Source organism: Aptenodytes patagonicus, chromosome 15 (genome assembly GCF_965638725.1).
Source record: "Aptenodytes patagonicus chromosome 15, bAptPat1.pri.cur, whole genome shotgun sequence".
NCBI classification, from domain to species: Eukaryota; Metazoa; Chordata; class Aves; order Sphenisciformes; family Spheniscidae; genus Aptenodytes; species Aptenodytes patagonicus.
In genome coordinates, this window is record NC_134963.1 from 11,796,299 (window position 1) to 12,053,369 (window position 257,071).

At 41.2% G+C, this 257,071-nt stretch overlaps 5 protein-coding genes across 10 annotated transcripts; 1 reads left to right on the forward strand and 4 right to left on the reverse strand.

The window, feature by feature from the left end:
• Positions 1 to 2,706: 2,706 nt before the first annotated feature.
• ADORA2A (adenosine A2a receptor) lies at positions 2,707 to 33,353 on the reverse strand. The gene is made up of 3 exons (XM_076352907.1): positions 33,306 to 33,353; positions 16,441 to 17,333; positions 2,707 to 8,821 (listed from the first exon to the last, which is right to left on the reverse strand). The coding sequence occupies exons 2-3, from the start codon at positions 16,788 to 16,790 to the stop codon at positions 7,861 to 7,863; spliced, it is 1,311 nt and encodes a 436-aa protein (XP_076209022.1). The 5' UTR covers positions 16,791 to 17,333; positions 33,306 to 33,353; the 3' UTR covers positions 2,707 to 7,860.
• Positions 33,354 to 41,756: 8,403 nt separating this feature from the next.
• SPECC1L (sperm antigen with calponin homology and coiled-coil domains 1 like) lies at positions 41,757 to 115,717 on the reverse strand. Of its 3 annotated transcripts, none has more exons than XM_076353312.1 (16): positions 115,650 to 115,717; positions 100,037 to 100,226; positions 94,383 to 94,542; positions 91,719 to 93,352; positions 89,653 to 89,860; positions 82,699 to 82,772; positions 81,996 to 82,171; positions 80,017 to 80,180; positions 78,245 to 78,336; positions 72,488 to 72,578; positions 70,523 to 70,606; positions 68,631 to 68,787; positions 64,984 to 65,086; positions 52,469 to 52,585; positions 51,552 to 51,611; positions 41,757 to 49,388 (listed from the first exon to the last, which is right to left on the reverse strand). In XM_076353312.1, the coding sequence occupies exons 2-16, from the start codon at positions 100,187 to 100,189 to the stop codon at positions 49,299 to 49,301; spliced, it is 3,363 nt and encodes a 1,120-aa protein (XP_076209427.1). In that variant the 5' UTR covers positions 100,190 to 100,226; positions 115,650 to 115,717; the 3' UTR covers positions 41,757 to 49,298. The 3 variants fall into 3 exon arrangements, with proteins under 3 accessions (XP_076209427.1, XP_076209426.1, XP_076209428.1); XM_076353311.1 differs by lacking the exon at positions 115,650 to 115,717 and adding an exon at positions 115,151 to 115,192; XM_076353313.1 differs by lacking the exons at positions 89,653 to 89,860; positions 91,719 to 93,352; positions 94,383 to 94,542; positions 100,037 to 100,226; positions 115,650 to 115,717 and adding an exon at positions 85,906 to 85,958.
• Positions 115,718 to 120,126: 4,409 nt separating this feature from the next.
• Positions 120,127 to 227,223, reverse strand: BCR (BCR activator of RhoGEF and GTPase). 3 transcript variants are annotated; one of them, XR_012996561.1, is made up of 24 exons: positions 225,374 to 227,223; positions 176,084 to 176,268; positions 165,792 to 165,896; positions 165,087 to 165,272; positions 161,310 to 161,417; positions 159,501 to 159,561; positions 158,526 to 158,578; positions 158,037 to 158,177; positions 148,535 to 148,656; positions 147,137 to 147,305; positions 145,617 to 145,736; positions 144,603 to 144,678; positions 143,895 to 143,999; positions 143,002 to 143,076; positions 141,704 to 141,801; positions 140,900 to 141,031; positions 133,090 to 133,149; positions 132,850 to 132,959; positions 131,871 to 132,010; positions 130,232 to 130,366; positions 129,513 to 129,618; positions 128,284 to 128,446; positions 127,142 to 127,547; positions 120,127 to 120,938 (listed from the first exon to the last, which is right to left on the reverse strand). XR_012996561.1 is itself a non-coding variant. In XM_076353111.1 (23 exons), the coding sequence occupies exons 1-23, from the start codon at positions 226,884 to 226,886 to the stop codon at positions 127,458 to 127,460; spliced, it is 4,053 nt and encodes a 1,350-aa protein (XP_076209226.1). In that variant the 5' UTR covers positions 226,887 to 227,223; the 3' UTR covers positions 120,127 to 127,457. The 3 variants fall into 3 exon arrangements, 1 of the variants encoding a protein (XP_076209226.1); XR_012996560.1 differs by having other exon boundaries at positions 121,791 to 127,547; XM_076353111.1 differs by having other exon boundaries at positions 120,127 to 127,547.
• A 4,420-nt stretch (positions 227,224 to 231,643) lies between these two features.
• On the reverse strand, positions 231,644 to 248,448 carry RAB36 (RAB36, member RAS oncogene family). Of its 2 annotated transcripts, none has more exons than XM_076353041.1 (11): positions 248,430 to 248,448; positions 245,970 to 246,058; positions 244,729 to 244,817; positions 242,075 to 242,140; positions 240,941 to 241,042; positions 239,182 to 239,246; positions 238,527 to 238,578; positions 237,024 to 237,105; positions 235,298 to 235,388; positions 234,637 to 234,756; positions 231,644 to 234,406 (listed from the first exon to the last, which is right to left on the reverse strand). In XM_076353041.1, the coding sequence occupies exons 2-11, from the start codon at positions 246,036 to 246,038 to the stop codon at positions 234,342 to 234,344; spliced, it is 801 nt and encodes a 266-aa protein (XP_076209156.1). In that variant the 5' UTR covers positions 246,039 to 246,058; positions 248,430 to 248,448; the 3' UTR covers positions 231,644 to 234,341. The 2 variants fall into 2 exon arrangements, with proteins under 2 accessions (XP_076209156.1, XP_076209155.1); XM_076353040.1 differs by lacking the exon at positions 248,430 to 248,448 and adding an exon at positions 246,784 to 246,860.
• A 1,923-nt stretch (positions 248,449 to 250,371) lies between these two features.
• LOC143167584 (radial spoke head 14 homolog) lies at positions 250,372 to 253,938 on the forward strand. Its single transcript, XM_076353161.1, has 4 exons — positions 250,372 to 250,783; positions 252,551 to 252,653; positions 252,851 to 252,969; positions 253,913 to 253,938. Exons 1-4 carry the CDS (start codon positions 250,585 to 250,587, stop codon positions 253,936 to 253,938), a joined length of 447 nt encoding a protein of 148 aa, XP_076209276.1. The 5' UTR covers positions 250,372 to 250,584.
• Positions 253,939 to 257,071: the final 3,133 nt, after the last annotated feature.

The following is a 257,071-nucleotide window of genomic DNA, read 5'->3' on the forward strand; positions in this document are numbered from 1 at the left end:
TTCATAGAACTGATCCAGGCTGCTCAATTCTCTCTTTATTTGGACTTTTTTTTTTTTTCCTGGATGCAAACACCGCTCTGCACAAGAGCCTTACATCCCTGGGAACCCCAAAGCACAGGCACAAGCTTTCACAGCCCAGATGATGCCAAATGCCCAAATGATGCAGCTGCAAGTTCTCCAGCAACATGAAGTATCCAACTGAGATATGCTTAACTCCCATTGAGAAGTAATATCCTGGACTAATACCAGCCCAAAAGACATCCCCATGACCTCATCAACAGCTGAGGCAGCAAGATACCCCGTGCATATGGATTTTCTTCACTGTCATTATGAGCTGTTATCTAATCTCCTTGCCTTAGGTAAGGCAAAAAATCAGAGCTGCCTAGGGCTCTGGGTAAATCCTTGGCAAACAAAGCCTGAGCGATTGCAGCTCCAGTGCTGTCAGTGTCCAAGCTAGCAGGTTTAAAGACTGCCCTGGGCTCTGTAGAAGTTGCAGTCACCTCTCTGGATTGCAGCTGGACACTCCCAAAAACCACAGTCCCAGGTTTGGAGTTCAGTGCAACAGGCTCAGACCACACAGTATGGATCTGCACTCCAAATAACCTCATCTTCACACAGTTTATTCTGAACCTGCAGATTGAAAGCTCTTTTCCCAGTCCTTGCCTTTCACTTGCTGAAAAATCACCGTGCTACTCTCAGACCCAAACTTGGCTTAGATCATTTTCTTTGACGCGTTGCAAGAACTCCAATTCTCGAAATGAATTTCTGATTTTCTGAGATCTGGGTATTACTTTCCTATCACACTGCAGGATCTCAGCAGTGACTACTTCAGTCACACAGCAGAGAAATTATACTGTTTGTAAGAGTGGCACATCTTACAGCCAAAAACCCTCCAATAGTCCCATCCACTGGGTCATTTCTGAGGAAACATCTCCAATATTCGGAAGTGCCCCCTTTCTTCTCAGAACAGCACTGAAGAGGAGATTGGGAAGTCAGGGAGGAATACAGCTCCACTTACTATTCAGCGAGACTCCAACCTGCAGTGAGTCGCATCATCTAACTTCAGGTGCTTATTTGTGGGATCAGAGAGGTGGATTCCTCCCAGGATCACTCGAGCTGGCGGAAGTCTCTCTCCCTTCCCTGAATGAACACATGGGGAATCTCACTCCTCACTTGGTAACTTCAGTCAAATGCAGGACAGTGGGAATCTTTCCTGTGAAAGTAAATTGCAAGGTCCACAGCACCTCAGAAAAGGTGCTCAGAGCTTTTAACTCCCTGAAACTTCTCCTTGAAACACATGATGGCCAAAAGCACAGCAGGCACTTGTATGCACTATTCTTAGCAGTAAAGGCTTCCTGTTTCACGGCAGAAGTAACAAGGAAGATCCTGCTGCTTTAAATACTGTGAAAAGCTTTTTAGCCAAAAACATTATCCACCCATTAGTAGGTATAACACCATCCTCCATGGCCCCATCCTACTTCACCATTCAGAAATGTCATCAGTTCCCCAGTGCTGCAGCAAATATTACATTATTGAGCTATATTATCCTCAGACAGCTCTTAGTCTACAGCAAAAGCCCTGCAAAGTCTAGTTTCTCTGGGTGACTAAGCCAAGGTGCTGATCTCTGAGCAGAGATTTCCAGATCAGGCCAATTGTGTTGTTAAACTGGGAGCTCTCTCTGTTCTTTCAAGTACTCGCTTTCTTCCCGGGGCCAGGTATGGCCATTGTTCCCCCTGGGCTCCTGCAGACGCCCATTGTTCCTCCGAGCTCCTGGCCTTTGATGCTGCAGAACAAAACGCACAGTGTTTGTGAAAGGAGGGAAAAATCAAAAAGCTTTTCAATTGCACAGTTGGTTGAACAGCTCGGGCACAGCTGGCCACCAAGCACCAGGGTGCCGGCACCTCTCCACAAACTGGGGCCTCCAGCGAGGTCTCTAGCCCAGCTGCAAAGTGAATCACAAGAGGGAATGACCAGTGGCTGATGGTTATCTGGTGAACTTTCATTTCATCACTTCCCAATTTCAAATGCTTCTGGATTGTACGGACTTTCACTAAACTCCTCACACACACATTTAGTAACTGCCGGCTGGAAAAAGCTGGAAATTATTCCTGCTTCATTCCTGTCAGCATTGCTCAGAATTGGCTTGAGAGACACCACAGTATCATCCAGATTTACTGCCTCGATCTCCAGACTAATTTGGCTGACATCAGGCTGGGGCTAGCTCAGCCTGAGTGGCATTGGCAGAACAGGACAGAGGTCTGAAATTGTGATGGTCTTACAAGGAGGTCTGAGGTGCACCGGCACGGCCGTGTGGAAGGAGAGCCAGCAGGCTGGGATGCTCCAGTCACAGCTGGCAAAGTTGTTTCATGGTCCAGATATGGTATAACACACTGTTCCTGACACTGCAGTGGTTTGGGCAAATATAATGCTCTACCTTGTGTTCAGTCTGCAGCTATAAACATTTTCTCTTATTGCCAAGATGACAGATCCCAGGATGTCAGAGATGTGATGGGTCTTCTAGTCCATCTGGGTCTGTCACCTTAGTCTGTGCTAGTATCTCCTGCAAAAGAATAGGCAGTGCCAGGGAGGGGGCTCTCCGGAAGGATCAATCTGTGGAAAAAAGCTAATAAAATAATAAGAAAACACTTGCACAAAAAAGGGTCAGCCAGCCGGATCTTCCTGGGACAAAGGCACTCACACTCTCTTTTACAAATATATTTTATTATCTTAATGCTTATTAAGAAATGTAACCAAGACAGACTCAGCAGCACCAGCGGCTCCTCACTGCCCAGCAGTCTGATGACTTCACAGATATGAAAACTTCACAGATTCAAAAAAAACTTTGGTCAACGCACTTTAAATACATTTGCATGCACAGATTCTCCCACCCCCTTCCCTCCCCTCTCACTGGTAACTGACAAACAGAGGGAAAACAACAACTATATTCATAAAACATTTAAATTAAAAGAGTAATTGTTTTATAGTGACAGCGTGTGCAGCAGGGTGTTCATAGTGTCTTGGCTTGCAGACCACAGAGACAACCGCTCCACAGGACAAGGGGCAGGAACACCAGCTCCTGAGACAGAGTGGGGGAAGCAAAGGATGTTCTCAGATCAACAGGTTCCAGTCTTGATTTCAACACATCCTTCTGTGAACAGTCCCAGCAGACAAATAAGACAGGGAATTACACACAACACTGCCCCAGTTTGGGGATTCTCAGTCTGTCAGGGTTAGTCACCTCTCATGCAAATGAGGAACTGGTGTGATTTTAATTACTCTTGATGTGTTTTACTGTAAAGAAGGCCAAAAGCTCAGGGCTAGAAAGAAAAAACTCTCTGGTATGATTCAGTGCAGTTTGATGCCCAAAACAAATTGGGAGAGAACTGACTATTAGGCAGCTAAACTTAGCAAACACCACTAGAGAGTATTCTACAGTTTAAATGCATCGCAGCACTGTTACAGCATGCTCGTCCTTCACACAGAACATAGCTGGATTGATTTGTTTTTAGGTAGGGCTCACATTCATGAAGCAGAAGGACTTTTGTTACACCTGGACACGCTCATGAAATGAGACGATGCATCTGAAAAGGAGATAATCCGTAAGAACTGTCTCTACCTCAGTCACATATAGACCATATGAAGTCAACCCTCTGCACACATCAAGGCAAGGTTGACCCTCTGCAGTGACCCCAGAAGAGCTGTAAAATGTACATCCTTTCCAGAGTCCTTCCTCAGCAAGTCACACCTCGGTCTCATGCCAGCACTGCTCCCCTGAGACCATCTGTGCAATCCCCAGCACCTCCCAGCACATTCCTGCTCCCCTGAAATCCTCCCAAACACCTACCGTACAAATCTTCCTTCACCACCAAGATTTCCCATCTAACACTAACCCTCCAGTCTGCTCCCAGACTTTACAGACTTTTCTGTATCTACCAGCATCCCCTGGAGCCTCTTTTCAAAGAATGATCAAAGATTCAGACTACTCCATGTAACTCCCAAGTCCATCTGCACAATAAGCTTCCTAGCACCAACTGGGATCCGTGGCAAACCCTTTCTGTCGACAGTGACCCCAGCTGTTCCACCATGCCAAATTGCTTCTCTGTTCAAGAGCTGCAGTCCAAGCTTGCACAGAGCTTTGAAATATTACTGATCCAAAAGAAACTCTGCAGTACAAAGCTGTAAGTGCATTTATTTGCACACACAAAAAGCAGTGCCCTATTGAGGAGAGGGCCCCAAGAAGAACTCTTGATAAAATTACTCCTGGCAACTGATCAAACTTAACTTTCTCCAAAACCTATAAAGCAAATAAACCCTGGAGCCTAAGAGTCTCCAGGGAATGGTGAAATTCATGGAATGCCCTCATGCCAAATGAGGCACCACATCTTTCTGTGGGTCTAGAGCCATTTTTAGTAAGATGTTCCAGTTCAATGAAATTAGTCTCTTCTTACCCCAGCCTTTACTCTCTGGACCCACTGCACCTTGGATTCCCAAGGAGGGTCTTCCCCAGCCTCTCCTGATGATCACCTCATTCTTCCCTTTGTCTTGGTACCATCTTTGTTTATCCAGAACAGCTATATCTCAACAGCTAAACATTCTCCAGCTGGAATGAAAATGGGGATATGAGTGGAGGGGTTAGGAAAAAATTATTTAACTTTCACTTTTCTAATGATCCCTGCCCTATGCAGTTCGGAAAAGAGGTACTTTTCTCAAGAGTGGAGAGTGCTGCCAGGAGAAGGAAAGAGCACACTTCATTGACGGGACCCTAAAGCTTCTTTTTTTCTTTTAAAAAAAGAAAGCCTTGAAATCACTATCCCTAGGAAACAAGAAATAAAAAGTCCAAAATTCTGTTCAAGAGGCTCATGCTCCCCCCAACAACTGCTTCAGAAACATCTTCTGAAGGTCCATCTCAGACATATGTTTGCCAGAAGGCACACAGCATGTGGTGCAATTGCCATCCCTTCCTTCCTGTGACTACAGACTTCCAATTCTACATAAAACACGCTGCCTCCTTACCCCCACTGCACTTCCTCCTGCACGCATTCCCCGGCCCCTTCACACACCCTCTTCATTTCAAATCTGGATCACTAACATTGAAAGGGACTGGACACACTTGGGGGGCATCTCAAACAGCAACAGAAAAGCTAATTTCAAGACATCTGGAAACTCAGTAAGCTCTCATGGCAATCTGTTTGGGCAGGAAAGTTTTCCAGAGGGACAATCCTAGGTTTGTCGCATCAACATAGATCAACTTGATTCTTGTCGCAACCAAGCAAGAAGCTGCCATAATTGAATGTGAAGAAGCTCAGGAAACAATAGAAAGCAACCAACCCACATCAGCTGTTGAAAGGCTGATGCAATGTGGCATAAAACATCCCCTTACAATGGCAACTAAAGCTCCATAGGGGACAATTCTGCACTCGCGTGTATTCCAGCACATGAGCGATGCTGGTATTTTCCCACACTTCCTTCCCTGCTCTGCTTCTTTGTGGACCTAATTGTTATTGACATGAATACCGGATGTAATCTTGTGTTATTCTTAGAAACATTTCAGCTCCCAACTGAGGCCTGAAGAGATCAGACCCCCATTTTCCTGAGTGAGTTCCTCTGCCACTGTTACAGGCGGTCAGAGGCGCCATCCCACAAACAACCTACAGAGTTATTCCATCCAGAAAGATCAAGAGTAACAAGATCCCAAGTCACCCTACAGAGGAACTACCTACGACGTCAGTCACAGGGAAAGGCTTAGTGTTTGTTAATGGTGCTGGAGTGATAATCCACTCCTCTGACGTGAGACTACGTGGAAGAGCCATGCCAACAAAGCAGCAATTCAATTAAACTGTGAAGTCTATTGTTCTACAAACTTGCCTGTCTTTCTGCTAAGGATTGTGGTGGCAACCACATCTTTTTATCCATCTCACAGTAAGCTTTGTGCTAGCCTGGAGCAGTTACATACTTGAACACATTCAGCATTATAAACTACTCCCCACCTTCATGTAGGGAGACTGGCAAAAAGAAAATTCTCCTCAAATAAAACTGACTTTTCATTTTAATAGTTCACAGTATTTAAAATAAACATGGAATAAGAACACACAAACCTAACAGGCTCTTCCTCAAATATCAAAATCCAGTTCCCCTTTCCTTTCTAAAAATGAGATTATTTGGCTTCTGAAATGTTAGTGGACAGACATGAGGAGGAGCTAGGGTTGGGGGATGATACTTCTGATGTTTTCAGCTAGGGAATAAGCTTCAGATCTCTGGAATTACCAGACTTTTAGTTTTCCAGTAGGACCATTACTGCCTGTCTCTCCAGAAGGCTGGTGGTATTGGACATGGATTATTTGTCTGGAAAACAAAGACCAGACAATCTTTAGGTAGAATTCAAGCTGATGTGGCATTCTGCTGTCCTTGAGCTACCAGGCTTCATAAGTGATACAGAAAATTATCAAACTGCTGTGAAACATCTCTGCAACAAGCCACATCAGTGCATAGCCTTGCTGCAGCACAAATTTGCCTGTTCTCTTATACAGCCAGACTACTTGCAGTTTCTAAGCTGATTTCCACTACTACTGACGCCTTTTAGCTTCTCAGAGTAGAAGCATCTTCTAACCAGACAGTCCCAGCTCTGTTGGCCTCTGTACCGCAGGGACACATCGGGCTTCACGGTAAAGCTCATCAGGAAAAAACTGAAATCACAGGATAAAAGGTGTTTAAATAGAGCTCACTGGAACTTCAAAAATAAGTGTTTGGTATGTGTGTGTGTTCCTCCCTACACTGAGAAAGAAGAAAAAATCCCACAGCCTTTTGAGTGAGGATGAAAACAACCAAAAAATGGAAAACTTGCTCCCCTCACACACATTTAGGGCCATGGAAAGAACTTGCATTTTAGGAGCCCAGGAGGACAAGCACAGAGATAGAGGGAAAAAGCAGACAGTGCCCACCAGCCTACAGACAGCTCACACACCCGACAGCTCTTCACAACACCTCGGGGCACGACTGCCCTGGTGACACAGACCACAACCTGGCCTGCTTGTCTGCTATCTGCAGCATCAAGTCCTGCTAACAGCCCTTTTGCTAAGGGAAATCCATATTACAGTCTCAGTTTTCATTATTTGTTAGACAAAGTGGAGAGCTATGAGGTTATATTTGCCTCGTGCATCTGGAACATCGAGCGCTCAAGGAATGGATATGAGTTCTTGCCCAACTTTTATAACTTAACATAAAGTAATCTTATCAAGACAAGAAAAAAACCATTCAAGCAACCTGTTGCAGTATAAGCTTTAAAAACATGAACTGAAAGACAAAATGCCATGGTTGAAGGTATCCAGAGTTCCCATCAGGTAAATTCCTTCCCTTTCCAAGCAGCTGCTGGCATCCTTCCTGACCAACAGATGTTGCTATCCCCCTTCCATTTGTTGCAGGGCCAAAGTACGGAAAGGCCCCTCCCTGTCACTCTTCGCAATTCAGTGAATACTTCCAGCCATGCTTTTATTTCTGTTAGTAAAGACAGCAAAACCGACATACAACCACAGATACACAGTACAGCATAATGTCATGATGTGCCCTGCATCAGCAGAGTCTCCCAGTGCTGAACTTGGAATGCCATCTTTGACCTTGGCACTGCTCTTAGTGACAGGTCATTGATGGGTAACGTGCCCCTCCTTCCTCAGTCCGTTTCAGTGGTCTCCTGGCTTTTCTCCAGTCTAGTATTTAGGATCTTCCCAACAGTCCTGGGTAGGGACCCCTTTCTCCACAGCAATCTGAATGCACGCCTCTCCCCCCACCCCCCCAACCTCCCTTTCTGCCACGGCAGAGGTCACCAATGGAAAAAATAATTCTACCAGGAAGACTCTGAAAGTCTCATCAGGAAACATCAGCTGCTGCAAAGGCTGCTCTTTCTAGATCTGAGTAAGACACCTGGGCATCAATTAGCTCTTCACTGTGAAGCTCCCTGTTCATGCATGCATCTGAGAGAATCCCATTTTTGCGGGAATGTGGGAGATGCCCATTTGTCTCCACATCCAGAGCATTTCCATTCTGGTGCCATTCCAAGCCGGCTTTGCGTTTGTTTAAGTCCTGCTTTTCAGGATCCCCGTGGATCTCTCCATTGGTGTATACCTCTAATGCATACTCACTGATTCGTATGCTGGCATTCTCTGCATCCCCACCATGAGTGGAAGTCCTAGAGCTGGCTGTTCCTGCCTTGAACGGCTCCTTCCGGCCCAGGATATGCTGGCTGATGATTTTACGGAAGGTGTACCGGAACTCCCTGATTCGGTAGGCATAAATTAGAGGATTTACAACTGAGTTGGCATGAGACAGGATAATAGCCAGGTACATCAGCCAGAGGGGAGCATGGGCACAATTTGGGCAAAAAAGGGTAAAGCAGTTAATAATATGTAGTGGAAGCCAGCAGACTGCAAACAACCCAACAATGATGGCTAAAGACTTAGCTGCATGGACTTCCTTCTGCAAAGTGGAGCGAGAACGTTCCCCATGTACCATCTTGTTCTCCATCTGCTTGAGCTGTCGCCGGGCTGCCATGAAGATTTTCAAGTAGATACCAAACATGAGGAGGAGGGGCAAGAGCACACAGGCAAAGAAGTTGTAGTAGACCATGTACTCCATGGTGACCACAGCCTCAAAGAGACATGCCACCATACTGTTGCTGCAGTTGATGAGAGAGGACTTATTGGAACCCAGCTCTTCAATCTGGGAGCGATTGTGCCACCCTAGCATTGGTGTCAAGCCGATGATGAAAGATAATACCCAGCAGATGGCAATGATACCTTTAGCTCGAGAGCCAGTCACCAGGCCATTGTACCTATAAAGCAGAGGAAATGGGAATTACATCAGTAGTATTCAACAAGCCCCTGACACCCAAACAACTTCCCAATGTCCCAATATCCCAGAAGACAGCAAGAAAGGCACCTGCTTCTTCAGATGGGCCTTTGAACTGCCATACAGAACCCATGCGGCACAGCTCAGCAAGGACTCCATGGTGACATTGCATGCCACCTATTTCCCTCCCCTTTCCTTTAGGCAGTGAATAGGTGACAGAAAAGCAGGGAAATTAATACATTTTTCATCTGTGTTCCTTCACTCCACCAGCCCACTTGGTCATGCACACAGATCTTGCAGCCTGGATAATCAACAGCACTGCTCTGACCCTTTGTGATGAAGACCGCCATGGCTCTCTTGCCGAAGGCTGAGGTAGTTCCTCCTTTCTGGCAAAAGAGCAGCCTTGTAGCATGGAATTGCTAGGTCTGTCTTGCAGTAGATCTGTAAGACAAATAGCACAAAAGAACTCGGAGGCACAGTGCCATTGGCCCTGTGTCCATGTTCAGGTGTGCTCCAGCAAAATTCTGCTGACTGAGTTGCAGAAGCCAGGCTGGCATTTCCTTGCGCAGCACCTCACTCTGCTCCACCATGGCACTTTCAAGAAGGCCAGCACCACCAACCTTCCTTAAATAACTGAGACAAGTCAGCAGTTTTTCTCACCAGCCCGGCTAAGCTGACCCCATGTCTTTCTCAGAAAGGAGGAATTAAGCTGAGGACAGTGTGCTGACTACAGATGTGCTGTGGGCTGCAGTGCACGCACCAAAGGGGACTTCAGTGGTAGAGATATTGATATGCCTGGCTGAAGCCAGTGCTCTTAGCAGTAAATTCTCTGAGATCTGTTGAAAGAGCCAATAAGCAACATGGTAAGAACCTGACAGTGCAGCTAGGGACCTTTGTTTGTTTGAAATATCAGCCAGTTCCCAAGGCCTCACAGGTTACTGCGAGTCCTGAGCTGACTCCACCAGTTCTTCTCTCTGAAAATGTAAATCAGGGCAACAGTTTAACATTTCAATGCAATTTCCCTCCCTTGGTAATGCTTAGCATGGAAAGTAAATGGCCGGATTCCCACATTGTCCAGCGTGGGTCCCACACTGTACTTGACCCCATGTGTCTGCAATCGGACAACGGTAGCGCTGGGCTCCCAGTGTTTACCCAATGCTCCTTCTCCCTCTGTCCCCAGAATTCTCTCAGCAAACAAACATTAGAAACAAAAAAATCTAACAAGCCATAGAAATCTTTCCATCTCTCAATGAAATAGTTACTCCCACAGGTTCATGCTCCTATCCCAATACAAGTTCAAGACAGGGGAGGAGAGAGGCTGCTTTTGCCGGGCACAGTACAGAATGGAGATCCTGCACGTGCTTTAAATCCCTGCTAATGGGCCTTGGCAAAAACCAGGCTACACGCAAGACCCGGGCAGGCTTGAATCTCCCTTCCTTAGTTGCGTTTTCTGCAAATCAGAAAAGAGGGAGTGGGTGAGGGAGCTAACCACACAATTCCCAGTATCCAAAATACACTGCAATCTTCCTTCCAGAAATGAGGGAGGGATTCAGCTGATTCTGAGAGATAAAAAGGTTTCCCCAGCAAGTAGTGGATACTGCTCAATGCTTAGAGGATGCTAAGGGCACAGCATGGATGGTGGCAGGGAACTGCTCACATTCAGACCTCATCAACACAGCAAAACCGTACTTTGAAAAGTACACTCAGGGAGCAAGAGATTGGCTGAAGGCACTTGAAGCTTGGAAAAACAAAAAACAAAACAAACCCCTCAAAACCCTGCAGCCCTGGAATTGGCTACATCTTGTCAGAGGAATTTTGACATTGTGCAGCTGTTATCCCACGGACTAGAGATGTCCCTTCCCTTCCACTAAAAATATATTCATTACTGCTCCAGGCAAACACCCCCCCGCTTCTCCCTCCCTTTTACCCTCTGGGGATTCCCATGCAACAAACTTTACAAGGCTTAGGAACAGCACTTAACCCAAGCAGCCTCCTGCTTTCCAGCTGCAGTATATTGTGCTGGCAGTGGCAATTACCAACCTACCAGTGACTGCACTTCCATAACTCAGTATCTCCAAGGGTTAAGGGAGAAAGCTCACAGCATCTCATCACATAGTGTGTGGCACTATGTTGGCCAGGTACCCATTGAGAAGTGTCCATTCACTTGGGAGTGCTTGATTTCTAGGACCCACATGAGACACCACAGGCTGACTTGGCTGAGGTAGGGTTATTGTCCAGACGGACTTTCCTGGACTCATTCCTTTTTTCCACTTAGAGATGTCACCAGGCCGGCATAGAAGAGTTTGTGCACCTGTCTAGGCATCTTTCTAGGCTCACAGCAGCCAGGCCAAAGCTACTCTCTGTATCCCCAGTGCTATACAGCTCTACATGGTAAGTTCAGGACTTCCAGAAAGCAGCACATATACTGTGAGTTGCTGGCACCTATGCAGGAGACACAGCCTGCTGAAAGGAGCTGGTCACACCTACAGCCCCTGTTCTGCATACCTGGCGGGTGACTTTGTAGCATGTCTGATGTGTCCAGACAGCACTGGATTGTCTGTGCACAAACAGTTCTTGTGCTTCCTGGAAATACTGGACTTGCTACACAAACGACGACTTCTGCTCGTGAAATTCCAGACACAAAGAACATTAGTGCAGAGCACAGGGACACCCACGGTAGAGTTGGGTGTGGGGATAGGGGCACCAGACTCCTCCAGAAAACAAAACCCACTTTTGCAAACACAGGAAATTGTGGATGTTTTCCCCAAAATAATTTTAATTTCACCTGCCCTGCTGCTCTCCCAACCATCAGGCTGGCAAACTGACTCCAGGAGAACATTGGTGAATGCACAACTCACCTGTGCTGCCTAAAGTAGCTTGGCTGAGGATGTGATGCTTCTGGGTCCTTGGCCTAAGCTCTGTGTCATGGAGACAATGATTCCTGCAGAAGGTGTAGCACCTCACCAGTCTGGTTCATAAACTATGAAGCTGGGTGGAAGCCAGAGCTGGTATAAGAACCACAGGGTCCTCACGTAGAAGTTAAAATCTTTCCATACATTGCATGATATGTAGCTGGCCTAACTCATTGTCACAGCATCCAGCCAGCCTGCTGCTTGTCTTCCAAACCCACCTCTGGTTGACAGCACTGCACATCTTGGCCAGATGGCTCTGGCATGCACGGAGCACGTTTCAGCCACCTTTACTGCATCACACCAGAAAGCCTGTGCTCAGTGTTGAGGACACTGGGCTTTGATCTGAATTCCAGCTGTGCTCAATGGTTTTTAACAAATCACTACAAAACACTGTTCACTGAACACATCCCTCAATAGCCCACACCTCAGGCAGCTGCAGTCATAGGGGGCAAGACAAAAGGAGGATATTCTATCCCTATTACATATATCTGGAAATGCAAGACACTAACAGTCCCAGATCATCCAGCAAATCTTGTGGCAGAGCAAGAAAACAAACCCAGACCTTCTCATGCACCACTGAAACAACCCTTTCCCAGAACTCTCAGTCAAGAATCTTTGTCCCCTATTACCAGGTGCTAACTGATACTAGTGCTTGTCTATGCGATGGAGATGGGTAGGGTGGGATCCCACAGGTGGGCACAGGGCTCTAAACAGCAGAAGCAGTAATGGTGGGCAGGCACCATTCTTTTGCTCGTGGCACGATCAGCTTCCAGACTAAAACCTTGGTAACAGCAAGTTCCACTGCCCATGAAGCCATAGACAGCTGGCACTGCTTTCAAAGCCATGCCCATGGTTGTTCAAAGGAGGAAGTGAATTATTCTTCTTTCATATTAGGTTGAATCTGCCCATAATCTATTTGACACAAACATGAGTACATGTACTTGTACATACTTGTCATAAAGTCAAAAGGTTTATGGTGAGCAGGGAAAGAAGTAAGTCCGGATATGGCTCAAAGTGACGATAAAACATTAAATCCCTGATCCACTGATTCAGATGCTCATATACGAGCATTTGAGAAGGCAGCCCTAGAGAATTAAAGCAACTGCTGAAACAGACTGCTCTCAGCACAAAGGTCCCTTCCATGTCCTACACTTTATTCAGGGTTGGTGTTCATCTCCCCTATTCTTCCTACCCCAGACTTTGAGAAGCCAGTTCTTCACATCTAGCTCCCCTAGCCTCTGGCAGAAAAGCGTCCCAGTGCCACCTCTGAGCTGCAGTTTCAATCACCGCTACATGGGATAAACCTGTCCCAGTGTTCCAAGCGACAGGGAGCTGCACCTTAGTAATGCATTCCCAGAGAAGCATCCCAGTAGCTTAGGCAGCCAATCATCTCCAAAGCAACTTTCATCAGAGGAAAAGGTCTGCACTTCAGCCAGTTACTGTAGTTGGCACTGTATGACCTGCATAAGTATTTATGCCACAGGTGAATACCAGAATCCAGCACACAGAGCAAGCAGTAATCTGAGAAAAGTTTTCCGTTTGGCTGCAGGAAGAAAAGATTTCTCTTCTCTCTCCAGTGCATCGGAGCTACCTGTCCTTCACCATGGGAGTATCTTTACCACAAATGCCTGCACTAGAACACGTGGCTGGGCACTGTGCCCACGGAGCATTTGCTGGCACCAAAGAGCCTGGAAAGTGGCAATTGTTCTTGGCCCATGACTTCATCCTGGAGCTCAGACTTGCAGCCAGTTTTGTTTAGAACACCCAGGGTTTTATATCAGCGAGTGCAGGTTTTCAGGTACCGGCCGTGTTAGAGAGACAGTTCGGATTTTATGCTAGACCAAACAATGTCTCAGACTCACTTCCTTGGGATTTCTTTATTGCCGCTTGCAGAGTGTTACATTTGTATAAAATCTGGCAGAAGTAAGCAAACTGTTTGAGAACTTTTGGAAAGTTTATCAAATTCTACACAATGTTTTAATCATTTGAAAGGTAGAACCCGTAAGATGTTCACAAATTGGTTTTTATGTATTTTTAAATTTTACCTATAGATGTCTTTCCTCACCACAATTTTTTTGGGGAGGGTCTTTTATCCACAGAAAAATCATTCCAAAGTTAACTCTAATTATGTACTGAGGTGTCCAAAAACAAGCAGTATCAGAAATCTCACCCTTCTGCCTCCTTAATACTGACAGTTTATTTGTGTGGGAATACACATGCACATATGTATCCACTGAGACATGTGGTTACCTTCCTTAGGACAAATCAGACATGATACAGTTAAAAAGAAAAAGAAGAAGAAAAAACAAGTTTGGCCCTTTTCAGTTTCACTAGAGTGAAGGAAGTCTGATTTTTTTTTTTTTTTTTAAGAGTGTTCATCTAATGAATATTAGGAATGCCTGGTGTTACCTTTCTTGTCCTCTGAGGAGGAGAGGAGAGGCTTTCCCAGGCATTAAAGGTTGGGGTGAAAACGTTGCATCTTTAGTGGCAGAACTTTCCTTCCAATGGTTTGACACATTTTTGAGACAACCAGGTATTAGAAAAAGAAAAAAAATGAGGGTGTGAGAAGTCTGAATCATATCACATTTTCCTCTTCAGCTAATCAGCTTTCACTTTCTCAGCATGTCTGAGGCTATAAATCTAATGCTTATTCATCCATAAATTCTTAAGGGGAAACACAATTGACAAGTCCTTCGCTCCTCCTGTAAAAGGACAAACCAGGAGAGGACAAGGAGGGGGATGAATCCATGGATCTACCTGTGGGTTTCTGCATCCAATCAACTCCCCTGTTTTTGGGGCAGAAGAGGGTGTGCTCTGTTTTTTCAAAAACAAAATAGTGAAACCGGTACAGTGCCCAGCACTGACGAAGTCTGATTTTTCTAAAAGACTCTTTACCTTGGCTATTCCAGGAAATTAAATTTTCAAGACAATATAGTTACAATGATACCCCCCAAAATGGGCAGAAATCCAGATTTTAAAAATCCTTTTCCTGGCAAGTCATCCTCTAGCAATAAGAGCGCTTAAACTGTCAGCAAAAGTCTTCAGAGTTAGCTCATGAGAGGTGAATTAAAGACATTAGCCCTTCTCAAAACGATTTCAGAGGCAAGCTCCCGAGGGCTATTCTACATGAGTTTCTTTGTACCATTTACCATTATTTTGGTTTATAAACTGAAACCATCCATGTGTAGAACTGTCGAAAAGTGGAGACAGTCCAATTGATAGGTAACTAATATTGATAAAGTTTTCTCTGCAATGGAATGGAATAGTTATTCTTTACAACTACATCAAAAGTAGAGGTACGACTACAGGTTTGGAAACCAACAATTAACGGTAATGTTATAGCAGCACAAGCTTGCTGAGGCAAGGCTTCAGGAAAGACTATGCTGCACTAGTCCACATGGAAAGGTAATCTCCGCAGCTCTAGGGAAAAGAATGCTTTCTATTTTTGAATGGGAGGTTTGTGTTAATCGACATAAGTGCTGGATGACCAAAGTATTCACAAGAGACAAAACTAAATTGCACAGGTCAACACAAGTGATTTAAGCTCAACAAGAGTGAGGATGTCCAAAACCTCAAACTTGAGAGCACAACAATCAGAAATTTGTTCCATTTTTGCAGCTACGTTTCTTGTTCAGCAGGATAGGAAGCAAGTCTCTCCATTCCTGAGAGCATGCTGCATCCTCCTAAGGACAAGACGGGAAGGAAAGAGACTCCTACACTGCCTGCACCGGCCTCTCCCAGGGCTTCCTCTACATCTTTCGAGCTTACTGAATGACTCGGAAGCATTGTCACAAAGCATTGAAACCCAGCCCACAAAACGCAATGCTGCTCCGCGCCCACAGTCAGATATGTCTCGTCACAACAATGTGCTTCTGGAAGACTGAACTGAGTAGCAGCCCCTGTGCCTGTGGCAAAACTTTCCCTTGTCCCACGTCAGCCTTCGTGGTTGCACACAAAGTAGCAGCTAGTCATATTCAGCTTTCAAGCTCTAATATTTAAATGTCCTTTTCTTCCTTTAAACTCCAGAGTAGAGACCACAGAGTAACCATCTCCAGGTCTGGATTGGGACAAACCTCTGCCTTGACCTAATACATGCTTTGCTTCCAGAGGCAGTGCCTAAGCTAGTCCAAATCTTCCTAAGGCCTATTTCTTCATAGCCTGCTGCTTCTTCTCCCTTCACATTTAATGGACCCCCAAGAGAAAACCCCCATCCGCACTCTCCACAACCCTGCTGCTACAGCTGCAGGCAGAGTCCCCCATTCTCCCCATGGGGAAGGAGACAAGTTGACCTCACCCCCTTTCTGCCCTCCAGCATGTATTGCTTTAGCTCCACTTCCCCACAGTAATCCTTCTGGTGCTGTTGGCTCCGGCTCAGAGTGCAGGTTATTGAGGTTACCGCACGATCCTGTCTAAATATGGAACGGCAGCTCCTAGGCAGCGCCATTGCGATGCCATGGGCACACACCACATGAGGACAGAGAAGAACTGGAAAAAGAAGCGACTAGAAAACCCAGCATCCAAGGCAGCCTTCAAGACCTAGAAAAGTTTTTTTCAAATTACAAGGGAAAAAGTGCTGCTCCTCATTTAACTTTCCCTTCCTCGATTCATCTCCAGATCCGTTGTTTTCACTAATGTTCATCCCTCACCACCCTAGCTCCCCCCCCGTCTCCCCAGCCCAACGGGTGCTTACCTGAGGGGTATGCGGATCGCAATGATTCTGTCAATGGCAATAGCAAGGAGGCTGAAGATCGAACTCTGAGTCAAGACCAGTACGAAGCAGGCAATGAAAAGGCAGCCATAGAAGAAGGCACAGAAGCCAGTGCTGATGGTGATGGCAAAGGGGATTGCCAGCACGCCCACAGCAATGTCAGCAGCAGCCAGGGACACCACAAAATAGTTGGTGACGTTCTGCAAGTTGCTATTCAAATAGACTGCCCAGCAGACCAGGATGTTCCCCAGGATGGCCAGCACCGCAATGACCAGTTCCAGGATGATGTAAGCTACATCTGAGAGGAAGTCTTCTTTCCCATGTACTAGCATGGTGAGAGCGACCAGGCCAACGTGAGAACGTGCCAGAAAAGCTCAGCGTTCATATCTGCAGAGCACTGAACAGCCAAGATACCTCAAAGCTGCCTGGGGTCTGAAGAGCAGTCAGCTGCCAGTCGGTGAAGGTTGCTCACACACCCCCTTTTCTCCCCATAGCTGTTAAAGGTCTTTACAGTAGCAGGTATCAAGAAAAAAAGCCAGGGTTTGCCAACTCCAGCAAAGTGGATTAACCAGATGCAGAACAATTCAAACTCCAGCAGACGAATGGACAGGAGAGTATCTCACGTAGACGTACACTGCTCCCCAGGCCACGAAGTCCAGCAGGCAACACGACACAGAAAGTGTACTGTATGGCAGCGTCACATCAGCTGTGACTTTTTGTTTCCTGTTGACAATCGCACTGCTAGTCATGGCTTCCTGTCATGTACATACCTACTAGCAACATCCTCCAGTTCTCTTTTTCACCTTTTTCCCCTAGGACTTGGGAAATACTCTCTTCAGCCGAAGCAAACATTCAACTTCTTCACTTGTAGTTTCCTTTAAAAAAAAAAAACAAAAACCACCAACTACATACACTAAGTAATCAGCTCTATGGAGGACATGGAAAAAGCAAAATCTCATTAAAGTGGCACAATAAATTGATAACAGATATTAAACAGACCTAGAAGAATACATCATTGGCAAAAATCTCACATTTTGTCTATCCTGAAAGCTGCAGGGCCAAACCCAAGGTTCAGGAAGGCAGCATTTCACAGTGGTGATGAGAAACAAGGGACGTTTTGTTTTCGAGGCTACCAACTGAGCTGGTACTTCAGCAGCTGCTCAATAGTCTGCCCTGAAACACGAGAGCCCCACTAATTACGCCTTGGCAAGTGCTGTGGCTGCACAGAGGAAAGGTGGAGGAGCCCTTTTACGTACACCTGTCTCCCTCTGATCACAAACACAAGACTTGAGCCATCACCCTCACGTACTTTGCACAAAAGTGTGCTGCACCAATACGCTGCTCTGTGATGACATGAACCTTCATTCCTAAGGGGGTTATGTTGCTGGCATGTGTGGTCACCACTCTGTTGCCATACCCAGTCTTTCCTTCAAGTGCACAGATACTGGGATGTGATCAGCAGCAGGGAGAATAGTTCGAGGTACGTCAGACAGTGACATCTTTGAGGACTTTCCTGCTGAGCGTGCACACTCTCTGCAAGGGTCTCTGCAGGTTCCTCTCCTGCAACACCACCGTTTTTGTTCACATAAATCTTTATCCTATAAGCAAACCATTTATTCATTATACCTGCGTTGTCCATAGTGTTTGTTGCATCCACGGATTCAGGTCAGCATCATTCTTCGACTACAACCAGCCAGAAACACATCCACCAAGATACACCTCTCCCAGAAACACACACGTAGGCACAATGCCAACGTCATCTCTCAAGTATACGTTCATATTCCTGCAGTATCATGCACACAAATCTGGGACTAAAGTTGGTGCCACTTGCAAGGAAACATAGTCCCTACAGCTGCCATTTCATGTGAACAGATACACATCATCTGCATGCTTACATGCCTCACTCACACCCTAATCTTGCAGGTCACCTTGTACCTCTGCTTTCAGACACGGGTGCATTTCACCACAGTTTCAGCTAATATATAGCAATGGAGAATACAGTTCCCTGAGCTTCATGCCACAGTCAAGAGATAATTGTTTGCTGTCCTACCCTGTCACTTCCAGAGTGGGTTTTAAACCTTATTTAGCAAGCTTCAGAAGTAGTATTTTCTCATTAATTTAAGAAAACAGCTACTTGAAACATCAGAGGGCCGAGGGAGAGAGAGACACAGCGCTAACTGATAAATCACTCGAGCTTAGTTTCGGATGCAACATGAACCTCCAAAAGAAAAGGTTTTTGGGACCCCATCCGCAGGTGATCTGGTGTGGTCTAACCCAGCAGGGTTTCATGCCTTCACAGTTCACTCTGTTTTCAATTCAGAAACCTAATTTCTCAGGATAAAATAAAAGGGTAAAGACAGTGATAATAAAAGAAAATATGATTAACTTGTGATTCACATCTGATCTCAGGAATATAATCTAATTTTAGACCTTTCATTGATTTAGAGCTCTATTGCTAATGCTGCATTTGGAAAGAAAGTGAATGATTCTTGGTGGTTTTTCTCCATCTTCAGCAATCTTGTTTATGTGTTTTGTTTGGTTTGTGTGGAAGAAATCAACAGAAGAGATTAGTTTGTGAACTAGCTACTGAGAGGAAGATAAAGATCATCCATTTAATCTTTTCTGAAGAACAAAAAACCCCAAGACGTCTCTATATTGTCTGTCTTCCTTTAGCAAAAGCTGCTGTTTTCCACTGACCTCCTAAAGATTGCTTCTACTTTTTTGAATTTCAGGGATGTCAGTGATATGCTCCTACATCACTCTGCTAGCATCTGATTGTCCATTACAAATCCCAACAGGTTTGTTTCAAAGTAGATACTGAAAACTAACCCCCCTGCCCCCAGCCTGACATCCAAGGAAGGGGATTAGAATTAATGTAAGATAGAAATAAAGAAAATCTGGAGAGAGAGAAAACAGAAAGGGCAAGATGAAAAATAAACAATGCTTTGTGCGTGTGTGTGAGCAAGAAGCGGGGGAAAAAGACAGGAAAAAGGTGGCAGGAGGAAAAATAAAACCAACAAAACAAGGGAAGCAGTGGGCAAAACAGGTCCGTAAGAGAAAGACAGCGTGTGTGCCCGTCAGATGTACCACACACGGCTGTGCCTGAAGGCTCTGAAGTGGGGGCAAGCTCCCTGTCCCTTAGCATCACGGCAGCAGAGACGGCAACAGGGTAATACTCTGGCAATGGAGGGGGGAGCATACGTGTCCCCACTTCCTAACATGCTCACATATTTCCATGCAGGTCAAGCTCATGACCAAACTCCAGTGTCAGGACAAGTTTACAAAAATTTAACAAATTACGGTGACACACTTGGGCCAAAACTACTGCTATGTAAAATAAAACCGCCATAAACACCCCCACAAGCTACTCTGAGATGAAGTCAAAAGAACTGAAGATACTGCTTTTTGAAAGGAGCCAGCCTGAGAACTGGTCACGTTAATCCTGATGCCGAGAGGATTTACTTAAAGTCCTGCTATGTTGCTCTTGCACCTCATGTTCATACCACATACACCTCAGTGAAGAGGATCAAAGTGAAATTACTGGGGTATTCTTCCCCATTTCAGAGCTTCCTTTAGTAGGATTATGAATCCATATTAATCCCAGATGCATTTTGTTTAACCTGACTCTTTCAATGGCTCATCTCAAACGCATTTTCCAACAGGACATGGAGGAAAGTAACAAACCTACGCTGCGGGCGTCCCCCCCACTAATCGTTAAACACAAGACAAAGCTGGAATTACCTACAGCTCTGCACATATCCTGAAAAAGCACAATGCTGGAATCTGAAGTTTAATGACCACATCACATACTGTTTTCTGACACAACAGAGCTTTTAACCTTCTACTTCAACTGTTTGTTTCATGGTCTGATGTTAACTTCAAATTTTTTATCTTTGAATTTGTTTGGTCCCTTGTTTCCCATCCCCCTTCACAAACAGTGGCCTCAATCGTCAACCCAATCACTAGCCATTTATTCCAAAGCAATCTGTGAGATGTTATGTCCAGAAGAGGACAACATGTCCTTCCACCCCTCTCTGCTCCCAGATGGGCTGGAAAACACTTAGAGAGTTCTGCAAAGCCAGCACATCTCAGAAGAGAAATGACGGGAGCTGAGCAGGTGTCCCAGCCATGACAAAACAACATTTTGTGTCTGCTTCAGCGCTGGTGCTTCTGCGGTAGCCACAGACATTAGAAAAATCAATTATTAGCCACACAACCCCAGCACATCAGAGGCCTCACCTGCTGCTTACACAAGGTGCCACAACCTGGGAGGTTCCCCTGTTCGACCCGAACTCACCCATCTCACCTCATTCATCTCTCGCAGTGTCAGCCTGCTACAGCTTTCACCCAACATGATAACAAGACTTTAATTGTAGCAGTATTTGCAACTTGCTTTAAAACAAGAACAGACCCAGTCTTTCTGCTTATATGGCTAGAAATTTACTGCACAGGGACAAAATGAAAGACAGACCACCTACAGAAGAAGACATATATCCAGAGGCAAAGCAAAATTTATTATAGAATCATTTACTTCATGCAAGACCCAAAGGTTCACCAACCAGGTCTGACAAGACAAAATTAATTAACAACCTGCTTTACTCACTGGGGAAGTGTATATTTAACATTGCAGGCCCTTGAGGGATCAATATTGCAAGCTTCTTGAAGCTTAAGAAAAATAACCTGTATGACACAACCTGCTGGACAGCTACAATTAGTATTTCTTCTTAAGCCCGTGTTTTATTTTGTTAATTGGATTAATTCTTTCTTGATACCCTGGGCTATGTTCCGGCCTTTTCCCATTATTAAATAAACCTTTCTTGCCACTCACAAATCTATAAAGCTGTTGCTCTGTTCGTTTTTAGTGACTTGGAACACTCTGTTCTCTCTCATATTTCAGCCCCAATGAAAAACTGCTCCTTGAAAATTCAATGAAGCATCTGAACAGCACGTTCCCATGAAGCAATTCACCACCGGAGCCTAAGCAAGCTTTTGTTTGGCATCTCCAGTTGGCTTTGGACTAAGGTGTTGCCCCTTCTCTCTCCTGGGTGCCAAAAGCATCGAGGTGAGTCCTTGGCCACTATTTGGTTCAAATCACCCACCTCAAACAAGCTCATTTCCTGCTCTCAGCCTCTTCAGGACGAGTTCAGGCATCCCAGTTTTGGATGCCCATGCTCTGTCACACTGGCACAGAGAAGACGCGCTCTCTCCTCCACGTGCCAGGCTGACATATATGACAATGTCTGTGACACTTCAATTTGACAGCTTCTCTCAGACGTTAGCAAAATCTCCAGGGGATCAGCAGCCCTCAGGGCACCCAAGACAGTCTATGGGCACGTAAGTGACAGGCTGCAGCTTCCCCGAGCTCCAGAGAGGATTGGTTTTTCCTTGTCTGCTTCAGGATAGGATAAGCAAGGCAGCAGGCAGCTCATGAAGCCATAGGGGAGTCTTCATCAAGGCTCATTCCTCAGATCACAATCTAGCATCTCCTTTTGACAACATGACCTTTCCCAGGTACCAGCCACGTACAGACTACCTAACTCCCTTAGGAAAAACCCTTGAATTCACACATGGCTGTAAGCAGAAAATTGGTGCTGCTAAATCATTTGTTTCCTACTTTCCAAAGCCTGGAGGGGGAGATGCTTGTCAGTTTTTATCCTCTCTTTGAAATCCCTTCAGCTCAAAGAGAATGTCCCTATCTTTTAAATCAAAATCTCTAAGAAATCTTGTCTCTCCCCATTTCTTTAGAGTATCAAGTCACAATAAACAAGGCAATGTGCTCACAGGCAGTACACAAATTCGCAAAACAACTCAGGCTGTAAAACATAATGAAAACAGCTGTCCTTTCGAGGAGAATGATAGGGAAGGCAGCAGTAGCACTTTTCCGCATTGCTCAGTGGTTTCCTTTCTGAAGTTTGATATTTTATGAATACCTCATGTAGAGCGGCTTCCCCATGCCCCTGACTGCTCACACGAAGCCGGTGTGCTTGGAGCTGCCAGAGAGCAGCCTCACTCCTGCCTCCTACCGAAGGATGAAGAGATGTGGCTGGGTGGGGCAGGAAGGAGAGGAGGAAGGAGGCATCACCCATCTAACTAGGACATACTTTTTCTGGTTCCCCTATTTGCTTTATTATTGGCTGCTGGCTAAATGATCTTTTAGGTCATCTGCTTACAGTAATAGGAGGAAATTAAATATTAATAATAGACTATTTCCCTCTAGACTGCTCTTTGTTAACAAAGGATACAAGTGAAACAAAGCAGGCAAAACTATCAGCACACCATGCTCTTGATTTTCAGGTACCTGGAGCACCTGCAGTTTCCCTCAGCCTTCCCTGGGGTTACAGATGCCCGGTGTCCTGCACACCTGCCTCTGTGGACACCCATACAAGTGCAGAACATGGTGATGTCTGGAAATCCTTGTTCTATCAAGGGGCTCCACATGGCAGTTTGACCCTTCCAGAGGATTGTTTCAGTCTTTATCCAAAACATCATCTGAGCCACTGATGTTCTGACTGCAAAAAATGCAGGGCCAAGGATCTTTTGAAGCACAGAGCTTGTCTCTATTTGGGGAGTGAAGACTTCCTCCAGCGTAAACCCTACAGTGGGGTAACAAGGTTTCTGGATTGGCTTTGCAAATTCTCCAGAAATACTGAGTAAAATGACAGCTTTAGCTTTGCTAAACTCGGTCTAATCCCTTCTTACAGGAAAGCAGTAGCCCTCCAGGACTTAAAACCTTCACTCCATGTACTTGTGAAAGGCAAAAGAAATGGCTTTTCAGAGATCTGTACTGCCCCTGATCTTTGCCTGTCAGTTCAGAAATGAGGAAGAGGGACAACATTTCTGCTTTACATTTCCATCTCTGCTGCAATCCGGGCCAAAAAAGGAGGCTATACTCACAGCAAGAACAAGTATGGTGAATCTGGGTATAAAGTCTTTATCGACTAGGGCATTACTAGAGACACCGATACTGCTGCAGCAGTGACAGCAACAAACAACATCATAAAATCATACCCTTCAAGCCTGTCCCGTGTCTCTCTTCTCCTCCTGTTTACACCCCATCTAAAAATCACAAAAACACCCAAAAAGTGAAACCCCACTGGACAACAAGCAAAGGTCGTAACACAGATGGGCTGGCTAATAGGAACGGCTAATGCAAAACCAATATTTCAGCCTTGCCTCCTGCCCTCCAAGGGCTAGAAGTGGATTAATTTTTATTGCAGTAGCGGAAGAGAAGACTAGAACAGAAGACATTTGACCATTTTTTTTTTTCCTAAGTGGATGTTATAAATGTTTAAAAGCAAGAAAAAAAACCTCACAGTAATTATTCCCATTCTAATGGTCACAAAAAGCCAGGGAGGGCAAAACTAAGTAAGGCTGAATGACCAGCAGTTAAATAAGCCAGATCAAACAAACAAACAAAAAGGAAAAGGTTCCCCTGTGCTCACTAGGGTAAAGTCTCACAGGGCAGCAGGCAACATGATATAGTGCCAAAAGGCAAAGATACAGGTTTTATTTTCAAGCAAACAATTTGTATCCAGGATTGATGATGTTGATTTACCTACAGTGGCATTTCCAAAAATAAAAAATAGAGCATTTGGATAAACTTTCATAAGACAGACATTTAGAAAAGCATAATTAAAACCATGTACCACAGCCAGAAACAAGTTACTACTGCCAATATCATCCACAATGTCTCTGAGGATCCAGTTTTCCTTTCCTGTGTGAGGGAAGAACTCAAACGCAAACTTTGCCTCCCCACAGCCCTACTAAAGCCAGCTGTGTTCATACACAAGGAGCATTTCCTTCAAGAACAAAACAAGAGAAATGAGGAAACAGGATATCAAGAAGAGGTGACCCACTGAGGAATACAGGCAAGGAAGGAATTTGCTCTGAAAATATTTATCATATTGTTAATGCATCCATTCTGGTATATTTTAAAATAATGGAGTAGACTTCTCTCCAGATGTGACTTCACCTCTCTTTTCTATATGAAGTTTCCAGACAGGCAGTTGAGAATTGGGTACATCTGTTCATTTTCCCGTGTTTTTGTCCAGTTGTTCCCAGACCCTATTCACCTTCTCTAACTACAGGTCTGCTCTCCACCAGGCCTTGCAAGCCCTGCTCCCTCTCCTCCGAGCACCATCCTTCTGCCAGTTGTAAGAAGTGTTTGACTAAGCTCTGCCAGTGAAACAAAAACTCACTCAACTCCAGTGCAGGGAGTGCTGTGGCACCAGATCAACCAACATCCTATCATCTCCTGTGTTAGAAGGAATAGAACTCTTTCCATCTCTCTCCGTGTAACTTAAAATGATTCCCCAGCTGTCCTTCTCTATGCTGATGAAGGCACTGTACAATTTGAACAGAGATGAGCAAATTCTACCTGCCTCTGAGCCAAAGCAAAGCTGTCTCACTGCATTAGCTCATCTGTGGCTCATACACTGACCCCTCTGAGCAAAGGTTATTATTGAGAACTCACCATGAAGCTCCCATTACCACCCAAGTGGTTTGACTCATATCCACCCACAGTATGAAAAGCAGTCAAGCCTCCATTGGGTTGTTAACACTGCTCATCACATCCTTCCTCCCCAACTTGCTCCCTTCTCTTATCAATTTAAGCAGTGACACAGCAGCAGCACTGAGCCCAAGCTCCACAGAGCCTTCCCTCTGACATGGCAGCAGAGCCCGTCCGAACACCCTCAGAGCTCCCCCATCCTCTGCCCCTGCACGGCCCACCTCACTGACTGCCGTTTGCTCTATATGGGCTGTTCACTGCTGGCTCAATCTCGGGGATCGAGCACGTGCTCCCTGTGCCTTGCAATACCGGCTGATTTTCGGCCAACACAAGAAACCCTATTTCCTCCCATGCCCCAGGGTGTGTCCTGGCCCCTTGCACCCCCAGGCTGTACACCAGTATGTTTTACCCAACTCATTTCACCTCAGGTTGTCAATCAGCTACCAGTGAAAAAGCATTTAGACAGAGTGACAATGCTGGTGGGGTGTGCTCATCCCCAAAGTGGGCAAAAGCCACAACAATTTTTCTGCCTCCTTGGTTTGTTTCCAGCAACTTTCCCTCTTCCATTTTTGAAGGTGCTTACTCTGACTCACTAATGCTTATTTGCTCTGTCACACCTCACCATCCCGTTAGTGCTTCTGTCTCAGTCTCAAAGCTATTTAAGACATTTTTAGGACTCTGCCACCCTCTGTGGATAAGGAAGAGTTGATGCTCTGATGATCTCTCAAGGCCACGTGCCCTTACTTTGTCCCTCCCTCTTCTCTTTGCTGTGACTTGCACCATACTTTTGTCACTCTTGCAAAGTGACTTGCATTTTCACTATCACAGCCAGCCAGGCCAATACAAGCCTTTCTAGAGGTACTCAAGGCAACTTCCCCCCCCCCCCAAGTCCTTGATTATAATCTGATTTATTAAGAACTCTCCAGTGTCACTGTCCTTACTGGTCCCAAAGTCTTAGTGTTTAGCTGGTGCTCTGAGGACTCTAACGAAGTCCTTCCTTCATTTCCTAAGTCCTCGTGCTGTGGTAAAAGCACATCCGCTTACAAGTAACAGCCTGATACCGCTGCCCGCTTCCTCCTCTGACTGCTCGGGCCAGAGACGCTGATGTTCTGGGGTAGAGAGAGCATGAAACTGCTGGCGAAAATAACATTTCTTGTCATCGGTTTCTCTCCTTCTACATCAAACCATTGCAGCGGAGAACCAGTAGCCATTCATAAATGACTTTAGAAAACATTTTACCAGACTCGCTAGCTGTTTATGAGTTAGTGTGCTTGTCTAGAGGAAGCAGAAAGGCAAGGAGAGCAGCAGCAAGTACCCCGCTACAATAGAGACACCTCTACCACGCTTGGGAAGCGGCCCTTTTCTCCTGTGAAAACTTAAGATATTTTACAGTTTCTGCAAAATAAGAGATCATAAAAAGCTCCAGCTGTAAAGAAACCTGCAATCATTTCTCAAATGCATGACAACCACGATCCTCACACCTTGCTGAACAAGGATAAACCAAAAAAGACTCCGAAGGCAAATTCCTTAGGGACTGTGGCATTTGACTGCAAATACAAAAGATGTTAGTCAAGCAGAGATAGATCCCAGGGAGGCGCCCAGAACAGACACCCCCAAGACTTTAGGAAGGTTTCTCCCAAGTGGACTGTGTCCATCTCTTGCTGGCTGTAATCACACAGCTAGGCTGTACTGTGGCTACATGGAGGAAAAGGAAGATTTCCCTTTAGGAATGGGGTAGGAAAGACAACAAAAACTGTCAGTGAATCATCCTTCCACTCTTCAGCCCATGAATACAGCTTCTTACCTTTCTATATCCTGCAAGAGCGGACACCATACTGTTGTACCAGAGAAAAAGAAACACGTAACTACATCGAATCCGCCAGAATCCTCTATGTCTACGCATGTTATAACCCTAAATGAATCTTAGTGGTCAAGCACAGTCTGGATCAACATTTAGCAAAACACAGGATGACATAAAGCAAAAGATTAACGTGTTTTAGGTTTGACAAAGTTAGGTGCCTCAGTTTTAACACGTCCAGCTAAAGGTGTCTGATTTCTGGGAGGGAAGCACTTTTTGGAATCAGGGTATTTTAAGGAATCCCTGACTAGGTAGTCATTAGCACAGGTCATTTTTTGCCAAAAATCCAGGCTGCAGAACATTTAAGAAACTTTTAAAAAGTCAGCGTGCTTCCCCTCACATGCTCCAGGAACTGTAATGGTGCTGGTGCCAGCCCAAGTCAGTCTGATGTTATTTTCCATCATCCCATTGAACCTGGGCACTGATCTGTGGATCAGACGTATGTGGAAACTGCAATTATTCAAATAAATTTCAATCACGTGCCTCTCTTCTGAAGATTATATTAAAAAGCCACATACCTCTTAGCTGTCTTTTATCCCGGGAAATGTTTCCTATGGAAAATCCCAGTCTGTGCCCAAGTATATGGATCTCATACTGATACCAAAGTTGTTATCACTACAGAATATGATATTTAACAGCCTACTTCCCTTAACTCCTTAACCTCAACAACTGATTCATAGCAGGATCTGATGATCTTATTCTGGGGAAACCTCAATAACCAAAATGATAGGTCAGTTTGCAGAGGACTTTCCCAGTACAAGAAGGGGGATGTGGGTAACAGGCCAACATTACAGAACAGGCAAAGACAGCAGAAACACTTATGCTCCTCTAGTAAGAAAAAAAAAGGGGAGGGAAAAAGGGGAGATAAGAAGCGAGAGGAGAACACAATAGTCTAAACCCAAAACAAAATAGCTCCAAAGAAGCAAAACCAGGAGAAAAATGGCAGAGACTCTGAGGTCTGAATGCTAATTGAGGAAAGAAACTTCTAACAGGGAAAATAGTGCAAACCTCACCACTCCCAAAGGGACACATTAAAAGAGCAGAATGAGACCAAATTACACTTGTCTCTGTCGAACAGCATTACTCACTCAAACGCATGAGGGACTCTGTCCAGGGAGACAGGCAGACATGACCCCCAGCTGACGCTGGCTTGGGTTCAGCCGAGCTTCGAATGGCTCCACCAGTGAACAATCCCTCTCCTGCCCTCCTTGAAGAGCTGCTGAACAAGGAGCCACAACTGTCCCAGTGAGCGTCGCCTGGGATAAACACAGGGGACAGGGAGACAGAGAACGCTGTATCTCAGCTAGCCGGCAGATAAAACGGCCCCAATCTGCAAGTACCAGAGGCCTCCTGAGAATGCCTGAGTGCCTTCCACCCTGGATTTGAGTGCAATCACAAATGCTAATCAACATACAGACAGGAGCCCAGCATGTCATTCGTCACGTCTCCAAAGGTTCAGGAAAACCCCCCTTTCCTCTCCTTGTATCAGAGGGACAGGAAGATTCCCTCATCCTCTGTATGCCTTTCCCTCCCCCTGTCCCTGGCTCAAACCATCCCTGCAAGAAGTTTCGCTCCCCGCTAACTTCTCCATTGTCTCAGATGCATTGTTTGCAAATATTCCCTAAAAATGCTATGTAAAGTGTTCTTTATTCCTGTTTCAGATCTTTCCACATCCTTATGTAACACCTGGACTTTATCTTGTTACCTGTCAAATAGTGATAAACCTACTGCATGCAACTCCTGACTTATCCTCTAAGATAAATACGATCTGTCTTGTAGCTGTCATTTCTTTTCAAAGTGCCTGCCTTCAACTGCTGCATTTGTAGTTGTAACAAATTACTTATTTTATTTGGGCTTGAAATGTGTAACTTTTACAAAAAATAAAAATCAAAAAACCATCAGCAAGAGCCCTGAAACACACATAAAATTTCAAGTGTGGCCTTCCTGACACTAGATTTACTGCTGCTTTGTGGGCAAGGAGACTCCAGTACTCCTGCTTTAGCGTGTCTTCTACAATGGCATTTGCATATACTTTACACAAGATACCTGGTAGCATAAAATTCCATGTAATTTTTGTTTTTAACAATCAACCAACAGGCCCAATGATGAAAAGCATCCTTTCTCCAGAACACGTCATAAACTAAACTGATAAGGTTGGAGTTAGTTGCTTAAATATAAGTGAATAGTGAGGTCTAAAGTGCTCTAAGCTATCACCTGAGCCTCTGCTGTCACTTTAGAAATGCACGCGCCTCCCTTAGGTCCTACCCTATTCTCTGCCAGCCCCATCGGGATGTCTCACACAGCACTAGATGTCTGTTTATAGCACCCATATCAAGCCCCAGGCGTCCTGAACAGGAAGGGACAAAGCCTGCACTCAAACACATACCGCAGCACTGTTAACAATTTGCCTAACAGCAGTGATCACCCTGAACACGTAATTTTTACAGAAGCCATCTTGTTGCATTTGACTTTTCTCTGAACTCTCCTGAGCACTTAGTGGCTCAACAGCTCTTTTCATATCCTCATTGCTGTGTGTTTATGCAAACAACTTGATCCTAACTTTGCAATTACATCACCATACGGAGCTGTATCGCAGCCTACCTACCCCATCCCTCCCATGCTACTGCAGATCTCCAGCACAAGGTAGCCAGGTTTTGTATGGTTTGCTCCTTACAGAACTCAGGTTGAGGAGTAAAAAACATCACATCTTTATTCCCTCACATTTACCAAATACCTGCATTTGCTGAAGAACTTCTAAATACTCTTTGCTGATCCTCTGTGGGTTGCCCACTGTGATCAGGATGAGGAATGAGTTACAGAAAAGGAGGTTTAAGCTGGACATCAGGGTGTTTCCTGCACGCCAGGAAAGTAAGGAGTCTCCACTGCAGGTCTTTAGGAGCAGGATGGAGAAATAGCTGTCAGGAATGGCAAAAGAATAGCTGATCCTGCCTTTGGGCAGAGGCATGGATTAGATGACCTCGAAGTACCTCCTGAGGCTATTTTTCATAATTCAGAGCTCTATGTGCCATCTGTCCATTCTGATCTAGAAAGATTTACTTCAGGAAAAAAAAAGTGCAATACAACCAATAATTATTCCTGACATAGATGCAACCTTTGTGAGGGGAGAGGCATCTTCTGGTTCTATAGAGGAAACTGAAGCCTTCAGAGGTTAAACCACCTTCTGTGGATCTGCCCAGATCCTCTTGCCTTCCCAAGGCAGAATGCTGCCAGTTCTTTACTCCTAACAGACCAACCCTCAATGTTCAGCTACACGAGCATCTCATTAAGTAGACAACTTTCTCTGCCTTTTTAAAATGAGCAGAGAGGCAAGGAACTGGTGCCGTCATGTTCAAGTAGCTTTGCCAAGGCTGTTCAGGTGCACTGATGCAAAACCTGAAGGCGATCCATGAGGCAACCAAGCCTTCTGGTCCTAAATACCAGACCCCGATGAAAGGGAGTAACTCTCCATTGACTTGTGAGAATCCTCCCTGATTCCTTGACACACAGCTCAAGATGTCTTGGTTTTTAGATTAGAGTCCAACAAAAAAGAAGGCTTTAATAGCCCGTCTCCATTTTCAGGTGGAAAGCACGCAATGAAGAAGGACCTAGAGAGTTATTCACCATCCAGGTCAGATGGAGAGAATGAACAAGAAGAGCTGAAATCTGTTCAAGCCGAAGACAAGGACAAACTTTGCAGGACACCAAGAGAGATGCTGAATACAGCCTTTGGATGGAAAACACCTCACAGCTGTGCAGAACTCTTAGCGAGAGCTCAGCCACACTATGCCTTGTCCCATCTCACATGTAAAAACGTGTGCGGAAATGTCAAGCCAAAGCAAAGAGCTGAAGCATAGTGAAAAGAAGTGTTTTGGTGGAAAATGTGTGAAACCTTAAACATCCTGTATAGACGAGAAATCATACAGCCATCAGTCACCCAGGCAGAAAGGAAGTGGTAAAGGGGGAGGTTTTCCCTCCACACCAGATGGAAAAGCTGCCAGGCTCAAGACTGAAGGGGATGTACTCGGCCAGCCAGCCCAGACCCTTCAGAGAAACACAACTGAAAGGAAGAGTGAAGATTCAAAACAGCCCCTCCAAACCTCCTGCTGGACTGAGCTTTTCCCAGTAGTTCTTAAGAGGGCTTAACCACATGGCTCTACATCAAATCCATTCTTGAAGATTAAACAAAAAAGATGAATAGCTTTCAAAAGTTGATTACATCCAAACGCAATAGTGCCAGCAGCCCTTATGGAAACATCCTATTAAAATATCAGCAAAAATAGAAATGCAAACACAGGAGACCTGGCAGGAGGCTTTTCAGCTCAGATCTTTAGTGCCTTTTGCACCCACTGACAGAAGGACAGAGGCTAAAAACATCATTACTGGGCTGACATCTCCTGACCTGGCACAGGGTGATGCTGATTCTATTTTTTATGTATAAAAATACATATGGAAAGAGAGACAGATTATGTACATGTGCAAATTACAAACTTATCACCCGAACAGCATTAAAAAGGAGACCTGCTTGCCTTTTGTTTTTTTTCCGCACCCTGGAATAGGCCATTTTTATTTTATATACACACATACATGTTTGCAGTTTGTACCCACGTGTTTTTTCTACAAATTCAGAGGCTCATAGCCTTCCTGGTTAATTCAGAATTTAATCCATTTGCCACATTAGACAGGATTTCATTTTCATAGTATTTTTGTGATATGTGATTACATTTATATTGACTTTTTTATTGAGATTTGAAATAAGGTATTTCTTCCACAGATCTAATTCAATTGAATAATTTCTCACATCCCCATTGGTCACTTTATCTAATCTTTTTGTACTTCACTTGGGCAGTATGCTCTGGGGGGGGTCTCTCTAACAGCAGGAGCTGGCCATGCTTTCTCTCTGTTAGAGTTTCGCTCGTGCAGAAGAATGAATTTATCAATTACTACAACTCTTGAGTTACACAGGTCTGAGACTTATGAGCCTGATAAGAAATGTGAAAACAAATATATCCAAAGATCAAGTTATCTAATAGCTGACCATCTGCTTTGGAAAATAATTTTAAGTAGTTACGGCAATTCTATTAACTGCTATTTACTATGTGAGTCATGTTGTTCTCTTTAAGTTAACCCCTCCTGTCTCCTCTGTGGGCCCTCTGCCCAAGGCAGTTTTAAAGAGGGTGCTCAACCAACTTTAATACTTTCAAGCCGTAGCAAAGCCTGCAATACCTTTGCACTCGAAACTTGCCCTAAGCTCATACTGCACCAGGACATAAAAGAGCATTAAAGCAACTGCGGTGCTCTTGGGTGACTCTTGGACCACGCAAACAACCATGCAGAAAAATCTCCTCCCAGGAGCATCCCCTTTGAGGGCACCACACACCAGCACATACACATCAGGAACGCATCTGCTGCTCAATGTGCTCTTCCAGGATGGGCTGCCTGCACTTCCATGAGGGCAGGTCACGCCGGCAGGGCCACGGCGCCCTGTCTGCCAGGGCAGAAAGCCTTCTCACGCATCCTCCCAACAGCTCTGGCGACAACCGGCACCTTGCAGCCTCTTCCCCTTTCCTTCATCTGCCCTCTCCCCTCAGCACAGAGATACCAGGCCCCTCCGTAACTGGCAGCTCCACTAACATACTCGCTGGGTACCAAGGCTTAGAGAGCTCCCAGGCACAGCAGAAGGGACACCGCAGAAAAACTGTTTCAGTCGCTTGACACAGATGAGGCAGGGTCGGGGCTTTCGGGGGCAAGGAATGGGATAAGATTGCACACAGGTTTAATGCCATCTATTCAGTCCCTGCCCTTTTTCCCTTAGCGTGATTGCAAAGTGCATGGAAATCTCCTTTGTAAAACACTACGGAGAAGTTTACAGGATGCAGGGTGCTCCTGTGGAATCACTATTTTATGATTAAGCACAAGCACAAATATCAGCTGAAGGCCTAGAAGGAGGGCTGGGTGCAGGGGACAAAGTCCAGCACTTGATGTTTGAAGGAAGATCCATAGAGCAAACATCTCGGAGTGTGGGGGTGTGTCAGGGGACTGACAGTTGGGAATCAGAACGGTGTGAAGAGCACCGGCTCTGCGGTGGAAAAACCATCCGAGCCGGGGCAGGGGAAAGCGGTAGCAAAGAAAAATCGCACCCGTCTTGGGGCAGGGGGTTAGGCAGCACCGAGAGAGCAGCGGGCGGCCACGTTCAAAACTCGCGGGAGAGGCAGGAGAGGGACCGGGGCCGTCGCGAACACCGCGAAGGACGCGAGGGAAGTTGAGCTGCCCACAGCGGTTCCCAGAACCGGCGACCGCCGGGCTCGGGATGCACCAGCGGGGCGCTGGGGCCGCCCGCACCGCCCGGGCGGGAGGAGGCAGCAGGGCGAGAGCCGCAGCCCGCCCCGGCCGGGAGGTCCCGCTCCGCCCCGAGAGCTGCACACCGGGCACCCGCCGCCCCTCACCGTAGAGCCCAGCCGCGGCGACGTCGGCATCACCCACCTGCCCTCGGGGCGCCGCTCCGCTCCGCACCGCTCCGCTCCGGCCGCGCCTCCGCCGCCGCGCCCGGGAGGCGTGTGGCGGTGGCGGTGCCGGCCCGCCGGGCGCTGCCCCGCTCCCGCCCCGCGGCGCCCTCCGCCGCAGGACGCGGGCGGCCCGGCGGCGCGGAGCCGGCGGTAGCGGCTCCCCCTGGAGGGCGGCGCGGGCGGCGCGGGGCGGGAGCGGCGGCGGGGACGGCCCCGGCCCCTGCCCCTGCCCCCGCGGGAAGGAGGCGGCGAGCCCCGCCGGGTCCCGCGGCCGCGGGAGCAGCTCCCCGAGGTCGCGCGAGTGGCGGCGGAGCCGGTGCCCGGAGCCGGGCGCCCGGCAGCCCCGCGGCTTTACCTGCCGGCCGGCACACGGGCTGCGGGCGGGCGCCGGGGGGCTCCGCACCGACAAGGACAGCCCGGAGCAGCATCTCGCAAGGCGGCTGAAGGAGAGACTGCCGCTTACTTCAAGAAGGCCAGCTCTGGTCTTGAGGGACCTGCGAGTGACAGGAGCGGGCTTTTACTGTGCTTGATCTGCATGCAATGAAAGTAGGAAAGGGAAAGAGGGCTTTCTCCATACGTTGTTTTAAGCATCTACTTCTTTCCAGGCTTCTTACCAGTGAGTTTAAGCTGGTAAGTAGATGCTCACCAGTGGGAACCCACCCAGTGAGTTTACGCCTACAGCTATACCAAGTGGCACAGTACAGTGCTGTGCGGAGATACCCTGAAAGACTGCAGAAGCAGAGAGAAGCTTACAGTTTCTTCTCTTCTCTGCTTAGCTGTCGTTACTACCACCAGAAAGGAAACCCTGTGCATTACTACTCCTGAACACTCCCAGAGTAAAGATATTAAATATTTTACAGAAGTTTCACGTGTCCCCACTGAGTCGGTCGTTGTGGATCCCACCAGTGCACACACATGCATTTCCTGCCCAAGTCAGGCCCGCGGTGGCGTGCCCCTTGGGGCTGTGCATGTCCCCAGCCATCTCCTGTTCCTCTGCAGGAACAGTCTTGGGGAACAGCCATGACTCATCTCACAGCAATTTTGAAGCGGGGAGAGAGCCTCTCAAGAATTTGAACCCGCTGCTCTTTGTGGATATCGTCTAAGTTTTTTTATTTCTATTTTTCAACTTTACATCTTAGCAAGTAATTCATCTACACGTTCCTATTGGTTGGACATTACAAACAGGAAAAACCACCAGCGTGACTCTACACTTCCCACCAACCCCATGGCAGACCCCAGCCCGTGAAAAACCGATTCATTTCGACGACAGCCAGCCCAGGCCCCTCTCCGCAGAGGATGGACGCTTGTGCCATGCAACAAGTTTTTATTTCAGGATTCCCAAACCCAGAGATGCTTTGCTCACGTCGCATCTGCCAGAAGCGTATGCACATTACTTTGACCGACAGGCAACTGGCTTACCCAGCCTTCTCTGGCAGCAAGTGCTTGAACGATGCTTTAAGTTCTTTTGGTGTATCAAGACAGTAGGAAAAAAGTAGCAGAACTGGCACCAGCCACTTCAACACCAACCTCAACACCTACAAGCATCTAAGCATTAAAAATTTACCACTGGCAGCAGCATCTGGCACCTGTGCTGTCCTCCCCTCCACTCTTACCCCAGATGGGAAGGCAGGCTGGTACACGGGCTGCCTCAGCCACGCAGCTATGGATTACAGAGCGGAGTGGAGACCAGAGCGCTGCTCCAAACTCAATGGGAATCCTGCAGGGAGAAAAAAAAGAAGTCATTTTTCCCAGGAAGTTACAGAAAAGGCTGGAGTAATCTACCACACAGTAACACGTAATGATTTTAAGGACCACATATATTGACTAGCCAAGTCAAGAGAAAAAGCAAAAATGGGAGACTAAGAAATTTAGAAGCCTCATCAAAACATGCTGCAATATTGATAAATTTAGAAACGCCGCCTGCCTACATGAAGTTTGCCAGAGCTTTTAGAAAAATGCTGACACTAGAATTGGGCACTGTTCATGTAATGGTCTCACTTTTGCCCTGTACAAGAGGTAGTGTTTTCCCACTCCTAGTTGATACTCCATGATATTTTATGCTATGCAATTGTAATTGAACTAGAGGGGCAAGTGTCATGCTGTAGCAATTAGCTGTCTGCCAGGATCTGCTGCGTCTGTTCAGCGTTGCTTCTTTCCAGGGTAGCGTTTCCTGTATTGTAGAGGTTGCCTCTCATCTTTGGCCCAGATCCTCAAAGACATCCAAATGACTCTCTCACACTGAAATAAATGAAAGCTGGGAATCAAAATACTTTCAAGGAGCACGGATGCAGTTTCTAAATATGATTTTGTTCCTGAATACATTAAAACCAAAGTTGTTGCAGTCAGCTCCCTTTATTAAGCTCCCTTTATTCAGCTGTCAGGCTGGCTTCTTCCAACAGTCCCATCCTCAACACACCACCTTACAAGTTTCCTGAGCCACAGATGTTAATCAACATATCTTTGAAGGACCCCAGAAATGCTTCATTGGATGTTTCTTTTCTCAGTTATAACTCTTCCTTGATTTTTGCAGCTAATCAGTTTTAAGATTATTTGATGTGGACTATGTTGATTTTCTTTTAAATCAGCAAGTCATAGAAGATCCAAAGCAAATGTCCAAGTGCTCTCACAGGGCTGGCTGATAATGGCACCCTGACAAACTTCTAATGTTTCTTAGAAATTACTTTTTTTCCACAAAAGCATTCTGATACCACTACCAAAAACACCAAAACACTGGTTCCTTCCCTCACCGGCCATTCCAGTTTGCATGGCGTATCAGGTCCCCATTGTCACCTACTGATTTTCTCTGTGCAGTTGGGAATTCTGCAGTGTTTCAAGATGTTAAAAATCAGTATTAACACCTCCCAGAGCAACTGAGACAATTCCTCTATTACTTTTGCATGTTCATTTCACACTTCTGTGCAAGTAAATGTGTTTATAATGAGCAGCTGCTGGTTTTTGTCCTGTCTAGCAGTTGGATAGGATAGCTCTCATTACTACAGTAAGATCTGAATAGATCTGTTGCCTTACTTTTGAATTGAGAAATTGTTTTTCTATTATTTTTATGCTATTGTCCCTGTCAAGTATCAGAACTGCACTGTTCTTCAGATCATATTTCTTCTTGTGCACATTCAATGATGTGCATTGTCCTTACCTGTAGATATTTCTACTTATGCCCTGCTGGCTCAGGCTGTAAGCTGAAAGAAGTCCAGTACTGCAAGGAAAGAAATGAAGTTATCTCATTCTCCTGTGTAGAGCCCAGAAGGGCTTTTTCATTCCTGAAAAGCAGAGTTGCAGTAACATACTGTACACTATCTCCTAACTGAACAAGCCAAACTCCTGAATTTTGGGCAGCCGAAAGGCAGTGACAGGAGACTATTTGTACTTCTCAGACTCAGCAACTGAGCTGAAGTAGTAAATTCTAGAAAGACTGTGTAGAATAAGCCTTGAAATGCTTCATTCAAAAAGATGAGAACAAAATAAAGAAAAACTTCACACTTGAGACCTATCATGAAAATCACCCTTCTCTTTCCTGATACTGCATGAGCGACAGACTGCTTGGGCACATCAGTGATGCCACTGTAAACACAAAACAGACTCACTTATAAGACTATAATCAAAACCAGCCTGCCACCCTGGTAAGTAGCGAGTTAGCAGGAAAATCATACCTATATATTGAGGCTTCCGTGTGAACGACTGAAAATGATCATCAGTTTGTCTAGAACAGAATCTGGAAGAATTAGTGGGTTTTTTAAATAGAAAAAATATTTCTGTCTTTAAGAAAGAAATTACTCTTTACCAGTTTTGGAACTCTTCCCTGTCATGAAATTTTTCTTTCTAACCAGACTGAATCATAGACTCATAGAATCATTGAGGTTGGAAAAGACCTCTAAGATCATCGAGTCCAACCGTCGACCCAACACCACCAGGCCCACTAAACCATGTCCCTCAGTGCCTCATCTACTCGTCTTTTAAATACCTCCAGGGATGGGGACTCCACCACTTCCCTGGGCAGCCTGGTCCAATGTTTAACCATTCTTTCAGTAAAGAAATTTTTCCTTACATCCAATCTAAACCTCCCCTGGCGCAACTTGAGGCCATTATCATCTGATATATGCAAAGTTACGTTTAAGGGATGCATATTTTGCAAAGAAGCATCAAACAGAATATTGCATTAGCACACGTATGCAATGTTGTTAAACAAGATATTTACTTAAAAGGATGTGTTCTCACTTGTACGTAATCCCATTCCCACAAATACTGCCTGAATCTCCTCAAAGCAGTGAAAGGCACTTGTGTTAGTTTAAGAGAAGGGATGGAGGCAGGGTTACTTGAGGTCCTTTGAAAACACTAGCAAATCCTTCAACATTAAAGATAGATATATATAAAAATAAAAATCCGTGTGTGTGTGTGTATATGCAATTATTTCTCTCACATTGTTCAACATTAAATATTTGTTAGCAATTTTAAAATCAACACTGAAAAAAAAAAGCAGCTAGATTTTCTGAAGACAGAGTCCTTTAACAAAGTTACACATGCAAAATTTTTGCTGGAAATGCCCCATCGCTAACAACTTAACGAAGGACACTCCTCTGTGTCAAAGACCGAAGCCTTCTCACAAAACTGTTCAATCCCAGCATAGGAGTTCAACTTTTACCTAGGCTTGAGGAAAACAAGCTAAAGTCAAGGTAAGATTTGTGCTCACAGAGAAATGCAAACCCATATCCACAACTCTCTTTAAATCCTGCCATTTGCGCTTAGGCCAGGAACAAAGGATTTTCAGTAGTTTCATGTCAAGATTTGGACTAGTCTCTGTAAAAGGCACTGCCCAAACAGACTGTGGCTTCATTTCTCTAAATGCTATTCAGCATGACAGACTATGAGATGGAGTTCAATCTAAATTTAAGCACTCTTTGTAGACTATTAATAGAAGAAAAACTGGTAGCATGAATCATCATGTGGGAGCTGCAGAGCAACAGCTATTTATTTTCTATAAGAGTAATATATGGAAGTTACCTTTATACAATAAATGAACTGTTGGAGTTGCAAGGCCCAGAAGAAGTCAGATGATTGTTCTTCACTTACACTATTCTCATTTTATTCTAAGGAGCAATGAGAGGGCAACCCTTATTTAACTTGACAAAATCCACATTGTGTGTAACCACGTTCTGTCACAACATAAATTGGAGACAAAAAGTAGCAACTGACCCTGCTCCCCACCACTCCCTGCTAGCGAATAGCGTGTGCTGGAAATGTTGATGCAAACTGATGGAACTTCATAGGTTTATAAAGATAAGTTAGTGTTTTAGCATCCTGTTCCAATGCCTGTGTAACGTTTGTACCTCTGGCCAAGAGGAAGACTACGGCATGCCTTCCCTTTACGTTTCTTCTCTGCTGGGACAATAGTCCAGCTGTATTATTGTCAGACCAGCCATTTTGGGGAAAGATTTTTCGGAAGGACTGAACACCTAACAGCTCCTGAACTGCAAAACTGCTGATGCTCAGCACCCCTCAGGATCATACCCTCCAATGTTGTGATTTTCTTTTTCAAGAGAGAGCACTGGTTATGCGCACCGCAGGCTTTACCCTAGGCTTTTCTCCATTGCAGTTGACGGTCTCTGAATATGGCCCCACAGAGACACACAGTGTTAACTCAACACGCTGGCATTTCAGTGCTCTGTGGGATATTTATTTTTGAAAAATATGATATTGTCAACAGCTCAGTAAAGTTGTCTCCAGACTGTTATGTCTCCTTCTCAAGTTTCCTTCATTTTTAAGAGCTTAACTTTTAGGCTTCTGGCGTGAGGAAAGAGCCTAAAATGGTTTAAGAAGAGGAAGCATAAACAAGGGAGCGAGCTATGCACAGCACTGGAGAGAAGCACAAATATTTCCTCACACTATATAATCAATGCAAATGTCTAGCAGTAAAAAGACCATGATAAGACAATACTGTGTTCAACTCTATTTCTGTAACGAGATTAAGGAGGTTCCAAAGAACTGGAAATCCTGAAGGGCAAAGAACATCTAAAGAAAAGTCAACATCATATTTTTCAAACAGGGCATTTCATATACAGAAATTCAGTTCTACAAACAGAGTTCAGTTAAACCATGGTGACGCAGAGGGAAGTGGCAGACATAGACTAGTAAAAACTTTAACTTGGATTAGGATTGATGGCATCAGTCCCTTACCTACTTTTCTTTTTAGAATTCATAGACAAATTTTTTTCTAAACAAAGACGCATGGGAGACGTTTCAAAGCAACTTTTCTAACAGAAGCAAAGCTAATAAAAAACATATAATTAGACATAAATGATCTTCTAATCTTGAGCTGCCAGGAACAGGGACACTACTTAGCTAACTTCTCCATTCAAGGTGTTGGGTTGCAGCATCAAGCAGTAATTCATACGGAACGTATTGGAGCTTTCCACAATACCATCACTACTTTTAGGGCAATTAAAAGAATTCTGTACCTCACTCAACCTTTAGTATTGAGGACAAAAAATAAAACATACCAGTTTAAGAATCGAGGAGAACACAAATGCTGGGCCCAAGGAAAGAGAGTGCTGAAAAAAAAGGTAGACAAAACACTAGGTGAGGGAGCTAAGAGAGGGTGAACAATGTGAAAGGCACAGAATTCAGCGCTTTTTTTTTTTTTTTTTTTTAAGTCTTAACAGTAGCTGCTGGCTATTAATAACTTCCCATCTGCAGAAGGGAGGTAACTTTTTATGATAAGTTAGTATCTCTGTTTTAAAAGAATTTTGTGTGGGAAGAACTCACATCTTCATCGCCCCCTCTTGTCTATGCACTTTGTGGAACTACACACAGCTCTTCGCAACATACATGATATAATGCAAGTCTCTTCCGTTGATCAAAGCAATTGTGAAACCCTTTATGATAAGAATTTTAGCTGAAAGTTCTGTAATGCTAACCTAGTTCCTATACAGAATTTAACTGCAGAACAACCATGACTCCAATATAAGCTTTCGTGATTTAATACAATGGAATATTATATTGCTGTTGCTTCTGAGGTTTTTATTTTACTATTCCATATAGCTGCAGTTTTTAGTTACAGTAAGACCTTCAAAATTATTTAACTGATTTTGTTATATTCAGCTTAAACACGCTTACGGAGCTAGTTTCACATTTTTAATAAAATTCTATAGTGACAGCTTGGAAGACAATCCATGAAAAAAAACTTTGGTTGGGGAACATTATTCCGTGGATATGGGAAAGAGAAGCTGCAGCTCTACAGCTTGTGCAGACACTCCTGTTTTAGCATACCTCAGGCCTGACCTGCGTCTGGCTCGCTGCTTCTGTCTTGACCTTCAGATTGCCAATTGCAGGCGTACAAGTCACTTCTACAATGCTGTCATGCACTTGCTACAGAAAGGAAAAACATCTGTTTTCTGACATGAGTTTACGACACTACACTTTTAAAACATTTATTTTAAAAAGAAGTACGAAACCTGAAGATCCATGCTTAAAAACAGGATATGAATCCATTTTGAGAACTAAGAAGAGTTTTCTTAAACAACTCAAATTCAGGGAGAATATTTCACCTGAAGAAAGGAGAAGCGAGACATTTTCTTGCAGAATAACATTCCTGAGACAAAGACTCTTCTGGATTGCTGAACAGTCAGAAAACACCACACAAAAATCTCAAAAAAACTATGTAATAAATGGGTAGAATTAAAATACCTATACTAGTCAGTGCCTTTAAGAACAACATTTGAAATACATAGGAGCTCAATCCAAACCTCTGGATCCAATTTATTCCAGAGCACTTGAAATTAAAGCTCTAAAACAGCATTTGAAAACAGTTACCATCCAGGATGATTGAAACCAAATCAGATTTAAGGTGTTCTAGTCTTTATTTTCACCTCGAAATTTTATTTTTAGGTATCTGCTTTAAATACTCTGAACTGTTACGGAAATTAAGTCCCCAAACCCTCCCCAGCCCAATTCCTTTAGAGAGAGAGAGGGAGCGAGCACACACGCATGCACTGCCTTACTTGGGTTGGGTTAAGTAACATGTAAATAATTCTAATCCTGCAGTGTGTTTCAGAAGTTGCCTAAACTGAACATATTCTCTGCAATTCCCTTCTCTGTTACTTATATTCAAGACTAGGACAATACGGGCTAAGCAGATGCCTTAAATACACACCTCTTATCTAGGGTATTCACCATCTTATCATTTAAACCCCTTTGGGTGTAGATACCGTAAAGTATGCTGGTATACCAAGACAGACATGACTTCCAACAAATCATGAGGTTATGTGCATGCAAATCATTCGCATGCGCTTCTCATCCATAGCGTCTAAACCTCCACAAACTACTTCCTGTAACATTTACTCCTGAAAAAACACGGTGCCACAAACAGCGTTAAAATATTCCTTTTTGTAGCGGCTTCACTCAAGAAAACAAACACACATTGTGCTATTTGCAATCTTTATTTCATGAATAATTAAGAAGAAAACATGGCAACATTGGCAAATTGAAGGCATACATACTAAATACTCGTACAGAATACATTATGGAGAAAGTAAATGCCCAGATCTTTAGTGGTCCTTGCAAACTAAAAGCATACTGGTCCTCCAAAAGGTTTAGCTTAAAATATGCTTGCTGACCTTTTAAGTTCCAACGATTAACAGCTTGTGCCTTTCAAACCAGAAACAGGGTGAAATACAATTTGAACATACTTCCAAATTTTCCTCAAACCTGTATTTCTCAGCTTAACCAGAAGCAAACAAAATGTTTTTTTCCTCGTTACCTTTTGAATGTATACGCTAATACACCACCCTAAGTATTCAAGACACAAGCACTTCTTGAAACATGTTCAGTTTTATTAAGAACCTGCATATGTACATATATGTATACACACATATAGATGTGTGTATATATATGCACATATATACATTTATGTAAAATCTCTCTATATATGTAAAATGTGAAAGTGTGTGTGTGTAAACCATTTGAAAAGGTTCTGGACAAGAGAAAAGTGCTTGTTGTCTAGAACAAGAATTACTAAACCCATACATGTACTGTTAGGTCAGTCTAACAGTTGTGTTTCAAGGGAGTATAAAACCAATACAAATCAGAAAAGCTGGATGGATGAGAAGAGCTTTTAGGAATCACTGTTTTTTACATCATCTTTAAAGGCCATGGAAAATAAGCTTTAAATTAGCTATTTAGGAGATATTAGTACTGGCTGCAGTGTCATCTCAAACAAGATTAGTCCTTATCCAATATCCAGTACAGTGCTGTGAAGTTAGACTGAGACATCAATAACATTCTGTTCTTTCATGAAGTCCAAAATTCACCACACTGTTCTGTCAATTCTGCCTCACACCTGAACTGAAAGTACCCTCATCCAAGAGTTGGAGGGTACCAATTAATGCCCTTCTGATTTTGATATGGAGAGTTGTCCAATATTAAATGGGATCACCGATTTATTTCATACACATTGAACAACTCTTGATCATTACTGACCTAAAGTGAACTTACAGTCTGGAGGCTAACTAGTCTATGCTTTGTTTAGTAGTGTTATACTTTCTTTCCATTAGATAACATACAGAAAAAACATTTCTGTTCAAAAAAACCCTTCAGATATGTATAAAAGTGCTACTTAAAAATAGTAAAATTGATGTTACAATATATGCAAAAACGGAAGTTTCTAACAAACTGAAATGTTGTAAGTTACAAGGATTAATTACTTGAGTATGTTACGTGTACTTGTGCCCTCTTTACTCAACTGATTCCCAAGTAATTATCCTAATTGAACATATGCAATAATTGGAAACCAGTAAAAGCCTCCAGAGAAACTTCAACAACGTCCTCTTTCTCTCCATTTGTTGAAATAGAGTTCAGAAACAAAACTTGACTATTCCATTATTGCAAATGCAGTCTACTGTCAAAACAGGTCAGTTCATGAACTGTGGAACCAGGACTGCCAATGGCTCCTCCGCAGCAGGAAATGTCCACTGGGCTTCCTAACTACCATATAAATACACGAGTTACATGCCATTAAAATAATACATATATCACTAGAAGGAAAATGTACGTACTAAGTTGCTATACTGGGGCACAGTAAGTTTTCAGCCTTGACTTCCCCAAACAACTTGTTCATATTCTAGAACTCTATGCAAAATACAAAAGCCTTAGAAAAGTGCAACAAAACTAGCTTCATGACATTTTTCTTTCAGTTTCCATAAATACAATCTCATAAAAATATTATTAAACAGAAACATACTTCCCAGTGGAGAACAAACATGCCACATTTCAGCTTTGAGTAAGTGATTTTGGCTAAACTGAAACCCCCTGAAAATAGGGGATTAAAATGAAACCAGCTTAATCACATCAGGCTGCCGTAATATTCTGCCAGAAGTTTACCCTACCGTTTTGCATCCACAAGTCCTGCTGGAACCGATGGGAACTTTATGTGCAACTCTGTGGCAGACAGTGGCCTAAGGGTAAGGAATATTCCAAGTAAAAGATAAATGTCAGTTGGAAGGAAGTCATCTGGTATTCATAGGTTTTATTGAAGTTTCAGTGTGAAGAAATAATCCTATTATCGCAGAATGAATTAATTTATGGAGGCTAGGATAGTGGCCTTGTCAAACTGAGTTCAAGGGTGTTGCATCCCAAAAACTGGCAAGCGCAAATACATAAGGAAAAGACAACACTCGCATCAACACTCTTAACAGAAATCAGAACTGTACAAAACTTGATCTTTTAAGTTATTTAGCATTAATTATCAAAAGCATACTTGCTACATATTCCAGATGCTTAACATCTTGGCTTTGACAATTACAAAGTGTACTACAACACTGATACTGAAATCATAGGGAATACAACAGAAAAAATTTAGATGAATGAAGGACTGGGAATGCTCAACAAGCCAGACAGTCATTTAAAACCCATCCAGCCGCTCTCCTTTGAAAGCAGACAGACTACTGGAGATACCTTTCTAAATAGGGACAAATAAATATATTGAGATGCCTACGAACCCTTAATTCACTTAAGGGGTTGATAATTTGGGGCCAAGAACACCTGATGGACACCCTGGGGTGATGTAGGCGATATGGGAGATAAGGAAGTCATGGGAGAGTTAAGCAGCTTGAACACGTTTTGCCAGTCAACACACACTAACTTGGGAAAGCACAGTGGCATGTTCAGAACTCGTGGATGATGACTACACTTTAATACCACTTTTCACCAAATCATTTCTCAAACTGGTTAATATTACTGAGTATTCATACACTAATGCTAGCTCAAAGAAAGGAATTGCAGAAATAGAGCTTGGCAGAACATAAAAATAAAAGAGAAGTAAATATTTACCACGTCAAGGGAAGGACCACAAACAAACTATATAGTTAAATCAGTCTGTACATGAACACTATTTTAAAATCCTCTTTCTTAGGCCACCTCAGCAAGGGTATTACCTACAATAAGCAAAAAATAGTGTAAAGGTGTACAACTGGATTCCTTCCCAGAAGAATTCTGCCCCTTAATAGCTCCTGCTCAATGCAGCCTGCAGTTAAGCTGTGACTGCATTAGCTGCAAGAGCCAAATAAGAAGTAAAGTCACCACGTGTCACATGAACACAGTTTTAAAGGCTTAACTTTAGCCTATGCATAGCTTCACGCCAGCCATCCAGAGAGGGCAGCTTTGGAAGATATTGTCACATATCATCTGAAAACCAGACAGCGTTCCCAAAGCAGCCACAAGCAGAACGCAGAAAGTAAGAAAAACACCCAGAAGTTCTCTGTATCTCCAAATTCCCAAATAATCGTTTAAAACTAGGCTATAATAAAATTTGTACCCTGAGCCAAAAATGTACAGAAATGGAGAGAATTGAGTAAACATAATTTTTTTTGTGATGCAAAAGTTGCAACAGAATCCAAGTGTCTGAAGTGTTGAATCAGGGAACTGAAAAAACAGGTAAGAACTTAACATTGGGATCATTAGCAGAAATGAGATGCCAATGAGAATTTTTCGTCACAGCTACAAGATTCTTAAGGCAGATCCTCAGCAGTTTAAACCACTGTACTGCATCATTAGAGCAAGGGACAAATTTATTTCTCCTTATGCATGTAAAACCAGAGTATGACTGCTGCCAGTAGTATTAATATGAGTTTAAGCCAATACATCAAAGCTGAGTTCATTTAGCTCTGGCAAATTAAGGGGCCCCTAAAGCATGATGATGGACGTTACAGAAAGACACACAGTGGAAATATTTTACAAAACTGGAGACAAAAAAAATATCAGAAATGCTACATGTAACTTGAGGAATATATTTTATGCAAAAGAGACAAAAATTTACTTTTACATCAGAATATGCTGTAATTAAATACTATATTCTGGATAACCTATCCACAAACACAAATTTAAAAGGGAAAATTTCACTCACAATTTTTCAGAGGCATGAGAATGAGAGATCTTTGTGAAGGCCACTGAGATTCACACCAGAGATACTCAATTAGTGTATCTATTTAAATATACAAGACAACCAAATCAAACTGGCTCAAACAAAACCAACTGAAAACCCAATCAAGCGTAATCCATTCTGAAGTCACCTCAGTTCTGTTATTGTTAGATACTCCACATCAAAACTTCTCTGACAAAATTTTCCTGAATAACCAAAACTAAATTTTTCCTCCCATCCCTTCTTTTTTGGTAAAGAAAACCCCGCAATGTCCATTCAGTTCATTGCTGATGGTCTTGCATCAGGATGACAACTAGCCAAACCGAATACATATCTGGCCCTAAACTGACCTCTCTAATTTATGGAAGTGTTTCAGTAAACAGGATCCAGAAGATGATATAGCTGTTGCCCACCCCACCCCTACAGCTGGCAATGAGTAACCCTGATATGCTACAGCACAGGCATCTGCAAGGCACATATTAAAATGCAATAATATAAGTCGATGATAAAATATTTGTCCTTTTTTTAGTACATTCAGAAATATTTTCTGTATTAAAAAGAAACGAAAGTAAATCAGCATAAACTTGCACTTCATATGTACAAAAAACCAGGCTGTTTCAGGATTAACTATGAGTAGGAACCAAACAGAACAGTATCGTCCACGTCCAGAAAGGCTACAGCTATTCTTCCTCTTGAAAAATTTAACGCTGTTTGAACCTTCAGAAAAAACTTGTTGTAGAGTGCAGCAGGGCATTATGTTTGTTTTAGATATTCCATTGCTTCATTACTTCCACTTGGACAGCTGTACAGCATTTTAAATATAAAGGCTCAGATACATCATTATAAAAAAAAACCCCACCTCTTCATGGAGCCTGATATTCCTTTACAGATATGAATTCAGCAGAGGTTTATCAGACAGATCACACCAAGAAGTTTACAGAGCTCTGAAGTTGAAAACAAGATCATTTTTATAATTACTAGTAACTTTTCTCTCTCTCTCTCTGAAGACTAGCAGCTCATCTTTTTAACAGAAAGTATCTGGAAAATGTGATTTCCTCTTTTACAAATGGTTATTCTATTAGTGTTATTTCACTTAAGGACTAATACAACATTCCAGGTAAATGAACTTGACCATTGGACAGAAAAAAATCAGCTTAAAGCTCAAATTACCTTAACAAAACAGGTCATGAGTGAATTTAGACCAAGAAATGCTATCTTTTTCATTAGAAAAATATTTTCTTAAAATCTAAGGCAATGAATAAGACAATCATAGATAAGGATGTCTGTTCAGAGGATGAATAGAAGGTTTTTTAAACACAAATTGGCAAAACCTGGAATTTAGTAGTAAGAGATGGAATGTGAGACAGCAATAATGTGTATTTCTAACAGGACTATTCTTATTGAAACTTGTCTGAAGAAATGAAGTAAACAAAAAATTTTGAAGAAATATACGGGAGAGGAAATTGTATTTCAGACTTTTATTAAAATCTGTTAATGAAGATTTTTCACTTGAAGCCTCTCTTGCAGCAATGGTCTTTAGATTATGTTGGCTCTTCAAATGCACCAATTAATAATCTGAGGGTATCTAGCTACTTTTAGAGTTCTAAAGAACTGTAAGAATGTATGAGACACTGCTGCTCTGAAAACTTCTCCAAAGGCCCTCATCATGGATTAAGTAGTTATTTTGCAAATTTTCATAACTGCCACAGGCACGTATCAGTGTAAGCAGATATTTTTATAAAATGCTAGCTGCTAGAGACATGCTGAATTATTACTCTTCACATGGGCTATATTCTTCAGATGATAGGTTTTTGGATTTGGCAATAATTTTGAGTTAAATCTGTGCTTTTATACCATGATGAAGTTTCACAGATGCCAAGCACAGTTGCATTCACTGGGTTAACATCTATGACATTCAAACTGTCCTTAACAGTCGTAAGAGCACCATAGGAATGGCAGATTCATTTTCTTTATAACAGGGTTACTGTGTTGAAAGAACATGTGCTTATAAATAGCAGTTGTTACAGAACTCACTTCTAAAGTAGGCTTCTGCTTAATATTAATGAGAGATGTTCAACTGTGGCTTAACTGCTGATAAGTATTCAGAAAAATAAGAGGCAGAAGCAATGGTAGAGTGAAGTCTTCCCTTGATTTGACAAACAAGATTACAACAAACAGCTTATGGCAAATGGATGTATGAAATCGTTCTGAGCCATTAACATTCTGCACAAGGCCCTGCAGTGCCAGGATGTATCAATTCAATGATCGCTAAGGCACTTACTTGAACTCTTTTGCCCGAGAGCTGTTACATGAATTCAGGTACATTTTAGGAAAACAGAAGTTCAGCAGACTAAAGTTTTCAATTCCTTCCTTGTGACAGTGAGTCATTTCCACGCAATATTTGAGACTACTGGGTGTATACACATTACATCAGTTCCTCCATAGTTCTTGTCAGAGAACATCTCACCTTCTGTCAGTCGGATGAGGATGTGCAAGATCAATGAAAAACACACAGAAAACATGGCAAAGCTGGATTTTGAGACAAACTACTTCATTATTACGTCTTCTTGAAAATATCTTCTCTGCAGAGGAAATGCTATCCCAGTTCCAAAATTCTACCACAGAATTCCATGATGTATGCTTGTATTGCTGTAGAGTAAAGCCTGGAGTAGCTGTGCGTGCTATACAGGCAAAGGAGGAAGAGGGGAAAGAACAAGCTGTACACAAGGGTGGATTATTGATTCATTTCTGTTATAATGGAAGCACAGGGAGTTTGGACAGATTCCTTGAAATACAGCGTACCCTGAAAACCAGGAGCTGTATGTGCTAGTCTTTACAATCTGTAAGATAAAGTTGGAAGCCACATCACTGTGACAGAGGTAGGCTTATAATGAAGCTTTAGAATGAAGAGTTCTTCTGTGCCAAATTTTTCGAGGTATTGAGAGCACTTTTCCACTCAATTTGTCGTTATGGAATAAAAGCTTGTTTTCCTAGAATATTGTGCACATTTTAAAGGAGGGAAAATAGCTGTAAAGGCAGTAACTAAATTACCATTAAGAACTCTACTGTATTGGGGTGCCATATGCTGTGGGTAGAATATTCAGACTCTGTGGTATCAGGACGCTACAGAAAGTTCAGTAATACGATGCCATGTTATCCTTTTCCTTCTCAAAGCTTTAGCTGTACATTCTGTCTCCTATATGCTAGAGGATCCATTCATCTCACTCTCCTAGGAAAGAAAGCTTCAGGAAGTCTGGCTGGAAAGGCAGCACATAAGTAGTCCAGGCTCTTTAGGCTTCATAATTAATCTGAATAGCTTAATAACTTGGGTTATTCCAAGCACTGTGGCAACAAGTTCTTGCTTTTAAACAGTTGTTTCCAGGCTTAGTAGCTGAAGCAATCTGAGGCAATCCAGGATAGTGTCACTGAAGTTTGAGGGGACTCAAATGTTGCCAGTTTTCAGTGAAATGGGGATTAGCATTTCAGTAAGATTTCCATCTTGTAGCTCATGTTGGTTCTATCCCATGGATCTGTTGAATTATTAGGGTTTCAGGTTTCAAAGTATTTGTAAATTGCTGTAACATACAGCATGACATTCTGCCAGTCTGGACGCTCAGTTCGCACCATTTCATTGATGTCCTGTCACAGAAAATAGATTGGTCAAAATCAGGAATGATAACCTCGTGAGTAATGTGGTAGTGTTTTTACAAATTCCTAGGAATGGTAAATCTGTAAAGTTTCCACAATTTAAAGTAGTGATGAACAAAGCTCTGGTTTTTTCCATACATCTTTGTATTACTTACAAAATGTAAACAGCTATGAATAGCATATGTGTAGATAGTTATTTTGTTGACTTAAGATCAAAATGTCTAATGCTGTGCATAACTGAGTTGTCCCCCACTTAGTACAATTAGTATGGTAGTCAGGACTTTAGTGTTCACATAACCCTACACCAGCCTCGCAAGTCAATGCAATCTATCTAGGAACTGTGAGTCACAGAACCAAGGCCCAGATATTAACTGAAACTAAAGTTCAAAATTCATAGTAGGGTGAGAGTCAAGCATCAATAAATAATTGAATCTCATTTTACAGTAGACTACTGAACTTTAGATTACTTTATACTTATTTTTGAGTAAAGAGGCAAGGAAGAAGTTAACTTTACTACCAATTTGGGTATATCCAAGAGACAAAGTGTTCAGTGTCTAACTGATAGGCCAGTTCACACATATTTCATAGTAATAGTATACCAGATTGTCAGTGAATAAGCAGGGTAAACAAAGCCTGATCTACCCTTTTCAGCCCATGTACAAAGGAAAATAGAGTGATGTAGTCTCTAATAATTTTTGTTTACTGTAAGGGTCTATTTTGTAAGCTTTAGGTCCAGGAACCTCCAGAACTCAAAAAAGAGAAAGTAATTTTTTTTAATTCTTCACATGAAAGTAGCTGAACACTTTCTTATTCAGGGAACAAATAACTTCCCCTTACATTACCACTACTATTTACATACAGTAGTTTTCACACCCTTTTTCACCCTCCACCCATGCAATATGGACAAGGAAGAAAATCCACAAACATACACATCATACACACTGCCTATGTAGGTATGTAAATAGACACTAAATCCTTAAGATGGATACAATTTGCACTTAGAAGATTTAATTCTTTTTAGAATATCTGTAGTTAAGTACATTACAAAAAGAAAGGACAGACAGCAACCGTTTAGACTAAAGCCGAATTATGTAAGAATTACTGCAGTTATTTTCCACAATCTAGTTCTTACATCAGCACTTGGTAAGAAACTTCCAGGTTTCAAATCACTGACAAAGTCTAAGCACTAAAGCCCAACAGTTGCACTGCTATTGTCAGCAAATACAATGCTGGGGGGTAAAGGCTCTGATAAGGATCAGGGAAAGTGTTATTTTTAAAATGTCTGACTTTGTTGTATTATTAGTTGCTAACTCTGGCAGCTTTGTTAGAATTCAGGTTACAAAAGTATCACTTCAGTATCATTTCTGATACTGCCAATTTTAGCTGAATTTTTGTGATTATTCACAAGGGCTTGGGACAGTCCCAATTCCATACCTTCAGAAATCTTCCTTTTCTAGTAAATACTATACTACTGAAAACTAATTCTTTTAAGCTAAAATTTGTATAAGAAAGCTTATTATAAACAATAATTGAAAAAAACTTTCAATTATTTACAATGATGACAAACTAAAAGTCTAAACTTAAGATTTAAAATCTTGACTCTTGTATTACACTGAGCAAAAGAACAAATTACATAGCTTGATTTGTACCTCCAGAATTCCAAAAAACCCAAATAATTTGAAAGCAGGTCAGAAACAGGAGAGAATTAATGAATTCTTGAAGATTGTATCACATAACTATTTTTCAGATTACTCTCAAACAAATCCATTGCCTTTATTTTATTTCTTATGATACTGAGAGATGAGTTTTGGTGAATCTTCCTTTTACAGTTTAAGAGTTTATCTGCTATAGGCTATCATGCTGTTGCCTTTGCTGCAGCTGCTGGAGTACAGGTCTGTATCTCCGTCAGTATTTAATGCAAAAAACAGGTAAGCTTAAGTTGTTGACGACAGTGGGTTTATTAAACAAAGCCACTGAGGTAGGGAGTATCTTTTACATTTTTCAGTCAAGTATGATACAGGGGCAATAACCTCTAGCTGAACTCATCTGCTGCTATTTTTAAGTATAAAGCATCAAAATCTTTCAAAGTACAAAATAATTTGATTTTTTTTTATAAATGGGACATAATTCATTCAGTATGCATTTAAAACTTACCAGAGTAGATTTGATGCCAACACTTTCAGCTGCCTGAAAAGCCAAAGTGAAATTTCTTCTCTGCATGAGACATAAAACCATGTTAGAATCCAAGGAAACACTACTTCAAACATAATAAAGTGGTGTTAAGAATGTTCATAGTAATGCTGCTACTTTCAATTCAAATGGAGTCTATAATTTGACCATAGTAATTTAAAAAGAGCCATAGGAATGAACATGTCCTAATGTAATCCAAAAATTTATGTAAAATTTTTATTAATTCCTCATTCAGCAGATAGTGCTGAAAAATCATTGTCAGTGAAGAGTGACTGAATTATAAAATGCTAAAGAATAAATTGTTTATTCTTTAAAAAGCATAAATAAAAAATCTCTTCATGTCTTATATTTTTTTAGGAATTATCATTAATAATACATCTCCAGATAACATACCAGTAGGTATTACCTATAGCACACTAGAATACACACATATCACTTGAGAAGAGTATCACAGTCACTTATGAGTATGAGAAAGTAGGATGAAACAAAATCCTTGTGATATTGAAAGAGATGAACAAAACATGTCAAGATACAAAGTTGACGGATTTAAAATCTTTAAGCTTAAACACTTCTTGCTTCCAAAACACGAACTGAAAACACTTCCCAACTGTTTGTGTTAAATAAAATGCCTCAGACTTAAATTTATGACCACCTGTGGGTTTTTTTCCTCCTTATATCTGTTCCAAAGTTCTGTTTAACTCAATAATCTCATAATATTAAAAGGTTATAATAAGAATAGCAGCAAGGTAGTTTGAAGTGTTTCAATTATGATTCCTAGTAATACTGGGTTTTTTAGAACTGAAATTTGTTCATTCTTCTTTATTAACCCATATTAATTATATAGTCTCGCAGTCCCAGGAATGGGATTTTTAATGTCGTACCTTGTCCTGGCTGTTTAGTTCTTGATAGGGAATATGGGCTGGGAGGTAGGTATGGAGGACTGCACAGAAAGCCAAGCCATCATTCCAGCTACTGCTGAAGTTTGTTATGTCGATATTCTTGAAGGAAAAAAAATACAAACAATATTAAAATCATAATCTAACAAGTATTAGTTCTACCAATCCACTAATACTTGTAGGGGTTTTTTTGTTGTTTTTTTGGTGGTGCTTTTTTTTTTTTTTTTTTTACTATCTTTGAAGAAATCAGCAGAGAAAACGAACAGCCTAATACTAAAGTTCTGTGGTAAGAAACCAAAATCCACTACTACAGAGAACAACAACAAAAAATTCAGTGATAAGAAAGTCAGTTATCTTGTATATTAATTCAAGGTAATATTAAGCTCCCCCTCCCCACCCCCCCCAAATAAAACCCTGCAAAATGTGTGTGTTAAAAGGTGTAAGATGTTGTGCTAGAGAGGGTAAGAGTATAGATTTGGTACAACTGTACACACCAAGACAGAAAAGCAAACGAGTTAGAGGTGTATGCCTAAAATCCCTGAAACAGACCATGTGGTAGTATCTCTGTTAAAGTAAGATTTTACTTTTCTGCTTCTATTGCATTAATATCCAGACAAAATTTCTAACTGAGGACAAGTATTTTGTTTAGATTCCAAAGAAACCATTTCTATACAGAAACTTATGTGAACAAGATCACAAACAAAAATTAAGTTTCAGTTGGAAATAAAGATGTTCCAACAGATTTAACACTGACAGTGGCAGGGAATCATTATCTTTGGGATTGGAATTGAAATTGAAAAATGCAGTCTTGCACTCTTGATCTTTTAGTTCCAGTAGGAAACTCAGTGGCACTGGTAAATGCATCTCCTGAGACTGTATGTATTACTGTAAAAACAGTCAGCCCAGTCCAAAAGAGTTATGAACAAAATGCCTCAGTGACCTTTTAAATTACTGTATACTTGGCTGTTGGCAGTCAAACAATGGTAAAGAGGCTAAGTGGATAGCAATCAGTTTAAACTTTAATTAAGAAACAACCAGTAACAACAACTCACAGTTTATCTTTTAGACCTTTATGGAGAAATATAAATATGCTTTAATATCTAACTCACTTAACTGGGCTTAAGCAGAAGCTAACCAGCTCCCCTACTTAGCTTTTAAAATTTTAATGCAGCAGGTACTATAACCTCCAGTCACAGAATTGCAGAAACAATCACACAAGTCAACCCTTCATCTGACAGCAGTTTAATAGTCATCACCTGTCTTTGACAAGACACTAAAACTTGTCATTCCTAATGCAGAAAAATCCACCTGGAATCAGTGTTACTGTGCCACGCAGGCTGGGAACGAAAGCAGCTGTATTTCTTGTCAAACGAATTATTTGAATTACAAATGGAAAACAACTGCAATCCCCTCCAACAGAGGAAAAAAACAAAACTAAAGGCAATTTCTAGAAGAATGTGAGGGAAATCTCCATTTCCTGCTCAGCTTTAGCACTTTTTATACAAAGTCCACCAAATGCAGGTTCAGACTCTGGTGACGTAAGCGTACGTGCTCGGGCTCACAATGCCCAAGGCAGTGGTCTGAGCCTCGCCTGCCGTCCTGCTGCCTGCTTGCAAACGGAAATGTCATTGTTGGAGACCCCCAGTCTGTGGGAACATGTTCTTCACACAGCTTCCTCAAGCCACAGGGGTGGGAAAATTTAAAAGCAAAAGCAAAAAAAAAAAATGAAGCTCTCCCTCCTTTCTCCTCAAGAGAGACAGGAAATTGGATTTAAATTAATGCTTGGTTAAAACTTTTTCAATGTTGCTTAAATTAGGCAAACAAATGCAACACACAGTACAAGGCTTTTTTGTATCAGAAATAGTGTGGCCAGCAGGAGTAGGGAAGTGATTGTCCCCCTGCACTCGGCACTGGTGAGGCCGCACCTCGAATACTGTGTTCCGTTTTGGGCCCCTCACTACAAGAAAGACACTGAGGTGCTGGAGCGTGTCCAGAGAAGAGCAACGAGGCTGGTGAAGGGTCTGGAGCACAAGTCTGATGAGGAGCGGCTGAGGGAACTGGGGTTGTTTAGCCTGGAGAAAAGGAGGCTCAGGGGAGACCTTATCGCTCTCTACAACCACCTGGAAGGAGGTTGTAGCGAGGTGGGTGTTGGTCTCTTCTCCCAAGTAACTAGCAATAGGACAAGAGGAAACGGCCTCAAGTTGTGCCAGGGGAGGTTTAGATTGGATATTGGGAATAATTTCTTCACCAAAAGGGTTGTCAAGTATTGGAACAGCTGCCCAGGGAAGTAATTGAGTCACCATCCCTGGAAGCATTTAAAAGACATGTAGGTGTGGTGCTTAGGGACATGGTTTAGTGGTGGACTTGGCAGTGCTAGGTTAACAGTTGGACTTGATGATCTTAAAGGTCTTTTCCAACCTAAACAATTCTATGATTCTATGAAAAAAAGGGAAAAAGTTTCAGATTGTTAAAGCCAATAAATTCCTACTTGTGTCTGTTTACAAAGTTACTTTTTGAAAAGTTATTTCACCCTACCCTGTAAGCAGTAATGCCTCAGATCACATCTGTATCAATCACATGGATAAAGGTAGGGAGAGGGGCTTTTTCTTGTCACAGTGTTGTGGTTTAATCCAGCAGGCAGCTAAACGCCACACAGCCGTTCACTCACTCCCCCCCCCCAGTGGGATGGCGGAGAGAATCGAGAAAAAAAAAAGTTAAATTCGTGGGTTGAAATAAAGACAGTTTAATAGGACAGAAGAGGAAGGGAAAATAATGATAAAAGAATATACAAAATAAGTGATGCACAGTGCAATTGCTCACCACCCGCTGACCGATGCCCAGCCAGTTCCCAAGCAGTGGTCACCTCCGCTGGCGAACTCCCCCCAGTTTATATACTGAGCGTGACGTCCCATGGTATGGAATATCCCTTTGGGCAGTTTGGGTCAGCTGTCCTGGCTGTGCCCCCTCCCAGCTTCTTGTGCACCTCCAGCCTTCTCGGTCAGTAGAACAGTCCTTGACTAGTGTAAGCACTGCTTAGCCACAACTAAAACACCGGTGTGTTATCAACATTATTCTCATCCTAAATCCAAAACACAGCACTGTACCCGCTACTAGGAAGAAAATTAACTCTATCCCAGCCGAAACCAGGACACACAGTCATCTGTGGCAAGCTAGTTATAAAAATCAAATATGAACAACCACGTTTCCTTTGCTACACAATCTACTGAGGGAGAAAACCCGGTCCTGGTTTTCACCCCTTGGCTGAAATATTCTCCATCCTTCCCCAGGATGGCCAAGTGATGTGGGAAGGGGAGGAGAAAGATGTACATTGGCACCGTCACAAGTTAAACACAGATCTTCTCAGACACACATGCATGCATTGAGCCAAACTATAAAGAAAAAAAAAAATCGTACTAGTTAAAGCTACTGAAGAGCATTAGCAAATTTTTAAGTCTCAGGACTACAAGGATAGATATGACATTCCTTATTAAAGTAAGGAGGAATGCTGAAGCATTGCTGAATCTGATTAACAGTTTCTAACACACGTGTTTCCAATCTAGTGACTTAATGCTGGATATAGTTTCAGTAAGTACCTGTTGAATTGGTATTATTGCAGAATATACTCTATTTACCATAGACCAAGAGTCCATTAAAGTCAGTCACCAGTCACTCTACAAATAAAATAAAGTTTGATAGTACCTTGCCTCACAGAGCTTACAATGTCTTTTTTTCTCTCCCAGGTTGCTCCATGCATTTCAGAGGAAGAACAGCAATATTTATTTGAAAATTTAAGAGTTTGAGCCTGAACACCACCATCACTGAAGCACAGATGAGATCTCAGTACTGAAAGAGGGATGGAAGGGTACACAGCCTTCAAAGTGAGAACAATAGCTTATATCGGAAATGAGAGAGCACAGAGAAAGGAAAAGCAAACAGTGCAATACTGTTAAAGCAATGCGTTTGAATAGTGATCTTTGCAACAGTCAGGATGGACATCAACAGGCCAGAATGCATTCATCAAAATTAGAAAATAGGATGCTGCGGTGATGTGTATGAGATCATCAGAACCTACATCTGAGGTTTGACCCTGTGGATGAAGAAGGAAGACTTGTGCTCAGAATATATGAAGAAAGAAATTGCAAGGTATCGAAACAGTCTGGATGAGCTAGAAAATAGACCTATAGAAAAACTGGGGTTGAAGACAGAACTCTTCACTTACTTTAAAAACCAGGAGGAGTGCTCACCTCCAAAATCTAGAGACATTTTTCATAGTTCTGTAAGTATATTCCCTCACCCCAACATGTGAGCAAGAAAAACAGGATAAAGTTGTGCTGAAAATGGTAAATGAAACTATAACAAGAGAAAGTCATCTTCCCTTAAACATTATAGTTGTATAAACTAAAAATTTCACTTTAAATATTAGTAGCATCCATAGAATGTTGAATTTGGAATATAAACATTGGAAAAAAGGGCCAGTTAAAAAAGTTCACCTACAAGTTTGGTTGGTTCTCAAAAATAACTTGGAATACCCTATTTTTCTACATCTTCCTGTAGGGCCCAGCTTTTATTATTAAGACAACAAGCAGAAAACAAACCCATCATCCAAGAATCTTAATGTATCCAGAGAAGCTGAATTAAATACAACGGAAGGAAACAATTAAAAGGGACTGGTTTCTGTTTCCAATTGCTCTGAGCATTATGAAGTATTATTACCTCTCAGACTAAAAAAGTATAATATTGGTCAGACACTAAAAAACAAATCTAGAAACTGGACAGACTGTCATTTAAACTGAAAATTTGATTTTTTATGTAGGGCTTTGAGCACATAACTGGCACATTTAAATACAGCACAATTCCATTTCCCAAATGCTTTTAACTACTTGTGGTTTTTTGAAAAAGCTTGGTCAGTATAATGAAATCAATCTTGCATTAAGCTCTTATTTCTCAAAGAATTGACGGTAAACAGAACATCAGCCTAAAATCTCTGACATAATTTCTTCTTTGTTACTGCTTTTATTAAGTAATTGGCTGTATTAAGAGTTTCTGCTGGAATCTAATCCGGAATTTTTCTTCAAGCCATTTCAGACCACAAAGTATTAAAGCAATTGAAGGACATACTTTCAGATAAACCGTCAAATGAGGAAAAAGCCTTTCTAGAGATAGGTGAACTAGAAGGAGATTTATCAGTCCTTGTCTATTAATGTTTAATACTTAGGATGGGAGTGAAGTCACCTCTAGCATTTGGAAGAGATTTTTTTAAAAAAAGGCAATTCTAACAAAAGGAGTTAAGCAACAGGCTGTTGTCATAAAAAGATCTGTGGAAGACACTTTCCAACCAGGAATAAAAAACGAAGTTAAAAATTTGTAAGACGCTTCTAGAGACAGAGCATAAGAATATAACATTTTACATAATCAAACATGCCAAATTCTATAGTCCATTCTACAGCCATGACAAAGAGGAGAAAAAAAGATGGTAGGGGAACATCCTGGTGGATCCACAACAAAAAACATTTCAAGCATGACTCATTTCAAGGTCCTATTAAACTGCGAAGTGGAGGGTAGGAGCAGTCACCACAGAATGAGTATTCCCTTGCACTCACATGGGGGGTGGGGTGGGGGGAGGGGAAGAGTAAGAAGATTCTTCCTGAAACAAGGTTGAAATGTAATAATAACAAAACAATCCATCAGCTTAGGCTAAAATACAATAGTGGTTAAACAGTAAATTTGAACTGGATGCACAATCAGAGGAGCATCCTTGCAGTAAAGAAGGCAAACTATCCTGAGCTGCATCACTAAGAGTACAGCCAGCAGATCAAGGGATGGGATTCTTACACTCTACTGGGCCCTTGTCAGTCTACACCTGGAATACTGTATAGAGATTTGGTCCCTCCAGTTCAAAATAGTCATTGAAGAATAAAAAAGGGTCCACAGCAGAGAGTTATCAAGATGATTAGATGGTTGGAGAACTTGACAGATGAAGAAAGGTTGAAGGAACTTGGTTTATTCAGCCTAAAGAAAATTCAGGAGAGATGTAATCAGTCTTCCAATGTCTAAAAGGCAGTTAGAGAGAAGATGGAGGTACTCTCTTCACAAGGACACATGGTGACAGGACAAGATGCAACAGGCACAATTTCTTTTCAGGGAAATTTTGTCTGGATATAAGAAAAAAAGTCTTCACCATGAAACAATTAAGCATTGGAATAGGTTGCCCAGAGAAGTGGAGGAATCTCCCTCACTAGAAACATTCTAGACTGCTTAACGGGGCTCTGCATAACATCAATTTAAGGTCTGTCCCAACCTATGACTTAATCACAATTTTAAAGTGTTTTTAACCAGTGTAGTGCTAATTTTGAAATTGTCTCCTATTGCTTTTTGCAATCATCCTAAATTAACCGAGGGTCTTCCATAATGAGTGAAAATACCTTTTTTTTAAAAAGCAAGAAACAGATATTGACTATTATAACCCAGTGATTCAACTTTCTTCTTCCCCGCCCCCCCCGAAAACCCCACAGATAACAAAACCTGCAAACACCAACCCCCCCCAACTATAGAAACCATGGTTTCTAACTTATAGTTACAAACTAAGAACAAAGTTATTTTAACTATCTCTACAGCAGACACATCCACAGCTGTCTTCAATCTCCCTGAACTATGTATATTACAATTTGAGCAGACGAGCATACTCCATAGCAGCTATTTCTCCATCCCTTGCTCTGCACAAGGAGGAGAGGTTCCCACATCCCAACTCAGTTTGGCTCACAAATGAGTTAGGACATGGAGAAAATAAAAACATGTGTCTATGTCTCTGTTGTATTAGTTAATGAAATAAGTGGGCTAAGAAAGCAAAAGCATTAATATGATTCTGTACTATAATATATTAAACCATTAAAACAAGATTTGAGGTTTAAGTGTACAGACCTTGGCAGGCTTCTTCCCATGGCAGAAAATTACGATTAAAAAGCTTTTAAAAGCTTTTAAAGACACATACACACAAAAGAAAAGAGTATCCATTTAAAAAATTAGACAGGTAAACTACAAAATAACTGCTATCCATGCTCCATTGAATCAGGATTCACTGATTCTCAAATCGTGGATTAAAGCTGAGGCTATCAGTACTTCTGGCAGTAGGTGAGAACATAAAAGTATTTCTGGAATAGACCTAACAGCAGTCCCAACTACTGCCTCTTCAATCCCAGCTTCTGAAAAGGCAGTAAATGGCAAATATAAACCATCAAACCCCTTAAATATTGACTGTTAATGTTTCTTTCCATACAAAAGACATTATTTTTTGGTTTTGGCACAAAAAAGAACCATAAAAGGAGCAGTCATTCTCAAAAAAAACAATAATAGCTTCAGACATTAACATTTGAAGCACTTACAGAGATACAGACAGCTTCATAATTTATTCTAAATTTTGTTGTAATTAAGTGTAACAAGTTGACATCTCTCTTGTATCAGAATCCAATCCAAACAGAAAAAGGAAGTATGTCCTTCCTTAACTCAACAATTTTTGGCTAAAGCATCGCAGCTTAAACCAAGGAGAGAAGTGTTTTGGCAGCCTGACTGCTTGGATGAATCAACCAGACAGCACCAGGGAAAGCATGCACACCCTGGAATCATTATTTGAACACAGGCTTACATAAGCACATAGTCTTGTCCTCTTTTTGTGCTTTTTTTAAAATCAATATAATACTTTGAGTAGAATATGATCTAGCTTAGTTTTGATAAAGATGTGTATATAAGAACAGGTTTAAAAAAAGGCAACCCGAACCATCTTTTACCCTTAGCTTTGTTCCTCTACACTTATTACTTGAGTACAAATGAAAACATTGCTTGATTTCAGGGTACATTCAGCATAGCATTAGGTACACATACATTCATATTCAATCACACTGCTCAATCACTAAACAATTTTACTGTTTATTGCTGCCATGTAGATAATAAGTTTTAAATTTTTTTGTAAGACATAAGCTTTGATCTGTATAGGAGGTAGAAATTAGGTGGTCTTTCCAGAAAAAGCAGCATTGCATGAATTAGAGGACAGGTACAACAAGGCTACATTAAGGAGGTCTTCCAGTATATCTGTAATTAGGAAGCGTGGAAAGCTTAAAGAAAGGTTAAAAAAAAATTTAGTCTATTCTTGCTGCTATCTTGTGACAATTGCTTTTTTGGTGTCAGACTTCTGGAAGTGAATTAGCTCTCAGTATGCTGACAAAAAATGGAAAATAAATTGAAATATTGCTGTAGATAAGAATGGGTAAGGATGTGTGTATCCTGTTTGTTGGTCCCCTTCTTAACATGAAACATGCATGCTCACATCCTTTTTTTGACTTTTATTAGTTGTGTACTCAAAATGAAAGTAGCTGTGTTCCAGCTAGGGTAAATGCTCCGTAACAGCTGGATGGGATTACTTTATGCTTTGAAGATATCTGGAATTTATGACAGTTTTATGACACTGCACATATTTTAGAGGAGCCAAGAGGATTCTCTTCCCTCTGGAAAATGCAGCACTTGGCGCTGTACTCTGAATCAGTATGTCAGATCCTGAGTAAGCTAACACATGATCAAATTTCAAGTATTTTGTGTCTGTTCATCTGAAAACTAAAGGTGATTCGTTCCTCCTTTATCTAAATGCTTAAAAAAACCCCCTTATCTTAAGAGAGCAACTCTCCTCTTTCATGGCTTAGGGATCTGTTCAGCCCTGAATATAATTAAACTCAGTAACTTAGTGAGTGCAATACTGTCTAGACTGAACAGGCTCTAGATGAAAGTTAATACAGAACCTGCCTGCTGTTAGTTCTGCAATGACTTTCTGCAGATGGCCACCCTCCAAACCTAAGCTTCAAGGAGAAATTCTGCTTGCAAACAACATTCAGACAGCATGTATATTAAAAACAACAACATAGTAAGAGAAAAAGCCATACAGTTTTTTACATCAGTAAGAATTTCTCTTATTTTCATTGGCTATTTGAACCTTAATTTTTTTATTGAGGTACTCTTAAAAAAATACCAGATTTGGAACACAGTTAAATATTGTTTCACCACTACATTTCAAGAAATCTGTTCATTTATTCCCCTCCAAATTTGCTTGAATAAATCAAGAAAACTGTACAATGAAGTAATTTATCATAGTTTCGTAACAGGATTAGATATTAGCTTGTTTATCATAATGCATTCACAAAAAAGAAAGTCTTAAGATTCCTTTAAAAATTCTGCTATATGGAACTACATATTTGTCAGAGGTGGAAAGCGCAGTTTGGCGTAAATGTCTGTGAATGTGTGTGAAGGGCTTTAAATAAAATCCTTCCGCTATAATGGTCTGAAATTAGAGCTTCACCGCACTATCATCTTTGAATTATTTAGCATTCACAAAATTTCAAGCTTCTAAAAACAGAGATACTTAAGAGTTTTAATCAAAAGCTTGAAAGTAATTTCCTAGAGGGGATAGGAGAGCAGAAGTTATTCTTCCATTTTATTTGAGCAGACAAAAAAACCCAACTAGTTGTACCAAGCAATTAAGTAGTACTGTATTCTCAAGTACCATGTGAATAAAGGAAACCTTCTCTCTGTGAAACAGTACAGACCTTGGTGTGTTGTTTGTTTTTTTTCCGTCTTTAGTATTTTCAACACATGGAATAAAAAGCAGCTCAAGAGCTACAGCTGGCCTCCAAGCAGAATAATGTTCAATCCTATGCTGCTGCTCATTTACAAGGGTATACCAGCTACATCATACCTTGTTTTTAACATTTTAAGCCACTGGTAACTCACCTATAACTCTGTACACTTTAAACAAAATTTTTGAAATTAAGATTTGTATCTGGCTATTTGTGTGATTACTACTTATTAACCCATGTATAAACCAGAAATTAATCTATTCTCCAATATCCAGTGAAAAAATATAATCCCAGAAATGAAAGGTAAAGTAATGCCAGGAGCAAACATGGCTCTGTTAGAAATCGGGCTTTAACTCAATGTGCATGCTTCCATCTTCTCTATGAAACACCAACAGCTGAAATAATTTTCTATAAATATTTTACGTATAATTTTCTACAAATATTTATGTATGCATAAAAACCTACAGCTGTGAGACAGCACCTCCAGGTGAGAGGGAGAAAAACAAGACAAAAAAAGTGATTGTGGTTGGCAACTGATGAAGAAGTAACCACATCTTTCCATGTTGGCAAAGACATACTTGAAAAATACTGGCTTACAGGGCTGAGTTTTACTTAAATATTGGTAGTTTAATTAGATCTGCATTAGAAACAAATAGGATAAAATTAACAAAAGAATTATTCTGAAACAAAAGCCTTCTAAGACTCTTTTCCTTGTTTCCAAATCATGGTTAAAATCTTCAAGGTCATTTTAGAACTTGTCACAGACTCAATTTGCCAGTATTTTTCCTTTAACCTGTTATATTTGTAACTAAATAAATAATAGCTAGCATTGATTTAAATTGGTAACAGGATACAAATTGGTGACTAGAAAGAAAGTGGACCTACTGCTATTCCTACAGAGGAAAAGGCTGGGATATTTAGGACTCCTCTGTTCTGTGTGGCTCACACAGCAGCTCAGAGACTGAAGACAGATCGTCAGTCAGCATGCAGGTAGCTCTAAAAAGCATGTGCTGGCTCTTGCCCAGATGCTCAGCCAAACAAAAGCAAACAGTGGTATAGAAGAAAAGTAGACGTTATAATGATGGGAAATGCTGGGGATAAAAGGGAATTGTGGCAGCGTATAAGACACTAGGAGGAGCTGGAGGTAACAAAAGGTACCCTGTCAATATTTGGGTGACAGGGAAGAAGGAAGAGAGCTAGAGTACCTTAAGTAGGACTGAATGAGGAAGGGAGATGTTAATTATTCTGATGCTTGTTTACTGTTTGTCAGTTTTGAATCCACATAGTTTTAAAATTAAATTAAAACTAAGCAGAGCTTCAATTTTTTTAAAAAAAGATCCTTTTCTGGCATTGATAACGTTGTTGAAATGCCAGAAAGCTGGATAAGCACTATTCACAATGAATACAATGCTAGATATGTTTAAAACAGTAGAACACCACTAACATGGTGTTCAACCAGAACTGAATTTCAGGGGATACTGAAAATAATCAAATTCTGTACAACAAAGAAATGAAAAATGAGTGTGTGTAAAGCAAAAGTTAGTTTTTGGAGAAGAATGTCTTAATATAACCTCCTGATATGATCCAACTCTTTCAAAAGAAGGCATGCATTGGTTCTACAGATGCTATATGCTATGGTTTCTCAGTAGCAACACAAGCAGAGAACCGTATTACAGTTGTTGAAGCAAGTACAGTAAGTCTCAAAACCTATTCTTCTACTAGTGTTTATAAAACTCAAGTAATTATAAGCAGCAATCTAGATAAACAAAAGCATGCTCTTGCATGTGTACACAACTACAGAATGAAAAGTTTAGAATATTTTCTATTACTTTTCCTAACCAGATAAGGAAGCTGTCAAATTCATCTTTCATTTCAAGACAATATGGGAAAATATTTTTGCATTCAGTTTTAGAGGATTTATAAAGAAATATAACATCCTGCCTTTTTTAAAATGTGGGGAAGGAGAAAGGCTCTTTCCACAAAGAAGCTTATCCTCAGAAATAGCACAGTTTAGTACTAGACGTGCCACAGGAAGAGGGGGGAGGGCTTATATCACAAGACTGTCCATTGTACTGAAAGATGACTTTTCCTATGGATGGGTGATCATCCTGTTATGCGGCTCTTAACTTCCTCCTGCATTGTGAGTCTCAAGTCATGGAAAGAGTAAAGTTCTTAAACTGAAGATTGTGTTGGGAACTCCAAACACTTTCAATACAAGTTAATCAAACAAATACATCATGGTCAGACTATTAACATCCTGGTTTAGTTTGCTGAAGCCACTATTCTTTTGAAAAAATAATGTAATCAGGAGAACTCTGGATAGTTATCTTGTTAGTTCTTTTGGCTTCTGATAACATTTGGACTAACTGAAAAAAAAAGTCTGGAACCGCAGTAAAAAGCCAAGTTCAAAATGCAAGACAATGCAACCTTCACAAAACAAACTGTCCCTAAATAGAGACTAAATGGGAGCACATTGAAAGATCCAAAAAACCCCTACACTAATTACCTGTCAAAACCCCCCTCTCTGAAATTCAAGAAATGGTATTCTAACTGCATTGGGAAACATTAATTTAAACCTTAAGTTACTAAAGTTTCAGTAACAGTTTCAAAAGTGTAATCTGTAAAAGGCTGTTTTAAAGTGCCTCAATAGGAGGTCAGCTGCCCCCTTAAGAAAAAAGCTATTATCAACATGGAGCAAAGCGACTAAAGAGCTATTAATGTTAGTTAGGTTAGGACTTGTAGCATGTGTTCCAAGAAGAGAGTACAGTACATACCAGTGCCATTGCAATCTATGCAGTCAACTGTGGAGCAGCCTGGTTTATGCCATTGGCAGATTCTAATGTGTTGCAGCTAGAAGTATGCTACGTTAAACAGCTCTACAGTTACCTGATATCCTTCTGTTTTTTTCTGGCACCACTTCAGCAAGGCATTTCTCTTGGATCCTCCATATTCTCTTGCTAGGGCAGACAAGGGATCTTTCCTCTCTTCCCTAGGAACAAGGCAGAAGTGCAACTCAGAGCTTGTAACATATCTTTTGCAACAGAAATACATATTGTAAAAACTTCAAAAAAAGGACAAATTAATGTCACAGTGAAAGTAGTAAGGCACAGCACTACTGACTGAAAAATAGAACACACAGAAATACCTGCAGAGACTTAAGAGTTATTTTGGAGTAATTCTTTCACTAGCAAATTATCCTTCTTTTTCCTTTAAACTTTTTTTTCTAGGTCTTTCAACCTCAATGATTTTTTTTTCTAAGAGTTCAGAAAATTAAACTCACAACATGGTAAGTTTCAGCTTGAACCATTAAGCTAACTCAAGTGACTTTATTTTGTATTTAGAAAGAGAATAAACTGATGCTATCTCTTTTGCATCTCATGGCTGATTACAAATGTCACCTTGAAACAACACGTTTGCATATTAGCATTTGCCTGAGATCTGGAGTTCTTAAAAAAGAGGGGGATGATTTAACTAGGTTGATCTGCCATTTGATATATTGGCACAATAATGATTCACTTTTTTTGAAATAAGAATGTTCAATTACCAATAAAATCTATCAATTAATTTCACTTCCAGTCTGTCAAGCTTACCTTACGTCATTTTTTCTTTAAGGAAGGATTGGGGAAGAAAGGAATGGTCATATCTGGGTTGGCCAGTTTTTCACGAGTCTTACATTACAGACATCCCTTTACCAGGCTTCAGAAACCAGTACTTAGATTAAAAAAATATATATTATAGAGGTTAATACTTTTGTAGTGGCCTAGTTACATGATTCAGTATTTCTACAGACACTATAGTGAACAGTCTCTGACAAAAAGACTAGGTATTACACCATTATGGAGCTTAGTTACTGGACGTAAAGTGTGCCAGCAGTTGTTCTTATTTTTAATAATTTCCATTTGGAAAATTAAGATCACTATCAGTGAATCCATGCTGCAAAGATTTCCTCATCTGCCATTTTTTAAAGACTTCTATGCAGATGTAAGCAAAATTCCCACAACATCCACAAAGATGATACCTTAAATTACTCCTTTCGGATATTTCCAAAAAGGGATACAGGTTGTATACATTCACTCTCAAATCTTTAACTCTTTGTTCTTTACAACCCATTTGGTGACTGGAAAGAGGGGTGGAGGGTGGAAATACGTAGTATTTTCAGCAGATTCTCTGCTGCAGATTTACAGGTAGCAATTCTCCAGGTCCTGCTAGGGGAAAAGAAAGCATCCAGGGGATGTGGATTTCTTCATGCATGTGTGCTACCAACGGAACACCAGAGACTGTTCCACATATCAGCATCTGTCACTCAACGCATAAAAGAAGAGAACATGTGCCAACATACAGTGAAATGTTCTAAGGCACTAATCTTAAGTACATGTATTGCAATTTGCTTGGCCAGTCTTCACTGAAATACAGTTGGCAAGATCTCAAAGTTGCTTAGAAAGAGATATCAGTGGTGGCATTTGAAACATCCATGAAAATATATGCACAGCAGAACAGTAAACAGGAAACAGTAAGTGCCTTTCAGCATGGAAGATAGCAGTATGAGCCTTCAAACCTAACTGCTAATCTCAGAGAGATTTAACATGACAAGGAAGTTGCTAATTGTGTTATTTTAAATATGAAATAAATGATCTGAATAAGTTACTGTATCTAAACTTCATAGGTACCACACAGCCAGAATGATGCTTCAAGAAATGCTGTACTTCAGTTCTTAAATCAGTACATATTTCAACAACCCAAACTGGTGTATTTTTTTCATTGGTGATTGAAACAAATAACAATGGGATTGCATATTCAATCTACAACGAAGATTATGCAACACTACAAGAACTTTAAAACAGAGATTTGGGACAACATATGAGAACTCAAATGAAAAGCTCCCTCTCTTTACGCTAAACATACTGTTTAGCCATGAGGGAGCTGTACAGCCTGTTCTCAAATTCCAGTAAGAGCACATGGTTTATATCAGGTTCTCACAGTTATGAAAACACTGCTGAAGAAAATAAATTAGCATAAGTTGTACAGAGACAATGAAAAATTGTTTGATATATAAATCTTACAAGTTAGTATATTAGGTCAACTGTATTCCAAATCAAGGAGCCAACGAAGTTTCAACTAGAACAGGGAACCGTAAACTGCAAGTATTTGTTTTAGTGAACTATAGCAATAACTATTTATTTTACAACAACTTTCAGAAAAAGGTAGGGGAAAAAAGAGAAACCTGACCACATAATAAACTGAAGTCCAGCAGAGACATTCTGAGGACAGTTCCAAAGAGCGTGCTCATCACCGCGCACCCACTGCTGCAGATTCCACTACTGAGTCTTCTTGTAGGGCTTAGCATTGCAGTCAATGGTTGGGCAGCATAGTAAAGATATTGTAATTATAACTGTATGATTTTACCATGAAATGCCACACTATTTGCTACAGTCTGCAGGCTGCCATCAATGCAATTTTATACATTACCAGTTCAAAGTTCATATACAGGTGTTTTAGTCTTTTTTTTTTTTATTTCTGGATGTACTCAGTCTAAATTTAGGTGCTAACACACACAATATTATTTGCTGCTGGTAAAGTACCCACAGATCCAAACTCAATTTAATTTCTGCACAGTGAACGGAGAGCATCACTAAGGCATGCCTCAGCTGATTTCAGGGAAATAATTTTCAATAGCACCCACAGCTGTAAATAACTTCACAATTTTATAATGTAGTTATTACATATTGCCAATGTCTCAGAACATTAAGGGTTTAATATTTCTGCTGTACAAAAGCTTTGTCAGAAAGCTCTGTGTTAAATGGTCTTGAGAAAGTCCTTTAAGCTTCATCTGCCAGTTTCCCAATCTATGAAGGAGGGCTAAGTACATACTTCACTTGCATAACACGAGGCTTAAATACTTTGAAGTCCTTTGACTGATAACACTACAGATAGGAAAAGTTTTAAATTTACCACAGACTTATCTTTTTATTTTACTAATGAAAGGGGGTTGCCTGGCCATTTGTTACTTAGACTTGCATTATGATTTCATCTGTGGGACAAATAACCCAGGCCCATTCACTCGTGGCTATTTAGAAGACTTGGCAGTGTCTGGAATTAAGACCTAGTCATGCTGCTTTTTGTCTTCGGCTGTGATTACAAAAGTTAAGGTTTATCATGTGGTCTCCCTGGGTCCAAGCCACTCTGAAAGATTTGTTCAACATGCCATAAGCTCATTTCTTGAATTTGGCTTCATAGTATTTTGAACTGATATGATCCTATTATTTAGTGACATGACTTAGCTTCGTTTTCTAGTGGAGCATAAAGTTTTGGTATTAACCTCATAAGCTCTAAAAAGCCTAACTTCTGGTCTAACTTTCAAAACATATACTGAGCTGCAGAAAACACTTTCTGAAGCTCTCAAAGATTATTGAAGATTGTTATTGTATGGGTGGCAGTAGATTCTGCAGTCTTAGTGCCAATATTATATACTAGATATATGCAGACAGAGCTATGAAATTAACACATTTCAGTGTACCACAAAAAAGGGTTTTTACCTTATTCGACTTCTGGTTGTAGGCGTGACTGATGCCGTAGGGGAAGATGAGAGTGACAGCTGTGGTGAGGTGGTACCCATTGCCATGAGAGATGCTGGAGATGCTCCATCAGGTGCACTGATATCCCGTTTGATTTCTTCACTACTTCTTCGAGAGACTAAGTGGGAAAATGCCCATATATTTATTGTTTGCAAACATAAAACCTTTCAAACTCATTCTTGCTCTCTGACAAGCATTAGTTCAGAAACCATGCATGGAAACCCATATACAATACTAGGCTTCAACATTTTTCTTTGTACTTTCCACTTAGGAAATATCAAGGATTTAGACTGCACTGCCAACATTTATGATCAAGCCTGTATCTTGAAGCAAAGAAAATTTGATGAATGTATCTCAATGGAACATCGCTACTTCCATTTGCAAGATTTTATGAATGAGAAGGAATTTTAACAACAAACCATTTAATTTTTCTCTGGTCCATGTAGTTATGTGGCTAAGCTTCAAGTAGTTAAGAAAAAAGAAAACCAAAACAGTTTAGAGATGACAGCTGCTTTATTTCCACTTAATTTTAATCAAGAATTGGCATGTATGTGATGCTCTGGACATTAATTAAATATCCTCAGCAAGCAAATCAAAGATTGACCTGAGACCATTCATCCATGTTCCACAGAGAAAAGGACAAACAATTTTTCTTTCGAACGAAAGCACAAGCATTACACGCTGTAAAACCAAATTTGGAATGGTAAAGTTTTCTCTGCATTGAAGAGTTTACAGTTAAAAGTATGAGGTTTGCCTTTTATACCTAAATAGTCACCATTGTTTATGTTTGTGCAAATCCACATATATCAGAGGCTTATCTTCTAATGACTTGGGGCAAGTACATTAATTTATAAATACTAGACAAAAGAAGTTGAGGAAAAAACACTTCTTTTTTTTCCCGGAGAAATCAAATGATCTAAACCACATTTTCTTCTTGAAACCATTTACTCAAATATAGGTGTTTTTAAAAAATATTTCTCTCAAATTAGTTCTGCCTAGTTTATAGAAAGTACCATTTTCACAGTATCACACTATTTGTACTATAGATCTTAAAGATTTGTTTTTAGAAGCCCCTGCTGATACTAAGACGTCAGCTTGATAGTAAACTAACACTCTACATAAACTTCTCTTCAGCAACTCTATTTTTTAAAAATCCAAAGTTAACATCAAATGTGCAGCAAACACTATGATTAATACTGAAAAATATTTGTAGGTTATGCCAGTCACAAAATGGACTATTTAAAAATGATTCACTGCAAACATTCTTTTGTCCTACAGAATGGGTAGAAGTTTTGCTAGGTAATATGGGAAAACATTCATATGCATTAGATAATGTATAATGATGCATTTGTTACCTAAAAAGAACAATCGTCCTATTTTAAACCATTGAAAATAATTCTTTCCACAAACAAAAATGGAATTGCTTAATTAGAGAACAATAATATGCTTCTCTGTCTCATTCACTTAAAAAAAAATAATCCTACATCCAAGCAGTAAAAGGTAGCAGCCAGGAACGGTTTGTTTCCTCATATATACCTTGCACACCAAAATTATTTGTGATACAAGGAAAGATGACATGGAAGTTAACTGTTAGATGCATGATTCATACTCGTCCATCTGGTATGTTGGTGCAAGTCATATATGCAACTTTAGTTTCTTTCCCCAAATATTTCAACAGAAAACTTGAACACTGAAAAATATGCTATTCCAAATATCCAAATAGAGGTTTTTTGACAAGAGCTTGATGGTCTGAAGACCAAAGTTTTCTCTTGAAAAAGTAAAGTATATCTGTAAGTACAGTGTTGGAATCAGAGTTCCTGATTTTACTAATCATCCAAAAAACGTGGTATTACCAGAAATAGATTTGGCACTTTCCATAGCAGGTACTCTTGGCAAAGATGCTGGCCTGCTGGTAGAAGATGTTCTCAACAAATGTTCTGGACAAAGAAAAAGAAGAAAGAACACGATTAACAAAGATTCCAGTTAAATGTAAGACATTTAAGTATGAGTCATGAACATTGTCTACCAGTGGCTGAGTTTGGCGGTTTTAGTGAGAGCAACTGATTTTATCTGTATGAAAAAGGCGGCCTAAATTTGCTCATTACCAATGAAGATCACCATGAATACATCATGATCTTCTTAATCCTTTTTCCCTAAGGCCTCTTACTAACCCACTTGCCCTGGTCTATAAAAAATGAATTGTTAAACCAAAAGGCTGAGCAAGCAATCCCCATTTAGCACATGGCCAAAAATATTCAATATGCCATTCACAACGTGGATTGGTAAAGCAGATTGCTTTGTCCCTTATGTGACTTTTTTCTTCCTTTGGTTTGTTGGGTTGGTTTTTTTTATTTTTTAAATAAAAACATGGGGTTTTTTCCCTCCCCCATGCAGTTGAGTCAAAAAGGTGCCTTTACGTACTGTAGGGAAAGATTAGCTCTGCCTACTGCCGATGAGTAAAATCAAACTACAACAAAATTCATTTTCTGTAGCATCAAATCAAAACTATTTCCTATTATTGAAGCAATATTCCTTCAAATAAAACCTTTAGACTGTAAACAAAAGGTTTACATACTCCTGTGTAGAAACACTTAGAAGGCAGTAATTTGAGTACAAAAAACCCCATGAAAATGAAGAATGGGGATTAAAAAAAGCGAGACCCCATTCATTAGTTGAAAACATAAGAAACATACATTGCTACAGCGATACCTTAAAAATATATATGGTTGTAAACGGGAATTCTGTCTGACACATTCTCTATTTGAATGCAGTCCTGCTCCTGCATTAACTGACTATAATGAAAACACAAAAACTATACAAAGCATACCATTCATTTTGTGTTTACGCTTATGTCTACCCATGAATTCTGTAACAATTAAAGAATCCTAAACTATCTTCTTGGAAAGGCATTTCAATATTCCTAAAAATATCAAAGTTTCTAAAATTAAAACTCCAGCTGCATTGTACAAATAACCTCAATATGCATTCAACAAAAGCAAGAAGGAAATCTGGCACGTACAGACTATTATGAAGTGCTACACAAAAAAACCAACAACCCTTTAGAAAGCATCAGACCTCAGGAATACCAAATTGAGAGGAAATATTCAGCCTGGAGTCATATGGGGATTATCTTGAGAAACATCTACAAAAAAAAAACCCTAAAGCAGGCATAAATCAGAGCGCTACACCCAACACATGATAGCCATTCATTCTCACAGGAAGAGCACATTGTGAACAGTGTTTTGAGAGACAAAACAAAGTTCACAGAACAGGGAAATATTGGGAAACAGATAAATCAACACTCAATTTAATTCCATTCCATTTTTTCATCTGGCTCCTGAAGATTCAATACTTAATAAGTTTGTATTTTGTTATTCACATGCAATGCAATGCCAACCATCGTCCTTGTTTCATTTTTGGTGAAAAAAAACCCCAACCACACAATACATAATGTAATCCCTGAGATATGTATTTTTAATATCTGGAAGACAGTTGCAAGACATGACCCTGAAATCATCTTGTCTCAATTTTGCAAGTGATCTCCGTTTATACACACATTAAAAACTGTCAGAATAATGCCAAGTTATCAGGATACAACAATGGTTTTGTTAAAAATTCAAAAAAGTATCTTTATAATATGCCACCATGTGTGATGAAACACAAGTAATAAAAACTTGAACTCAAAATATTCTATGAAAATATTATGGTAATAAAAAGTATATAATATGATAATACTTTGGATACTAAATGATATAAAATACAAAAAAAGTATTAATAGCATTGCTAAAAACAAAGCTTAAGTGAACTTGAATCAATACCTTGAACAGGGATTTCAGCATAGCTTGGTCTTTTGTCTGTCAGCGTAGCAAGGGGTTTTGAAGCTGAGATTGGTCCACTTATAGAATGCCTCTGAAATGGAAAAATACTTGTGTCAAACATAATCTGAAGATAAAAAACAAATATGGAATTGCAGAATCAGTTTTAGAAACTCAGATATGACATTATTACTGATTTAAAAGAACTAAAAAAAAGACCCTTTAAAAATACTTAGTGAAAAAGGGCGTGTCCTCTTTACCTGTTCCTTTTGCCAATCTGAATGTATATACACACACTGTGCATTGATATCGTAACATTTCCTTGTTTAAACTTAAACCTGTTCCTCAAACCAATGTTGCAAATGAAGGTTGTCAATTCTCTTGCAGTTTTTGTATTAATTTTCACATTCATTTACATTTTGTTTGTACAAACCTGTTCTGGTTAAACTTGATGTGTTTAAACTAATACAACCTCCTATATGTAGCCAAGATTTTAGTGCTTGATTTGTGTTATTAACATATGCCTTACAGCTTTGTGGCTTTTCCTGGAAAATTAGGATAATGGTGTATTGGGTGTAGTGACATGAACTACCGTTTGCTAAGAAAAACCCTACTGAAGAAACTATTTTTTATTCAGACTGTCAAGAGCTTTTGTTACCACATATTTAACTGCGATGCTCAACTGAAGAGAGACATTTCATTAAGTATTTGTCAAACGTAACAAAACACAAATAAAATTATTTTTTCTTTCTAAGGTCACCTTAATTTCTGTTCTGCTCTAAACTAGCTACGAAACAGATTTTTTCAAGTTTTATGTAAAATATTTAGCAGTGCATGGGTTCTAGCAGCTTGAAGTGTAAGTACACCATCAGAGATGCGTTAGGTCTTGCACACAATACTTAACCACAGGACAACACTGAAATTAGCATTTTAGTATCACACAAATGAACTCTACAATGCAATAATTACTCTTACACTTACTGAAACTCATATTCAGTAGCTGAAGACTCAGGGAAGACCATCCACAATCATTCTTTTTTAAATTAAACATTTCAAAGAGCCTATTGCAAATTATAGTACATTCTTTATTCACCCTGTCCTTTCTATTAAATTCCTATATTTAATCACAATCAGTCCAGTAATGTGTTTATCCTGAAAACTCTTTCAGCTCTCCATCTGGCCCAAGATTAGATGAGAAGGTTAAATGAGCCTTATCTTTGTAAGATGATAAAGGTTAGATGTTTCTCATGCCAAATCATGTAGGCAAGACAGACAAATCCAAAACTGTGATTAAAAAAAAGTTAACAGCATATACTTTGCAGCATCCCATAGCACAGGCAGGATTACAGGGCTACTTATTCATCATTTAGAGTCAAACTAGAGTTACGCTTTTGTGCTAGAAATCAAATGGGAAAAACAACTGCCAACCATCTAAGAATCTAATTCCAAAATATAGCATGAAGAATTTCATCACTTCGTATATCAAAAGTCCTGCATGTGCACTACAAAGATTATTCCTTTAAATGTGCAGATGAAAGTGACTGCAATTGTGAGCCATGCACAGAAGTGCCTACAACAGCTTGCCGTAAGAGCTGGTATTTCAAACCTGCATTAACTTTAAAGTTCACGTCACCTACTTAGGAATTTTTTTTTTTTTAAATAAAGGACAAGGACCCTATCAAAGTGAGACACCACCCCCCCCCCCCACTCCCCCCCCCAAAAAGGAAACCACTATAATAGAGTTGGATAATGAGGTTAAAAGAGAAACATTTCGTCATTTTGTCTAGCTTTGGGATTGTCATTACAAAGACAGCATAGTACAGAACTTCAGCCAGGAAACAAACGTATGTACAGAGCAGGCACAGTACTGGATAACCATATACCTTTATCACTTTCTCAGCTTCTGGATATCACTTAAAAACAAACATCCTTTACGGATATTGTCAGAATATGGTCGTATTACTCAACTGATAACTTGCTGCGTACTGGTCTTGTCTCCTTGCTATAAAATGAACTATTTGTCTTTTTGCTCCTGTTGACACTGCAGACAGGGCTTACCTTCACTGTTGCTAGTTCTTTATTACATATCTTACTATTACAACTACCGGTAGTAACGTAGTGACTAACACACAGCAAATTAGAGGAAAATGAACCAACTAATGTTTATCTAGTTCCACTTGGCAACATCTATATAGTAGTAATAGTGCACAAGTCTCTTGGAGAATAATTTTTCCTGAAACATTTTACAAGTGTTAGAAAGTTTTCTGCTTGACTGAGCTTTTGTTGAATTTGCAGATCAGCCATTCCTCATTTCACTTACAAAACAAAACACATCTGATGTGCAATCAAACACGTACGGATCCTACCAATCCCTTTATAAATACCTTTTTTTCTTCAACTAGAAATACATTCTAAAACCCACTTAACTGCTAAACACCATTTGTCCTTTACACTAGTGTTCAAACTCCTCAACACTAAATGAAAGGATCAAAAGTTTGGAGGAATCACATGCTTTTGAGGCAATTCATGGAGACTACTAACGGGACAGAAATTACTAAAGATGCTTTGCAATCTGTGATCATCTTCTTATTCATCCTACATTGAGGTCTAGCAGAAGAAAATGCTAGAAACTTTAAGGACTACTTTTGATGTGGTGTATAAAGAAAATTGTTCACAGTGTTAAATAACATTTTTATGTAGTAGTCTCTGTATAACAGAATTACAGTAACAGATAAAGTTAAAGATGCTAAGATCAACAGGTACTTTCTCACAGCCATTCCTGATTTGAAGATAAAGTTTCTGCTTGCCACCTATGACTCTCCTCAGATTTTTTCCTTTTTTTTTGGGGGGTGGTGGTGGTGTTTGTTGTTGTTGTGGTTTTTTTTTTTTTGTAAGATCAGTAACAACTCCAGAGAGGAACCAGCACACAGGTAAAAAAGTAAAAGAGGACAAACACCTGACACTTCAAATTTGAGGCAGAACTATGGCAGGATGAACTAATCCCTTAAACTCCAAATATTTTGCTTCTAACTCTTCATCCCTGCGTCTGTTATTGGCTATGGAAGGAAACATGACCTTCAACCACTACCAGGTACCTATTCCTGATCACTTTGCACTTCAGCACATACTTCAATGAAGTACTTCATGCCAATGCACCTACACATGGCAATTTCAAAACACACACAGTTCTTCACATATTAAGTAGTTAAGATATGGAAGTCTTTGACACTGAATTGCTTGGAGCCTGAAAGTTTATATGCTCAAAGCAAAGCAGTACATTCAATGGTGACTAGTGAATCTGAAACCACATCTACTTCAGAGTCCTCCAGCTATGAAACAGAAAAAGAAAGTACTTGGGTAAAGCAGCAGATATGCTTCCTTGTCCTTATATACCTCCCTAGGCATCTGCTTTGGTCACTCTCAGTGGCATACCAGACTAGCTAAGCTTTGGGCTAACTCAGCAGAGTTGTTTTTACATTCTGAAGAGCATTCTCTTCATACCTCTCTTCCTAAATTGTTTTGCAGTATTGCTAAGCGCTATGGTAAATAACAGCTATGTTCCACTGCAGGCTTGGACCTGAAGCCAGAAAGGGGTTTGTTTGCTTGTTTTCAGTTGCAAAAATGTATCCAAGAATGTATCTCCTCATACATACACATATTACTGTAAAGAAAAATAAACAAAGCAAACAAAAACTCCCCAAGACTGAGGAAATTCATGACACAGTCCAACACAAAAATGAAGCGATACGCATAATTCAGAGAGGGCACATGTTGATGCATCTGTACTTGGGAGAATCTTTTTGCAACCAATTCATCTTATCATAATATCAAAATTGTGCCAGTTTCTCAGTAGGTGCCCATGTAAATATTTCCCCTGTGACAGCATTTAAAAGCAACTGAGATTAATGATAATAAACCTTGCAACACTCATACAGAGATCAACCCTTCCACTACTCAAGATCTTAAACTATGGATGACTTCTATAAGGTGGGAGCCGATAGGTCAACTCACATAGTGACTACTTATTAAAATCTTGCTTTTCAATTCAAGAGAGAAAAAAACACAGACAAAAAATACAAAAAAAATTGCATACAACACAACAGTAGAAAACAAGGCAGTAATATGAAAATAAAGAAAAGGAAAAGATTATGAAAATTGATTTTGAACCCGAACCTCTTCTCTCTCGAGCAGAAAATATTCTTTAAATACAATTTACATAACTGAGGTCACAAAACCCAGTTGCCTTCTGGATAATTACAAATACTTTCAAGGAAACCACCTATCTTCAAAAAGACAATAGAAGCTGTTCTCATTTACACACCCTCCCCTTTGTTTTTCAGGCAATGTTTCCCACTAATGAGTATCCAGCTGTTAATGACTTGGTTCTATACCAGAAGTTCAATTCAAAATTCAAGTAATTCTGGCAGATCGAGAACATCAAATAAGAGCTGTAAACCTGAGCAGGTTTGCAGTATTCTAAGAGATTACTTTGGTTCATGGTTAATTTACAGGTAAATAAAGTGAAGTAAGCCTTAGGCTTCATCAAAAACTCTTCTGCCTGCCAAAGCTCTGGCCTGGCCTTTTAGGACATGAGATTGCCTCTTCCTAGAAGAGCACAGAAATAAACAGAAATATAAAGACAGATCAATAGCAACAAAGCATCTGTCAGAGAACTTGTCACATTTAACTACTTTAGAAAACTGCTGTCAAGAGTGAGCCCCAGGAAATAGCAGAAGCTCTCACAAAAAACCATTTAATTCTTTCTCTTTGCTTTGAGGCTATCTGTTTGTTTCATGAAATTCACTCTTAAATGAATAAAAGCTACACTAGTATGAGCACAGGAGAACAGTCAGACTGTTCCAGGTACTGTTCCTTGAGCACTAAAAGCCAATGGATTTATTACCAAAACATTATGCTGACCTATAGTAAAAATGAAGTTTTGGTAGTTCTGGTTAGTAATATCTTGAAGGCAACAGGCGGAATACTGACATTAAAGGAGTAAAACATATAGTACATTCTTTGATTTTTCTTTGTGAAGCTGGTCCCATCTGCTTTGTCCTTAAACTTGTTGGCTTTTGCCAAAATCTCACTTCACGCAGCTAGTGAGATAATAAAACCAGCAGTGATCTGTAAAGCTGAGCATTAGAGTACTGATGAAGCAATCTTAGTCTACCTACGCTCCTGCAGCTGACCAGATGGACAAAGCTTCAGAGGGGACAGGACAAAATACACAGTACAATCACCAACCGGCCAAACTCTCAGTCAGTACAAAATGAACAAACATAATCAATTCACAATGATTTTATTCCTCTCTGGTCAGGTCTGCTATCAAAAGCCCATGCAACATGGGATACATTTCTACTGATGATTGCTGACAGATTCTGCACAGATCTCAGTCCATTGCCTGGAGGGGACTACTGCTGTTTCCATGCCAGGCACAGGACTAAGAACTGACAAACAGCAACTCTAAAACTAAGGAATGCAGATAAAGTTTTCCTCCCATGCTTCTCAGTAGCAGAGGAATAGCAAGGGTTGGGAACATTTAACAACAATTTCCAAATTATGCCAAATCTTGTATTTACAACATGGTTGTCAGTGAAAGACTCTTTTGTTAGACTGAACATTTTAGTAATTACTTACTTGAGGCAACATTTTATCATTATGTCCCCACAAAGTCAGCCAATTTTTGTGTATTACCACCTGTAGTTCCACATGCTCTTCTTTACAAAGAAGGATTAAGTGCAGTCATAAAACGCCTACCTGCATAGGGGATACAGCAGCAGCCGGGGGAGTTTTCATGGGACTTGGGCTCAGGGGAGTGCGAGGAATTGTGGCAGCAGCAGGGCTTGGAACTAGCAGAAACAGAAAGGAAGCCACCGTGAGCATTGCACTGTTTTGCAGTGAAACAGAAGACTGGCTGTTATAGCGAACTCTTGCCTTATACTTTACATTACTAGTTTTACCAGATCACATCTTTCAGAATTTCAATTAGTAACTGACTGCAAAATCATTTAAAAGTATGCCTACACATTTACTCCTCTGTAATTACATTCATTTTCTGTCTTGAATATATCATCCATGGTAAAAACATAAGTTTACTGGGGGTGGACAAGGCTAAGGTGCAGGATACTATTACCCTGGCAGATGTAAATGATGGCATTACTAGTTCTCTGATCTCCAGATAATTAAAGAGATGGTAGCAGGCTCCTGGGTCTGCCAGTAAGACAAGATAGATAACATATATTACCTCCTTCTCCTTTCTCATTTCTAATCAAAGTCCACAGGTACTACATATTATATGACAGTCCCTGAAATTTTGGGATTAAACAAATAACATGTTTAGAAATGTATGAAAACAGAGAAATACTGAGTTGGTGAATCAGTCATCTGATTATTTAACAGCATGATTAGACATGAATGCTGAGGAAGAAGGAAGATAGAAGCTTGAAATAAAAGATTAAAAAGAAGGGAGAGGTGATTTATCATTTTACCAAACTAACTCTGGCAAGAAAGCACCTTTATCCAATAACAGATTAAAAAAACCTTCAAAATTAACACTAGGAAATTAAAAATTTGTAAATACCTATGAACAAAGAGAACAAGTGTGGAAATGGAGCCATTTACAGCATCGCCATGTAATACAGAGATGCTTCTATACCTTAACAAATTTTCAGGTTATAAGCAATGAAAAATAATTTGCCATGCACAGTACAGTACTTTAAGTCTCTCTGGTAATATAGTCTACTTCTAGCTAAGCCTTTTTACATCGAAGACTTACAGTGACATTATTGTAAACGAAGTTCAAAGCCAAAAGGCCTGGCGAGGGAAGTATTTTGATCCATACAAAGTCTCATATGCAGTCAAAGTTAGAACTCGAGTGTTTCTCATTTCAGGATAATTACTTGGATTTCTTATTCTGCTCATCTATAGAGAAGGACAACAGCACCTGTTCCACTATCAGAGAATTATAGTAAAATCCATTGTCTCAACAGTGAGATCCTTTTCATTTTAGAAAATATTCCCTATATTTTTTAACAGGTGATACTGGCTGGACTTTATTTTTAACTTTCATCAGCACTTTGACTATAAGAATCTAAGTTATTAAAAGAAACAAACTCAGCTCCAGTTATTACATGGTTTTTAGAATGCTTAATTTGGCACATTAAGTTTATGTTTTAATAGTCAGGCTGAAATCAGCTGTGCTTCCAGCTACAATTATGTGTGTAATATGTGTTTATGTATTTATAATATACGGGAGCATTGAATCAAAGCGTCCAACATATGAGTCATTGGCAATGCAACAGTGAAGAAAAAAGAAAGACAAGACAAAAAAAGGATGCTTGCACTTAACCACAGTGAATTATCTGTTGTGCAATCTAATTTAGGTTGGTTTGTTTCAGCCATCACTTATAGGTCATGACAGTACAATAAAACGACTTACCTTTGAATTAGCTAAGTCATTGGAAGTGTCCATGTCAACATACGCAAAATCAAAACTTGGTACAGCTACTACACTGGTTGAAAATTATTACCTTGGGAGGCACTGTCAAATGACTTGATGAGCGTTTTTACAGTAGGAGTTGGCTCTGAGGAGGTGGATGATCTGCGACTCAGGCCCATTCCTTGTCTCAGAGCTGCCAAATCTCTCTCTACAGCATTCATGTAATTGTACACTCGACCACGTTCCTCTTCCTGCCTGAAATCAATATACAACCCATTTAAGGCATTTAAAAAACATTTTAACATGCAAAGTCTTAAAAAAATCAACACAAATTTGAAGCCAAATTAAAATCGATGGTCCAAATCGGTCATTACAGTAACCTAGTTTTCTTTCCACTGTAATTTAGAAATAGATTATCAACCTAAATTATCACTAAGTTCTTACTATTTGTCAGCAAGAGAGCTTAAGCACCAGGTGAAAATTCTATCAAATCAATACTTGATTTAAGGCTTAATTTCTGCTCCTATCTCTCAAACACACACATGTACACATGGATGGAAAAAATTAAGCCTTAAGCATTTCACCATTTCACATGAAAATAATCAGCTCACAGGGGAGAATTTTTTTTCCACCTGCATAAACAGAAAACAATTTAAATGAGTACCAGGACGGCAAGAATACATTTCTGGCATACGCCTTTACGCAGCATATGAATCAGTTTCGAAAAAAAAATTTAGATTTTTAGTACAGAATATTTATGGTGGTTAGTGTATTCAGTGTCACTCACAAGACAAGAATTGTTTAAAGCAACCTATTTTCTACAGTCGGCAATAATTAAACATTGACTGATTTTTGCTTCACACACTGTAATAGACTTTCCTACCACCTTCCCTCCAATACAGTAGCTATACCACTTCCACTGAATCTGATTCGGTTGCCTCTTTGTTCTTTGTCTGCAGTGTACCAAATGTCAGAAGATGCTTGTGTATAGATAATAATGAATATACTGACCAGAATCAGCAAGCCAATTCTACCTTCAAAAGTGCAACTGTAACCTCAAAGGTTTACTTGCAAGCAGTAATTGAACAATTACAATTCTGGCTGAAATGTATTAGTAAGAATCGTTCATATTACTTAATTTGGTGATCTTACTTCAGATAAGATGCCTTACACCCACCCACTCATTCATCCAGATAATTTTCCATTTCCAGTGTAACCAGTCTGCTCTTCCTACCATCAGCTTTTCCCCAAGTTCCATAGCCTGCATTACCTCATATCCAGCTGGGTTAAGTGTCATGTATCCTACAAAATGCCCATCCACGTGGAAAAAAATTGTTTAATATTTACACATCACAAACAACCATTACTGTAATTGTAAGCTATACATGTATTCAATCCCTAGAGACAATGTAGTCAGGATTCAAATGGTGCTGTCCAAGATGTTCCTATTCTATGGATTTGAGGACATTAATACTTCTGAAAGACATATAACTCAGTTTCTAAATAACTGTACCACCTAATTCAAGCCACAATACACCACAGTTTGAATTGTTTTTATTTAAAATGTACACAAAGCATCTCTAATTATTTCCAGAAACAATTATCAGTGGAAAGAAAACAATACAAGATATATGCAGAGTTAGACAAGGGTTTCTTCTTGGGTAAAAATCCAGCTGTATTTTTCACCATACCAAAAGCCTTGGCTGCTAATAAGAAGTATTAATGATGGTACAGAAAAGCCAGCACTGCTTGTTTTTTGCACTGAGGGAAGTTAAATCATGTCCAGCTGTTAAACAGGAAAAATCCTCCACTTCAACCTGGTTTTGCAAAAGCGCCAAACTGAATATTCTTGGTTGGATTAAGTATACAGTATAAAGAAACAAATATTGTTCTTGTAAGTTTACCTATTTTGACCCCTGAAAGCCTTCGTAAAGCAGCTTGTTGAAATACAGATCCTCACAGTAAGAGCATTTATGAACTTCCAGAGTCTCAATAATAGTCAAGATACTGGATTTCCAAAATTGTACCCCCCCTACAAAAGAGACAATACCCCTGTTGTCTTTTGCATACTTGCGTGACTTTATTTCCTCCAACTCTTTAGTGAGCTTCTCATTTTTCTCCTGAGCTTCATGTAATCTACGCTTCAGGTCTCCTATCTCTTCCTGGGCCTCAGACTTTATATCATTTGCTATAACCACTGCAGTCTGTAGATCAGCTTGGAACTGACGCCATTCTGCTGACTCCTCCTGTAAGTAAATAAAACTTTAAATTTAAAGCAGCAGCAAGAATTTTGAAGTTAAAAATAAAAGTTATCCTTATTAGTCATAGTTTCCCTATGCTGTTACAGGAAACAATTTACAGGAACGATAAAGGCCCTCATCTCTGGCATTAGGCACAACCTAACTTACAAGTTAAATTGAAGAAATTTTGCTGGAAATAACTAGACTTCCAAAGTCATGAATTCCTTTTCTAGAAACAAAGAAAATGTTCAAAGTGGAGAGGGGAAAAAAAATAATATTAAACTACGCATCAGAAGACACAGGAACATTTTCTCCCAAGCCCAACGCCATATCTTTGTGACACTGAGAATTTTTCAGAAGTTAATTCTTTAGTCTCTGTAGGTTAGTAAATATATTCCCATATGATGCCTGTGTCTCAGAAATAATTATTTTAATGGTATTACATCACATCATACTACCTTTTCACAATTTCACATTCAGGTCTTATGATATTCCAAGTTAATAATTTATTGAGTTTTTAGGTTTTAACGTACCCGGAGTCTCCTGTGAAGATTCTTTATCTCTCTTTCCATGTCATGCTTTTGGTCCTGAAGCTTTTTAACTGTATCTGGAAAGAAAGTCAAATTATCTGTAAGATCTTAGTCAGGGATCTATTTACTTAAAAAAGAGTAACTGAAACAACCTGCAAATCTTTTTAAAAACTTACTCAGAGAATACATTTTTATAACCAAAGACATCTGGAGAAAAATAGTATGAGCAGAAACAATTTGACAGAAAGTGTCAATAGGTACATACTTCTCTATGACTGGTGAGGGGAACAGCATAAGCAAACTCAATTCTTATATAAATCCCAGTCTCTTCTCCACCCTTCACAATATTAAAATGACAAAGCAATAACAAAGAGCAAATAAACAAGGTAGGTAATTTAACATGGAAGGATCCTAAAAACATGGATGTCTGGGGGTTTTCGCTTTTCAAACGTAAGCTGCAGCTACACAAAGCCTTTTGATTCACAATTTACTCCCTGCCACAAAGCAGCTGGCATAACACTCACAGCCATGCCTTCAACAGGGATAAAATTCTACTCACGTCCTCAAGAATCTTACATTCTTGTCTATCAAGCTACTATTTGAAGTTGAAACAAGCTATATTTACAGCAAAGGGATAAACAGTCTATGAGATCATGTTATGAAAGAGGTGGTCCCTTAAATCTGTCAGCAGCTATACAAAAGGGTATGCAGCTTGATCACCACCAACTCCTCATGCGGCGTCTGACAGACTGGCTACTGCAATTATTATTCATTTGTTACTTCATTCAATACACAAGGACAATGTGATTGATTACTCCATTCTTATAACTAAGCAACTAATGAAGAAGAACACAGCATAAATTTCTAATTAGTGTGTCACTTCACTGATCTTTGGATTCTAGGATGATTTTATTTCTGTAGCATCGTGTAGCTATTTCCAAACTGTAAAAATGATGGGCCAACTGACTGAATGCATTTTTTTGTTCAGGTTCATTATTCCAAGACCTGCTGGAAACAAATATTTTTCCTGTATATTAGCAATGCTCTTTCCACAAAAAGGTTGAAGGTGCCTAATAAACTTAGGCTGTTCAAAATACAAAACCTTGGCAAAAATCTATGGAACTGCATAATAAACGTTTGAATAGTCAGAAGATAGGTATATACATTCATACAAACAGATGGATACAGTAAAGTTTTGTGACTCTCATTTTCTAACATGAAAAACTTTCCAGTGCTTTTGTTTCAGTATCAGGTCTCAGGAAAACCAGTAAACCAGGGTTTATTCAAAGTTACTTGTTCTGCCAATACCTACCAGCGTCTTCCCAAGTAAGCCTGTACCTTCAGTACTCCTGGTCTTTTGTCAAAGGGCTTTTCTTAACAATAAAAATGAGGCTATGGCAGACTAAATGGAAAATAGTAAGCATTTCAAAACGTTTAAATCAGATGCAACAAAGACTAAGAACAGATTTAAACTGATATGTACATTCAGGAGCTTCAACTATGCTCATAAAAACATTTCAGTTTTTCAGCCATGGAATTCCTTTTGGTTTCTTCATCAGAAGAAATTCTTGAGTTTTGCCTCAACGGTCCCAAGTACAGAGGCTTTTAATGCCACACCTAATTTCTTTACAAGAATGATATAAACCTCAGTTGGCCTGAAAACATGATGAACTTTCAGGCTTGGAGAAGTTGAAACACTAAAATGAGATGGATATTTCTGTATTTTTCTCCTCCTTACAAGACTGCACATTTTAAGATGCGTCCAACCGATCTTTAAGTTTTGAAGATAAGCCTAACAGAGTGTGCCACTCAAATCTCATGCTACCATGATATTTAAGTAAAGCCCTCCAATTTTTAGCTGTTTCTCTATACATAACTTGTTTGAGCTAAAGTCAGCACTGAGATGCCAGCTTTAGGTCAAAGTTATAAAAGTCGCTCCCCCTCCCCACCCTTTTTTCCTTTAAACACATGCTAAAAAACCCCACTGCAAATTAGATAACTTTCAACAGTGACAGCAAGTCAACATGCCCTAAAGAGCCTCCAGGAGCCTTTTGAAACAAAATCGAGTGGATGACCATTTTATCTTTTAAAGACAGTTCAAAGAAAAAGTGTTTTTAAAAATAAAATTTGTTCTACTACTAAAAGCAAGCTATAGTTCATCTAAAAATAACCACAAACCAGAAACTATAAATGCATCCAGAGTTAAAGCTTGTGTAATGCCATTGTTTTGAGCTTTTGTGAGATATGAAACGCACCATTAAGTTTTAGTATATTTATGCTTTGAAGTAAAACACAATGGCCTGAATATTTTGCAGTTACTATAAACAATACAGAGCATTTTACAGCACTTGTTGGAAACAGTCTTCTCCCGCAATCAATGGAAGAGATTAAAAAAAAAAAAGAACTGAAAAGAACTACCAAATTGCAACTGAATTTGAAATGTAGTGAGAAATTAAGACTAAGGTAAGTGATTTACCTCTTACAGCCTGAACTCCGTTCTTTGCATTGTGCCACCAATTACAGCCTGAAAATTCAAGCAGTCAAAATAGGCACACAGGCAGCAATTCTCTGTACACCTGCCTTGTGATATCCTTCCTTTCTGCATCCTCACAACCTCCACGATTCTTCTCTAACACACACAAACCCTTTCCACTTGTATGTGCTGCAATTTTCAGCATGCTAGGACAGGCATTTCTACCATTATCCAGTCTCCTCCTTTTAAGGAGCATAGACAAGAAAGAGGATTGAAATAAAAGGAAAAGTAACTATTGTTTAGGGTAAGTGAAGAACAAGGAGACCATTCTGATGAATGAACAGGATAATCAAAGATGGCAAATCAGCAAGCTGCTTGTGTTTTACTGCAGGATTCAATTATGTCTACATTTTACAAAACAATATTGATTTAAATCACAGTTTGACAAGTCCTTGCTTTTTAAAAGGTAGATAAATTATGAGAAATGCAGACTACAAATGGTAAAGAAAAACATTACAACTACAGCTGGTGGGAGAAAGAAACTAAGACATCATCTGAATTTTATAAGGCTGCCAGAGAAAAAGTATCACTGTATTCTGCATCTGTAACTCTTACTGATTATAATTAGCAGTTAGAATTTATCATGATGAAATAAAAATGAGTATCAACATTCAATTGTTTAATTTGTCTCTGGGGAGAAAAAAAAAAAAGAAAGAAAAAAGAAAAAAATTACTTACAATATTCAGATCTGCATAGTAGTTTCAAAACATGACATTACAATTCCTGATAAGCAACGCTAAATCAAGTAATCCTGACACAGGCAAATCCACAACGGGCATTCTCGCAGGTTTTGTACCAGTTACATTCATTTGCCTTATACTAGGATAGTATTTCAATTTTTTAGCATAGAAACGGCTATCCCAGCATAATCACATCTACACAGAGTAGTGCCAGCATTACAGTTAATTTAAGAATTATAGCTTCCTTATATGAGGAAGAGACACTGGTTACAAATATACCAAAGCTCAGGCAATTTGCGTATCAGTCTTGCTTTTGAGCTCATCGCTGTCAGACAGTAGGTCTATACAGCAAGAAAGCTGATTTTTTTAAGGGTCCAACATTAGCAAAAAAAAAAAAAATTTACTAACAATTAGAAAACTAACATCCAATCGACTTTTCCAACATTATGGTAGAAAAGGCCCAAATATGGTAATGTTAAAATTTTGTTTCACAACTGCTGTGGAAAAAAAACCACTAATGCTGGCAGCTCCATAAAAGAACTATTTATTCACTGAACACTAGATATATCAACCTTCTTGCTCACCTACCCTTGTCCAAAAAATTTACTGACTTAAATAGTTACAGACTAAGAGAACTGATATGTTTAGCACATGTACCTTGTACTAAGTGAACATGGAACGAGTATTTTCAGGCTTCAGAAGAAACATCTGACAACTGATAAGCTAACCTACAAATGTCAATTTTCTGCAAATCAGGAGACAAAGTTCTCTGAAAAAAATTCCCCACAAACTCTTATTAACTGCTTGGAAGAATAATAGGTTTCTTTTTCCCCCGTAGTCATTGAAGACGACTGATGTGACAGCTTGGCTACCTGACTTCTGAAAGTTTTTCCGAAGTCAGAAATGAAAACCAGAGGAAACACGCCATCTAGCGCAACGCCTGCCTCCCCTGCCGACTTCCAGCCTGCCCTGCCCTCTCCCAGTCCCTCACCTCCACTCCAGTACCTATAGACTCATCTCGACTACAGCTTGTTTCATCTTAGCGCACTAGTGAGGATATAAAACATACAGTTATTTTAATATTTCTTTTTAGATACAATACAGAAGCACGATGCTTAAAACTCCTTGTCCCACCAGTGATGAGTTCAGCTACCGCCGCTGACTACAGTTCCTGCCACATCTGGATGGACATCAGGAACATACTGTATGTTTTTAATCAATGCAATTTACATCTTACTGTCCACATCAAAGAGATCCCAGTTTTTGCAGGCAGACAAATTAACAGCTAAAATGTGACAGTTCAATATTCAGATTACTGTGAAAAATGTTTCATTATATGTTTGTTGTGCTTCTTTTGGTGTTTGGAAAGCCCACAATGAAGCATGCCCTAAGTACCAGTGCTAGAGCATTTCACACTCCTACATTACTATTTAGTGTTGATTAACCATTAAATCGAATGAACACTCACCACCTCATCTATGAAGCATCTTTCTCCTAACTGTAAAGTCTGTCTTTTGTGAATTCTTTAAGTGATAATTTTCCATCACTTATCACTAGTCATTTATCAGTTGTCTTGCCATCACTTTCATTCACTCAGTAACTTTGCCGTTAGGCAAATTCTCTCCTTCAGGGGTGGGTTAGATTTCCTCATATTTTAAAATCTAAAATAAAAGTTCACTAAAGAAAAACTTATGGTTCTTTATTACATTTGGTTATTTAGGCTGAAAAACACCGTTCTTTTAACTAGTGCTTTATAATACCTAAACCTACACTAAATTGTCCACATTTAAAAGCACAGGCATTACACGTTTGGCTGACAGAATACCAGAACTGACCAAAAGTCTGATCAGCATAAGATAACTTACTACTGCTAAGATGTGCTTTTCTGTCACTTTAATACAAATTATTAAAATTCTGTCTTTTATATGTTGTATGTACTACCTCCAAGTCCCAGATTTTCTGAGATGCTGTTCTTTGCTGTCACTACTTAGAGGCTACCACCAAGAAACTCCTGTACGAGGTTTAATTATGAACCCATAATGAACAGCGTTTTAAAGTGGTCAGAGAAAAATATTTTTAAGTTTGTACTAGTCTTCGGGTGCCAACCTTTCTTACCGCCACTAGATGCCACTCTCCTTCCTGTCTAGAACTAAAATACTGCTTTCTTCCCTAAAGGATCACACCAGGCCATCAGCTAGTACAGTTGAATTTTCCAAACTATTCCAACAGTGATGAGTAACAAAGACTGTCACAATCTTTGTTGCAAATTCCTGCTTAGGCAGAGGTTTGTCTGCCTAAATTTTTACCAGTTTAAGTGAAATATGTCAGCTATCTTGTACCCCCAAAGCAGAAGCATCTAAAAATTAGAGGTGCCTTGTAATCAGGCATTACTAAGCAGATACCTAATGTTTACTATGGTGCTGTTTTCTGTATTAATGTATTTCAGTTAATGGACAAAACAATGCAAGTAGAAAAGGGTTCAACCTTTTTAAGACTTTGCTACAAAACTACTTCAAGGAACAAAGTCAGAGCCACTAACCACGTGCCTGAGCTCCTGCTCCCAAGTAAATGTCTGTCTTTGGCTTTGGAACAGAAAGAGCAAAAAAAAAATTGCAGAATAAAAACCTAAAGCAATTTTGTAAAGAGAAACAGTGATTGCCTCTCAAGATAAAGAAGGGCTGCTTAGGGAAAGCAAGCTGACAGCCACATGTCTGAAGACACCGAGCTTCAGTTGAATAAATAATTTAGCTTGCTTAAGACACTACCTTTTCTTGATAGCAGACCAATTTAAAATCCTTTCTATGAATATTTCCCTTGCTGTTAAAAGGGATTATGCTTTTGGTTTTTTGCTATCTTGTTTAGTCTTTGTATACCATGGAAGAATAGCAGATATTTGAATTCTGTAAGTAGCACTGTGCAAACACAGCTTGCCAGGGTGCAGTTGCCCAAGTTCTTATTTAGACAGAGACTAATTGCAGAATTCCAGCCCGTGGTAAGAATGTCTGAGCAGGTCTTGGAGATCAGAGAGGAAACTAAGGCACAGAGAGCTAGACAAGTATACAGTAAACATGAATTTCATTATAAGCCCCAACCATTTCTTGTACAGTGGCAAGAGTCAACAGCTAAGGTTTTACTAACTTGCTTGAAGTTTGTCAGATTCATTTTTAGGTTCACAGATCAGTTTCATGACTTGAGCAAATCCACACAGAAAGAGATACATAATATATCCATATTGCCAAGTCAGCTCTGACGTGTAACTTTCAGAGCCTCCATTCACCCACTTCTCCACTAAAACCACCTTTCTTCAGGTGGGAGAAATCATTAATTATACACATTCTCAAGCTACCTGATAAGTCCTAATATTTGGGCACTCAAAAGAGAGCATTCTTAAAAAAAAAACCCCAACACCAAAACACTAAATCAATCATCCGGTCTCCAAAATGCATTATTAAGTCTGTAATTACCTGTTCTTCTACTTTGAAAAACAACTTGAAAACAGCATTATCAGATTTCGTATTTATTCTCAATTTACAGGTTTTCATTCCCACACCAACTACTACTGGGACTGGAAAAGCAAAGCCAACTTGATTTTTTTCCCCTAGCATATCAGGGTTCTGCAAAGCCCAGTCTGACTTGAATTCAGACATACGAAAGACAAGTGAAAATACTTTCACCATTTCAGCGTTCCACTTCAGCTGTTCTTAAATTATCATTTCTCTCACAAGAGAAACTCATAACACTTACTCTCCAAATCAGATATGATGAGATTGTCATGAAGCTTCACAGCACGATGCTGCTCTACTTCATCCTCCAACTCAAAGATAGTTTCTTTCATGTCACTTCTCTCAGTCTCTTTTTCATCTAGTTCTGTCCGAAGTTTTTCTAGAGTCACATTGAGATCCTCAATTTGTTTCTTGGCTTCTTCTTGGAACACTCTGTATTCATCTTCAACCTGAAAAAGAACGTATCTTATCATAACTAAATTGGTTGCATTTTAAAACACACTTTTAGTTCCATAACTACCATACTTACAATATATTTCTGCAACCATAAAAAAAAGTATGGGACAGGAAGTTAAGTGTAAGCCTTTAAAAATGTATTGTTCTAGTGCAACTATTTTCCTGAGCCACAGTTAAACTCTTATTCCCAAGCTAAACATACGAGCATTCCCCAGCTACTCTAACAGCAGTATCCTGCATTCAAATGAAGCAACAATACCATAGTACCAAGGCTGTGATTTCATGAGCAGCTGATCCAGTTTAACATCTAGCTGGCATCGAAAAGGGAGGAGGTGGTGGAAGAGCTCTTTACCCTTTCTTTCTCTTGCCAAAAAAAAGCCTGCACTCTTCTGTGCATCAGTTTTAGCACTTACTGGACCTGTGAGATGATTCATTTCCTTAACCAAGTAGCAGGATTCATATTCGTGTGTGAGATGTGTTAGTGAGTTCAAGTAGTTGCCAGAGGAGTCTTACAAGCTATTGGACTGAATTATAAAAAAACAGGGAGAGGAAGAGGTAGTAGACTTCTCCCTTTCAGGAGCAGCGAGGCTATTTTATCCTGCCTCATGAAACTGCAACCTAAGTAACAAGCTGGGATCAGAGGCACAGTAACATTAACCCAACAGCAAAAACAGGGTGTCAGAAAAACAAAAGAAATTAGGTCATGGCTTAGGGTGGGACAATATAGTCAGGCACCAATTTTAACAGACAAAATACCCTGCTTTAAATCATCTGTTTCAGTATTTTTTTTATTTTAATAGCACTGCTCAACTTTAATTATTAAAAATTTTTTTTCCTTCCCAAATTAAGGTTGATTCTAACTGGCTGGTGATCATGACTAACATGTTGATTTGCAACTAATATGTAGTTCAGACATTAAATTGGGCATAAATTTTCTCATCAGGAAGACACACCTTTAAATGTATACTTAAAGTTATTAAATGAATTTTATGATTCTTATTTTTATATCAAATTATGGTAAACACTTTTACTAGGCATATTTACTAGATAAATTAGTTATATTTGAGTCAAAATAGCTGTTCTAGAACTAGAAATACACATTTTGATCCAAAACCTAGTCAACACACAAGCTGCTCCTGGATGGATCATTAGCAAAAAACCTATGTGTATTTGCCATATTTAATAATAATTGTTTAAAAGCTTATAAAAATGTGTTTTTTTCATTCAAAACTAAAACATGTATTCAGTAAATTAAACTAAATTTGGTAAAATCTCTGTCTACCTCAAAATTAGTCATTTCTTGATTGGAGAAAGAAGACGCTTTTCTGCTTTCTTTATCATTAGTTTATTCTAAGTTAACTGAACCAACTTGAACAAGCTGAAACTTCAAAATATTCTCTCAACTCCTGTGAAAGGCCCTACAACTCATCAACAGCTGGGTTATCACTTCAAACTTTGACTCCCAGTACTTTCTCAGTGACATCCCTCTTCACCAGTTTGGCACTAACTCCTTGAAACTCTTGCAGAAGGCATGCAATTTAAGCACAAGATTCATACAGTATCTTAATTACTGTTTAAGTTTGGCCCTTGAAATAAGTTGCGGAGTTTAAATACCAGTATTTGAAAAAAGTAACACAACAGTTACCCTGTGGCTGAATGTATCCGTATAATTTTTAAAAAGGCCTCCGTCATTTTCATAACAAGGGTTAAGAGAAAGTAATCAATCCTAACACTACTGCAATCCGATTACCCTCATAATTAATCCTTTACTTCTAAAAGAACTACAGTGACCAACAGTAAGTCATGGTGTATACGGGATGTTAAAATACAACAGTTTGTTTTAAACACTACCTTAGCAATGGCATCTTGCAATCGATTGGCATCATTGCGAGTGTGTGCCAGCTCTTCTTGCAGACTACTGGCCAATGTCTCTGCTTTTTCTTTATCCAGCCTGACACTCTCCAGCAAATCTTGTATATCTGATTTATCTCCAGAGTTGTGTATAGAGTACAACTCAGCCACTTTCTGCTTTTCATGCTCTAACTGAGCTTTCAGCCTGTTCATCTCAATCTGGTCACTGGCTACTGTGGCTTTGTACTCCTCTAAGGTAGATGCTATTGCTGTTTTGCTTTTCTGCTCTGACTCAATAATCCGTTCCATGTGGTGATTTCGTTCTTTTAATGCCCCTATCATTTCTTGGGCCTCCTTGTTGTCTTGTTCCGCCATCTTCAAAGTGTTGCTCAAGTGCTGCTGAACACCTAACAGCTGCTCTCGCTCAAACCGAGCGTTCTCTGCAAGGTCCATATAACGTTGTTCTAACTCCATGTAGCGACCGCTTTTCATATCTTCATCGATTACATATGAAATATGATGTTCATCTAAAAGGGATCGAAAATACTCGATCTGACGGCTGAAGTGTTCTAATTTGTCACTTTGCTGGCACAAAGATTCCATAAGGATTACTTTTTCCTCTCCAAGTCTTTCATTCTCACTGTTTAGCTCTTGTGTTATTTGTTGCAAATCTGCAAGCTCTTGAAGTGTGGCTTGGAGCTCTTCAGCTGTACTGTGCTGATTCTCTTCCATCTGATGTATCCGTTCTGTTAGACAAGCTACGGACACTTCACTTGCATTGCCACTGCTTCCCTTTCTTGATCTTTCTATACTTGGTACACCTTCAGACTCCGAAGATGATGGAGCATCTAAGGCATCATCGCTTGATGTCAGTGGCTGATAAACTTCACTGCACTCACTGTCTAAATTATCCATGGAATTACTATGTTGATTGTCCATCAAAGTGTTTTCATCCTGACTTAACAAGTCTTCCATTGATCCAGGAGCAGAACCTTCCACTGAAGATGTCAGAGTACCACCACCATCACTGTGGTTGCCAGTTGTAATCTCTGGACTCAAAGACTGATAGCCAAAGAGTTTTTCAGAGTTGTCCAGCCTTTGTTCCAAAGAAAAGCCTAATGCATTTAGTCTGTCTTTTAACATTCGATTCTCATTCTTCAGCTGGTTGAGCTCTTCTCTGATGGCAGTGTTTTGTTCCTGTAACTGTAGCAACGTAGACTCTACATCAGTTGGCTGATGGACAACAATGGCCTCTTTTTCTTCAGATTTTTCATCACCTTCAAGTTGATCTTCGTTAAGTCCCAGCTGAGCACGCATATCCCTTAGTTCATTCCTCAGATGCAAGATTTCCACATCTTTAGTTTTTGCTAATGTCAAAAGATCGTTCACCTTTGCTTCCAATGCAGCTTTGTCACTGATTTGATTGTCTGATTTGGACTTGCTCATTCGAATATCTGATTCTGGATTGGTGCGACTACGGGAGCGTTTTGCCAGTACCGTATCATTGGTCCCCTGTCCAGTCAAAGGTAGCTTTTTGCTCTGGCTTAAACGAGAGCGATCGCGTATTCTTTCTCTAGAAGAGCTTGACTCTTTATTTCCAGATGAAGTGCTACGCTTAGTTGTGGAACTTGTACCTATATGTTTTTTGAAAGTTAGGAACATTCATTTAAAATACAGTATCTGTAATAGAAGACTGTGTATTTTGTATCAGCAATACAGTGGTTGATTTTCTGAATCACACTGGTAAACACATTTCATAAAATACATCTAGAGTAAACATTTATACAACCTTAATCATGAATCAGTGCAGTTATATTTTAATTGATACATGCTTTATCAATTGCTATGCTTTACCAGTATTTGGAAAATGAGTTAGACCTTAAAGTTTAACATTTGCAAGTTTCTTTTTTTCTGTCTTCAACAGCTTCTGATAAATTGTAGAAAAACTGCAGCAGTGCTATTCCTACAAGTTCAAATTTATCTCTTTTCAATAAATTTGAATGCAAGCTTTTAAGTGATGAATTGCGTATTATGATTCCCCAAAATGAAAGTTAAGGTTTTTTGTATTTTCATCTCATTTCATAAAGACAAGGATAGATTATTACTACTCTGTTTCCAGATTCTTTACAGCTTTGCAAGCATTACTGAACCCAAAACATAGCAATGGAAGGCAAGACGTATTTCCATCCATACTGATAACATACTAAATAATTTCACTTTTGTGAACAGTTTCTGAAAGCTCTCTTACTTTATTTCTATAAAGCAATACAGAATGTCTAAAATGTTGACTGCAACAAGTGATCACATCTTCAAGATTTAGTGCTTGCTTCTCTCTTACGAGTGAAGTGCAGTCTCACTCCATCCGTGACAGGCATGGATTTTTTTTAGACAAATTAAATGATTTTAGACAAATCTGTGATTCTCTAGATTAATTATATTATCTAGTTTTATATAGTAGTTGCATAATCAGTACTGAAAAAATTAAAAGGAACACCCTGCAAAAAGGCAATTATAGTATTAAAAAACAGGAAAAGAGCATGGGAGTTGTTTGATTTGACCGTGGCTTTACTGAGCACTTCATTAGGCAGCCTGAATCCTCAATACATAATAGGAAAATAAAAAGCCACCCAACTACCATCTTTAAGGATCAATATATCCATTTACCTGCAATAGTTTTGGGTTTATTTTCCAGGCTGTTCATGGTCATCCCTGAAGCTGAAGATGCTGTTGATACACAAGTGCTCTTCTTTGCCTTGACACCATTGGTCATTGTCACTCCACCACCACCAGCCATCCCCGCTAAGAGGTCATCATTACTCTTAGTCTGAAAGAAAGGGAAGAAGCAGCTTTAAGACAGCTGGCTGAGAAGTCTGCATAGCCAACATTTCTTCTGTTAAAGATTCCATCAGTTTTAAAAGTACATATTTGACTAGTCATGTGTCTATGCAAGAATGTTGAAAAGTATAAATGCACTGCACTGTACAGAGTTGATAAGTTGAAACTGAACTGCAATTCCTTACGTATGATTGACCATAGAAACTGAGTCTTCTCTCTCCCAGACACGATGATTAATGTTTCAATACCAAGGAGAAAAAAAAAAAAATTAAGTAAAGCACAGTAACACAACACAGTGTAACACTTCTCAATTTTGACTGAAGGTTCGCTTAAGCATAAAAATGAAGGCAATTCTTAGATAATTGAACCAGCAAATACTAGGAAGTTAGTATAAAGTCCTTCAGTAGAATATGATCAAGTGTTTTCTGGTGGACAAAAAGATCAAACCAAACAACAATAAAAATCAATCCAACATTAATAAAATACCTTTTCTAGCTCAAAATACTAAGCTACAAATCACTAGAGACTAGGACAGTACTCAGAGGGGAGGAAAAAGCCACCCCCACCATATATCCTTGCCTTGTTTTCATGCTCTTTACTAAGCACTCTCAGAGACAGGATACTTGTTTGATGGACTTTTTGTCTGACCTCATACGATCATTCCTGAAACTACTGTTAGCCACAAAAGCTGCCTGGAATGTGACAAGGCAGTAAGCACAGGAGTCTGAAGAACTGGATTCCCAAATAGAGAATATATTTTTCAGAATAAAGCAAGCTCTAAAAATACTAAGTTCTTAAGCATTAATTGGCAGACTTTACAACTCTTTAAAATGCAATTTTTCAAAAGGAGAAACAATCAAAATATGCTAAACATTCTTCACATTATAAGGGCAAGAAAAATTAAAAGAAAACAGCTGTGTTAGCAGCATTCCTTGAGTAACTATTATTCAGCTGGATAACACATTTGAAGTCTCAACCAGCATTCCCAGCTAAAAGGTAGTGCTCAGGACTTAACCAGTTGCTTTACATCACGACTTTCAAATTCTGCAGGTTTCTAACTTCTTGCTCCCATACATATTCATGTTAAAAACTATATGCCAGGCATTACGATTCTATACATTAAGAACGAAGGTACACTTGCTTAATTTAAAAAAAAAAAGTTGCATCTCACTCCATTCTATACAGTTTCTTTTTGCAAGTGCAAATTTCAGAACAGTTAGGAACACTGATCACGGTATTGTGGAAAGGGCATGTATGGGATTTGTGCCATTTACAAAGAACAGCAGCTGCAAAACAAAAGGGAGCTTGGGAAGAGAACGAATTTGTTCTGCATGCAGTTGTTAGAAATACAGATAATTTACAGATAGAAACAGATATTTGTAAGGGTAAAATCCTCTAGGACAAGAATGTTTTTATTGAATCATGTAGAAAATGGTACAGCCTTCTAAAAAGGTTTATAAAAGACTGGAAGAAAACACATTACTCTGAGGCTCTAGTTTAATGTGCATCTACGCTGGCTTTTCTGCTATGAAAAAGCCACTGTTGTTCTATCCCGCTCTTCTCCATGCGCTTACACACTGTGCTGTGTAAACTGAAGCCTTTTCAAAGAGCTCCTTCCTCCTGGGAGCCAGATCAGTTCCTTGATCTGCTATGTCACACAGCCATGCAAAACAGCAGACACAATGTAAGTACCAACGGGAAAATAAAAATATTGGAGGGCTACAAAATCGACAAAGCCCACACTGCTTGTGCAGGGGGGGAGCTGAGCACAAACTACTACTGTATGACAATCCTCCGTTAACCTGTAATCTAATCAGATTTCTTATATAATCTAAACTAATCTTGTGGGCATGGGGGTAGAGAGGGAGGGAAACAACCTTGTGATGCAACTATCACCTAAAACAAGGTATTACAAAAAGGCATAGAACAGTGATTTTCTATTTTGCTACTGAATCTGCCAATCAGTCGCCAAACGTGATAGTTCAAACGGACTATTAGCTGTCAGCATTTTTATCCTGTTGAAAGAGTGGGGAAATTAGATTAAGCTTTTAGACTCTTATAGTACAAGTACATGTTATCAAGCCAAATAGGTCAAGATGTGACTCAGCTTGAAGAAAAAATATAACACAGCTAAGTAAAATACACACTTTCTGACATTAGTCATCTCCAGTCCTTGCTGAACAAAGGAATTTAAGACAGCCATTCTTCTTCCGACTTACCCTTAAACTATTTCTAGCCTAGGTTGGAAGGCACTGGCTCCTCTGCAGCCAATTAGTAAACAGTTTCTCAAAACTGTAACACTATACTCTTGGCAAAGAAAACTATTTAGCAAAGCTTTGGAAAAATTACAAACCAGCAGCTCTCTTTTCTTAATACTCTGTAATGGCAACCATTCTTGACTTTAAAAATCAAAGTATTTTCATAGTGTATATTTTTAATGGAAGCAAAATAAATGGCATATGTTTATTAAAGAGCTTTTTCCTCAAGGAAGAACAGTTTCTCCCATTTACTGAAAACACTGCAATCCTGCTTAGCATTAAAACACCTACATTAAAATATGAAAAATTAGAAAAGATCATAATTAGAAATGCTCATCCAGACCTATTTTGATTTTATATATAAAAAACCCCACTCTGTAACTACACAATTCATATTCTATTTTCCCCCCACCTTTCTTTCAGTGCAATGAAACTTGAATGATCACCTCTACAATTAATTTAATCTTAGTTTCTCAACATGTATATGCTATTTACTGCACCTCATTCAAATCCTTTTTTTATATATATATAATTATTCCTACCTGGGATTTTCTTTGATGCTTGCTGTTGCTGCATTTGAGTGCTTGAAACATCAAACTTCACAACAATCTGTAATTAAGTTATTGCATTTTGCAAACAGAATACTGAAGTCTAGACACATTAATACTGAAAACACATTCTAATTTTTAATATTCAAATGTTGGTGTCCAAGTCCTGGCTTTTCAGGGACACTGGATTTTGCAATTCATTTGTGTGAAGTACAGCTGCCGTCTAATTACGGTTGTAGGTGTTAGCATGATCACAAGCTCATTAGCTAAAGAAGCAAAAAAATAATGATCTTAAAAATAAGAACATGCTGTTATTTGCAGAGTATTTTTTGACAGATTAAAAACTAGAAGTGGCTGTCAGTTAACCTTCTGCTGTAATAACGTGTGTGGGGTGGTGGGGGTTGCTGAACGTTTACAAAAGTCCTGGGCAAAGTGGGAGCCAAAAACCTATGAAGAAGTAACTTACAAAAAGGCATTCTGAAGCAGACAGACAGACCGACCGACCTCTGGAACAGTGTTCAGCTGTACAGAAGGGTGGGTCTCACAGTTTCTTCCTGTGCTCATTGTCCACACACTTTGAAAACTCAACAAAAAAGGACAAATCTATGGAACAATGCGTAGTGAAAGAAGCCCACGCAAAGCTGAACACCAGTCTATGGTTGTATCATGAACGGGATAAGAAAAAAACCATACTATAATTAGAAAGTAATTTTCAATTTCTCAGCATTATTACTGACTGAATTAAGATTGGTATAGTACTGTAAATGTGTATTTCTAGTCCTTAATAGTGGCTTTTCATTCAATATCCTACTCAAAGTTTTCTTTATCTATATGCACACTTACTCTGAGGACCGAATAAATTAGTAAGCTGTTGCAATTAGAATTATTTAATGCTAGCTATGGTTGGGGTCTTTTTGTCAAGCAATATTAAATGAAATTCATAATACATAATACAGATCCTACAAACACTATGAGGAAAACAATGTATCAAATGCTTCATCAACAAGATCAAATATAAAACTATACAAAAAATTATTTTAAAAATAATACAACTTGTTATTGATACTTCTTTCAAGCCAGTAACTATAAATGTGATATGCCAGTATCTGTAAGTCAAAAAAATACAAACAACTAACTTTGTTGTATAAGTATGGAACAATCAAAGAAGATAAGAGTCGTCATTATTATTAAGTCACATAGTTGGCACAACAGCAGCTTAACAAGTAAAAGACATCCAACTGTATGAGTAAGCCTGGCTCTAACATAAAGCTGAGATAAGTCTTAGTAATTTTCATTGTGCCTCAAACATACAATTGTCATAAATTCTAATCCCACACCCAAACATAGCCAGAAGTGTTACTAATATAAGTAAAATTGTGAAAGCATACTGGGTCAAATTTCTTCAGTGTTAGATCATCCTCCTCCTTTATCTCACAGAGGTATAACATAAGAAACTTGATAAGTAAACTACAAAGGACTTTTGTTTCCGTATTCTTTGAGAGGTTTCTAGAAATACAGAATAAGTAGTGTCAACAAGCATCAAAAGATTAAAGTTAAGAAAACTGCAAGATACGTTGGGTGGCAGAGGAAAGGGGGAGCACTGGGAGAAAATCTAGCTGAAACCCGGCCCACAAGTTCATCAGCAAAAGTATTAACCATCCTTCCATAAAAGAAAAGCAAGAAGAAAAGAGAGAAAGGGAACACACCTTTTGACTTCAGTAATCCTGCATAGCTACTACAGAGAGATCTCAATCCTTACCACTTCTTTAATTTTAGGTCTTAATTGCCAGTTATTTAAATGGCCTATCTGGCTTCCTGTAGGTGACAGTGGTTCAGGACCCAGTTGCAGACACCAGCCCTTTCCTTTGTTCTGTTCATTTGCCCCAGGGCAGCAGCAGCGCCACAGCTCTGAATACTGGGCTGCAGAAAGGCCAGAGGAGGTGGGTCCAGCCATGTTTCCATGCCGGGAGAGGGAGGCAGACCAGGCAGGCTCATGTCATCTGTCCAACCCAGATGTGTTTTCTCCCAGGTGAAAACTCCACACCAGCACACCTCAGTATGTCTTATTTTTCTTGGTTGTTGAAAACCATATGCTCCTAAATCTACTGCCCTGTTTTGCTAATATAAGAGAAAACCTCTACCTTTGAACTTGTTCTAGGAGCAAGAATCAACTTGTGAAAATTCAGCTCAAGCAGTACTTCACGCAAAGCAAAGCCCAAAACAGCTAGAAGAATGCAGCTGCACTGACCTGACACGGATCACTGATATCAAAAAGTTTCTCATGTTAGATATCTCATTAGTTCTTTTTTCAGAATTCATAAATAGCTCTTATCAAATCCCATTAGTCACTGACACACCATTCAAGCATAACACATGACACTACTAATAATGTTCATCAGAATGCAACTTCCACTCTGCTCCTTTTGCAGAATAGCCAAGTTCTGCAAAGTACAATGCTTTCCATCACATCACACGTTGCAACATGAAAAATACAACATGAATGCCACACAAGGTCCTATTACCCTGGCCAATGCTGTGTAATTACCCAAATTCCCTTCAGTTACCCATATAACAAACCTCTAGTCTAGGCTGCATTAGACATGCCTTAAAATTCTACTCTTTTTAAAGCTTTATTGTAAAAAAATATAAATAATCAGAACGTTCTATTGGTTATTACCTTCAAAAGAGATGCTGATGTCCCCGTTTTGGAGAGTTTTGTTACTGCAGACACTGAGGAGCCGTTTTCTGGTTTGGCTTTTTCAGTTGTTTGAGTTTTATTTACTCCAGGCACTTTGGGCACTGAGCCAACACTCCTGCTTGCTTTCTTCATTCTGGGCTGTCTGTTTATGATGCATTTACAAACAAATCTACAAGCAGAAAGAAAGAAATTTTAAATACAAAATACAAATGAAAAGCGGTGTCTTTTTTTATAATGCTCTGTTTAAGACCGGAAGTCCAGAATAGCAGTAAAGACTACAAATTAGAGCCAAAGAGAATGCATGTGACTGACCAATGGTTTTTGCTTTTTTAAAAAAAGAATTTTTACAAAGAACTAAGTGCTTCCTACAGCTCCACTCCAAATTATAGTATTTTTTTTTCAGTTCTCTTTCCACAAATGGCACTGAACTGAGGATATAAGTGACCCACGTTGCCAAGTTCATTCGTTAGCTAGCAAAAGAAAGGCTTATTAGGGCAGCAATGTTCTTTATTTCTGACTGTGGGAAGGAAAATACCGTGGGAGTATTCAGGCAACAGCCTGACTACCAACAACACTGGATCTGAGAAAAGATTACCACCAGCTTGCTAACTAAAGTACAGAGAGAGTAACAGCAGCGATCTGAGAAAAGATTACCAACAGCTTGGTAACTAAAGTACAGATAGAGTAACAGCAGCTGCAGAGAGAAAAAAGTATTTTATAAAAATTAAAAGAAGTTGAAAAATTCAGATTCCCTGAAACCATTTATTATTAAAAATCATGTTAATAAACACATGGGATTTTACAAAATTTAATACTAGTCATATGATTATGAGTATTATCTCCGAGAAGAAACCAGAAGTAACCCACCGCGTTCTACAGTCCACAGTCAGGACACTTCAGCATCTTTACCTTGCCTTCAAGTTTTCTCAAACAGCAGACAACTGTCAATACTGTCATTCCAACCATGAGCAAATAAACGAAACCCCGGAAAACAAAGCTGACTTTACTCAAACCAGGAGCAGCTGCAGCAGACTCAAACACTGCAATTATCACAAGAACTGCTAATTCTGGAAGACAACCTGAGAAAGGGTAGACAGGCCAACTGCTGTAATCTGAAGTATGGACTACCAGAAGGACTAGTCACATCAGGATCTTCTTCCCTCTTGCACGAGTGGACGAGTGGGATAGTTGGCAACTGTTTTCTTCGTCTCCCCTGAGTCAGAAGACATAGGATGGAAGATTAAGAGGAGGAAACTTCCACTCCCCTTTCAGTCTTACAGATTCTGGGTGGAAGTAAGTGATCAGGTTTATCTGAGCCCAATATCCTGTGGCTGATTAGAAACATGAAACACATCTAGTTGTTTCCATCTCTTAAAAAGTGAAGCATTTCAAAAGCACAGAAAGCAGACTGATGACTGAGTGTATGAGATGTGCTACACAAAAACACAGTGATCAGGAGTACTAATTCATTTCAGCTAACGAAATTAACACTGTACACTAACACATACTCCTTCCCTCCCCATCAGCACCTCAGCTGCACACAAGTATATTTCAAGTCTGACTTTATCAAAGTCAGTAAAACTCCAGGAGTATTGCATCCTCAGGCCCCTAAATGCCATTAACAGAAGCAACAGGAAGTTTCATTTTAAGACACTGAAAAATATTTGTTTATAGCTTCCAGATTCCCTTTAGTTCTGAAAGCTGGCATGAACAGACACAGAAAACTTTGTTTGCTGTTGCAGTTTCATCATCAGAATGTCAAAAATGCACCAGTCCTGCCATACGGCTACTAGTAATCAGAACGCCTTCACAGAAGATTAAATAACTGAGAGATAATTTGAAATGAGACACTCCTAAGAAAACCAAAACCCAAACCAGAAAAGCCCCATGAAGGTAATATGTTTGCTATACACAGATGATTTTAAGTGGTACAACTGCCTACTAGATTCCAGAAGCAGATTCTAATATTTACAGGTAGGACCAAGTTGCCACACTTACATTTCTTGCCTTTTTCATGTTTATGAGTTGAACACTTACTTGTGCTTTTGATCTTATTCAATTCAAAACCAAAACTGCAAAGACCAAAGAGGATAGAGCTGTGTAGTAAAACTGGCATCATTACTATTGAATGATATTTTGATGTTCTACTACTACACAAAAAAGTTGCCCATAGCATGCTTGAGAAATAATCAAATGATTTTTCAGTGCACAGCTTGTTGTGAAACTGACTGCATTTAAAAAATTACCTCAAAGAAAAAACTATATTCTTGCAACAAATCCAGTAAATCAGAACCATACCTTTTTGACAGCTCATAGAGCTAGAAACCCAGTGCTATAACAAAGGTTAGGGTACTGGCAACGATATGACTATCATAGATTTGGGCAGAGCTTGACAACCTTGTCTGGCAATCTAGATAAAGCAGTAGCTCCAGCTGGCCTGCAGACATCCCGCAATGGCCATTTGCAATACACATTTATCAAGTCTACAGAGCACATTCATCAAGTCTGCCACATCTTACAACATGCCAGATACACACTGCACACATGATCTTTGCATGCACAGTAAAAGAGCAATACATTTGGGATCTGCTTATTATAGCAAGTACTGTAGTAACGTAGCCCACTGGATGTATAATCTCAAAAAGAAATACAGGCTAACATTAGCTTTTACAGTACAAACCATTTATACACTTACGAATATATCACAGAGGTCATCAGTGACAAAAGACTGTGTGAAGCCAAGTGTTTCCCATCCATAAAGGATTTTTAAAAAAAATGCATGTTTTAGGAGTGTTCATGAAAACATGCAACAGTATTTGCTTCAAGAACAGCAACTGCATAGCAAAGTGATGTAAATAAGTGAAACTAAACAAAGTAACTAAGTATAATCCTCATGTTTCATCACAGCATTACTTTAAAATAGCCATAAATTTGACATTGAAAAACACTATTTTTGATTTACTGAAACTCAAAGGTAGAAACTTCAAAGATACTTAGAGGACAGGGAGGGTTAGGTACCTCTGTTCCTGTTTTTCTTCCAGAGAAACTAAGCTCTAGTAGTTACTTTCTTACTGAAAGAAGATTGTTTAATTATAGTTTAAAAACTGAGAAAAAGATACAAATGAGTCCAACTTAATTTAAAATGAGGACAACACGTTAATTAGCATCACAGGTTCTAAAAGCAGCTGCTCATTCAGGCTCCTAAAGTGAATTTATGACCTCTTGGTGCCAATTTCTCCCCTCCTGCTTTCTCCAGGAAGGAAAAAAAGGATGGGGTTTCAGCACTGAAAACAGAAGACATCAATATTGTTGAATTGTAAGTGGAAAAAGCCCTGCTTCACCCAGTTTCTCAAAAGGAAGATATCACAGATAAAGACTACCTTTCTGCTTCTAAAGAACACCACCACATTCCTTAGGAAGACACAGTATTAGGAACTAACAATAAATTTGTGTCTGCCCAACACTAAATTTGAAAATAAGAAATAAAATGCTCACTAACCAAATGAAGCTTTCTGAATATTAACACACAACACTAATAATTCAAATAAGAACTAAAATATTATTTCACTATTGTTTTAAAAAGCAAATACTGCATATAAAACTGTAGTTTATATTTTGCCCTAGGGAGAAAGAAGGAATTACTGAAGACTTCCTTTCCCTTTACACAGAATCCCTCCCACCTCAAAAAAAGAAGGAGGCGGGGGGGAAGAGTGAAGTAGAAGCTTAACAGTAAAAGTTGCAGTAGAATTAGGAGTTGTAACTCCATGAGACAGTTAAGAGAGACTTTTGGAGGTCCCTCATATCACACTACTAAACAAAATACTCATCTGTCAACAGACACAAGACATTACTGGAAAACATTTGATTAATGCTAGCACTACAGTATCAATTACAAAATTAATCGGGATGGAAAAAAGCCAAAACAAGCCCAAAATATCAGATAGAAAGACTGCATTCCTAAAGTCAAATGTAACTATTCGCTCTAACCTGTATCCTTTCCCAGACGTCTCTCTTTCCACAGCACACATAGTACAGGAAACAAAAGGGAATCTTGTTCAGGAGTGTGCTCTCCTTGTTCTGGTGGAGGCATGTGAAACCAGTCCTGCATTTTATACCAACTGCAAATACAACTCCATAAATGATAATTTAAAAGTGTTTTGCCCAATAGCATGGCTCTGCTCTTTACTGTAAACTGATATGATACATCCACCCAACCAACATGAAATGCTTTCAGGGTTACTTATGTATGCTTTAGAACCCTGAAAACTGAAAGGAGGGGGTATGGTTTCTTACTGTGATTACTTTAATCTCATCCATTACTTAATATGCCTATTTATGCAATATTGCTGTCACAAAACTAAGGCTCAATTACAAAAAATAGTTTCCTGGGCCTGTAAGGTGAGAGACGGTTAAGCAGCAAAGAAGGTATTAGCCTTTTGCCTTTGGTTGAAAACACAAAGTATCGAGAGGTATTAAGCAGTTTTATCTATTAAAAAATTGTGAATTATTAAGAAAATGATAAAAAAAAAATCTTAGAATTATCTTTTAACAGTTCCAGAAAAATAGGAGCAACTGATCCCTCAAATTTGAGGATACTTAGCATTTTTGAAACATCAAATACCCAAAATACAGAGGAAAATAGAAATATTCACATCTAAGAGCAATGGAGTCAGTACACTTTCGCTCTCTATTTGTACAAGTTTCTTTGGTTTTGATATATTTAAGCTGACAACTTTTGCCCAAATAATTAGGGAATGACATTTTTAGGTCACTTACACAGTCCCAAAAGGCAGAACTATGAAGAAAAGATTATGAAATACAGCCTCTTCAACCCCCTGTAAAACACAGATTCAGAACTTCCCCAAGTCTCTGCTAGCAAGACAGCAGAGTCACCAACAACTTAACGTCTGGGATATGAAATAAGCTACATACTAAGAGACAGAGTTCTCTACATTTATAATGTCCACAGCTCAAACTTTCAGCCGACAAGCTGCACAAGCACTCTGAAACGATGTCTCTTGCTCAATAATTCCAAAAACATAATCCATTAACCACTGGATTCCAGAAGCCCAGAGCAAGCAGTGCATTTGTTTTATTGCTTAAGAGCGAGACATCAGTTTTAATGACCTGAAAGTTTGCTGATGCTAGAGGGTTATTTAAGATACCAAGGATAACAGGAAACTGCATGGAATCACAGAAGACTCTTATGAGACTAACTGGACAATAAAAACAGCAAATAAAATTAAATGTAGGTAAACACAAAGCAATCTATCTCTTGGGGAAAAACCACCTCAGCTTCATATATAAATGTGCTCTCAACTCATCAATATTGCTCCAGCAAGACTTCAGTGTTTTGATTCACAGCTTCATTAAACTATCAGTACAGTGCTTGGGATAAGGCAAAAAACCCAAAGCAATTCCAGGAATTATTAAAGAAAGGAATAGAAAACAAACTGTAAAACACAAATACCGCACTCAACAAATCAATTTTTTGCCCATCTACCCACACTTAATTGGTATGTGCAGTTCTGGTCTCTCAACCTCAAAAAAAGGATTTCTTATAGACCTGAAAAAGGTTCAGCAAGGGGCAAAAATAAGATCAAAGGTATATAATAGCTCCCATGAGACATCTCACAGGGAATATGACAAAAGCCTATCAAATCTTGAATGGCATCAAGAAGGCAGACTGGGACTGGCTGTTGATCACCTCTTCAGTACTAAAACTAAGGACCAACAAATAAAATTAGAGCCATGCTCAAAATAAGAAAAATGAGCTGTATTTTTAATGCAGATTGAAAGAATGTTGTGGCATGAAGCGCAAGTGGAAGGGAGACTGGACATGCACAAGGCAGAGAAATTCCCTAATGGATGCTAAATAGCTGAGCACAAAGGGCTGAGAAACCCCTCTGAGCCAAAAGTAATTGCAGGATGGGAATACAGTCAGGGTAGGAGGGAAGACTTCAGTCTTGCTTTTTTTTTCCCTGAGGCATCTGCTCACAGCCACGGCTGGACCCAGAGCACCAGGTGGGATGGATCCCTGCTCCAGTCAGGGCAGTGTCTGCTACGTTCTCATGCCATGAGGAAAATACACAGATGTCAATGATTTATGGGTGCTGCAATTTTGGAACAACTGCTGCAGGTAGTTATTTAGAGAGGAAAGACTTTCCTATTACTTTCTATCTTAAAAATTCAAAAGGGCCCTTACAGTTTTCCATTACAAGTTGTGGAATTACAAAAAGAGGAATTCTACCTTTATGTTATGTTACCCATCCACTGTTTTCAAGCCACATTTGCTATTGCTACTTCTCTTTTACAGAAGGGAGGAAAGACCAGAGCTTTGGGCAAGAATTGGCTGTTATACACCTAAATTTCTCTACTCCTTCTTTGGAGAAAACTTCAGAGCTGTAACTGCTGTGAGCAACGTGTAACCGTTGCAATACTTAACATTCCAGACAAGTGACAGGAACATTTACAGAACAACTCCTAAACTTACGAACTGTGCTCTAAAAGCCTTTTCATAACAAAATGAAATAATGTAGTCTTGTTTTCAAGCTCCTACTTTAAACAACTGCTATTTCGAACCACTGCAGAGGAAAGAAAAAACAACTGTTCATCAACTAAACCCAACTGATTCTTTCTAGTGTAGGGAATCTGTTTCACAAGGAAGGGGAGCACTGCCCATAACTTGGTCTCAGCACTAACTTCTACATTGACTGCACCTTCAGAAGCTTTTCTTTTTGAATTACAGTTTTGGAAACCAGAACAAAAGAGCAGGTAAATCTATACCTTATTGGTATCCATCCTAGAGCTGATTAAAAAATATTCTAAGTGGGCTAAGTACCCTGTAGCACACGCATTAACTAGGGCTGCTCACACTATAGATGAGAATACCATCCACATTACTATTATATAGGTTTTGTTTCACTGGTGTTGATAATACACATAATGAAGAATATCCTTATATCTGAAAGCGGTCTGTGTGCCCTTTAAAGTGCAAGCTGAGATAAACCTCAACCAGCAGAAGATGATAAAGGAAACAGAAGAGGGAATATAATATGTAGACTATTAGTACGACAAACGTGGAGGGACACTAAAACCTGGTTTTGGCTACGTTGTCATTTTTCACTCCTTTTGGTAAATTTCACAGTTGCATCCAAATTTTAAGCCATGCGCTAACAGATGATGCAATATATACCTATTTCCTGGATAGTAATTACACCTCTATGTCAGATTTTAAAGGCTTAAACAAACTTAGCAGAAATCTCAACCTTCTCTGTAAACTCCTCAGGTTAATATTCCAATAAAATAGAACCAACTCTTAATTTGGCACTGTAGGTTTTCTGGGCAAAAAAAAAATTAACATAATAAATTTCCCAAAGGACTGGCCAGCTTTAACTATAAAAGCAGCTAGTCTAAAAAGTGATACTTGGTCAGTTAACCACATTAACTGAAAGCGTTCTTATCTATCATCATTCCAAGCATGCTCTAAAGTAAGCGTTATTACAGAAATCAATAACCCTCCAGTTACAAAAGTGTATTTAGTGTCATATAACCCTAAATATATACTGTATTCCTTAACCAACAATCAGATTCCCCTGCACAAATGGAACTTTTCCTTGCACTGCCAGGGAAGTACTTTCAAAACCAGCAATGTACAATTTTAAGACCAGGGAATTTGGCAGAATAGCACAACAAAAGGTGCGCGACTAACACAACAGCTTCCTTTTGTTTCAAATTGCCTAGCTCAGTAGATAACATTTCATTGCACTCTACTCTGCCTCTAGCACAGCTGTTCCCAAAGTGCCAGCTAGAGTAGGTGACCAGTGGTGACCTTACCCTTTTGTCCATTCAGAATGTTGTCAGCTGAACTCTTGTATCAACAACCGCAGCAAACGCTTCGGCAGCATGAAGTTCACAGGGAGAAGAAAGGCAGGCAGTAGCCTAGCTCCCATCAGAAAAAGGGGGACAGAGAAAGGACGTGCAATGTGCTATTTCAGGAGCTAGACCAGTGGCTCCCAGCACAAGTATGTTACAGGCAAAACCTGTGAGATAAGTGAGTAACTTCGACCAGGTCCCATGTTCATCCAAAACACTCCATCGGATCTTCAGACCGTGCAAAACCCAAAAACCCCAAATCCTGTTTCCAGCGTGGTTACAATGACAAATCTGTTCTTACCAGCTGTTGACTAATGTATTCTCAACTTGAGGACTTTCTATTGCCTGGATTTCTGGAACTGGGAGGTGACTGGGTGCTCACTATGTCCACTTCACCTCCGACCTGGTCTGGCAACATTCCTGAAGGCATTGCACCCAAAAAAAATAGAGAACAGGAGAAGCATACAGAGATACATCCCCCGAGGACCTTCCCAGCCCCCAGGTGCTTATGGCTCTGGGATTCCCAGCTCCAGAAGGACCATCCCGGTCTCAGCTGGACCAAGGGAATGGCCCATCCACAAGCCAGCCTTGCTAAGGCTGGGGGAGGGAATTGCCTGCTTGGGATTGCTTAAGCTAGTCATGAAAATAATTTAATTGTACCCTGCCACCAAAAGAGGCAGTCCCACCCCTTCCTCAGTCCTCTCCCTTCTTTCAATTGTAGAGATCATAGCTCATTTTTTGATGAGTTGGTCTTTCAGTCAGATCAGGACTGATCTGACTCACCTTATAATTGCTAGATACTATGCAAAGAAAGCAGCGGGACTGTGAACTGGGAACAGGAAGGAAGGCTCACCCTTTCAGAAACAGCATAGCCCCAAATTTGTTTTAATTCAGTCTCAGGTTATTGGACACTCAGCAACAGCCCTGATTTAAATGAACCTCTTATTGCTGCCCAACCACCACCACTTTCCAAGCCACACTATTCTGTGGAGCCACGTGGTAAGCTAGATGGGGAACTGGATAACTGTGTTATATTTAAGCAATCAGCACAAGACAAAACAGGGCACTCAGACCACCGCAGAGGGTCTGAAGATTGGCTGTCTATTGGTTTGAATTCTGTGATCCGAGCCACATCTTCCTTCACCTCCAAGACCTGTCAGCAGCACTCTCATTACTTAGTTTAAAATTCTTCAGGCTTGGCAGACAGAGAAGAGACAGAACCTCATGCAAATCTTTCCTAAATACCCTGGTATCACTAGAGGAGGAGCATTTACCTACCCCAGTGTGGAAGCCCAAGGACATACATTTGAGTCATATAGGAGAAAAGTCTTTGGGATGGGATGGAGAGGCTCCCATCTGCAGCCACTATTTTTTTTTTCCTTCCCCAGGAAAAAGCATAAGACACTGTTTCTCTTCCACATTTTTATTCCAAGCCTTCTGGAAAAGGGTGAATCACCAACCAGTTTATGGAGTCTCCGTTTCCTTGGACAGTTTGGTTGCAGGTCTCTACATGGGGACGGAGCCTGGGAAAGCACTAAAAGCCCAGGACCAGTACGGCATCCCTACCTGATGTGACTGCTGATGTGCTGATATCACCGTGGTATGCCAAGTGCCTAACACTTCAGCACTTTCCATTGTGAAACATTTTTATGGTATTTCTTTGAGAAGCTCCTATACCTCCAGGTTTCGTGGCGAGCCTTTGATGTTTGGCTGAAGGCCTCAGAATAGTTTTCCCATTCCCTCCAAAAAAATGTAGCCTTTCTACTAAAAAAGGCTATACTGAAGTCTTTATAGCTATTTTTTCCTCCAAGTTTCCTTTACTTACAACATTAACATCCATAAGTTATAGACTTAATGGAATTTTCTTCTGTAGAGAGGCACTATTTATTTTTTACAGGTGTATATCAGAAACATTCTCACAAAACTGTCAAGAAGTCCTTATAATGCATATTTGGATAATTTTATGTTTTTAATATAGCAAATCTACTTCTGAACTTGAAATGCAAGTAGACTGAAATCTCATGTGCACACTTGGAACTATATTATTTAAAATGTTTTTAATATTTTTCCTGAGTGAGCTTTCATAAACAAAATTTATACTGTTTACTAAGAATTTGAAAGTGTTGGGTATCTTTCAATCACATACATATAGTTAAAATGCAAAAAGAAATAGGTACGAAGCCTAGAATATCAGCATATGGAAGATCAAACCTTGCAAGCATAATATAGAGTTTAGGAGCACATGGTATAACCAGCAGTTTTGGTTTCTTTGCAACAACTGATGTATAAATACAAATCAATTCCTGCCACTAATGACAAGCTTTTAGAGCTCAAAATACTGATAACTTTGTAAGTGGGAAACAAAAGGAAGTTAGGAGAGTCACCCAAGATATATAAAAAGCTAGTGGTCCAAAGATATGGGACCAAGCCCCCGTATTTTGAGTTGACAAGAACGAAGGGCTGGCAGAACTGTGGAATGGCACGAGCCATGGGGACCTCCAGCAGCTTCACTCTCCTTTCCATTAGCCATAATGTGTTTCTTACAGTACTGACTGCATCTGGAAGAAGAAAAAGACCAATGACCACAGCACTGAAGAAAGGGGGATAGGCCATCCGTGAAAATCCATAATGCTCACTTAATTAAGCAGATTTATATTGGTAAAGGATGTTATCTATTATGAAACAAGGATGCTTCACTATTAAATCGGGATTCTGGGTTCCATTCCTACATCTGCCCGTTTTCCTCTACAGCTTTGAGACAACCAGCTCCTTGTGCCTGAGCTTGGTTGTAAATCACAGTAACATCTATCATAGCAAACTATCAAAACCTTTGGAGACTGGCATAACATCACCCTTAAACTTTGTTTCAAAGTCATAGGGATACCCACACTTACAGGTTGAGGAAACCCTCTCCTGTAGTTTTGTATAAGGCTAGAAAGAAGAATAGCAACAGTTGTGGGGGGGAAAAAAGCTTATATTAGAAAGTGTTCATTTTAACATCTTAATTCTGGATGAAAAGTTCTCAGTTATAGTCAAACCCAGTGATAGTGCCATGTTCAAGGATGTATCTCACACGCACAAATCGTAAGTCAAGAATAATTTCATGACAACTTCCAGCAACTGTACCTATTTAAGAAGTTCATAATTTCCAGAAGAGATATGTAATTGTCCATTTGATATAAATGAGTGCTGATAAAAAGTAGCCTTGCATGATTCTGTCATTGCAAGGAAAGAAAGATCTTTTTTTGTCACAGAAAAAAAATAAAAGCAAAACTAGAACTTCAAGTGAACAGAGTTACTCAGTGAGATTTGTGGTAGGAATCATGTCTATAAAGAACAGTTTTAATTTTGTTTCTTTTCCTCCAGAAAAGACCTTCAAGGACTCGAAGGAAATATTTGCCATTAACTATTTACAATGCTGGTTACTTCTTAAGGAAAAGCAAATTGGAACAGAGAAGACCATTTTTTGCAAAGAAAGATTTTTAACTGCACAACAGATGCTACTTTAAATGCATACCCATTATCAAATCTCAGTGTCATTTAGCTTGCTAAATAAAAGAAACTTTAAGCTCAGTACAACTTGGCAACTCAGTAAAAAGTAAAAAAAAAAAAAAAATCCTATGGCTAAACAGAGAAAGTCAAGCTCTAATAGATCATTTTTATAAACTTGTCCATGTCAGTTAAGACTTGTCAATATGAAGACTGCCAACATCTTAGCAATGAACAGTGAAGTATGTTGAAGAAGCCTCTCCAGAACCAGCCCTCACAGAACAACGAAATTCTGTAGCCGAAGTTTCAAGAAGGCTCCTTCTGCCAAAACCACTGTGTGCTTTTAATTAAGAACATATATAGAAATGTATTAAGAAGAACACAGAAAGTTTCAAGGAGTGTTAAGAATGCCAGCCTCTCAGTCAAGCTTTCCACCCACCCCCCCAAATGTATATCCCACAGGAAATCATTATTCACTGCATGTACCTGTGCAGAACACGTATCCTACACTGACTAAATGACCAAAGTCAAGGAAATGTTTTTAGCATCAGAAAAATACCAATACCTTCAGGCTGATGTCATCGAATACATCACTCAAGTACTTCAATACTACCTTTATTCTTTTTTAATACTATTTAAAAACTACATGTTAGATGCTCAGTTTATTTTCCTGAATAAAACTACATATATACTAGTTAGTTGCAGGCGATCATTAGCTTCGCATTATTCTAGCAAATAGTCCTGGAAAATAAAACTAACTGAGGATCATGCAAGTCTCACCTTTCATAAATGTCAATCCAAGTCTTGAAGTAAGTAAAAATGAGTTATTTTCTCTCTTGAAATTTTGCTTAAGTGGCTTTACAACCATTTAATATGTAACAAATGGCTAGATCTAAATTATGATTTTTTTTTTTTTTTTTGGTACTGCAACTTTGCAGATTGATCCCCTTTAAGAAGTCTCCTTTTACCTATCTTCACAATTTATTCTTCTATTAGTCGTCTTTTCTGTAATTTGGGAAGCTACTAGTTCTGCCACTTATTTGCAACACAGCGTCAGTTCTTTGCAAAATTAAGGTATCCTGAGACATCTACTTATAAAGGTGAAGATCAAAAGTTGTAGTGCCTTTACAGTAAAGAAGAAATCGTCTTTCCCAAAGAAAAATCATGCATGTGTGTGTGAAAACTCTAATGATGAATTATTTATATGTTAAAAGATAGTATCCTATGATTAATTGCAGGCTGCATTAAACTGTTAAGTGCTCCAAATGGTGTCTTCTCTGATCATTTCAGTTGGAATAAACTCAAATAAACAACTAATATGTTCCTTGTGACTAGTCACTTAAGGTTACGATTAAGTACGTAACTCAGCTTCTAACACCCGGGTTTTTTTCCTCCCTTTTTCAGTATAAAGACTAAAAATAAGATCAAATGGGGTGAGTTTTGAAGCCAGGAAGTACAAGCATAACATTTCTTATGCTGTTTTTCCCACTGAGCAATAGAGAATCAGTCACTTTAATAGAATTATACACTTCTAGAACTGGATCGTAGTTGGCAAGACAGGCTCCAACGCTGCAAGATCAAGGCAAGAAAAAAAAGAACTTCTGAAGTATGTTATTGAAAGATCGCTTAAGGAGTTTCCATCGCATGCCTTCACCTTCTGAGAATATATTTTCCTCTTTCATATTAATGGTAAAGCAAAAATGGCACAAACTTATTTCCCTTCACCATGTTACTTGTAAGTATATGTTTATTCATAATGTTAAAACGTTAACTGTACAACACCTCATCTGTTCTGTACAATGAAATATTTGCAGCATAAAAAAACCTATTCCAACATGCACTTAGAAACTTCTAAAACTCATTGGCTACACCTTACACTGCTAACACGGGCCAGAGATTGTTCTCCAGTCCGGAGGCAAACCTGCACTGCTTGATTTGTGACTATACAGCCAAAATCGCTTTCCCCTCTCCCCCATGCAGAAAAGGGTGGCCATGTCCTATGTCTGTTTGGAGAAGTCCTGGCATTTGCCACCTTTGAATGATGCCCAGGTATGGCTAAGGAAAATGTTAGCTGGCCCTAGCTAAGCCATGCTAGTGACCATGCTGACAATTTACTAGCGTGAATGATCACATGCTAGACCTCAGCCTAACACCCAAGTTTTCTTTGATTTGCTACTATGGACACACTCTCCACTAAGGGAAACCTTTGCCCAAGCCTCTCCTCAAGCCTGATGCCGAAGACGCCTTTGGTAGCATGCCTGGAAGGCCACAGATATCACACTGCCTTAGAACAGGAGGGAAAGGGAAAATACTGCAGAGCTGGTAAGCTGCAAAACACAATAAAAAGTACAGTCCATGAGAACTGGAAATCCCTGCACAGAGGTTTGCCCACTGTGACGTTCCACCATCATCAAATTTTAATAAAACAGTCCTTTAAACTACTAAAGAGAGAACACAGATCTTCATTAATGATCACACCAAAATTCATGTCAACAAAGGGCTCTTCAACTTGAGCAGATAAAAGAACGGGGAAATGTGGACTGCAGTGTTTATCTAGATGGTACTGTACTTGACAGAAATGGTACAATAAGTTAAAAAGATTTGAGATGTTTTGTTCCCCACAATTATCTATTGTATTCAATAAAGAAAGAAAAATAGATGTGGGTCTTCAGACATACAAAAACATCTGAAAAATCAAGGGTTTTTTTAATCTTATTTCACATAGTCTACCAGCCTACAATCTGATTTTTCCATTAACTGAAAATTAAGTGGCAGCGTTACAAGAAACAAGAGACTACTCCCGTCTCAGTTTCTCAATTTTAATCTCAGACTGTTTACAATGACGTGCTCTTTTCATTTTTGTTATCTACTACCTAACAACAATCAACTAGGCCGGAGGGGGGAGGAGAAATTGTACTTCTGAGCTACTGCAGAACTATATTGTGATCCACAGAGGGTTAAAAGCAGCTGCTGGCTTTAGTTTGCCTACATTTCAGCAGCCAAAGTCCATACCATTAATTAAGCAGGAAGCAACAACAGGTTTATGTTTGCTTTTGGGGTGAGCAGAGCTTGCACAGACTACGTCCTTCAACAGAACCTACAGCTCTTCAGAACACTTTTCACCCAGTGGAACCATTTACGAGACAAATTTTCTGCTACAAAAGAGCTATGTTTTCCAGATCCTAGCACAGACACTTCATGCAATCACAGATGGCGAGATGCTGTTGTGGAGAGAAGCGTGCAGTTTGCAGAGCATCAGCACTGCATTGTTTTTCTCTCTGAGAACACAGAGTATAGAAGACTCTTAGAACAGGCTGGCGACTGATTTTGGCCCAGCTATAGGAACCTGCTTTCCTCCATCCCTGGCACTACCAGGTCATGTAAGGCTTGCAAGAAGGAATACTGTGAAGCACAGGAAGGCAGAGGGCAGGCACAAAACTAGAACTTGTGGGATCTTTCAGCTATAAAAATGCAGAAAAACGGCTCTCCAGACAAGTGTGAGACCAGAATCCAGACAAAGGTCCTCCCCACCACACCAAAACCTAGCTACAAAGGTGCCGAAGTGCAGGCGCTCTACCTTTCCCCTCAGAAAGCTCCCACACGCACCACCACCATCCCTCTCTGCAGAAACAAGCCAGTAGCGTGAAACAACCGATTTCACCGTGGGATGCAAACCCGGGCAAACCTGAGCTTGCCCCGCTAGCCGGGAACCGCGAAGCCCTCCGTTACCTCACCGCCTCCCAGCCAGACGGGCGAGCCGGCCTCCCCCGGGGCGGCTCTCGCCGGCAGCACCGCGAAGGGACAGTCACAAAATGGGTGACAGGGACGACGCAGCGCGCTCAGCCAGCGAGGGAAGGGAGGAGGATGCCGCCGCCGGGCGAGCGGGCGGCCCCTGAGGCGCGCGGGGGGAGCCGAGGCGGGAGCGGGGCGGCTGTCATCGCCGCGGCCGGCTGAGAGGGCGCGCGGCGCGGCCAGGGTGACAGCGCGGCCGGCGGCCCCTCGGGGCACAGGGGGCGGCGGCGGTGTGGAGAAGACCGAGCCCGGGGGCGGGCGGCGCGGGAAGGGGCTCCCCGCGGCGGTGAGGCGCTGCCGCCGGCGGGAGAGAGGCGAGCGGCGGGAGCCCGAGACACAGGCCCTGCCAGGGCCTCCGCGGCCGCGGGCGACCCCCCGGCGGGCAGGCGGGGGTCGGGGCTGGGCTAGACTGGGCTCGCCGGCGCTCGGCGCTTACCGGGCAGCCGCCTCCTTCCCGCTTCTTCGCGGCGCGGCCCGAGTCTCGGGGGACCGCGCCGGGCCGGGCCGGGTCGGGTCGGGTCGGGTCGGGTCGGGCCGGGCCGGGCCACGAGCGCCGCCGGCGGGAGGGGGGGGAGGGGGCGCGGAGGGGCGCGCGGGGACGACAGGGACCCCTCCGCCCGCCTCCGCCTCCGCCCCGCCCCTCGCGGGCGGTGCCACCGCACTGCGCAGGCGCCAACTCCCATCCAGGCCAACCCCGCGCCGAAGGGGCGGGGGGAGGGTGGGGGTGCGGGTCGCTGGCGGCGCATGCGTTGTCGCGCCCCCTCCCCGCCTCGCGCGCCCCTCCCGAAGGGGGCGTGGTCGGGCGAGGCGCCTCGCGCCGCACACCTGAGGGCGAGAGGGCGGCGGCAGGTCCGGGGGTGCTGCCCCGCGGGGAGGGGACGGCAACCGGTCGGGGCTCCCGCGGCGCCCGCGCGCTGCCTGCGGGGGTGGTGCCCGGGAAGCCGCCGGCGAGGCGGCGCGGGGGCTCTGCCCGCCCTAGCGGCGGCGGCGGCCCGGCGCTGAGGGGGCCGCGCTGCCCCTCGGCTGAGGCGGGCCTGCGCGGCGGGGCGATGGCGGCGGCCCCGGCCCGAGGCCTGGGTCTCGCTCTGGTAAAAAACCATTGAATTTTTTTTTTTTCTGGAATAAACCCGTATATTTTAAGCTTCAGAGAAACCTTGCGGAGGGAACCCGCGAGTGTGCAATAAAGGTTGAGGGTGAACGTGCGGCGGTGGCGGCCTCGCGTCGCCGTTACGACCAGCACTGCCGAACAGCTTTCACCAGAGCTGGCACAAACGGGCAGCTGCGGCTTGAGCACTGAGCACGCACAAGGCAGGTAGCGCAACCCAGCCGAGGTGGGAGCGGAGGCTGTGGGTCTCCTAAACCTGTGCCTGTGCCTTGCAGTACAATATTAGGTGAATTATAGCTTTTCATTTGAGCGAGAAGTAAATGAAGACAGTTTAAATGTTGTAGAGAATAGGTTTGTCTTCTTAGGTTACAAGAACTGTGTGTGAGCACAAGCTTTCAGGCTTTTAGCTCCTTTTGAAAGACTGCACTAAGCTTTGTAGCTCGTTGTTATGCAGGACATATGATTGTTGTCATGAATAACAAACAACTGCAGTTAATAAACCCAAATTACAGTGTTGGTGCTTTAGTGGGAGGTACAGCAGAGTCTGTATTTACAGGCATTGGCTGGAAAGTGCTATGAACACAGTAACTAAGAAAATGTGCTGATTTGACATATCCCTGTGAAAGTTTCCCCATCAGGGTTTCTGTTTAGCTCAGACCACGGGTTAAAGCCTCTCTCCCAACAGCAATTCAGCTGTTTTATCAAAAGAAACGCTTCAGTAGGAGACTGCATTACAGCCTCTCCCTTGAGGTACCTAGAATTCATAGGGCTGCAGATTGGTGAGGGCAAGTATGATTTACAGTCCCCTCATTATCTTGGGTGAAATTTAATATTTTAAATCAAAGTAAATGACATCTATATTTCATCAGAGTTCCCTTTAAAACTGAGAGGATGTATGCTTCCAGATGTTACAACATAGTTTGATTTACATTGTGGGAAGAATTTACTATTTATGTGTCTTGAAAAGTCAGTCATTTTATTTAGATGGCCTTACCAATCCATTTCTCTGTCGGTCTACCTGTTCTTAGCTGACGGGGATTCCCCTGGAAGGCTGCTGCGCAGACACGGCGTACTTGTTTGACATTGAAAGGCTCATTTATACTTAAGTAATATTTCTGATGTTTGTTTTCTAACAATATGACCAATGTCATTCCGCTAGGTTTTCTGATCCGTATGTTCAACAAAATGTTGTTCTGTGTTTCTACCTTTGGATTGATTTTTAAGTTATTTATCAGTAAAAAAAAAGGCATTTCAATGACTATCAGCAGCATTACTTCTGTATTAGGGATGTGAAAAATGTCTGCATTTGTTTTGTACAAGGTATTTCTCACGGTAGCCCACAAAGGGGCTCTGCTTTCTGTTTTCTAGCAGGAAACAGAACGTGGTTCATTCAGCTCAGCAAATTAATGAACAAGCTGCTAGCTGACAGTGCATATAGCTGGTATCCTAGTTCAGGAACTTAAAAGGTCACTGAAAAAACCTGCATAATATTGCAGCATGATACCCTGTAATGTGTTCAGGAGTGGTTCAACTGTCTGCTAGGGAAACTTTCTCATTGTGGTTATGTTCTGGATTAGATTGCCCAAGAGGATTACAGAATCTCTATAATTGGAGGCTTCTAACAAAGAGCAGACAAATGTCTCTCAGGAGTTGGGCAGGTACAGCTGATCCTGACTCAGACTGATAGCTGTATCCTGCAGGGCTTCTGGGCAGCAGCTGCCTCAGGACGCAGTGCGAGGGCTGCCTGGAAAATGAAAAGACACCTGCTCAGGAGGGGACTGTGTAGCAATTTGCGTGGAACATCCATGGTTATTATGCACTCGTATGTTCTTTCTCATCCTGCTCCAGCCTTAAGTTTTGTTTGTTCCTTCTTGTTACAGGGAAGTAGCGTACCATAAGCGTGTACTGGCTGAATTTGCACAAGCTTGCACTCTGCGATTCATCTCAAGCCAGTGGCAGTGTTGCTCACCCAGGGTCTTCAAGTGGGGGAAAGCAGCTAGGAGAAGTGGCTGAGAAGCACCAGCCCAGTAGTCAGTGAAGAGCTTGACGCGGTAGGAGCATGGCTGTGTGAGCAGAGCTCCTGGTAGAGCTCCTACCTGGGGTAGGACATGACCAACTGTATGAAATTCAACGAGAGCAAGTGCAGGATTCTCCACCTGGAACAGAGTAATCCTGGTTATACGGACAAACTGGGGGATGAGAGGCTGGAGAGCAGCCCTGTGGAAAGAGATCTGGGGGTTTGGGTTGATGGCAAGTTGAATATGAGTTAAGTGTGTCCTGGCAGGCAAAAGGGCCAGCAGTGTCCCCGGGGTGACATCAAGCACAGCGTAGCGAGCCAGTCAAGGGAGGTGATTGTCCCACTCTACACTGCACTGGCGTGGCCCCACCTCGAGTACTGTGTGCAGCGTTGGGCACCTCAGTATAAGGACATCAAACTATGAGGGTGTGTCCAGAGGAGGGCAACCAAGATGGTGAAAGGCCTCGAGGGCAAGACTTAAGAGGGGTGGCTGAGGTCACTTGGCTTGTTCAGCTTGGAGAAGAGAAGGCTGAGGGGTGCCCTCGTTGCAGTCTACAACTTCCTCAAGAGGGGCAGCAGAGGGGGAGGTGCTGATCTCCTCTCTCTGGTGACCAGCAACAGGACACGAGGAAATGGAATGAAGCTGCATTGGGGGAAGTTCAGATTGGACATTAGGAAAAGGTTCTTCACTGAGAGGGTGGTCAGTCACTGGAACAGGCTCCCCAGGGGAGCGGTCACGGCCCCAAGCCTGTCAGAGTTCAAAGAATGTCTGGATGATGCTTTTAGTCATATGGTTTAGTTTTAGGTAGTCCTGCGAGGAGCAGGGAGTTGGTCCCTTCCAACTTGAGATATTCTATGATTGTGTGACACCTTCCAGGCTCACTCAGGGGCATCCTAATACCGTTCGGTGTGGTTGCACTACAAAGGTATGCTTTCTAATTGAGCGAGAACCTTTTTGGAGAAGAATTCCACATTGAAGCTATCTGAAAGCTATTTTGAAACTATTTTAGGTTTAGATACACCATTGGTAGGAAGTATTAATAATAGTCATTGAGTTTCCCCTTCTTTTCCCAATTCAGGGGTAAGCACGACATTTTTATCTTGACCTGCATCTCATTTCAGTGTAGTGAACACTGTGCAGTCAGCTACATTTTTTGTCTACTTTGGATATTGCTATTGGGACATGTCATCTTTGTGATCCACACTGAATGAAAATCAGTTAGAGAGCTTTCGAGCAGGTGTCTTTTTATTAGAGAGGTTTATATTTTATATTAAATTTGGACTATATTAAAACATAAATGTACTTCAATTACATTAATAATTTAAGTATTATTTGATTTACATAAAGCACCGAGAGAACTTGATTTAAATAACGGATTCAGTTTCCACATTGCTACAAAACCCACTAATTTCACGCGATGTTTGAAGAACTAGAGGCCAGAGCTGATTTCTTAGCAAATACGTAACTACAGCTAGAGCGCTCTGCACACAAACGTAAATGTTACAAGGTTTGAGACTGGCTGCATCTTGAAGCAGTCCTCCTACAAAAGGATTAACATGGATCTGAAGATGGACCGTTTTGCCCAGCTACTTCTCTATCTTACATGTAAACTACTTCCACGTTACAGTTGTTTTAGTTTAATTCAGCAATAACCCTGTACTAACCTCTAGATTTTAAAGTGATACAGCTTTTATTGTGAAACACCAGCGTTAAATTCCATACCTCTAGCAAACTCAGTTTAACGCAGGCCCAGGTTTTAGCTAAATAAGACCAAAAGAACCTGACAAACATAGATACAGGAGATTTTATTTAACATTGTGTACAAAGAAAGGCTACAAATGCCTTAGACTTTTTTTTTCCCAAATACAGTTTTTGGATCCCTTTTTCATACCACTTTTCTCAGAAAATTAAAATAATCCAGATTGACAATTTTTTCCCCCCTTTTTTCCCCTTTCCTTTTTCCCCTCTCTCTGGGCCTACACTGAGAGATGTTCAGCAGTACAGTTTCAACACCTCTCAGTATTAAACTATTAGGATTAGGTTTTCTTTTCCAAAAACAGAGCACTATGAGATACTGAAGCACTAGCAACAGCAGTATAAAATGTCAAAAACTGACTCCCTAACATGGTAGTGTTAAAACAATGCCAGCAATATTAACTCTGATGAAACCCAAAATTATCCAAACAGTAACAAGTTGTTTGTCTTCTACACCTGATAATTTAGCACTCGTTATATAATTTAATTGTATTTATATTTAAATAAATAGTCTTAACTCCTTTGCTTGGAATTCTTCATGGATTATAAACACTTCTAATACTAGAGATAAGAACAAACTACACAACTTACAGAGGCAAGAAAAGGCTTAGTTTTATTTTTTTTTGCTGGACAGACACAGGAAGGACAACATTTCACAGTGTCCCGCTGTGAGATCATATTTAAATTCACCGTTTCATTGTGGTGCTTCTCAGTCATCCAACGCAACAGTTCCTTACCCTCTTTTTGCTGCCTTGGTAATCACTTTTAGTACGGATATCCCAACTCTTGAAACATCTGTCCCTGCGTAGCTAAGTTTTATCCGGGATTCCACAAGTTTCATATGTAACTGTGAAGCCAAAAACAAGATTTCTCTTAGGCTGTGAGAAGCAGTAAAGAAGGGATAAGGAGAGGCTGTTGTGAAGAAATGTCCTTTTGCTATGGCAGCTTTTACATTACCACCTACTATACATGAAATAGTTTTTAGATATGGATCAGTTTTCAGCTGACTATTTGCATAATCCCTAGAGTTAGCGTAGTCCCAATTTCTCCCAAAATGGGACTAAAATGGAGGAAATTTGAGCTACTCTACGTAGATTGGCATTTGATCATTCAATTAGGCACAGTAAGAAGGAACTGGAGGAGTCTCTTCCCGTAACTGCCTCCTGGGCCTCACTCAGACTGCCCCAGGGGAGATGTGAGCATCTAAGGACCAAGGCCATCTGCTCACTGGTGGGCTCTACCCGTTGTGATCCTTGTTTTGGGTCATCTGCAGAAAGCTGCTGTATTCTCCTTCCAGGCAGGAAGCTGTTTTGTACACATGCCTGCCCTTTCGTACATCCACAGGGATATAAAATGGCCTCGTCATATAAATCATTCTGCAGATTAGAGAAATGGTTCATCTGTAGAATGTCTTGGGTTCTCAGAATATCTTAACCACCGGGGAAAAAGACTGCAACAGTTAAACAAACAAAAGCTCTAGTGGAAAAGAAAAAAAAAGTTTTCTCCATTCTGATGAACTGCTTCTGACAAGAGGATTTGAACATGACTGCAATTAAGACAGCAGTAGAGCAAACATTTCTGCTGGGCTTGGGGACTCTGTAATCATATTAATTCCCAAATATGTTTGAACAGGTATAAATTATAGAGTCTTACTTAACTCACAAAACAGGCGTACATGAGCCCAGAGCTTTAGCAGTACCTGGTCCATTCTGCACCAGAAGACTGGAAATATTTTAGTTATCTCCAGGGATAGCTTTGCTACAAACTGAACCTCCCGGTGTGGTAGTTTCTACAGTACAGAATGATGGGAAGCTGTTCCTGTTGGAAAAGGAGGGGTCTTTCTTACTGAAAGGTGAAACATGACAGTAAGAAATAAGTGACACGGAAAATTATTCACATGGTTCACCTGCATGTTTTTACAGTGGTCTCCCGCAATTCCACTATGAGATAGTAACACAAAGAGAATCAACAGTGGAAGCAAACTAGGTCATTTCATAGTTCTCTAATTCTTGGCAATAGCACTTACGTATTTGCTTGACCTGGAAGGCCTAAATCAAGTGATATGGTCATGGAAGGAGGAGAATCAAGATAGCACGTACACTCAGGTTTGCTTTGGTCCTACTGTTTCAACCATTTCATCACTATAGCACGTTATGGCATTTTATCCTTGCAGCCCAGAAACAGACTTTTAGCTTAAACAATAGTCTGACTTGCTGGTTCTGTTAGCTTTTTCCTTCTTTGCAGTGGTGTTTCACCTACGGTAATACACGGAGTCTATTGCTCCTCCCTCTCTATTGCCCTAGGGGGGGGGAAGGTAGAGAGCAAGTAACAAGCTTTGCTTTCTTAGCACTGAACTGTGAATTTTCAGTAGCAAGAAAGAGGGGTTGCAGCACATCAGAACTGGGAGGCTACAGTAGCTAAATTCCTGGCATTCCTATATTAATGTTTATTTACCATTCAAGACAGCCTTTGCTCACGTTATCTAGGGCATGAGCCTTCCTCTGTAACGTGAAATGAGGACTACTTTATAGTTCCAGACCATGTGATCAAAGCAATTCCTATTTACGCTTCTCCTTTCCATTTGTGTTACTTTTCTTCCCTAAAACCTTGTTAAGGAATAATCATTAACTGTAAGTGCTTCCTTTAGAGCTTCTCTTGGTTTTAAGGGCAATCCATGTATTTAATTCTATTCGGTGAGAAATTTCATAGACTACATATGAACATTCATTTCATTCTAGTTCAGAATGGAGAATTGCTAATTCTAATCCAAGGCTCCAGTATCTCAGTTGCACATACCCGATGTTAAAGGAAGTGAATGGTATCAGACTTATTTTTCCAGTAACAGTACTATGACAACGCTAGCAAAGTTTACAAAGAAAAACATAACTGGACTACAAATTTAAAAGGTAATAAACAAGCGACTTACTAACTACACCAAGAATTTGATTAATTTGATTGTATCTACTTAGGAATGACCCCTCCAGATTTTTCTTCTTCAATGAACAGAAGCAAATCCCTTAAATCTAGGATGAATGTATTGGTCTTCTGTTACTACAAGTCCCCGTCTTCTTGAATTAAAGTAAAAAAAAGAAAGGGTAGGGGTTTTTCTTAAAACATTTCCCATTTCTTACTAAAATTTCCATAATAAGAATGCCACATCTGATAATGTTATCCCAGTAGATAACCAAGCACCGAAACAAAAGGATTAACCGGTGAGGAATCAGAGAGGGTTGTTTTTTTGCCATCAGATTTTAAACACTTTTAAAAGCCATGTTGGTCAATTTACATTTTATACGTACTTGAAAGAATGGCACGTTAAGATAAATGAACACATTGTGATGCCTTCCAGTGTTACAAGGGTGACAAACAAATTTGGAGATCCATGTATGCTTTAAAGAACAGTACATTTGTTTAAATAAACTCATAGAAACCCAACATAAACAACCATAAAACAGATTTTTAAACAGGTAAAATGAATAAACTGTAAAAATACTGCATCTCCCATGAACATACTGTGGTTCCACCACCTTGTGGCCAACAAAAAAGTTGCAGGTTTGCTTCATACGGCGCATGCTTGATTGCCTTGTACTAGCAACTGAAGGTCAGAATCGAGGCAGGCAGTGGGCATCAGCAAACATAGACAACACACTGCTGTATTTTGCCCTTAGCTGATACACTGAAAAATAGCAGCATTAAAATACAGCCCGAAATAGCTTAGCTACTACCTCAACTTGTTAAAGTTGTGCAAGAATAAAGAACACCAGCAGCATTTTAATGGATGTGTTTCAATTTTGTTTCAGACACTCCCCTCCCATACAACGCGCACACAAACACAAAGCTGAAACTGACCTAGTAACTGTTGTTTCTTCTCTGTCTTTGAAAACTTTTCCCATCATTTGCTTTACTTAACCTTTTTTAATTGTACTTAAAAACCTACTCAGTGTTAAAAAAATCCATGAGAATTTTAAAATAGTTTCTAAATGCTAGGAAACTGATGCTTATTCCTCTCCTTAAACTGGAGATACACAGACTATCCTAATCACCTGAATTTCTTTAGTTGAAAGTTTTAACGTTTCAGATTCCTGTTACTGAAAGCTATATTTTTAGAAAGGTCTCTCCAATACACTAGAAACTGAAAGAGCATAAACTCCCAGTGCACGTGTAAAGGGTAATTTTTTGCTAGTTTGCTCTTATGTTGTTTATATTGTACCTTTTTGATAGAGAAAATGGAAGTGTTAGGTTTTCTGACACAACTCGCAAGGGAATATGTAAGAGTAGAAATCAGAAGGCCTTTTCTAGAGCCAAGTTTTGCGATTCCCTTTTTTTTTTTTTTTTTTTAAGTACGATAAGGCTTATTAAAAAAAAAAACAAAGTAAAAAAAAACAACCCCAAAACCCAACCAACGTCCCTGGGAAAAGAACATAAAAGCCTTTTGGAAATACTTAATTTCTGAAAACATAAGACTATTTGAAAAAACTTAATTGCAAAATTAAAGGAAATTCAAGAAATCAATTCTCGTATTTCAAATCAGTCCATGATTTCATCATCAGCAATAAGATGCACTATCTTTTCCAGCCCAAAATTACCAGCTTTGGGGAAAACATATTCATACTTAACAGCAATAATTAATGGGTTAAGTTAAATTAACTTCTTTTCCCTGATCCACATGCCTGCATGTTAGATAATGTTACATTAGAACGGAGCATTGTAACGAGAGACTAAAAGCAACAACCTGTAACAGTAACCAAAGCAAAAGCAATTTTCTCATGGTTACATACTATAGATCAGTAACTTAATATTAAAATTAACTCCCTATATAAATAAAAATAAAAAAGTTGGGCAAAAGTAAATTGGCACAGTCATTATGGTATTGCTTTCCAGTTTCAACACTGCGAAGAGCAGCCATGGACTCCAAACACCAAAAGGAAAAGGCTGTCGCCCAACCACCTGGAGTAGTTTGGTTGGGTTTTCTTCCTTTTAAATGAAGTCATCAGCAGTGCTACTGCCTCAGATATATCAAACAGCAGCATGGAATGGGCAGGTGTGCAGCTCGCAGTAAAAGGATTGCTATAGATCCGCTATGTAAAAATGAGAACAAATACATAAAAACAAAACCATAGAGTGTGGTTTACTGGTCTGCATGACTTTTCTCAAGTCAATGTTTTTCAGGATTTGTGACTAATTTTTACCTTCAAAAAGGCAAAAAAAGAAAAAAAAATCAAAATCTTAAGCCTTCAAGTTTCCTTGCCTTCATTCCCTCCCTCCCCCCAAAAAGCACCTCCTACTATAAACACTTTTTCTGGTTTATGGGTTCAGAAGTTGGAATGTGGTGAAAATACATACAAGAGAGAAGGAATTTCTAGTTGTACATTACATTACAAAGAGGTTTGCTCCCAGACCTAAGGAGGGAGGGATACTAAGCAATATTAAATTCCTATAAGAATCCTTACAAAGCATGCAAAAATATTGATATACTCACAAAATTGAAATTTATATTTCTTCCTTTTTGAATTTGCAACTTCACAGTACAATAATTTCTAATATTATGCAGCAGTCAGAATTACAGTGACTACAAAATCATTTCCCTTTAATTTTTTTCTTTCCATTTGTTTGAACGACTCCTTTTATATTTTTTTTAATTGAGAGGCTGCAGATCACCCATCAGAAAATGTGAAATTCAGCATAACAGGGGTTGCTTTCTTTGTCATATTTCCCCTCAAATGATGTTGACAACCTAACTGTACCAATCTTTCAAAATCTGTCCCTCCCTCCCCTTCTTGTGCCGATTCCTTCCCTTGTCATCAAGCTGTACTTTTCTTCTCGCCAGGATGATGATGGATGGATGCCACTAAATGGATGCTGCATAACTGGGTAGGAAGTACAGGGGGCTGGAGTAGTTTATGAAAATGCAACCGCTTCTCCCCCCCCCCGATGTTTGGCACAACTGCTTCATAGCCAGAATACTTTGCTCTGGATACCAGCAATTAGATTATGCTTTCAATTCCCTAGACAAATACTGCTGCCCTTTACGCCTACGTAACCCCTGTGGCTTTAGCTGATTTAGGCAGGGGAACACAAAGTTGGTATTTAGCTAGACCTTTTGTACTGCTGTATGTAGTTCCATAGAAATTTCTTCACTGCTCCTTTTTAAAACAGGGTTGGAATCTCTGGAGAATACACAATGCATGCTACTTGCTAGATTGTCCATAAAGTACATTCTGACACATTTTACCAAAGTATTTTTATCTATCAGAAAAAGACTCTTTTAGAAGCAATGTACAAAGCCTCCAAAAATTCAAGTATCAAAAAAAAGATGTTCTGATAAAAGTTTGGAGTAAGCAGTCAGCCAAACTGATAGCCGTTTATTCCCCCCCCCCCCCCAAATGCTTCAATTATTTTTGCAGTGATAACATCTTTTCTTTGGAGTGTTGGGAATTAAGAGTCTTCCCAGTTCATTTTCATTACGTTTGGTGGGGTCTAAGGAATTTAGCAATCCTGTCTGGATATTGCCCCTGCTTTTATATGCAAACAAACAACAGAATCACAAACAGAATCACTGACTAATCCTCCCTGCCTCTCTTTAATTTGCTCTATTTATAGTGTAACATCATTGGGTCTGGCTCCCTTAACCCAAGAAAACCCATGACAAGTGCAACATAGGCAAGAGCACGGCATCTCCTTCCCTAGAGTTTGTATAAACATTTGCAAGGGAAGGGGTGGGTGAGACAAAAAAAACCCCAAACCCCAAACCAACCAACAGTTCTAGTTGTACGCAAAACTGTTTCATTTCTTTAGAGCCCTGTTCAAATCAAGACTGGAATTTCTGAGGAGGGAATCTTAGATCCCAGACCCTTCCCTTCTCCTCTCCTCTTGCAAAGCAATGCTATTTTTGTGGCCTAGAACAGTACTTTAAAACCAGCAGTTATTAAAGACACAGTTGTGATATATCCTTTAACTCCCCCTCACCCAAAAAGGGGTATCCTATCAAGTCATCCAGTAGAAATCTTGAAGTTTCTTTATGATAAGTTAAATCCATAAAATGAGGAATACCTTCTGTCACATTCCCAAGAAGAATAATAGCCACACTCTGTGGTGCATTTGTTCAAGTGTCTATTGCTCCTTCTAGTGGAGATTCTGCACAGCTCCATCTCCTGTTCAGTTCTGGTCCTACCAATCAAAAGCAGAGATTTTTCTCCCTTCTCTTCAGCTTGTCCCTGGTTAACAAACAGCAGAAGCACTGAGGGCCATAATTCCCCAGGATAGGAACAGGCCAGTAATGTCTGAAGAAACACCAGTTTCCTTTTTCTCAGGTGTGGCAGATTTATGCCAAGAGCAGTTTTTTGTGTCCTGTTGGCATCACAGGCACCTACACCTCTGTGGAAAAGAGAATGCTTTGCCTCTTGCTGTCTGGGGTAGGGATAGTCTCTAGTTGCAGGAAGTACAGAAGAACTTGAACCTGGAAAGAGAAAGAAAGAGGTAGTAATAAAGCTCTGTTAACTCATTCTTATCCTGGCTATTTGAGAGTTGGCAGGCATGCCTACAGCTCTCTCCACAGGAACATCCTGCAGTTATGTATTTGTTTTAATACAGTGTATAATAACAGGAATATTAAAACTCGCAGTGCTTCAGAGACACTCTTTTCAGCTTCCGGGATATAACAATGGTGTTGGTGTTCCACCACACTGCAAAAATCTGATCTATAATTTGCCGTTACTCAACCAAGAAAGTACAAAACAGCCTGATCAGCTAACACAGCCTCTATGTTTGAATTCTCTGCATCGCCTTCAAAAGGCAGCAGTAGCCAAAGAAATCTGAATTTAGCAAAGAATTTTGTTGTGCATCAGTGAAGGTGGTGAGGACCATCGTGGAAAAACACTGATGGTCCTTTTATCCCAGGCTAGCAATGTGGCACTGCGAGACAGCTCTCAAAAAAATCATGAAACATACAGGATTGCGTGCATACTGCCATCTTTTCATGAAAAGCTGTATTAGTACAGATGCAAACTGAACTGCCTGAAGAAACAGAGTTCTACAAACAGCCTAAAATGTCTGTGGAAGGGTGAAAGTTGTTTATGTTTCTCAAAAAAACTGTCATGAAAACACAGAAAGATGGCTGACCCAGGCCTTGCTAGAGGACTGCAGTTTCCTGGATACTGTCTTCACAAGATTCAATAGCACATTTAGGATTTTACCTGGGACATGACTTCTAGTGACCAACTATCAGTCATTGTGATAGGCTGGGTTGGGTTAGCAGGGATTTTACTGTCCTTCTCTGAAGGTCTGAGCAGCGTTGGTCCAAAGACAGTTGCAAGATTATGCAGGGACATCTTGTTAATGCTTTCCCTCTCAGCAACCCTGGGAGAGGAAACAACAAGGCAGATCTTTATAAATATCTGAGTTTGAAAGTGTCCTTAAGTGAGAAACTATATTTATTCCTTTTGTAACAAGTTTTAGATACATTCAATCAACCACTCTCTCTCCATATGTGCCTAAATGAACTTTACATATAAGCAAATACCTTGATCTGACACTACCACAGTCTCCAGGCACTCTACAGACACGGCTTAAACTTGGGAAAGGGGCTGCTGCTTACTGTCTGGACAGACAGAAGTGGGACAGGAATAAAGGAACGTTTTTCATTCCAGTTTCGTAAGTGAGGAACTGAGGCACAAAGGTTAAAAAATTTACCCAAGGGCAGAAAAGTCTGCGGCAGAAAAGTCTGCAGCAGAAACACAAGTAAAACCCAGATTTCCTGGATTTTAATCCAGAACCTCAGACACAAGATCATCTCTCATCTCTCTAGTGACAGTCTCTGGTACGTACAAAATACATATGTAAATTAACACACGGTGCATGTATTAAGCAAGCTTATTGCATTAATATCAAACACACGGAAATACTTTTTCACAGTTACAACCGTATTACAAAGAGATAGACAAGATCAGAAAGACTAAGTCTAAGCAATGAACTGACAACTCCAGTTAGCAGAAGTGCTGGAATTTTTAAGAATATATCATGTTAGATTGCAGATGCCTTTTGAGGCAGGGCTCACAAGTCCTTAAACACGGCCAAAGCTTCACAATTTATACTAAAACCTTTCCCGATCTTTGTATCCAGATGCAGGTGCAGTTTTGCAGTGGTATTGCAGCAGGAATTTGCATTTGCACTAGATGAGCCCTGAGACTTTTGTTACCCCTTTCCTCCAGTTCTAATCCTTTCAGTGTAAGTGGGAATGGAATTCAGGATTTAGTGCCTCACACTAAGTGAGTATGAGACAATAGTTATCTGATGAGCATTCACAGCAAATCAGCAAATGCTTCTTCATTTGTGTGATTCAGCACAGATTCAAGGAAAAGGCTCCTCTTTTCAAAATAATGATGCTTTACACATTAAATACGTGTCTAAAGGATCCACATATTACCTTTTTAAATGGTCCAAAAGGAAAAGGAATGTCACAAGGTTGGGTTCTGGAAGCGATAACAATAGATTCAACATACAGCTTTCCTTTGCAACAGGATCTGAAAGTGCTACAAGACAGAAAATAACAAACCATCACCATAGGCAGTGAACGAGAATTTGACCGACTGTGTAATTTCCCAAACCAACAGATATGGATGGTCCTGAATGGACTGTAATTACATCATCGGTTGGAAGGTCAGAGTTGCACATCAATACCCCACAGGATCTCTTTCCTTTATTTCATAGATATGTAGAGAATCCTTTTCACTCAAGCAGTTCAAGTGCTTTCAGACTTTCAACCATTATGATGTTTTTCCCCTGCATCAAGATAAGACAAGGTATATCCCCCCCAAAAAGGGCTTCCCTGGAAGACTGAATGGGGCAAACAGCAAGCACAGCCTCAACAAGTAGGCCGTCATTCTATTCTTAACCTATCCTTCAGAAACCTGGACGTTTTCAACTTACAAAAAGGCATGGCAATTGCCCATATTCAAGCTCATAGGAAGAATATGTCATTCCAACGCTCATTTCTGAGCTCCATTTCACTTCCCTAACAGCTTGTTCCAGGCTTCTGTCCGACATTATAAATAAGGTTTTTGTATTGCTTTAGGAGCAGCCTCCTACAGAACAGTGTCTTTAACACAGACCCGGTTATCAAGGGTGATTTCTGCTACTACCTACCAATGCCCTCAGCAAAGTTGGGGTACAGTTCATCTGTAAAGAGGGGTTCAGGCAATTCCCGGAAGTACAGTTTCAAGGTGCCTGCAATGGCATTGACATCCATCTCACTCATCATCACTGACACGTCTTTGTTATCTGAAAGAGGGAAGAGGGGAAGCAGGGTAAAGAAGCTGCTGGCCTTGCGTTCATTCTTTTTCTTGCTTTGGCTCTCTTTGTTTATCCTTTGTCTTTGCCCAAAGAGCTGAGAGTTTTCCTGTTTACATTTCTCCACATTAAATGAGCTACCTTCTGACAACTGGGAAGTGCTGCGCAAATGACTGCAAACAGTTTATAGCTTTAAATCAAGTAGGGGGAACCTCACACTACCCAGGGTCAGTTATGCTGTGCCAGCGACCTCGGCCTGACTGAAACAAGCCCTGCTTGACTGTATGTATATGCATTTCAACTTTTGTTAGTGACAACAGTTGTTATTCCAATTCCCTGTCTCTAACAGCTTAGAAGAAGAGACTCAGACTGTCTAACTCCCCACTGAGTGTAGCTAAAGTACACAGGCAATTCAGGGATCACATTTCAGGTTTTTTACTATTAAGAACAACAAAACCACCCCCTTTCTGTAAAACAAACAGATCAACCATCAGAGCCAGCATTGGTTTCATGAAGCTCAGTGTAAAACAGCATTTAATATAAATGAAAAAAGTTGTTTTTCAAAATGTGAAACATCCTTACTTGCACTAGTGAAGATTCATAAATCAACGTGTTTGGTAGCTTGGAGGGATTGAAAAGAATATACAAGAAGGAAGAAATTTCACAAAGTAAGTGAAGAAAAAGTGCAGGGAGGGTGAATTTGGGCACCTGGCACAGGCCTCACGACTGCTTGCATCAAAAGGGAGCTCGAGTGTGGCTTGAACGGTCCTTGGACCATCATGCGGAAGCTGGACGTAGGGCAGAATTTCACGTTTTGTACCTCAGCAATTTGGAGGTGTTTCATCTGCCTGATCTTGGATGCCTTTTGGGACATGCATGCCATTCTTTTAAATGCAGCACCAGTAAGGAGCCCTCTTCTGCTCAAGATCAAAGAAAGCTTTACAAAGATTGGGCAAAATTACCTGATTTTACAATCTGCACACATCAATCTAGACAGAGTTAAGAAGAGAACTCGGGAGCTCGGATGATCCAACTCCAGTTTTGTGAACACCCTTCCTAATCAACCTTAGAAATTTTTTTTTGCTAGCCTCCTTTCACAAAACATTCTTAATTTCAAGGACTTCAATTAATTTGGAGACCTCACAACAGTGAGGAAGTTATGACTTCTGATTGCTGCCACTTCCCCTGGGGAAGGTGTCTGCCATTCACAAAGATTTGGCAAGGCAGGCAAACCCACCATTTCACGTCTGCTGGGAAGAATAGCAAATGCATTATTTAGTATAAGGATCCACCCATTGTATGTCTTGGGTTATATCTGTAGCTGAAGAATATTAATAAAACATGCAGCCAGGGTTAAAATGATTCTCCTTGTGCGAGAATCTCTACCTCTTAATGCTTCTTGGGGAACATAAGATTAAAAATAGCACAGCCACCTGACAGAGAGCTCACGCAGGTTCTCACAGTGCAAAGGAAAACATCAGACGCAAATACTTACTGACATCAAAGGCAGCTTTCAAAGCTTGGATATCAGTTGCAACCCCAGAGACACGGTAGATGCCCACCTCCTCCATTCCACGCCGCTCTATCTCCTCCACACACTGCCGCACTATGTAAGGCACCTTCGACCTCTCTCTCCTTAAGAAAGCCAGATAGAAGAGTTCAGTACAGCCCATGCCCTCAATGCTTGTTACCCCCAGCAGCCAGGCTGGCTGAAATCACCCCATCATTTTGCTGTGCAAACCTCTTCTGGAAAATGGGGTGGGAGAAAGTCTGAGCAGGCAATCAAGACTGAGCTGAAAGACTCCTTCTAAAACTGCAGAGGGTTTTCTGAGTGTCTCAGCCTGGCTTTGGCTGTTCTGCAGCTGCCCTGAGTACTTGAGCTTCTGGCCGGGTCCTAGTGCCCCTTGAGTCTGCAACTTTGTGCAGGTAATCAGAGGATTCCCAAACAGTCCTTGGATACATAGCAACACTGTTCCTTTCAAATCAATGCAATTCCACAGGGAGGAAATACCACACTTCCCAAACTATATAACAGAACAAACAGGTTTCTTCTGGCAAACGCTTCATGACAAAAGATCAGGGGTTAAAATAATACCACAGGATCCAAAGAACCTGAACATTTCCCATTATGGAAAGGAAACATCACTGTTCAGTGGCTCTGGAAATTTGTGACCAAGTCAGCTAACTACAGAGTAAAAGGGCAAGGGGTATTTCCAGAACTCAGAAGAGTGATATGCTGCAAGTAAACACCCAAAATTTCAAAGCCTGAGTGCACACTGTTTTTTTTCCCCCTGCACAAAATGAAGCTCAGAGAATACACAGCATCTCTTTTCTGCAGCCACAGTCATCTACACTACTACCCAAATGAAGCAGACCGGACTGACAAATCCCTCAGTGGGGTAAAGGCAGGTGCAACCCACTGGCAAGTTAGCTTTCTAAAAAACAATAGGGAGAAATGTGACCCATCAGCTCACTTGGTGACAATAGCAATCTTGACCCCAAAAACCCCAGTCTGTTTCCGGGACGGCATCCTTTTCAGGCTAAACTCCCGGCTGGTAAACTTCACCGACAGCTTCACTTCAACCTGAATAAAAGAGAACAGCTGTTACATTTCAAACATTTTCTTTCTTTTTTTTTAATGCTGCAATGAAGAGCAAAGAAATAAAGCACATAAGAGTACAGAAGCAGTGCTAACTTCTGTTTTCCGTACTTACTCCATTCATTGAGATGACTGTGCGTTGCCAATCTTTGTCCTGCAATGCCTGTGGGTCCAGCTGAAAAACATGGAAGTTACCCATGAGCTAGGAACAGACTTCAGAGAAATCAGATAGCCTGAAAGGCTTCTGTAAGTGAGCAAAGCACTACCACTTTCAACGTTATTTCTTTTCCATAGGAAAACGCACATTCCAAGGTTTCCCAGGTTTCAGGTAACAGGATACTCAGCTATTGTGCAGTTCTCTAAGCAGGGCTGATGAGGACTCACACACATGGAAAATCCAGCAACACATGTGCAGTGTCTGCTCAACAACAAAGGAAACCTCAGAGAGCAAAATCCATGTTTGAAAGCCAATAACCTCAGCTTTCCAAAAAAAAAAAAAAAAAGAGAGAGCGTGCATTCATTGCTGTAGCACAACAGGCACATTAACAGACAGCCAAATTTGTCCCATCCCACAGGGCTAGAAGTCGGAAAAAGGGAGGACAAATTTCTGAAATAACTCTGGTTTGAAACAGTGGAAACTGTCTCCCTCTGCAGTTTTCTAGAGACAGGTGAGGTTGGATGAGTGTGAAATTACTGCACTAAAATAAAAAGCTAGGCTGGAGAACTTCATAGCTCTTGGCTATGGAGCTAATAGCTTCTAAGAAGGACTATGTTCCACTGACTTCAAAAGACATAATGACCCTAACAGTGAGATCAAGGAAGAGAAATATGAAGTGATCCATACGGAGACAAGTAACTTTAAACAAACCAAACCTCTGTCAGGATCTGACAGAGGAGAAATGGAGAAAATTAGCCTAGAAATCATGGAAAGTTGTCCTACTTCAACCTGCCTATTCCTTTTCATTTCAATTTGAGCACGGAGGCAGGAAGAACACCGGGCCGTGCTATTGCAAGAATTCATTAAGCAGAAACATGTTCTGATGCAAAGCCCTGATCTCCCATTTTCAGCTTTTCTTGATCTCTTTTGAGTGGACAGTTGTGAGGCTGGGGAGCAGCTGACTCAAGTACTCAAGCATCACCCAGCAATTCCAGTACTGCCTGGAAGAGGCCAAACACATCTGAATGGCTGAAGAGCGGCACTCAGCTCAAGCTAGACTGGCAAAAAAGAGAAGAGACCTGTCTGCATGGAGACTTCTATCAGCAATCAGTACCAGCCAAAGCAAGCAGACTTCGGTGCCTCCTGAGATGGCTTTGTAACACTTGGCTCTTGAACACTGAGACACAGTAAGACCAGAAGGAGGGAACTGCACTAGACTCTGTGTTTTGAGTTTACTGTGGTCAGCAAACAAAAAGACTCAGTAGCTAGAGCTACTTCTGCAGCACAGCTCCTTCCCTCTCGCAGAACCCCATGCAAAAGCAGAGTTCTCTGACAGGCAGAGGTAAATGTTGAAACAATGGCAGCTGCATTATTATCCTGGGAGATCTCAGATGCAATCATGCTCACTCTGTCTTTCAAACCATTAACAAACTAGCCCAATGCTGCTGACAGCTACAGAGACAAGTCCCCCCATGCCCTTCCCCACTTTCCAAAAAAAGACAACCGGCAGAGAGAAAAGTTTCTCCCTGCTTGCTCACACTGCAGAGACCCCAAGAAGCAACAGACAAGCAAGTCAGGCCAACCTTATCTCTGCGCACTTTGTTACGGACGTGAGCCCACAGTGGGATGCTGCCAGCATACACATGCTTTCCTGTTGAATTGGACCGGTTCCTGTAGGTGCAACTCTGGCAGAAATTCCTGAAGACCCCTTGTAAGGAATAGTCAGTAACCAGTAGCTCCCACATTTTGGGACTGCACAGAGGTCCAGGAGGCCAATGGGCAGCAGTACTTAGCTTCAGTGCTTCAGCAAACCCAAATAACAGACTGCTTGCCAAGAGGGTTTGCTTTTAACTCTGGCGGAACAGATCCGCCCCCGCCTGTGCAGCTGGCCAAGGTCCCTACAAGTTGGCCAGAATCTAGGCTGTTCTTCCCTGAATTTCCGTGCTGGAAGTTTGGTTTCTTTCAACAACTGCATTCTTTCCCAGAATCAAGAGGAAACCACTTCTGAAGTGTCTGGTTTCCTATGAAGAGCAACCATGCTCAGTATTCCTGAAAGCCTGATCTCCAGCTGACTAAATAGTCATCTCGTTAAGCTGCCAAAGTAGCCCTGCTGATAGACACAGCCACAGCCGATCCTCCAGCTTGGAAGCAGTTTTCCATATGCTTTTAGAATGGAGTCACTGAGAGTGTATTATTTTTAGCAGAGAGAGACTGCTTAAGACTGAAGGGCAAAGAGGGTTTTGAATATTTGCCAAAAAAGTTAAAGGAAGAGTCCAGCAGGGTCCAGTTACAGTTTATTTAAGCTAACAGCTATTACCAGTTATGTCTCAGTGATGACCAGGGAACTCCTACCACTATACAAAATGAAAGCAAGTAAATAGCTGTTTAAAAGTATGAGGCAAAAAAGTCCTACTCCGTCTCAAGAGTGAATATCATATGGCTGCAAAGGACTAGCAAAAGCAGTGTGCTGGAGCTGAGAGCTCACAGAGACTCTTCCTTGCTGGGTAACTACTGGAGCTGAACAGGGATTGCGAGTGTACCTGCTGCTGCTTCTTGCTCCCTTATCTCTGAACTCTGTTGCAGGGCTGGCAGGAGCCCCGCGCTCCCCACCTGCTGTTTGACTCTTGCTGGAGAACAGCTTGTATTGAATGGAGACAGCTAGGGAGAACAAGCACCAGGGAGTGGGTCTGGCTGACCCGAGCCAACCCTGCATAAGTCACTGGCGATAACAACAGCAATTAAAAAAAAAAAAAAACAAACCCAAGATGCTTTTTAAATAACAAAGTGAAATGATGGAAGCTAATAAAAGAGCAAAGCTTGAATAAGCTCTCAGCAACACTGAGACAGGAAGATCAGGTCTAACAGTCTGATAAAGTCACAGTAGGAAATAACAGAGAGTCAACAGGAAACTAAAAACGTCATTTAGACTTTGAGCAAACTTTCAGTCCTGGACCCTACAGATGACTGACCTTCTAAGGCCAGCAAGAGCAACACAGGGAAAGGGCAGCTGAAGCAGACAGGTTACAAAGCAGACTGAAGACAAAGTTAGTGAGTGTGATGCTCCAGCATAGAAAGGGCCTGTGACAAATGGGGTCATGCTGTCTTCTGGCCTGATTTGGAGATCAATGACCTGGAAGAAGGAACACTGAGTAGAAGAACGCAATCTACAGACAGCATGCCAAAAGGAGGCTGCTCCGAGCAAGCAAGCACATAGCGCTTGCTTTGCCAGCTCAAGCAGGGGGAGGCACTGTGAAATGGGTGCCTCTGCGTTAATTTGACAGTGAAATTAACTGCACCTCTAAACATTTCCTTCAAACAGTTGCTTGGTTTGAGTCACAAAAGGACCTGTCCCATCTCCACTGAAACTGTGAAAAATTGTGTTGTTTCCATGACCTATGCAAATAGGACAGACCTGCTAAAACCCTCAGACTGTATCTCATGAGCTTGTTTGCACAGTCCCCACCAAAAGCGCATGCTGCACAGGAAAAATACAAACAAACCAGTTTGTCTTTACTCCCCCAAGCAACTCCAGTCCCCTTGTGACCTGTTCTTTGGCATTTGCAGTGGCAAGCTACAGCACCAAATTCACTAATGAATCAAGCAAATGCCTCTCTGTATCCTGCACAAAACACAATAGAACAAAGCAGTTCAGCACCACAGGGATTTCTGAGTGGAAGTCTCTGGCCTTCGTAGCAGCTTAGCACTGAATTAAGACAAACAATTAGTGTATAGCAGACAGTAGAGGCTGAGCGTGCAGAACACAGAGCAGTGAGGACCTGGGAAAAAGGCGAACTGAGGATGCTGGTCAATAGCAAATGCAAGCCAAGCACAAATCCCCATGGCAAGGGAGTCTGTGCTCTGCCTTAGGAAGTCACCACAGAGAGTTTGATGATTACCCCCCCTCCCCAGAAGAGAAAAGAAAACATACAGAAAGAGGAAAAAACAAAGAAGCATCAGTGAAATGAAATGCCTGGGAGCAAGGACTGAGGCAACGCAAACTTAAGGTTAGTGTGTTTTATGATGTTTATTCACATTACTTCCTCCCTTTATTAAGTCTCCTTGGCAACTTTACACTCCATCAATTTTTAATTATAACTGATGTGACATACATGTTTGTCAGTCTCACTGCTGCTGGAAACTCCCAGTCCAGCCATAACCCCATTCTTCTCAGAGCTCCCCACTGACATGTTAATCTTTCCCACCATGACCCTTTAGACATGACCCATTGCCTCCTTCATTTCCACCCTATTTTCATTGCTGGGATACTGTTCTGCATGAGCAAACTGTTTAAATGAACTCGAGTGCGTAAAAGGTTTTCTGAGTTGACGCTTGGGAGGTACAGCATGTGACAATCTGTTTTACATGGAAAACAACCTAGATGTCTGAAATAACCATGTGCACTGCTATGAGACATCCCAGATAATTAAGCAGATAAGAGTGACTGTTTTGCATGGCAACAGAGGAATGGTGGTGTGCTGCTACCACAGAATGACTGATCTAAGGTCGTATCCTCTCTGATTTTCCAGCACTGCTGTGAGGGAGAAGGAAATGGTTTGCCTGAGCTGATCATGCAGAAAAAATAACAACAAAGGAAACAGCATTTCTAGGAGGCACCAACTGGAGGAGATGGATCACAGGATGAAGTATCAGTTTACTCATGAAGTCTGTTCCCAAGGCAGAAGCCAGTTCTGCTGACCTATGTGCCCACTTAGATGCAGAGTCTAAGGACCAAACAAAAAGGCTGCTACACTCAAAACATGGGGACATGCCTGTCACATGAGCTGCAAATTCAAAGAGCAAAAGAGCCAGCCTCCCAAGTGCGGAAGGTGGATTGCAAAGTAACAACAGAAAGGGGGGGGGGGGGAAGAGAGGAGCCGATGCTTACAACTGAACTAAGCCTCATGCTTCCTCCTATAAGATGATATCCATTTCTTCCTCCCCCAAGATCCCCAATAATTTCAGTTTCACAGTGTACCCAGGAATGGCACCTTCTCCCTGTATCTCATGCCCGAGACGTAACAGAAGCCCCCAACCATGTGTGCTGGCTAGTTAAACACGGCACATGCAGTGCTGCCATTCCTAGAAAGTCTGATGAGGACTTCACTTCTACATTTACAGGAGGTTCTCCCATATTAAAACCTTGTGGTTTTATTTTTCAGGGATAAAACTTGCAGGTTGGCAAGTAATGAAGCTCTTGCATGTGGCTATAAAAAAAAACAGGTAAATAAAATATTCCATAGGAAAAGAAAATATGAGCAATGGGAGACATTAAAATTGCTGCCCATTCCTGGAAGCTTCTGAGCACATGGACCAATTTCCAGTCTTCCTTCCTCCAGTGCCATTATGTAACGGAGAGATTTAATAAACATTTCACAGCCAAAACAGTTCTTGTCTCCTTGACGCACTGTCTTCATCACTCCAGCTCAGAGAATTTGGTGAGTCAGAAGTCCCAGTAGTGGGAAGTTGCTGATTTACAATAATACATGGCTTAACAATACATTGTGATTTAGCCAACACAGAAATTGCCCTGTTTTTATCAGCAGGAGGATGCAGACATGACTCTTGATGTTCCCAGAGTTTTTAATTAAAGGGAATTTAGGAAAAAAACTTTATCCAACTTCACAGACCTTGCCTTTACACATGACAGACTTTGGCTGAATAATGACAACACAACAACAACAAAACAGAAAGCCCTAGATACGCTAGCAACTCTAAAATAAACAAGCCAATGTAAAAGCACCTGGGAAAATCCTGGAAGAAAATGACTATAAAACCACTGATTGGAAAAGATGCTGACAGCATTAATACAGCTAACCTTTAGCCACAGGTTGTAATTTTATTTTGTTGTTGCATTATTATGATTTCTTAATAGAGAAATGGTGTTTGCTTTTAAAATAAAACAAAATAAACCCCTTTAATAATTCTTATCAATCCAAAATCTTACCAGACTCTCTTATGACTTCCCTTTGCAGTTATTCAATAGTATTAAAAAGTTGTGTGATGGGACAGAAATCACTGAGAATTAAGAGGATGTTCTGAGAGTTTACCAAGTTTCTTTATAAATTGCAAGAGGGATTTACTGAAAGCAAGAGAACTTTTGCATTTGCCTTTTAGGATACAACAGAATGCAAATTTTGCATATTAATCAAAAACATTTTTATTTATATTCCCCCCCCCATTTAGGTTTCTCTAAAAGAATCAAGAAGCAATTAATATTCAAGTGTCGCCAAATAATATTTTTACTTATCAACTTAAGTATAAAATGTTCTAACAGAATGTACAAGTGCTGTGCATAAAAATGCCCACTCTTGTGGAAAAAAAATTTGTTGAAAATGAAAAGATTTTATTCGTTTTTTAATCATTCTATGCAAAATATTTGAAGAATTTAGAGGGTCAGTGATTTCAGGGTTCTCCAATGAGCACACAAATCTCCACGGCATTTCAGGGCTGAAAACTTGCTCTTTTGTAGTTGCTCAGCTCCGCGGAAAATAAGCCTTTGTTAGCAAAAGGACATACAGATTTCTGGTTAGCCTGAGAGATATACATAGGAGGCACCCTGTACTAGCATTTATTGATTTGTACACAAGTTTTCTTTCAAACACCCACCATGCATTTGGCAACAAAAGCTTTCCCTGAAAATGGCATGGCAGCCTCAGGGCTGCAAGAAGGGAGGGAAAGGAACAGGCCTAATGAAACTCATTTAGACAATGAACCCTTCTAGAGTAAAGGTGAGATATGATCCTGCAGGCCACCCTCAATCAGAGCTGTTTCTGAAATCCCACGAATAGCCTTGGCCTGTGTGACCATCACTCAAATGTTGGAGAAAGCTGTCATCCATGGAGCGATGAAGAGTCAAGCACAAATGGAGGAGAACTGGTGGCATTTTTCAGTGTGCCAGAAAGAAAAAGGTACCTGGGCAGGGTCTCTGCTCTATACAACAGCCAGCGCAACACAAAGAATGTGTTCTCAGGGCAAGCATTTAAACACCCTCCTAAAGCTGTGGACAGATAGTGCAACAAACTGGAAGAAGAGGAGGAACATATGCTCTCTATGTCATCCTCCACTGAGTGGCCTGATTTCTCCTGCATGGAGCTTTAGTGCTTTATCACACAGCAGCTCCCTGAGAGCAGCATCCGTTTGCAATCACCTCATCACCTCCCCTATTGCATTACAAATTTGCCACATAGACAAAGTGTCCCATGCTGATTCTCAGCAGTGGAAATCTCTCTCAGATGCAGCCTGTTGTCATGGACACTACACTCCGGACAATGTTTAATGGCAGTTATCAGGACAATAAGCCTGTCCTCCAAGGCCTTGCTATCACATCAATTAACTTCCAGCACATACAGAAGGCAGTATTTCTTCCACGTGATTTACAGAGGGGATAGTATATTCATTGCTTCCTCTTTTGTCACAAATGGAGCATCCTCAACAGTGCCCAGGGCTCAGTGACGGTGCAGTTCCTATGTACTGTGCTGGAAGTTTTGAAGTTAACAAATTAACGAATCAGAGATCAAAACGTAAATTTTCATGAAAAAGTATCTATTCCATAAGAGTACTGAAGCAGGCATAGGGGACGAGGCAAGAGGGAAAAAGCTGCTGACTTCCTGCCTGTGAATCACGCTGTATCCCTCACTATCTGGAGGAAAATCTCTAATGCTGAGACAACCAGAAAGCAGAAAAAACCCTCCCTGGTGCACTCCAGGATTCAAAAGTCCTGTTATGTTTTGCAGTAAGGGTAGCAGGAATGAGTTAAGCACAGTCTTACCTGGATCTGTCCTTTCCCCATTATGCGATCTGTGCTCTCTCCATCCTCTTTGGTGAGCTTGGTTTTGTTGTAGCACTTTTCATAGCACAGAATCCGCAGAGTTTGTGAGCCTTCCAGCTCAATCTCAAACTCCTGCAGGGCACCAGGAAAGGAAAGAGTAATGAATACATCACAGCAGGACACTAGTCTCTTAATAATCAGCATAGTCTCCTTGAAACTCATCAGGAGGGACCACTTAAGGACTGACCAAAACCTCCTCCCTAATGAAGTTGGTCTAGAAAGCAAACTGAAATTATATTTTGTATATATATGGTGGTCAAATCAGAGACTAAGATGGTTGACTCCTTAGTCAGGTTTCACTGAGTTTCAGGAAAGCATCATTCAAAGAAACAAACTCGCCCACCTTCCTTGTATTTAATTTTGCTCCCCAGCAGGCTTGAGTTGGCTGTAAGCAGGCAAAGTGTCTATAGCTAATTCTTCCCCCTCACAAGTAAACAAAACCACCTCCTCCTTCAACATATTTTCACTTCTGTCTTTAAAAAAGTAATCAAACATGCATCTGTTTAAATGATGAACAAGACTTATTTGTACCAAAATGTTTGTTTAACTATAGCTAACCCAAGAGAAAATCTTCTGCAAGCCCTGACAGCCAAATGAACCTGGCATAAAAGTGTTTTCTGAGAGGCAGTATATGCGGCACAAGTGCTGAGCATGCAGCAAGATCTTCCACTTGCGGGTTTTCTGCCCATCATACGTTGATGTTTGGCACATGGAATGAGTCACATAAAGAAAAATCCAACCTACCTCATTCCAGTTGGGCTCCGTGGTGTCTCTGTAAACTCTAGTTTTAGCCTTGTTCACGAAATACCCAAAAGAATCCACCTCTAATGTGCAGTACAAATCTGAGGGGGGGAGACAGGGACAGAAACTTTTTAAAAATTTCTAGAATCTCCTAACTTGCATTGATCACTTTCAGAGTGCGTCTTCATTTGCATCTTCTCTGTATTTGTACCAGTAACATTATCCAGCACAAATCTCATCATCTGGACCACAGAGTTGCCTTTTACAGCTGAAGTACCAGCACAGCTGTATAAACGACCTCAGCACAGACAAGCCCTTCACCTCTATCAAGAGTCAGGTGTATGCTATTATCCAATATTTCCCAAATCAATCCACAATCAGCAGAAGGTGTACACCAATGAGAAATGAAACTTCCTCAGGTAGATATTGGACCCCATCAACACATCAGAACCGATTCCACTGAGAACAGGATCAGTATATATCCCTCAGAGAGTAGGTTAGGGGCCAGCCATCAAAACTCATTATCTTCACAAAGTGGTTAATTATGTGGTATCTGGTGTTTCTGAAGAGCTAGTAATGAGCTGTAGACATTGCCCCTATTTGTAAATTACGTTGTAAGTGATGTCAGCCAGCATTGGGGAAGTCAGTGGTTCAGCAGGAGGAGGGCTGACAGAAAGCATGTACACATCCAGTTCACTCCTTTCCTCCTGAGACTGCGCACGCAGCTTAGACAAGAACAGGATCCCCAGCCACATGGCTAGGTAAGCTTTGCCGCTTTTCCTAGATTATCCTCATCAATGGCTGAGAAGCATGTTTATTTCTACAGATGTCCTCTTCCCTCTATTTTTTCCACCTTTTTCGATCCTTCTGTCAAATCACTCCCCTGAATTTTAACACCTCTTTCTTCACACTAAAAATTCTGGATATCAGAGAATGCTTCCCATTCTTTCGTTGCAAAACAAAATACAGTTGAAAGAATTCAGGATGAGGGCTGACTTGTATCTAAAACTGTTGGGTAATTAGCAAACGCTGCTTAAAAAAAATACCAACAGACTAGGCCTAAAAAATAATGCTGCATGCTTGATCCTTATCTTTCTGAGAGTTAATAGTAGCATTAAAAAATTGCATTCCCCTAAATTTACACCAATGCCCCGATTTCACTTCCAGTTCCCCAAATCACCTCTCCTCCTCACCATCATCCCAGATGCTGCAATCCTAAATCAGTCCATGCTCAGCTGTCACAGCACCTGCATTATCTAACCCCTACCAATACCTCTGTGTATTACAGAGCTGCAACTCACTTGAACTTTGCTTGAATCCTGTGGCAGAGTGGACAATGACATTCAGGAATCCATAGAGACCTGGGGATTCATCATCTGTACAAAAAACCCAATGAATTTTGTTATGTTCACAGAGGAGACGAGTGAAAGACAGAGTGATGAGACTGATATTACGCAGGTTAATGAGCAGAGGGTAAACTATCCCTAAAAAGGATAGCAGGAGCATGTAATCTAGCCATTTCAGCAAAAGAAGAGACTGTTCCAGGTTCAGTGTCGGTTTCACCTGTAATACCTTCTGGCAACGGGTGGCTTTTACAATGACATTTCTAGGGTCAGCAAGACAGCATGGAAGAAATTCAAAGGAGCAAGAGTAAAATATAGAGGCTAAGTCTATACTAGCAGATTAAACAGTAATTTAGGATGGTCTCCGACACAATTTTGGCCAACTAATGTTCTTCCAAAGGATTCCCAGGCATAGTTCAAAGTTGTCCCAGGCTAGGACTCCAACAGGCACTCCAATCCCTAGCATGATGGCTGCAGGTAAAGACCATTTAATAGTCAATGGATATATTCTGAAGGATGTCCAGGAATATTTTACTAATTTAGATGCAGTCATATAATTTGGAGCTTGTATTTTTATTGTTGCAGCAAGTAACATTGGGATGACAGATTGTTCTTGTTCCTGCTGCTCTCTTTTTGTACACTATCATCTACTTCAACTAAACTGCACAAGTTGGGTACATATGGTCTCAGCTTTTGCTTTAAAGGAACTCTCAGTTTGTAACTCATCACCAGGTTGAAGCCTGTAGCAAAAAGAAACAGTAAGAGCAGTTCTAGGGGAAACGAACAAAGGCAGGCACAGGCAGGTTTTCACTGCAGCTGCACCATGTGAAAGCATAAACCAAAGGTCTCACCTTCCTTATTGATAGTGAGAGGAATGTTGTGGACTGTCTGAAGCTTCACACAGGAGTTTGTCAGCATCTGGAGCTCCACCGACGTGAGTGAGAAGCTTTTAAAGCCTGCCAAGAAGATTCAAAGAGGGAGGAATTAAAATTCAAAGCAGAGGCTAGATGCATGCTCCCTCATTCTGGTCATACATAGGACCATTGCTCCCTGGGCAATGCTCAGCAACAGTACCATGGTGCTCAGGTCTGTACTGCTGCTGCAGCCCAGTTCTATTGAGGGCATATTTAGTTGCTCTTTGGAGTAAAAAGTCTCAGGATGGTTCACAGGAAACAAGGGGGGCTCTTATTTTCGTGCAAAGCCAAAAAACACCCATGCCAAAAAAGTAAGTAAGTTTCTTTGGACTGGAGCCAGGTAAAAGGGTGCAGCTGTTCCCTCTACCTGGAACTGCACAGAGCTCTCATCTCTAGGGTAAACGGGAGAATCTCTCCACAGACTTACTAAGTGCTCTCCCTACACATTCCCTACATGTTACTGCAAGCAAAAGTCCCCCAGACAGGCTCAGATGTGCAGAGACAGAAGACATCCATGTTGTGCTGTGGATTTCAATGCACATCTCTCTTTTCGCCTGGAACCCTGCCCCACACCTCATCCTCTGGAATCCTGCTCTCTAATAAGATCACAGTATTTGTACCAATGCCCAGCTGAGGGACACTCACATTTCTTCTGCTGCTCCCGGATGTTCTCCCTCCACTCTGCCCTTTCATAGTCCGATGAAATGAGGAACGTGTAACTCTACCCAGGAAAACAGAAGAAAATAGGGTATGCATTAGTCTGACCGACTCCTGAGAACAGGCCTGTCCCACCCTCCTCCAGTGGAAATTATTGGATACACTGTCCTTCTAGTACTGCTGCCAGTTGCCCTACATCACAGCTTTGTCAGTGACAGGCAGGACTCTGGCAATGCGCCCTCTCAGCAATGTGCCAGCGGTACCAACATGGACTCCTGCAGTCAGAGCTTTCATAGAGCTTCACCCTGCAAACAGCAGCTGCGTCCCTGGCAGCATGAGGTCCCATGGCAGCTCTGTGCTATTCCTCATAACAGTTGCACCAGGAAACCCAAAAGCCTCTACCACAGGCCTAGACACTGATGCAAGCTGAGGAAGCAGTGACCAGCTTGTGAATTTTCACTGAGTAGTAACAGGATCTTGTAAGAATCCTTTACCATGTGTGTGGAAAGGCCGCAGTGACAAGTTACAGCACTGCCAGAGCAAGGGATACCTCTGGCACATTGAGCATCCCACAGCGCTAAAGGAGATTATTCACAACCATTCAGCATCCTTGGTGCCAAGCGCAGCATACAGTCCTGAGGAGACAGCCCTGAGTGTGCTAAGCCTTGAATTTGAAAGGAATTCTAGAAGGCAGCTGCTGCAGAGCTTTATCTTAGGTGAAGAGAGCCATTCCTGTTGCTCTGCCAGGGCAGGTGCTGAGGTAGTGGACTAATTTCTAATGTTACTTTTTAAATGCCAAAGTTGCATACAAATTAATCATAGCCTTACAAGATGTCATCATAACCGTTGGTGTAGCAAGGGTTAGGTGTCTGCTGCTTCGAAAGTGCCTTCAGGCCAGACAACAGAGGGCATGAAGACCACTTTGTACAACAGCATATACAAACACACACCCACCCTTGACCTCTGTCTTGTACACTGAGGGAGACCAGAAGAGTCACTCACCTTGCCATTGCGATTGTGTACCCGGAAGGCCATGTTGGGAGACATCAGCAGTAGAAGGGATTCCTGCTCTGAGAGCTTCTTTTTCAACCGCTCAATGACCTTGCTGCCTTTATTGGCCCTCTGAAGAGTGGGGGAGAGAGGGAGACAGAGGACACGTATCATTCTCTGACGTCTGCTCCCATTTACACTGACAGACATTTTAAGACCCACAGTCCCTTCCCTCTGTGAGCAGCCAAACGGCCCCAGGCAGGAGAAATGCTGTCAACAGGATCCACAGGGCTCCCAGTGGCTCAGGAAAATGTTACCTGCAGTATCTCTACACTCAGACTTGGCTCTGTTCCCCAATTCCAGCTGCCCCAGACGGAGGTGCAGAGGTGCGTGGCCACTGTCCCAGCTATAGCCTTTACTTTCTGTTCCAGAGGCTGCAGCAGCATCACGTCACTGGGCAGCCATAGCACTGCCAGGTCCTCCACAAGCATCCTTAACTAAGGAGACTGTAATGAACTTCTCTAGAAGCTGCCCAGAACTCTGTTGCCAAAATTCTCTCCCACCCACCAATCCATTTTCAACAGAGGTCAGCTAAAACCAAGGTTTTTCTGGGATAAAACCCAGAAAGTCCCAAACCCAGCCATGTATATTGTTTGGCACTAATGCACCGAAGCACGTATCTTAGACACCTGCACCTTGTAAGAGGCTTCCACACAGTGTTCCTCCTAATATCTTACTTTTTCCAGGAAGCCCTCTCTGAAAGCCAGCCAGGACAGAGAGGCAGAAGCATGTTCTTTTGAAGTGCGGGGGATAGTCTTCTCATGGTACAAGCAATATTATTCATATCCTGTTCTAAACACCAGCAGGCTTTCAGTTTTCAAACTCTTATTTCTCTTTTGGGTTCCAGGAAGGTTTGGAGTCTAACACCTCTGAGAAAACATGTCTTGCAAGCAAAGAGAAGCCTGGGCCAGAGACACCATATCTGTGTCAGACTGTCCAGTCAGCATAAGTGGTGTTCTTCATATGTGCTGGTGCTTTGACACGGGTAAAGTCAGAAAAAGCTTCAAAAGCATAACTGAGCCTGCAAAAATTCAGAAGTACATGACTTCTGACCAAAATCACTTGCAGGATCATACTTTAACAGCCAGAAATTGGCATGCCACACTCCTAGTCCTTCTCATGTCCACAGCATAAGAGCCCTGCCCTCCACATGGATGTTCAGGGATAGCAGTCACAGGCAGTCCCATGCAAATAGAGGAGCTACTGGGTACAACTACAGGATCTTTTTGTTTCTGCCTCCTCACAGGACACCATCATTCAAGCCATGCACTAGCATGAGCAACGATGGGCTGCAGAGCATGTAGATATCAGTGATAACAGAGCTCCACCACAAGCCTCTGCTGAACAGTCTGTTTTAGCATGACTCCCCATGCTAAACCATGTGCAGCTCTGGGAATGCTGCTTCTATCAGCACCTCGTCTCAGCAGAGACATTGAGCCTGTACTTAGCATGGAGTGCTCAACCCCTTTTACCTTTTCACGCTGGATGTCATTCTTGATCTGGGATATCTTGATCTTCATGGCATCCAGTTCCTCATCAGGTACCAGTGGGATATTGGGCACTGCCTCAGACTCATCTACCATTTGGAAACTAAGGTCAGTGAGCGGGATGTACCATTTGCAGTCATATTGCTGGCTTTTTCTGAAAGACAGAAGGTCCAAACCTTTTACTATTACCCGTGTCTGGCAACACCCACTCCCCCTTCCCACAAGCCCTTCCCTGCTATAGTGCATAAGATACAGAAATGGGCACAACTTCACTGTGACTCCCATGTGGAAAAAGTCTGGTAAAGGGCTGCTTTCCAGCAAGAAAGCCTAGAAGGGCCAATAGCCAGTACAGCACATAATAAGGCAACTTGTTTTGTTATCTAGTTCTTTTCATCCTAAGAAACCACAACTATCTTTTGCAAACCCTTTCAGTCCTGCGTGTTCTCCCTTTGAAGCCTCTGTAGAGGCAAAGTTCAAAAGCCATGCCATGCCTCTGACCTGGCTGCTACCTATGATCTAAACCCCGGTCTCTCCTGCCTAAGCTAGGAGGGCCAAGTGGGGTGGGTGAGCCAATATGTATAAACCTCTGTGTAATCCAACCAGAAGAAAGAAACTACCGCTCGTAACTGCCATTCTCCAGTGATTTCACCAGGATAACCAGTTCACTTTTTTAATGTTTCATGTGATTTATTCCCTCTCCACCTCTACTGCCAGGAACATCCACTCTTGGGAATGTCCCACTCTTTTGAAGGTTCATTCCTCACAAGCATGTGCTTCAAAAGGGGCAGGGACAACTTTTTGCTTGAGGAAGGCAAGAAGATGAGAGGAATCTCCCTGAGCAGAACATTTACCAAATGAAGAGAAGCCCTGTTTCAGGCAGGTATGTCGGTAAAGGTTCCTCCCCCCTCATTTGTGAAAAATGTCAACAAAACTGTTTGTATAGCTGCACTTTGGGGTTGACACAGTCTGTTTATTGTACCTTTTCCATTTTTCTGCAGAACTATTAACTGACTGTAGCTGCAAGGCCAAAATTAATAACCTTAGTAACAAAAGAAAGTAAAGAATGTCACCTATTAAAAGAAAGGGGAAGTGGAAAAATGAATGGCATTTGTCCAGAATACCAGCAGCTACAGCACATCTTATTTTCCTAGGAAGGCTCGGGGCAGGGGCAGGAGGAATTAACCTTTCCTGAGGGAACAGGACTTGGCCAAGGTCTCTTATAATAGACAGTACTACCTTGGTGATCATTCCTTGTCTAACTGCATCTTGTGGATTATGGTTACCCAGGTCTGGAGTATGCATATTCAACTAAAATTGCTGGCTAAACCCAGGATTCTGCTGAAGCTAAGGTGCAAAGCACGTAGTCCAGAAGGAAAACCTCACCCTCCAATCTGCTTCTTGAGCTTGGCACACAGGAACAGATCAGTAAAAAGAAAGACATGACGTAGCTTGCGAGCCCCCTCAACCAGCTCCACCATGAAACTGTCCTTCAGCAACTGCCGGTGCTGGTGAGAAAACAGAAAAAATGTTTTAGTTAGTGCAATATGAGCCCCAGATTTGGCACTGGGGCACCACATTCCTTAGACACGACTCCTACCAGAGCCAATTCAGTAAATTGGTCTAATTCAGAAAAAAGGCTATTAAATGTTCCTTGCTGTAAGCTCTGCTCCCTGCTGCTGCCCTCTGTCCCAGAGGCAGAAATGGCCATGCATCTCCTTTATTATTTGGTTCTGTGTCAGACTTCAGGCTTGTCTCCATCACCTGTTCCTGAGCCCAAGTGTAATTTATTGTGAGTCATTAACAAGCTTCTGCATACCCAAGGGCCAGAATCACTGACAGCACACCATCCCCTCACAAACCAGCAGAGAGCAGCAAACACCACTTTTCTCAGGAGTCACCCAGCCACTGAATTCAGCTTCAGCTACTTCACCAGGGAGAAAGAGGAGCGAACACCTCCATGAACACCTCCACTCACAACAGTAGTTTGTCAACATTAACAGCTGAATGCCATTGCTGCTTCTTTATTACAAGTGCTGTTAAGGGATAATTCCTGAACAAAATTTGTGTCTAGCAAACTTCTCAGTAGTCCCTTATCAGCCTGTGTTTAAATAGGGCCATTTGGATATGCCCCCACCCCATGCCTATTTAAATCTCTTTTATACCTCATATAAACATTCCCCAAACCTAGAAGATGCAAAGAAACTGCACAACCCTGATGCCTTTATTCCCGTTTCTAGTTCCAGGGAGCCCTGCTCTGCGCTCAGGCCTTCTGCTCTGATGTCAGGATCAAGAGGACTCTGAGTGCACATCTGGAATAGATATCTCCCACTGATTTTCAAACAGAAGTCAGGGGTATTCAACTTTGGGCAAATTTTATTCCCACCAATATGTATAACTGTCAGCATTGCCTTGCTTCACAGCCAGTACAAGCAGGAACCAGCAGCTTCTCCACACAGGTATGCTAAGGTACTTTTTCCTGACCCGTACTATTTCCTTGCTATTCCAGCTAAGAGGATGCTCCCCTGACACCAATGAGCGACACACTACACATACCATATGTGCTTAGACAGCACCATGGCTGGGGATAGGCGAGATCTGCTAACACTGTCCAGTCCTAACCAACACCTCGCCCTGCTGTCTCACTGTCGGCCTTCTCCAGGCCCATGCTTGGGACTTGTCAGTACGACTCACTCCTGATCTGCAGTATCTCTGTGATCCCCATGCTGGGAAACGTGTACACGAAAACTCTCCATTTCCACGAGGCAGCTGTGCTCAGCTATGCAGCAGTATGCAACAGGAAAGCAGTTAACCTGAGCAAGGTCAGGACATCCAAACCAGAATTGATGCCTCAGTTTCTCAGGTTATGCCCCATGGGTTTTGTTTGCTGCATGACTTAACAAGCCCTGAACAGATTTACTGCAGAGGGTGTGGGACTGCAAACCCCCACACTGCCCCTCCTTCCACCTACCATTCTTCCCATCTTGGCTCTCCAAAAGAAAACAAACCACATCAGTCCTGAGCCCAGCAGGCATCATGGCAAGGAACACAAGGCAGAGAAATGCCCTTGCAGACCTAATTCGTGTTTCCACACTCTGTCCTACGGCACCCTAGACTTCCTGACACAGACTAAGAGTCTGCATTTTCCTGTCTGCTGCTGCATTAGCACCACAGCTAGCTGTTAAACCACACATAGGAGTGTCAGCATCTCACCTTGGTGCTGCCTTCCATTACACAAAGGTCCTAGAAATCTGTGAGCAGCAGCAAAAGCTGCATCTTTCCCATAGTGCCAGGAAGCAAGGCTGCTCCCTAGCAGACTGCTGCACCATCTCTGGGCAGGAGTCTGTGGAGATCTGGTATCCAGCAGTGATTCAGGCTCAGAAAGGCCTGTACATATGTTAATGTTTATTTTTAGGTGGGCGTGATCCTCCTGGCTTCTCCTCAGTGGTTTTGGAGAGAACGCCTGCCTGCATTAATGTCTCTGCTGCTGATGCACACTTGTGCATGCCTCCCCCTCCTGCCTGGCGAACAAACCCAAGGTAGGAAACTAGAAACATTGAGCTTTAAAAATAAATACATAAAAATGAGGAGGTATGTTGTCAGTAGCAAAAACACTCTCCACAGCTGCAAAGAATTTCATTTGGGAGCAATACTGAAGCAGGGAAAGATATTTTCTGAGCAAGCCAAAACCCTGATCTCAGGTTTCTAGATCTGATGCATATTAATTATGCTACAAATCAGCTCAGCTCCTCTGGGGCAATGAGAATAGCTGCTTGTTGGCAGCTCAACCTCTGCTCATTGTTCATAGGTGTAAAGATGTTCTCACAGCTCACTCATCTCTGCTACCCAGCAGGATGTGGCACTGTCCCTTCCTGACCTGGCCTTCTGTCCCCCTCTGCCAGACACTGGCAGCGTGTGAGATCAACCAAGACGCCAGCCCAGCTCCCTGCCAAGAGTTCCTAGCTGAAAAATACCCCAGGCTAGTCCAGAGCACAGACTCAGCACCCCATCCTGGGAAGACATCTCTGGTGGCAGAGACAGACCCACAACATGGCCAGCAATGTGTTTCTTCACATGCAATGGAGGGCACAGGCCCATGAGAGCTGTTGGAGGACTGTGAAGGACTACTAGAATGTCCTGAGTACAAAATACCCTGACTGACATGAGACAGGGCTACCATGAGGCAGCAAAAAGTCTTTGGCAGCATGATCTCCCAGAAAGAGAGCTGGATAGGAAGAAGACAAGGCTGTATTTCCTAAGCTTGACTGGAACAGAAGTAAAGAGGTGAAAGGGATGTATTCCAGTCAGCCACTCAGAGGAAAACACTCAGCTTCCCAGACCTTTCATACTTCATATGTTCTCGCTCACGAGCTAGTTGGGAAGGTCTCCCTTCAGCAAGCAGCAGGGATAAACTGCCACAAAAGCAATCAAGTATCTGGGGAGGAGAGGACAGGAGAAAACATTTGTGGATCAAGTTAGGAAATCTCTCCTCACAAGGGTGTGGAGCTTGATATTAGATCTAACTACCAGCTTCTCTTGGAAAACAGGACTTTAGTTAGGGCTGGACGCAACAGGCATGCCCCAGGCTGCTCAGCATCAGTGGAGCAGAGGAGGAGCGCTTCCAGCAAAGGGCCACATCCTTTGTTGCAAGTGATTCATCTTGCTGGGAGGGTTCAGCAGGTCAGAGGTAAACAATAAAAGGATTTCCCAACTGGCTTACCAGATCCCTGCCAAACCCCACAGTGAGTGAGCACAGGGCACCTTCCTGGACCTCCTGACATGAGTCAGCCCATCCTGCCCCACGCTGGGGGAGCCAGCAACCCCCTCAGACAGGACTTGTGCCGGTCAGATGCCTGTGCAACCTCAGGTCCACGGGCCTTCTCTAGCAGTTTGGGAACCAAAGCCCACTTTGGTCAACTCCCCCCACCCAGGGCCAGCAACAGCTATTCCTTTGGTGGCCTCCTGTTAAACAAGATCTCCTGAAACATGAGGTCTTTTGGCTGGGTGATCCTGCTGTACATGACATACAATAGCCTACATGTGGGAAACCATCTCTCTACCTTGTTTCCAAAGTTACTCTGCTAAGGTTAACAAAGGTGCTAAAGGTTTCCTAAAATACCCTGAAATGACATATAGACTACAGAAACACCACATAAACATCCAAGAAAACATAAGTTTAGGATCAGAGTGGCAGTACAGTGGCAGTGACCCCCTTTCTTCTACAGACAGCCCCAAGACTGTCAGGTGTCCAGCACAGGAGCTCAGCTCAGCTCATAGAAAGATGTTCCAGGAGGCCTGGGGCAAAACTTCTACTTTGTATCACAATGGAGTGAATTAGGATCATCTTTAATCTCTCAAACAGGGCCTGGGCTGACTGTTACCTTCAGTGGCTCTTGCAAAGCTCCTGTACTGGTGCAATGTAAGTCCCAAGTCTCCCTTCTAGGCTCTGCTTTCCTTTGCATGTTTTCATGTGCTTCTTCTCACACCCACCTCAGTGCTTTGGACAAAAGAGCTCTCCCTGTACGTCCTTCAGCGCTTGGATATCCTCTTTGGATTGCCTGTTGCTGTCCTCCTCCTCTTACCTCTATCAGTGAGCATCTCCCCCTCCTCTGCTACCAACCTCACGACTACCTGTATGCTCATCTATTCATCCTACAGTGTTTTTGTGCTGTTTACATATGATAAATCCTGCTGCTGTCACGTACTGTTTAACTCCAGAAAGTGTGGCAGAAGACCAGCTTGTCTAAGACACATTACAAAAAGTGGAATTTAAAAATCTACTCATCCAGAACTACAGCTGTACAAAAGGCTGTCTCCTGACTTGTGTGCCGAGGAAAGAGCTCATCCGATGTGGTGACAGCAGAGGCCTGCAGCATGTGTGGGTGAGAGCCCCAGGAAGGACTGGAACATGTGTGATGCAGGAGGAGGAGAAGGGTAAAAGCGGGAGATGAGTATTGGCATATGTCAGTAAGGAAGAGGTGGTTTGGCTTTCTGCAGAGCGTAGGAAGAAAATGATTCCTTGTGTGTGTGTGCGTGTTGCAAGACCAGCATTGCAGAATAAAGGGATGCTCTGCCTAGGGAGCTAAACCGGCTGCTCTTTGAGCATTTTAATAGCCTTTCTTTTTTCTTTCCAAAGCTCCTGTCACCAGGAGCGCTCTGACTCCAGCTGTAAGACAGTGTGAAGCATCCAAGATCACTTTTGAGTGCTCTATTGCCAACACCTGCCCAGGGCCTCCAGAAGCAGTAGGCACCAGGCCTCAAGCTGTGCGTGGCTGCCTGTGTCTAAGCTTAGCTCCCAACTTTTCACAGGCTTTACTTTGTACTTCTGCTCCCTTGCCAATGTCCTTTGTCCTTTCTCTTCCCTAGCACACTTGGTCTCTACCAAGTTGAACGGGAGCCTAAGGCAATGATACCCAGTCCTTCGACTGCAGTTTAAAACCACATTTAGAAAAATGGTAGAGCAGCTTGCCAAGCAGCCTCTTCTCTCCAGGGCAAGGGAAAAGGTACAGAGTAGCATAAGCTGATCCAATATGTGATCTAGTGGGCTTGATCCCAGAAGGAACTGCCTGTCAGCCCTCTTGTGTCTGGACTGGTGCTGATGAGACCAGACACTAAGCCACTCAGCCAGCAAAGTGACCCAAAACTCAAAAAGGCTTCATTTTTAGGCAGCTCCATTCCTTCATGCTGCTGTGGGATCACACAAATATCAGTGTGAACACTTCAGAGAGGGTGGGACTGCACAGCCAGGGGCAAGGCAGAATGGCAGCCACCACTACTCAGGTTGGTCTGAACTGCCCTGAAAGAACATCCTGCAAAGAGCATTAGACGAGCAGCAGTCAAGAAAGGAACCATCATCTCCCAAATGAACTCTACAATTTTTTGCAGTTTCATTAATTCCTGCTTTACAAGAATGAGCTGAATTAGCTGGAAACACAAGCCTTTACTTCTGGCAGGGAAAGACAACACAAGCTCTACAGTCATTTGCATCCAGGATTAGTTGAAAAAAAAAAAACAAACCCATGCAGTCCATATAGCTGCTCTGTTAATAACACTAGAAAGGTTATTACTCCCTTCCTTCTGGCACATAATAGTGGCACATCCTTCACCTCAAAGCATTCATTTTCCTGCTTCCCCAAGGGACCATCCCCTGTAGAACCTTAAACAGGTTCCCTATTTAAGCAAAGTGGATAGTGGTGAAGAATGATCAGCAGTGAGCAAGTAAGATGCCTGCTCCATGGTCCTAAGGGGTGGAAGATTCTCTACCACTCACATTCAGAGTCAGAAGGTACAGTGCTACTCAGACCCCCTTTCCCTCCATGCCTTTGTTTGGTTATTTAGAGGATTGGCAAAGTGGATACTGGCAGATAATCCATCAAAAAAAAAGTAAAAAAGTAAAATTACAAAAGTAGAAAGATGGCAAGAAAAGAAGGGAGCAAGAGAATGTAGCAGATCAGGCTGAATGGAAACAGACCCAAAAGCCCAGATAAGCTGTCGCAGTTTAACCCCAGCTGGCAACCAAGCACCACCCAGCTGCTCGCTCACTCCCCCCTGGTGGGATGGGGGAGAGAATCAGAAGGGTAAAAGTGAGAAAAACTCATGGGTTAAGATAAAGACAGCTTAATAGGTAAAGCAAAAGCCGCACACGGAAGCAAAACAAAACAAGGAATTCATCCACTACTGCCCATCGGCAGGCAGGTGTTCAGCCATCTCCAGGAAAGCAGGGCTCCATCACGCGTCACGGTGACTTGGGAAGACAAACACCATCGCTCTGAACGTCCCCCCCTTCCTTCTTCTTTCCCCAGCTTTATATGCTGAGCATGACGCCATACGGTGTGGAACATCCCTTGGGTCAGTTGGGGTCAGCTGTCCCAGCCATGTCCCCTCCCAGCTTCTCGTGCACCCCCAGCCTGCTCGCTGGTGGGAAGCAGAAAAGGCCTTGACTCTGTGTAAGCACTGCTCAGCAGTAACGAAAACATCCCTGTGTTATCAACACTGTTTCCAGCACAAATCCAAAACATAGCCCCATACTAGCTACTGTGAAGAAAATTAACTCTATCCCAGCCAAAACCAGCACATAAGCCCTCCTGGCTCCCCTGTGTGGCCAGGCTGGGTCTGGTGCTTTCCTGGCTCCTCCGTAACGCAACCCTCAAACCACAAAGCAGAGAAGACTAGCTACAGTCAGCCTGGCAGGCAGCAAGGAGCAAACTATGTGTTCGTAGGCTTAACCCACCAATATTGCCTTCCCTGTTGTAGCCCTTTCTGTCCCTCTGGTGAATGGTTTTACTCCCTTTGTTCCCATCTCCTTGCACTACCTGAAATACTCATTCAGGCCAGCAAATTAAACCAGGTCCACACGTCAGAAGACTTTCAGTTTATATGCATATGTCTAGAATTAGAAAAAAGCCTACTGAGCCAAGCAGAACAGGGGGCTGGTGTGCAGGAAGAACACCTGACAGCAGGCAGGTCAGACAGTCGGTGCTCCCGGAGCAGGGAATCACCTTTTTCAAAAGGGAGGAATACTGTGCTGATGAGCCTGTACTCTCTCCTGACCTGTACTCCTCTCCTTAGCAGCCTGTCACTAGGGAGATTAACAACTGGCTGCTTTCCCCAGTTCAAAGCAATCCTGAAAAAAAGAGCTAGAGCAAGAGGCTGGCAAAGGAGATTTGACTCCTCCCCACAATGCACTCAAAGGGGAAAAATATTCCACATAAAAGGCAAGGACTGGGGAAAAAAGATAACTGGAGATCAGCACCTAAGCAATACATGAGGGGAAAGGGCTGTTTTCCCTCCTTCCTTTCCACCAAGGAAATTTCAATGGGAGGAAGACAAATAATGAAAAAAGCCATCAAAGCAAGTTGGTGATTCATTAAAATAAAAAATGCATTATGCATTGAGAGCAGTCAATTAGGAGATGCAAACTGCACACTGTCCTGTCACCCTAGGGGAAGCACAAGCAAGGCGAGTGGGAGGAAAGGATAAGTAGAAGAGGAAAGATTTACAGGCATAAACAAAACCCAGCTATGACCCCAAGCTGAGTAGCTTATAGGAAGGAGCAGTCATCACTAACTCACATGGAGTAGCTGGAAGCAGATTTGTGTCTCTGGATTACTATGCAGAGACTGAACATACCTACTCTCTAGACACAGAGTGGTGTCAACTGGGGCATTATTGCTTTGAAAAAAGTAGGATATTGCTGCCAAATGACTGAAGAAGGTATCCACCATCAAATTCCCAGAGTGGAAGGCAAACTCTAGGAAGCATCAGAAGCAAGTCCTTTTCTTTCCTGGGCTCAGTGCAAGCTGTGTGCAGGGAGGGAGAGCACAGAGGGTTCCCAGTCCCCTCCAGCACACCTACAGCCCTCTCCTTGGGCACGTCCCCTTCTTTCCCTCCCCACATCATACATGGAGTCACTGCAGGACCAATAAGAGTGTGAACAGGCCTGCTGAGCCCAATCCTGACAAACCTCACCTTCCTGCTTTCTAAGATCTGACAAATACACCACTCCAAAAAGAGATCAGGATGATCCTCCTGAGCCTGCCCCTCTGCCTGGGCTCTGGCACCTCATTAGGATTCTGCATGACACTTTTCAAAGGCTGCATCCCTCATTGAGATGCTGACAGACAACTGAAGAACACAAAGTGCTCCCTCCCCTGCGAGGGGGCATTCTAGTCTGCGATTTCTGCTACGACTCAATCAGCATCCACTTTAATGAGGCCATCTACTATCGCTGAGGCCCTGGTGACTGATGTCTGAGCTTCTACCTCAGCCTCCAATTGCTCAGCCCCTCCTCTTCTTCTCTCAGCTGCAGACTTCCTCAAGTTGACAAAATGAGACAATAAGCAAGACTTGAAGGACAAAGTGCACCAAATTCCCAGTACTGCAGCTTCTAGCAAATCTCTGTCAGCTGAAAATCAGTTTAACAGCTAAAAGCAAGCATGTTTAGCTGACAGGATTTGGGAATACATCATGAAGGTTCATGGTATCTTAACAATCTCCTGGGCTTTGTAAGAGATGTTTTTGCACAGGGTAATTTGGGTCACTTTTGATCAGCCAGTGTCTCTGGCATGCTGCCACAATTCCTCTTACACATATACTATCTGAGCTGCACCTCTCTTTTGTCCAATCTCCTACATCCTTCTCTCTCCTAATACTTCTGTCAGTCCTGGCCTTTCCTCATCAGGAAGGACTGAATTGCTTTCTAATGAAATTACGAGGCAGATGAATCAAGCCCATTGAGGCATGCAGGCCTTTACTGATGTGTAGCTTTATGCCCTCCTTGCACAACATTGCATGCAGATAAAGGAACTGCACATCTTAGAACTTTCTGGGTGTAGTCCAGCTCCTAGCAGAGCTGAGAAGAGCTATATTACACCCTTAGGAGTCAATCACCTCCCTTAGCTTTCCCAACTCATTCCATTTGTTTTGCTTCCTAGTCCCATTTACAACATTCTTCTTTAGAAATGAGGATGCAAAAAATGAGTTTTATGGCGAGAATGAAGATTCTGGAAAACAGTTTTTCCTAATCTTTTATGATTTCTGATGTTTTCTCACCTTTTTCTCCTCCCAGGCTTCCTGTTTGGTTTCAGTTTGCAGGTAAAATACAAACCCATTTAGTGCATAGCAATGTGCATCATAGAAATTATGTATGACAAATTATTATAACAATGCTAAGGACAAAACTCTAATCATACTTTTCCTTTGGGTTTCCAAACTGTTTTCCAAACAGAAAACAGAGAGGAGCTGTACCACATCCTTTAGAGACAAGGACACTGCATAAACTGTATCTTAGCAACAAATGAATTAATAGCATAACTTCCTAGTCCGCTCTCCAGAAAAGGCACAACCAGAATTTAGAAACTGAGAAAATAACGAAAGCAGGAAGACTCACCTCCCCCTTCTTTACAGTCATGGACTGCCGACGAGGAGTGATCTCCTCGTTGATGCTGGAGAGGAAGTTCTGCGAGATCCGCAGAGCATCCTGCAGGAGTGGATGATCAGGGTGGCTCACTGGAGTGTGCTTGAGCAAATCCTGACACCAGGAACACAAACAAAGACAGAACCATGAGCCGCACTGGAAAGCGGAAGGGTCTGAAGGCCCCTAACTAGAGCTGTAGGACAAGATGCTCCAGCTTCTTCTTACAGATTAGAGCAAGGCTTTATCTCTAGAGGAAGAGGATAATACTCTGCACTTCTTGGTAACACCACTGAAGAGGTAGCAGGGTCCACCTATGGACTCCCTCCCTTTAGTATAAAGGGAAGAGGCTCTTATGCAGCATGACAGGTTTATTTTTGCAGTCCTGCAGCTCCATAGAAAATTTGAAGGGCGAAGAAAATAGAAAGGGGCCTAAAGTTCGAAAACTACCCTTCAGATACTTACATGCAGGACAAGTGTGCTGCGAGTCACTCGATCCACTGGCTTGTATAATAGAGCTGTGAAAAAAAAGCAGCAGGAACGTAAGGAAAAGGTACCTAAACACAGCCACTACAGAGCAACTTGTCCAATGCAACTGAATTGTACAGGCACAGGTTTATTAACTAATGAGCTACTGGAAAATTTCCTTCTCTAAGGTTGATGTGCTGCACAGCCAATAAAACACACATGAACACACAGAGGAAATAAACATGCTCCACAGCAAACAGACGCCCACCTGTGAGCACGCCCTGCCAGACAGTGGATGAGGAGCACACAAGGTAGTACAGAACAACTGCACACAGCATGGCACACTTCTGACAATTCCCTGGCAACCTGCCTGGTCCCACAGGTCAGAATTGGGCCTTGCACTCTTAAAGTTGCCAAGGAGGTCCCTGAAAGGTTGGCAGTGCATTCCTCCTTCTGGAGTTCAGCATGACATGTTGAGTGCTTCCAAATCCTGATAATAGGCCAAAACAGGAAGGGGATTGGCTTTTGTATTAGTGAGTATGGAAGCTTCTTATAACATGGGTTGTCTTCTACTTATGTGCACAGAGACAAGCACCATGGAACCTGATCTTGACCAGGCTCTCTAGATGCTACCATAGAGCAAACCCCATATAACAATAACTGCTAGGATTGCGTTTCTGCTATCACTGGGTAGCAGATGTTCTTTTAAAATCACAGCAGTCCTTTGGTTGGCCTGGTTTTGCCCAAAGGGACTGATGAGGTTTTAAGCTGGGCAGGGTCTTCCCCATGCATGCATGCAGCTTACTATGCACGAGCTCTGCTACTTAGCAAAAGGGAACTGATTTCCCAGGTAGAGCCAGCAGAGACTCCATAACCTTCCAGCATTTAAAAAGAAAAAGGGAGAGTGGAGGTTTGGCAACAGCCTCCACACAGTCCTGACAAACCACAGTCTCCTCTGCATGGATCACTCACTTTCCAAGGAATTTTTCGTCGTCTGATCTTTAGATTCCTTTGTGCTTCTAGCCTTTAGATTCTAAAAGAAAAAGAAAACCCACGTAGCAGATGGTCAATCACCTTGAAATATCACATGGGAATGTAAGAGACTATCTGCTCCTCCAAGGGAGGGCCTAAGTGTGAATGGAGGACAGCCCTATCACAGTTCAAGTCAGTGAAGGAAAAATGTGCTTTCCTTCTTGGTAAATCCACCATTTCCATGTCACAGGCACCCACACATCTCAAATATTAAGCGATTTTCTTAGGAGTACACGTCAACAGAGATGAGCAAAGCAGGGAACCACCTATAGCGACAGGGATGGTGGAGTTTTTAAATCACCTGCAGGAGAAAGACATGTCCATAAGGATGCAGCCATTGTCACAGCATGTCTACACCACCAATAAATAAAGTACAGGATTGGGATTCAGTACCCCCAGGTTATACTTCCTTATACCTGTACTCAGAGCTGGGTGACCTTGGACAAGTCAGCTGTCTCATGGCAGAAAAGGAACAATGCTTGTGACTCTTTGCACATGGACTGTGAAGCTACATGCATTAGTGTGCTGAGCTCCGAAATCCTCACCAGAACACAAATGCAAAAGTATCATCACCATCATTCCAAATATAGTAGATACTAGCATGATTTCAGAATTATCCTTCAGAAAACAGCAAAACCGAGGGATCACATTTGCACAGAGCCCAGGACCCTGGTGCCTTAGTCTCTATTCTGTCTTCTAGGGACTACCGTAATACTACCTATACATATCACTATTAATAAATGGGAAAGTCTATGAAATGCATTGTAGTACTGAAAGAAAAGTAAGCACAGGGGAAGCTACTTTACTAATGAGTTGACACCACTAGAGCACAGAAGTGGTCAGGCAAAGGACCAGAACCTGATGGAAATCCTCAGGAAAGGAAAGAATAGAAAACATTTGCACTCTGATGAGTGTAGCAGGTCCCAAAAGGCAAGCCTTGCTTCCCTCATTTCACAAAGGGAACATGTTTTATTTTACCCCTTTACCATAAAAATCTAAAGGGACATACAATATTGAATGTACTCAAGAGTTTTTTCAGAGCAATAAACGCCCCCAGTATTATTAAGCTCTGATTATTTATCTGCTTGTTTTTAAGGACACACATATGAAGTTCATGTTTTCCTGGCAACTGAGTTCTTCAAGATATAATCACCACAATACAAAGAGTCAATGAGACCATGCACCGCAGGCAAAGCCAGTGGCCTGGGAAGCCTGAGAAAGTATTCAAAATGCTTTGATACAAGGTACTCCTCTTAAAGAGAGGAAATCGGAGCAGCCCAATGAATAATATTATAGATTACGGTTGACACACTTGCCTTTTTAAACAGAGAGCTACCCTCTCCTCCTCTCCATGCCAGTGAAGCCTGCAATTCCACTGACAGCCATAATGCAAGCCATGTGACCACAGTCAGCAGCATCATTAGCAAGAGAAATATTTGAGAAACTCAAATGCAGCTTTCCCTTCTAGAAATGCATGAAGGTGGCACAGAGCTGAGAAGTTCAAAGCAATGCCAGTTTTTACAAGATTCCCTGGGTGGGGACAGCGCATAAAGGCTGTCTATGTGATAACCTCTATTAGCCCAAAGTATAAATCACTGTAAGAACATGAGCTGAAGCAGTGAGTCTATGGGAGCTCACGACTCCTCCAGAAGTCAGGGCTGCAAAGACACTTGGAGGATAGACAGGAGTGACATCGCAGGGTATTAGTCAGATCCAGACGGCTTGTGTGTCTGAATACCATGACATTACCTCAGAGATTTCAGCAAATTGAGCATTGGCTTGGCAGCATTTCTCTGCTGTCTCCATAGCAACTTCATAGTTATCCACAAAGGCCCGGTACACTCCCAGCTGGCTGGCCTGCAGGAAGCAAAACAAAATAAAATAAATGCTGGGGATGAAGACAGTTGGGGATGGCCAGCCTCAGCACCTAATGATCAGGTCACGTTCCTTCATGCCAAAGAATTGCAGGGAATGCTGAGCAGGTCCAGAAAGACATCTCTGACTGTCAGCTTTGCTTAACCAGCACAGGTGCTCCCATGCACCCAGTTCCATCTATGCCGAACAAATTCGTTTGTGAAGGATGTGGAAGCCTGCGAGAATGACACATCCTTATTACTGCCATCTATTTTTCCCTTCTCAACTGCCAGATTATTATCTATTAATATTTTGGCTCATTGATGTAACTGGAGCTGCTGGCTATTTGCCACAAAATATGAATCAGACAGGAATGACTCAGCCCAACAGCACAAATGTGACCCCAGTAAGCTACTTGTTGGCTTTTGCATGATGGACACACTAAATCAAACCCAGATATTAACCCCTATCTGCATTAGTGAACATCGTTATAAGGGCAGCAGAGTGCTGAAAATACAGAAGAGAGATCCAGAGCATAATCCATTTGGAAGGCAGTGACTGCAGCACTTAGGTGACAGAAAATGGCAGTTTTTCCAGCAGCAGCAATATGCAATTGGTCCAGAAGATGGAGCAGGCCTGAGAATGCAGTAATAAGCCATAATTACCACTGAGTCTTAGCACTGATCCCGTTTGCTGACTTAGGAATTGCAGCCATATTCATGCCAGAGAACATAAGATCTAGCTTGGGAAATCCCTGGGTAGCTTCCAAGCCTGTCTGGATTGCAGAGCTGGTTTTGTGTTGCAGAGCTGCACAGGCTGTGCTGTAAACACCTCAGCAGCTTGAACATGCCTGCAAGTGCATGGTCAGTAGTGAGCAAACAGGTGGAGTGCTGTAAAGGGCTCCATTAAAGAGAAGTTTGTTACCAGAAGACCTTGCACTTACCTTATTATTTCTGCAACTTCCCTGACACTTCTGCCCAGGACATGCAACAGGCAGAGCAGTTCACTTTCCCACAGACAGTGCTCTTTTCCTCTCCTGCTCTCTCATAAATCACTGTGTTCCCCATTCTCTATGAAGCTTTGTGCAAGAGATGATGGAAGAGAAAAAGCCACTCTCAGGAGAATGTTCCCTGCACAAATCTCTTTAGCTAGCAGAGGCTAAGAAACAGCGAGCCATTTCCTAGGGCACATTTTACTGAAATATTAGGAACCAATCTCAACCCTCATACAAAATAATACGGTTATGACTGAAGCTGAAAGAAACTGTACTCACTTATGCCAGGGATGACCTGGCCTCAGCAGTGTGGAGAATAAAATCTGTATTTGCCACTGGGACACAATTCTGTGGAGAAGCTGCTGTCAGAAGCCCTGCAAATGATCAGTAATTCTGACATACAGGTTTGGATGGTCTGTTAGCTCTGCCAGCTAACATGGCAGAGCTTTAAAGCTTCTCCATTCCTGTGTGGCTCTTTCGTTTCCTGCTACTCCTGAAGAGTCTTTCTAAAGCTTTTGTTTTCCTCCTCTAAACGTGCTGTCGTGAAAACATCTTTTTCATTAAAAACTGAGGTTCTAAAGCTCACACACAGTTTTCATACTGGTTTAAGATTTCTCTCTCTCAGTTAAAAAGAACACACTGAAAATTAAACAAGCTTTGGTAGAAATAATTGGCTTTTGGTTAAATTTTTTTCCATTCCTGAAAACTATCAGTGATAATATTTGCTAAATATTTCTTTATTTCTAAAAACAGTTCTAAAGTGTTTCCTTTCTAGTTATAAAAAATACGTACAAAATATTCCCCAAAAATTAGAAGCATATTTCACTCTCACATGCCTAGCGTCTTTTTTTTCTTTTCCTTAGTTTCAACAGGAAAAAGGTGGAATAACAGTCCCTGATGTTGCAAATGGATCATACTTTGTGCCAGACCACATGAAATTCTAAAACTCCTTGCATGCACTATCTATAACTTCAATCTACAGTGCTTTGTTTTGTGTGATATTAAAGAAAATTAATGTCCCCAGGGACCTCAGGATAACAACAAGGATTCCAGTGTTTATCATCAGATTGCATGACATGACCACAAGTAAACAGTCTGCTCCAAAAGATTTGAGGTACATCCTGTAATGCCTGATGTTCTTGCCATCTCTCCCATCTCGCTGCTTCCCGCTGCCTGCCAAGAATTATTAGCATCCAGCAAAGAGTTCACAATTCCCACCGATACTGTACCAAACCACCAGAAATTGAAACTGCTAAGCTAGTTCAAAGCTTCCTGCACTAGGGCAATTTGCTCCTTTGCTTCCAATACTAATACAACAAAATCAACAATTCTGTTACAAATGCACAAAAATCAGGGGAACATAAAAATAGAGTGCCAGAAGGGCTTAAATCCCAGACCTGTGATCACCATCAGCACGAAATGGTCTTAAACAAAGGCCTAAGAGCTGTATGGTGAGTCAAAGCTTGCTTGACAGCCAGCAGCGGTAAAGAACATATTCAGGTCTTCTTCAGTTAGTGCTATCTCCATTGCTGCACTACACTTTCAATACAGTTTGTGAGGCTTCCACTTTCAGCAGCCTTCTGTATCTTTGCTTCAGCAACCAGCAGCAGGTGGTTTTGTCTTCTTAAACCAGTTGCTGAAATTGCATACCATGAACTACTCACCAAGGCACCAACTTGACCCCTCCTGGCTAAAACATGCTGGCAGTGAAAAGCAGATTCCCATATTTTGATCTTGAGCTGCTGGTGTGCATGGAAAACATCATCTTCCAGGCCCATCTCCCCCCTGCTCCACAGGGGGATGGGGCTGGTGCTGGGCTACACAGCTGCTAACAATTGAGTGACCCTGGTAAAGCACACTCCCCATCCAATAAACCCCTCAGTGGAATGTCACTCCTACCCTGAGAATCAGAGGCACCTCAGGAATGCAGAGATTCTTTTCTTTTCTAAAAAGGAAAAAACAGCTCCTTTAATCCTTTGCTCTCTGCACATGCTAGGGGAGAGGCTAAAGGGGCCAAAGGAATCTCCTAGAATGCAAACAATTTGTCATCTGGCTCAGAAACTCAGCAATTTTAACTCAGCCTCAGGAATATGCTGTGTATGTCTCTGTCCTGTTCTGCACTCAGAGAATTTTGTTGAGGTTGCCTGGAGATTCTCAGCAGCAGGTTGACTGCATCAGCACAGCAGCAAGGGGAATATCAAGGCCAGGATGGTGGCAGAAAAGCAAAGCCAAAGGTGATGACCATGAAACAGAGAAAATCAGCACAAGATAGAGCAAAGCACCACAGAGAGAAGGAAGTATGTGTGAGGGAGCTTGGCAATAATGAGAAACACTTAGCTGTCAGTGTTAAAAAGTACCCTTTTTAATACTGCCATTCTCCCATCTTCCTCTAAAGCAAATGGTTTGACGACACTGCAGACACCTGGAGATTCAACATTTCTGTGAAATTGTATTTGTATTAGTAGCATAGCTTGCTGGAGTCTTTAATTAAAGGCAATGAAACAGCCACTTCTGCTGTAGGCCCTTCACTGCAGTGAGGCGAAGCTAGAAGCCTCTCATCTAACCCAGCTACGGGCTTTCATCCCTTTGGTCTATGCATAGTCACCAAAGGGAATCGTACCAGTACCTGTGAGATGAATGAGAGGTAACAGAAGCTTTGGTGACGGTAGTTGACTCACCAACTTTTGGAAGAGGTCCCCTACACGTTGCTGGTGACTCCACTGCTGCACTCGGGGAAAAAGCCCATCATAGAATTCTTTGTGGATCTCGTAGAGCTCAGGCACTTTGAAGAATATTGTCTCAATCTGCTGACTAGTCAGCACAGGCTGAGAGGTGGTGGCAGCTGCTTTCAAAGGCTTCATAGGCTGAAATGAGGAATGAAGGAAATCTTTATCATGCAAACCAAGTACGTTCACCCTTGCCACATTACAACACATCCCTCCAGAGAGTTGTTTTTCATCCTATTAATAAGTGATATTTGCATTCACACAACTCCCAAAAGCTAGACGTTAACAAATTCTCTCATGGGGATCAGCCAGCCCTGGTAGGTGGATTTTCCCAGGATAATAATGGTGTGATTAGAATCCCTTTGCACTCCATTTCCTTAATCTCTGTCCAACTGTACAGCAATGTGTCTTATAACTAGTACCGGATACTGAAAGATAGGTCTCCTAGATACTACCCACTAACAACTCCCTGGTTGTGCCATATCCAGTCCTTTCTTTAAGCCTCTCTTTACCTGCTGGAGAAGAGGAGTAACAGGTACCCTTTGCACCCGGCAACTTGTAACCCATGGTATGTGAAGTTCTGGGAAACTTTGGATGGAAGCAGCAGTGAAAATTCAAGTACCAGTGTTTGAAATGGTATCTGCCACCAGCACTTACCAGCAGCAGAGCCTCCAAGTGGCTCAGGTAGGTTTCCTCACTGGCTAGGATTCCTGACAGGACCCATTTTCTCATCTCCAGGCCTTTCTCCAGGTCTGGCTCACTCTACAAAGAAGTTGTTAATGAAAAAAAAAAAAAAAGAAAAAGAAAAAAGAAAAAACAAAGGAAAAAAAAAGGGGGCGGGGAGAAAAAACAAGAATGAGGATGGAAAGAAAAAGGTATCATTCAGCTGACCACAGCATACTTGGGTTTTTTGTTTACTTTCAGGCTAAAAAAAAAAATCAACCAAACAAAAACCCCACCTGTGCTCAGTGTCCTGTTTCTAGAAACACACAAACATAAGACATTAAAGAAAATTTTATTTACCAGCAACTGATGTTAATTAGATTGTTTACAGGTGTTAGCTTTAGTCATCGAACTGTGGTGCCTCAATTAGCTACCCGGACTTCTTCACAAAATTCAAAACACAGAACTTAAAAATTCAGAATTTATCCTCCTAAACAAATCTTAGGGACCCTTGGTTATGTGCAATTTACCCCCTCCTCCCACAAGAGTTCTCTGTGATCTTAGTCCAAAGCCACAGTTCTCTATGCAGACAGGATCACTTCCCCTGCATCTACACAGATGCTCATGAATATACAGCAGTTACAGCCTGACGTTGCTGTTAAGATGGCTGTTCTTTCTCTCCCTCTCTACTATTCACTAAATTATTTTTCAGTGCCAGCTTGCACAATGTCTATTTTTAGTTAGAGGATAGAATAATCAGCACTGCTTGGAATGCACATGCTGAGTTTCTTATTGGGATTCCATGAAGGAGTTCTTAACCAAAACAACTGAAGACAGAGAGGAAAAAAAAAAAATAAATACATTCATGGGCAAATGCACACATCAAGGGAAGACTAACATCAAGCGTTAAGAGAAGCAGTAATCCCCTCTGTTGAATTTCAACTATCCTTCCTCTCAAAACTGTTACCTGAAAAATGTTTAACCTGATAAAGTGAAACTGAATATTTCCATAAACTCTGAAGAAAATGTGGTTGAACAATGAAGGCTATAAATAATGAGAAACACCCCCCTTCTACAGAATCTTATTTCCAGTTCTTTTTATTTCTGTCATTCACAGAAATGGCTTTTTACAATTCTTGCAACCTTTTTATGTTGTTAAATGTCTCTGAGAATAGAGTCAGTAGTTGGATCTGAAAGGATAGATACTTTGCAAGGGTTTTGGGTAGGTTGTTTGGGGCTCCATCCTACTCCTGTTAATATCCAGAGGAACCTTCAGCTATTGATTTCAGCAGCAGGAGGACTGGCTGAACATAAAACCCTTCCACAGCTGACAAAAAAGCTCCATTTAGTTTAGGGTCATATGCTTTGAACCCTGCAGATGTATATATGAGGTTCATTATGCAGAGAAGGTATCTTGGCTATAGGTAAGCTTACAGTAACTATCACATTCTAAGTGTGACTTTGAGCCTACACACCACACAAAGAAAGAAATGGATCCTCACGCTCCCAGATATTTCTGGACTCAAGTCTCATTAATAACCATCCTGATTTTTGAACGGTTTCATTAAATTTCACAAGCTATTTTCTAGACTAAAAGACCTTGCAGCAACTACTTTATAAAAATTGTGAGGTGTCAAATACCACCATCACCTCTTAAATAAAAGTAGCAAACAGAAGCTGTTCTAAGGAAACGAGTAAAATTTACTTGCATGTCAGGTACTACATGGAAAGAAGAACTTGTCTCTGAATCCCATCCTTCAGTGAGGTTCAGCAAGAATCACAGTGCCTTTTAAAAATCTTGAAAGGGCATCTCAAAGCAGCTAGGAATTTGTAATTCAGCAGTTGTGGTTAGATTTCAGAAAAACACCAGTGACAAACTACATCGTAAAATGAATGCTGCAACAGATTCTGTGCATCTACAGAGCACCTGTGTGACTGCCTGTTACAGCTCAATCAGAAACGTGCAACAACATTATGACTATTCCTTATGATTTCTGTACCAGTAGTGCCTGGATATCCACCTCATGGACCATTTTGCAAGGCATGGTACATACACGTAACCAAGACAGACAGCCCCAAGATGTTTAACAAAGATTGCCTTCATCCAAGGAGGCAGGGATGTAGCTGTCTTCATGAAGCTCCCAGCAGCCCTGGTGCAAGAAAAACACAATACCTCTTGGTTTCCAAAGACTTCTTACAACACTTACAAAAGAAAAACGCAGCTTCACAAAGAAGCATTGAGAAAAACTAACAGTGCTCTAAAGTCCCCACTGCTGAGGATGAGGTAACTGGTCAATATTGACGCAGCACTATAATTATCTTTAGCAGGTTCTCTTGGAGGAGGTGAGGATTTAAAAACCAGCTGGGTATGTTTGTAACATCTGTAAAGAGCAGCACACAATGACAAGTTATTTAAATGATTCAAACTTCCCCATCATGACAGTGGCACAACAGTTTTCCTTATAGCACTGAGAACAGTTTTCCTCTTCACAAATAAAAGCTTTAATTTACAAGCCAGTTTTTGCTGGGCACTGTCAGCTGACAGAGACAGCATTTTCTGCCTGAATGTTAATTTCCTCTCTTTTTTTAAAAGAGATGTGCTTTCAGAGAGACAAACATCTCCCAGGACACACTAGAGGCCTTCCTTCCTGGCCGTTACCACAAGGTCACTTTGCAAAGCCTACAGTATTGTCCTAACCCTTTTTAATAGGAGCATTTTCCAACCGTGATGCTTGCAAAACTCTAGCCTCAGATGCAGCCAGACAGGGCAGGGCCTAGCTGCTTTAAGCTACAGTACAGCAGTTGCTGAGGAAACCCTCAGGGGAGTTTATCCAACAATCACATAGCACATTACAAGGTTTCCAATGCAGTACCTCAAATTTACATACAGATTCCTCATATGTGAAAAGATGATCTCCTGCTGTTCCTGCTGTGTCAGGGATCAATACGACACCATGGCGCTGCTGTCTGCATTGTGCTGCCACTCTGTATTTCCTCCTGAGAGCCAGTGCCCTGACATGAGTTTCCTGCTGAGGGAGGCCTTTTCTGACAATGTCATCTGGGGCTGCACTGAGCAGCAGCTCTTGCTGCTAGATGAACGTCTGGAAAACAGCCCCTGTGCTTCTTCCGCCTCAGGGTGCTTTTTAAGTCACACTTGTTATGAAACTTACTCCAGGACTGAGAAATTCACTGGGAGCTGGTGCCAACATCAGGAAGAAGAGGAGCAAGTTTATGATTTGGTATTACAACATTCCTCACTTACAGAACTGGGAACAGGCTCACCTGCTCACCCAAAACAAGACAGAGCAATTAGCAGGCAGAGATACTGCGAGACTGTCCTTCCACTCTCCCCTTGCAGCACGCCAAGACATGATGCACCCAGTGCCAAGGGCATTTTCTGCTTTGCCCATACCCGACAAAAAAGGGAAACAAAGAGCAATGCTGTGACCACAACAGCCTCACTGACTGCTCTGTTTCTGCACTCCAGGAAGAAGGGCAGTTAAGAGAGGGAACATCCTGGGCATAGGTATCAAGCTCCCCACTGGTTCAGGGAGACCTGCCAAGGCCAAGGACTCCTTTCCCCTACCCTGGCAAGAAGGAAGCAGTCGGAAATCTCTGAGCTGCTTGTGGCAAGGGGAGGAGCTGGTACCACATCTACCAGACCACATTAGCTAGGGGAAAATACACCTATTAACCAAAGTGCAGATGGGATGTTCCCAGCAGGATGTGGGAGCAGCCTGTATTGGCAAACTAACCACCCAGCAGGGAGTGCCAGGTGGTCAGCAGTCCATCCCATGCTTCCTACCCAGCTTGGTTAGCCCGTTTTTTACTTGTACAAGTCTGACCGGTATTTCATGTTCTGACCCTGTCCCCACCTCTTTGATGCCAGCATCCATTTCTAGCCTTTCTCCATTGCCCTTACATCTTTTGGCTACCTCTCTACCCACACGTTTCAGAATAAATCTATCTTACAAGACTATCACAGGGCAGCAGCCAGAGCATTCCTGTCTGTCTGCCATGGGAGCTGTGAGGACCCAACACCCAGCCAGTTCTGAACAAGTAAGCAAGAAATCAGTGCTCTGCTCCCATTCCTCATGAACTACATTTGGAAAAAAAAAAAAAAAGAAAGAAAACAAAAAGGGAGGTGGAAAGCAGTATAAAGGAAGTTTCACAAGTATCTCATGCCTATAAGGTTCTGGTGTTTTCTTCTCAACTGGGTGGTGCTTCTTGCTATTCCAAAGACTTAACAAACAAAAGATTGAGTCACAGCCGTAAGTGCAATCTTGCGACCTGAACCAAGGCCAGTTAGAGTGGTTAGAAGCACTGCAGATATTAGAGAGCGTGCATACACTGGCCCTGAGCCATGGCTGTTTTGAATGTGTTTACAGCTTGTCAGCCTAAGTACTTTAGTTTACTAACCAGGTTGGCATTGCATGTTGTATTCAATTACTGCAAGCCTGAGATTCACCAGCTCCAAGGATTAGACAGATTCAGCTCTTCCTGACTCTGTTTAAAGAACTCAGCGTTTTCTAGTTATTGTTTAAATTAACAGCAATAATTGTTTTCTTGCAAATGTTAGAAGAACGCAGATTAAGAATCTAGAAACCACAACACATAAGACTTTGCAAAGTAGTTGCTGGCAGCACAGCTCTGTAAAGAGAATCAGTGATTCGAAGTGGGCGTATAAAAGGCACTTTAACTCTCAGACCTTCCCTTGGTCCAGTGTGTTTATATGCTGTGCAACGAATGTGTTCAAGGGAGAGGTTTCCCATAAGGACAGCTCAGAATCTCATAGAGAAGCTGACAGCCTATGAAAGAGAAAAACTATTCATTTCAATTTTTAAAGTGTAAATATCTTTGAAAGCTTCTGCTAAACAGGCTGGAGGTGTCTCATTGTCCTGATGATATTAAACAGGGCAAATTCTGTAATCAAGCCAAATCATGCTCCATGCAGGGAGGGGAAGGAGCAGGGAGAGGAGCCAACATTATTTATAACATCAGTACTGGTGTGCCAGCTCTCCTCAGGAAGGGCTGTACATCCAGGCAGAGCCCTTAAGGAGCAAAGAGTTGGAGAATAAAAAGGAAAAGTTGCATCTGTTGGGGGTGGCGAGGGGACAGTGACAGTAAAACAAAACAAACAAAACCAAGTACTGAGAGGAAGAAAGGAGAAGGATTTGGAAATGCTGGAGAGGGAAGGGCAAGCTAGCAACAGTAGTACCTATAGCAGAGCAGTAATCCTACTTACTGATGTAGCTTCAGAGGTCAACTTTTCTGGACCCCCTTGGGACCAAGCTAGGGGAAGAGTCCACAACCTGCTCTGCCACAGCCCTGCTTTCGGCATAGCTGGCAGATAATGAGAACAAAAGAACCTGGCCTGAGGACTGGCAATAGCTGCCAATGCTGCACCAACCATGGACTGCACAGCAGAAAAGGGAAGAGAAATTCTACCTGGAAATCTTTCAGTACCAGCCAATTTCTCCTCCAAACAGAACAGAAAGTAGGAGTTAGTCGCTCAGCTTTAGCACTCCTGCCTCCCTGGGTGTGATATATACAAGAATTGGAGAGATCTATTTTGGCAAAAAACTCATCTAAACTCTAGAAAAGTGACTCCCCTCATTTCCTGGGGCGGGGGGTGTGTGTGGTGTATGTGTGTGTGGAACCAGCTTTGCCTTTCCACTGGCTGCCCTGCACCCATCTCCACAGAGCCCCACACACGCCTTTGAGCCTGGCTTTGTTGGCGAGCAGATCTTGAAAGGCCTTTCTCATTTCTACTCTTCCCATCGCTGTAATCTCTCCCCACATGAGTAGCAGCAATAGGACCACAACGACTGAAGCTTCCCATCCTCTCTCAGTCTCTTTAGCCTCCAAGCTGCAAGCTACCCACTCCAAAACTCTTGGCAATAATTATTCTCCTGTGAAGGGTGTCAGTCACTAAGTTTCCAGCTGTCCCAACACTTTCTTGTGCCCCAAGAATACCGTAGTAAGCTCTCCCTCTGTCCTCCTCTACCTCTATCCAGGTATCTTCTCCACTTTTCACTTCTGTGGGGAAGACAGACACATTCTCTCTCTTTCTGGGAGTGAATTATCACTACCTATTACAAACACTGTCTGACACTTTCTGAAGCTACCAGCACTGTCTTATTTGGCAAACATTTGGGCTGACATTTTCCAAGACAGGTTTCCAGAATTTTTTGGAAGTTCAGTCACAACAGTTCAACTGTTACAGAAAGCAAGGTTCAGGAAAATTAAATCACTTCTCAAATTAAATAAACAAACAACTTAAGCATTAGTGGAACCTATTTCTCCCTTTTTCCTCTTTTCCCTGTAGGCTTGCTTCAGAGCAACAAAGTTTGGCAAAAGCATTGGCTTTATGCCAGGACATGCGTCAGCAGCTCAGCACAAGATTCTGGAAGAGCCAGAAGAGGGGGTACGACCTAGCTTGCTCAATGCAAACATTTGTTAAGGCCTCCTTACCACAAAAATGACGAGTCAGGGGATGCTGAGATCCACCCTACAAACACCCATGTTGATTATGTCCTCTCTGGGTCACAGAAAAAACTAATGCTAGTGCACCTCTTGTCACCCTCCTTGGATAGCAACAGGTGTTTGTGCAATGGACACATAGCAGGTGGAATATGAATACATAAGAGGTGGCTGAAGTGGTACAGTTTGGAGGCAGACCAGCCAGCATCTTTTAGTCTGCTTATATGATGCAGGTGGTAGAGAAGATTGGAAAACAGATCCCAAACAACAAGGTGTAGAACATCACAAACCTTCTGGAAGTCAATTGCAGCCCTCACTTCCTGGAACACAGAATGTGAGGTGCTGGGAGTTGGTCACCCTACACACTGAGGGAACAACATGAAGCCCCTCCACAAGTAGTCCAGGAGGTATCCCTTCATTCCCTTTTAGAAAGAGACACTGGTTTTGCCACTCTGCACTTTCTCTGTGGTGGCTGGGTACACCAGGTGGAACCCTGATGCGCTATCCAACCAAAGGCTATAGCTGCTATAAGGAGATGGAAGGACTTAGTCAAACACTTGGCAGAAAAATACAAAAGCCCAGAACAAGCCCACAAAATAAGTCAAAGCAAAACACCCTCAATATCCAGATAGCAACAACCCAGTCTCCAAGAGGAAGGCTGGTCTCATGGATACGGCAGATGAACATCACACCAGAAAGCATCACACAGACATAGCAGCAAAGTGAATTACTTAGAATTACATTTAAAAAAAAAAAAAAAATCATTGTTTGCAATGTTTTCCATTTTCTGGGTGCCTGACTGGTGTTAACTCTTGGTTGCAAGTGAAATTAAAGAGATTTACTTTAAATGTGAAGAAAACTGCATTAAAAGTCAGAACCTGGTTTTGCAGAACATTATGCATCTCACATTAAGCACCCAAAATTAGCAGACACTTTTCCTATAATCTGTCTGCCTTGATTACCTGTGGTTAGTGAACATACCATCCTGTTATCTCACAGAAACACTGCAAGGATAATTAAGACCTGTGTAGCATTCCAACTGTATTTGGAGTTAATGATCATGCCAAAAGGAAATGAGTACTTTTGTATCAGAGCAGAGTTTGCAGTGTCCTGTAAATCAGGTGTACACATAGCTCCAGAGATAAAATATTGAATCCAGTGAGTATCATTCACTATATACACTGAAGAACGCAGGAGCCCCATAGAAAAAATAGCACATGATTGCATAATTCAAAGTTATCATAAAGATTCAAGACAAGACTACAGGCAAAAGGCAAGGCTGGATAACCATAGTAATTTCTTAACTTCTGAATGACTTCACAATCTTAATATTTTGTCAAAGTGGTGTATATAGTGCATGTGTTGTTACATACAGCTAACTGCTGATTTCTAGATGCTGGTCATAAAGATAATCTAAAATTTTCAGAAGTAATTCCAGGCACCTAAGAAACAAGTAAAAGGGCAAGGAGACAACTATAAGAGCAAACACATGTAAACAAAAAAACCCCTGTTTTCTGCTAATCTAGTGTAGTGAAAAAGAAGAGACATACGTCCTGGTATTTCTGGTCCAAACACATTTTATGTGCTTGGCTCAGCATAGCGTGTTTGACACTTAGTTTTGTTACTGATGTCTTTTCCACTACAGCTGAAAACGTAACTACAGTAAAAGCCATCCAACAACACACGATGACAGGAAGTTTAATTTGTTTGGGAAATACTGCAACCATACAAAATTAGTCTCTTCCTCCTTGTCATGGATGGTCCTTCATGAGTGGCATTGTCATTTGTGGACTAATTACAGACAGGATCAATTGAAGTGGTTGAGGTTCACGATTAAAAGTCTAATCTGTATCAGGACACGTCTTTCTTTTGGAAGCCATAAAACATCTTTTTACAGTCAGAGAGAAGAAAGCAGCCATTTATGTTAAAAATTATTTTTAAAAAGGCAGCCTTCCAGTATTATTAAGGTAACTGACATTAACTACCGTTAAATGCTTATGAGGCAATATTCAAACAAATAAAGAACAAGATTAAATATTAGGCGGTGTCTCTTCCAGGCCTCCAGTCACAGGCACTATGACAACTGGTTCTTTGAAGATAACTCTCAGCCATATGTAGTCACATAGCATTTTTCCTTCATCCTGAGAAACATAACCTGGAAATCTCAAGCCAACACTAAAACATTCTTGGAGCTTTTGAATTTACTAATGATCATTTCTTTATTCAAAAGCCTCTTACATATCACAAGAATTTTCATCTTGAGAGACAAAAAAGCATCTCAGAATTAATAGACTAAAGCATAAGCAGCTAACTAGATTCCATACTTTATAGTCAAATAAAATTAAGCCAACACCAAGAATATATGTACTTGATAATGCTTTAAGAGATCTTGACAATGCATTTCTATAAATGAGAAAGAAGAACAAGAACACAGGCTTCTTAATCTAACATTCATCCTAGAAAAAGTAAGGAAGCATATGATATGGCACTAACCAATAAAGAGTAATAGAAGGATGAATGTAATGAATGCTAAGTAGCAACGGTTTGTGGAACTTGTCAGACTCTTGAAATCGTTTTGATGCAAAATAAAATCTGATAAAGGTGATGGTGTTGATTTACATGTACACTGATATCTGTAAAATATCCATCTTCTTCTCCCATGACACCTTAATTAATAGGACAGAACAATATAAAGCCAACACAGAAGTTAAACCACTTAAATGACAGATTTCAAAGTGTCATTTACAATGTGGGAATTCAAGGTTGTTTGGCTACACTTTCTTAGGAATACAGTAGGAAGGAAGTGACAGTTGTCTTTGTGCTGTTAAGCATTTTTATGAATGACTTGGGGAAACCAGAAGTTTGCAGATGACAAAGATATTTAGGGAAACAGCAACTTGGGACTGAAGTGCTCTACAATCTAGGAAGCAAAAGGATAAAGAGAAACAAAGGTTGAAAGTCAAACAGATTAATTCAAGCTGAAACTAAGACATTTTTGACTGTGGAGACAGCAGAGTCAATAGTTATTTACCAAGGCAAGCAGCAGACTCTCTACCAAGACTATTGTAAAAACAAAACCAGAAATTTTCCTTAAGTTCCAAGCTATAGCCAGGCTACTGAACCTGAAGCAAAAATAAAGCAAGATAGCCTGAAGGTCCACATCAAACCACAGGTCAGGCTAGGTGGTCCCTTCTGAACTTTATAATCAATTATAGTAGATAAATAGATAGCTATTTAGTGAATAGTCAAATTCGTTATAAGAAGTGGGCATCTCCCACCCAAAGTCACCATACTTCAGAACTGGCAGTTTTAATTCCTCTTATTCCATTTTCCCAGGGTGAAGGAAACAGATCTTATATTCTAGATGCTTTATCAAAGCCTTTAACCTACATGAAAATAACTCTTATTTTCCTTGTGAAAGGCAATGACAACCCACAGGCACAGATGTATAAACATCATAATGCAGGATGTTTTGTTCCAGTCTCCCTTCCAAAATATCTGGTATTTAGAGACCCTCTCAACAGCAATTAATCACCAATTCTCTCCACTAAAATTCACAAAGGGTGAAAAACTGAGGCTTAAAAATCAGACACACAACATTCATCCTTGAAGTTTAGGCTTAGCATCAGCTAGAAGGCTCAATTTAGCTTTAAATATACAGTATCAATCAGGCACTGCTATAGTGTATCAGGTAGTCTGTCCTACAGTGCTGGTAGTCCCTGCCTTTGCTCCCTGTTAAAGCAGTCTGCCTCTTGCAAACCTACAAGGCTTTGCTCACTCCAAAAAGGCAGGAAAGGACTCACTGATTTTGTAGATTCCAGAGACCCTGAAGATAGGGTGTCTCGGCTGCCCCGACTCTTGGAACTGAGATGGGGTGAGGATGATGGCGAGTCATCAATATAGGGCATCATATCATGATGTCGCCTCTGTTCTTCAGCACGGTCTGCATCATACGCATAGCTAGGTGGCGTGCCACTGAATGAAGCATCTGTAAAACACAGGAGAAAAAAAATCTGTCTGGTCAGAGTCAAGCTGGACAGGAGACAGGCTGGTCAACCAAGGCACTGCCTGCCTCGCAGCTATTATAATTACTTATCAGTAAACCCAGAGTCAGTGATAGTTAAATATAGATCACGCGGAGACATAAATTAAATTAAACTCATGTTGTCACCAAACGTTCACTTCACTCATTCTAAGTCCTAAAAGGTAAAGTCCTTTCTAATGTCTAACACTGGTGTTCATTTAATTACAGCTCCTTCCCTCAAGTTTTCCTTCAAAAGCATTAGCATCAAAATAAATCCTTTTGCAAGCTCCACAGAAGTTACGCAGTCTGGGTTTAGGAATGTAGTGGGTTAGGGTAACAGACCCTGTTTTTTCTGTAGAACAAGAACAGATGATGCCCCTGCCAGTTTAGCAATCATAGATAATACATAGCTCGGGGGAGAAACGTAACTCTTTCCAGACCTCTCAGGAGCAAGAGGACTAGGAAAGAAAAGTCTTACATGTCAAGTGAACCAGCCTACTGCCAAAAATAAAATCCTAAGAGGCCCTCTTCTATTGGCTGCCCCTCCTCCTCAATTTTGAGACTAACTCCTTAAACAAATGAACAAACCACCACCCTGCTCCCTCCTACCCTCCCCCCAAAAAACCCAACCAAAAAACAAACAAAAAAGGATGGTGGTATAAAGAGTCACATTAACCATTATTGCATTAGATATCAATGAACTTCTGCAAGAAAGATGAGTAGCAAAATTGGTTCTGGTATCTTTAGTAGCTGCATACAGAGACTGTTTCTGCAAAAATCTCTATTAAGGACACACACTGAGCAGCTCCCTCTACCATAGGTTAAAAGGTCTTCTACCTTTCTGCACAAAGAAATATACACAAAGGACCAAAATTTGCTTTCTGCACAGTGGCACCACATCACACACATCTTGCCTGAGACAAGCTGGAGACAACGTTACATATGAGTTACATGGGCCTGTGAAGCACTGTCACCTGTCGATGCCCAGAAGCATCCTGTGTGTAACAGTAATAGCCATGCATGGGCCACTGAACACAAAATGGTAGAGTTCCTCCTCTTTCAGCTACAAGTCACAAAATGCCACTCTTCTCCCAAAACTGAAAAATAACCACAGGGAGATAAGCTAGATCCACTTTTACAGTAGCAGGCGAGCCTTATGGAAGACAAAGCCACACACACACACAAAAAAAGAATAGCTTTTCTTTTCTGTCTTATAAGTTTAAAATTATGCATTAAATTCACACTTGAACACAAGTAGAACCAATTTTTACTTGTTTTAACAAATATCCAGGTTCTGCAAAAATAATAAGCAGCAGCTGCCAAGCATACTAATAATCCTGTTATACATCACTAAGGCAGGGTGGAGGAGTAACATTTTAAAGCCCACTTTCCTCCCTCACAGTAAACTCAGTTAAAGCATGACTCATTCCAGTAAAGGATGTGAACTTTGTGTGGAACAGAATAAAACTCGATCCATGTGGCTTATTCAGGAGGGAGAGCTGGTCTGGGGAATTTACGCAAACAATATACTGAAAATCCAACAATAAACTCACTGTAGAGGTGAGCCTCTGTCTCGGTTCGTACCAAATACCACCCAGCTAAATAACAGCTGTATACGAGGCCTTTAGGCTGCTGAAGTACCATGGCAATATTATTTTAACAAGCTCAATGAGTTTTATGTCACCCACCCGCTCATGGTATTACCTTGTGCTCAAGCTCTCAGTTCCTCAAAAGACTCATTAGATTGTGCAAGACCGCAGGAATGGGGGGGGGGGGGAAGGTAGGTGGTACATGTTCTCTTGAAGGGATTTTTGTCTAGATGTTAGAGGTTTCCAGAGCTCCCCGATCATTTAGAAGACACCCTATTAAGCTGATTTGGTAAACAGAGGCTTTAAAAGGGAGTTGCTGAAATAAGGATGCTCAGTCACAAAGAGAAGAGATTTTTAGATATCCCAAAGTTGGATAATGTCTACAACACCTGCAAGCCAAACAAATCTCATGCTGGAATTTTCAAAGAGCTCTTTGGCTAAAAGAATGCAGAAGAGAAGACAGCATGGCCCCCACCTTGCACTACCCAAACAGGCAAGGAAACACTGAAAAGAAAAAGTAAAAATAGCCTCCTCACACACAAGATGGATGGTCTTCTGTTTGGCTGGAAGGTTAAGGGACTGTTTTGACTCCAAAACCCAGAATTATAAATAGGAAGGAAGATGGGTGTCTCCTTGCATCTCTGCACTATTTAGACCATATTAAAAAAAAACAACAACAAAAAAACCCCCTAACACCATATAACTTCAGTGGAGGAGTACAGATACCAGTTTTCCATTCATCTATCCCTTGTGCAACTTTCTAACCCAAGAAGCCTGCAAGATATTACTGACAATTTAACACTGGCATTATCCAAGGAGGAACATCAGTACTGGGCACTTATGTAGGCTTCATGCCTTTGATCAAGGGTTCTTCTTCCTTCAGAAGTTTCTTCAAACTACTCTTATCCAAACCAGTTTCTCCTGCACGCATGCAGTAACAAGACCATGTTGCTGTGCAGAAATTAAGGCAGGAATATTTCTTTCACTCCCAATGCTCACTTTCAAAATTTATAGTTTGCTGCACTTCTGTTAAGGGGGGAGTGAATGCAGACTTAAAACATACTAGCAGAAAGGCTTGCAGTGAATCACAGTGTTTTCACTTTCCTCGCTTTCTCCTGCTAAAAAGCAGGCTTCACACTTCTACCTTCCATAACATGTTCTGTCTCCTACTGCACAGGGAAACCTTTATGTGAAACTGAAGGAAAGGGCAGGTGGAGGACTTGCGCTCAGAAAAGGAGATTTCTTCCTAGCTTTGCAACAAGATTCAGTCTACCTTTGAATCACTTTGTCTCCCTAGCCACAAAAATGAAAATAACACATCAACAAGGAATGAATCTATCAGTGTCACAGACTGCCATGAGATCTGTGCGTAGAAAGCTCTATGCAGCATTTAAAACTTTATTTCTGTATCCTCCAGGGATCCTTCACACATTATAACTACTTCTAAGCTTTTTAATCCCTTTTCTTTCTATTATTGCTGCATACAGCACTGAAATCCACCTATGGAGATTTTCATTATCGCCAAGGCAGAAGGACCTTCTTGCTTTTATGCTACCATTTTTTCCAACAGAAGCAAAGTATTACTGTAGCCAGATACACTACGCAGAGTCTTGACACTAATAACAGAGGTAGATTTGTATCTCTGTGATTAACGAGACCACTGTTGCTAGGGAAACTAGGTTATTCAGATCTCTTAAACCCAGCACAATGCTGCACAGGCTGTTCAGGCTCCACCTGAGAGGAAAAAGACTAGAGCAAAGAAATCAGAGCCAGGAGCTCACCTGCTCATATACTTCCAGCTGCTCTGGGTGCTGCTATTGTAGATGGCAAGTGGAGACAGCAGCTGGGCCCAAGCACGAGCACTTGGTTTCTTAGCCAGTGTATCAGGTAGGGTAAGCATTAAGAGGGTTCTTACTATCCTTTTAGGGCCAGCCAGTAAGTCATCAGTAACAGAGCTATGAAAGCCAGAGAAAGATGAAACACAGGAACAACAAACAAGTGCTGACAAGGGACAACTAAGGAAGAAGGGTAGGCATACAAGGATGATGGGCTCAAACATGTTATATTGAGAGAGCACCAGATACTGACAACACTACTCCACGTGTGCCGTGCTTCTCTCACCTCACCAGCAGGCCCCCTTTCTCCTCCTCTTTGGGTAACCTGTAAGAGATCCCATCCCATAGAGAGGAGCAGCAGCTGTGACTTACAGAAACAAGCCCTCTCAGCACCTAAGAGTAGCTATTTCTACCACTGGCCCTCTGACATTCTCTTACAGTACCCCTCTGCTCCACTGGCATGATCTTCAGGTGCAATGAACTACCTGGGGCTAAAGGCTCATGATCAATTCACACATTCTGCTAAAAACCTCAAGCATTTACTTCCACCTTTGGTTCTGACAGCAATGGTCTCCCTGGCCTTGCTTTGCTCTAGCTTTTACAAGTTTGCTCCACCATTCCCCTCCTCAGTTACTGCTTCCATCCTCTCACCTCCTTTCTCGTCTCTTGTCCCCTTTTCATTTTCTTTTGGTTTTCTCAAGCTTAATATTGCTTTTATTTATTTTCCTGTTCCTTCCCCTCTCCTAAACTGCTCCCCTCCCTCACTGCTTCAAATTTCACCTGGCCGGGAGCAAGAAAGAATTTAACAAGTTTACAGTTAGTCACGAATTCACTGGCACTCAGAGACAGCACAGCGACACTGTTCCCTTGTCCTGTTGCCTACACCCTTCCTGCTGGGTGCCACATTCATTCTTTGGGAATATGAAATCATGTCATAGATCTAACTTGAAAGCAGGAAGGGAAAAATAAATTAAGTTCTAAGTAAAAAGAAAGATTAGCTGCGTCTAATCCAGGGCCACACAATGGTTCAAATGCATGTGTCATACTTTCACAGCATCACAACATCCATAGCTGCTTGAGAGGCTTAACAGCAGCATGCAGAGAAGCTTCCACGCTAGCTGTGCTCCAGCTAATCCCGCTAAAAGAGCAGTGAAGCCACAGCAGCTCAGACCTGCCTGCCTAAGTAAATACCTAGAATCCTGGAGGGGGAGGGGGAGTTGAACCTCATGCCAAAGCCCCACATCACTGTGGCTTCATTGTAAACGGTACCACGGCTAGCACAAGTTTGTAATGTCTACACTCACTCCAAAAACATTCCCGCAGCTGCAGAGCAGAAGAGAGCTAAGGCAGTTTGCATCCTCTGACTGTGTGTTTCTATGCCAGGGAATGTGTGAGGCCATAGTTTGACAATGCATTGTCTTGGCAGCAACAGGGGTTTAAGGTTTCTCCCACCAAGCCATAAACCACTGCATGGCCCTTTCCCCTCTTAACCCCTTAGTTCTGTAACCCCACAGATGTCTGTGGTCCAGATAAAGAACCCAGCCAGCTCAAAGAAAAATATCTTTGACACTTCCCTTCTAAGCTGGATCAGCTCTCTGATCTAGTTCATGGCACAGAAATCCAAACGGAAAGGATACATACATGGTAGTTCAGGGGTGGGTATACTTAAAAGCTTGTACTACAACTGAAGACATCATATTAGGAAAACACTGCTTGAGTTTCCTTTAGGCTGATGCTTAGTCAATTCCTGGGATTTACACATGGCTGGTTTGGGGATAAGTTACCAGAATGCAACACTTTTTTTTTTTAAACTTTTTTTTTTGTAACCTTTAAGTTACTAATATGCCCTGCTGACCTTAGCTCCAGCTTTTACGTACTGTTTGCTTGGTGATAAACAATACAGAATCATGTCATTTTATTCCTTAGCGCTGGCCAGGCTACTTGAAGGATCAGGGATTCAGGCCCAGTGCTGAGCACATGTAGAAGTACATCAGTGTGGATGGGCTGTGAATGCAATTGCCTAGGAAATACAGAAACACTTTCTAAAAAAATAGAAGAGTTAAACTATGGAAGACTAAGCATCTTGCTTATTTCCTTGACACCTTCTGAATCATTATCTCCAAAACCAGGAAATAGTGCACTCAATACTTTGCACACTTTTGCACAAAACTGAGATCCACAAACAATAGTGATGCTGTCTACCTATATCAGGAGCCTGTACCAGAACAAAGATCAAGTATCAAAAGGAAAAAAAAAATAGATACGTTTGCCATGTCAAATCCCTATGGATTTATTCTTCTCAGACTGATGAATAAAAGGTTCTGCTAGGATGCTAAACACATTCAAAACAAACTCTCTCCTTCATGCTCTGTATCTCTTCTCTATGTAAAGACAGTACATCTACATGTAAAGATGTCTAGTGAAACCTGAGACCCCCACTCAAATACAAAACCAATTCATTTAGCAACAAAAAATCCCATTAGTTTGCAAATTCATTCTTTACTATTAGATAAGCATGAAGACAGAAAGGCAAAAAGTCACAAAAGCTAGCTCTAAGCCTGCCTATGGCCTCAAACTGTATTTCTCCATTGAGCACATGAAGAAAATCCAACTATTAGTGCTAACTGATAGACTCCTACAAGGCACCCCATCATTTGCCATAGAATAAAAATGTCCACAGAGGATGATCTTGCTTACCACTGCTGAACAAGCTGTTTGGGAGCATGGGTTGCAGAGCAGAATCGCAGTGGAATACATAACACAGACCACCCACAGGAAACACCCATCAGCACACAAAACCAAGGCAGAGTTAAACAAGCAGTTTCATACAATGCAGCCAAGCTGCAGTTTCCCTTCTGCAGGCAGACATGAAATGGGCTCTGAAAGCGTGAGGTATGTTGACAACTTGCAATGAAACACTCTTTAGGGAATAGGACGAAAGGGGAACAGTACGCCAGGAAGGGACGTTTCTAAATACATAGCTGGACGCGGGAATGACAACTACAGCTTATACAGCAACCAAAAAAGGAGTTCTGTGAATCCAAAACTTCAGCAGATTTTCCTGAAGCCACCATATCCATTTCAGGTTTGCATCCTCCCCTCTCCCATTGTAATACGTCATCTTTCTGCAGCATGTTAAGTGGCTGCAGAAACAAGTATCTGTCACACGTAAATTTTACCCAATGTTTCATTTTCTTTTAAGGGTAAGGGTGTGTTTGTGTGTGCGCATGTGAGTGCACATGTATGCACGCATGTAGAGATTGAGAACTGCATCTTATTTTTGAGATGGAAGAAGGAGAAAGCAATGTATGTTGCCTACGGAAGCAGCAAGACAGCTGGTGGTTCTCTTCACCCTCCCTCCCCTGGGGGATCTCAGGCCATAGATGTTAACCAGCCTCCAAGAAACTTCTGTCTTTACCACAGATGAGCTTTATCCTTGTAGCAGGCAGCGCCCTTAAGTCTTTAGGGGATGAATTAACTGCAGTCCACTTTTAATCTTTTAGGTGTGTCAAACCCAGATCATTAAACATCTAAAAAAGAAGATCAGAGTTCTTTAATCTGCCCATATATTCCATGAAGAGTTCACGCAGAAACTAGAGGACAGGTCTGATCTGTTTGTAGCAGTCTGTTACTAAGACATGCTGTTGCATTTTGCTTTGATTGGCATTTTCCTGGGGACAGGTTTAACATTCACACAGATCTAATACCCATGCAGGGTGAGGTTCCATGATCCGGCCATGATGTGCAAGCTGGGACTACTGAGACCACTCTCCACCTCAGGGAAGCCTAAGGAATCCTCACACAGGACAGAAAGAACTTCTCAGTAAGGCTACTGAGAGAGTCATTATCATGAGAGAAAAATTCAGGAAGCTAACCTGATCATCCCAGAGAGTCTATCTTTTACCAGACAAGACTGCACTGTAGCATGCAAATTCCATAGATTTCCCTTCTGCCAGCCAGCACAACTTCCCCACTGCTCATCTTTGCTTCAGACAACTCCAGCATAGTAACCATGGAGTGCTACATGCTACGGAGTGTAGACCAAGCTGTCATCCACACACTACATTCAGCCAGGCTTTGACACAGTGCATGCCACAGAGGTCGGCAAGGGAAGAGTAGCAGAGGTGTAAATTCCCATCTCTCCAAGACATCTGACACTTGGATTAGTTTCAATCAAACTGAAACACTGGGAGGGAAGCACAAACATTGCATACCACAAACTACACAGAGTCCAACTGATGATAACAGTTGTGATTAGGAGGAAAACAGGTTACACGTATAAAAGATGTGGCCTTTCAAATACAGGGTGTCTCCACAGCAATCTGTAAATTTTAAGATATACTACAAGCACGCTGTATGTAACTAACATTAGGAAAGAAAGTTACCCATAGTTACAGCAGAAGGCAAAACTTGACATAGTCTGACAATGCCTATGTCCTACTGGCTGCTACATGCCCTCCAAGGCACTTAAAAGGTTTAATCACCATCACTTAGAGCCCTAAACATGAGTGAGTAAACACAGGCCTTTATGAATGAGGTATGTTCCCAGCATGACTGGCTGCAAATATTCTGCCAACAGGTAAAGACAGAGAAATTCTGATCCATTCAAGGAAAAGCGTGAGAATACTTAACTCACAGGGCATGCCAGGGCCCAAAACAGTGAAATGCCTGTTGACTTTTTTCTTTTTTTACTGTTTCTCCTAAATGTTTACCACTAAGTCATACGGCACAATGTAACACCCTGTAACATGGATGAATACCTCTCAGACTCCTGCCCTGGAGAGAGCAGAAAGTGAATCTGTTTCCATCCAGGGTCTGTGTCTTTAGATTCCTCTCCTGTTCTATGTTTTCCCAGGCAGGCTGGAAAGGTTTCCATGTTCAGTTCATGTTGGCAGTCAGGCCAGTGGATGTTCTTGGCAAAGTAAATCCCAGAGCAAACTGGAACGCCTTTCCAGTTTTCTTTTCCATTCCTTACTCAGGACTGGGCACCAAGTTTAGCTGTTCTCATTCTCTGCAAGTCTAACAGGCAGAAAGTAAATTTTAGGCCTGGTCGTTCACAATTAAAGACTTTTCAGTATAAAAATACACGGACAGGCAGATACATCCATAAGTACGCGTGGCTTTGCACCAAAGGCACCAGGAGCTTTAGCACTGACTAGATCAGAGGTGCAAGCTGACTGAAATAGAGAAAAGGTTTCCATGAAAAATAAGGTTAAAAAACCAAAACAAGACCAAACAAGTAAACAACAATGAACCACACACAGCTATAAGGAGACAACCTAGAAGTCAGACTACTTCCCCACAAAAGCAGGGGCTGCATTAGGAGAGCTAAATTTTTAGGATTCAAGTAGTTTCCACTCTTTGTAGGTTCCTGTCCATGTCTCCTCCACTATCCCGTAAAAGACATATTTGCAGGGAGCACAGCAAACCACAGCAGGAGCTGGCTAAGCTAAAAATAACTGGCAAGAGTATTATTTTATAAGCCAGAGCATTTCCCTATTCCATTTCACTGATCATGTCCATACAATGCATCAGCATAACTGAGCACAGAGGTGGGATGGAGCAAATGTGACTGTTCAGGTCAGTACTGTTGCTGTGCTCAAACTACAGCCTTGGTTTCATTTCTAAAAAGAAATCTAGTAACAAAACCTAAAAGGAAACTGCATGTACTAACTACATTGGGGGGGCTGCTTCTCTCATACCTAGTGTGGCTCCATCATTTGTCAGGTGAATGGATGAAGATTCCAACCGTGATCAGCATACTGTTTACTATTTTGTCCTTCACAGTTGCCTCAGTTTTGCAGCCACTTCAAACAATGCTTGGCAACAGGAATCTCCAGAGAAGAGGAGATTAGAAAATTAATAGAAACAAAATGGACCAATTGCCACAGCACGATCTGTTAACAAAAACCCCCACGATGTATATATTCCATTTCCTGTATTTAACTACAGCAGACCAAAAGTCCTGCCATGCAGAGAGGAAAGCGCCTGTTAAAACAAGAGTTTAACTGAACTGACAGGTTTGTGAGAAGGGAAGGGAGGACCAGCCCTAGGTAGCAGGGGGTATTAAAGTCTATTAAAAAAAAACCAGTAAATGTGCCTGAAAAGAATACTGTTCTGTTTCTGTATCTTCAACCTCTTTCAGGGTGAGTTGCTTTGGCTTTTTTTTTTCATATTGTTTTGTTTTCTCACTAGTGCAGCTAGGACACTAAGAAGCCAATAAAGCTAGCCACCATTTTCCTGTTTACACTGTAAATCTAGCTATTGACATCTTACTTGTTACACTGTAAAAAATAAGCTATTGATTTACCATCTTGGCCTAGAACAAGCAACCCAAGCTAAATGCCTTGCTAGGCAGATGGCTCTGCCTACACTACTAACAACCTTTTCTGAACACAGCTGCTGCCCAAGCTTAGTGTCTTCCCGTCATCTGGCTGGAGAAGAAAAAAACAACAGTTTTGTGTCATTCATAACCATGGCAAGGTAGTTACAACAACTTTTTTAATTAAAGATGCTGAAGGTAGAACACAGCTCCCTACCAGCATTAACAAACATTATCTACTCCTCATCTCTTTTCCCTTGAAACTGCTAGATAAGATTAAGGTAGTTGGGGTCACATGTCAAGGTTTGTTCTGGGCTAGTAAGTTCTCACCTGACATACCATACCACCCTTCCTCCCAAACTGCATGCTTCTTTTGTAGAATCTGCTTTTAGAAGTGGAAGTCCTCCTCTAATTACTATGATTGTGAAGAATAAGTTTAGAAAAACATGATTCAAGAACAATCAGCACAGTGGTGCTGGTCAAAGTTCTCAGAGAAGCTGAAGAGCAGATGAGAGGAAAGACCTCTCAGTCTGAGCTCATGGTGTATTCCATCAGACACCAACAATGCTGTTTTACACTTCAGCATCATTGGCTGATTCACTGCTGTTCAGATTTTATTAAAATGTGGGGAGCTTATTTTGGTAACACAGATGTGTTACACCACGATTTCATTAAGCCCTGCCATCCCACAGCATGAATAAGCCAACAAATAATTTTGAAGCCATGCCAAGGGGAAGCACTAAAATGCCAATGAATTTCATCTAAAGGAAAACAGGACCACACCAGTCCCAACTAAGATGCAACAACTTATGTAGATGATGGTGTCCCCCAACAGCTTTCTTCTGTACCTAAACTTATATATACAAAGCAGAGCTCCTGCTCAGACAGTAGCTCTCAAAGCAAACGACTAGAGGTCCTCGTGCCCAGCAAGTCACAAAGTAGTTTCATACAGCAACTTTGCACTAGGGCCAAGAACTGAGCTCTTGTGGCTCCCTTATCCTTCAAGGAGAGCTGTGGATACGCAGAAGCACACAGACCCAGGCAGAATCAGAGCCCAGCTGCCTGTGCAGACATCTGTGACTGCCACACACACACTTCTTCAAGGGCACTCAGAGAAGCTGTAATTCAGATCAGCTGGTGCAGAAGAGGGCAAAGCAGAAGGACTTACTTGTGGAAACAGCGCTCTGCTGCAGGCCCTAGAGAAGCCTTTGCACTATTACTGTAGGGCAGATGATGTAGCTAAGGATTGTCAACACTGAGGACTCATTCCCAGGCAAGTCACAAAATAAACAGATTTTTCGGGGGGGGGGGGGGTTGGGGCATGTCCCCACACCCCACTTTCCTGCACAAGACCTTCTCTTTCCCTAGTGGTGAAGGAAGCTTGTTAGGGAAACACTCTGCACACTTTGTGTCCAGGAACAGAAAATATATACACCAAGCATGAGTACATACACACACACACCTGCCAGCAGAAGAATAACCAGTTGTCCCAACTATCTGGGAACAGGATTTGGCTGTGCCAAAATACAGGCTGAACCCAAGGAATCCACACCAGACTCCTACTGAGCAGTCTGCACAGCAGGGTAAGATTTTAAAAGGTTAACCAGTACAGCATAGACACTCACATACAGAGCAGACACAGCCAATAATAGTGCTTGCTGCTGTTAACACTTTCATTTCCAAATTCCATTGCTTAATAAAAATAGGTAAAGAGGAAGTCTGAGCAGCTAGTCCAGAGCATAACACAAGCCAGAAGCAGATCTAGAGAATTAGTTTACCCCAGAGGCACTAGTTCAAAGCAAGAAAACCTTAAAAACAGTATAGCAGCAAAAGAAACACCTTCTCCATGTGATTTTAGAGTTACTTTCTCCTTTTATTTCCAGTGGCATCCCCCTCCCAAAAGGGCCAGACAACCATTCCCCAAGATGAAGCACTGAAATTCCAGAAGGAGTGATAATCACAGTGGTCTGACACTGGCACTTAAGGCCTGCTTCTGATTTCAAGCCTGAAAAAAAAATAAATCAATTATTTACCAGAATTACGACCCACTTAGCAGATAATAGCCTGGAATCTCCTCCCTCCCCCCTTTACAAGAAACATTTTGCTAGAGAACAAAGCATTAAAAAGGAAAGTAAGCGGGAGTAGCTGGAACAGGGGCTGTCTTGCATGAGCTATCAACCACCAACAGAACAGCCCTGGGCAGTTCCCAGCAGGCAGGTGGCGATGGGAACCAGCTCCCATTGTGTCAGGGACCACTGAGCCACTCATCCCTTTGCTCACTGCAGCACTCAAACAAGGGGCTTAAGCATCTTGTGCTCAGCCAAAGCAATGAGCAGGCCTGAATGCCTGTGACTGGCACCTGAATAGTGACCATGGAAACCGTGGCTATTAGATGCTTTGCATAAACTGACACTGAAATCTGTATTTTGACAGGAAAAACAATCTACAAATCCAAGAACCACTAAGAGAAGCTATAAGGAGGGCCACCTACAGCTATGAAGAAAAAAATAAACACCTCAAATTTTTAGGACAAAATCCAAAATCTTCAAAGCACAGACACAGAGCTTCCAAAAGCTCTTTGTGTGAGGCAAGAGATAATAGAACTTTGTGCCTAAATGCATTACAAGTACACATACGGCCTCAGCATCTTGACCAGACACCTTAGAAAGAAGAGAGACCTAAATGATTCTTTGGCCTCATTCAATTAAAGTTAACAGAGGTGGGGAAATACAAACTCACATCAATTTGTATTGCACTGGAAGCTGGTTTCACTCCACCTACCCCCAAACAACTGATTTAGGAATGGTGTCAACCTAAGCTCCTTATATAGTGCAGAGGCATGTCCAGAAGCAGACAAAAATCTTAGATGGGATAAACTGCTTACTGGAAGGGGATCAATTGCTTGAGAACAGAAGAAATCCTCACAGTTATGCTCCCCTCATCAGAGGGAGAGGATCCAGGCCATGGTTTCTGACTTGACCAGACCGTTTTGGAAGGGAAAAAGATTAGCCAGGCACAGATACTTACTCTGAACTGAGTAAATTGTACGTACAGCTAATTTTTGTGCCAGTAACAGAGCACACACCCAGAAGGATGGCTGCGCTCCTCCATGCAGTACAGCTGTAGCTTGCTGACTGCTCTAAAGTTTAGCTGCCTCATATCTTCATTCCTTTTATAGGAAATGTATTTATTTATTTTAATCTCGTCTTTCATATTGTGTTTGTAGGCAGGCAAATATTTTGAGTGAAAACTTCAGAGAAAAACCTAACCCTCTTTAAATGGAGTAAGTGTACAACCAGAAGCAAATAAAACACAACAGGGGAAAAATAAAGGAACACTTGTACATCAGCACTATATTTAGACACTGCTTTACTAGGACTTTTACAGAAACTTGGAAGACGTGTTGTGTTGATGCTTGGTCCAGCCCTAAAAAGCTTCAAGCAATTTGACACAGCCCTGAAATAGAAGTTCTGACTTTTTACACTGCAAGCTGCACAGAGCAGATACTGTTCAACAACACAGTAACTGTTTTCTACAAAACCTCTGCATGCCACTACGTTTCCTGGATTAATGCTTCACTTTAATTTTCAGCAGCATTTTTAAACAACAACCACACTATCTGACAGACTCACGCACTTTGATGGGTTTGAGATAACTGAAGAATTAGTGGGACAAGACAAGATTGCTATCAATATTACTACAGCAGAAAGACAGAAATACTACTTGGTAGTCGCTATGTGGGACTAGCTATCCAATGTGCCAACCAGGGTATCCACTCACATAAAGTGGAAAGCTCATTCCTGCCCCAAGAGTTGGGTTTGGCCAGAATGGAAGACAGACCAAAAAAACCCCCAAAAAACAAAAAACAAACAAAACCTGGGATTTGTTTTACTTCCTCAGAGTTGTGTGTGCCACAGTACAGATTTAATACAGTTCATAAAATACACCCACCCAGCACTGTGGGCACATATTTTATTACAAAAGCTGTATGCGGCAATGGAAATCCTGTTTAGAACATCACCACCACAAAACAACAGCCCCCACTTTCAAGAGGCTCCTTTTTTGTCCCAAATACTAATTTCTCCTCCTGAAAACAAAAACATTAAAAATAGAAAAGAAGGAAGGTATCTTGGGAAGGTGAATTAAGAGGGCAGTACTGGTACAGGACACGGGGTTGAATTTTTGGGACCACACTGGTACCTCATAAGCCCAAATAATTCGTGAAAGTAAGACTTGGACCCAAGCTACTTGAGCAAATTTTAGCCTAGATCCTTGGCCAAGAAGCTTTCCATCAAAAAAGTGTAGACTATAAAACCAGCAGGTGTTGAAGATGCCACAGAGAATGACATCAAGTAGTAATGGAAGAAACACAGTTCACACAAAAGAGATGACAAATATCCTCAGGCACTTTCTTCCTCTTAATAATCACAACCCTTTAAGTTGTTAGTTTCACAACAGCAACACAGGGCTTGTGGACCACAAGTGGCTAGACACAGAAGGAGCTACAGGAAATGAAACATGCCTCTTCTATCCTAAAATAAAAATGGGCTGGAGCTCAGTACCAGCTGATCATTTTATAAAGGGCAAGCTGTCTTTTAACAGCAGCCTGGTAGAGATGAAAAATGATGGAATAGCCTCATTTTTGTTTATGGGTTTGTTTTTAACAGATGGAAATGAGAGAAGAGAAACTAAACAAGCATAACTCATTCCTTTTGCATATTACTCCTGAATGTAACGGCCAAGAAAAACATGAAGTTTCATAAGCACCTGCACTGATGATCCATGTGTATTAATGAATCTTAACACAAAGCTTTCATGAAGCTGAAGGCTGAATTCAGTGAGCAAGGTGAGAACTTCCTAGGAGAAGCCAGTGTACCCTTGTGCCCACCAACTACCTCTCAAAGATTAAAGTACTCAATCCTCAGTTTTATGTCAAGCTGATGGGGTCTCTTGCCTTTGATTAGTATGCCTCTCTTCAACAGGAGCATGAAGATCCACACTCTGTCCAACTCTATTGCAAGATTAGGTACAGTTTCTCCTCTGCCTATGATTAGCATCTGATGTTGACAAACGGGAGGGGAATAAGAAGGGAAAAAAGCACAGCTGACCCTTGTCAAAGGGTGGCACATAAACTGGATGTTAACCAAAGGACTTGGTTGCTCAGCCTTAGTCACTACCCCTATTCCCTACAAGTCACTATAGGACCTTGCAACCTCCAGGTCACTCTTCCAAAGCCTGAAGATTTAATTGTAAACTGAAGTTAACTTGAAGTCATGCACACCAGCTGTTCTGCCCCAAAGAGGTGCAAAGGGTCACAGGAGCAAAGGCAATGAGAGTCTCAGGACCTGAAATGCTCACACAAGGGACTATTTTAATAGAGTACCACAAAGTATTCCTGCTGCTGTTGCATCTTGGTTATGAGGATTTGAGTCTAACATGTGAGCCTCCTTCCACGGCTGCCTCCCTCCCACAGGGAAGGATGAGCACTGACTGATAGGTCCCTAGCAAAGAGCAGCCACTATTCCTTTTCTGTAACTGCTTCTTGGAAACCAAGTTCCCCATGGAACCTGGCAAAAAGCCAAGGGTGAAATGCAAAGTTTAGTAACAGCAGGATCTGCAGCACAGCAGTCTCACAGCGCACAGACTTTTCTAAAGGGATTACTGGCTATTAGCCACTCTCAGAGGGGGCTCTTTAAATGAGGCTAGCACTTCTCCCAGCAGAAGGTGTTGGGGAATGACACAGACAGTAGGTAACAGAGGCATAACAACCCAACATGCACTCACTATGGATGAACCCCCTTGGAGAATCAGGGAAAAGCAGACCCACAGAGGGTCTTGTCAGATGACAGTATTAACTCTACAGCTACTAGCAGAGCACCAAACGGTGCTTAACCCCAGAGCACTCCTTAAACACAGGAGCTTAGGCCCCCCCTCTTCCGCTCAAGGGCATGCAAATGGCACAAGTGGAACCAGTGTTTACCAGAGATCATCACATGTCTTGGCATCCCATGAACTAGTCTCACAAGGACATTATTGATCAATGCTATTTCTCACCAGGTGCATGCAAACAACCAGCAGATACTACTGGCACATGGGAGCACAGGCAATCATGCTGTGCATTATACTGGGGAATGCGGAGATGTGTGCACTAGCAGGCATCAAGAAAGCTTGTGCGCTCAAAAGACAGGTGTTTAAAACCCACCTCTCAGCAAAAACTTGGAATGACCATATTTCAAAATGAGCCTCCCTCTGGATATACAATTTCTTAGTCAAACCCAGACTTACGTTTCAGGCATATAAACAGTCCAGAATTAAAATGTCCCCCTCTCCCAGTAAAGGCATTTTCTCTCTAATCTGCCCTCTAGATAGGACAGGCTTGCCTCTCCCCATTGCTTCTTCTCTGACCAGAACGTAAAGCTTCTTCTTGCCTGGTATCCTCCAAGAACCTCAGACTTCTCTTGCTTAGCCCATGAGGTCTGCCAAGAAGTCAAGGCTGGAAAAGTTTTTTTATGTGAATACTCCTATTTCACTGTCCCAAGCATTTTCGTAAAAGAAGAATGCTACACCCTATAGCTGTACAGATGCCAGGATACCTGGCCTGCAACACAGCAGGTTGCCCTATGCAGCTTGGTAAGAAACTTTGAAGAGGACACATCCAGTAAAGATTCTCACCTCCTTCGAATTCTGTTAATAATCCACTTTTCCTACTGAATGCTGTCCATACATTACTGACATCCTAAGAATGCAACAATGTGGGTCATGTACACAGCCCTCTACATCTGGAGGCCTGCAAACAATGGGAGGCCAAAGCTGCATCATGTGCCAGGAAGCTTTAGGCACCATGCAATCAGCTCAGCTAGTTTTGTGGTTTAGTGCCTAGCCTCAAAACACCATGTTCCCATTTTGAACCTACCAAAAACAGCTCAACTAATAGGCCTAAATGCTGTGTATAAAATAGATATTTAAGGGAAGCAAGAAGCAGGGGGGGAAAAGAAGCCATGAATAGAAGCCTTTATGTCAGGAGTTACTCCCCATCTAGTTGTTGGGCATTTTAAGTCTCTCCCTCTCCACTTATCCATGGTTATTGAGTTCAATATAAGGGAAGGAGGGAACCACCTTGGACAAGCCCCTGCTGCTTAGTTTCTTTAAATGGTAACAGGTTCCCATTTAGTTTCACCATGTGTAACTGAAAACTAGCATAATCCACTACTACAGCTACTTATTTTATATATTTAATTACTTAAAACACAACAACAGGTCTAGTCAAACCTATTTCCCTGTCCCCAGTGCTAGTCTTTCCCTCTGTTCTCATGCCAGATACGAGAAGTATTACCCACAATAGCATCCAGTGCCAAAAACTATTCCATTCTTTAAACAGCAGAGCTCATGAGAATCATCCTACAGAGCAAGGCTCTCAATCAGTGATGAAAACAGCTCACACATGGAAAAAGAAGTGGTATTTCTTGGGATGTCATTGCTTGCAAGAAATGGAGCACAGGCATCCTGCAGTACTGTCCAGAACAAATGGAAGAAAAGATTGAAGAAAAGGCTTGAAATAGAAGTTATAAAAAAGTCGCTTTAAGCAGAAACCCATCAAACAACTTTTTTCTGCACAAGCAAACCATCCCAATAATTTCTGAATGCTCCTTCAGTATTCCATCCAAACGGTTAGGAATTCCTAGCTATAGAGATTTTTACCGCATTAGAGGAATTGAAACCTTTTTCCTCCTTGCATGGGGAACACATCTAATGTCAGCTGTGTAATAGATTATACATGCGTGTGAGTTAATGCCTCTCCCAGCAGTAGTTAATGGATGATCCTGGTAACATCAGAATGATATCAAAATTCCACCACAAAGGATAAAACCAACTTACAGGGAAATAGCTTTGCACTGAGTGAGCTAGAGCTGCAAATTAGGAGGACTAAAGCTTAATTTAGGTAAGCCTCTCTCTGCAAGGGTAGGAACAAAAATTTAAACTGAGGAGAAAGAAGAGTAGAAGAGCTGGTTGCAAACAGAGAATTCAATCCAAAGAGACAGGATGGCAAAGAGAAGGTGGCTTCTCTGAGAATGACAGCTGGAGAAAGGAAGTCCTGGCATGCAGGAAATCCAAGGCAGAAAGCACTTTCCACGCCTCCAGGACTGCTGAAAGTTAGGAGCATTCCAGTAACTTAAATTCGATTGCTTATAACATTACAGCTCTCTGAATGCAATCAGACTGCTCTGGAAACTGGCAAAACCTATCACTACTTCCAGTATCACTTGGGCAGTTCATTATTCATGAGAAGTAGCACAACGAACTTGTACTTCTCTGTATCTTGCATTGTACAAAGTCTGACTAAAAAAAAACCAAACACAGTAATTCACAGCAGTCATTGGAAAAGTGTCTAGGAAACTCTTTTGCAAGGTTTGACAGCGTGGCACCATGGTTACTAAAGACAACACAAGGCACAAAATCCTGCTGTATATCTAATCCCTTTATGTTTAACCATCTGGGACAACAATTCCTTTCACGTAATAGGGATGAGCCCCAGTATTTTAGAAATGTGGTTGTTTGTCCAAGTTTTTCCGTTACTTTTTATCTTTCTAAAATGTACAGATGTGCTAAATTTATTATTTTATTCATTACTATCAGGACATGTGACAGAAAGACAACAGCTAAGGAGATCAGCGTATTTTGTTCAGCAAGTGAACAGTTAGACTCTAGGAAGAACCAGATTAGTATCCAGCAATCCCTTGACTTCCTCCATTTTTAAACTGAGATAATATCTACTTATACTCAGAACTTTAAAGTTAAAAAAAAAAATATTTGGAGATCTTTGGGCAAAAGTCAGTTATTACAGGTAACATTAACTCAACTTTTCTTAGGCTAGCCACTTGCCAGAAAGTACATACACAACAAATCAATTTTCATAGCAGGGAGGGTTTGATAAGTGAATTAGGATAGTCTACGTAGTTAAGGACTGAATTATTCAATTGCAAAGACAGGAAATTCCAAAGCATCATTCAGGAACAGCTTTCTGAGACAAGGAAAAATTAGACACCTTTAATTACTATAGAAACAAGCAAAACACACCGCTGCACACAACAGCAGAATTTCAGAATTACATAAATCCGACTCCCAAAATCTTACATATATCTGCATCATCACCAAGCTGCAATGCACTATTTTGCAATCAAGCTCTTCAGGATGCCATGCTTTACTCCTCTTTTACTTTTCCTACTACCAATCCTTTAATCAAAGCTTCTGCAAGGGCATGGAGAAAAAACTGCATCAGTCACAAATTCATAATGTTTATAGGTTTTACTCCTACGCACTTCCTTCAGCTGTGATTTCGTGGATGCCAGTCCCAGCAGCTAGTCTTCGGACAAGCTTATACAGTAATTGACTTGGCATCTTCTTGAACACTCATGCATTATTATTTTGAGAGCTTACAGGTGGGAAGGTCATTGTATGAGGGCATCCCCCTCTCACATATCCTCCACTTCTCTTACAATCATGCTCTGGAATACAACATCACATCCGCTGTCAAGGTACTGCAACATGAAGAAGCTTAACAAAGACAAAGATTAAGCCAGCTCCTGTATATATCCCACCACCATCCCTCCGCTCACACACACAGGCTGCGTAAAGACAATCTGGAGTCTCACTGTCTACACTGAGCTGAAACCTGCTTTGCATGCTTCTACAGAATGACGTTTCAATAAATAAATAAAAATACATCTGCAGGATGATGCTCTTTGACCTCCAGCACAAATGACCAGACTGCTGGTTCAGCCTGAGTAGTTTCCACTGCTCCAGGAGCTCTGTATTTGCAGTGGGAAAGCAGCTGGGTCACTGCCATACCTCAGCAGACCACAAATATAGCTTCAGCCACTTGACACCAATCCCAGTTATTTAGTGTCTTTTTCTGTTGTCTCAAATCAATCATCCCCTTTAAGTCAAATTCTGGGTTTTCCTGTTGTTAAGAGCTAGGATTCACTGCTTCAGCCTGGCTTCCTCTAGGACACATGGGGAGGAGAGATAAGCCCTCCCTTTCAGCCAGTGCTGACCATAGATAAGCACAGGAGCTTTATTATTTTCCACCTGGTCTCTACCAGCAGAACACAAGCAAGGATAATCTGAAAACTTGACAGGTTGAGGAGTGGAAGAAGCAAATGCTTCTTCAGCAAGTCTCAGCTTACTAACAAGGTTTAAGCAACAGGGCACGTTATTTTAGGCTCAGGAAGTAACCAAATCTTATACTTCCACAGGAAAGAAAATTAGTTCTCCTCCCTAGCAAAACTGAGGGCAAATAGCTGATGTGCATAACCATTCTTTGGAGAGCAACACATACTGGCAAAGTTTAAGCCAGCCTTTAGCCACATTAATTCCCTTTAACACAAAGGAATTTGAAGACTACAGTCTAACAGATGAGGAAGCTTTGCCATCTCATCCTTTGCAGGGAAGCATTCGTAGCAACACTTAAAAGTGTTGAAGAGGGGACTGAACAAAAAAGAAGAGGGGGAGGATTTAAAAATATACTGTAGTTCTAGCGCTTCAACAAATGCCAGGAAATTCCAAAGTCCTGCCTCTTATTTTGTCCCAAAATACAATGGTATGATTTAAGAAGGGCGTGTGAAAAGTTATTTGGTGCACCTTAACTACTTATGCTGTTGCCCACAGGCAGAGAAACTGTACTCCAAACAGCACGGCAGGGTAAAGTCTTGATTTCTTATCACCTCAAGCTATATTGGAACAGATGCACTTTTAAAATTTGCTTTTGTTTTATATCTTGTATCCATGTCACCCTGCAGATCTTGCTAGAGAAAAGCTTGTCCTCTGGAATAAAAAAAGACAGCATTTTGAGAAATACACAAGCAGATTAACTGAATTCCTAAACAAATTTCAGCAACTGCACTTCTCATTTATGTTCATGCGGTGCATTCTCCAATGCTTTTAAGTTGTTGCCACATTCCTAAAGACAGCTATCAGCATGGCAATTGCCATTATAAAACTGGAGTTCCATCTTTAGACTGAAGATGAAATGAGGTCTCAGAAATGAGATGCAAGAAAACAAGTCTGTACTATCAAACATTTGGAAATTCTTAGTCAAACAGCTGAGACAATGTTTCCGCACTGGAAGAATGCGCTCTGTTCATCAAAATGCTGCCTAGTATTTTATGTAGGTTTTCTCTATGCTACCACTTCCAAGCTAGTTTCTCCTGCTAAATCAAATCCTACGTGGATGCTCGTCAGCACTGATCTTCAGCAGATAGTCTACATTTCAGGGACATTTCTAATCTGAACTCCCAAGGTGATCCCTACATAATGCACCGAAATATTTACTGCGGGCTTAAAAGTTTACAGGTCTGGTCTCTCCCTCAGAAACTGTTTTTTTTCCCCAATGAAAATCTTGAGATATTTGTGGGCCAGGACAAAGAAATACGAAAGAGATTGTTACTAAAAAAAGATTCTTGTAATTCACTTGATAAAGTTCTTTTTACTGAAGCCAGTGGGACTATATGTCAGAACATACAGTTAGAAGAAACACTAAAAGAAACACTAAAAAGTCAAATACTCCAGTGGTTTGGAACATGTGTTCCTTAAGAGACAAGAAAGTCATTTGCAAAATAATCCAATTTAAAACACAATAAAACCAGTCCTCCAGAAACACAAACACACAAAGCAAGATGCTCTCAGTATGTACAAGCAGGCACAGCTAGGATCTGCAGATCATTTGACCTATTTTGAATCTTTATAATGTTTTTGTAAAATAAGGCACTTAGATAAGCAAATCCAAATATTTTGTTTAATCAATGCCCCCCAACAGTGTGCTACAAGACTGCCTGTCAAATTAGAAAAAAGAAAGATATGGTATTTTATTTAAATTAGAATGAAGAAACACTCATAATTAAAATAGGCAGGAAAGTACCCTTCGGTGAGGAAAAGGAGTAACCCTGGGGCAAGCAATTGAAAACTGGTTTAGATTTGACAAGTTACACAGTATGCTCAGGGGCTATGCAAGCAGTACACTCTGTGCAGCATACACAGATAAGGAAGACCACACTGCACACACATCAATGGATAACCTACACCATGCAATTAAATATTTAGGGAAATTAGGGCCTGCATGAAGCTCTGCAGGAGCCCTTGCCTCCTTACACTGACTCTGGAAGAGAAGGTATGTATTAGCCTTTGCACAGACTCTGCCCTGAGTAAGGATAACTTTCACCTTCATGACAACATTTGCATGGGTAGTTGTGGCAGGGGAAGATGTGATGCCCCAGGTGACCAAACCGCTCCACAGAAGTCCTGCACACTTAGCAAGTAGGAAAAAGTTATGTGGTCCCAAAGACTTATAGGGTCAGAGCTCTTATGCTGACTAAACAAACAAATGTACATTATATGTATATGGATGATACTGGATGCCAAAACATCAGCATGTCAATGAATCAGATTGTGTATCTTTTCCTGAAATAAGTGTTTCAAAGGAACTCGCACTTTATGCACTGCACAACAGTGAGAAAGCCTTACTGCTGAACCACAAAATATTCTGCACGTTGTGATGCAAAAAAAAAAAAATTAACACACTCTGTAAGACATTTAAAACGTTTGATAACGTGTGCACAGCAAACTAACATCAAAACTACATCTTTTAGAGCATATGTAAAGGAGTGTATCTGTCTTGCTTTTAGAACATTATAAAACCAGATTTCCTAGAGAAGGAGCCTCTCAACATTGCTACAGTAGAGCAAGTAAGACCAGACTGCAACAGCTACCCAAAAGAACACAGATAAGGACATTATGCATGCACAAAAGTGGTGTCAGCCACCTTGTACATGCATTTGTCTGCAATTATAGCTTATTACAGCTGCAGTCATAACACAGTTATTCAACAAATTCTGAAGACATTAGCCTCCTGGAGAGCATGAAGTAGTTTTTCACCACCAGAACCACCAGCTGCCTGAGGATTACTGCAGTGATAAAAACCTCCTTCCCTGTACATCACCTTACAGTGACAACAAGGGCATCAAGCTGAAGGGACAATGGACAAGCCGCGAGTCTGTCTAAGTAGACATCTGTAGAGTGGGAGGGCAGCAAAGAGATGGTTCTGAAAACCATTACCCCAGAGGCAACACAGACCAAAAAGGATGTATGCCAGTTCAAATGAAGAACCCTGCCTGATGACAGGTCATGCATATTCACAGATTACAAATCGGTACAGGAAAAAAAAAAAAGTGGCAACACTACATGCTTTATATGCTGCTTCTCTGACATGTGGAATTAAGAAATTATATAGGTATTTCTACAGCCTTAGTTCTGACCACAGCAGAACTGCATTCCCAGAGAGGAGCGGACACCAAAAGGCAGGAAGGAGCAGCTCCTGGCAGGAGAGGTCACAGCTCGCCAGTCCAGTTGGATAGCGCTGTGGGAACATCACTCTGCTGTACCAGCACAAGCAGTCTGGCCGCTTGCTCAGAAACAAATCATGTTACTGAGGCCTTCCCAAAGTCAGTTCAATTATTAAATCACCCTTGCCTCATACCAGTTTTCAGCTTCAGTATGAAGCCTGACCTGGATTAAGCTGCAAGACTGGACTGACAAAGAAACACTACACAAAAGTAAACCAAAAGATGCAGATTTTTCATCAAGCTATTCCATTAATTTTCATTTATGAATCCAGCTTTGCAGCTAGAAGAGGACACAGTCACCCATGAAACATGTAACCCTAATTAACCATCATCATAAGGGAACATACTGATTCAGTTGTAACAATTTAGCTTTAAAACATTCTGGAATCAGACTTAAATAAGTGGTGTCATACTCTGCAGACCAACTTCTTTTGAGCAAAAAGGAGTTTATTTCTATTATGTTCACATGCACAAATCAACACGAGACATGAACAGGATTTCAGAGCTGGTACTACAAGGCTTTTCTAAATTACTGAGTTTCACACAGGCAATGCTTCAAATATGCCAGGCAGAGCTTTGAAGAACCTTCTTTTTCAGGATTTCATAGGTGTACATGACACATTTAGATTTTTGAGGTTACAGTACGTTCCCAGATATTTCAAGTCATGCAGAAAAACCATACTCCCCAAAACAAATATATTGGCACTTTCTGGCCAGTATTTCAGCAGTTAAAGAATTAGGAATGTAAAGTGTGCTGGGGCTTGAACTCTGGGTGTGGTTACCGCTAAACTGAAGGAAAGAAACAAGCCAATGCAAGAACCACCTCATGTTTTGCCAGGGAGATAGAAACAAAACAAAATTAAAACCAGAAAACTGTGGTAACAGATACTAACTGTCATCTTGAGCAGCACTGACTTCAGATGTGCAAAAGCTACAGAATTGACTGTGCACCTGAGGACAGCCAGCTATCATTCTGTTCCTGTTGATCGGTAATTTCTTGGCAGGTGATGCATGAAGCTTATCAGCAAAACCAAACATAATAAAATTTCAGTTTTGTTTCATCTTCAGAGCTTTCAATGAATGTCTGTCCAAGCAGTAATTTTCTCAAGCTTTATAAATCCAAACTATATTCATGTAATAAGGTGACAGTTTTCTTCTTAAAACACAAGCAGAAAGTTTTCTCTCACACTTTATGCTATCCTTAGCTCACTCCTTTGTAACTGGAGATAGCACACCCTCTGCGGTACCTCAACACAAGGACTATAGACAGAAAGTCTATTATCAAAAATGATTGCTCCTTTACCCCAGCCTTTACACAAAGAACTTCTCAGCATCCCTATCACAATCAAAAACAGTATTCTGTCTTCCATACTGCTTTCTACTACTTCTTACCACCCTCCAAGCCTTCCCTATCTAAACAAATAATGGAAGAACAACGTTTGCCTGTACACTTTAATTTACAACAGATTCCAAACTGATCCAAGTGGCTGTTAATCAGAGCTGAACTTGCAGCCTCCAGGACATTTTCTGTCTAGGAAGAAATAGACCTTCTTGTGTAGAAGAATTTGCAGTGTTGTTGTTCAGAATGTGTAATTAAAAATACATGTATTTCTAGTGTAGATTTCTTATGAAAGGCTCAGAACTACCTTCACTAATCCCTTTGAAAGTGATTAATATTTACAAGTGACAGAGTACCACTGAGGCAATACACAGAACTTTTGAAAAGCAAACCAGACCCCAAAATCCTTCCCTTAAAAAATAACCCTTGTTCCAGACATGCACAACCACCTTGACAAAGGCACTTGTACTCTAAAAATCAATCTACAGTTCTTTCACAAACAGATCTGTGTAGCTGGCAGAGGAAATCCCATCTTGCTACATTGGGCAGAAAAGGGCTGAAGATCCAAAGGCTTCGTAGTGTGTATGTGGCAGGAGGAACCCTTCCTGTTGCTCCTCACTGCAGCAGATAAAGATTCAGGAATTCCCCCCAGTCCCCAAGAAAACAGCACCAGAGTGTTCACACACACAACCCCACCACCAACTCCCTCCCCTCCCCTCCCCAGCACCTGTAGCAGAGCATAAGTTTCTAAAGCACTGCTGAGCTATCAGCTGTGCCCACAAAGCAAGCAGACAGACATCTTTTGTGCCTCTCTGGTTTGGCAGCTGCAGGGGAGAGGTGGGGGGGCTGGGAGGAGGGTATTCTCCCCTAACACACCCAGGGGAGAGCATCAGCAAGCATGGAAAACAGGACTCAAGAAAACGGGGGAGGCAACGGAACAAGCACACAGATGCCCATGTATTGATGTCCTCTCCTTCCTTTCAGCTTGCAGTTATTTATTCCAAGGGCTAATTTTTAATGTTGGGGAAATTCCAAGTCCACCTAAGGCTGGAGAATTTAAAAAAGAAAAAGTGAAGCACAGTACAACCTTACCTGCCTGCAGCCTTTCTGGAATAAGGAGAGGAGAAAAGCCTGTCTGACAAAGCATCTTAGTCAGTCACAGTAACCCACAGCTTCCATCAGTCAGCCTTTGGCAAGATCCAGGTGACTAACAACTGGAACAAACCAGAAGTGCCATAGAACACTGCACGCTGCCAGAGGATCTCAGTCCTGCCCCACAGCCAGGCAGCCAGCATGCAGATACCATAATGGGGCGTGCAACAGGCTCCCATACCACAGGCAACAGGTGGATCAGAACAAGTGGCAAGTTAAAAAGCCACAGAAGGGGAGCAGCAGCTGAACAGGTGAAAGCTCTCAGCAGACCCCAGCTGGAACTGAATGCAGCAAGTGAATCTAAGCAGCGGGAAAAGCTACAGTTTTCCCCAGAGCCAAGTCCTCCAAGTTCAGTCCTTAAAACATAACAGAAAATGGTAAGCAAAACTAACATAGTAACCGTGGGAGGGACAATAGGACAATCAATATAACATGCTTAGATAACATTTACAATGCGTGTTCCCTTTTTGAAAATTTTCTGCACCTTCCCCTGGTTCTCGGTGTTCCTCTAGCTAAACAATCACTATCCCTCTAAAACTCAAGTGAGCAGTGAAACTCAAATGTAGACATACCACACTCCTCTCAGTCACTGGCCCACCCTGCAATTTTCAAGCTAAGTACAGAGTTATACTCTACAGCACAACTCAGTTAATTAACACCAGCTCAGCTTTGACAGCACCTTCTGTTTTTTAATGCTGTCAGCTGGTCTACTAGCTGTTTTCTCCATGTACCCTTGCAAACTTAAGAGGCAGGCCAGGCAGCAGAAGTTTGAGCACTAAACTCTTGGATTAACAGGGGTTAGATGGGGCAAATACATAAGCAGCAGCACTCTGAGGAAGTCAAGAATGGAAGCAGAGCCGCATAGGGGCCAGAGTGCAAGAGCCACCCAAATGGTGTTTCTCAACCTTTTACAATGTTTACAAACATACAAGTAGTAGCTGAAATAGGCTGAAACTCCCTAAAAATATACACAGGTAAATTTCTCTAACACTGAGTTAATTACAGTTAAATAAACACAGCTATAAATCCATACTCCACCAACAGCAGTCATAAGAAAACAGGAAATAGACAGGCAAGTCATCCAATTTTTCACCTACCCTTCTTGTATCACTTTATTGAGCCCAGACCCTGCAGCATCCAAGTCACTGCCACATTCCACGGAAGTACCAACCACCAAACCTCTCCTAGCAGTTCATGTGCACAGGCATGAGACCACTTCTTCCATTAACATAGGATCCAGTTTGGAACAAGAGGCTCAAAGTACTGATCCATATAACTTATTTTCTCCTTCTAGCTGTTACAGAGGGGATACTATACAGCTGCTGGAGCTCCCTTATCCGTACTGATATAAAAAAAAAAAAAGCCCAGCATGCTTCAAAAGAAAGGCATTCAAACCAAAGTTAACTGGAACAAGCGACCCCAGCCAGAGCTCTGTAGTACTGTTGGCTGTTCCTAATGAAGAAAGCTGTCATGGGGCGGAGTTCAGACACACCCACAGGCAGTTCTGGTGTGGATTTGTCTCCCTTTGCATTAAGTAAAGTTCAAACCAATTTACAAAGGAAATCATCAACTTCCATGAGAAGATGACAGAAGTGCAAAGAGGCAAAGCACATTCCCCCTCAACAGTCCTACTTTCTTCCACTGTACCATGCCATACTAAAGGGATCCCATTCAATTCAGGCTTTCTTGTATTACATTGCAACAGGACTCTGTGCGGACAGAAGACAAATTGCCTTTTACTGACCCCAGTAACATGATCAGCAGATGGGAGCTGAGGAAGGCTGGATTGGAGCATGCTTTAGAAGAACCTTGCTTACCAGTTCTAGTTAAATCAGGCTTCACTGCTCCAACAGCTACTAATCTAGTTTTGTGGTAACCTTGAGCCTTCAACCTTGCCAACCAGCAATGCGATGCCTCCTAAATTGCTCAACCAGCAATGCGATGCCTCCTAAAATGCTCAACAGGCAGAGAAGCTTTCGTTGTGTCCATCATAACTCTTTCTGTCCACTCTCCCACCAACAGTAACTCTGTTGGTGTGCAACAAAACTGTGAATCTCCCATCCCCTTTTACGTAGTAGCAATCAATGAGCACGGCCCAGAGGCAGCAAAGTGAGAAAAGTAGTCTGAGGCAAAACAGCTCCTGCTGAGCAGCCCCTAACTGCTCTAAATGGCTGTCTCCCTACGCAGTCATCTCTCCTCCACACCTTCGGCTCTCAAATGACTGAATGACGATACAGAAGCAATGCTCCCTTCTCACAGCCAGAGAAAACTGAGGGCCTCTGCAGCCTATAAACAATATGTGAATATAAATGACATCCCATCCAAACCTCACACTGTAGTCAAGGCAAGTCAAGTGGTTCTAAACCTTCTTTTAAAAAAGAAACAAAAAAAAAAAAAACAAATGACAAAACCAACACAGGACAGACCACAGCTCCCCTACTTTTAGGCCTTCCTCTCCCTACCAGGAGTTCAAGATGACCCCCTGGTAATATCAGAGAATAGCAGCTCCTTCTCCTTGACAAGCCACTAGCTGCTCTGTGGGGCTGCCCCATGAAAGCAGGGGTTCCTTTATTTACAGTTTCTTCCCTCCCTTTCCCACCAGTTATTTTTGAGGGATTATGTTTCCTGTTTTCACTGCTCTGCCTCCATTTGTCATTCATCACAGCCATTAAAGTAGGAGGGAAGCACAGGGGAGCAGACCAACACAAAGCAAACCTTTACGGATCAGCAAGCAAGGGATTAAATATCACCTCTCCCCCCCCCCCCCCAACCTCACCTCTCTCTCGCACACCCTCCAAGATGTTATGTAAATATGGCTTATCATCCGGCACATACCCAGATTCTGACAGCTTCAACGGGTCAGACATTTCAGGATGGATCAGACAGGCAACCTATTCATCCTGGTTTGTGACAGCTACTTACCCTCCCTCTGGCTGGTCCATTTTGGATCACAACTTGTTCTGGAAAACCCCTGCCGGTATCTTGCAGCTAGGAATTGTGCCACAGCAGTTTTTAGAGATGAAAGCAGAGCAATATAACCCAGATACTCTTTCTTGTTATGGTATTGATTTGCAGACGTTGTGTCCCCACCACCAGTACTGGGTGCCCAATTTTCAGAAAAAAAAGGGGCAAAAAAAAGAGTCCTGGCAACAATTTAGAAGGATGCAATCCACAGAACTACTGCCCTTTCCTTAAGCCTTTGCTTATACATTCCCTAGCAGCACTCTCACAAACCTTCTTGATGAAAGTTGTACTTACTAACTCAGATGCAGTATAGTTGCTACAACTATACTGCTACTCAGTACAGCTGCAGCTCTTCTGCAACTTATACAAATACAGTGACCCCTGGGGACACTAAACACATGGGATATCAAAGGTTAAGAGTAACAGAACAACTGGCTTTGAGTAGATAAAGGGCAGTTTTACTGTTTTAACACCCTTTCAGGTATCTCAAGCTATTTGCTCTCCCTTCATACATTCTTCTTTACTATAGCCTGACTCCCATCACTTACCTGGGACTCTCAGAGACATGTGCTACCTATGAAGGATAAACAATAACCATTTTAGCAGAAGTGGAGCTAGAAGCATCCTGGCCAAGTCCATTAGCCTCCTCCAGCAGTTCCACAGGCTCCTATTCACAGGATGCCCAGCTTCCCCAAGGCTGCTGCTACAGTTGCAACCCTCCCCCCTCCTCCCTCCCAGTCACGTTGCAGGGCTGCCCCAAAGGTGACAATGCATTGTACCAGCAGCAGATGATAGCTAAGGGATGGAGGGAAAGGAAAGACTAAAAAGCAAAATGTTGAGACAGGGACACAAAGACTCAGAAATAAAACGCATCTGGTTTTTGAAGGCTGCTGAGGGTATGGCTCTATTATATGGCTAAGCTAGTCTAATGAGCAGGTGTGGGTTCATGCAGCAGCAAATCATACACAGAAAGGATTCTTATCCAGGTATCAGAAAGTGATTAGGGTTTAATTAGGCTCAGGATAGAGAGATCAACACTAAAGAGGAAACTAATCACATGTGAAACTGAACCATGGATGGCATGTACAGACAGGAGACCAGGAGAGACTGGAATGGTGAAGGACACTGAGAAGGGAGGAAAAACACCACAACCAAGAACTCTGTCACAGAGGGAAGTCAGCATCTGAGATGACTGCAGCCACTTCTGAGGAAGACACATTTCTGCTCCCAGGTGTGGGGCAGAAGTAATCTTAGTTTATGGGACTGAAAAAATGAACATATCTCAGTGGTCAAGAAAAAAAAAGCAACAGCAAAGGATCAGGAGATAGACTAGACTCAGTATCTGGCAGCTCGGATTGCACAGCTGGGCAAAAGGGACAATAACCCTGAAGATAAAAGATAAAAGCAATTCCCCCATGCAGAAATCAAGTTCTCCTTTCCATTGCATTAGGAAGGGCAGGAATCCTACCAACACTAGCTCGAAATAGGAGTCTAGTCCTCTCTCACAAACTGTGCGACTGTGAAAGTCTGTCACACTGATGCCTGCGCATCAGAGTGCACTCTGATGATTAAAAGCCTATGATGAGTAACAGGTGGTGCATACACAGGAGGGCTTAACACTGCAGGGTTAGTCACAAGAAAGTCAAGAGAGCTGTGCAGGTACTGTTCCACTCAGATGGCACATTTCCCGAGGGCTGGGTATTTCTTTTTCCTTTGAGCAGTTATTTCTTTATACTAGTGTAAACAGACTCACCACAAAGACTGTTTTAGGGAGCTGCTGATTCAGAGCATTAGCAACTTAAGATTTTAAAGTTCTCCTTAAGAGGTAGAACAAGCAGAAGGCCCAGTAAAGGAGCTTTGGAAATAATAATAACGGGGGGGGGGAGGTACAAGGAGTATAAATAGACCACCAGACAGTGAGAACCTGGGCAAAGCTGCTGCAAAGAAGATACTGCAAGTTTCTAGGCTTCACTAGTATACCACAATCACAATACAGCTGCATTCCTTTGCTGAGTAAGTACACCAGCTTCTCTCACTGATGTTACAAGAGAATGTTAATGAGACCTACCTGGAAGGCTTTAAAATTTAGGGGGAGTACTGTTCTGGCAGGAACTTACTGGTTAGTAAATCAATCTGAAACAAAAATGACCTTTACTGTAAATGCACCTTTCCAAGCAGTTAAAAAACAAACACCACACCAAAAAACCCACCACCAAACAAAAAAACCAACATCAACCCATTCCCCCCAAAAAAACCAACATACAGATCTGCCTTTGGAGAAATGTAAATAAGAAAAGCCGGTTAGTCTAGAAGTCAATCCTGTAGCACAGGAAAACTGGAATTTTTTTAATTCCTGTCTCCTTCATTGTTGCCAGCTAGAGGCTGGGTTGATTTCTTAAGCAAACTCAGGGGGGGAATAGACTGGACTTCCCTGAAATATTCTCCTGCCACATAATTTCTGTATTGCAAAGTTATCATTCAGTTAACAACAGTTATGTGCAAAAGAAGTGTCACTAGTAAGTGAACAAAAGTCAAAACCCTGGATTCTACTGTGCTAGGTGCCGTCGAAACGTTTGGAGAGAAAGACAAAGACAGAAGAGCTTCCTAGTAAGGAGTCTGGTAATGAGACACAAACTACTTTATAGCTTCAGTCCATTTACATTAATTAGTAATTAAAAAATAGCTGTTTGGTTGGTTACATAAAAGAAGCTGTGGTCACCAGTATGGTTCTTTATCATTCAAGTAACTGTGGAATAAGCCAACAAAAACGCAGCAATAATGGAAAGACAAGATGGTTATGTGGATTTAACTAGCTTTTCCCTTTAGGCCCTATCCACTGCAGGGCTCTAGAACTGGTGAAAACAGCAAAGGTTAAACTATACTTATCTAACCACCACAGACAGAGATGAGCCAGGATAAAACTTATTTAGCATCGATGTTACCACCTCACTCCACAGATGAGATGTATGTAGTAGAGACTGTCTTAGAGGTTAAGTTGTAGAACTAAGAACAAAAGTTCAGGGTCGAGATCCCAGACCTATCACCCGTAGCTGATCTTGGACACTTTACTTGGAATTATCAGAGCCTCAGTTTCCCTGGATGAACAGGCTATTGATAGTTTAACTTATCCATGTTTCCAAAACACCTGCAGATCCCAAGAGCAGATAAGCCCATATCATTACAATAGCGCAAGAGAAGATTTGGAAAGAAAAATCCAGTTTTAATAGTGTGTATCCTTCCTCTTTTGTGCAGAAAATCTTAGACTGAGTTTTCTCCTCCCCAATCCTGAGACAGATATAGGATCCTTACATGCATTTTTTTAGGCCAACCTCCAAAACAGTACTTTGTAATGTTAGAATGACAAGTTATCCTTTTAAAAGTAAATAACTGACCCTACTCACAAGTTTCATACAGACTTTAATATAATTAAAACTATATTTTAGTATACTTAAAACCCAAGAATTTTTGAAGACAGGACTCCCAACCTCTTAAACACTATTCCTTTCTACAGGCCCGATTCTCTGAAAAATATTCACCCACCCAATTTTTGCCTTATCAGGAACCTGCTACATTCCAAAGGGTTGTGCTCAAGGTTGTAACGTTCTTTTCCAGGCATTTTACTGACTATTTCACTGCCAAATATGGCCCTTTGCAGGATGCACTTGTTTGCAAGAACTCAAAACCTGAGACATTACAGCAGGGCTGCACAGAATGCTGACAGGAAGAAGGAGACCTGTTTACTTCAATCAAAGGGAAAAAGTGTGTCACTTTGTTTTTAAAACCAAGAATTAATAATTGACATTTGCCTTCACACAGTCCTTTGATCCCAAAGCAAAACAAGCTAAAGGGATACATACAGTAGCATAGCTGCCCCTGGGGTGAGCCACTAGACAACTGCATGCTGTGTAAAGTGGAGAAGAGAAGAACAGGTAGAAGAACATGAGTTTGCCCTTGTAACAGGGAAGTAACTTCTTCTGAGTCCTTGCAGAGCAACTAGACTTCTGAGTATTATCTGAGAAACCAAGTTGTAGACAGCACGATGGTAAACGGCACAAGTCCCCTATAAATAGCAACCCCTCCCCGCTGCCTCCAGCACTGCCTGACATCTCCCAGGCACACTTGGTATGCACAGAGATATGACAGAATTTGACAGCAGCAGGTTTCATTTGGAACCATCTTCAAGGACATATTAAACGATGCAGTTAAATCCACTTAAATACCCAATAGAGTATCAGAATAAACCTGTTAAAGGGTTTGTTCTACATACTAGTTGATTTCTACAACAGTTGCATTTGTTGCAAAAGCCCTTTAAATGAATATGAGATAAGGAAATCACCTTGGGGCTGAGGCCTGGTAGAGCACATAGACAAGATCATGGGCCTAAGAGAAGAAACCAGCTATTTTAAAAAGAGGTTTGGCAGAAGAGAACCAGACCCATCTCTGTTGAGTTGTTCAAACTGCCTCAGACATTAATCCTATTTCAGGAATATAGGGAGTGCTCTGGGCACAATGAGTCAGCAGGGTGGGGCATTTTTTTCCATGTTTGTGGACTGAATAGGAACAGAAAGAGCAAAAGAAGCTGGAAGCCAGAAATCTAGCACCTGGCTGCTATACAGGCAGGAATTCAGCAGGGTGAAGTCAGAAGAACTCGCAAATCTGTGCAGAGCCAGCACTCACAGGTAAAAATAGAAGTCTTATCTGGGAGTCAAGTAAACATCCTAAATAAAATTGAAAAAAGAAACTGTAAAGATGTTTCAATGCTGTAAGCTACCTATATTTTCTCCTGATGACCCTTGCCCCCTCCTTGTTCTAGACTAAGCTTTTTAAGCAAATCACGCTATTTGACACAAGTCTTAGTTGCACTATTAGGCCAGGAAAATGACATTTTATACTTCCAAACAAACAAGTGTAAGAAGGCCTAGCAATAACCTCTAAAACTCCCTTTCCCCAAAAACACTCATCAAGGGAAAATATTCACATACTACGTAGTTGTAAGATGTAATATTGCAGATGTCTTACTACAGTAATTACATCATAAAAAAATAATATAAAATCTTAGCCCATGAACACTCACGCATACACTCCTAGAAACCAAATGCAAGTTATATAAGGAGATCCACTCTCCTCTAAAAGCTGTGCTAACCTGACATCCATACAGTCCTTCCAGATTATTTATAACCTAAACAGTCTTTTAGCAGAAGCTGGAGACTTTTTTTAGTCTTAGCAAAAAGGAATAATTTTATCTTCTTTTCCATTTTCTCCTGGCCATAAAACAGTCAATGTATTTGCTGATGTAATAATTAAAAACATGAAGTACTTACATAGGCAACTGAAAGGGGTGTCGGTCACATGGACTACGATGTCGTCTGGTCTGTCTCACAAACAATATTGACTGTAAATATACCTTTTCCCCCATTTCCAGTCCTAGCATTATACTTAGATTTATTGTACAAAACAGACTCTACTTCAAACACCAGCAAGCCCTTAGGCTGCCTTTTCTCCCCCCCACAACAGCGGAAACAAAGCATCTGACTAGGGAAGAGGTACTCTGCTCAAAGGACACCCCAAATGTCTTCCCGAAATCCCAAAGCAGCTGGCTAACCAGAAGTGAAATTGCTAAAGTTAAACATGACTTCTCAGCATTAATGTTCCCAGCATTATTTGAATTAACAACCCCAGAGTCCCTACAGACTAGGGGTTTAAGCATACATTGTCTTTCGTGGCATTATACTCTCTCCCCTCCAACACCAACCAATCAGTTGTTGCTCCAACACAAACACTTGTGGGGAGGATGGATAAGATCCATGTTAGAGGGGATTTGTGTTTTGGTTTGGGGGTTTTTGTGATTTTTGTTTGGTTTTGGCTTGGGGGGGGGGGAACCAAAACAAAACAAAAAAACCACAGAAATTCCCTGATCCAGTTCTCAGCGTGAACCTACAAATGAACAGTTGTTGGCACAACTGACAGGGCAGCATGCCACAGCATGAAGCATTATCACCAAAGACAATTTAAATCAAGACTTAGCCTCAAGGGGCATAATACGAAAATACTGGAAGACATATACAAATACATGTTGTAAGACAAGGCAGCCCCTCCTTCAAATTTTAAACAACTAAACAAAAAAAAAGTAAAAAGTGGAAAAAACAGAGATCAACACATAAGCAGAACCAATCACAGCCATAGGCAGGCAAATGCAACCCAGACTTTGAACTTAATTATTTAGAGGGGAAACTGAATGAGTTAATAGGAACACAGAATTAAGAAGAAAGAAAGAAGTAGTGGAAGAAAGTATATGAATTGTAGAAATCAGTGAAAGGGCAAGCCTCCAGCAACAGAATTTATTTTTTTCATCATGTTTTGTTTTCTTTTTTACAGTATTTTCCTTTAAAAGTTGTATATGGGTATAAACTCATTTCTAAACACGTACATATAGAGGAAGTTAATCCATTTGCCAGCTAAAGGAAGCGTGGTCCAGCAGAAATGCACCAAATTGGATTCTAGGACACGAGGGCTCACCAAAATTCAGCTAGAAGCCTGAGCTTCAGCATCTCAAAAGATTGAGCTGCATACTTCCTTGTTAAAAAACTTGGAAATTTATTTATGCAAATTACTATATAAAAGCTTGTTATAAACCCAAGGCTTGCTGTTCTTTTAAAGTTCACTTTTCATTCTTTACATGTGTGAAAAAAACTTGCAAATGAGTTGTTTCCTTACAAAGAAAAACACAACCACAAAACAACCAACTATCAAATACTATTAAACAAGCCTATTTGCAATGTGCATCAGCCCTACATGGCAAATGCCCATTAATGGGAAAAACAGTTTTAGCATCAGAATGTTTCCTTAATCAGCTGTTGATCTAATTACAAGAAAAAGCTTGTTGCAAAGTTTAGGTGGAACTTTATAAGGGTGCTTGTATCTTTGCATCAGTGCATGTTTGCACATACATTGAAACCAGTTTGAAACACCTACATACAGAATAAGAGATTTAAGTTCAAAAATTCTTCCTCTTCAGATTTTTCTTGTGCATACATATATTCAGAATGCATTTACATAACAGATGATCAAGTCTCCTTCCTTGCTTTAAGTGGAGATACTGAGATTTCATACAAGTACTGAAATGGAGGACAGACACTAACTGTGGAAAGATGCATAACCATTAATTTTATTACAATTACATATCGAGCACAAAACAAAGCAGAGCTTAGATCACATTAGTATGTATTTTAGTTTGACTAGACGGTGAGACAACAACAAATTATATATAGGTCAGTGCTCAAGCCTGAATAAATTTGGAGTAGTCAAGGTCAGGGCTAGGGCATGTTTGCTGAACACAAACGTGACAGGTCAGTCACATTCAAACAGCTAAGATCACACCATGGTGTAACAGAACTTAAGTCTGTTGCAGACAATTGCCCAGCTGAATGGAAGGCATCTTCTTCTGTTGTATCAGATACTCTAAAAACATAATAGACCTTTTTCTCTCCATGCATACCAAAAAAACCCCTACCTAACCAAAATTCATTTTGATAGAGTCCTACCTCAGAGGACTGGACAAACTGAGAAAAGCATATCTGATGTTTTGATGTAAACACCATTTTATCACTTTCTCTTGCCTTTTTGTCTCTTAAGACGTCAGAGGCAGAGTAGCGTTAAAAGAATTATTAAATAAAGTAAAAGTGCTTTCCAAACTGCATTAGTGTTTCCATAGCACCCATCCAGGGGGCATGGCAGATGCATATGGACAGCTAACACAGTTTTCCAAAAGGTAAGAGAAACTTTAAAACGGAATTACGTTTTTGAACCACCTGCCCAGTATAGCTCACAGACAGCCCTCAACCACATCTGCAGTATTGCTACTGAAACTGGACAGCATAAGCTGCAAGCGTGTAAGTTTTAAAACATTTATAACTTAGGCTCTTTTGAAGTCAGAGATCAAGCCCACACTTCAAAATCAAGATATCTTGGGAAATTCTGGTTCAGGTAGTTACATAGAAACATACAGCTAGTGCTGTGGAGCTTCAGTCACAGCAAAATAGTCACTAGAAATCACCTGACATCAGCAAGTCCTGGATCAAGTCTTTCCTGAGATACTGTTTCAGCTCTCAGAGTAGCCATTGGTGTGTCCAACCGTTAAATAAAACAAAAACAATAATCCAAGAAAAAAAAAAAATCAAAATTCATTAAGCTCTCTCATTCCTTCCTTGCTAGTTATTCCAAACTCCACCTCTTTTCCATTGGGATAGTTTTTTTCCTGATGGGAACCCTGACCCTTTCAGCAATACAGGAAAACTCTGGTAATGGCAAGTTGACTTCAGCTCTGTGACTGCATGGTAAGAATTCATATTCTTAGCACCTTACCAGGTGGATCTTACAGGAGGTGTCCTTCAGTGCCCCACTCCCCTGGATGTACTCCCTTTGAAGCTGAGTTTGGTGCACCAATACCTGCCTGCCCTCCACAGCACTGGTATAGGCACCTGCTTCTTCTAGGCACAGCCAGTTCTTTATTTACCTTAGGCAGTGCTAGATTTTCTCCTCTGCTGGGGTCAGCATTATCTCACCTGTTCACCTCCCCGGTGGAACTGTTCAGTACAACACAGAATTTTTCAGTGGTGAGAGACATTGAACACAAACAGGAGTATAAATACAAAATCAATGTCAAACTGCAGACATTGTCATGGAGCTCTCAAGCTAATAGTGGGGGTTACTAAAAGAAACATCATGATACTATCAACCATCTACTAAAACTCTGCTGAGTTGAAATTGGCTGAGATGTACCTCTCACTCTGAGGTGGAGGCTGCAACAGGACCTTGTCTCCTACATCTTCCTAGGATACATGTCCCCTCACCTTAATACTGTCTCCTCCCAAGACTTACAGATGCTACAGCTCTGTCCCAGGGTGCTGCCCACTCCTACCCCCAGCAAGATGGACAAGTGCTACTACCGGAGGAGAAGCAAGATCATCTTCTCTTCCCTAATACTGAAGTAGAGAGGGATCAGCATCAACCTGAAGTTTCTGATATGGTTTCATGGTAACCAGTACTCCAGTAGCTCCAAATCTTTAGTTTACTTTGACCATCAGTTTACTAATATAAAGTTATTTCACTCAGTGCATACAGAAGTTGCAAAATCAATTTGGATTAGAAAGGGTCAAAGTGATGTATAAATCCTATGTATATATTTCTATACAAAGCAGTGTGGTTTCTCAACAACTGCAAAGGGAAAGGCTTATGGGTTTGTGTAACTGCTCAGCTGTGCTTAGGAGGACCTCCAAGAAATTCAGCAAATCAAATTGAGGAAGTGCCTCTCCAAAGACTAAATGGCTGCAGTGACAGGTCTGCATTCTCTGGGCTATGTGTTCAAACATCACTGAGGAATACAAGAAAGTGAAAAATAATTTTCTTCAATATGCCCTGACCTAAATTCATAAGATACAAGAGCTCCTGCACTCACATGAAGCAGAACCCAGCCCTCATCTGAATGACAAGAGCATCAGACCATGTAAACAATCTCAAAATTGCAATCAGCCTCTCATTACTGTCATTCAGTACAGATCAATTCAAGAAGGCAGCCAGGCCTGTAGCTCAATACTCCACCTGAAATACCAAAGGAAAAAAAAAGAAAAACAAAACAAAACAGGGAATTTTCTTGATCCCTATCATCAGAAAAGAGCATGGGGACCATCAGTCAGGTCTGCCAAAGGCCCTTGTGCTGGAGAAAACTGAACTGTTGTGTAAGACAGCAAGTGGTTCCCAGGCTCCCTGTTGTGGGGAACACACGCTGGCTCTTCTGAAGATACTTGAGGACTTGTCGTGGTTTAATCTCAGTCAGCAATTAAGCACCACGCAGCCGCTCGCTCACTCCCCCCCACCCGGTGGGATGGGGGAGAGAATTGGAAGAGCACAAGTTAGAAAGACTCGTGGGTTGAGATAAAAACAGTTTAATAATTGAAATAAAATGATAATAATAATATGATAATAATAATAATAATACACAAAACAAGTGATGCACAGTACAATTGCTCACCACCCGCTGACCGATGCCCAGCCAGTCCCCGAGCAGCGGCCCCCCCCGGCCAGCTTTCCCAGTTTATGTACTGAGCATGACGTCACATGGTATGGAATGTCCCTTTGGCCAGTTTGGCTGTGCCCCCTCCCAGCTTCTTGTGCACCTCCAGCCTTCTCAGTCAGTAGAGCATGGGAAGCTGAAAAGTCCTTGGCTAGTGTAAGCATTACCTAGCAACAACTAAAACACCGGTGTGTTATCAACTTTGTTCTCATCCTAAATCCAAAACACTGTACCAGCTACTAGAAAGGAAATTAACTCTATCCCTGCCGAAACCAGGACAGGACTAAACACAAAGTCCCCTTTCTCCCACACCAGACCCCTCCACCTGATCAGATACATGTTCATCATGCAGTTCTGTTAGCAACATCTGCCTTTTGGTCTCATTACTATCAAGGGATCACAGGTCTCCTAGGAAAGAGGGCAATAGCAGACCATGGAGCACCCAAACTAGTTACGTGATTCTCACCATACTTCATTCCTATGCGTAAGTTCCTTAGGAAAGAAACTAGCAGAGAGAAGGCTGAACAAAAGGTTCACCCAAACAATTATTCAGGTGATTGTTATCCCCAACGTATTGCTTGTGTTAAGTGTACTAGTTTTCTGTCATAGTCAGAAGCATGCTCTTGAAGGCCTTTGAGGAGCATGTTTATGCGAGCTGAGAGATACTTGTTCCAGCAAGTTAGGAAGCCAAGAGCACTTTTGAGACAATACTTTGGACTTGGCTAAAGCATTCTCTTCCTGATATCCATCTACCCCACATCAGGAGCTATGGATGATCAATATTAGACTAGAGAAGTGGTGTATGTTCCAAGGCTGAAGAATGTATTTTCATCAAGAATACAGCTTGTAAGATTTTTTTCCTCTCTGCAATTCAGATTTCACTCATCAGCTTTTTATTAAAGAAAAACAAGAAAAGTAAAACAGGGAACAGACTGTAAGATGTGCTGTTCTTCACTGAACACACTGATGTGGCGCAGGCTGCACACCACCTATACATGGCACCTTTAATCACAGCTAAGCACTGCGCTTGGTATCCACCACAATCAGGCTTAGACAGGAGAACTGCAATAGAAGTTTACAACAGGATGTTCTCTGCTGGCTAATCCACAGATTCAAGTAAGTAATTAGTACAACTCGCAAACACAAATATATTCATCCAAATACCATGATTTCCTCAAAGACAATGATTGAACATTGCCAGATTGAGTCATTACTATGTTTTCTTAGAGTGATGACAGTGATTTCATCCCTATCAGACTGAGGGGTCCAATGACCACCTCAGGAGAATGTAAAGCAAGAAGTATACAAAGACACCCAGGGAAGGGGAGGGAACTCCCACACTCAAACATTCAACCTAGAAGGATTCAAACAAAGGGGACAGTCTGCAGAAGAGGTGAAGGGCAAGGATGAGGGGAACACACAGAAGTCTTCCAACAGTGATCAACTCACTTTCTTGGCATATTTTCTGAAACTTCATGTGGTAATGTCAGTGCTGATCATTATAAAAAAATTTCAGGAACCGAGCTAGGTTAGCAGGAAGCAAAAATGAAGATTGCTATGAACTGAGGCAGTTGGATGCTAACAGTTACAGAAACATGCTTTGGATCATACTTAGCACCATAATCTAATCTCTTTTGGGAAGCCCTGAGCCCAGCCAGGCTGACAGGCCATTACTGTCTTCCTGAGCAAAATCATACCGTGCTATGTAATTGTAGACTGCAGCAGATACAGTTCTCTGTGTTTGTATGTTACACCTCCCTAGTGACAACAGACCAATCACATTTACTTTTTAGCAGCTCAGACACATTTGAAGCCTGATGCTCCAGGGAATGAGGTATTTTTCTTCAGAACAGATTATTCTAGGAAGCTGCTGGCCATTTTAAAAGAACACACAGATGTGACTGTAGGTAAGTGAGGGTTTTGTTGGGTTTTTGTGGCTTTTTGTGTGGGTTTTGTTTTTTGTTTTTAAACTATCCTAACAACTAGAGCCTGCTCCAGCCTCACCCATATTGTGGGTTCAAAATGGGCACTCCTTACCTAGCTTTGCAGCCAAGGGAGTATATAATTTCCAATAACATAATAGCTGGCACATATCCCATCAGAGAAGTAGCTGCATTTCAGTGTTGAGCATAGAATATTCTAAAGTCCTTAAGAAGAAGTAAACAGACGTAGTGAGCCAAGGCTGCACACACACACTTCTCCACACATCAAGGACAGATCACAAACACAGAGGAGCTGCCGAGTCCAAACACAAGTTGCTCACTATTAAGTAACTACTGCAAAAGCTAGCTTCTTAGATTTCAGATAATACTGTGTGATCCACAGCAGCCTGCTACAGTTGTTACTATCCTGTTGTCACAGACCAATCTGCAAGTAATTTGGGGCTTTTGGACACTTGAGAGCGAGACCTAACCTGTGCAGAAGCTCCAAAAGAGGATGGGGGGTGTTATATATTATTTTTAAAAGAAGGAAGGTTGTGGTGGATTTATTCTCCCTAGAAAGGAATTCCTCCCTCCACAAAATACAAGAAAAACCCAGAAGCAACAAGGACTGGCGAAATGACTGCAAATAACAAAATAACAGAAGATAACAGCTAGGCAAAGGGCCTGCAATACCAACAGGCACAATTCAGTAGTATAAACCAACAGACTGAACTTTACTAATTCACTCTTCCTCTACAGGGCAATCATTGTAGATTCTCACACACATATTCCTCATGTATTCATGTAGCCATGAGCAACTAACTCAGCTCCAGCTGCCATGTTTGGGCAGAGCTTTCTCTGAAACAGAGATTCCAATTACATTTGCAATAATCTGATTACTACATCAGCCATAACCTGGTTAAGAAAGGGTCTGAAAGATACCATTTTGGCAGCTGGGAAGAAGGCAAGAGGGAGACATGCTTTTGTTATTTTAGTAACAGGAAGACTTGCAAACCGCAACCAGATTTTGTGACAGAAATACACTACGCTGATCCTACACGGGACAGTTTTACTGTTTAAAACACAAACAGTAAAAATCAAAACAAGTTTAGAGAAGTTATGGATTTGTAAAACTGCCTCAGCAGTAAGACAGACCAACATTCAAGGATTTACTTACAGCTTATGGTTACTTTCACATCACATGTAATTTAAAGATATGATCAGGAAAGCAATCCACTGTTATCAGTGAGCTGGCCAAAACCTGCTTTGTAACTTAAGACACTCAAATTGTTGTTTTGCAAGTACTTCATTCACATGCAGTTCACCCAAACTAATCCATGCCAACATTTCTGTTGTCACTTGCAGTCTACCCCTCTATCTGCACAGCAAAGTTGCCATTCAACCTGTACCAGAACACCATTTCTTTTCCTACATGTGCCAGCAAGAGATTACTAAAGTCAATGATATTCCACCAGGGAAAGAACAGGATCAGGTCCTTATTGTTCTTTCCATGCTTATCTGACTGGGCAGAACAAATCAAAGAGGAGACAGTAAAAAAACCCCTGCTAGTCTTGGTTTCTCCGGGGGGAAAGCAAGCTCCAGATAAGCTGCGCCTCCAATCAACAGTCTGATTTTCATGAACAGCAATATGCTTCCCTATGGTAACTGAAATGGAACAATTCTCCTCAAACAGCTTGCCAAGTCTCACCTCATTAACCTTTATGGACTGACCTCCAAAATTCCTTGAAGCTGAAATACAGGTCCCCCTTGCCTCTGCACGGTAACTGTTTATTCCTAAGAGGCTGGGAAGAGAGGGAGGGCATTAGAGAGAGAACTGCTAAACGTGCTAGAACTGGAAGATAGAGACCTGTTTCCAGGCTATTACTGGGGCCCAAACCTTCACAGGCTTCCGTCTCCTTTGCTGGCCCATCTTTCAGATAGCCTGCAAAGTCAAACTTGAATTACAAATCACCATCTCCTCACCCAACACATCTTTTAAGAGTCAGTATCATTAGCTATAGTGTGCTGCCCAGTATTCAAATAAGCATTTCCTAACTCACACTTGAAGATTTAGCAAATTTTCTAGTTAAGTCTTATTTTTCCCCTTCCCAAGTCTGTTACTCAGGATGCCTACTCCCCATTCCACCCAACTCATTTTACTACCTTTGCTCACACCTCAGTGAAACTTTCTGGTGGCGGTGAAAAGCAAGCTGTCAATGAAGGAGTGACTGAACACAGTACTTAGCATTTTATCCAAATATCCAATCCAGAGATATTAGACAAATGGAAGCACTTAGGAAAGGTGGTAGAGCAATTAATTCCACAAATTAGTAGACTCCTATCTTCTTTGTCTGAACGTTAGCTTCAGAGAGCATAACTACAAGAATTAAAAGTAAAATGTTCCAGTTCTGCACCTCTGGAAGTCTGTACGTAGGATCATGTATACTTATACTAAACAGTGAAAATCTTCAAGGTTAAAACCACACACTCGTGCAACTGCTTTGCTAGAGATGAGAAAAACAGAGGAGACCAAAGCACCTCATTCCCCAATGTATTTCACAGCTTTAAAGTCCATCACCTACATGCACAAGTAAATCACTTCATAAGCCATGGTCAGCGCTTAACCAATCTAAAGACAGACCCATCTTCTTCCCGTGTTTGCCTATTCCTCCACGCAGCAATTAGTTTCACTTCACCAGACCAGTCCCTTCATTAGTTCCAATTCTACCATGCTCATCCCCATCCTCACCTCTTTTCTCCCTTGCTCACCTTTGGTTCTGCAAGGGAAAAACAGCTGAAAAGCTTTCTAATCCAGAAAAGGAAGCCAGTGCAAAAAAGTACCAAGACATCAGATTTTTCTACTCCTTCTTTCTCTTCTTTTTCCTTCAGCCACCTAGAAAGAAGCCTCCATGTCAGAGGAGGTAATGCACTGGTGGAGGCAGTAAGCCCATGGACGCTCCCAATTCTCCCGGCCACTTCTCAGGGCAGGACCAAAATTTTGTACAAAACAGCAAGCTCTCTGTGTTTTCCCTCTGAAACCATTTGGACAGAGGCTGACAACTGTGAAGCAGAATGGATGCACAATTCATAGACATCTGTCAGTTCAACTGCTTTGGCCATAAACCAGTGCTTTTTCAGTACTTTGAACAGAGTCAGCAAGGACCATAGGAGCAGCTCACTGAGCCACAGACTCAGTATTGTGGTTCCACTTGCCTACACATTTCCTGCTCAAATGAAAGGCATTATCATCTTGTTGCGTGGCATTCACTGCAATGCTTTAGGGCTCTAGGCCCTGGCTCTGTGAAACCACCATGCTGAAATCACCTAGGTCCAACTATTTTGGCATACAGAACAGCATTCTAGTCTGTGATCTTCACAGTAAGGATGCTGCATGGATATCCATATAGCTCTGTTGCAGCTTGGTCCTAGCCTTGAGGTCCTACACCACTCCAAAACTTTAAGTGTGCACTAGTATTATATTTCACCTGTCCAGCCACAGGTCACTGCCTGCCTGGTAGGCCCTCATGCAGCGATGGCAGCTGCACAAAGTGGGCTCATCTCTACTGCCAGACTTTTAAACTGTTGGTAATTATGCAGGGATAACAAGCAGCTTTCTACCTAACCCATTACTTGCAGAATTCATAGCGCTCTGTCTACTTACTCCATAGGAAAGCCAGTCCCACTTCGATCTCTCTGTCGTGGACCATGAAAATGAGCTTCACACAGACAGATCAGGTGCCATCAGCACTCTCCAGGGTTTCCCAGTATCAGGCAACTACTATCTGGGTTGGTTTACACTCTCATTTCAAAGGCAGGTGCTTTGTTATTGCAGAAGAACCTGAACGTTGGGGTGGGAGAAACTCCATGATCTAGAGTGAACCTAAGAAAAGCAAAAATAAAATCTATCTGCATGCCCTTACTCATGGTAGGGCTAAGGTACATGTTAGCAACTGTTTGTTTTGTTCCTTCTTCCACAAACAAACAAACAAGACTGCGGAGTGCACTATAGTCATTGCGGACATAAAGCAGAAGCTCCATAGATTCCACTAAACTCAGCTGGAGAGAAAAGAGACAGAACTCTTCACTCCCCCAGACTAAGAAGAGGGGAGTGGTAGCACAAGCAGCTTGATAATCTCAAAAGCCGCTAAATCGCTGGAAAGCCGGGGGGGGGGGAGCAGCATTTAAACAGCATCTTGTCATCAGTGCTCCTAGGAAATCCACTGATCATCACAGCAAAGGATTAAAACATGTTTAAAAAGTAATAGCAAAGTGAACTAAACAAGTGTCAGAGAAAATTTAAACCTCATTCCTGACCCAATGTAAGTCACAGACTGACAGCAGAACCTGTGGCCAGCAGCCTTTAAAATTAACATGTGAGCTGCATGTTTTTCCTTCTGAGGATCTGAAATGTAGGAACTTTAATAATCACTACACAGTGGACTGAAGTCTGCCTCCGTTGCTCAAAGGAAAGTTGTGTTTCTGAACAGCAGCAACAGCACTGGCATGTTCCCTCATGAGTCGTCTTTGTACTGCTAAAACATTGCAAAGCACTTTTCAAACTATGTCTTGTAAAATCCACAGAATACAATAGTGGGTGGAAGAAATGCAGAATTAAGAAACTTGTCCAAGATCTCAGAACATGCAAGTAACTCAGGAACAGACCCTTGCAGAAACTGGTACAGAACAATGTCCTTCCATGATGACATATTGCATGCTTTCTTGGGGCTTTAAAATTAAGTACTGTCAAGGATTACCTTAAAAGCAGGAAATTCACATGCTTGCCTATATGGTCAGGCATTTAAGGCATACAAAAACTGAAGAATCTACAGCTCTAAGTATGAGCTTTAAAATGGCATTCTGCTCAGCTGAGATAACAGGAATTTTGAGTCTTGCAGCTCACATGCATAGATAAATTCCAGCACTCTTTCCTCTGTCTACATCAAACTCACTAAAAATATAGAGAATGCTCCATGCTCTTCAGAAAGGGACATTCAGCACTCCCACACTTAGTAGAGGCTAAAGTAAGTAAAACTTTACTCCCAACGGAACTAAATTACACATATCCCCAAACTGACCTTATATTGAGCACTATGGCTGTTGGTAGCTTTCTATAGAGAGAGCCTGGCAGAACTCTGGAGAGCACTGTCAAGTCCTCCTAAGTGAACAGAAGTCACTACTGGGGCACCTTTAAGGAAGCAGCTTTACAGATAAATATTATTTATGTGGACTCCAGATAGGATTTCCATGTTGTTATGCAGATAGCTCTCTGTGTTAAATGATTTTATCTATGAGATAGCATGCACTTATTTTTATGAAGCAAGCTATAAAGCCAAGCAACAACTCCACTGTGCTCCTCAATTAACAAACTGTTACTAGTTAAAAAACTGACCCAACTGAGGCCATTGCGAGGCCTCGTCACTGCATAATGGCACTATGCAACTCTCGCCTTGATTATAAGCAGAAATGCACAACGGGTGGCTTCTCGTGTCTGTCTCTGCAACTAATGTTTAACAGTAGACAGAATTTAAAAAAAAAAAATCTTGCTCTTCCTCCACAATCATAGTAAAAATAGTCAAGCTTAATGCAGAGTTAAGATGTGATTTTTTTCTATTCCTACTACAGGAAATTAGTGATACATAATTCATCCTAACATAAATATCTTTGCCAGGGCTCCATTAAGTACATTTAACAGAAAGTACAGTTATTACCAAATCTCAACCCTGAAGCTCTCATTCTGCTCCTTGGGAAAAACTGAAAGCCCACTACCTTGGTCTGATTTAAGGTTTTTGGTAACTCATCTCCAAGAACCCAGATTCAAATTTTGGCTTGGATCCCATTCACCTGAGAGTTTGGTGACCTTCTAGTCCTTTTTTGTAATACAAAAGTAGGAAATTACTACTTGACTGTGAACTCGGGAAAGAATTTGGACAAAACAGCATGTGTCTGCTGGCCAAGCTCAAGGTGCACTGGGACGGCAGATCCAGATAGAAAGTTCACATTGCACCTGTCCACACCACATTCAGCATTATTATGGCCAGAGTCATGAAAAGCAAAGCCAGCAAACATACAAAAATCTGAATGCACAAAGAAGCCAAATACTATTGAACAAATCCCACTTGATGCTAATTAACATTAAGGCTGGCCAGAACCTGCTGTGATTCAAACTTGCACTCTCTGTTCAAGCAAAACTTCAGGGAAGCCTGGCAGAACCAGTGGCCGAACCACAGGTGCAGGAAAAGCTGGCTGGATCTGTGAACTGCTTTCATATCATGTGGTGATAGAGAACAGTCTGCATCAGAGCATGATAGTTGGGAATGGTAGCCAGCCAGCTAATCACACAGTGATCTCTCATGCCTTTTGTTTGTTTTATGAAAAAGAGGTTCTGCCAATTGATTTCAGATCAAAATTCTTCCTAATCAGGAAAGAAAGAAAATTGATGTAAAATGATGCTCAGTAGGAATTAATCAGAAACACAGTCCTCCTGAAGGCATAACCCTTTTTGGTTAAGTAAAAAGTTGCCACCAGCTAATGTGCAAGACAGTAATGATTAGCCATCTGGTGAAGGTTCCTGCTAAGCTTGCCATGTTACCCCCTATGCTGAGGAAAGCAGAAGGTGCATCAGTTACATTCTGTCCTTGCCTGCAATTGTGTGGTCATCCTTAGGAACAAGACACAAAGCTTTCCAGCGCAACCAGGAATTGTAACTGTTCCGACTTTTCAGCAGCCCTTTTTGGGTTTTTTGTTGTGTTGTTTTTGTTTTTTTTTTTTTTAATCACTGCATCCCAGCTACATTATTTAAAATAAGAATTATCTATTGCCTTTCTGAAAGCTGAATTTATCCTCAAGCTTTATCAACCTTTGTTATTTTTGCCCCTTTGTTTCCTTCTGCAAAAATTGCAACTGCCAGGAGGCTTCCCAGTCATCTAAAGAGCATCAGTAAACAAGAGCAGAGACAGATGGCTGAAGCTCAGTTTAAACCAGCACAAGACCCAGCCTCTCCCCTGCATTGCAAGTACTACCCATAAGATACAAACATATGCATAAAACCAAACAAGAATGCAGTAGTCCCAGATAGAAAACAAGTACGTATACACAATCTGATAAGGAAGGTGTCACTGTGAGGACAGGGTGCTGAGGTTTAGTGGATGTTCACTGTACATGACAACCGTACAGCCTTCCAATAATACAACAATGGGGTGTAAGGATGGCAGAGGGGCAGGGAAGAGTTCTCCCTCCATTGTTGCTCACAAAAGTATTGCTGGCAAAAAACAATCAGCAGGGCAAGTAAAACCAGGCATCTCCTTCCAGCAAAGTTACTCTTCTGAGAACTAATACACCGAACTCACACAACCTGAGAAAGTGACAACATCTCTGATAGGCCTCTCAATTCAACCACTACTTCAGGAATTCAGTCACATTGACAAATAACGTTAACCCCTTATTAAAGTGACAGATTCAAAGAGACAAAGAAAACCCACAAGATAACTCACAGATTTTGAGCAATAGAAGTCTATCAAAACAATCATACTGTGTTTTTGTTTGTTGGTTTTTTTTTTATTCCTGGATTTGATTGTTTTTCATTTACTGCATAGAAGACTACTGGTGTTAGCACAAGATATTATTTACATTATGTGCCTTGCTAAATAGATACAGATGTCCACATACATTCAATAAATCTATCTGAATCATAGTTCACTGTTTGCCTCTTCCACCAACTACAAATCCACTGCAATTCCACAGACACACCTGCATGCCTGAATGGCTTACATAAGAACGGGTTCAAACATTGCCCATTCTTCCCCAAACAAAAATTTTGACTCTGCTGAAATCAAATTTAACAGCTCTCCCTCAGGGCTTCCTGATATTCCAAGTTCTTCCTTCACTTAGTGATAGCAGAAAGCTTCAAGAACAGGGTTGCACAATCATCACCTCCAATCAGCTCTAATTGAAGGATGACACGAGACAGAACGAGAAACTAGCACTCCAATTAATACAGACAGGAAAAAACAAGATTATGGGAGCAGCATCATTATTGGTAAAGCTCCAGCAAAACCCTCAGGTTGTAGCATGTTGGCACCCTACCACCTCTGAGGTAGAGTTTAACTGCTCCTCAGTGCAAGAATACGAGAGAGGGAACGATCTGGTGGTGAATACTGCGCAGTTCTGGCCCCTTTTTACCTCAGTGTTCACATTGAAACTTTAAGAACTGATTAACATGGGACTCCGTTGATCCTCTCAAGAGAAGCCTGAATCAACCCTTCTGGGAATCAAATCTGTATTCCTAAAACGCAGCCTGATGTGTATCTCTGCAGGACCTTCCTAAAACAGGACAACTACAAAATAACCACAGACTTCTCACATTTAACAGCTGCCCCCTTGGAGCGATTCACCCAGGGTGACCTAGAAATCCTCTCCCATTCGTTTCCATGATGCTATTTCCTGCTCCATACATTTAAAAGGCTAAACAAAAAGCTAGTACACACCTGTATCCCCATGGAAGCAGCTGTCCTGGTGACATCTCCCGGAAGGCAAATCTCCATCACTTGGCCAGATCTGTCCTGTTTTTCGTACACCCACAATAGTAGCCTCAGACACAATGACCTGCTGCTGCCTGTGCCGTTTTTGAGACTGGGGGGTTGGTGGACTGCTACTGTCAAAGGACTGCTGAGAGTTCTGGGACGGAGAACGGCTTTTATCCCGATACATGCGGTAAGTGGTGGGGCTGGGGGAGACATGGCTGGACTGCCCTGAAGAGAAGTCTTCCTCACTGGAAGTAAGATTCTCATTAGAGCTACAATCAGGAGTATATCCTCCTCCAATATCTTCAAAACTTCGGGGGGAATAAGATCTCCTGGGCCAAGTGAGATGTTTTTCCTGGTCAGTGCCCTGATTTCGCAGAATAGGTCCTTTCCCTTCTCCTTCCCCCATCATTCCACCAACATAGATACTTTGATAGGGTTGAAAGTCCATGGGCTGCCAAGGTGAGCGGTTGCTGCCATTGGCATTAATCAGGTTATCTTTGAGAAACCTGGGGTTCAGTTCAGCATCCTCATATTCTCCATCATAGCCAAAGCTGCTCTCCGAGGACCTTCCCCTGTAAGCAGGCCTCTGCAACTCGCTGAAGCTGGGTACCATGTTAGAAGGGAGGGAGTGCAAAGACTTTTTGCGTTCCATTTGCATGGCTTGGCTACCAAGGGAGCTTATTTTATCGGAAACATCTTTATCGTTGACCTTTACTAGACCCTTCTCATGATGATACTCCATGTTCACATAAAAGGGCTTTTCAACAACATCCTTATTATCTCCAGAAGGATGTGAATTAACCTTTTTAATCCTCTCAAAATTGGACCTTAGGGCTGCCACACTCGTGCTGTTCCCTCTCTCCTTAGAAATAGGTTCAAATGATCCCTCCTTCTCAGCAGATCCCACTAGCCTGCGAGTAGAAGCCGATCTGTGTTTTGAAGGAGAGCCATCCGTATCACAGCGATTCTCCATATCTTCTACAACTCTTTTCAGTTTCTCTTCACCATAGTACTTACACCTGTCCTGCTCTCCCTCTCCATGATGGGGGCTGTCCAAAGGCGACAGGTCTGACCCATCGCTCTGGGTAGACAGCTTCCGCAGAGAGGGTATCCTGGGCTTGAACTTTTCCTCCCCGTGGTGTGACTTGCTTTTTTCATATTCGTCTTGGTCAGCAGACTGGTGATGATGCAGGTCTTGGATCTGCTGCTCTGCAGCCCCTTCAGGCAACTGAGAAACACGTTTAAAACCCCATCTCTGTCTATCATAGCTTTTTTTCTCCTTTGCCAGAAGAGTCTGCAGGTAAATCATGCGGAACCTCTCCTTGTTAACCTCCATCTCCAGTCTCCGGATAGATGCTTTGCACATCTCCAGCTCCTGTTCAATGTCTCCCACAGATTTCAGCTCCATTTTAGGAGGCTCAGAGTCTGCAAATTGTGCTTTCCAAGCCTCCACAAACCCCACAGGGTCCACCATTTTGCATACAGGAGTAAGTGGAGAATACAGGAAGGAGGCTGGAGAGAGATAGCTGGAGAGAATAAACCAACCAGATCTCACATGTAGAAGCAGAAACAGCTCCGGCAGTGTCAACTCAATGCGTCTCTTTCACGGTCCATGCAGGGAAACTGGGAGGCAAACGGCAATCCTCGGAGCAGTCTCTCCTCCCCGCCTCCTTCAGCTTTTGCCGGCCCCAGCCCCCCGTACCCTCGCTACTCTCTCCCCGGCATGACCGATCTTTTGCTAGCGAACAACAATGCTCCCACCCCGGCGATCCCAGAGCACTTCTAAGTGGGTGGACAAAGGAGCAGGCTCGGGGCGGGGGAGGGAAAGTAAATATCGCCCCCCACCCACCCACCCACCCACCTCCTGCCGCTGCCGTCCTGGGCACGGCCCTCAGTGCAGCCACGCTCAGGAGTCCTCCGCTCCGTCCTCCCCTCGCCAGCCCCTGTGTTGTGCTTTCTCTTTCTCTCTCCTCCTTTCCCCCTGCCCCTTTCTCTGTCTCCTCCTCCCGGCTATTGTGCTGTCCTCCGGGCGCACACGCTCTCCGGAGCCTCAGCGCAGAGCAGCGAGGAGGCGGCGGCGCGTCCCGCGGCGAGCTCTGCCGCTACCCCTCGGTGCCCGAACGCCCCGCGGCCCCGCGGGAGCCCCCTCGGCGCGGCGGCGGCGGCTGGCGGCGCGGCAGCAGCTGCCCGCGGCTGCCCATCGCGCGGCCCGGCTCTGGCGGCGGCGCCCCGAATCGCAGCGCTGCGGAAGGGGAGGAGAGGGAAGGAGCCAAGTGCTGCGATTGACACGGCGCTGGGGCCTCTTAAAGGGGCAGCCCGGGCCGGCTGCGGGAGGCCGTGCCCGCGGGACCCGCGGGGCTTGGGGGGGGCCTGGCCCTGCGCCCGTCCCCACGGCGCGCTCGGAGGCGGCTGCCGGTGAGACAAAGGCAGAGATTTGCAAACTCGTGTACATTCACATCTGCTCACGCTTGCAGCCACAGGCCTGGACACCACCACAGGTAGACGTGACTATACCTAAGCCTGGGCAAGAACACATCATACACACATCCCTGTGTGCATAGGGAGGTACCTATTCTTGTCCATACATCCACGCCCTCATATATTACGGATAAACAGCAGCGCGTCTCTGTACTCTCCCTTGTGTTCACAGCAACACTCTCCCCCCAGGCACTGATGCAGCTCACCTTCAAAGGTCACGTTTTCCCCTGCTAACGCAAGTGCTGTTTACTAGTAGGCTTGTCATTCACGCAATCCTTCCTTCCTTGCCAATAAATGACAAGCTGGATTTCTGAGATGGGCAACTGGTACTCCAAAATCACTATGATATTAACAATAAAGGCTGCTTTCTTCAGGCATTGGTCTCACTTTTGTCCTGTATATTATCCTAGCCACAATAACTCAGAGTCCCACGCCTCAGCTCTGGGTGAAGGGTGGCAAATGATTTAAACAAAAGTCTGGCTGCTGAGTATTACTTCTTCCAAAATCACAGTACATGATCTTGCTTAAGCCCTGTATCCTTTCCATGTACTAATTCAACCTCTGAAAGAGCGGTAACAGATACACCTGAAGTTCCATCTTGCCCGTTTGGATGATAGGAAAAAGTGAGATATGTACACCTCATATCCCCCATAAATACGCTTTTCATGTCTGCGGTGAGGTGTATCTTTTCTGGTACATTACTAGAAAAGAGGGTGGAATATAGCCCCAACAAGAACTAATAAAATCCCATAAGAATGAAAAGCACAAGTCCACAGGAGTAGCTGTCTTACCTTTGAAATACGTGATGTTTCATAATCCATTAAACAGTTTTTCTCTTTGTGCTTTTTTATATGCCAAACAAAATTTTTTTTTATATTTTCAGACGTATCACAAATGGCTAATCGTGTATTCAGTTATGCATCGTTCATCCCTCTTGGTTTTTGTTTCCTGGCTTTGACCTCTTTTCCTGCACTTGTTTCCTCAGCTTTTAACACATAACAGGCATTGGCTGACCTATATGGAAAACAGATTATAGTCTAAATCATAATAAAACTTATATGTTTAGTAAATACCTCTATAAATTTTTCAAGAAATCTCAATATTTCACAAAAATAAAATAAATTGGCTTTTCACCACTGATACTGTTTGCTATTTGTTTGCCTTAGTGCCGGTTTGAACAATGAAATTCTGACATGCAATGTTTTTCTAGTAATATGAAGTTTAAGACTGTACTGGCATGGTTATAATAATGACAGGTATATTACATCACAGGGATATGTTCTGAATTCATACATGAATACAGTTCATGAAGTCTCAACGTTCTGATTTTTTATGTCTAGAGTTTTTTCTATTTGGGTTCACTTTTCTGACATTTGTGCCCTTTCTGGAGGTAGTAAGAATTCTGATGAGTGAGAGGAGGGATTTCTGTATGCACACTTAAATTTAGTGAATAATACTATTAAACACCTGCACCCTCTTTATCTATTGAGGTACTACAACGTCAGAAATTCCAGTAGGAATCGAAGGGATCTCTGAATTTTTGCTGATACTTTATGCATTCAACAGAGTATTATTTTAATAGGAGACTAAGTGTCATTAAGGCTATGGTGGCAGACACATATCTGTGATTTGAGGCAGAGAATCCTGTGATCAGGGGCCTAAACTACAAACAGGCTGCCCAGCGCATACCCTCTGCTGGCCTACAAGAGATTGCAAAGCCCTTCTCAGTCGAAAGGGAGCTAGTACTACGGTGACCGTAGAGCTCCCTCTCCTGGGAAAGAGGAGCCAGTCGGCTTAGTCTTAAAAGCTCGTGAGCTGTCAGTTCTGAACGGTTTCTTCAGCACAATCCCACACCAGAGAATCAGAGGTTTTGTAAGAAGAAAAAAAAATGGTAGCACATAAGCAGAGTCTTTTTAAAGAGAAATAAAACATGATTTCTGACTAATCTGTGGCTGAAACTGAGAAACCATATCGTCATAGCACAAAGCACCACTCTGTGGTAGAGTTTGACAAATGACCTGTAAGAATATAAATAATAATATCCTAAGTGTTAAATAATCACTCAAAAGGCAGAAACAACATCATTAAAAATTAAAAGGAAAGGCTTTCATAGTAAGAAATGAACTTTGCCTGTCAGGTGACTGTTTCTTAAACGGCTTTTGATCCATTACCAGTTGTTTTGCTCAAAGAGATATGCATACTTATTTAAACAGGAACTCATTAACACATTAGCTTCTATTTATCAAGATAAGAAACACCATAACATTAGTACTTGTCCTGGTTTTGGCTGGGCTAGAGTTAATTTTCTTCCTGGTAGCTGGTACAGTGCTGTGTTTTGGATTTAGGATGAGAATAATGTTGATAGCACACCGATGTTTTAGTTGTTGCTAAGCAGTGCTTGCACTAGTCAAGGACTTTTCAGCTTCTCATGCCCTGCCAGCGAGAAGCTGGGAGGGGGCACAGCCAGGACAGCTGACCCAAACTGCCCAAAGGGATATTCCATACCATGGACGTCATGCTCAGCATATAAACTGGGGGGAGTTGGCCGGGGGGGGGGGTGTGGGGGTGGGAGGGTGTGTGGTGACCGCTGCTCGGGAACTGGCTGGGCATCGGTTGGCGGGTGGTGAGCAATTGCATTGTGCATCACTTGCTTTGTATATTCTTTTATCATTGTTATTATTATTTCCCTTCCTTTTCTGTCCTATTAAACTGCCTTTATCTCAACCCACAAATTTTATTCTTTTTTTTTCCCCGATTCTCTCCCCCATCCCACTGAGGGGAGGGAGGAACAAGCGAACGGCTGTGTGGTGTTTAGCTACCTGTTGGGTTAAACCATAACAGTACTTCTTTTAAGAAATTGATTATTACAATTGCTCTTTAACTTTGCTTCGGACTGCCTCCAAATTTCACTTCTCCAATTTCTCAGCTGCAAATTCCACACAGAAGCTGGCACTGCAACTCTTGCCATGACCGCTGTGAGGACTTCAACTAGTATAAAAATCTTGTTTTAGTCTCCCTATGTTTAGAGTTAATACAGTTGTTCCAACACTGTCTTCCACAATATTAAGGCTTCTTCAAAGCCAGTTAAGGTGCTGATAGAATGGATTAACATGCATAGATAAAACACAGACCACATATAAACATAAATTTGCAAGTTCTTAAATGTTTCTTTTTCCACCAAAGTTAGTTTCCTTTGTGCTTTCCTAAGCAAGTCATCACTTGCAACACGATCCAAGATTCATTTTAGATGATCAATTATTAATGCTGAGTTTGTTGCAGGGGAAGTCTCAGTGGGGCTAAAAACCACCCCCCCAAAACCAACCAACCAAAACAAACACCAACCAAAAAAACCCCAGTCTCAAAGCATCCATCATAGAATAGATGGGAGTCAGACCATTGTCAAGTGATAATGACTGACAGAGTATTGCATTTGTATGAGAAGTTTTTGGAGCTCCAGAAGATACAAACCAGTGATGACATTAAGCAATATACTGAATCACTAGGAAAAACTAGTTGATTTTCCTAGCAACGTGATTGCATCATTGAAGAGACTGCATCTCTGTGATGAATTGAGCTCAGCAACGAAAGAAACACTTAGGAGAGTTTTTTTTTTTTGGGGGGGGGGGGGGGGAGGAACAACGGGAATCCTGATCTTTTCTTAGATTTGTTACTGAGTCATTTTGCAGCTGTAAACACTAAAAAGTCTGCACTGAAACCTAGCACCTAGCCTAGACAATGTGATTTGCTGCAGTAGAGTGAACAACCTTTTCTACTCTCATTCAGACTCAGTAAACATGAAGACCATGGCTATGCTGCCCACTCAGTGCAGCACGTGGTACAAGTGGAGTGTATATTTGTCATCCTTGTGAAACAGATTTGGAAGATGAACGAATACATAGAACATCATAAGGTCAAAATATTACACATTTGGATAAATAACTCCTTACATACCCACACATATTCATTTTCTCCACCAAATGCTACATTTGCGTCTTTGCCAAAAGAATCGGCATAATTGCCAAAGTGAAGATTGCCCAATAAAAAAAAAAAGACACAGAGTTCCTAGATCTCTATTCATCATATTCTATGAAGTTGCTCTAACTTACATCATAAGAAAATAAAAGTAATAAAAAGGATGTTTAAGTCATCTTTTCTCCACTTTTCCTATTTCTTATCAACCAATTTTGGGGGGGGAGGGAAATGGCAGAGAACCTAGAATATTTTCAGTTTGATGCATAGATTTATTAACAAATGTCTTTACTTTCTCAGCAGCTCAAATTTGAAAGGTCCTGTTATAATCAGTTTTTCCAGGTACTGTTGTTTCTGTAACGACTGAATGAATATCTTAAGAAACTGTAACTTGTAACTGTCCATAGGTTTTCTTCTTTCTCTCCATTTAAAATAGTTGCAGTATGAAGTTTAGAGTGTTATAGAAGAGGTTCCACTTTTTTTTTTATGCCAGCATAGCATGCAATGCTGGATTTGAATCTTAGAAGTATGGAGTCATAAGCTGCTGATAGATTTCTAAAGAAGCAGTCTTTCTGTTGTTCCACTTTGATTCCTTTGTTAATTCTTTCCTTTGAGTGCTTACAGTAATTTTGAAGGACCACAAATTTGTACGGTTTAGCACAAGTGAAAGATTTACAGCATCTCATTTATCTTTCGAGAAATATCACTAACTGGATACTCAGGACTGAATATTAAAATTTAGTGAGATACACTCATTTTATTTCCCTCTAATTTTTCCAGTATTTCCCTTTCACTTCTTTTGTACTTTTGCCGTTTAAACCTAATTATCATAATGAATCATACTAATACAATTTCACAAATACTGACCAGATATCTGTTATAGTAATTTCTGGCAACATTATTTGTCATTCAAATTCCTGGCAATGTCATTTGTCAGCAGGAATGACTTAAAACAGGAATATCTTTTGGCATCAGTCATTGTTGTCCCAAGAGCAGAAAAGCATTGTAAAGCTGCTTTACTTCGATGAAATTCAGTGGTACCCAGAGCTAATCTCTCCCCATTAAACAATGATAGTAATTTCTAAAGAACTAATTGCACAAGGTTACCTCAAAGGGTATTTGAAAAGGCAAAACTGGGGCAATAGTTTTTTGATCCAGCCAGCACATCAAGTCACAGCAACACGTCCAGAGGGCAGGTTCTACTGTAAGCATTCAGTAATGACATCTTCATACGGCAAGTACCTTAGGGCTTAACAAGCATGTGTCTGCTTTGGAGAACTCCATCTTTTCCCATCCCTCTAAACCCACACACACTTGCAAGTCTTTTCACAAAATGGCAAAACTATTTCTCTACTATTACTGCTTCTATTAAGCAGTGGAGCAAATTGCTCGCCGTATCTAGTGATCAAATTACCTTGTCCAGTAAAAGCAGATAGTGACCAAGAGTTTAGCAACAGTATTAAATCTAACCTTACCAGCTCAGAGTTCCTACCACAGCCTGGGATGAACAAGTTCATGACTGAGACTGCATATGGATCCAGAATCATGTTACATTACTACAAACAAAAAAACCCAGTTAGAATAAAATGAAAATGTCATTACTCTTAGCAACAAAGTATAACTGCAGTGTAGACAATATTCATGAAGATCAATCCAGAGAAGGATTCTGCATTCTCTCTGGAAGATGGAATACATGAAATCTAATTTTTCTATGCCATGTACCTATGTGACCATTCTTTCTTATTCAAGAGAGAGGAAAAGAATAGCATTCTTATCTGGTAACATTTTCAAAATATTAGACAGCTGGGATAAAACAACAAAGTTCCTACCTGGACTTCTCCTAGTCTTGGAAATATTTAAATACTGGGCTCTGATTCTCAAGTGGAAAATGAAAAATAATACAGATTTTTCCTGGATGGAGAAACTACAGTGAAAACTATGGAGTCTGTATTTGTGTATTTCCATACCTGTTATCTAAAAAGATTTATTTTGGAACAGTTTTAAAATATTTGGAATACATAAAAGCAAGTCAGAGTTATTTTATACTACGGTCTTAAAAGGCAAAAACATATGGATAGCACCCTTTATTCTGAACAGCCATTTGTTTTCTGCTCCCATGAGAACGCAACTTCACTATCTAAGACTTCTAGAGAATTATCAATGAACAACACACTAAAATTACATAACTTTGGACTACAAGTGTTTCTGGCAGACAGGTGAGCACGTGGCACTGGCAATGTCTTCTTGCATTAAGACAAGGATGTTATGTTTCCACTACACAGAGAAAGGTTTATGTAACAATTGTACCATCCTGCACAAGTGAGCCTGCAGCAGCAAGGGAACTCTCAGAAAGTTTGGATCAGTTTTTCCTCCCTCATTTCCAAAAATAAAACTTTCTATTTCTGGTTTGAGAGCTTTCATTGTTGCAGGTGCTCTATGCTGGGCTACAGAGAAGCACAGCACTTGCAGAAACAGTTGACAGTTAGCAGCAACTCAGGCTGACTTGAGTGTTGCCTTCTGGGATTTCCATCATGTTCTTTTCCAGTTCTGTAGAAACAAAAAAGTTAAGATTAATTCACAAGAAATTATGCCATCCAATACTAAGGGTAACAAAAGCTGAAAGCAGCCCCAGTCACTCCTATGTGCTAGAACTCAGGTAGACACTGACATGAATATGCCTGCAGGTGTTTGAAACAGGCTTTAATGCTTGAAAAACCTCCCCAATCCTTCAGACTGTAAACAAGGAAAATACACACAAAAAGCAAAACTTAACATACTGATGAGGTTTCCTGCCCCAATTTGGGCCATGTGCCCAGCAGTTTTCTCCAGCCCCTTTATCATGGACTGTTCAAAGGCCAAAGCAGCAACTCGGGAAAAGAACTCTTTGACATTTTCCCCTAGGAAACAGGACAGAAATTATGTGTTTTTACAACTGCACATCAACACATGATCAAGCATAACAAGCACATCTGTGAACAGATCACTGCTCAATACTGGGACAGAACAGGCCTCGCCAACAATCTGTCCTCCATTCTGATCACTGCAGAGAGAATTTCTCATTTTCTTACTCTGGAATACTGTACCTTTATTTTTAGTCAGCAACAGAGAGAATTCAGTTTGTGGTATAATCTTTTTTTCATTGCTAATGTTGAGTAGCAGTGCACATGTGAATTTATGTAACTACCTATGAATTAAACATGCTTAGACATTGCACAGCAGCTCAAGTACTCCTTTCTGTAAACATGACAGTGCAAGCACACATACAAATGCTCAAATAAAATCAACCATTAATAAACCTGAAGTTTCCAATAGCAACAAAATGCAAGAACAACAAAAAAACCTGCATGGGAATGGAGGAGATAAGGAACTTTAAATTCTTCCCACCTTAACATAAGCCTTTGCGGTTATGCTATTTTTACACCCTTTGCAATAACTTACCTGTTTTGGCTGAAACCGACCAGTATTCTGCCTGCATCTCATTGGCAAAGCGGATGGCATCTAGCTCTGTCCTTTCACACACAGCATCTGACTGAGTAAATAACATGGAATAACTTTAACGTAAGAAGTTTATCTATCTGGGCTGGTAATAACATAGAGGTACTGCCAGCACCTATACTGTGATGCTTCCAGTCTTCACAGTGGCCTTTCTGGCCTTGCCTTAGAACCTGTGCAATCAGACATGATTGCAAGAATATTCAAGTACCTAGTACTGCTTTTAAAATGGAAGTCTCCTTTCACCTCCCACAGCATTGAAACAAAACAGTTAACAAGTGTGACCATTGTATCTAACTTCATAGTGTGGTAGGAAGCTATAAAGTCAACAGCCCAGTTACTGGTCTTTAAATTCTTGACACCCCATCATTCTCAGCAGAAGAGTTGCAGGACCTACTAATCACAATGCTTCTTTGGGTTTAATCTTTCTTTTCTCTGTCTCAGATCCTTTTTTCTACTCCATCTATTTTTACTATGTTGTAACACAATGGCCTCCCCCCCTTTTTATTTTTGCTCTATTTTATCTCTTCTTAAGAATAAAATTTCTTGCCCCTTCAATGGATTTTGCTTTCTTGCACCTAATTTTCAGGTCTTTTTCCCCTCTCATTTGTTCTCTGTGATCAACTGTATCAGTATGTTGCTATTTGCTTTCAATTTCTAGCCGATTTGTGATGGATGATACCAGTTATCTTTGTACAGTTTTCTGTGCACTGTCTTACAATGGGGAACCCCTGCACAACTGTGAAGAATTCTAAAGATTTGGAAAGGATGATGTGACATCAAGATGAGAAGTAGAATGAATGCAGTTGGGAAGATACTGGCTTCATACTGAAGTAATACCTAGAACCCACAATCCTTTGCTTTGCTCTTGTCTCCCTTTCAGTTGAAAGTGCTATCATTCTAAAAACAGAAACTAACTTACAGTAAGGAATTCTAGCTTAGACAAGACTTCAGATCTGCATCCTCAGAGGTCTGGCACATTTAGCTTTTACTGCAACTCAGAAAAAGCAGCATAAGCAACACAAAGTACCAGAAAAACTGACAGACATGCAGTTTTCTGGGACTTATTTTCAGTGAAGGGTAAGAAACAAACTGCATAAGTGATACTGTGGCAGCTGGGGGGGTGGGAAATAAAAAAAAAAATCAACTAAACAGCAGAAGAAGCAAGTTTGCTTTGAAATCTTTAAGAATTAAGTATTGATAGCTAGAGAAAGAGACAAACACAAGACTCAGAATGGTATAGGGTGAGTGCATTATATCCTGTTCCTGTGAAAATGATGTCACATTCAATTAAGTAAGAATTCTTTCCTGTTCCTGAATAATGAACACACTGTCCCTTAAAAATAAAACCAACAAAACCTTCAAGATCATTAGGTACTCCGTTCTTTTGTGCACCCAACTTCTCTCTGCCTTTTCATTGTTTGTATGTACTTGAAAAATGTCATGCAAGGAATGGAAATAGGGATATTTCACTAACTACCCATTTTTTCAGAAAGTGTCTTCTTAAATTGGTTCCAAGTATGCTGATCTGTTTACCTGTGATCTTCTTTCTTTCGGTTTAGGTTTTTCCCTCAAGGTCTTTATCTCAACAACATTGTGTACAACTTGTAAGGGAAATCACTTGAGGAACTAGGCGAAATCTGATTTCCTTATCTGCATTCAATTTACTTACGACCAAATCTTTTTTTGTTCCAACTAGAAAGATGAAGCTGGAATCTGGCTCATTCTCCCTCAATGCATCTTCTAGCCACTGTCTGAAATACAAAAGAGAAATGAGAGAAGCAGTCAGAGGGACTGAGGAATATAGGAGAAAGTGAGAGGATGAACTTACGTGAGAGTATCAAAAGCCTTTTTTACTAGACAGAAAGAGACCGGGAGCTATTCCAACTCCTTTGAATACATGCCTTCCACTAATGAAAAGTTCAAACATGCCCACTGTAGAGTGCAAATTCAACAATGATTTTAGCACCCAGAGAGGGTATTTATCAGTATAAGGGAGGGGGCAAAGTTTGCATCGAGATAAGGAATAAGAAAACAAGAAGCAGAAGAAAAGATATGAACAACAGAGCAGATTAGATACAAACAGAAACAGAGTAGTGAAATAATCTATTCAGCATTATAAAACAGCTCCCTATGAAGGCTGCATGATTCTTGTCTCATAAGCTTTTATATTTTTGTTACTCTGGCAATCAAGTTCCTCTTGAGTCATCCAACACAAGTCAAGGAGGGAAGGGAGTGTGTGCGTGTGTGGGAAATCAGGTTCACAGGCTTCAATTTTCAGCCAAGCAGAGATACTAATATATATATTATTTTACAAAGTCCTATGTAAATGAGCTAAGTACCACAGCAGTAGTCTAAGGAAATAGTCTAATACACATTCAAATAAGACCGAGTACAGGTTGTAAAGAAACATGTACCTGCATTACAGTCACAACAGTATGTTAGATATATGTACGCTCTGAGCTGGTGACAACAATGTGGATCATAGATCCATGTAGGGTTTTGCAGCCTGCACTAAAAGCAGAACAAGTTTACTCATAACAATTAGTGAGCTGTTGTAACCAAACCATTACAAGTATCTGAACCAGTGAGTTTAGCTATATCTACATATACTTTGAGTTTTTAATTTTCTCTCCTCTTTTTGACACCCTATCTCCCAACAGAATCACTACAGAAACTAGAGAAAGAAAATAATTTCAGGCTAGCAGTGCACCTAGAAAATGAGAGGCTCTTGAGACATTATGCATGAGATGCATCTCATCAATTTCACCATTTACAGCAGATGCCAGCCTGGTATTCTGTTTATAGCAAATGGAGAAAAAAAAGGATGCTTTTGGGGTGCGCTTCATCTCTTCCTGTGTGTCTAGTTTTGGAAGGATCAAGCTCTTACTGAAGTGCCTTTTTCTCTCCATTGACTATAAAGGAAGTCAAGGGTAAGTAGTTCAAATTTATGCTCTGCATTTTCTCAAGGGTAAGTAGTTCAAATTTATGCTCTGCATTTTCTTCAGAAAAATCCCACCCTACATAATCCAAACAAGTGACTGTCATTCTTCATTTCTTAGCTCAATAGAAAATACACTCATGATCCAGCAAGTTCTCAGCAACTACAGGATACCCAAGGCAATTAAGCCTGCTGTAAAAGCTTTAAAGGCTAAGCCAAAATACAGAAACTTACTTGGTGTGATCCAAAGTCTGGATATCAGCCAGATCAAACACTGTTATTATAACTGCAATAAAAGACAAGAACAGAAATAAGTAATTAAGTTAGGAAGCATATCGGAAGTCTCTCCAACTCATCTTGTTAAAAAGAGAGAATGTTTACATATAAAGTGCAAGAGCAGATTTTACACAGGAGATGGAAAACTATCCATTTGCTCATTTCTCTTCCTTCTCTAGCACCCAGTAAGACTGAAGTCCACAGTCTTCAACCTTATTTAGTCTTTACCTGTACTCTGCAGTCTATAGTGCTATTACTCCTTTTATTTTGGGACCACTTTAATTCCTGCAGAAATTGTCTCTTACCAAAGGGAATGCCAGAAGTATCCACTTCTAACTTCAGCAATAATCTTACCCAAACCCAAATTCTTTTCTCCCTAGACACAAGTGCCAATTTTTTTTTTATCACTGCATCATCAGAACATTCAGAGCTTGCAGGTGTGACAACATATCAATTCATGAGCATTTTAGTCCCTTCTTCTCTCCAATAACAGACAATCCATTCCACCACACTGTGTCTACAGGTACCTTTCCAAGGAGCACATATGCATGTATGTTTCCGTATAAAGTACAACCTCCTGTCACAGCCAGGATCAAATTAATATTGTTCTCACCCTCTGCTCCTCGGTAGTAAGCAGATGCAATGCACTTGAACTTTTCCTGACCTGCTGTGTCCCATCTGTGCAATGGGGGAAAAAAAGAAATTTCAGGTTAATGAAACCCAGTGTAACCTGAGTAAACATGCTAATGAAGCAGCAGACTGGTACAGGTTAGAGAAGAATGCGATACCAGAGAAGCATTACCATCTAGAACATGTTATTCATTAACTACAGATAGAAATACAATAAAGCTCTATTATTTAATGAAGACATTTGAACTCTGTTTTTATCTTTTTTTTTTTTTTTTTTTTTTTTAATACTGGTCATTTTGGAGACACAATTCAACTATTCATATTCTGCATGGTAATACCCTTTTCTTAAATCATTTTTTCCTCATCTATGTCATCATTTGCATATATTTCTAGGGCAATCTAATTTTGAAAATTTTCTGTGCTAATACTAGCTAAATCATATATTAGCCCATATTAAAATCTTGCAACTGCTAGATAAGATATCTGTCCGTACACTACAAATTAGAGACCTACAGCTCAGTCCACCAGGTCCTAATGACACCATTAAAGAAAATCAAGAAAGTGTTTCTTATTAATGAACATGATATGCAGTCCACTCAGGTACTGCCAGCACTACAGAGGTTTGGGTTTTTGTTATACCCTAGTACTGCCAGTCATGGATACTTGCAAATTTATCTTGTATGGAAATCTCTCAGCAAGAGAGGGCACTAGTGCTTATCATATGGAAATGTTCTACCCAGCCACTGAAGATTCTGCAGATAATGCAACCTGACATTTAGTAGCTCATGAACCTTATTGCTTCAGTTGGCAAAATACTGATGCATCAGTCTACATTTTTAGAGGGACTCAAGTTCCAAGAGGATAGTGCCTGGCAGAATTTTCAAAAACACAACAGCACTGAAATCACTGGGAAATGGATTTTTAAGTATTTTTCAATAAGTCCCACTAGCTGTCTATTTACATCAATAATATGTCAGAAAAAATGTGTTCCTAAGTGAAAAGGTTTTTAAGATTCATGCACTAAAATACTTGATGCAAAGCATCTTATTTCTGCTCTAGGTCACACTACAGCATAGATGATTCAGTAATGCCCTCTACACAACAATATTGCTAGCCACTGGAAATACCAAAGGACATCCTTCAGCAGAAGCAAAGCAGGCGAGAGAAGGCCAGGATTCCCACTAGTCTCGTAAACAAAGCTGAAAATCAAAGATTTTAGGTTCACATTCTAATAAAAATACTTGAGTCTTCCTATGATTTGGGGAAAATCAGTTAGTCCCTAACTAAGAGATGTTGAAATCACTGGACACTTTACCATTAATTTCAACAGCTGCAGGAATAAAACTCCCAGTAAAGCCAAGTTCAGTGCTCATTGTGCCTACCAAACTCAAATGACAGAATGGTGTAACAGTAGAACTGGACAAAGCCTGTGGCAAAAGCTTCCACTTCTCTTTCGAGAAACTTGACTAAAAAAGGGAGAACTCCACTGAAGTGGCGCAAGACATCCAAGATGAATTTTCATTGACGAACTTATAACATTTTTTAAGGATGAGAAATCCAAGAGAGTAAAATTTTTACTAAAACTGCAAGTCCAGGTACAGAACCTATTTTTCAGATCACATTATTCTTTGTGTAATTTTATTATTTTTAAAAAAAATCTTTATTCCACTAGAGCCTGCAGCAATTCAAGCTCTGCTGAGACTGTACTCTGTGCAATACTTAACCACGCTGTTTCAACTTACATCTGGAGATTGTACGGTATTCCAATTATTTCAAAACGTTCAATTTCAAAATCCACTCCAATGGTCGCCTTGTAGTCTCGGTCAAAATTATTTTTACAAAATCTGCAATAAAAAAAAAAAAAAGGATGAAATACGAGTAACGCCCAGCTACAAATAACTGCAAAACTAACACTATCTAGGGTAAATCATGAAGAAAAGAATTAACTAACTGTGGAGTGGCTATATATTGCAGAATCATATATAAAAACACCAAGAAACTAATTAAAAAAAAGGAGATACTGGGTAACAAACTTGAAAGCACATACATCTAGCAAGCTCTCAGGATGAGAGGAGTATCAGAATAAAATATCTTTGGACTGTCAAGGAAGATACAGTATTTTATAGTTTTAGTTACAAGGGAATATATTTTGGGTCATAAATAATGACCCAAATGATTAATCAATGAGATTAAAAACTTACCATATCTACTTAAGAACGTGGAAGAAATAATAATAATAAAAAACCACAAACATAGACAGAAAGCTGTCACGGTGATCATAAGCTACAGAAATTCAGTGATCTCTTCACTGGACTTACATAAAAACAGCTCTTATGCTTTTTGTAACATCCAGTAAAGAATCAAATAACTATTCTTTAAGGCATTCTGCATTTTATCTGTCTTATTTTATAAGCTACGGAAAAACTCAAGCTTCCTCTACAGTCTTGCAGCTGTAGAAATGAGTACAGGTACCCATACAAGGATGACTTAAAAATGTTTCAGTGAACAACCCTACAAGTAAGGAGAAAACATGAAACCAAGACTCAGACACTGGAAAGATTTTTTTTTTTTTTTTGGTACCTTCTGATTGTTTAGCCTTTAGACTGGATTTCTTAAGAAAACATTGCATCATATTTGACTGGATAAAAATAGTTCAGAATATAAGATATACTGATTGAATTGCCGGAGCATGACTTTCTGTGTTGGTATATCAAGCCTGTCTCATGCTGTAGACTTTGTCTTGTCTTTTATTTAATAACAAAACCATGGCTCAAAACAGAACCATGAAGTACTACCCCGAATGGACAGGAATGGAAACATTTTAACATTTATTTGAGAAAGAGCAGAATCAAACCATCTGCTGAGGTATACTGTACCTGTTGATAAGGCTGGTTTTCCCAACATACAGATCTCCTACCACAACCACTTTGGATATTTTCAGCCTGTTATAAATATTTGAAAACATTACATGTTTTTAGTAGCAATTTCAACATTCCCTCTCTAAAAATTTTGATTTACATCCTTAAATTGCAAGTGATGAGCACATGTACCTGTGACTCCAGTTTACCTAAATGCTGCTGTGCTGCAGGAATAGAGTCTTGAATTGTAACAAAAAAAAAGGTCACCAAAAAAGAAAACCCTCTGGAGCAGAAATAGTCTGTTTCTTACTCTGCATATTTTTTTTCTTAAATGTAATCCAGTGGGACATAAATTCTATTCTGCTAAAATTGCTTTGACTACAAGTATATACACTTGGCAGTTTGCACATAAGACCATAGAGTATCTGCATCCTTTTCATTAAAATTAATCACAAGTTTCTCATTTACTTTAATAGTACAAATCAAGTCCTAAGTGCAGAAACAAGAAATTGCTGATAATAAAATAACCCACTGCAGAACTTGTCTCTGGGAAAAAAACCCCACATGGTTAGAGCAAATACATTTTCTGACTATCTGGAATAATATTAATCTGAAGCTGGCTTCATGTAAATAATCCTCTTTGCTCTGGGTCCTCCCACAGAATACAGCAGATGGGCTTTAGGTGACTCAGCCTGCATTCTTAAAATTGAAGTGTAGTGTATCTTTTAGGAGGTACAGGTGGATAAGTGAATGTAAGTGTATTTGTTGACCTAAACTTGGATTGACATCTCCCATGCACATGCTACAAAATTTGGCTTAAGAGGTTTAACGTTCTTTTGTATCAAGGAGTGGCTTTTTAAACAAAGGAATTAATCTTCTATTGAATACTATTTCTGGTTATATCAGGCTTCCATGTGATGTTGATTCTAAGTTATCTGTTCTAAATAGTCCAAATCTTGACTGGTAAGCTGCATGACTAATATTTCAGAAAAAAGAAGGCATTTTGTGTGCCAGTCATCACTAATTGGGTGGCCACAGGCCTCTAAGCCGCTGATATGTCTCTGCCTGATTAACCGTTACTGATAAAATACTGAATAAAATCAATGACCTTAAGGGAAAAGCAAAAAAGTAAGCGATGGTTTAGCAGTGTGTGTTCCATTAGTTCATATTGGGGAAAAACAACTCCCTAGATTAGACAATTTAACACATTGATGGAATATCAAAAGAGTCTTAAATACAGTCATTAGCTACTGAATTTCTCAGACTACCTTTCCAAATGCCAAAGAAATATTCCATTACTTGGGATAATGGAAAAGGAAGATAATGGTTATTCCTGTCAACTTTTACAATTACTGTACAAAACACTCAGTTGTCTGTTCCTCCTACCCCCACCCCACCAAAAAATGACCTAATAATAATTGTATCTAGAGAGCAGTGACAGGAAAGTGGTTTAATTTTACTCACAAAGCCAAAATGTAAAGCTTTTTAGCTATACTCTGTTACCAGAATAAATGAACTGCAGAGTTCGTTTACTCTGGAAATAAAAAAATAGTAAATCTTGGTTACAGAGGGGAAAAAATGCCTCAATTCACTAAAGCATGTCTTGCTAGCAAAATTGTCCGGACACTTGTAACAAATTTACATGAAACTAAGACAGTGACTGTGCTTCTAAAAAAACAATAAACTCACTGATGTCTCTCAGGGAGACATATTTTGGCTTCAATTTTTTTTAGCAAGACTCCCTAGTGAAATGAATAAAAAGTTCCATTTAAAGATGGGTATCATGACAAGTCTCATGGTAATTAATAACTCTAGATTTGAAAGAATAGTGAGCTAATTGTCAGTATTCACAGGGGCTCCACTTTATGAAAGATCCTTCACAGTGGAACACAGAAGCATGTATCACTAAAGCATACAGCTATTTATTTTACCTGAGTTGTGATGATTTCTAACACAGTTTAGCTTTCTTGCCTTGCTTCAGGAATTAAATCAGTACAAATAACAGTTCTGGGAGAGAGATGATGTGAGAAAAACAACCTAAAGAATATTACAGGGGCATAAAACAGTTCATTTGGATTTTTCAATGCTATATATTTACCACAATTTTGCTCCAGTTTTAAGGAAACCTTTAAGACAACCTCTTAGCATGTATACTTCTAAAAGACTAAAGCTAGATTCTTATGAGTTTCAAGCAGCTTAGAACTGCTGTATGTTTATATCCCCTAAAGCCCTTATTAACTGCTCATTTGGAACACCAACAGAGAATACAGCAAGGCTAGATCTGCCCTATTCCTTACAACTGCTCTAGAATTTGGTTGCCATACTGACTTGTATGTACAAAATTCAACACTAATTTTAAACAGTCAATTAATCTTTTGAACTGAGTTTAGTTCAACATTGCTAAACAACTATTTGTTGCTAAACTCCACTATTTTGTCAACACCGCTTATGCCAGCAGAAAAAGTATCTTTGACACTTAGGGGAAGAAGAGGCACTTTATTCATTTATTGTCAAACAGGTCAGAGAACTGCCACATGCGTGGGCTTAGCCGCCTTGAAACATACTGGAGCGAGGAAGATGAGGAATGAGGGAGGAAAAGCCTATGAAGGAAGCAGGCTGTGAAGAGCTTAAAATACTTTCTTCATTGCATACTTGGTTTATTACAAACTTACCCAATTGTTCCAGTGCTCTGCTGACAAGCAGTCCTGACCTGCGCATGGAAGTGCTCTTTGAACTGCAGACAGGCCTCAGGTGTGTACCACTGAAAATAGGAGAGAACAGCTACTAGGATAAATTGTCTGATGTCTACTTTGCAAGAAGTCAAATCAGCAAGGAAAAAAAAAATAGGTAAGAAGATTAATTCAAAGAGTTTGTCAAGCACAGCTTTGGTTAGAAGGCATTAAGGCTTCCCCACAGTTACATTTGTAAAAACTCCTTTGGACAGCGCCATCATTTGACCACCTTTTTGAGTGTCAGCATCCGAGCACTAGCTAAACTTCCACGGTCAAATACATTTGCTCATCATTCTGTACAATAGCAAGTACCTTAAATTATCACAGTAATCTAAAACACACAAGACAAACACCGATGGGAGCATACCACCAGCAAGTCATTATTACTACAAAGTCTTTTAGATCTCTTATATGTGTAAAGCACTGTTTTTATTACTAGTTTTTAATTAGGCATTAGTTAAAAATGAGGAAAATGTATTTTACCTTATATTTGCTTAAAATAACTGTGGTAGTTTTAACAAAATTAAAAGCAAAATATGTGGCTGAGATCAAGCACAGAAAAAACGCTAACTCCCTTAAAACGATCTTTTGAACAACTGAAAAAACAGAATGGTAATTCCTTGTCCTTCCCTGTCCTTAACTATTCTATTATACTTCAAGTACAATACTCTTTGGGGACATGAATGATCTTTTCTGTCTGTGTTTCTACAGTGCCTACTACATTTGATCTACTGTATGACTAAGGTTCCTATACAAACAGAAAATTAAAATTGCCTCTCATTCTTCAACCAAAGCCTCCATATAGATCTAATTAGACTTTTTGCATATTTAATATCAGCTATGGTTCTTATTTCCCCTCAGTGCAGGAACTCTTTAAGCATGTAATTATTAATGTTTGGCTGAAATAAGATAGATATTATAAAATAACACTTTTGTGGCAAGAGTCACTTTCTGTAAAGGTTAAAAGAAGAAATGAGGATTATTATTAAAGATATCAGCAATGAATAGGAACTCAAAGTCATGTTCATCTTTGAAAGAAATCCTTAAACAATTTGTAATTTTAGCAGAGGACAACAACTGTACATTAAATTAAAATACTATTAGCACAAGGGAAAGATAGCTCAATGTGGCAGGTACTACATACTGTGCATACTGTGACCAGAGGGATAAAGAATGCTTACCTTGGGAAACTGGGAGATTATTCTGTCCCTACTCACTGGGGGAACCAAATGCATTAGGTTGGACTTCATCCTCCAAATTCAATTAAATTCTACCAGACAGGAAATATGTAAAGAGAAACACAGTATTCAGGAATTCCTTCAATACCAGGAAAACATGGTTCAAAAAATTAACAGTTCTTACAGACTCATGATCTTTTTTTCCTTTCAGTACAACTGGCAGTTCTTTGTCTTTATTTGCATTAAAGCAAACCTGTTTCTTACATAAAAAGGACCACTTCAGTGCACATAGCTGTGGTAGCAAATAGTGGCTTTCTGAAACTACAAGGAACCAACTCTAATTCCATGGGAGGGCAGAGAATTGTTCACTTAATCCAACATAAGTGCTTGCAGTTTAGCCCTCAAAGGATTTTGCAGTGTTTAATTTAAAAATCTTGCTCATCGTTGTTTGAAATGCCTCTGCACTAAGCACATTAATAAATGTTAGGGGATACCAGATTTTATTTGGTCAGAAGAAGAAAGGAGGAAAGATGAAGCTGCCACATTTCTTGGCACAACATCAAACTTTTATCCAAGATCAGCTCAGAAAGAATGAAATCAGTAGCTAGTCTGACTTGGAAAACAAATAATGTTCACACGAAAATCACAAATGCATTTAGATATGCCACTTGAGACCTATCAATTTGGTTATGCAATGAAACCTCGTGGGTTGTTGGGGGAGGAGACCCTTAATAGGGTACCAATTTCTTACTGGCATTCAAAAGAATGTTTCTAATAAGAACATTCATCATGTAGCAAAGTGTAAGGAAGGACTCACCGTGCAGCAGCTGATGCAGCAGGAACCCAGCCACACAAACAGCTCAGCCTGCTGCTGCGTGGCCATAGCAACAGGCTTGCAACAGCTCCCTTCCTCCCCTTCTCTTACAGATTGGGAAGGCGGAGTTGGAGTAATTTAACTACACATAGGGCCCTAGCTTTAAAAGAACAAACTGGTTTTAGTGGCCGTACAGATTCTTTTGATCAGAACCTGCTCCTTAATAAACCCCATGGTCCCCTAATCCTGTATAAGAAAATCGTTCCATTTTCTTCAAAGATACTTTGTATATATGGATACAAAGAGCAGGATTAACCCAGCAGACAAGGAACTAATGGAGTGGGGAACTGTTACAGTGCTAATATTAAGCGTAGTAGCAATTATAAAGAAACTCCTGAGGGATTTTTTCAGAATTTCAACTTGATTTCATCTCAGCTTTAGAGTCAGGATGTGCATGCCACCAATGAGACATTCTGAATTATATAAATGTCTTTCCAGTCATTAGTAATCTTGCTTTCTAATGTACCAAACACTAAAGACAAGGAATAAGAAATCGCACAGCTCCTTTGTATTGTTAATTAACTCATTAGTTTAGGCAGCATTTAGTACACTAGACTGTAATTTAGGATGCTAAAAGATTTTGCTATTTATTTCATTAGGATTTAAATTTCCAAATTTCAGGACAAAAGAAAGCTCTCACATTCTAATAGTCATATTTTGATAATGCTGGAACAGGCTTGGAACTCTTTAACATCCAGGAGACAAGCCTCTCCCATTCCTGCAGCAGACTAAAAATGTTAAAGGGCAAATCAATGTGGACAAGTAATTCTGAACAACAAGTAAGTATATAACAAAAAACTACAGTTGTGTTTTACAACCCCACGTTAAGAATAATGCTCAACAAAATTGCTAGTCCACTACTTAGAATTAATATTTTATTCTCTTTTGTGAGGAATTGCTTTTAAATCACTTCAGGCACTCATGTGAACTCAACCATACTGAAACACCCACTTCCCCCCAAAGAATCTAGATTTGCAGCTGGTGGGTTATTCACCGAAGAAGGTGACATTGCAGAATTTATTTATTACCATATGCATAGTTCTATTTATCATGCTACTATAAAACTAGAGAGATCTAGACCCTTTTTATGGTGTGCTCCTGCCCTTTTGGCAAGTTTGAATGATTTTATGGCAATGTTAATGTCTTAAAATAACAGTTCTGAAAACAAAAAGGAAACCCCTGCCAGTTGGTAAGAGTTTCAAACACTAATTTGCTTTCTCCATATTCTCCTAATTCTAGTTCAACACATCCTAAGCATGTGAAAATGTCATGTGTACATAGGCTGACTCACTGCTCGTCTGCTAGAGCTCTTTCACAAACTAAGCTACAAAAAAAATCAATTCAACAATCTCAGTGAATCCAAAGTACAGGAGGGACCAAGGCAACCAAACAAAAAACATTTTAAAACTGAGAGGCCATCTTCACTTACATTTAGTATATTTAATCTAAATCTCACACACACATAAATATGTCCCAATTTACCAAATCAACAAATTAGCCACACCGTTAAGATCAATGACTTAATAAATACAAAGCTGCTAAAAATACTGAGAATGATCGGTACTGAGACCCAGATTTTCTCTTCTTACAGAGCGGAAGGGGATTCAGCCACCAGGGAGGACTGGGAATATAGTGTCTCCATGGCATCACAACCCTCCTTACATCAACATTGCAGAAACTGTATCACCAGCAGATTCTGTGGATAGACAAAGGATTTGAGGAAGGCATTCAGAAGCTGTACAGAAAATAATTTAATGTCATGACCACTAACAAATACCAGTATTCCAAGCTATGGTGAAGGACAAGACAAAACAACTCACGCCAAAAGGATGAGAGCAGAGTTAAGACTAGAGGGCAAGAGAAGTCTCTGATCTTCTCCTGCTCCTTCTACGTTGAGAAAAGTTCATGTTCTTCCTATTGAAATAGGGTGAAACTTTACAAATATATAGTTAGTGGAAGTCTAATCTAATTCAGGAAAATAACTTCTACTTTAAATAATCTGCTCTAAAATGTTGCAGAAAAATGAATCCTTTCCGGAAAATACTTTTTAAAGCAGTAATTTTTCTTTTATGGATTTTGAAGATCAACAAACCAGAATCTACTCCTGTGTTTTATTTTAATCTGGCTGATCTGAATGACTTTGGCTTTGCAAAATCCAGTTTAAGAACTTTATTATAATTGTTACTCAAACATAATGAAAAACATCGCAACGACTTCTCTGTTTGCACAGAGAACTAACCTTTCATAGCACAAGCTGTTCATTTTTTTTCCTGATGCCAGATCACATCTGACAATCCAGAGCATGCTTAAGTTGTGCTAGCAACATTGCAATGATATATTCTCCCTGTGTACCGTCCTCTGAACACCACTATAATTTTTAGCAGAATCATACTGAAAAAGATGGCTAAGTCTTGAATAGTTATACAAAACTACCTAATGACAATGGAAACCCCTGCTACACATTCTAGCTGTTTATAGTGACATTCTGAGGAAGACTAGGAAGGAAAACTTAGTCCAAAGCTACCGAGCTCCCTTCAATCTTTGTACCTCAAGGCAGTCACCTGCTCTAGCTCTGCCATTAACACGACCACCATTTTGTTCAATCTGAATTTTTTTCAATTTTGTTCAACTGAAATTACTTTAAAAACAGGGGGTGAGGACAGAGCTTCCCTCCATGCTTTAGCAAAGAAGCGAGGTAAAACGGCCCCCCCCACACTGCAACCCCATAGCGACGTTTCCCCCGTTTCCTCACACGCTCCCGCCCCTGAGTGGCCGCGCTCCAGCTCAACCGCCCGCGGCGCGCCGACTCCCGCGCTAGCAGCGGCCCCGGCTTCCAATTCGCTGACTACGCCGTTGACGCTACTCTCTCGCAGCACCCACCGTCAAACGCGGTACTTACGCTGTTGACGCAGAACCAGACTCAGTATGCTTGGCTGCGTACTTTTTATTCACGGAGTATGGCGTACGCAAAGAGCTGGTTGCTGTGACAACCAGAGCACGCGGGCGCGAAAGGCGGTGGCGTAGCTGGCAGGAGCTGTGGAGCGGGAACCGGGGACGGGCTGAGGCGGCGACATATTGGTGGGACGGGGCGCCTTTGATTATTTAGTCTATTTCTTTTGTTTTGAAGAGGGAAGTGCAGTTGTTAGCAATTGTTTTAACTTTGCAGCTGGTTTTTTTTGTTGAGCAGTTTTCAGTATCGGAGGTTGTATGCTTCTGTCAGCTGAGCCGTTTTCCTTGCTGAGGGAATGGGGAGGTCAGCCATCACCGATTCTTTCAAGCGTTAATGAATTCTGAGGGCGGGTTTAAACTAGACCCCTTTTAAAGGATTTTTTTTTTTTTAAATGGCGTTTTGTTTGGTTTTGCTTTAATAGTATTTTGAGCCCCTTCTCTGGTTCAGGACATTGGACTACTTCACTTTAACCCTTTGAAAAACATTCCGTCCCACACCTTGCAATTTTAAGCTTTCCCTCTCTTTTTTTTTTTTTTACAGTGTTCAGTAGGGAATTAAACCAGATAAGACAATTCATCTAATGAACAGACGTTAATGCTGATGACCATGAACAATTCCAGCCTCTTCTTTCAGAGCTTCCCAACAATGAATGTGTGCTAAAATAGCTCTTCCGGGACACAGAGCACTGTTTAAATCAGTAGTTGTCTTTTTGGTACGTTACCTGTCCAGTCACCAGGTAGTCACTCTGGAGTATTTTTAGGGATAAGGGAGAATCCTTCCCAGGAAAATTTGGGATGGCACATGCTCGTATCTCAGCCAACCTCCCCCCTGATATAGATCCCACAAAAGCTCCTATTGCATTTGGAAGGAGGGCCCTTCCTAAACTGAATGAGGAGTTACAGTCTCCTGAGCTGCTGACTCAGCAGCGGGCATTGATGGCGCTCTGCGATTTGGTCCATGACCCAGAAAATGTCTACCAGGCAATAGAACTAGGTAAGTGATCTGTTGTCATAAGCTTTGACACAACGGGGGGCAAAAACCCACTTTACTTTTGTGCGCTACTTTTGTCCTTGCAATATCTTTGATGACATAAAATGGCCGTGAAGATTTTTTGGTTTTAATCTCTACTTGTTTTACCTTTAAAAGGTAAAGTACATTATAATGCCATATACATGACAGTTATTTTAAGAGTATCCTCACTTTAGGATTTATCTGGCTCACTATCGGTTTTATCAACCCCTAAATAGAAAAGTAGTGCAGAATCTTTTTTTTCTTTTGTTTATTCTGAATTTTAGCTAATTCCTAACATAGGCTAATTAAAAAAAAAAAAAAAAGTTTAATTAGTCCACAGTTAGAAACACATCCCCTACCACTCCCTTGCCACGTAGTTAAATTTCATTTGCCTAGAACCTTCTCTAATCCTGTTATCCATGAACCTTTCAGAAAAAAAACAAAGTAGTGAATTTATGAATTTCTAATAACATAAAACTACTAAATATATTTTATTTAGAAAGGGGAAAAGAAAAACCTTTAGTTATCCTAGAGCAGGAAAAAAAGGCAAATCCCTTTTTTTTTTTTTCCTTCATTAGACATTTTCTACCACGTGTGACATATGACAGTGGTACCTTCCTAGATTTTTCATCCTTGAGGTGTTCAAAATACTCATATCTCAGATCCCATAATAATAACAGGAAAAAACCCTTTTAATAAATAATTAATAAAATAATATTTAAATAAGGTTTACAAGTTCATTTGCAAAATCCATGAAATCATCTTTTGCCATTGATTCCTTCAGCAGTGGATAGCATGGCATATCCAAATATAACTTTACTGGAGAGACAAAACATCAGAGCTTTTTATGCAGAACTCCTTCTCAGAAGTATCTTAGTGATTGTAGAATGAGTCTATAACAAAAATAACCTGGAACTTCATGAGAAATTAAGATACAAGACAATATAACCAGATTTATCATACTCATCAGGATTATATCTGGCCACCACTATTTTCAAAAGCTTTTATCCCAGCACTTGGAAGAATGCTAAGTTTGGATTTTGGAAAAAAAAAACCCAAACCACAAGCTTATCTTTACAATTTTCAGCAGTCTGTTGCGTATCTACATAGCTCATTATGTAACACTGAAGAAGTCCTCCAGTTTGACACTGCTTTTCTCTCCATTTACTTCATATTTTTTTCCTCATAAGAGATACCAATAATCATGTTCAAAATTTATTAAGTTATTGTTTGATTAACAGTAACTGCTGAAGCAATGTGAGATTGTTGTTTGTTTGGGTGGTTTTTTTGACCAGTGCTATGTGTGTATACACATAATCATTAATGGTTCACCAAATCTATTTCTGTGTGTGAAAAGCAATGCTGTGTTTTTTTACATAGCCCATGCTACACGTAAAGAAAGTTTAAAAAAATGTAGGTGTCAATCCTACAAACACATGCTTTTCTAAAAACATCAATAGCTCCACTGACTTATTTTGAGAGTTATGTCACTTCATAAATATTTGCAAGATTAGGATTTAACTTGATACAGAAGCGAGCAGCTTGTTTGTAGCATGGCATTTTTGGCAGTAGGCCTTGAAACTTGAAAGTTTCTTCCCTACTTGAAATATGACAATGAGAGTTTCACCGTCAGGACAAGATGAAAATTCTGATTGTTTGCGCTTCAAATTGTGAGGTAAAAATGAGTATTGCTATTTTAGATCAGTGTTGAAGGTAAGAAATGTTAAAATGAACTATTGTGTCTCATAGGATTCTTGGATAACCTGAAGAATTTGCTGCTACATCATGACAGTACTGTCCGACAAAAAACAACACAAATCCTCTGTATAATGGCTATGCATAATGTTGGCAGGTAAGTGTAATTCCAGAGTTTACTGAATGGTATGGGAAGCAATAAAGATGTTTCAGTGAGACATAAGAACAGAATTTCTAAGTTTTGGCAAGATAGGTGCAATGTAAATAAGAGTATTTAGTTAAGATTAAGCATCTCACAAATATATGAGAGTTTTATTATGCTTAGTTAAATCTGTCCTCCAATTTTGTTTGTAGGCAAGGGTTGATCCAAAATGGAGTAATTTCTGCCCTCACTGAGCTCTTGGATGATCCAGTAGATATCTGTCGGAAGAACACACATCAGATTTTTGAAATGATGGCAAAATTACCTGAAGGTAGGGATTTTTTCAGTAGTTAAGTATTCAAATAGGCAAAGCAGATAGGTGAATTTACCTGATTCCCTATGTAGTATCTTCCAGATTTATTTTATTCCATTTTCCTTGAAAATCATATTTAAAACCAGTATCTTTTCTATTTTTGCTCATCTTAATTTTCTTTAGCTAGTTTTCCTATGAGAAGTTATTCTTTGGGTTCTAGCAGAAAACTTTAAGAGGTATGACTGTCATCTTTTTTATTGGTGGAGACAACTATGTTTTCTAGAGCTGTTTTTGCTCTTCTAAAAATTTGCAAATTGGGTAATAATAGTGAGACTACTTAGCCAAAATATAGAAAATGCTTTACACAGATAACAAGTGAAATGCCCCGTGTTAACATAATACATCTGTGAATAGTCCTGTCTATGTATTGGGGGGGCTGATCCTGCTAGATCTGTTAATTTTCTTAGGTCTATAAGCAAATTAAGGCTACCTGCTCAAGATACAGGTTGCGTGGACTGCACGCTTGAATTTGTGTTTCAGGATCTTGCGTCAAAACTTCACTTTGTCCTCTTCTGTTCAAAATTATGATCAGCTGTTCATCATGGTACACTAATTTCACAGCACACAGGGTTTGTAGAAAGTTTTTTTGGTGTTAGGAGGTACAAATCTTGTGAAATTCGTTTTATGCCTTCCCCGCTCCTTGCAAGCACCGTAGGAGTAGACAAGTAGGAGGAGACAAATGAGCAAGTAAAGGCACTTTTCATCCATTGCGCTGTGTATTCCACAGATTATCTATTAATGTGTCTTTGACCTCAGGCTCATAGGCACTGTTTCTTAAATGTACACTTTGACATTGCTTTCAGGTGGTGAATTTAAAAAAAAACAAAGCTGGGGGTGATGTAAGGAGCAATGAAGAAGTTTGCTTTTTCTAATATTTTATTCAAATATTGTTTGCCCTTAGGTAAAATTGTTAAATCGACTTGGTAAGATACGAAGCTAAAAACATGATAAATTACACCTAACTTCAGATGTCAAATTGAGCTAGTCATCCTACAGTCCCTGTATAGCGGGAGGAAAATCAGTATCTCCAGGGGCAAAAAGTCTGACATATCATAGATACTTAGTTTAGGATGAGATGAGTTCTGCTCTGGTGATGTCCTTTTATCTCCAGTGAGATAAACAGAAGCTGGGTTGATTACATCAGTCAAGGATCTAGCTGTTAAATGCTTCAGTCTAAATAGAGAAATCCAAGCTGAGAATTTCTTTGACTTGCCAGAAGAATAGGTCATTGTACCTTTTACATGCTTTCTTTATGTTTATTACGTATATTTACAGTTTTCTAAATCTTTTGTACACTAAGGGAATTTATGCTAATTTGTTACTTTTATTTCCAGATTCTATGATTATAATGTCAATAGTTTTCTAATTTGAACATTAGTCTTAAACTTTACTCTTCCAGTTGATGAAAATTATAATTTGAAAATTAAAATTTCAGTAGATAGAAATTATCAATGTAAAAGCCATACTATTTAAATTCATGGGAAAGTATCTTGTCTGAGGAATTCTGTTACATTACCGGTGCTTAAAAAAGAATTAAACGAATGCTTAAAGCCTTGCTGAGTGAGTGTACGTGAATTCTAAGAATATAAAGATGTATTTTTACATGCATGCAACCCTTTTAAAAGTCCTAAATAATTGAATCCATATGAAGGATATTAATATGGTGGGCTAAACAACTTTGTGAACATCACTATAGAAAACCAGGTTTTCTGTTAATTTAATTTCACTAGCCATTTTACAGATTTTCAAATCAAATGAGACAGGGAATTAGCTTAAGTAAATTTTGACCTGTCTGATTGCCTTTAAAGAATTCTTTCCCTTACCTGTGTAGACAGATAGATACCATCCTGTGAATGTGTGGATCATAATAGAAACTTATGGGAGAAGAAAACTTGACAGAAGTACATAAATGTTGCCAAATTTTTGCAGATCACTATTAATCATTAACCATTCATCCATACTGGCTAAGGCCTTCTTAGCCCTTGTGGAACTGCATAATTCAGTAATAAGCCTTGCTATTCAGTCACTGCTGTGCTGAACTTTATTATTAACTCTAACCTTCAGATGTGGCGCTCTCTCTAGTAGGCTAATACAGGAGCTTACCACTTGTCTCCTTTTGCTGATGGAATTTTCAGATGTGTGCATGATGCACAACTTAAGGTTTCAGTTTAAACAGGGAAGCTGCCTCAGGGTTTTACATGTAAACACCTGCCTGCTTTTAGGTTCTATCTCCCAAAACTCAAAGCATTTACTAAGTAGGTTGGAAGTTTAGCTACGTAAGTAGAAAATATTCACTGGAGGATGAATAAAAGTTGTAGGGGGAAAAAGCAGTTAAAAAAATAGCTATCCATGTGGCCCTCAGAGGAAGTGAGACCTTTTTTTTCAGTGTTTGCAGTTAGACACTTTCTAAAAAGCAGGGACTAAAACCAAGGGTTATATAGAAAGCATTTTATTAGAACTGTCATTTCTATTTAGAGACTTACTGTAGCAGTAAGCAATGCTAGCTCTTGGTGGTGCCAAAACATAAAACGTTGCTTATTAAGAATTCCACGTAAATCAAAATACATTGCCCAAACCAGAGGATATGTAATGGTACACCATACTGCCACTCAGGTCTACTCCCTTTATTCCATCTTTGTCCCTGCAGGCATCTGAATATATCATCCTAGGTCAGGAGCCACTGATGGGAACTGTCACAACTGTAAAACCAGTTTGGTGATAATCAGGGAATGTAAGATTATACTATACAAGAGAAATCAAGTTGCATCCTGGAGTGGAAGGATTATCCAACCCCTGCTGAGCTGAGAACTCAGCAAAAGCTGAGAGCCAGCTGCAGCAGTGTCTCTCCTCAAAACCTTGCCTTTGATTGAAGGCAAAGGATTCACAGCAGCTCTGAAGTAGGAGCCTCTGTCAGACAAAGACCAGCTTCCAAATCATGTTACAGTCCCAACTTAGTGAAGGTTGCCAGTATTTACAAGAAAGGCTACAGTTCTCTGAGTGGTAGTTGCTTTTCAGTGAGGCTTCTCTTGACCTAAGACTGATACCAGTTTCTTCATTTTACCTCTCCCACTTCAGGTATTTGTGGCAGCTAAGAATCAGGTTTTCCAAATCAAATTAATGTCAAGACTTGTTTTGGGGAATGGTTCTGGAATTTTGTCTCCAACCCCCCCCCCCTTCTATTTATAAGAAATTAAAAATTAATGTAGAGGAACTGTTTACATTTGTGAAGCAAGCACAATTTAATCTTTATCTTCTGATCCTATATTCAAATCTCTCAGAGAGCATGATGTGTCTAGCAGTCTCTTTATAGCTTGCTTGAGTCATACCTTTCTAGGTGAAATTCTCTTCCAACACTTAATTTCTTCAGCTATGAAATTATGCCAAATTTTGACCACTTCCTCTATCAATGTTTGTGCTATCAAAAGCCTTCAAGATTTGTTCAGGATAGAAGTCCTTGACTAGATTAAGTTAGTCTCACATAGCTTTCTATACACCAGATTTTCATACAATGTCCTTTGACAGTTTTTGGGGGGTGAAGGGAGGGAGGGAATGAAAAAAACCTGTGATCCTCAGCCTGTCAGGTATGTACAGTCTGTAAGATCAGTGGTGTAGAAGCTGAGCTAGCATGTTGTCTGTGAAAGCATCTCTGAGTAATTACCCTTGGAAAAAGGTGTTTTTCTGAGCCACATATTCTTTTTATTTAGATAAAAATATAACTGTCATGGTTTAACCCCAGCCAGCAACTAAGCACCACACAGCCACTTGCTCACTCCCCCACAGTGGGATGGGGGAGAGAATTGGAAGAGTACAAGTGAGAAAACTCGTGGGTTGAGATAAAGACACTTTAATAAGTAAAGCAAAACCTGTGCACGCAAGCAAAGCAAAACAAGGAATTCATTCACTACTTCCCATCGGCAGGCAGGTGTTCAGCCATCTCCAGGAAAGCAGGGCTCCATCACACGTAACGGTTACTTGAGAAGACAAATGTCATCACTCTGAACGTCCCCCCCTTCCTTCTTCTTCCCCCAGCTTTATATGCTAAGCATGATGTCATATGGTG

What these genes read in the sequence shown, in the direction of transcription:
- BCR (XM_076353111.1), bottom strand. Translation starts at nt 226,886, where the DNA reads ATGGTGGACCCTGTGGGGTTTGTGGAGGCTTGGAAAGCACAATTTGCA. An exon ending in GAAAGCTGCCTTTGATGTCA is followed by an intron (nt 130,367 to 131,870) that starts GTAAGTATTTGC and finishes TCCCTCTTTCAG; the next exon opens with ATAACAAAGACGTGTCAGTG. An exon ending in CACTAGAAGTCATGTCCCAG is followed by an intron (nt 127,548 to 128,283) that starts GTAAAATCCTAA and finishes TTCTCTTTCCAG; the next exon opens with GTTCAAGTTCTTCTGTACTT.
- ADORA2A (XM_076352907.1), bottom strand. Translation starts at nt 16,790, where the DNA reads ATGCTAGTACATGGGAAAGAAGACTTCCTCTCAGATGTAGCTTACATC. An exon ending in GCGATCCGCATACCCCTCAG is followed by an intron (nt 8,822 to 16,440) that starts GTAAGCACCCGT and finishes TCTGCTTTATAG; the next exon opens with GTACAATGGCCTGGTGACTG.
- RAB36 (XM_076353041.1), bottom strand. Translation starts at nt 246,038, where the DNA reads ATGAAGTCCAACCTAATGCATTTGGTTCCCCCAGTGAGTAGGGACAGA. An exon ending in ATACCGTACAATCTCCAGAT is followed by an intron (nt 239,247 to 240,940) that starts GTAAGTTGAAAC and finishes CCCATTGCACAG; the next exon opens with ATGGGACACAGCAGGTCAGG. An exon ending in TGGGGCAGGAAACCTCATCA is followed by an intron (nt 234,407 to 234,636) that starts GTATGTTAAGTT and finishes TTGTTTCTACAG; the next exon opens with AACTGGAAAAGAACATGATG.
- LOC143167584 (XM_076353161.1), top strand. Translation starts at nt 250,585, where the DNA reads ATGGCACATGCTCGTATCTCAGCCAACCTCCCCCCTGATATAGATCCC. An exon ending in CTACCAGGCAATAGAACTAG is followed by an intron (nt 250,784 to 252,550) that starts GTAAGTGATCTG and finishes TGTGTCTCATAG; the next exon opens with GATTCTTGGATAACCTGAAG. An exon ending in GATGGCAAAATTACCTGAAG is followed by an intron (nt 252,970 to 253,912) that starts GTAGGGATTTTT and finishes GTTTGCCCTTAG; the next exon opens with GTAAAATTGTTAAATCGACT.
- SPECC1L (XM_076353312.1), bottom strand. Translation starts at nt 100,189, where the DNA reads ATGAAGAAAGCAAGCAGGAGTGTTGGCTCAGTGCCCAAAGTGCCTGGA. An exon ending in GAGGAAATAAAGTCACGCAA is followed by an intron (nt 80,181 to 81,995) that starts GTATGCAAAAGA and finishes TATTGATTTCAG; the next exon opens with GCAGGAAGAGGAACGTGGTC. An exon ending in CTGCTGTATCCCCTATGCAG is followed by an intron (nt 72,579 to 78,244) that starts GTAGGCGTTTTA and finishes TTTCCATTTCAG; the next exon opens with AGGCATTCTATAAGTGGACC.